Below are 220,025 nucleotides of genomic sequence, written 5' to 3' on the forward strand. Positions count from 1 at the left end.
AGATCTTATCCTGTGTATAAATAGGTCATGATGGGGAATAGACACAGACTCTTCTCAGTGGTGCTTACCAACAGGACAGGAGGCAATGGGCAAAATGAAAAAAAAAAAAAATAACCAACAAAACAAACCACAAAATTAAACCAAAACACAGTAAAACCACTTTGTTTTACTGTGAGGGTGGTGAAACACTGGAAGGAGTTGCCCATGGAGTTTGTGAGTTCTCTTGTCTTTGAAGATATTCAACGCCTGACTGGACATGACCCTGAGCTACCTTTAGGCAACCCTCTTTGAGCATGGGGGGGCAGACTAGACAATCTTCGAAGGTTCCTTCCAGCAGCAACCACTATGTGATCCTGTGAAACTGCAAGTGTAAGACTGTAATAATAGGACTCACAGTTTATGCGATTCATATCAGCTTCATCCATCAACTTAGCTGCATTCAATATCATTAACTATCAGGAGCACATATACTAATAAAATGCAATAAATTGAGGATTTTAGATCTCAATTACTTGAGTAATGCAAGTCCAATTTTAGTTATTCTTATGTGATAACAAAAATCTGAAATTAACTGTGATAAAAGATATATGGAATTAAGGCAAAGAATACACTTTTCTCTGTGAGTTTGGCTTTTCATTTCAACAAGGACATGATGTGTATAGTGACAGCGAATAATGTCAGACCCTCAGAATCTTCATGGAGCATACAAAGGTGCAGCTTCAGGATAGAGCAGCCTTTGTGTGAATTTTATTTCTTGGCTTGCTGAAACTGAAATGTTAATACCATTTGGGGTTTGTTTCAACTTTTTTTTTTTTTTAAATTTATGGGGATAATTGCTTTAGCATCAGTAGCTCTAATTGTAGCAATTAGCAATGTCACTTTTTTCCTCTTTAAAAAAAATTCCAGCTGAGAGTGTGGAAAGAAATTATAAGATAAATGAGTTTAAAGGTACTGAAGACATCCCATGATGGCATATTTCATTTATACTCTCACTAAGTAAAGAGATAGCGAGGTGATTTTCATTTTTGAGCTTAACATGCAATTTTGCAAATGAAAAAACATTATCACATGAAGGAATTGTAAAGACCACAAAAAATTCTGTCTAGCCTAGATCATTTGTTCCTCACCTGAACAAAACCATTTTACAATTCCCTTTATGCTGATGTGCTGCTTACCCAGAAGCAGGTGAGTGTCAACTCATCTTGTGTACATTTTGTATACTCTCCCTTCTTACTCCCTTACTCTGTATTGGTAAAGCTGGTCAGCTCACTGACTGCTGCATCTTCTATTCATTCATTGCAGTGCTTGTGCAACTGGGAAAAGAAGAAGAAACTCAAAGTCATTTACATTTCCGAAGAGCTCCTTGAAATTTTTCTAGGAAGTGTTGTATGCCCAGCATCTCCCAGTTTTGCAAGCTGAACTACCCCATCAACTGCTTCATCCTCTTGTGAGGCAGGTAATGACAGAGGAACTTGGTAGCTCCTTCTCTTGCCCCATCCTGCATCTTCATAAAGCAAACATTAGTAGTGCCTGGTAAGGCCAAGCTGGATAGAGATGCCCACCTCTGCTGTCCAAGTGAAATGCCATGGACAGACAATAAATCACTTACTGAGGCATGTCATTGGTCAGAGATGGAGCATAATGGCACAGGCATTAGCTTTTTATATTGCTTTTTATCATCATTCTCTACTCAGCAAATCAGTATCCCAGTGTCCTCAAAGTCATGGCAGCTGCTTTTGACTCTCTCTTGCAAATCCATCTCCAGATCCTCTCAGTCAATTACAGAAGCATTTTACACAGATTCGGGGCATGCAACTGAAATTTAGGCATGCCACCTGTAGCAGCCAAGCTGAAAGAGGAATACATTTTAAAATGAAAGATAAAGAGACAAGGCACTTGGGTGGCCTTCAGATGAATAGCTATGGTAATCCTAGTACTATTCAGGGGCTCTGTTTCAGGTGACATTAATATATTAAGCAGCTGCACATTTAAGCCACTTTTAAACAATTCTCACAGCCATATAGGCTGCACCTCTCTAACAGCCTAAGTGCAATTTCTTCTTCTCAGCCAATATGAAGCATATTTAATAGTCTATTTCATATCCTGAGGTAGTCCAAAGTGACATACAGCTGTTATTTTATGTAACACTGATTTACAGCTCAGTGTAATCTCCTGGCACATCACATCATATGTTAACTTAATACAAGATGGTCACTGACTATATGCCTTTTGAGAAGAATATTACTATAAGGGGAAAAAAAGGCAGAAGTGTGTAGCTGGTTCAGTTTACATCATGAACAAAAGGCTTTACTGCACTGTAATACTGTTTCACTGTATTCAAAATTTTTCCCTTCATGTTCCAGCAAGCAGGACATGCAAAGTGAATTTAACTCTGCATAGTTGCTCAGGTATTCTTGTGACAGTTCTTCTTAGGAGGAAAGATGGGAAGGGTGAAAGAGTGAGGTCTTGCTGTTACATGTAGAATATAAATACATTCCTTGCAATAATGCAGAAAGTCAGAGATTGGAGGCCAAAGTCTGAAGGAAAGACAAAAGCACAAAGTAAAGAAGAAAGGAAATTGAAGCAATGGGATACAGGAAATTGGCATGTACTTGACAGAATAGTTGGTTGGGAAAAGGCAGAACAAATAAAATACGTATCTTAAAAAAAAAACATATATGAGAAGAAGTTTGAATATGTATCAGTTAGGATCTTTGGATGTTCTGAATTTTGATCGCCCTTTAGAGAAGGCTCATTATCATCAAGCTTTCAAACTAGTATGTCTGAATGTAGATTAAATCCAATGATAAACGACAACCTAAAAAAACTTTTGTAGAAATTCAATTTTGGCTGTGAAATGAATACATGATCAGGCTGTTTCAGTTAGCAAAATTTGTTCTTAACCATCTGTTCAACATCTTGAATTAATATTAGAGCCTTCCCTGGAGTGGTTTTGGAGTCTTAAATAATTCTGCTTCAAGAAAACAGCCAGAACAACAAACAAATAGGATTGGGCTGATCAACAGGAGTGATGTTCAAAGGCATTGCTCTGCATAATAGCAGCAGGAGCATCTGACAATGTCTCTTCTCCAAGCACAGTACTGATCAGGTTGTGTGAATGCCAAGGTTGTAAAGAGAAGAAAAGCAGGTTATTATTGCCTTCTGATATCACTGCGAATCTGCTGAGGAGAGAGATGGGGAAGGAGGGGGATAGAAAAATACTTCAATTTTAGTGGCTTTTTCTGGTAAATGAGTTATTATTATTATAGAGGAAAATTCAGCTAGCTGACCAAATGTCATTTATTCTTTGCAAGTTTTTATTTTACGATCTTTTCAAAGGGAAGAATTTTAAGGAGGATAACTTTCCTGTAAGTAGTACTCAGGGGAGTGATCCAGCTGAACTGAAATGTCTAGCAGCTGAGTTCAGTTTCCTTTAAAGACCTTTTTATTATGGCAAATAAAGATTGAAGAGCAAGATATCTAATACATTTGTTCTATCAAAATATTAGTACAAGTTCAGTTTTTCATTAACAATTCTGTGACATACATTTAACATGTAAAAGATCAGGCATTCATTTCTATGCATAACATACCCAAGAGAGCTCCACCAGTCCTTTGCGATGACCTTCCAGATGCCCTCTGAAAGGTCTCAGTCATTTCTTCTGTCCTGGTGACCAGATCCTTGATGGAAACTATGCCTAGAGCATACCTCAGTTATGGAATCCAGCATACTGCCAACTTCAGTAATAATGTAGAGGTCAACAACCAGTCTCATGGTGACAGTAACCATGAGTTGTCCCGTCATTAGAGGAATGATGCTGTTTAAGTGAGGACTACGTGGTGACACTTTCCTCGCTCATGGGGTTTCAGTCTGTGCTAAACTTTGTAAAGTTTCCTGGAGCACTGAACAACAATGTGAAGATGAACAAATATGGGATAGTTAGTTTCTCTATTTCTTCTCAATATTGTTCATCACATCATACCACTTCTTAAGATATTAGGTGAATTAATACTGTGAATAACTAGCATCTTGTCCTTTTACACTTGATGAGCAACTATAGCATCTGTCCTCTATCTACTTTATCTTAAAAATAAGTTTACCTTTGTGAACTCATTCCTTCTACGTTAATTTTTACAAATTGCATCCCTAGTCATCCTTGCCCTCCAGAGAGCATTAAGAATCATCCATGGCTTAATAGTCAGGCCTGTGAACGCAACAGTTCATGCCCTAAATTCAATAGGATTTTATCTTCTTTGCAACTCAGGAGTCCTTAAGCTGTTAATGGCCAGAAACTGAGACTATAGTGGTAATCAGGATGTGCTGGATTTAGGCACTGAGTTGGTGTGAATTCACCAATAGCTGGGGCTGATTTTTCTTATTCCTGTTTGTCTGTATTTGCCTATAGTGTATATAGTGGATTTTGCTTGTGACACTTCTTAAAAGGTGTAATTGACACTTCTTAGGAAAACAAGATGTATGAAGACTTTATACTTTATAAAACAAGGTGTAAAAGCCAGTGCTTTCCTGGCCCTGCCAAGATGTTGCCCTATGATATGAGTTATGACTCATTGCACATCAGTCAACCTGTAGGAGAATTGTGACTACCTTTTGCAGACCAGGGCACCCCAAAAGAAGAGTTTCCCTTTCTCCAGTCCAGCACATCATCCCCAGGACCTCAGAAAATTTAACTGACGTTGGCTTATTGCTAGGCAGGTACATGTTATAGGACTGATGTGGGATGCTGAGCTTTCCTTATTTTTTCTCTTTCTCTTCAACTCTACAATGGCTTTTAACCTAGCTCTCTTCTCTGCCAGAGAGAGGCAGATGATTGTCTCAAATATGCAAACCTGCACAAGCTGTTTGCCTGAAACTTACTTCCTTTGGATTAGACAGGAACGGCTTGCAAGCTCAGATGCTTTCAGGTAAACCAGACAGAAAATCCGTGTATGTACAGGATAATTCCTCAAGATCCCGCATATGCCCTCTGTTTTATGGGTGAGTTCCAAAATTGTCATTCTTACTATATAAGCTGAGTAACTAAGGACACTGAGGAAAGTTTTGGATTCTTAGCGTATCTTTCAGTTGGTTTAAGCTTTAACATTAGATGGCTTTACCTCACTGTAGCCTCACAGCAGTGAACAATGTAAGCAGAGTATTAATTAATACTTCCTAGACACCTGGGCCAAAAGTTTTTTTTCAATATGAATCTCTTCTAATAATTTCACTGTTCTCTCTTCCTTATGATTACATACTAAATGGGATCAAGACTGTGAAAATAATTAATTTATCTAGAAATCCTGTGTGGCACATGAACTCACTTCATCTTTTCCATGATCCAAAAAAAAATACAGCATCTGATCTAAGCCACTTGTCATCCTTTAAGTCTAAATATTTCATTATAAAGGTTGTCCTGGAATTCTGAATTAACATTACTCCTCGTCCCCACATTCACAGTGGTCATTTCAGAGCTATTGAACTGTAGGGCACCTCACCCTCACCTGTCTGATTGCTTCAGCAGTGGGTGCTGGCTGTGATGCAGTGCTTCATGGCAGCATAACCTACAGACTACATAACTTTATCTCACTGAACATTGTCAGTGACTTAGGAATTTAGAGTATTTTAATAGAATAATAAATGTTTCAGACTTTTCTTAATAAATTGACAGGGCTAACAAATGTGCATATATATTTCAGATTTAAAGTTCTTCATGTATTGCAGAGCAGGGCACTATGACTGCCAAAAGCTCCGGAAAGTACTTCTGACATACAGTATGAGGCCTCTGAGCAAAGTCTATTATTATTTTTCTCCAGCTGTGTTTACATCAAAAGTCACATGTGGTGATGATTCTTTAAGGAAAAGTATTGATAGGCTGCATTCAAAGGGGCTAGCATTTGCCAGCATGCTAACAGACTCCTCCACCAAAAAATGCCTTTAAAAATAGACTTTTTTTTTTGTTGTTGCAATATTCAAATGACTACTTTTCTAGCACAAACAGTTAGGATGAATGGGTAACATCTCCTTCATTCAGCGAAAATGATTGCAGCAGATTAGCATCTGCCTAGAAACATCACAAATTTTTTTACTTTCTATGTAGTTTAAGTAGAAATGTTTTCCCTTCAATGATTTTAAAGACTCGAATTAGTCTTTCACAAACACAAAGCTTTCAAAGACATGTCTGTAGATTTGGCAAATTTTATTCATAAAGTAACACACAATTCAATCAAAGGAAGATACGCAATCTTTGATGACTAAAATTAACTACAAATAACTAATTCAATGATAGAAAGAAATTTGGTGTTTTGATAGTATTCTTCTTTAGGATTCTGAGGATATTTCCTAATTGTAAAGAAATACTAAGCAGCTGAGGCATAGCTTTTACATAATATTTTGTGGGTGGAGATATACATCTGACTTTATATGGGTATAAAGAACTCAAACAATGGTAACATACAGTTTTAAAATAATTGTCATCACAATATTGTCACATTTTTTAAGTGGCACATCTTTTATCTGGGGCTTTTATTTGCTATATGTCATTATCGATTTTTTCCAAAAGATGGTTTTAAGATAGTTTATGTATGATATACTACATCCTAGTATTCTGAAATGAGACTGACTCGTTAATCAACAGCCTATAATGATTATAAAGGAAAAACACACAAAGCATCGCTTCAGATCCAGCTCTGCTGTAAACTGAGAGCTCACACTGGCAAACAATCTCTTCTTTGTTCCCATTTCCATTCCTCTTAATTTTAATTTTGTTTATAGCACAAGAAAATCTGCACACACAGAAAATCGATGTGTGCCACATGTTAAAGAGAAATAAATCAGTAATCAGGCAACGCATTTCAGGACAAATATAACAGGCCTGCAGTAGTACTGAAAGGCAGGGGAGCACAAGCCAAGTGGCTCAGAAACGTGCTGCCTGGAGAGACTTATGAAAATGATCTTATGTATAAAAAGAAGTGCAGCGTCAGACTTTTCTGTGGGCTTAGAAGATCTTACAGACACAAACACGAGATCACCAGCAGCCAATGCAAAAGCTTCATGTCTATTGCACACCTCTAACTATTTCACACTTTACTATGTTTCCTTACACAGAAAGTAATTAACAATTAACCAATGTAAAGGACTAAAAATGTGCAAAAGAAATGACAGCAAATCCCATTTCCACAAAAGACTCCTGTGGAGTTTTGTTATGAAGGGAGGCACATCCAAGTGCCACCTTGGTTTTAGATCCCCAGCTAGCTCTGGTGCTGAGGAAATCAAACCTGGATTATCCCATATTTCATCTATAGCAGGTGAGATTTTGTGTATGGAAATCTACCACGAAAATTTACTCTTAAACTTTAAATGTCATAAGCATTGAGTGTTTCTTAGTAGAGCCAAAGCATACCCATGTCTTGATAAAGAATTTGTGACAAAAAAAAAAAAAAAAAAAAAAAAGATGAACATAAGTGACAAGAAAAGAGATCCCTCCTTTTTATATGGTCAGATACTACCCAACAAACAGTCTTCACTCTCTGACACAGAGCAATTTTCCTTTGTAATTTCTACACCTTCAGGGAAATCAGGATCTGTTCTTTGCCAGACAATAGTTTGGGTACTGTCCTACTTCACACATTACATGGAAGTTACTTTATAGCATAAGTATGAACTTGCTTCTGACAGCAAAAAACGAACACACAAATAAGAAATGTAAAATAAATGGGTGTTCATCTGTTGTTTCTCCAGTCATACTCAACTTTCTGTGAATCAGCAATAGAAATGTAATTAGTTTTAAGAAACACAAACATGTTTGTCAAGTTGTATCCTTTTGTTAGTCACTTTATTTATTGTCTACTTCTGAGCAATAGTGCTGAAACTAATTTAGGACCTTCTTAGCTGGTGATAGAGGATATGGTTACAGGATGTTCTGATTGCATTTGATTTTTGCCAAAAAAAAAAATTATTATCTTTGCTTTCTATTGGTGGTTCTAAATAATTTCTTTCAGTCTTTGTGAATTATATCCGTTTTCATATACCTGATTTCAGAGAAATGAAGATAATGAAATACAGCAAAGCAACATGATGCCATAACATTTCCTGTCCAGAAATTATAAGTCTTTCAGGATAAAGGCTGTTCCTCAGGAGATTTTCTGACCAATTTCCCACTCAAATAGCTTTGATAAGAATCTAAACTTCAGGGCACTTCACCTAAACCAGTACTCCTTTTGAGGTCTGCCTTTCACTACTCTTTATAAGTAATTCTGCTTTTACAGAAAACTGTTTAAGCAGATTTAGCTAACTAAAAAAAAACTCACTAAATCAAGGAAGGATGAGGATTTACAAAATTCCAGCAGTTTTCTAAGGAAAGACATGACACTGAAGATCTTCAACATGCTTGGAAGATTATTCAGACATCTTACATGGACTGAAAGATTGTAGACTATGATGAACTTGAGAAATTGCAGAGACCACATTAATTAACAGTAATTAGATTATTGGACTGTATTATTTTTACTTTATTCTTTTATCTATCTAACCATATTAGAGCAAGTGGGTTAACCCCTTGGCTTTCAGCTATGTACAATAGAAATCTGAACACATGAGCACAAATAAGTTCAGAATTAGTTACAAAGGGATCACAGAAAAAGGATGCTGAAGGTGTCCCTTCCACCCTTACCCCTCTGAGGGCCTGTTTTGTAAGTATATCAAATGCTATCAGACACTGCCAGCCAACTGACACTGTGAGGATGTAACCACATTTCTTTTCAGGAGTCACTTCTTGTAAACACAAAGGCTGTCAAATTGAAGGGGAGTATGCAAACACTAAAAATGCTCACATTAATTACTATGGCAACTCTGAAAATTCTGGTGTTATAACTAGACACTTTGGTTTATATTTCTCCTTTTCTCTGGAGGAAAAAAAACACCAGCTTAATAACATTTCATATGTCTTATTGATAATTAAAGCATTTAAATATATGTATATTATTTTCATAGAAAATCTTTAAACCTAAATAAGAATCTCAAACACAAACTGATTCAGATCTGAAATCTATGAAAGATTGTAAATATGAAGTGAAAATATTCTACAGATATGTTTCGCAGGTAGAATTGAGCAATATGGTTTGGAAAGCAGGCAGCAATTATCTTCAATTCATGTTTATCTCACCAGTTATTAAAATGCTTTATTTCTAACATAGCAATCTGCAACACTCTATGTGGAGAAGTAAAAGCTTGTAAAATGGCATCGATTGAAACAAAGAGAGGAGTATCAAGGATGCATCTAAGACGAAAAGAACATGTTCTTTGATGGCCTAGAATTAAAAAAATGATTTTAAGAAATATTTATCTGGGGAAGGGGGGAATAAAAATTTAAAATCAAAAGACAAAACATACACTGAGATTCACACTTTGATATCAAGACTTCAGCTGAAGCTGTTGTTGTTTAAACTAAAACCCTAAGTTATTATAATAACTAAGAAGAGATGTAAAAAAAATAATAAAAAAAAAACCTTACAGATTTTCACTGCTAGCCACTTTTGGACAGCCTTCCCTGCTGCTTTAAATGAATGCTGAAATGAAGACTGATAAAGCATCAAGGCATGTGGGGTAGAGCAGGGGGCACCAGTACTACTGACAGCTGTAACTGCTGTGTTCACAGAGGTGGTGAGGTGACCAGAGGAAAGAGCAGTCCTGCACTCAAGTGTTTGCTTTTCCTCACACGCACCACAGCCTGAGCTGGTCCCTGGAAGGACCCCCTCAGACTGCCCCACACTCCCCCCACCACTGCTAGGTGAGGGTGAAAGGGGAACCAATGTGTGCATAAATCTTTTTTTGCACTGGGTTCTGTGAGAGGGCCTGAATGTCCTCCCAGAGCTAGGAGATGCTCCAAAGGCCCAGAGTGTAAGCTGAGTTCGAATCAAACCTAAAATAATTATTGAAGACCACTGATGTCAATAGAATTTAGCTCTGCTTCACCTGGTCTAGGTACCTGATTTAAGTCTCAGTGCTATATTGTTAACTTTCAGACACTCCTCCCACACTTGAATGTCTGTTGGCACAGCCAAAGCATACACATCTCTTGACAGAGAATTTTTGACAAAAAAAAAAGATGAACATAAGTGACCAGAAAAGAGATCTGTCATTTTTATGTTGTCAGATACTGCTCCACAAACAGTTAACTTCAGTAGTAAAATGGTGAGGGTTTTTATTTCTCTTAAAACTAACTAGCAATCAAATACAACTACATTTTTACTGGCTTCAAAGATCACTGCAAGAGCAGTAAGAAAGCTGGGGGAAAATTACTGGTTCATACAAACAAAAATGAACACCACAGTCCATCAATTTTCATAGTGAAAACCCATCAGATTTTCTGGTTGCTTACAGTGGCCCAGAACTACACCATAACGATGATATGCTACACCACATATGTGTGGTGATGTGTGGTATACATCTGTGTGGTTTCTTCACCTTTACAAAGCATAGAAAATGTGTGGGAGATGAGACAAAGATGGGACTCACAACAGAGCACGGAACTGTGCTCATTAACAGGATTCCCCTTCTCCTCCTCTCACTCTGTCACAATTGTCAGCTCATCTCAGATTATGGAAATGCTTTCAATCCACCTTTCCACATTAGCCCATCATTAGTTTTACACTTTGTTCTTTCATCAGTGGCTCTTAATTACTGCAATTTCGTTCTACAGTTTTTGATAAACTCATGCAGTGTCCCTTTTTCAAGTTTTCATCCTATTGAATTGAAAGCAATGATGCCAGCAGTTGCAAACGGAGTTAACACAGGAATAAAATGACCCTACCCTCCCCCAATGATGAGGTACCCACATCATGGCTCCCGCTTCTGTGCAGTTATTTCAGGAGATAAGGGTTTGATGTGAGTTAAAAAAAGGCCAATGTCCAGCACATGTGGAAGGCTAGGAGATTTTGTTACATTTTATCTGGACCTGGTTGTGGCTTCCATCCAGTTTCCTGCACCGTTCTCTGCTGCCTGCTTCTGAGGAGGCGTCAGATATCCCTGCCTGTTTGCCAGTGCCAGCGGCCAGCAAGAATAGGATTTGGCTGTGTCGTACTTACAGAGATGGACTAGGGGTGAGACACTTTGCTCGCTCCCAGCTGACAAAAGCAAAATGATGAACAGAGTTAAGAGCACAAATATTTTTCTGAGGATAACTTCCAGCTGACAGCTTCAGCATGTTCAAAGGTAGGGTGACCCTGTGTAAAGATAATCTTTATAAGACAACTGTGTTTTCATTTTGGGTTTGTTTAATTTTTTTACTGATCCGTGAAGACAAATTCCCCCTTACTATCACTGTTTCTCTCCCTTCTTTTTCAGGCAAGAGGCATCAAAGACAAAAGTGTGTAAAGTTTTTATACGACCAAATTAATTGCACTCTTGAGCCTGATAGAGGGGCACTGAAAGGGGAAGATCTAGACAGTGGCAGAGGTAAGCCTCTGTAAGCAGACAGAGAGAACAGTTTTCTGGAATACACGTATTTTGCTATTCAATGTTCTATGTATAAACTTCCAAACCCAGGACCTTCAATTGAACTTTGAGCTGCAAGGGGACTTAGCTGCAGAATTCATTGATCTCAATGTGAATTGCACAGCTAGAAACAATGTGTTTCTCAGCAAAGGTATGTTCTGTCATTTTTTGTTATTAGTATTTCTACTGACTAAATCATTAATATATGAAGTAAAGCAATTGGAAGTTACCTTAACAGAAATTTCTGTAATGTTCAAGTTCACATTTCTATGATCAGTGTTTCCATACCTTGCAAGAGACTGTGTGATATCATATTATAGATGCGTTATATCTGCAAAGCTGGCCTCATGAGCTCCTAAATCAGTATGTAATTTTCTTAAAGGGTGAAGCAAAAATATAAGGCAAAAATCACATAAGGCTTTTTTTTTCTTACTGGAGGGCACTGAAGCCCACAAACAGACTTGGTGGCCTATTGTACATGGTACAAACACAGAACAAGAAGTGGAATGGACTTCAGAGGCCCACTAGCCATGTGTCAAATAAGAGAGGAAGGGAGCAAAACAGAGATGTATTAGTCAGCAACAGCAAGCAGAATCCACTCCAGACATCTGTATAAGATGCTTGTTTGAAAACATAACAACAGAGTTTGGCAGCAGTATCTTTATGTTGACTTTATGTTGATGATGAAAGAGAGGTGGTACATATACAGGTTAGGTCAGCTCCAAAAGTGCAGAAAAGTAGCATTCATTTTAGGGAATATGTAAGACAATTGGTTGGTATGGTGCTGAGTTCTTAACATGTTTTCCTCACAACACATAATGAAAAAAAAATATTATTGCATACTCTGTTTTGAATCTGCCTGGGTTTCTAATGGTTCTCATCCTAACCTTGAGTTCTAGTATGGCTTACACCAAATTTACTAAGCTTGTCAAGGAAAAAAATAAGGACATTGCCAGATTTTTCCTCACACAATAGATATAATTACCCTTGTCAAAAATGTACACTTTATGTGAGTTACAATGTCTTTAATAAAACTTCAGGAAACTGCATTATGCAAAATGGAGCATGTGTTGTCAATCAGTCAAAGGTTACCCAATCCAGACAGGTACTCTCCTCAAACCATTACTACTAATTGAAATTGATAATGCTGAAACTGAGAGGATTTCTAAAGGTTCAATGATGATGGTGATGATTATGTTCAATGGCATCCTATTTCCAGGAAAGGCATCTTGATCTCATAGATTTTAGCAGGTTGTCAAACTGCATTGCTTTGATTAAACTTTGAGCTGCAAACCTATTGTTCCCTTGATCAAAAATATACTAGTTGACAACGCGAGTCACGTTTGATTCCTTTGGCATTTGTTCAAGAACAACTTCTATGACTGGAAAAGTTTTCCACCATCTTTTCCACACTCCTTTTTTTCCTCTGCCCCCTGATGTGCAAGCCTGAAAGCTAGACCATTCTTTCTTCATGTGACATTTGGCCATATCAAATAATCTTTTTTTTTTTTTTTTGTCTAGGTAAAGAAAGAGGTGGCACAAGACCTCCACAGCAGTTATTTCTCTCTGTCACCCTGTGCTTCCTCAAGATGTCCTGTGTTTCTCTCCAGGCCTGGAAGCCCTAGCTGCCTATTTGCAAATGTAGTGTCATAGTTGTCTGTGGGGTACCAACAGCACAAGTAGTGACTGTCAGTTAATCTCATGTCACCCAAGCAGTCCTGGCATAACTGGAGCAGGTATAGGGTTGCCACAGCGTGCGCTCAACAGCTGTGTGATACTAACATAGCAACCCTTTGTCCATTTCTTCACAGGGTTTTGCTAACTCCATCCCATTCAGGAAAAACTGAAGATAGGCCCTAATAACCTCTTACAGCTCCGCTGTGGGCTGTTGGCAGCCATCACTCATGTTCTCTCACTCTACAGACATAAGCATTGCCAATCTTTCTTTCTCCTTCTCAAAACCTTTATGGCGTGGATTGTAGTCCCAGTAATGAAGCTTACCTGAGTGGATAGTTCACAGCCCTTCTTTTCCAACAGCTGCAGGAATCCTGCTGCCTCCAAAGCTGTTCAGTTCCAACAACCTGTCCCCCTCTTTCCTGAAGCTGGGTGCAGCCTTTTGTAACCTCAGCAACCACTACTCCCTTACCAGGACTAAAGCTTTATAAAGAGCAATAGAGCTCATAAGAATATTAGCTTTAAATTTAGTTCAGCTTTCAGTATAAGTTTGTCCAGTAATCTCAATTATTTGCATTCATCATTATCTGATTTCTCCTTGATGACATTTTTACATCACTTTTCCAAAAGCTGATCTTACTCACATCACATCGGCAAAGATGCTGTAAAGTTTCTGAGACAATTTAGGAGTTTTAAATGGTGTCTAGTGTAGCTTTAATCAGACAAATAATGTCATCCAAATGACACTCATCCTTCACTCTCTTCCCTTTCCCTGCAGAATTACATTTTAATAAAAAAACTCCCTGCAGAAAATCTTTAAAATCTTACATCAAAGCCTTCTGTAAAGATGGCTTCATCTATAAATGGCCATGAAATAACAGAAATTCCTTCTATCTTACTCTCAAAGTGAGGGCAGATGAAGAGGTAACTATGATTCACTCATATGGCTGAACAAAAGTGGTACAGATTTCAAAAATCCTCACTAAAAGTTAATTTATTAAAAAATTTGATATATTGCATCACAGAAATATGGTTTATATGGAATATGACCTACTGCAATTTGTCTTATCAGTCTGATTTATGAATCCTATCTGGCAGCAAAAAACACTTTCTGAATTGCTTCTCTCTGATTCAGTCCTTTGATACAGAAGGGAAAAGAAGGGAGGGTGTCCTCCAGAGGCCTTGCTGACCCCACTGCTCTGGGAACACTAATAGAACTAGCCTTGCAGTAGAGTATGGGGGCATTTTCCTCCTCGTTTCTCTCCCAAACACCTTTCCTGACATTTTAATTTACTTCAGAAATACTACTGTCAGATAACACTTAGGAGTTAAGCTTGTAATAAAGTAATATAGCTGTCATGAGTATTAGCAGGAAAGAGAGGATTATAAAAATGTGACCTCACAAAGTCTGATGTATGTCCCAGGAACTAAGCACTTCCCACTTCTTCAAGATTTTATCTCTTCATTTTCAAGGGTTCGCTTCTCTGTGTCATTGAGCCCTTTAATATCTGCTGAATCAGTGAATCTTATATGCTTTGGCCCTAGTTTTGGAGATGCATTTTAAAGTCTGGAAAGGTTTTGTGTTCCTGTTTCTGGCAAGAAATTCAAGATGTCAGGAGAAGAGACTGAGGGAAGTGGTAATAAAATTCAGGATAGTTTAAAGAGAAGTGACAGGCAAATGGAAATGGCTTGCAATGGACTTGGGAACTAATTCAACAACGCACTGTAGTTCAGCAACTTTACACAGCAGTGACATCATTACAGTGTCTAACTTAATCATATTTGCATGAATAAACTACCAAGGTGTTGAAAAATAGTTTTACCTGAAATGTATAATTTTGGGATAAATGCCATAAGTGCACAACGAAATTTGTGCCCAAAATTTAATTCCTTGCTATAGCAATACTAAAAAGGAGACAGATTTCCTTAGTCCTCTAAGTAAGTTTGTCATCAGCACTTAAATACAGTAGAAGTTAGAAACTGAAGGTGGAATAGGAAGGGAAAGGAAGGAGACAAGACTGCAGAAGCTCCCTTTGAGTGCCAGCTTTTTGTAACTGGAGGACTTTATAATCTCAATTTTTTTTTTTTTTTCAGAAGATGTACTGTAGCATTGGTATTGCCATTTCTCTACCACTAAGTTTCAAATGTTGGTACCAAAGAAGGCTCTTCCATCTTGTGTACTCTGTTCAGAAAAAGAAAATCCCAGTAACACAGCATGGGAATAGACATTTACCACAGAAAGTGAGGGCAAATCAACATGAAAACAAATGCAGGCATTTTAAGCTCCAACAAAAATAAAACAAAAGTAGGACTATTTTAATATTAGCTTGGCATTTGCTTCTTAAGCCACCCCCAGGTAAAGCAGTGGAGTGCAGTGCTGCAGAAATGTCTCCTGTAACATGCTTCCCATGTTTCTCAAACAGCACTGCAAAACATTCTGTATGCAATGCTTAATGGTCCTTCAGTTGTTCTTTATTAAACCTTTCTAAGTTCTTATTTTCTTCCTGCAGTTTCTTTCCTTCTATTTCTTGACCTATATTTTCCCATCTACTTTAATGTCTAGTTTAATTAAATTTAGTGTTTACACAGGTACTCTCTTTTCTGCACTGTGCCTGTATCTTCTCCTTCCTTTCAAATTTATGTCCTCTTATTTATCCCTCTGGCTCTTGCCCTTACAGATCAAGGCTAGTAAAATTGCTTATCCACAGACTGAATTTCTACTTCACAAGTGAGAAAAAATTATTTTCTTGGCTCCTTATATGACTTCCCATGCACTTTCTTTCTCATTGTCCACCAGTATCTGCTCTTGTCACATACACGGCATTTACACTTTTTTTTCCACAAGGCTTAATGAATGGGCTTTGCCACCTGGTGCTGAGCTGGATCCCCTAGGGAGACCTAGTAGCTCCCTGGGGAGCACAACAACATCTCAAGCATAAAGAAAAAGTTGTTTCTTCGTTCACTGCATGACGTCTTCTTTACCCAGCCCTGTATTTCTCTCAGAGCAGACTCTCTTCTAAAGGTGTTCTAGGATAAGTCTTGGTATGTCTGGTCTCCTCCATACATGAGGGCAATATCTAGCCCTTGTGTCCTTCTCTTAAACACCTGTTGAGCATAGCAGAAGTTATGACTCATACAGTTCTACAAGCAATACAAATCTTCTGCTACTGGTAGTTCTGGCGGGAAAGCATAACATTTCTCATTCACTTTTACCAGAGGCATGTTCCTATAAATTGTTTTGTTAAAAGCTTCTGTATTCTCTGGACATCCTCCAGTATCAGCACATGCCGAGTGTATGGCTCATCACTTGGCCTCAGTTATTTAAATAAATTTGCTCAGCTTTGTCAACATAAAATATTCAGTCATAATTCATATTCATTCTGGATTTCTCATCAAGCAAAACCATTGTAGCAATGCAGCGAATAAGAGACCGCAGGTGAACATATTTTATTTCAACGACGTAGCTGTGGATGCAGGATTACACCAGCTGTATACTACTGTCCAGTAGCCTTTGCTTAAAGAAACTCTTCGTCATTTAAAGCAGGGATGTGTCACGTAACAGTGCAATATATGAAGTTACAATGCAAAGACTAGAGCATCTTAGGCACAGAGAGAACAAAGCTGTCCAAGATCTCACTCCCAGTTAAATAACTAATAAAGTCTGTCATGTCTAAAAAGAGAACATGGAAAAGTCCTAATTGCCAGCTGAACTTCAGTGAACTTGGGCTTGCTGATCAGAACAAACCAGGTATGAAAGGTCTATAGTTTTAGTATTGCTCCAGATGGTTTCAGGATTTGTCACTGCACGTACAAGTGGAATGCAAAGCAAGGTGAAAAGCTTTCAGGAAGAAAGGAAAGCCGAGTTCTACTTTAAAACAAGTTTTGTGTTCCACTCTCTTACACAACAGACATACTCGCCTCTCTGAATTTACGTCATTCCTATCCATCCTGTCACCCATGAAAACTTTTTACTGCATTTTTCACTTAACTGCATTCCTCAGTTTTTTCTTCAACTGGTGGTAGCACTGTTTTTGGACTTTGTGCCTGCTAGCAGCAATGACACACTAGAAACATGAAGGTGACCCCTGGATATCATGCTGCTTTATACAAACTCAGGCTTCTACTTCTTACGTCTGTCCAAGACACCCAGCTAGGACTACTGTCCTTACCTGGCAGCAGGTCTGAGTTTTAGTTTTGAGGTTGAACTACACTCAACAGTTCTTCCTCTGGTCACTCATGGTTCAGCCACCATTTTCAACACATGTATTTAGCTCATCTTCTTTTGTCATCAGCGTATGGACGAATGTGTATAATAAGCATAGTTTCTTGTCCATATTACCTTATACAAGGGCAAGAGCAAGTCATGAAGGCTTCCCAAATAACCAATAATGAAAACGTTCATGATCTCAAGCACAAGGTTTTTTTTTTTTCATAATTCATTTTGTTCTATCCTTTTTTTAGATAAAATCACCTAAAGGCAATTTACTTGCTCTAAGCAAAAGTATTCGGCACTTACATTAGCTAGCATACATCTCTTTCAGGAATATCTTTACAGAGCTCATTGCATTGCTGGGGCCTCCTTTTTAAAAGGATGCCTTCAGTGGTTGTGCCCAGAAGTTGTGGCAGCATGTATATTTGACCTATGTACCTACCATCTCATTATGCCACACTAGAGTCCCTCTGAATCTGAGGATCAGTCTCTCACATGTTTAGGTAAGTCCAGTAAGTCCTGCCTGTATGAAGCTGGATGCTATGCCCATGGCTTTGCGGTCACTTAAAATCATTGCTAGACATGGCTGATATGTAAAGAATACTACCACACTGCAGGCAACCTATGCAGAGCTGAGGAGATCTTCCCACCAGCATGACAAAAGAAACAAAACCCAGCAGCCTACAGTATACAATACATCTTTTGATCTCTGCCTGCATGGTTAAGCTTTCCACTAATGCTAAATAAACACTGAATCAGCTTTTAATTTATCTTCAAAGTTCCTGTAAATGGCAAACACCTGTTGAATAATTAGGTGCCTAGAAAATAAGGATGTAAAATTACAGTTTGTATCACATAGTCCATATATGTGCTGGTTTACATATTAATAACCATTATTTATTTTATTTAAATTATGGAACTGATAAATATGCTTCTGTAACTCTAGATAAAATATTTGAAGGCAAAAAAACCCCAAACAAGCATAGAAAAAAAAAAAAAAAAGATTAAGAAAACCCCCAGATTCTGTTTGTTTTCCTAGACTTAAGCATTGGAAAGTTTTTCCATTTCCTTGCCTTGGTAGGATTCCAGTATGAAGGAGACCAGAGAAAGAGATGAAGTAATAATATTCAGCACACTCTGAACTTACAGTGACAGGCAAATGGAAACAATTTGAAGGAGGACTGGAAACGCATTCAGCAAAATATTCTAGCTCAGCAGTTTTATATGGCAGTGACATCATAAAACCCTAACAGAAATATCATGCTAGCTCAAAAAGTTTCAAGTGCTACAGTGATACATACTGCAAATAGGAAGACCCAAGGAAAAGAAAAATAGGAAGGAGAGACTGAGTCATGAAAAGCCAGCTCATTAATCAAGTGAATAAATACTGACAGAAGAAAATATAAAGAAAATTATTCTGAGAAACTAAAGAACTAAAAAATTGACTGATTGTACTTTATATGTTACTTGCAGACTTACGACAGTATAAACCTCAGTGATACTCAGTTATTGTAAATAAGACTTTCGTGACACATCTCATTGTGTCCAGGACCATAATCATCACTGCTACCCACACATCACGGCTGATTTTTGTGTGTATCTACTGTAGTCATTTTTCGTCTTCTTCTCATCTGATCCTGTTTTAAAAATAGAGCAGAAACACAAAACTTTTCTCCAGTCAGTGGCTCATCAATTCTTAGTTCATATTTTTTCCAAAAATTTTAACCAATTTCAAGTTGCAGGAAAATCAGATGTGGACTGCACACGTGTTTTGTTTGTATCTTAAAGCTAGAATTGTTCTTTGGAGCAAAATCTTCTGTGTGGTAAACTACACCTTAAGTAATCACTAGAATTACTTCTTAAGAAGCCAAAATAAGTTTAAATTGCTTATTTGTTCTATTTAAAGAAAGTGGTTGTTAACTTAAGCTCCTTGGAAGTCTCCACAGTTCCTCAGGAGCCACAGTACTGTCCTATGAGCCATTTTACCATAATTATAATTTTTGCAAGAGTCTTGAGGCACTGTTAAGCACATACTGGCAAAATGGCTACAAAAGACACTTCCGTGAACATCCTTGGGGTCTTTGGCGAGAGCAGAAGGTGCCTCTCTCTGTACTGCTTTTTGGGAAGACCATTTGGCACCCTTTTCCCCATATGTCCCATGATATGATCGGACTCTGAGTCATCCAGGCCCATCAGCCCCAGTGAGTGGAATGACTGCTGGTTTTGCCCTTTTCTTCACAATGCCCCTCAAGAGGAAACAGGGAAGAGGTGTGGGACCAAACTCCCTTTCCACCCAGGGACAGGGTGGCACAGGATCTGCAGAAGATACCCAGTGACCCCAACCCAGTGAAACCTCAGTTCAGCATCCTCCTTTCACTTCTCCCAAGCCCTGATTAAAATGGCCTTTTTGCTTCCCAAAGGCAGCTGGTGGCAGCAGGCACAGCTCTTCTCCTGCGTTGGCTTGTGCTGCCTGTTCGCAGCTCCAAGGAGAGGGACCTGGCAGCACTGGTGGCAGCAAGAAGGGGACTTGGGCAGAAGGCAACGACTCCCATGGCTGAGCCTCACACCTTCCCCTGGCTCTCTGCCTTCCTTCAGCTTGAGAACCAGTACCCTGATGCAGAGTATACTCAGCAAGTCTTAGGAAGCCCAACCTGATGTTCTCCCTTCATCCAGAAGATGCAAATGCTCTGTTAAATTAAGTACTGTGAATGAGAAAACATGATAGGGTGGGAGTGGCGTGAGTATTTCTGAGGCTTCCGTGTGGGTATTGCTGAGATTATTTTTAAGAAAGGCAGTGTGTGAAAAGCCGAAGTGCGAGCAGTTCGCAACCTAGTTTCAAGCAATAAAACCAGGGAAACTATTCCCAGGGGAAGGAAGTTTTGGAAAAATTGGTAAATATGTTCTATTGTGAATTCATTAGTTATGCATTTACAAAGGGGTATCATACACATAGAAATTTCATTTTACAATCAAGATTATGATTCAGACTAGACAAAAGCAAACCACTGATTAGCAGAGACATTCCCATCTTAATCTATACATCCATAACATTACTCTAACACTTTTGTGCTTTTTTTTTCTTTTAATATGATCTCCTTAGAAGGCATATTATTCCTTAAACAAACTAACACAAGTTCTCAAGTTATTTCAGGATAGTTATTTCAAAAGACAATGCAATATTTCATAATAAACATTTATAATCAGGATTTTAACAAAGTAATTCATCATATAAACAAATGAATCAGTCAGACACTAAATAAATATTTGTACTGGTAAATACTAGCATTTTGCTTATATCATGTAGGACCTGATCCTGCAAGCCCTCTGTTTACATCTTTATCCCCACTGAATGACTGGTTTCATTTCTCATTCTAATCTACTATTTTGCTTTGAGCTGAGCAAATACTTTCTGGTCATTAAGTTAAGTAATTGAAGTTAGCACTGGAATATATCCCAGCAGACAATTATTTCCTTAGATGTCTTTGTAAATAATTATTTCATGTTTATGAAATCATCACAAACATTTACCAACTGACATTCAGGTTTTGATATTTACAATCCGAGTTGCATCAGTTAGCCAAGATTGATCAAATAAACTGTACGTTCCTTGTTCTTGACTCTTTAATTGAACAAAGCATGACATTTGCACTCAATTTAAAGAGCTGTTCCCAAGAATTATTTCATAAGTAATACTGACTTTTATGTTCTCTAGACTTTTCAGCTAACAATACTGGGCTAGGAAGGCCAGAGTCTCCAGGAGAATAACAAGCCAGGAACTCTCCTTGGGGACGGCAGACAACCATGGATTATCTTCTACGTGTTCTTATCTACCACAATTACTGCCTTCTCCAAGGCAATGGGGATGGCCTTTTTTAAAGCATACAAAAAGCTATGGCCAGCCCTTCAATTCTGGGTTTACTCACTCCTTTTCAGGGATGCCTTTTTCCTTGCATGGTAAATCCAGAACAGAAAACCGCAGATAAGAGACATTAACTAACCTACACACCCTCCTGGTGCCTTAGGAAATTTATCAGGCTAGCTTCATACAAATAGATGTGTCAGTGAATTACAATTTCTTAGTTGTTTTTTGAAAGAAAACTCAGAAGGCATCAGTTTCAGATGAAAATGTGTTTAAGCATCTGAAAACTTAAATTAAAAAATTGCTTACCTTTCCTTGCCCAGCTCTATTTGAAATATAGCTTGAAATCAAGGGTACTGAGGTTATTAGATGTACCCGCTGTATTAATTTAAGTCTGGCTGAATTTTCATGGTTTCTTGGATGTCTTTGAGCTCCTACCACAGTATAACATGAAACGTTTCAAGCATGTGGCAAAAATAATGACAATGATTGTGACAAATTGCTGCTGGAACTGAAAAGAGGAACATATTTGGAAATGATTCTCTCTATATATCTATATATATAGGGATATACACATGCACACACACACACACATGCACATATATACCCCTATATAAACATTTCTCTGAAATTCAGAAAGTTATTTTATTATTTCTTATGTTGATATTATTTCTTATGTTGGAATTTACTCCATGAATCCAGAATACAACAACTTCAGGCTGTCCAGAGAGATAAATCTTAACACAGTCTTATAACCTCCGCTAATATAAATATAAAGGCAAGGAACTTTGACCAGCAATAGTAAATTTTAAACTTAAATAATTATTCTACAATTATTTTAATTTTAACAACAAATTGCTGAGTACCAATATTCATGGACAATGTAAAAAAAAAAAAAGATACAGCTTGAACTTATAGCACTCTGTATCAACTGCAGCTTTATGAAAAGAATGTAAAAGAAAATTATGTATTACAGACTCATTCTAAAAAAAGAAACAGCAACTTATACTACGCGTATCAAAAAAAGTATACTGTATGCCTGCATTTTTTCATAAATAACCATGTTAAGTCATAGTTTCTTCTTGCCTGCAAATGAAGGATGTTGGTTCGCAAATCTTCTGAAGTGTACATGAGCATTTGACTAAATCCTGTTCCTTGTGAAAATAAAGTTCATTTACACTTAGAGTGAACAACAATGAGGAGTTTGTTATTATAATAAGACATTTAAGGACCTTGGTAGCCAGTACCAGTTGTATTTGCAAGTAGCTCCTCAGCTTTTCTTTTTTTTAAAAAATAAAGGTACAATCATAGTTATTCATTTACTTTAAAAATTCTAAAGATGAAGAAAAGTAGCGTTTATACATATAAGTCCTCATATAAATTATAAAACTCAAGTTTATCTTATAGAGTTCCATCCCCAGAAGAAGCATAAAGCACTTTTGTGGTACCTTCACCAGTAAATATTTGTATCACATAAAATCTGAGAAATGCAACAAAGATGAAAGAGAACATTCTTCTGATGCAGTCTCTTGTAATGAATGGGATCATAATTGCTGTGACATGACTGAATTTCAAATAAATGTGAAGGAATTCACCTCACCAGTTCAGTAGGTATAAGGAACATCAGTGAACAGCAGACTCATCCTGTTTGAGGTCAACAGTCTTTGGAAGACAACGAGGAGGGAGTTTAAAACTACGGCAGCAAAATCAAATAATAATAACAATAATGAGGTAAACTCCCCTAAAAAGGCCAAATGGACTGAGATGTCAGGACAGAGTTCGATTGTACCTGACTCCTAAATGTTTCTGTAGCCAGAGCTCTGCAAGCTGCATGGAAGAGGCAAATGTACTTGCTTTGGACCCTAAGCACATTTTATATTGTTTCGGATCTAAATTGGGGTCACACTGAACTGGATGAAAAATATGGACAACTCCAACTTCTTGACTTCTGAAAGCCTTCAAGCCAGATGTTATCACTTTAGTAAAAAGATCTACATCCTCAAGTCCCCAGCCTTGAATTGAGGTATCAAATCCACCAGCAGTAAGTAGATCACTTTTGTAGATACAGGCAATCCCAAATCCATATTCCCTCCAAAATCCAGTTCTTTTTGTGAAAACAAAACTGGTGTCAGCTGGAACGTTGCCTCCATATATTACTTTTGGATCATATTGGCTAAAAATGATAGGGTAGTAAACTTGTTCTCCCTGAATAGTGTTATCTCTGCATCGCTGGAGGAAATCTGGCGTGAATACCAGATCAACATCACAAAACAGCAGCAAAGTGCCATTATCAAATTGAGACGAGGCCATTTCAAGACCTAAACCTCTAGAAAACTTTCCTGCCATCGGAATCAGGGTCATATCTGCCTTAGGATACTTAATGCTGTATTCTTTCATTAGCTCTATGTGTTTGCTGGAGTCTTGGCCTGACTCGGAACTGAAGAGAATTATTGCCAACTTTACATTCTGCCTGGGAATCAGACAAGTCTTCTCAAAGTTATCCATAAATCTTGAGAAAATGTCAAATCTTCCTGTGAGAGGGACAAGAATATGTATCTTCTTGTCACTGCGTCCCCCAATGTCTTTGATGCCTTGGAATGATGAGGAAAAAATCTTAAAAGAATTTGAAAGAAAAGAGAAAGATTGAGTGTCAGTGTTGGTATCCTCCAGCAGGCTTCTTACATCCAATTCCTCTGCTTCTTTGAAGAAAGGTTTGCTAAACAATTGCTGAAGGTAAGCGTGACGTCTCACTGGAACCGTAACTTTCCTTCCTTTGTGCCTTTTGTACAAAAGCAGTAAATCCAAGATGTACTCCACTCCATGCAGAGGGTCCACTCTGCGGTAGCCATACTGTATTTCCTTGAAATCAATAAGCCTTCCTCTAGATCTAGAGTTCTCATTTATCATTTCCATCACTTGCATCACAGTGTCATCCAGCGCAGCCCGCAGTATGCTGCTTAGGCTCTGCCGGGGTGGCTGGTTCTCCATCATTGAGTAAAGAAATTTTCCTGTCAGGAACTCCCACTCAATGACTTCATCCCTTTCACGTGGCTGGAAATTATTGAAAGACGGCATCACTCCCAATTGCTGATCTTCCTTATTCACTTCACTGTTACTGAGCTTGCTCATCAGGGCACTTTCTCTGTGGAGCTGGATGGTCCGATAGCGCAATTCGGAAATTTTGCGACTCAGCACGTAATTGTGCAGCCTGTATTGGTAGGCTGGTCTTTTGTTTGGATGAAGTGTTATGGCTGTGTGAATCTTGCTGTTGTGAAGATCTTGAATGTAACCCTTGCGGTTGTGTTCATAGTTTTCATGGAACAATTGTTGCATCTAGAAAGAGAGGAAGAGAGAGAAGAAAAAAGACATTAAGTGGAAACGCTTCTACCCACAAAAGCAACCACATTGGTACTGTTGTTCAATACTAATTCTTACAGATCATTGCTATTTTTAGGCACTAAACTTTAAAGTATTCAGTAGGAATTATTTAAACTGCTTTGGTCTCAGTTTCAGCACTGTCCACAGTAAGCAAATATTGTCCTCTAAGCAAACAGGAGGGCAGATATCTTGGTTTTATCTTTACTTCATCTAAGTACAAAACTAAACAAAACACTTAGCTGAAGGTCTGTAGATAGCATTTCTGAGTTCTTAGGTGCAGGCTGAATGGTGATATGCATGAAACAGTCAGTCTTCACCTACGTCTAAACCCTTATTAGCACAGATCATTCCTGCAAGGTTAGCAACACGGACGATGTTTCTTAAGAGGACCTTGGATTTACGTCTATGGAGCACAAAGCTGCTAGTATTTCCCACAGATAAACACAAATGGATAGTGCTACTTCACATTCAAAAATTGGATGGACTTCATTTCAACAAAACTATTTTTTTTCCATGCAGACAAAGAATTCAATGATTGAAATGTAACCATTGGAATATGTGTGTTGGCAGGGATACACATAGTAGAGTAAGTCAATTAAGCTATAGATTATGCTAGTGTAACTCACACTGTGTAATTTCCAATGTACTTCTGTGGCAAGAAATTACATTCTACATCTGTCAAATTAGTATATTGTAATATCTTCTAAATAGTGAAGAAAGATATTTTATGGCTGAACCACAGGTCTAGGATTTAAAGTATTTGGCCTTCATACCTTTCTGTGCTAACAGCTAAACTATGAGCAAATCATAAAACTTCCTCTGTCTCAGTTTACTCCCTAAAATAAAACTTAGCTCATTATTAATGTAACGTGATGATGAATATTTATTATTAAATGGGAAGTGATATGGAGGAGTAAAATATTAACATCATAAATACATTTAAGACCCGCTGCTCTTTGCTAAGCTAACATCTACTAACTCGAGAGAAAGAGATTTATTTCCCATAAGTAGCAGATAAAGGAGAAGAGGCTGCTCTTTTTCATCTGCAACAAACTGGTCTGTAATTAATAAATACGGAAACTGTGCTAATTAGAGAGAAAATGTTGTTCAAGGAGGTGTTGTAAGCTTGAGCTATAATCAGATTTTGAGATAGGTATTGAAGTTTGTCTTTTATACAATGAGGAAATCAAGAGAGGTGAGGTCCCACGACACAATGTCTCAGATGGAAAACATTTTGCTCATTTTACTGCAACTCTTTCTAGAACAGAGGTTTTGCTACTAGAAGTAATATTAAGCACAGGTCAATAAATATAAAATAACTCCTAACAATGCTAGAACCATGACAATTATTTACAATCCATTAGCATATATAAGAAATACACAGTCACATTTAGAAAAACATAATTTTAATACAAAATTTCTAGAATCTCCCTCGCACTCCATTCAGCCTCCAGATGACTCTACTTGAGCAAATACAGCTATTACTATTAGTCAGGCCAGCATTTTGAAGCTACGATCATATAACCTGGACAAAAGCAAGTCTACTTCTGAGAATGACCTTAAGCTGTCTTAAATTAGCCTTTAATAAAGCAGACACATCTGTTTTATTAAAGTGAGAGTGAGTGTGAAAAAACATGCATCGTTACAAATGATTCATATACTTCTTATTCACAGAATTCCTGCCTAAGCAGTTAAAACACACTTGTTTGGTCTTTGGAGGTGGGTATTTTGTCACATGAGATTAGATGAAGCAGGCACATGAGGGCTTGGGACATTTCCTTGCTATCAAAGAGAACAGGAACCAACAGCACTGGTACTAGTCAGCTCTTAACCAGCAGTGTTGGAAAAATTGAAATATGGGTTCCTTGAGGACAAGAGATGGACACTGACAGGACAGGCAGATTAGAGATTAGGGATTGAATCCCAGAGAAAAGTGCCTAGGAAAGGCTGGGTGAGGATATTTGATCTTTGTAAGATTCATTTTCCCTTCTTCCTCTCCAATTTACATTTTGAGTAATGAAAAAAGATCAGCTGATCAGATGAGATTTCCATCTCTCCTGTTACAAGCCACAATGGCTTCCCGGCCCCTTTTATTTAAAGCTGTCTCCTGTGCGCTCAGCAAGATGACTGTGCTTTCGTATTTTCCATTTTTTTCTGGGAAAATTGGAATCGATGATTTTCATGTTTAGAATGTCACATTAAAATTCCCTTATAGGAAAATAAAGAAAAATAAAATGTATAACATTGAAAACAAAAGAAAGAAGGGGAGGATATTTGGTTGCTGAATGGTATCTGCAGCCTTCCTCATAAACTCTGACATGCCACTCTTTTCTAAGTCCTCTAATAATAAAGAATCACTTGAGTTTTTCTTCAACCACAATGAAGAATGGTATTCTAATATAACCAAAACAACCATTAACTACCTTTACACACTTAACTTATGATACCTGAATTTTCATAGTAAGTTTTATTTAAAGTAGTATAATGTATTATATCCCAAAGATTTTTAACAGATGACAAACTATCACTGTAAAACTAAATGCTGTCCTATCATGCAAATTCTTCTTTAACCCTTGACTTATTACAAGGTCAGCTTCACAGTAGATTCATTAGCAGCACTCATTTAATGGGAATATTCTATTAACATAAATACTGCATTTTTATTACATTGCAGTTTCAGATGCCTTGATTTATTAGACGTGCTCCACTGAAGTCAGTGAGATGATGTACTCCATTATAGTAATGATTTTGCTTTTGATAATCAAAAACAGATTAACAGAAGTAATGAAAAAAAAATTGAATCAACTCAGTAATACAATATTATCACACATATACAAAACTGTACTAATCCATTTTAAACAATGTTACTGAAAACTTTTAATAGATCTGAATACAGAGAAAACAGTTCTGAACAAATACGATACTGAAATCATAAACTCTTCCTACAGGTGCCACACAGAAATTTGTTTTCAATATTGCAGGACAAAAACATCTTTTTACAACCCAAGTTACTAACATTTAGACAAAAGCAATTCACTACAATCCTAACTTTGCTTTGAAATTTCTAAGCAAGGTGGTTAAACCTACGAGGCAAAGGGAAAGATGATTAAGTTTCCTGGAGAATGGATCTGTGCGAGGGCCTGAATTGGCCAATGCAATCACAAATGATCTGGAAAAGGAGGTGATTTGGGAGGTAGCAAGATTTACTTAATCGAAATTAAAACTATTCAGCAGGGTAAAAGTAAACCTGCCTGCAAAAGTTCTCATGCTTTTGAATGGCTAGCTAATAAAATGGCAGATTAAACTCTGTGTGGACAAATGCAAAGCACATGTGAAGAAGGCAATCCTAATTATACCTGAAGAATGTCAGACTGTGTGCAAGCTGTTAGCACTCCGGAAAGAGAACCTAGTTACACAGTAGGCAATTCTGTACAAATGTCACATTGATGTTCAGTAGTGATGAAAGCAAAAGCAAATAGCACGAGGACAAGTCTAGAGCAAATCGGAAACATCATTATATGGCTGTGGCTGTAGTGCACCTGAATCCTGAAGGCTGTGGGCAGGTACCTTGTCAATATAATGATGCCCCATCTGAAATTGATAACTTGAGTAGAATGGTACTAACCAAGTCCACCAGATGATTACACACGTGGATGAACAGATGACATGGGCCAAAGGGAGTAATGCAAAGAGGGCCAATCCCAAGAGCTATAAAGTCAGTAGCACCATAAGGGAAATGGATAGAATAGTCAACATCTCTTCTCACATAAAGAACTATGACACATAAAATGATGCTCTCAAGATTCAAAAACAGAAAAGAAAATACCTTTTCTCAATGACACAACTTACTGGCACAGCAAGCTGCTTACAGTAAAATTTTGCGTGGCTTCAGAGAGTAAGTCAACAGTTTTGTGGAAGACTTTCATCATTGCTATGTTAAGCAAAAGGGTACACTTTCTGTACAATATTGCTGTACTGTAGATTCCTGGAGTCCCAGCTGAGGCTGTATCACAGCATGTCTTCATTGTCTTACACCCCTGCCTCAGCTTCTTCTACTGGTTACTGCAGAGAGAGGATATTTTGTTAAATGAACTATGAGTCTGACATGATACAACCACTTTACATTCAGTGAAAGCAGTGAATGGGAGAAGTTGTCTTCAATTCAATATGGAGGCATAAGATTTTATTTTTCCATATTGCATTGTTTTGTGACTTTCCTGAAGAGTTGCTGTCTTCTGAAAAATTCTTACAGCACAACTAATGCATGAGTTGGCAAGGACTTCTGCTTGCCTCTTTTTATGCCAGTTGAAATTAGAAGTTGGCAAGAAATGTGAATAATCTAATCGTGCTCTGAGGAATCTCTGAGCCGCAAGCAGGAATAAAAATTGAGATGAAACAAATTAGAATACAGGCATTATTATCATGACAGAGAAATACAGTAGTTAATATGTAAGCACAACGTATTTTGCATTGCAAGCTCTGAAACAATTGTAATCTCTGTGATTTACTGATGTACAACATATACACAGAAGCCCAAACCAACCTACCATCTTATTGCAAGACTATCACATATCGAAAGATTGAATGCAAATGGTGCTTTTAAAATTAACACAATTTTTCTTGGAGCATTGTTTAAAAACAATTTCTCCCCTTTAACAGAGGAGACATGGAACTTAATCCTCCATCCACTCTAGCTCTTCCTAATTCTACAGTAGCACTAAACTGTTGTCCATTTTATCTAAACTGGCCTTTTAATAAATTTAGAAATAAGATGAACAGGAACTATTCCTGGTCTTTCCTGCTCTTTAGAGTTTAGTTCTCCTAAAGATGAAGATTTATTCACTATTTCCAGTTACTTCAAGGGGCATTTAATCCCCTTGAAGGGGATTTTACATGTAAAATCTAATGTGTTCGAGTTGATACTGTTTGGCTGAACAGCAGCAATCTGAGTAATTTAATCAAAGGATGATTTAAAAAAAAAAAACAGGCAACTACAGGGACATTAGGATGTTCTCAGTAATGCGTACCATAATCAAATGCAACACTAAGCTATGGTGATCATAAGTTTCGGGACAAGAAAATAGATTTCAGCAAGTCATTTGATATGATGCTATGAGAAAAAACTGTCACCTGGAGAAAATAAAGACTGGAGTTATGAAATGTGTATGAACCGGATAACAAAGAAGCAGTAACCAGCTATGTTTAAATTAGGAACTCTTAGTTTGGGGGGGAAGTCATTACAGAAGCTTCTGAGGAACAATATCGTATCTACTGACACTGGCACAAAATCTGAGACACTGCTCACAACACAACGTTGACGATATCATTAAAAGATTAAAGAAGACACCCCACAAGAAGAGCCAGAGAATTTCAAGAAGCAACACTCTAGAAATTCAGTTGTTATAATAATACCACACATATAATCCTACACCCATGGCTTTCAGAGGCAGGTGACTGAATATCACAGGAAGGTTGACTTTTTACACTGGAAATAACTGACAAGTAAGGAGAACATAAGAATATTAGCAGACAGTAAGGTGACATTGAGAGATTACAAAACATCAGTGTGAATCCTCCACAGAAAATGAAAACAAGATTTGTGTTGCATCAATCAGAATATTTCTGAAAGACATAGGAAAGACAATTCTGAACCTGCATCTTTATCAAATGCGTGGGACCAAGTCAATATAAAAGAGATTCACCAGGATCAGAAACTATCCTATAAGAAGAGGTTAATGTTATTTGGGTTATTTAACCTTGCAAAATGAAGGATAATAATCATACTCTCTCTAAATACCTTAACTAAACAAAAGAGAGATAACAAAACCAAACTAGCCTTAGGTTTACCTGGGCAGGAAACTAAAGGAAAATTTCAAGTTGTCAGAGTAAGAAGGGTTTTGATCAGATTTTCAATACAAGTAATGCATACAATTTAATCAGGTTCTAAAAAAACTAGATTGCTTGTGAGCAAGGGAATCAATGACTCAAGAAATCCATTCAATTCTTCCTAATGATACAATACGTGGTTTTTAGTAAGAATTCATTACATATTATTAATTGGCTGTAGCCAACCTTCCTACAAACAGATATTACATTGAAAATACCTAACATCCTCTTTCTATTCACAGTCCTCAGCCAACAGCAGATCCTTATGTTTCCACTTAGTATAATGCCTAACAAACCAGCTTCACATCTGTAAAATTGTTACTGGCAATGTAATAATTTTGTAACACAAACATTTGTTTGAAGATTATAATGCATCTGAGTAACAATGTGTGAGGCATTTTACCACAAAAAAAACCCAAAAAAACAAACCAGGAAAAGGAGTCATGTTCACTATTCAAACTATTGAAGATTTAAATCTGCTGCTATGTTTATATTATGCCCACCATTTTAGGATATGATGGACCCAGAAACAACAGGGAAAACTGGAGTGTAATTATAATCTGAGAGTGATAGTAAAATGCCATGTATACAAGAGTTACATCTTGCTGTACATTGAAAGGCATATTCGCTAATTCTTCCTAGAGAAATACATTTGAGCCAACACAGCCACAGAAAAAAATGCTGAATACTATTCCATTTCACACATCATTAACAGACATATTAAATAACTTAAGCACCAGAATCAACAGTCTTCCTGCTGACACTGTCCCCAGGATGAACAAAAATTCATGTATTAATTCCAGCTCTGGTAGGCAGGGGTTAGTAGAGCAGAAAAATTACAAGTGCACACGGTAACTTCAATTAATAGTTTCTTTAGCATTAGGACCGTTCACTCAATAGAAGAAATCTAACTTCTTATTTGCAGATTAGCTAGGTATGATATGTAGTGATCAAAATAAAAAATAAGAGCTAATTTTTTAGACTCTATAAAAGTAGAACTGCGTATTAATTATTTATAATTCTTCTACTAGTCCCCACCTTAATGAGATTAATAAAGTTAACAGCAAACCCTTTTGGACCATCCCCCCCCCCCCCACCTCCTTTCTCACATTAGTCAAGCCATTGGACTGAAATCAGCTCAGCACACTGTATGTCAAGTAGAAAGAAAATCAGGACAAGCTAAGATAAAGCACTCATGGAACAGTGCTTCTCTGTTAATATTAGCAGACTTTTTTGACATCTCACCTCTTTATAGCTTTAAACTAAAAAACTCTACTCCAAATCCCCAACTTTTCCTGCAATGTAGGACAGACAAGAAGTCATAGTGTTTTGTGTATGATTCTAGCTACCCTCCTGCTATAAAGATACTTCACCAAGCACACAATCTAATAAAATCCAACAAATCTGTACAAGCAAAAAAAAAAACCCATATGTTAGACAAAGAATGGTATATACTTGAACTTTTGTAGTTCAAGCAGAGCTTGAACTTTTGCTACTATTTTTGTAGTAGCAAGCAGAGCTGCACACATGCAAGAAAACAGCAAAACATTTTACATTACTCTGTGCATTATTTAAGTGGAACAATTGTGGAAATTACTTCATTTCAGAAGTCAGCAGATTTAAGGAAACTATGCTGTCACCCTTCCAGCTTGCTGAGGTTTGGTCTGCCTGGTGTCACTAACCCCCTTCTTTTGCACAAGCCAGCCTTCAGGGTAGGAGCGCCACCAGAAATGGGGAAGGGGTGAGGGATTAACAAATTGGGAACAGTGCAACAGTGACCGTGAAAAACAGTTCCCCACTCACTGCCAATTTTCTTCCCATCAGCATGCAAAAGGGAAAAGGCTGGCTCAGAAGTTTTGATGATGATGAAGATCTGACTCACTTCCTATTCTGGATGAAAAAGGAGAAGTGATCACGGAGAAGATACAACTCATTTCCTTATCATAACTTCAGCTTTGTGTATTTCAGTGATCTCAGACTTTTGGTTGCTCCTCCACTCTTAAATCATTGAGAGAGCTCAGGAGAGAAAAACACATCCACACTGTCATGGAGCTACACGGGTTCCCAGTGAGACACTGGAAAGTGCACTGGGACCAGCCACATACTTAAAACGCGTCTTGGGAGGTAAGCATGCCCCTCTCCGGCATGTTCTCAGGCTCCCCCCAGGCAGGTAGAGGGGCAATCTACCCTCGTGCAACCCAAACCCTCCCACACCCTCAGGGCCATACTGCCAAAGTGGATCTCGCGCAGGTTCCTGCCATGCTGCAAAGGCTGCTGTAGCTCCCCATACAACCACCCTTCCCTGCGGCTCTGCCCCTCACTCACTGCTGGTGGCTGTTCCTCAGGTACTTTGTCTGAGAGCTCACTCAGAAACAGGGATTCTGATTTTATTCCTGCAGTAAAGAGGGATGCCTAGTTTTTGATAGCCAGTACCCCAGTGCAAGATTTAAGAGACTGCTGCCTTGTTTCTGAGTAAACTGTTCCACCTCTGTGAGAGAGGAGAGCTGATAACGGTTCACTACTTGTCAGTGAGCTCTAAAAAAGGATTCAGTTCTGGAAGAACTGTGTCAAAGGCACTGACTTTGACTAACTGTTTTTTTCTTGTCTGAGCTTGCTGACAGTTAACATTTATTCCCAAACAATTCTTTCTGGTTGGATTTTCCTAAAAACAAGGGATACTTTTAATAGCTTTGTATACAGCTCAGAGAATTTGAAGCTGTGTAGCATGTAGTATCCATATAAACAACTCAGGACATAGAGCTCTTTACACACTCTAGTATGTTCTGCAAATGTACAAAGGGGCATGGGACAGTATTTCACAGATACTTGGCTAGAGCTATGCCTAAAAAACCAGCCATAATGCATCCTTTCTGTTCTTCATTTGTAGAGACCAACTTTCTCATATGATGTGTTTGAAAGCCTTTCTCCATTCCGCCTCGTTTTATGCTAACCAACTGCAGTTAGGGGCAGGGCATTAACATTCTGTAATGGGCCTGAGGCTGTGCTGCCTGGCTGTGCTTCACGCCATTACTTCATCCCTAACATACAAGCTGAACAAGGACAGAAGCTCAGCATGTGATCTGCACTCCTGTCACATCACCTGACACGGGAAAGTAACTCCCTCCACTCACAACCCAGCCACCTGCAATGCATGAGATCTCTTCATTCTAAATGAAGAATGGGGAGATTACCTTCTGTGCCTCAATTTTACAGGGCAATGTTAAAAAAAAAAAATGTTTCTATAGTCTTTATGCTTCAAGTACTCTGAGTGTGTAATGTTAATACAGTGGGAGAGAGCAATTTTATACAGCAAGAGAAAGTAGCCCCCCCGCATGTCCCTGCCCCAGTAACTATAGTAGCTATAAATAGCATGAGGCTCCTTTCTCATGGAAAATCCTTAGACAGTAGTGTTATTTTACAAGGTACAGTCTGCTTAGTGGGCAATGTAAACTATGTGAACTACAACAGTCTGACACAAAGAGTTCCCTGGTATTTATGACTTCCCCCAGGAAATAAATCCAACTGAAGAATCCACATCTCTGTACCTTACTTAACATATTATCCACCTCAGAAAATGTACACCTTACACTGCTCTGCAGGAGCTCAAAAGGTCTTTCTCAACTGATTCAGTTGTAAGTATCCTTACTTTTGAAGTACTTCAGCAATTCAAATGTTGAAGAAAATACTGAGAAAAAGCCATTATAATTTCTGATTAATCTGAAAAAAAAAAAAAAAACAAACGAAAAAATCAAGTTTCAGGGCTGCAAACCCTGAAATCTAAGTTTTGAGGTAAATTGCTTCAAAGTAGAAATGCTTTTCTGGCTCACTAGTTCGTCATATTTCTGGTTAAATTAAAAGTCCTCAAAGAAAGCAATTATTTGTGTTTAATATTCACAGTATATTCATCATTATAGCCTACAAAAGAGAAATGCCCTGAGGGATTATGTATCAGTGCAGTCAATTATTGGGACACAAAAGGTTTTTCCTCATCTTGTTTGACTGGGTTTTAGGAGTCTTTAATAGTTATTACTGTTTGAGGCTTAAATTGGAGGTTAAAAATAAAGCTAAAATATTTTTCAAGCTATTTTTATTGCTTTTTACTCTCAGTTTCACCTAATGTTCTGCAGAATCCATTTTGATACAAAATACAGGAAAATCAAACAGACTTATGCTCCTCAAAATCCACAGTTATTTGGAAACAGCACTTCACTTTCCATAAATGTTAAAAGAAATAACATGATCATCTCTACTATATCTAAAGGATTTATCTATACAAGCCATGCACCAAAAAAGTTCTCCTTTTAAGCTTAGCATCACAATTATTTATTGACCACTAATTAATATAAACTGCCTTTGGACAGCAATAGGCATCTACCACATCACTCTGTAACCCCCAAACACTTACTTTCTGCAAAAATATGAGTTTGGGGAACTTGTTAAGTCATGTTAATCCAGTGCAACTTGATGCAACTTTGATCTTCAACGTTGAAGCTGATGCTACTTGAATAGCAAGGGACTGGACCAGATGATCTTAAAAGTCTCTTTAATTTAAATTTTTCTATGATCCTACAATTCTATATTAATAAGTATTCTGATATTATGAAACATAATTTGAAGAGGAATATGTGGCAGAAATTTCTACTGTACTATCAATATTAGGGAATCTGCACCTGGCATTCTCCAAAAATCCTTCACAAAAAATATAAGCTTTGGGAAACTGGAAACACTGACAATGCAGAGTATTTTTAATTTGTTAATACATGACGTATGTTATATGGCACATAGAAGCTTTTAAAGCCTTTAATTATTAGAAGAAACTTCAATAAATACTTGCATAACCAATTAAGTTCGGATTTATATTCTAGTACTATCAGATAATGTTGAAATTATGTATGAAGAACAGCATCCATAACTTCCATTAAGTAACACCATGAATTCTGTGTTTAAAAACTTCATCAATCAAGCAAATCAACTGTCTGAATATCTTACACATTTGTTTACATTAATGTCTAAACACCTACAACAAAAACCATGTAGGAAAACACTTGGCCTCAAATGTCTTTGCTTATTCACATTTAGCAATATTTCACAAAGCACTAGTTTAACTATTTCAATTTCCCAGTCCATTAGTCACATTTGAATAGATTTTCCACACAAAATAAAGAAAGGACAAGCATTATAAAGAGACATACATAACCGAAAAACTTAAAAGCTTAGCATAGGAGTGATATTTGGTTATAGCTTTAAAGACGGAAAACAAGAATTCAATCTTCAGCATCCATTTAAAATTACACTCAGTCAGGGAGCATCAGATAAAAACTCATTGCAATCTTTTATGCAGTGCTGCTCTAAGGATATAGGCAAGAATGTGAGATGGAGGTAATACACGTTTTTAAAACTAACTGGCATAAAAGGACAGCATAACCATGCTTCTAAGGGAAGAAAACTTTAAGAGACCTAAAAAGCTCCCTGGAAGCCTTTTGGCCATCTTAAACAGCTAACTAGTTTCCTTTCTTCAAGCTCAGTCCATGCTGTTTGGATTTCTGTCTTCTGGTAATAAACACAACATACTGAAAAATTCTGAGGTATCAAAATGGATAAAGGATGATGGAAATTGGCAAACTAGAAGAGAAACAGATCAGGGCATGTATGTACCTAAGACTTATGTGGAATAATAACATATCATTAACATAAAAACAAGGCAATCTCATAAAAATCAGCACTTATAGCAGAGCACTGACTTTCTGTTTAAAACTCTAAGGGCATTAAATTTATGTGATTTGCTTTGAAGCTTGTGTGTTTATTCCGACTGCCCTCAAAATCTGGCATCTTGCAAAAGCTGTTGGGTGAAGAACGCGTTCAGTTATGGGCATGCTGGAGCAGAGGAGTCCTGAGAGACAGCGTCCAGCAAGAAAAGAACAACTCACAACTTCCCCGATTCCGCTCCCACCCCAACCCCCAACCACCCCACCATAACAAAACTTTAAAATCTGGCAGAAGGTACAACCCCTTCTGCAAAAATTTGTCTAGATATGAGACCACAAATGTCATCCCACTTCATGTTATTTCAGTATATCTCGGCTTGACAGACAACACAAGCACTGCAGTGTGTTTAAGCACTCAGCTATTACTTACTTTATTTATATACATTTACACAGAAGTGGTTTGGGAGACTTAGGGTTATGACAAAGGGCTGCCCACAGCAGGAAATACTGCTGACTAGTAATCTTACCTTTCTTATACCTTTCTCACTGAAAAAAAACAAATTATATCATTACAGCAAGCCACTGAGCAAGTCCCACGCAGGGTGCCATATCCTTCTATCTGCATGAGGTAAGAGGAAATCTTTATTCTTCCACTTGTCTTTGGCCATGCTACAGGGTTTGCCTGTTGTGTCCAGGCCTTTTTTATACTTTTAGGCTCGTCTTTGGGGATGTAGGTGTGAATGCAGTGTTCGGCAAGATGTGATGCCTTATCGCCAAGACAAAGGAGATTTACAGAGCCCTTTTCTGCAGAAGTATGTCTAGGTTCCTCTCTTTGCTCACTAAGCTAGTGGTGGGGCTTTGTACTCCCATTATGCAGAGGTCTTGCCTGCCTGGGTGCAGAGTCTGTCCTCCCCAGGCAAGGGCAGGTGACCGAGTTTGGCACTGGGAGCAGAGCTCCAAAGATAACTGGAAATAAAACCTGCCTCCAGTCAGATTTTTCTAATGTTAGGAATAATAACTTTACAGAGGAAACATACAGTCACGCAGCTACAATAACAGAGGAATAATTTACAAATAATAGATAACAGAAATCAGACATTTCTCTTTTTTTACTAGGAGAAAGAAATAGAAAATCAGCAGATGTAAAAGGCAGAAAAGGAAAAAGTCTGTGTGTGACAAAGTACCTAGGGGAGTCAGGGCTTCTTAACATTACTCAGGCTCAGAACTTAGCATGAAGCTAAAAGGATTAAACATACAGATAAGAAGAACATCCAAGATGACATTATAAGGGACAACAGCAGTGAAAACCCTTGCTGCTCCAGGGCAAAAGCAATTTGGTAGCTTAATAATGGCCTATTGGAAGGTCTCAGTATGAGCTCACTGCAAAGATCAAGCCTACAGAATGCAATTTTAATAACTTCCCAGAGAAATGTAGTTAGTAAAAAAATGAGAATTTGAGCACTTTCACATATATCACATTAACATACAGGAAGCATGATTTTCAATAAACAAAACAATAAATATGGCCTGGTGAAAAAAAAAAAATTATCTTTTTCTTTAACTTGGTAAGCACATCTCTGGAACACTTAAATATATTGCAAAGTCACATTTTCAACTCTCACATTAAGTAAGAAAACAGAAGCATCAGCAGATCTGCCTAGCATGGACCAAGGCTCTCCATTCTATCTCTACTGATTAAATACTCCCTGCTTAAAATAAAGTTAAACACCAAATTTATTGCAACCTCTACAAAATTTGGGAATGACTGAAACCTGGTTCTGGTGGCTGGTAGACCTAAAACTGGATTCCCAAAAGTTACCACTGGAAAATTAAAAACTGAACTAGAGCACCCCGAAAGTCAGAATTCTCAGAAAGAAACACAGGCAAAAACAGTACAGTAAGACTTTCTGTTATACTTCTCCATTCGCTTGACATAAAAGCTGCTTAGCAGCCTGCATACTGATAGTCTGCATGATGGGCCAGATTTAATCTCTTTTTTATTTAATTTTCCTACACTCACACTACGTTGAGTCATTACTCAGCTGAGGAAGTGAAAGGTGTGATCTCCTTGTCAACCTAGTTTTCCCTTCTTGCTTTGTCAGTAAAAGGAAAAAAAAAAAAGATGTTCAAATTAAGATTTTACTTCTTATGGTGTAATCAAGGAAATTAAGTATAGCTTCCTTCCAGCTGATTTTATTAACATTAAAGTTTATGATAAATTATGAACCACCCTTGAGCTAAACATCCAATTAAAATAACATGAGCACGGCAGGATGTCTGTTACAATGTTTTTCTTAGAAGAAATCCTAATTATATTGCCATTATACTTTTCCACAGGCATAGCTGTGTTTTCTGATTGGATAGGATGAAAATACAGCATTCATTAACATGAATGTATTCTTACAACATCACTGAGAATTAGTCGTACACTAAAAATAAACAAAATCCAAGCCTACTGAGTTATATGCTTTATGGACACCAGAGATGTTGCATTGAACAGTGACTCTTCACCCTCCTAGTATTATAAAATATCCTTAACAAGATACTTCGTTGTTGGATTTCTGAATTGAGAAGTGCTGCTGATTACTAAAAAGAAAAAGTCTTCCAGACACAGAGTGGTAATTTAAAACTCATTTTATACTGCCTCATATGTCTTTATGGCTGAAAATGTTACTGTTTTTAATACACATTTGAAGATTTATGTTATGAAAAAGTGTTATCCTCCTCCCAATGGCAATTTCTAATTCAAGTCATAGAACTCAAACTAAATTTTTCAAATTTTTAATTATTTTTTTAAATTTAATTTTCTTACAAGTCACAAAAGCATGTCTAGCTTAGCAATTAACTCATTAAGGAATTTATAATCTACATGCACTACGTCTTGTATAACATTATATCACATCATTCTGTTTCATACCAAATCTGTCATAGCATAATCAAATGTACAGAAAGCAGTTCTGTAAATGCTTACCACAAAGATTTTGGAAGACACGGGAACAACACAAAATGAGATGACAAATAAGGAAGTGCAATGGGGTACAGCAAACGGCCAGGATTGATATATTTGGAGAAATACTCAAGAGAAGCAAAATCCCAGTGAAAACAAAAAAAAAAAAGAAACAAACCAATGACTTTGGATTTTACCAATATAATTGACCTAAATCATTCAGAAATGTGTGTGCTCTTGTTTTTATTAAATTGTTGGTTGGCTTAATTTGTGTTTTGAACAGAGGACATAGGGCAGAAAAGAATAGGGAAAGGAGAGTAAAAATTGAAACAAAGTGCAATAGTTCATTTTAGTTTTCTCCTGTCTCTAACTGTAAAATGCTACAATATCTTGAAGGAATGAGACCAGAACTATAGAAAGCTGAGGCTATTTTTGTAGGATAACATTACGTTTCTTTTTAATAGGATAAATATTAAGAAAAGGACTCCTCTGTCAAGGTGGCAAATAGTCCTATTTCATACTGATGGTGACATCATATAGTAAGATGATACTTCCCAGGAAGCTGACCCACAGTAGCTTTTAAAAAGTTACTTTAAGTTACTTTTTTTGTTAACCTAGGAGAGCCACAGCCCCACCCTAGCCTCCAAAGTCTTCACTTAGCATCTGGAAAAGCCTTCAGTTTTAAAAAGATTCAGTGTAACAACTTAGCAAACACCAAAAAATAAGAAAACTTTTACTTAAAAGTTCAGAGAAACAGTGGATCAGCATTTCTCAGCTGAAACAAATAGTACCTCTATCTTGGACACCAGTTGTATCCACCAAAACTAACAAGATGATATCCATAAAAGGGCTCCTTTTCTATAAACAGGCTAGAATATATGTAAGGGAAAGTTTGTATTTTAACATACAAATTGAACTGATTTAATACTTGATTCCTTTCCTATTTATCATCTTCCATCTCTCCATTAGGGTAGAACATGACTAGTTTAACTGACAGTGACTGATTGTCGGAGAGCTTTATTCATGACTCTGTGTAAACACAGAAGATGAGAAGTAATATACAGAATTGTTATGTAATGTCTTCATTAGTCTGTGAAAACATTTTCCAGATGCTTATTACATTGTATGTACAGGCAATAAACCTGCTTGCCACTTCTACTATATCTAGGTGTATACAAAACATAGATGTTTATTGTTCTTATTTCAAGTAAGCACTACACAGTTCTTTTTATAAAGGCTATGAAAGATATCAGTGAAATGCATGGGTAACTTTCCAATTTAGCATCAGTGAAAATGACTCAGAAGTTATCAGTTCAGACACTACAGTAAAGGCTGTTCACCATAATCAAACAAATAGATTGTCAGAACACTTAACTCTAAATCTCATGATACCACTATTTTTCTAAAGCTGACAGCCACTTGAGAATTACAGTAAGCATGTCAACATCCTCAAAACTTTCACTATTACCTACACATTTGTCTTCTAGAGAGGGATTATAAATTCAATAAATTAAATATTCCCAAGTGAAAAGTTATAGTTTAGCCCTGCTCAGGACCAAGCTACGCAGTCTCTCACGCACTCCCTCAACCCTCCAAGGGAATGGAGGCAAGAACAAAAAGGCTCAAGGTTTGAGATGAGGACAGGAAGAGATCCTTGAAGTTACCCTTATGGGCAAAACAGACATGATTTGGGGAAAACTATTTCTTTATTATTAAAACCAAAGCTGCATAATGAGGAAGAGAACAAGAACACCTTCCCCCACCCCTCCCTCCTCCCAGGCTGAATTTCATTCCAATTCTCTCTACTTCCTTTCCCACCCCAAACAGCACAGTGGGGGAATAGGGAATGGGGGTTGTGGTCAGTTCATCACACGTCACTTTACACAGCTCCTTCCTTCTTGGGGGAAGAACTCCTCACATTCCTCCTCTGCTCCAGTCTGGGGTCCCACCCACAGGCTACAGTCCTTCAAGAATTGCTCCAGTGTGGGCTCCTTTTCCACAGGGTGCAGTCCCTCTGGAACGGCTGCCCCAGCACGGGCTGTCCACGGGTCACAGCCTCCTTCAGCCGTCCACCTGCCCTGGCATGCGGTCCTCCACGGGCTGCAGGTGGATCTCTGCTCCTCCGTGGGCCTCCATGGGCTGCAGGGGCACAGCCGGCCTCACCACGGGCTGCACCTCGGGCTGCAGGGGAATCTCGGCCAGGAGCCGCATTACTGCTCCCCCTCCTTCTTCACTGACCTTGGCGTCTGCAGCCGTTCCTCTCACAAGAAGTTTTTCACAGCTGGCTCAGGCAGACGTCTCTCAGGATCTCTTCACATCTCATCTCCTCTCCACTTCTTGCAGCCCGGCCGGGCCAAGTTGGGCCCAGATGGCGTCCAGCAGGAGGCCAGAGGGTGAAGGCTGCAAGGCCCACAAGGCTCGCGCCTCCCCCTCTCTGCCCCCTGCTTCTGCTTCTTCACATCTTCTCCTTTTTTTTTTTTTTCTGTTTTTCCCCTTCTTAAATACGTTATGGCAGAGGTGTTATCATGGAACATTCTGCCACCAATTGGCTTGGCCATGGCCAGCAGCGGGTCCGCCCTAGGCCCAGCCGAGTCCACTGAACAAAGGGGAAACTTCCAGCAGCTTCTTGCAGAAGCTGACACCGTAGCACGCCCGCCCCACAACCAAAACCAACACATGAATGAATTTGCAAAGAATGAAAACTTACATAAATGTAGTATTTGGAAATACAAGTAGCTAAAATACGCATTTCCCAGAAATACTACACAAATTACACCCAAATTTACAATAATTTCAAGTTTGCAAATTAAGATTCAGAAATTAGGAAACACAGGGCCCTTTAGAAAACTAATAAGTTATTGTATTTTAAAAGGATTAAAACATAATTCACTTCCCATATTCTGCAAGCAAAAAGATCACCAATAGCATAGCATCCCATTGGAATAAATGACTTCATTACCTTTCTAACCCTGTCAACGCTTCCTCCCACTCACTGCAGTTTTTGCTCAGATGATCTAAGTGATTTCATATAGTGAACTGCCATATAATTCTTTTCAAGTTGTATTTAATTGGAAATTAATGTTGTATTGCAGACCTAAAGAGGGCTTATATGTCCAAATTCTATTTTTCCACTTATATCAAGTAGATCTAAAAAACAGTATTATGTCTCCCTACACACTTTTTCTCTTATAAAAAGTCAAAAGCATTGATGCAAGGAAAGAATTAAGCCTGACCTTTCCCTGTTTTTGAGTGTAGGAGATCTCAATGCTTCTACTCTTTACTAAATTCTGGATGTAATTTTACTGTTCCTTGCCAAGAAACAAAAATTAAAAACAAGTAACTGCTATCCCATCCATACTACATAAATAATTGCTCTTCTCCAGTTCTGGACTTCACAAGAAAGTTCAGGATCAAAGGTATGGTACATGGCAGCCTAAGGCTGGAAGATTAGACTTCAAAGCGCAAAGGTTCAAGCCTGGGCTAGAAATAGCCAGGCAGGGCCAATTTTGACTCCTGGCTGCTACTATTAAATCAGTTTGGTCTCCTCAGCATAGGCTTAATCCTTTTAATTAATGAAGGCCAAAAAACTTCCAGTCTGCTTTTAGCTACTGCTGAACAAAAAGGAGTGTAGAAATGTGAACTTCTGCTGTTGGTGCCAAAAGGTGCATGCTCTAAAACCAACAGATTCTTCGGTCTCTGTCCCGTTGGTATCTGTGATCATTCCTAGTGTATCTTCTCCTTAAAGCCTTTGTCCTGGCCAGTGCTCCTCTGCCGGTTGCAGTCTCCACTGCCCTGTTCCTTTCCTTTCTCCATTCCCAAGTGATTTTACGTCCCTCTCCACTCCCCACTGTCACACAAGAGTGTTTCTGTTTCACCTCCTGAAGTTACTTCACTGCTGTGCTTTGGTGGAACAATGAGTAATTACTCTTTTTGTCAGATGGCAAAACACCCTTCCAGTAGATTATATTTGGAGAGCATCATTGTCTCCATTTTTCCTATAAAATCATAGTCAGTTTGTAGGCAGATTTCCACAGTACACACCACCTTTCAAGTAGCCACCCCCAAGCATGAATGTGAAGCAATTTATCAGAAAGAAGGGATTTCTGTTTTCCTTAATACAGATCAGCAGTATAGTTTCCCTAATCTTGTTCTTCAAATGACAGTAACAATTCCACAAAATTTAAACAAATCTGTTTGTGGTATAGAAAATTTCAGACCAAATGGTTCAAATCTGGCAAAACTATAAGCAAAGAAAATAAAGCCCTTTTCTAGGAAGATTTATGCAGCCTGTAATTAATAGCAGCACAATCAGCCTAGACTACACTAAATAATAGCATACGCTGTGTAAAAGAACTAAAGCAAAAGACAAATAAATGTCTTTAATAAAAAATCCAGGCATGTTTACATGATATGTTCTGATTGATCCAAAATCTCCTATCACTTCTAGTGCTATAGTATTTGTGCTTGATAAATGAGTTCACCTCCTCAGGGTTTGTGGCTAGATTTGCAGCCATTTGAGTACTAATTTCAGTGTGTAAAGATTTAAAATATTTTGCTTAAGAATTAAAAAACCGCTTAAGATTTAAAGTATTAGAATTTGTCAATTTTTTTTCCTGATTTTACTCATATATATTTATGTCTTTTAATGTTATTTTCTATCACTTTTTTAACCACAGTTATAGATTATTTTTTTCCCTATTAAAAGAAACAATATTCCCTGGCATTAACCAAAATTTAGATCATTCTAATGTTCATCTCATATCAGAGATTTTTAAAGTTTTGATAAGGAAAACACATAATTTATTTTCCTCTATTAGAAAAGTCAATTAGTTTTGAAGGAAACCATCACTGTATGTTTGGATGAGATTAACCAATACTTCCTAATATTTGTGGCTAGTAAAGAAAAAATGAAGTTTGATATTTGCAACTGCTCCTTCAGACTTCCAGTTGCAGAAAACACTATTTTACGCAAGGCTCTTCAGTATTATTTCTGTCCCCAAAGAACTACTTTCTCTGGACAAGACACTACAGATAATAGCTAACTATAAAATTTAGGCCTTCTCAGTTTTGGCCAGGTATTTTTAGAGGGGAGACGTTTTGGGTTACAGCTGAGGGTGCACTGGGTACTTCAGAACTGTGAATACGGGATACTGAAGTCACTAAATACGTAATTGAAGTTAAGGGATTTTGCTTCCAATGTATTACCACAGTTTTGAACCATGCTAAAAATGCAGAAGAAAATCCCATAATCTGACAATTAAGTTATAAAAATGTGGAAGGAGACATCTTTGGATTGTGGACCAGATAAGTTTAAGTCTTGAAAGGTTACAAAATAAAAATAAGAAAAGCAACATTCAATACAGTCTTGCTGCATGAACATATACATATACAAGGGAAAGCAATGCAAAAAAAAATTATTCACAGAATGAATTCCTACATATCATTTTCTTCAGAAGGCACGATCATGCAGACCATCACTGTTTCTATGACCTTCCAGTAGGACACAACGTGGAGACAGGAGCCTGCACTAATAAAAGCCTCAAAGCAGAACTGCAACACCCGTGTAACAAACCTTTGATGGAAGCAGTCCAACTTACACTTGCAAGCTCAGCAGTGTGTGTATTATATTTATAGTCCTCTACTCATATGAACAAAATCTTTGCTGATAAAAGCAAAACCACCATCACTTACACTAGTGAAGTGCTTTTCCCAGATGTTCAAGAGCTACGAAAAAAGTTACAAGTCAAGCTGATTTTATACTTGGTTATATTTCCTTTTAAAACAGATGGGTTTCTTTTTATGTCTTGTAAAGATAATTTATATATATATTTCAATTATCTCTAGTCCATCTGCGCAGTTCAATTATGGATTTATTTCCCTTTTTAGTATGATATCTATCTCAGTATATTTAATTACTGTCTATTGTGAGGAATGCAAATAACTTCATCTTCCCTATGAAACTGATGATACATCTTTTAAAGACAGCACAGATAGGACATGTCATCACAAATAACTAAACAAACATCACAAATTATCAAACTACAGAGAGTAAGAACCGTAATGGTAATTTCCTTCACTAGCCCTTGCATTTTATCAGCTAACCGTAAAAACCAATTTTGTTGATGAGACAAAATAATACATATACTAATTCAAAGTCCAATTCCATTTCATTTTGCATAAAGCTTGTCCAGAATTGCATTACAGTTGTCTCTGCAAATCCACAAACTCTATCTCAGGGTCCCTGAAAAAGTATTTTTACATTTGAAAGGAAATCTGTTTTTCTCAAAGGTTTAGATAATTTAAAATTCCTTACAGGCTGAGTAAAAGCATCATATACAAGGCACTGACCTAATCAGTTCAAGTACATGTAGAAGGAAGGGTTTCATGTAGATATAAAATGTAGTACACTTTTTAATGTGAACACTAAGATACAATTAGTATCATTACCTGTTCAAACGTGGACAGATTCACTATGATTTTGATGTAATTCTGCAAACACAGAGAAACTCACAGCACTCCTCCTTGAGAATGTGTCTTTTTTTTTGGTAAAGCCATAAAACGTAATGTGGGTCCTCTGATAAACATTCTCAAGATTTTAATGCAACCCTGTCTAAATGGCACAGGTGCTTAAACAGTCTTCAGGACACACAGCAACAGTGAAGAAATAGTACAATTGATTCAGTTCACAGTTCACAGTTGGGAGGTTACGTACGTGAACATATAAAATTTAGAAAAACGGTGTAGTTAACTCCTTACAACTGACTACCTGGATTAGTAAAACTAGCATGGTTGCTTTAACAGATGAAATATTTTCCGGTTCTTTTTTTTTAATCCTGGCTTTTCTACACACGAGATGTTTCCAACCAAATGGAGTGTAAAATATCATAAGTATTTATCTCTAGAGCTCATAAATCATTTCCTCTCCAAGAGCAATTACCGAGAAATAACTGCACATTTCAACGGTGACATTCTAGCATAAGCAAAATCATGTACAAATTCTGCAGAAAAGCAGTAACATTGCCAGAGGCTAATATGTGTATCAATCCAAAATTTGAAAGCCTTTTAAGAATGCATGTAACTTTTCAACAGGCTGATACAAATGGGATCACATTGTACCCATAAAAGGGCATCTTTTACATTTGACCTAGCAATAGTCACACTGATTTAATAACGGGAAAAAGCAAAAAATTATATGCTACCATTCTTCGTAAACAGCAGCTGCATTTACTTTATACCAGAGCTGCTGTGAAATATAAGAACTTGCTAACCATCTTATGACAGCTGAAGTGCTTTATTAGAAAGAAAAACAACTGAGAAGATCCTTCTCTAGTAACTGACAGATTGCACACGCTGAAGTACATCACTGACCATGAACACAGGGTTTATCTTAATTAAATTATTATCCCTTTCATTGTAATCATCACCAAGGAAAAACTTCAAGAGTGTAGTTTGTTGTGCTTGATCTTACACTTTTGTACCTACCAGTTATCATATAGAATTGAGAAGTCTTCCAAAAATAAGTAATTTATCAAGCAAATTTACCTTATTCGGTCCTGTTGAGTCAGAGTGAGGGCCTTATTGGAGCTGCTAGCTCAAGTTATTATACCTCAGTTATTCTCTTTACTTTAGCCCAAGTGAAAGCAGTCACCCTGTGAATCAATACTGAAGTCAGCATGATTGATTGCGATCTCGAGCACTTCTGTAACTCCAGCTTCCACAGCTCCCTTAAATTACTCTCCAGCTGTCAGCATCACATGGGTTTTAGGCCCCCCTTCCATGGGGGGGCTGTGTGATATTAGCTTAGACATGACCTGGGCTGCGTGATATTAGCTTAAATCACCACTTAAATAAAGGATTTTTGTACAGAAAAGGGGTAAAATACAAGGCCAAAATGATAGTCCCCCTTTGTTATCTTGAGTAATGGGGAGAAAGGAGAAAGGCGATTGCTGTGATAATTGGATGAAATAGATGTCACAGTATTAGACAGCAATGGGAATGGACTGCTGGTGGCCTTGTGTAGGTAATGTTTCTGCATGGGCTTGCGAGCTGCTTGCTGCGGGTTTATCAGGCCAAGCACCGCGCTGCCCTGAAGCAGCTGTATCACTTCTTCACCGGGGAGGCACAAGGCTGTATCTGAGAAGGCAGTGCTGGAACAAATACACCCTGCTTGCCCTCAGCCAGCTCGGCACAGGACCAGCTCTGTGCACCTGACTGCGTCCCACTCAATTTGCAGCTCAAATAATACAGCCTTGATTAATTCAAGGGACAACCCAGCAAGAGAGCTGGGAGCACAGAGGAGATGACCCCTAAGCCAGCTGCACCATCTACCACACAAGACTATGAACTGCAGCAATGGAGCCTCCTATTGCTTGCAGAAGCACCATTTATTGCAGTGACCATTTTAAATCTGATTTCTGAAGGACTGTAGACCACTAATCCAAGTCCAAAGGTGGTTTTATGTGTATATTCAAACTTGTAGGTGTGTTCGTTGTTAATTGCTGCCTGAGTAATGGAAATTATAAAATCTACCAGCTGCAAAGTGCAAGTGATTTCTCTCACTGGAGAGATGATTACTCACATTCTTACATATAGCTGTGTCTACTGCAGTTTCCAAAGGATCTGTAAATGGCTTTTAAATATTTCTTCCTTTACTTACAAATGAGTGTATATCTGTATAGAAAGTGAGAACAATAAGCCCTGTAGTCCCACACATGAAAACTTTTCAACTAGTTTCACTATTGCATGTGTTTGCCAAAAGCACATTAATTTTTTGTGACTGCATATTCACAGCATCAACATACCGATTAATTTCTACAACCTAGAAGGGTGTCCCACAAAACAAAAAATCAGGCTATTTATATGTACATGAAACCCTTCCTTCTACATGTACTTGAACTGATTAGGTCAGTGCCTTGTATATGATGCTTTTACTCAGAAATGAGGATTCTTCTCAGCCTGTAAGGAATTTTAAATTATCTAAACCTTTGAGAAAAACAGATATTACTTTCACAGAGTGCATTATAATCAGCCTTTTGCCGTCCCCCTGCTCCATGGAGGATGTAAATAGCATTGGATCCAAGAAAACAATATAAGTTTCAAAAAATGCAACAACAAAATGCTAAATTGTGTTTTGCATCACGCATAACTTTTTAAATTATACTGATTCTCCAGAAGTTCTCATTTGTATTCTATTTATTTTAGTTGCTTAAAGCCATACGGTTTGATTTTTTCTAGATATTTTAGCTGTTTAAAGCTATATAGTTGTATTTCCTGTGTTAGCTAATGCAAAAGGATACTAAAGTTCTTCTTCCCCTAGAGAGTAGTATCATAGCCCTCTTTATCTAGAGGCAAACCACATTCCTTTTCTGTAAGATTCTTTAGAAACCTCAATCCTGAAGTCAAAAAAGAAAAGAAAGGAAGATAATCACAGACAAGACAAACAAATAGATAACAAAGTCTAGTACTTTGCAGAAAATCAACACCTATAAAGGCGTTCAGTAAGACAGGAGTCAGTGAAAACAAATATAGTAAATTCCACCACGAAAAAACTAAGGAGAGAATTTGTAACTTAAGAATTTCTTAAGCCTCAAAATAATAAATTGAAATAGTTTAGCTGATCGCCCTATTCTCAGACCCTAAGGTTTAAGAAACATCTAGATGTGAACAACATCATCTATGACCATCGCTATGGAGTACCAACATAAATCCTTAGCATGCTTCACTGCAGAGATGGGACAATGTACAATGGTGAGGTGTATCCAAGACCAAGTTATGAAAAAACAGGAATCTCAGAAAGTCATGAGGCACAATTATTCCAGATTTTGATGAGACTGTTTCAGTAACTAGTCACAAAGAAACACTGCTTCTGTAATGACATCCTGGTAAACCAGATGTTCAACACCTTTTTCCCAAAAGAGATTAACTGGATAGCCCACACAGAGAATAACCAGAGGCTTACCGCACTCACTTTCAGCTAAGCATGATACTAGATTGCCAAGTAATGCAGATGAAGTTAAAATTATATTAATAAGACATGCATGAAGTTATATCAGTAGCTAATTTTTTAAGCTGATGTCCAGTAGCCTGTAGCTAATCTGAGAGCTTCACAGACTATTAAATAGAACCATACATTTTTCTCTTTTTTTCTACGTTCCTCAAGACAGAACCTTAAATCATTTCTTGATTATTCTACAGTTACTGTAGCTTGATCAAAATTAAAACTTTCAAGATATAAAGTTAAAAACAGAGCACACAAGTATGCATAACATGATTAAATGAAACCCTAAACAAGGAGAGAGGGAATCAATTGTAAGCAGGTTTTGGCTTTTTTTTTCCTCCAAGATGACTGTTTTGTGCCAGGAAATAAAATAATTCAAAGAATCTGAAAGTGTTCCAGAGTAGAAGATAAATATGATGGGATCTGATTAAGATAAGGCCTTAACATCACATCTGGAAATACTAGCTAGTTATGAATCTCATCACTGTTCATCACTTCCCTTGCTCTGCCTTGAGCTGGGATAACTACAGTAACTGAGATGCCTTTTAGACAGTCTCTTCTTTCATCTGTCAAAAACCTTAAAAAGTAAATTGCAATATAAGATGACATTAAAATTGAAGAGGGAACATCATTGTGTGCAACAACAGAATTATTTTGGTTTATTATATAGACTCTGGTAACGTCAAGCCATAAGACTAGAGCTGGTAATCTGCTGGAATGGTATGTTCAACATACAATAAAAACAACCGGCAATACTGTAACACATGGTTAAAACCATGGTCACACCCATCAATGTTTATAAATCTCTCCTTAACTTACTAAATCCTTGATGGAATACGCCAAAATAAACACTGTAGGGGGCCTAAATTACTGAATACTTTTATTAGAAAATTGGATGGATAAACTTAGAAAACTAAGCACACCTGGATTTTAAAGGGGATAGGCTTAGTATGAGCACAGATCATGTTAATTTACACAAAAGCACCACCTCCACGACCCCCAAAAAGCAAGTGCAAAAAGACTTTGACTGATTGAAACACTCAAATTTGAATCAAAACAAAGCCAGCTATTTGAGTCAGACATCTTCGGATATTTTTAGATATTATGGTTAAAACACTGTATTTCTTTTTACTCAGTTCCCTTGTTATAAATACAACCACCACACATTACACACAAACATGGTTTATTATGAAACTTTTCTACAATGCTTTTGTGGGAGTGGATATCCAGTGGTATTTCCCTAATCTAATCTAAACATTATTTTATCAGCGTATTTTTTCCATCTCATGCTTTTTCATAGTTTGTGTTTTATGTTTCTCTCATACAAAACATTTGCAAGGAAAAAAAAAAATATTCTGCAAACTGAACTTTCTTTTCAGCTAAAAGACTGTTGGGAACAACTAATAGTGCTATAACAATATAGCAATCATTATTATTGCATCACAAATGTAAATTGAAATACAGCAATCTTGCAGATAGTACTCACAACACAATTGTTCTTTAATACTCTTATCTACAAGCACAATATAACACAACTTATTTTGCAAAGCTGTATTTCTTGTGTTCTGTAGTCTTTTGCTTCACATACACTATGGTCCACAGAAGATGCTTGTTTTCTTGCTGGAGCAAAAAAAAAAAGAAACGTATTTGCTGTTAAATTTATTTTCCAACAATTGCCAATGTCAATTAGAAAACACTGTAACGGTTACACAAGACTGGAATTCATGTGCTGTATTGAAAAACTGATGTAAGGAGTTTGCTAAAAATTACTATTTACTTTTAACACCTGCATTAAATGTTAGAGTTCGCTACCTTCACTAAAGGATAAGGACTTTATGGAGAAACTGCCAGCTTCTAGTTAGAAGACCCTATGTGTTCTTAAATTTCTAGAATCATACAGAAGAGTACTTCACCCTTTGTTTCAATATTCAGATATACCTAATGGAAGTATTAAATCTAACAGATAAATTATTCTTCAAGACTGAAAAAATAACATGGTATAATAAATACTTGGTTTTAACAACCTAACCATGGACAGTTGGTTCTGGATATTTCCAAAATCTCAGAAGAAAACATGCTGCAGGCTTGTTTCTGTCAAATCATAAAATCATTCAAGAACCTCCCCCCTCCCCCGGCCAAGAAAAAAAACAACCGAATCTTAAGTCTTCAGGGCCAAACACTGTATTTTCCTCTGTCAAATGGTTGACTTTGTCCAGCAGAAGCATTAGGGATGAAATCACAGCCCACTTGAAGCACTGGGCAGCAATGTAGGTAAATGGTGATGCAGAGAGTCTGTCAGCGCTTACACACCCTTTCTGCAGCAAAAGGGTCCCAGTAACATGTGAGTAACCGCGGACACAGGAAACTGGGTCCCATTACCTCCCGTCTCACCATCTGCTTTCATGATGAAACTGTAGTAGTTCACTTTCTGCACTTTAATTAGAGTCACCTCCACATACATGGTAGAAGCGAAGAAAAGGAGAAGTAACCATTTTTTATTATTTTCTGGATTACTCCAATACTTCTTATGTCATCTGACTAAAAGAAAGGAATCAAAAGCTTTATGACTTGTCTTTTGAAACTCAAATTTCACTTTTCAAGATAAAAAAAATTCTAAATGAAACACTGTTTGTTAGAAGAAAATCCAGAAAAAAAAAAAAATTGAATAGGAATTGGGAAAAACCCCCTAAGGATTGCTGTTTGTGTCCACTGCCAGTTCCAAGTTACGTTTCTGTTGGAGAGAGAGCTTGTTCAGTTTTTCTGGTTAGTTTGCTGCAGTAACTCTGCTCTCCAACTACATACACAATCAAGAAGATGTGGTACAAAAGTAACCTCACAATGGGCAAATATCTGTTTCAGCGTAATTCAAAACCTATTTCCAGTGTTCAAACTGCAGAAATAAAATTTAGAACAGTTCCTGCTACCACTCTTACCACCAAATGTGTTAAACAATACTTTGTAAATACTAGCTCTCCCCAGCTAGTATATTTTAATGGACTCCCATCCTTATGTAAGGGAAAGGGGTGATGGCTGGCTCTTTTACAATTAAAAATGTAGAATACATAAAACCAAACCCACCATGAAGAGATCTAGTTTAGCTGTCATATTTTATTACAGTTAACAAGTTCTTTTTCAACACAGAGTAAAATATAAAGTGTTTGTGCACAGAGTTTCTCAAATGTCCTTTAGAATTTACTTGGAAATTTATTTCCATTACAGTATAGCCACATGCTGTTTTACTGTTTCAGTACTGTACATAAGATTCTTTATTTCCATTCACATTTTCAGCAGGAAAACACATATAAACAATCTGTACTCCCCCAAATGCTTATAATCATCCAACTTCTGCTTTTTCAACCCATAGGGCCCTAAGACTGGGTCTCACAAAGGAAATTCTGAAAAATAACTAATTGTGTAACACTAACTCCTACTCTGACATACCAAAAAAAATATACAGCAAAGGGCTTCACTGATTCTGCAAGGGGAAAAATACCCATCACATTGAGCTTAGCAGTTTTTCATTAGAAGGAGAACACTTGAGCTTTTCTCTGCCAACTTTCTAACACAAGGTATCTGTTTAAGGTTAGCTTTTTCTGCAGCTACTCTCCAGCACTTCTGACTTGTGTGCCAAACTTGCTTAAGAATTACTAACCTCAAGTTTCCATTAGGGAACACTTTGCAGCTGGAGAACGCTCGCCAAAATATGAAAACCTGCTGCTATGTTAACACGTTTTATCGTACTCTCTTCTGGTCCCCTGCTTCTTTCATAAGAGGAGAGAGTCAGTCATGTCTTTCATTTGCTTTAAGCAGTAAACCTGTTGGCAAAACCTTCTGGGTCCACAGAAATGTATTACTGCAAGATCTATTGCTATAGATTGCTTACTGGGAGCACGGAGTGTTGTCTTTTTTGCTTTAAATGGGAAAAAAAAAGAGTGTCTTCATCATTTTGAAAACTAGATGTATTCATCCCAGAAATGCAGTGACATACTACTTGTAAAATCTTCCTCTTCATTGTACCTCAAATGTTCATTAAGCAAAGAGAATAACAGTAGATAAATTAAAATGGAAGAAATGGCAGTTCCATAATTATCATAAAATCATAGAATCATGGAATCATAGAATGGTTTGGTTTGGAAGGGACTTTAGAGTTCATCTTGTTCCAACCCCTCTGCCATGGGCAGTGACAACTTTCACTAGACCAGGTCACTCAAAGTCCCATCCAATCTGGCCTTGAACACTTCCAGGGATAGAGCATCCACAGCTTCTCTGGCCAACCTGTTCCAGTGCCTCATCACCCTCACAGTAAAAAATGTCTTCCTTCTACCCAATCTAAACCAACCCTCTGGCAGTTTAAAGTCATTACCGCTTGTACTACCACTACCTGTCCTTGTCAAAAATCCCTCCTGAGTTTTCTTATAAGCCCCCTTTAGGTACTGGATGGCCACTACAAGGTCTCCCCGGAGCCTTCTCTTCTCCAGGCTGAACAGCCCCAGCTCTCTCAGCCTATCCCCATAGGAGAGGTGCTCCAGACCTCTGATCATCTCTGTGGCCCTCTTCTGGACTCGTTCCAATTGGTCCATGTCCTTCTTATGTTGGGGGCTTCAGAGCTGGAAGCAGTACTCCAGGTGGGGTCTCATGAGAGCAGAGTAGAGGGGGAGAATCGCCTCCCTTGACCTGCTGGCCACAGTTCTTTTGATGAAGCCCAGGATGCAGTTGGCTTTCTGGGCTGCAAGTACACATTGCCAGCTCATGCCAGCTCATGATTCAGCTGCTGCAGTCTGAGGAACTCTACTCAGTTCCTTACACCACCACAAATCTACTGGTGACACTTGAGACAAGTAACATTGAGTCATGATGAAAAAACTAATGGACACAATCAAGAAGACACTAACCAGAGACCTGGGCACTTAGATCCAAAGTGTCACTGAAATTACTTTTAAAGTTTATGCTAATGTTTGCATATACCCAAGGCAATACTTGCTGGTACTTGTTCCAGCCTTGTGCTTGCATGGAGCAGTGCCAACTGAAAAAAGGTATTCAATAAACTGGCCACAACAGGCACCAACTGCAAATTCAGATACACCTCTAGATGCACCATTATACTGTTTAGGTGTCACTGGACTAACTCCCAAAGATCCAAAGATGAGCTCAAGCTCATGCAAACTCAAACTATCTCCAGGAATGCAAGGCTTCTGTTTTTGTATCCTTTTTCTATCTTTTCCTTGTTCTTCCTCTTCCCCATTGTGCAGGGCTCTTTTTCTTTCTGTTCTCTTCTCTGGAAGTGAGAGGAAAGGGATATTCATGGAAGTAAGACTGGAACACAGCTCAGTTCAATGAAGTTCCACAGCCCTCCATCTCCAAAACTTTCCAAAAGGATGCTAAGAGCAGTCTTTCTCATTAAAATCAAAACAAAACAACCCTGTGCAGTTAAAGAAAAGAAACTAAAGGAGACTCTACATAAGGCAAACCTTCCTTAAAACTTTGTGTTTCAAATGCTTTAGTGGCTTCCCTAATTTCTGTATTTGAATGAAGTGTTTAAAAGGTTTATGTAGCAATTATTTGACAGATACAAGTCTCTGTATCAAAAATCACAAACCCTGTATGACTGCTTAGTATTTTTAAGTAAGAGAATCTCACTAATACAATTGAATTTCTGAGCTCATTTCTGAGCTTATTCTTCTGAGCTACCAGAATTAACGTACTTAGAATAAATAATTAGACACTTGCAGTGTGTTAAGAGAAGACTTGTTTAAAGCATGGAAAATCTGTCAGTTATCACCAGAAATTAATGAGACTTTTCTAGTGTGGTAGAAAGCTCTACAAGCCAATGGTTTGAAGTGTACTAAATGGCTGGACATGCTTTCACAGTAGATTTTCAGCATTTGGCAGAAGCCAAACTCATACATTCTCTCTAGGTCAGTTTGTCTGATCGTATTTAACAAAACAGCTTTTTTTTTTTTGAACAGTGGATTTGACATATTCTTATGCACCCTCCTAGGTAGTTCTCCCTGTGCCAGCTCTAACGATCTTGCTGATAATCATGTAATCACAATTGCTGACAATAGTTTTGGGAGTGGAGTGAGAACAAGGAAATGCCACAGGTTTTCAAATCAGATGCTGGATGTAGACATAGGGTACCCCAAGGGAAAGACATGACAATATATACCATGATCAATTGTGGAACCATTTTTCTTTAAGTTGTTAAGATGGTATGTTGAATAGCCTAATAGAAATGTGTTCAGCAGCTCCTCCCTGTCTGCCCCTCCAGTAGGTTCACAGATATTGAGGCCTGTAAACACCATTATGATAATCCACCTTTATTTTCTATATTACATATTCTACAATTTTTATGCTGAAATTCCTGAAGCAACCCTACAAATTCTGACTAAAGTCATATATTTGAAAAGACTGTCAGTCTTAAAAGATCTGGAGAGAAAAAAACTTACATACCTACTCATATATTGTTTCAACAGTTAATTGCTTTAATTACTAGGCATTGTCCTTTCCTTCCTGTCTAAATTTATATTGCTTAAACTTTTTTTTTGCTTTTCTATCTTGTGATGCCTTTGGGATTGAAAAGTGTTCAACAAACCAAAACACCCTACCTGTGCAAAATTTGCAGTATGACAAGAGATTACACAAGCCTGGTGAATGTAAGATGGAGATGGTTTTGTGGAATTCCCAGTGCTTACACCCAGAAAGACTGAAACATTTGTGTCTTTTAGCAAATTATTTATATGTACTTAAAACAAACAAATACAGCTGGATATTCTCATAGTGGGAAGAAGGACAGATAAAGTAGGTAAAGGAAGGGAGAAAAAAGAAGGGAGAAAAAGAATTTCTTCTGTACCAGAAGTGTTTAACTTTCTATTTCACTGTTCATACTTGTGGCTTCTGTGTTTCTAATTCTGTCTCTCAAAATTATATCACTGGCGTCTCAAATTAGCATTATTTGCCTGAGTTTTGACACGCAACACACAAGACCAAGTACTTGGCATAAATCTGAAGTGAAGAAAGGCAATGTCAACAAGAAGGGCACAGGCAGGATTCCACACAAGGGAAAGAAAGGAAAGAAAGGAAGAAAGAAAGAAAATGAAGGAAGGAAGGAAAGAAGAAAAGAAGGAACAAAGGAAGAAAAGACAGACATCCGGAACAGAAATTGAAAAAACAGGTAAATGTTTGCTATTCTCAGTTGAACAGAAGAATTAGGCTCAAGAGGATATATATATATATATATATATATATATATATAAAAGCTGTTAGAATAACTTCCTTTCAAATAGTTCCTATATATTTCTCTCTAAGATGCTGGTGTAAAAAACGTGAACTGACTACTGTTCTGTTCTTCCACAGAAAATCATTAGTTTTCATCTACATTCTTAGCATCTTAAAATTCATAGAATAAGATAATCTGTGAATGTTACTACAAAGCAGTACAGGCCAGAATTTTAAAAAAAATGCAATTTACAGATAAATAACTAGATTATGGAAAACTTTAAGATATTTAAAATTCTGGTTATTTTTCCTTGCCATGCCCATACTGCAAGAAGTAAAAAAATCTGAAAGTTTTAACTAGTATTTTTTTTATGATAATTCTCTTTAGTAATTTATAGTTTTCAAATGCCGAAGAAACTCAAGATGACTAAATTTTGTAATCACTCTAATAACATACATTAAGGTTCACCACTGGTATCTGAAAAGTAAATATCTTTTGATTCTCAACTAGCATAGACTTAGAATTGATATTTCATGTCAATAATCCATACAATTTAGTATCTTTTCATACATAGCATGTTCACCATCAAGTTTTCCATTTACAATATATAATTCCAGAAGAAAGATGTCAAAATTTGAATTGCCAGCACTTGTGAGCCTGATTATAGTTAGGTATATAATCACTGAAAAAAATAATAGTTTTACTCCTTCTCACTTCAATTTCATAAACAAAAAGTTAGAAATGTTTGTGTTATTGTTTTGAAAGAGATTCCCCTGGATTCTCAGTCACAGAAATAAAAGGAAGATGAAACTCTCTCTTATTGGAATTTGGTCTTTAGAAAAATTGCATCAACACACAAAGAGATTTCTGTGTTTTCTGCCTTTCATTGGAGACACTTGGATAATCTGAATCTTTATTAAATACATAATTTCTTTCATCTTTTAAAATTGTAGAGACCAGCAGGTGCTAAAATAAAACACAGCTTTAGACATTGTAAACAAAACCTGCTTCCTTTTCTCCATCATGTGTTTGCTTCTTAATTCAAAAGATAACAAATTACATGGCCCTGCCTTTAAAGGAAAAGCTACAGAAAAGACAAACTTTTAATGTACAGAATGGGAAAAAGAGAGAGGTTTTGTATATTGCAGCATGGATAAGACAAGCAAATGAAAGAATTTGTACACAAAATGTTTTGTATATTTCATAAAGATTTACTGCCTTATTATTTTATGTATAATATGTAAAATAGTTTATATGTAATATATAATATATAAAAGCTCTTAGCACGGTTAGTGAAAGAATACCTACAGGAATCTGAATTTCCCTACAAACGCAAGCACAGTGTCTTAACGCTCCACAGCATCACTTAAAATAACAGCAAATGTAAGAGTGCTTAAGTAAAATGCACATATAACAGTGACCATCAATTTCCTTGCAGATCTGCTATCTACATAGGCAAGCAAACCCCAGAGATTCTCACTTTCAGATGTATTTAAACTGACATGTTTCTCTCCTCATGTCCTATGGAGACCAATGAAAAAGAACTGAGATGAAATGAAGTCAGTATGAAAATCTGTCAGTTAGGGAGGGATGACTTCCTTATTTTCTGCACTGCTTTTGAGAAAGGAATGACAGGAGTCTTTATGTGGCTTCATGAATATACTAACTTCTTAGTCTGGCACCATCTATTGTATATTTTGTGAACTGTAGATCATTTGGGCCTCAGTCTGTTTTTCAACCAAAAAAGATCCTGCGATAAATGAAGCAATCTCATGAATTCAAATGGTTATCTCAGTTAGAAATGCACTTAATCTGATTTGGAACAATATGTTTTTAAAAACTAAAGGTTTGGTTTTTTAGGTTTTATTCTTTTATTCTTGGGGGTTTTTTGTTTTTTTTTTTTTTAATGACTGAAAACATTACTGCTACTGAGGTCTATTTTAATCACTTACTGGATGCTCTGATATTTTATTTCTATTTCTATATTTCTGTTTCTATTCTTTCTATTTCTTGGTTTCCTTTCTATTAACTTCTTTCTCACTTTCAAGGATTTCACTAACTCTGGTGGCCACACACTGAGATCAGTTTCGGTATTTTCTGCTCTGACCCCTGACTCCTGTATGAAGCTGGTTTTAGGGACAAAAGCCTCCCACTGCATTTTAGAGGAAGTTTCCTTTCCATGTTCCTGAAGCACTCACTCTTCACTTCCTTTAGTTAAAAGCATATGCTAGTCAACTTTACCATCCTTTAACTTATCTTTCAGTTGTGCCTTTCACTATCTGTCTCAGGTCTACCAGAAAATACAATTCCTGTAAACAATTGTTGATTATCTCTCCCAGTTGACAAGTATTTTTAAAGATCTGACACACTGTTAACTGTGTTTTAATGACTTTAACATGTGCTCTCTTCATAGCATACAATGCTCTTAAGGCAAACTATGCCAAGCAGTATTAAACAGTTAACAAAAAATATCAGTTCTACACAATTTATGTTTATTAAGCAAACTTGAATCTCATCAAACGATGCAACTGAATCTTGTGGACAGTTTTATTTTGTATGTAACAGCCCTGATGAATGTTAACTACAATCTTCATTTTTAACTCTAATTCTTTTTTCTTCCAAAAATTTACAACTAATAGTGGGCTGTTGAACTTAAAGATGTTAATCTGGCTCCAGAACGAAATTACAGAAACAAGCTATGGAAGAAGTACAATCCATGACAAAGGAGCAAACAGGGACTTAGAGCCACCAATGTGTAGGCTTGCAGGATCCTTCTGAAGCGGAGTACAAAACAAGCTACATTCAAGCCACTTCCTTTGTTACCAAACTTTGAATTGACTTTGATCTGAAAAGGCTGCAGGGCTTGTGATTCCCTAGTGTTATCCCACAACACCAGGACAGAGCAAGACAATCTTTCTATGGATGTGCAGGGAGGAAATCACCAGCAACAGATAAGAAAGTTATCTGGCAACTGCAAAATAGCTGTCCCAGTCTATGACAGACATGATACGATCTAATACAGTAAAATAATTCATAAAGTTATTTATTTTTTTTTTAAATAAGGTCTTACTACACCACTATTTCAATGGCATGCCTAATGGCATTTTTTTTCTTTTTTAAAAGAGACTTGAAAGTCCTGATTGAAAAACTCAAATGAAAATTACTCTGTTTGCCTCAGCCAAAACTTCTCCCTCTCTTTATCCCCCTTAAGTACAGAATCCACCTACAAGGTTACAGGAAATACTGAGACCATTGAGCTGGTCTCAAGCATAGGAATCTCTTACATTTTGCTGAAGAACTATCAGAAAATATCCAGGTCAAGGAATTATGAAGAAAAGAGCAAACAGAATTGCTGCAATCTGAGGGAAGATAATATGCATTTTGTGGACTGCAACAGTGAAACCTCAAAAGTGAACAAAGTTTCTTCTGTCTGAACAGAACTGGCTGAGGCCAGCAGCCAAAATAACCAAATAGTCTAACTATGCTTTTACAGTAAATTACGTAATTTCACAGTTATAGATCCTATTACCAGATGACATCATATTTTTGAGTTAATGCTTGAAACTTCTGCTATTCTGAAATCTGCTATTGTGAGCATACTGTCAAAAAGTCTATAGCGAAGGTATGTCCTGAAATCTTACCCTGCGTTTCACAGTTCATCATTAAATGCACAGACTACTATAAAACAGTAAAATACTACAATATAAATGCTCATTTTTACTTAGAAAATTAAATATTAGAGTCAGACATTTGCTACCTAGAAAACAAAAAGGAACAAACGACCATAAATGGCTTAAATACTTGCTGCATATGTTAGCTGGAAGAAGACAGAAAAGCCAGCCAACTGTTTTTTTTTTTTTTTAAATAAATTGCACTATCATTACAATTAAACAGGAATATATTAATTAAATACATGGAATATATTAATCAGATAATATCTTATCAAGAGTCAAAAGATAACCTTTAGTCATCATACCAGCAGACTGCCAGGGGACACACAACATGATCACAAGAACAGCCTCTAACGTACTGGCCGCAGGATTTTTTGTAAGTGTTTATGCAACTCATGTTATATCATTTCTGTTGATAAATACACTACATATAACATTCACTGGAAGTCACTAAATTTAAACATGCCATAAACCGTCACCACTGGCTATAACATAGGGATCAGAACTGACTGAATTCAGGAAACCGAGCCTAACAGGGAGCTATTTGTTTAACACTATACAACTGATTCAGCTACAAGGTATATTTTATAATTTGGTTTTGACTTGATTCTTAAAAATAGAGGTGAAGAAGACTTAAGATTCTGAAAATTTAAAATGATAAAAGATTGGAGGAACTGAACAAGTAAGGACATTAAAGAAAAAAAAAGAGTAATGCAAAAGAAATATAGTATTAAGAAAAAGACAACAAGAGGGTACAATACTGCTTAGCCAGATTAACATTTGCTGCACATTATGTAAACATCTCTGAATGACATAAACCCATACATGTTACACTAAAGAAGATATTTAAGGTCTTAAGCTTGTCTACAACAGCCTTCACACAAAACAAGGACAGCAAAATAAACAGGCTCACTAAAAATATCTTCTGGAAAGGGGTGAAAACAGTGTCATACTATTCAGCTTATTTCCATTTCCAAGAGAGTTTTCAAGATTGAAGGCAAATCTATCATTCTTGGTTTACACTACTCATAAACAGAACAAGAGTATTTAGGGCAACATCTGCCTGAATTTACCACTAAATGTTCTCTCTAGCCACAATTTGTAAATAAATCTCCTTGGGCTTAAAAATTAAGATAACTGATCTCCTCCGGATCTAACTTCCACTGGTGTCAGTATCCAATAAGTACAAAGACATAAATGTACTCTAACACACATTTCACAATATTTTATTTATTTTTCAGAGGCAATAGGAACAAATAACTAAATGCTGGGATTTTTCCCCCAATGCTTATTTTACTTTTCTGCACTGATTACTTTTCAGTCTCATTAAAAATGGTCATTAGTTTTGACTGTTTCATCCAGATTTGTTTCAAGGGAATCTAATCTTTGTATAATCGGATGCTTTTCTCTGTTAGTTAGATTTCAGACTCTAAAAGGCTATGTTACATCCTAACTTTTTCACCTTACCACATAATCCAAACCTGCTAGAAGTGTTTGACTATAACAATATAGCTAGAGAAAGCACAGAGAAAAAGCTGCTGGTTTTATGGTAGAATCATGAGGCACTAGAGACTCAACTCTCAAAGGGAAAAAAAACCCTGTCTTCTACATGGCTCCCTTTCCAGAAACAAGAGCTCCCAGAATCCTAACTGTATAAAGATCCGTATTGGAGCAATTAGAGTGCTTTACTCATAAAATTACAACACATTATCTATAGCATCACTGCAAGAGGAATCAGATTGATTCTATGTGTTCTTTTTTTTTCACTCAATCTCAAATCCATGGATAATCACATATTCTGTGCTGTCAAATACAGACAACGAGCATTATACCCACCACTTACGCAAAAATCAATTATTTTGGCAAACAGAAGTTTCATAAACACAGAAACCACACTGACATTCGTGATATATATAGCTCCCCTATATAATTTCTTATGCAACAGATAGGTAGCAGTTTATCCCAGTTGTTTTTCATTTCTCTGCTCTCAGGTACAAAGCAGTTGCTTTCAGAGCAAGGAGCAGATCACTGAAGTGGCTTAAAGAGCATGTAACATCCTCCCACCCTACGCATTGTGTATCTATGACATTAAATACATCTGCCAACGGTATGTCATGGGACAGGACCCACTCAGTTAAGCTCCCGTAATCCTACTGTTACTCTGCATTTTCAACCATCTGCCACTCTCAGCTCTTCTCCCTCACCATTTCATTCATCCTGGCAGGCAGCTCTGCAGGAATGACCAGCAGCTGCTGTGCCTGCAGATCCTGGCAGTAGATGACAACACGCTCTAACAATACATGCTGGAGATGCAAGCCCTGACTGTTTCCGTGTACTCTCTACAGGCTTCTCAGCGAAAGAACAGTCAGGATACAGAAGTTTCAATTATTTAAATAAACTAAAATAACAAATAAGAGGCAAAATAAGGTTTCACTCTAAGGAGTGCCTTATAGATAGTAATGAGCCCTAATAGGATTATTAGCAATGATATTGGTGGAAAAAATCCTAATAATACCCAGCCCACTACTAGTAGTATCCCCCCAACTTCAGATTCACATGAAGAAAGCATTAAACATTCTAGATCAATTTATAATGTGTATGTTGAGAAAAAACAAGAGTTTATTATTGCTCAGTTTTTAAGCACAGCATCGAGCATACCTTCATAAAGAGAAAAGATGTTCCTTTCTCCCACATAAAAGCTGCAGAAACTTGTACTGTGCTGTAAAAGGAAATTGCACCCAGCGTGCAGTCTTCTTTCCACCATAAACTCACAGGGTGAAAATATCACCATTTCCACATGCTCAGGCCAGTAGCTAGCCAGTTATTAGTTACCTTTCAATACACCAAGTGAACAAGTAAACTGTTATGTGCACTGGGGAGACAGTATTTAAATTTTGATTCTTGTACCAAGAAGTTAGGTTGTATCAAGAGGTATCTTCCAGCTCCTGCAAAGCTAGAATCTTACACAACATAGCAGACTTCATGTTCTGCGTGTATGGGGTGTCCGTGTCCCACTGTTAGTGGGAGGGGGCTGCACAGTGCCATGTGCCCATCACATCCAGTTATGGTTGATTCCAACCACCTCCAACAGACCCACTGCAGGACACTGTCCAGCCCATCGGCCATGTTGGTTGTGCAACTGTGAAAGCATATTTAAGAAAAGGCAAAACACACTGGACAGAGAGGAAGAGCGAACAAAAAGAGTGAGAAACAGCAGAGAGGGCATCAAGGTCAGAGAAAGAGGAGGAGGAGCCATTTTAATTGGCAATAAATTAAATTAATTATCCCCAAGCTGAGTCTGCTTTGCCCATGATAGGAATGGTAAGTGATCTCTCAGTCTTGATGTTTTTCTCTCTCACCCACTGAGGTAGGGGAGTGAGCGGCTGGGTGGGAGTTTCGTCCTTAGCCAAGGCTAACTCCACACCGGCTCAAATGCTTAATAAGCAGCTTCCAGTTTTACAAGGGCAACAACCAGAGCAATAGTGTCCAAACACTTTTTTTGGCATGAGAAGCTTCTACATTCCAGGTACAACAACATATTTTATCACAAGGCCTGTTTGTGACCTAATTTTCTAATTTTGTCTGGAGAGAGCTGCCAGGATATGTATAACCAAGAACACTGAACCAGTAAGCTGAAAACAAGCTTGATCCAGAATTCCAGACTGCAGCAGCACAAAACTAATTCTGAATATACCCTAGACATACTAAACTACATAAGACTGTGACCAATAGCTATATCTGAGCAAAGATTTAAATTTCTCCCAGTTTAACTAAAACAAAGTACAACCCACTGAGTACCTGGCTGACACAAGATGCTTAGTAGGCAAATGGTAATGCAACACTGATTTTAAGATGAAGGAATAAATTGAATCTAAGTTAGTAAAAAATGTAACTGATACATTCACTCTACATCTTTTTCAATATGCCTTTTGAGTGATGGCTGACCTTCTCATCTTGAAAATATGCAAACCTATACAGCATTCTTCAGAAACAGAATTCAGTGACACAAAGTGACAGATAAAAACCTAACAGCTGTTCCTTAATTCTTCTAGAAAACAGCTTTTCACTCAGACAAGCTTGGTATACTCAGACAGTATTGGTATTTTAACACCTCCAAACCAGTAGAAAACTCCTCGAATGGTTATATGCATTCAGTGCTCTAGACCTAGTAAAACAGCTGTTGCATAATGGTCATCAGAAGATTTTTTTTAAAAAACCCACCAAAACCAAAACAGCCTAGAAACATGACCTACTCTTTCCTTTCCAATACAGGATACCTGTATGTAGCCTAGAGCTAATCTGATTATAGAATATGTGATGATATTAAGAAGAAATGCAGAGTTTGGGAGCAGTGAGGGGTACATGGCTTCTTCATTTGTAACACTTTTTTTTTTCTTTTTTTTTTTTAAATGAGCCAAAGGCACAGAGCAGCTAGGTCCAAAAATCAAGTTCCACCTTTCTTCTCAAGATGCTATAGTCAATGTAAATCAGAAAGCATTAACAAATTCACTTGGACAATGGGAACAGAATGATGACAAGGATGCAAATGAGAAGAGTAGTAGACATCCACAGGAGGAGAGGATGGAGAAACAGAACAGTTTACACAGACATGGCATCAAAAGGAGAAAAAATGCCAATATATATGATGAGCTCTATGCATCATCTAATCTTCTCATAGACTGAAAAGGGAAGAAGAAAGCAACAAGCAGTTTGGAGATCCAGGTGCAAACATCTACTTCTTACAATAATACTCATAACACTGTTTTCAACAGATCTCTCAAAAGCCTAAATGAGAAAGAGTAGAAGATAGATAACTTCTACAGAAAACACCATAAGAAATCCTAGTTGAGACACAATTGTTAAATTTAAGCCTTTTTCACTGCTTTAGAAAAGACTGGGAGAAACACAGTGTTTGATGCAAAGAGATGTTGCTTGTCTTCACAGTGAATTGAGCAAGTATTAATACTAAACTGCAGCAGGAGAGACGAAGGGAGGAAAAAAGGTAGTAAAAGCAACCTTGTGGTTAATACTGAAGTAAATTTAATAATGAGTTTATGGGATGTCCCTCACAGGAGGTTTCTAAAAAGAACTTAAGCAAAAATTTATCTGGAATAACATAGGAATTAATCCTGCAAGCATGAACTCAGTGAGGTCTGCACAAGCCCGATTTTTCTAACAGTTAATGTTAAGAGCGTCCTCTATCAAGCCAATAGCAGTGAATATAGGAGATGATCATCTCTCATGGAAGAAGTGATAATACATAGACAGATACTTGTTGCTTATTTTAGAAAAGGATAAAAGAAAAGTAATTAAAAAAATATTAGCCAGTTCATAGCCTAAGATACTGTTGCTTTTACAGATAGAGCCTCAGAAGACACACCACATGTGGTATGCTGACCATTATGTTTAAATGAAGCTAAGGGGATCTAAAAAAAAAAACATTCTGAAACATATTCTGTATAGTGACACCTTATCCTGAATACTGTCTTCAAGTTCGGGCATAATTTTTTAATGAAGATATCAGCAACTACTGAAAACAGTGCAGGTTAGTCATTATGAAGACTTCTCTGTGTTGTGTCACACCCAGGTAAAGAAATTTTAAAAACCTACACAACACAATTCCTATAGACAAGCCTTGATTGTCCTTTCCATAGGCTAGGACGTGTTTTCATAGCAAATAACACTGCACCTGAGAGGTATTTCTCAGTGAGGACTTTACTATCCCCAAGCTTGCAGAGATGGACTGTGTCAGTTCAGGCTGAACCCAAAAAGAGCCATGCAGGAGACAGCCACAAGGTGCTTTACACGGAATCAATCAATTTTTCTGTACTCAAACATGTAACAGCTATTTCCATCTGATTAGTACTATTTTGATGCTGAATAACCTATACCATTCATGTCACCACTAAAGCAGAATAAGAATGAATTATTTTAGCAAGTTGTGTAAAATTCTACCGTGGATGGACTCCCCTATACCTAAGGTAAGAGTCTTGCACTGTTATTGTCAAAGAGAACTTCCAGTGCCCTGTGAGGCTGCAACAAACATACACCATCAATCATTTTCTGATCAAATCAAATTTAACACTGAAGTAATCACACAAAACCTAAAAAAATTCCAGAATAATCTCCTCACTGATAATCTCCTGCCCAGGTGTCCTCATCTCAAAACAATCCATAAACATGCTCCAGGTCTATAAGGGTCATTTGGGCTGACGTAGTTTGAAAGTGCTAGTTGAGTCCTGGAATTTGTCAAAAAAATCTTCCATGTAAAGTAGCTAAAGAGTTTTTAAGAGTATGTTGGGCAATCTGTAAATAAGTGGTGCTAAACATTATCATCAGGTTCATATCACTACTAGAATGTCAACAACACAGTGCAGACAAACACTTAAGCTACCAGTGACAGCTCTAGATGTAACTAATATAATTTAAAAGAAAAAATACTCAATTGTCTTCAGAAAATGCACATTACACTTATTTAAAAAAAAAAAACAAAAAACAAACAAACCAAACCCCATACCTTATGCTGGAGACCCTGAGGTAAATCAACAGTAAAATATTGCAGTATTCAGTCTATGACAGCTGTAAAATCCTCTCACATAAAAGTGAAAAGACAAAAGGGATAAATAGGAATCTATTTACTTGATAATAAATATGGACTTACTGGACTGGCATGTTTATGTTGACAGACAACATATCTGTCAGCAGCAGATATATGCATCAGCAAAGGTTTACATACATGAATGAAACTGTACATTTTACCATAATGATTTCTATTTAAATCAATCTGAAGATATTTATTTCAGTATTTAATTGCACTTTCATCCTGCATAAGTTCCTAGTATACTCATTAGATGTGCTCTTATTTAATTGGATCCTCTCTATTCTCGCCAGTTGCCTTTCCTATCCTGAGGCTACTCTCTCTGTTTCAAATTCCTTTTTTTTCAGATTACTGCTTGTTCTGCTCACCCTTGACTACTTTCACTGTTATTTCTACCTGGATGGATTCTATCTCTGATACTTATTTTATCAGATTTTCCTCTATTAGGACAAGTACTTGACAAATAATTTTTTCTTCCTTTTATTTCTACTCATTCACCTTTTAAATTCTTTATATGCAGATTCCGTATTTTTCTTTCTTGTTAACAGTACAGATATAATTAAAAAGGAAATATCAGGGGAAAGAAGGATAAAAAAAATGAATGAGTGATTCAATTTGAAAGTGTTACTGAAAACAGCAGTCATATCCCCACTCCATACAAGAGATATTTGCCATGTATTATTTTAAATCAACAGTCCATATTCCTGTAAACTGGATTTAAGAACTTAAAATATTTTTTTCTTCTTTAATTAATACACAATTTGCAGGTCTTTCAACTATTACAAGTGAGCTAAATATATCAAAGAGTAAAATATCACAATACTACTGGAAACTGGGGAACATATGAGGGAGCTGTAGTGACAGAGTACAATCCTGAAGTACAAGCATCATTGTTCTTTTAGCATCAGGGTTTGTGTTTACTTAAAAACGGAACGGTGTCCAGATTAATTCCTATTTAATTTTAAACACTTATGTTAGAAGCACTAATACACAAGGTGCAATCTCTAGTGAACGGTGAAAGCATTTATTAATAACAGACAGAAGAGGCTAACCTTAAGAACTGTAATAAGCAGACCTTCAGTGTACTGTCTGCCCAGGTATACAGATACTTGGTGTAACTCTAATAATAAATATTGTTCCTCTTAATGTTTCAAGTACTGTATTTTTAGATAGTAATAGTACAATTCATTTTGTTCCAACTGTAATGTACACTACGTTCTTAGCACGTAAAATACTCCTAAGAATGTATTATCTGAAAAGCCTTTGGAAATCTTAAAAATTCACATAAAACTAGCGAAGATATTTTGATCTACTTCAATGACTTCAGTATGCTGTACTATATTAAGGCAAGTTATTGAATTTCTCCAGGGATGGGGCATCAACCACCTCTCTGCGCAACCTGTGGCAGTGTTCTACCACCCTCATTGTAAAAAATTTCCTCCTTATAACAAGTCTGGATCTCCCTCCCTCTGTTTTAAAACCATTACCCCTTATCCTGTCACAACAGGCCCTGCTAAAGACCTTCTCCCCATCTTTCTTTTAAGCCCCTTTTAGGTAATGGAAGGCCACTATAACATCTCTCCGGAGCCTTCTCTTCTCCAGGCTGAACAGCCCCAACTCTCTCAGCCTGTCCTCATAAGAGAGGTGCTCCAGCCATCTTCATGGCCCTTCTCTGGACTTGCTCCAACAGGTCCATGTCCTTCTTATGTTGGGGGCTCCAGAACTGGACACAGTACTCCAGGTGGGGTCTCACCAGGGCAGAGTAGAGGGGGAGAATCACCTCCCTCGACCTGCTGGCCACACTTCTTTTGATGCAGCCCAGGATATGGTTGGCTTTCTGGGCTGTAAGCACACATTGCTGGCTTATGTTGAACTTCTCACCAACCAACAGCCCCAAGTCCTTCTCCTCAGGGCTGCTCACAACTTATTCTCCACCCAGACTGTGTTTGTGCTTGAATTGCTTCTTTTCCTGTGTGCCAAGACTGTGATTTACTGAGGCAGATAAATTTGATGAACTAGTTGCTGTGCAAAATACTATTCCTATAAACTGAGAAAATAATTTTTAAAAACAAACACAGATGTGTTTGTCCTTATTATTATTAATGTAATCTGTTCAAATCTTACAGTCTAAGCATAACATAAAGGCACTGTACAACCCCTTAATATAGGAAATATATTTTTTTCACTACGTATCAAAGGAAAATACTATTTATCCTTTCCCCTTTTGCTAGAGTGAATTATTGCTCCTGCACCTACTAAACTTTGTTTTCTTTCTCTTTCTTCATCAAAGGCACAGATAAGCCAAGCAATTGTAATCCAAGGGTGAATTTGAAAAGCAGAACACAGTGCTACTGAAAATTCATTGCATAGAAGGGCAAAGATAATTGGTTCCAAATCTGTCTTAGAAAAAAGATCTGAAGTAACAATAAATTATAGCAGTGAGCATACAGAAATTACGTAAGATCAAAACTGGACCTCCACTGATCTGAAGTTATCAGCTAATCCTATTAGTACTTTTAAAACAAAATATATTAGTTATCTCCTAGAGGATGTTACCACATTATTAATATCATTCCTACTATTCAAGTCAGAAAGACATTCATATTATCTAAGATGTGTAAAGACATATATGTAAGAATTATATCTTTCTGTACAAAGGAGATATCTGAAGACATAAGGAATCTGGCTCCTTGGCAAGGCAACACCACTGTTGGAGGGATTCAGGCTGACTGTGATGTGAGTGATAAGAGTCAGAGGACAGAAATTCTTATTGTTTATCAACATGGAAATGGACTCTTGGTATCTGTAATCATATATATTCACTTGGTACACCACTAAAATTACCTTTTCCAAACCATATTTATTAACGTACACCACATTATTCCCAGCAAGTACAACGGTGAAATTTTCAATAAGCTTTATGAGAATAAAAGTTGATAATTTTCTCTTTTACAAAAGAACAACTATGGTAGAGAAATTAATGATAAAGTTTGTATTAATTTGGGGTATAAACCTATTTCGTGCTTGCAATCACTTATGTCACTTATTATGTGCTATCCTTTGTTCCACTGGCAAGAGCTCCACCTATTTATCTCCTAAGCACTATTTTTCCCATATCCAGGTAAAAATGTACATGGATATAAAACAGGAAATTTCATCATAATGCATATGAATGAAGGGAACAAATCAAGCTGGCATGGTGAGTCTTTACATTCACACATTTTTAAATGTGACTGTGCAACATACCTTTGAAGATAGTATCTACATGGTCAAATGAATAATTTCATAATTTTTTTTTAAATACTCTATTGGTAGCAGTTAAAGTCTAAGGCATAAACCTCCACCTCAGCAAAACTGAGTATCAACTTCTCAAGAATATAGTTATGGACATTTTAAAGGGTAATACTAATGTTATTTTACCAAAGAAAGGAGAGACAGTCATAAATACACTTGTGAAATTTTACTTTATCAATTTAGTGGTTTTTATATGTGCTAATACTAGCTGAGTGTCGTAGTTCAGCCCCAACTGGGACCAGACTACACAGTCTCTCTCTCACTCCCCCCACCCTCCGAGAGAATAGGGAGAGATAATATAAGAAAAACGGCTCGAGGTTTGAGATAAGGACAGGGAGAAACTCCTTAAAGTTACCGTTACGGGCAAAACAGACTCAACTTGGGGAAAACTATTCATTTATTACTACAAACAGCAGGATACTGAGACAGAGAACAAGATAACCTCCCTCCACCCCTCCCTCTTCCAGGGCTTAACATTATCTCTACTGCCTTCCCCCCACCAAGCAGCACAGGGGGGAAGAGGGAATGGGGGTTGCGGTCAGTTCATCATGCATTGTTTTATGCCGCTGCTTCATAGTCGGGGGAAGAACTCCTCACATTCCTCCCCTGCTCTGTTGTGGGGTCCCTCCCACGGGCCACAGTCCTTTGTGAAACTGCTCCGGCATGTGTCATCTGTTCCACGGGGTGCAGTCCCTCCAGAACAGCTGTTCCAGCGGGCCCTCCACGGGCCACAGCCACCTTCAGGCATCCACCTCCCCTGATGTGGGGTCCTTCAGGGGCTCCAAGTGAATCTCTGCTCCTCTGTGGACCTCCATGGGCTGCAGGGGGACAACCTGCTCCACCATGGTCATTACCACAGGCTGCAGGGGAATCTTGGCCTGGAGCTGCATTACTGCTCCCCCTCCTTCTGAACTGACCTTGGCGTCTGCAGCTGTTCCTCTCACAAGAAGATTCTTCACAACAGGCAGGCAGATGCCTCTCAGAATCTCTTCACATCATCCAGCTCATCTCCTCTCCACTTCTTGCAGCCAGGACGGGCCGAGTCGGGCCCAGTCGGCTGCCTGCCAAGAGGCCGGAGGGTGAGGCCTGCAAGGCCCATGAGGCCTGCACCTCCACCTCTGCACCTCTGCCCCCACTCAGCTTCTTCACATCTTCTCTTTTTTTTTTTTTCTGTCTTCCCCTTCTTAAATACGTTGTGGCAGAGGCGTTATCATGGAACATTCTGCTACCAATTGGCTCAGCCTTGGCCAGCAGCAGGTCCGCCCTAAGCCCGGCCAAGTCCACTGATCAAAGGGGAGCGACTTCTAGCAGTTTCCTACAGAAGCTACCACCGTAGGCCTCCCTTCACTAAACAAAACCACAACACTGAGAAAAGATTGCTATCCTGGGCTAACAAACTCTAAATTAATATCAAAGCACCACTTAGAGCCAGAAAGAAGCACTGCTCATCAAACAAAAAAACACTTTTGGCATTTGATGAATGTACACATTAGAAGTTCTCACATTGTAATGGCTGAAGGAACAAATGCACTCTCCCACTTGAATGTTTTATGTCACAAGTGAAAAATATTCAGATATTACATTGCTATTTTCTTCAAACTAGTAGGCAAATTCCAAATTTTATTATCACTTAGAATAAACCTAGGTCCCATGTAACTAGCTCAATTACAGAGATGACAGAATGATTTCAATTTTATGTTGCTGCTTTGGGCAGTAAATAGAACATGATGGATTTTTATATGGTTATTTCACAATATTATTGAAACAATTATGTTGAAAACTTGGCAGTAGAAATAATTAAAAGCATGTGACAATTTGTTCATCAATAATGCACCTGAAAAATTTAATAAATCATTCACTTAACAGTCACTGGAAAATCTCCCAGTATGAGAAACAGCAAAGGTAATTTAAAAATAACAAAGCACACCCACTGGAAATGGAAAAGAAAATATGTATAATTTATTCTACACACAATGTGACTAATATGTATACTTGTTGCAAATGGCAGAGGCTGATAGTGACCAGCACAGTAATAAAACACACCAAAGAAAGGCAGTCTGTTTTGAAATCCGAAGAAAATTTGGAGCCAACATAATTCCAGTTGCCAAAACACAAATGTTTCTGCTATCTACAAGGTGCTCTAGGGGGAAGGAAGAGGCAGAAGAGTCAGGAACAAAGGAGTGAGGCTGAGTCTGGGAAGAAAAGGCACCGAGGGGAACGTGGTTTTAGTTTTGTCTTTGTTTCTCTCCATCTTACTGTATTTTTAATTGGCAATAAACTAAATTAATTTTCCCCAAGTTGAGTCTGATTTGCCTGTGACCCTAATTGGTAAGTGACACCCCTGTCTCTATTTCAAGCCACGAGCTTTTCTATCTTATTTTCTCCCCCCAGCCTGTTGAGGAGGGGTCAGTGAAAGCAGCTGGGTGGGCATCTGGCAGCCAGACAAGGTCAACTCATCACAGTGTGTGTATGTGTGCACATGCATCAAGATAGCCACAAATTACCTGGAAGATTAGCAGTCTCAATTACACAGTATTCTTTTCTTGTACAACCCAAAGAATATGTTCTCCACTATCTCAGAAAGCTACTTGGCAATGCAACACTACAGTAGGAATGGTGAAGAGCAATTAAATTATGTCTGACGAGTCTTATCATGAAAATAGAAATATATAGTTATTCTATGAAGCAAGAAGTTATGTTGCTCTAGCATGTTTGAAATGAAGTTATTTCACTATTCCTGCAGACCAACTGATAGAAGAAATAAATTACTTACGCGAATGAAACCACAGACTCTCCCTGATGGAGAAAAAGAAGAGATGCTGTTTCACATGTGTTTTTCACAAACATGTATCTTAAGAGCTCATACAAAAAATTTTAGTAGGTGGCATTGAAAAAAATCTGGTGAATGGTCTCCAGCTGAACGGTTTTAAACTAGAAGGAGGTAAAACTAGATTAGACACAGGGAAAAAATTTTTTACAATGAGAGTGGTGGAATACTGGGGCAGGTTGCCCAGAAAGGTGGTGGATGCCCCATCCCTGGAGATGTTCAAGGTCAGGCTGGATGGGGCTCTGAGCAACCTGATCTGGTTGGAGATGTCCCTGCTCCTTGCCAGGCGGTTGAACTAGATGACCTTTAAAGGTCCCTTCCAACCCTAACCATTCTATGATTCTATGAACTCATGAAAGTCAATTCTAATCAGCACAGATTTGTTGTGTTCATTGTTTTGACAAACAACCTTTTTTTTTTTTTAATCTCCACTTCTATCTCCACATTTCCACGTAGTAATGGAAGAATTTGGAAAGACTCTCGTAGTGTATGCAAATATACAGCTGTCTAGCTGTATGATTTTTCAACTTCGGTGTAGCAATCCCAGATTTTTAGATAATAGCACACAAAATTATCAATACATTTATATTTATTCTTCATGCTGAAGTGAGGTCTCTAATTGAACTCAAGACACAGGAGGTTGCACATGGAGATACTTATAAGATGTAGTAACATATTCCAGAAGTAGGATCCATGATGTAAGTAGTATTATACAGTTGTGGTTCCTTGAACATCACATAGGATAGAAATACATGCTAAATGAGGATTCAGAAAAGCCAGTGTTCCAATCAATGGCATGCCAAGCCCAACACCAAAAAAGAGATCTGCCAAAACCTGTATCTGTCATATGGTCTTAAGCACATACTGCAGTGTAAAGTTCAGTGTCCCTGTAAAGGTAAGCCTGAAAGCATCTTCAGCTTAAAATGCAACATTAGTATTTTCTCTCCTCTATTTACATAAAACTGATATCTGCATCTTAAACAGCTTTAGGTAGGATCTTATGAATACAGGTTAGTGAAGATACGGTAGGATTCCTGAAAAGTTTAAAAGCTTTTGAAAACTTCCAGTACAAGTTGGAGCCGTATTACAGCATTTAACAGAATTTTATTGGATTCCTCTCCTGAGCTCTGTTGTTTTAATTCTGCCCAGCTCCCACTGTCAAAATTCCTACAGTCCTTTAATCTGGCCCAATTACAGTCTGCACTGCAGAGGCCTCTACAGTAATGCTGAAAGCATACAAATGGTTGACTTTGAGAACAGATCAGGTTACACTGTCCACACAAATAGTGTTACATTTAGGAAATAGCATTTAACTGCTTATGAACTGATTTAAGATAGATGTTATATGGGAAATACAGATGAATTCTATCAAATACAAACAATCGCATACAGTTCTGCTTCAGAAGGAATAACATTAGCTATTGTAATTCTTGATAATTAATTGTTGTATAAGACTTGGGATATACTCAGCATCTTTTTACATGTCAGTTCATTATAGATAGATTTCATGCAACACAAACTTGTAATACCATAATAAGTAATTCTCCTTAGGTAAGGAAACAGAACTGTTAACAGGATAGGAAGCATACAAGCCCTTTAAAAACGGAAACGTCATTTCTTCCCATGAGTGCATCACATAGAGTATATTTTTTCAGATGGTCTTTTTTTTTAATTTAAAAACCCAAAAATGTTCAAAAGAAGATGCAACAAGAAACTTAGAGATACAGTGCAACAGCTCAGCATTCAGAAAGAACTTCAGTAAAGTCCTCCATTTTATAAACAAAATGGTGCAAGATGGAAGAAAGGCAACTATTTTCTAAAATATTATAAATTTAAACTGCTTACAGATTAAAAACCCTGCCAATACAGTTAAAAAATAAGTGTCTCTAACTTAATTATAAACTCCTCCTGACTGTTTTCTTTACAGATGTAATGGAAAAGAAAAGATATTTTGAGATTTGTAATAGTTCTCTCAAATATGCTGAAGGACCTTCTTATGTTAGGTATTTTACAACAAAATTACACAATGTTAGGCATTTTACAATAAAAATATAGAATCATCTGGAATATAAAAGCATTGAGGATAATTTCATCTAGTTCTTTTCAGAAAAAAAACCCCTTTAACAAAAGGCTTCTCAAACCCAGCGACCAAAGGTACACTGAACATATTACCTAATGTTAAGGAAATTAAAAGGTACAGTTACAGTATTCAAAATACTTCATGTTAGTGTACAGTCGAGTACAATGGCCAGATTTAAAAAGAAGTAAGATTAAACGGGCATCAATAAAATCCCTTTTTCAAAATAGTCTTAAAATTTTCTTTCTCCTTATATGCGCAAGTTTCAGAATCCAGTGACATCCTATTTTAACACTTCCAGAATCTCCCTAAAATTACTGGCAAATAAAGGTGGATGTGATAGTTCTCATAAGTGAAAACCAAAGTGAACTCTCCCTACTACATCCTTTCTCTCCACCCAGACAAGAAGACAAATACAGTGTTTTTAAACTAACATTTCAGGTTTCTTAACCAGTGAAAAAACTGAAAGACAAAGCAAGACATCCTTTTTCTACAACGTACTTCTAATGTTAACTGTAGGCATCAAACATTTTCATGAGCAGCCAGCATGCTGATGAAACAAAGTGTATCAATTCAAAAACAGTACAAAATGAGACCAAATAACTGACTTATCCTACAGATATGTTTTTATTTTTATTTTACACACATAACATCAAAAAGTAGGAAGAATCATGCTTCTCTGCTTTCCTTCTACAAGAACAAATGTTAACAGACTTGCACAGAAAAGCAGAGTCCCAGAATTCTCTCTGTGAGACTGGGAGTGGTCAGTATTCCATGTATTTCCCTACCATGGAGTCTGAAAGGCAATTGATGAATCCTTACAGTAACAACTGATGTAGTACAATCTTGCATCTGATTTTATGAAAATACTTTTTTTTTCCCAACACAGATAGCAAAGGCTGACAAGATATGTGGTGTCCGAGTTGACTTGAAGGAAGGGATACCTTTAAGTTAACACAGAGCAGCTGGGTTCACAAATACACTTCTTTAAGGGCTTACGGGTGAGCTCACAGGGCGTACAATAGAATCATAGAATCATAGAATGGTTAGGGTTGGAAGGGACCTTCAAAGGTCATCTAGTCCAACCCCCCTGCAAGGAGCAGGGACATCTCCAACCGGATCAGGTTGCTCAGAGCCTCATCCAACCTGGCCTTGAACATTTCCAGGGATGGGGCTTCCACCACCTCTCTGGGCTTTATACATGCATGTGTCCATTTTTAAGCAGAACCAGGTAGGCAAAATTATCCCTTTTCCATTTGCAAAAGTAGAAATTTCCCTGGTCAAAGTAAGTGTGTTAAATTGCTTAAAAACTCACGTAGGGAAAACACAATCTTTTTCAAAGCTTTAACAGTAATCAAAAGGTTTACCTTCAAGTCACCTTGCTAATTTAATGTCTGTGTTCTCTCATTGAACAAATATTGTCAGTAAGAAAGGATAAACTGATATTTATCGATGGGAGAGGCCAGCCACAGGACTTACTGCCATTCTCTATTCTACAGAAGTGTTTAACAGCTCAACACCCAGACCTCTTGAGTGTGGGACTACTACTCTATCTACTGGATCCCCACTGAGCTGAAAGTAGAGCATGTGCACGTGCAAACATGTTTCTGCACTTAATCACACTGCTTTGTAACAGACATGCAATAAGCTCTTCCACTTGTTTTCCAAAACCAAGGAGCAGCTTATTTCTTATAGTAGTTACTACTGTTCATTATTTTTCACTAGTTCCAAGTAAGAATCTAAGCAAGAATTCTTCTTACTAACAGAATTTACAGCATCCATTTAAGAAACTCACCAGAAAGATGGTGTTCTTTAGAGAAAGCATACTCTTCTCAAATGTGAATTTGAGAATATTAAGGATAATTTCTAGTGTATTAAAATGCTACAGGTTTATACTATTTATCAATAAGCCTCAAAGGACATCACTAATATCTCACGTGTTCTCTGTTGATATTGTCAACTTCATTACTTTTATCTCTGTCTTGAGCTCCCAGTGCCTTCCCACAAGAAACAGTCATCGTTCAAAGCTGCAAAGAGAAGACATGAGGGGCTGTATTTGCAGCCTAAAATGTGACAGCTGCTGGAGTGCTTTGCCTATATAGAAAAACATGACCATAAAGGAGACAATTATCCAAACTCTCACTTTCTGTAGAAATAACCAGTCCAGAAGAACTGAAAGCCATCTTTATTAAATATAAATTGCAAAAATGGTTCTTAAACTTTGTTACCACTTTCATCATCTCTGAAAAAAGACTGTTTCATAAGCTTCCCCTCTGACACCCCAGACACAATGCTGCTCATAGGTCCTACCTACTGAAGACTCTTACAGGGCTATAAGACTTGGGAACGTTGTAACATATCAATATCAATAAATCCAAACTTTTGCAATTTCTCTTTCAGTCCTTTCTTACCTAGCAGTAGCTGCATCACAGTATTGGAAGGTTTACATCTCTGAAATTTCTGCTCTAATCTGCTGTTGGCTTTGGTAGCACCTTATCCTTATAGGATAAGTAGGTAGTACCTTACTCTTCCCAGCTGGCTCTTCCTGTCAATGTTTTGCCTTTAGAAGTTATTAGCCATATGTTGTCTCATCTTAGCCTACATGATTCTTCATAAAGATATGGTTGCTTATAGTGATGCTCACAAATTAAAAGGAAGAAGATAACCAATGCAACAGCAACACAGGTACTCTGCAGGTTGCAATTGAGAAGTGCTGCCATAACATAAATAATATTGTATCGCCTTTAAGACTGGTGAGGAGGGAGAACAAGAAGAAACCACAAAAAAAAAGTTCCCCATTAATACAAAATATCTTCAAGAAGCAGGCAAAAAAAATATCAGAAGACATGCTGATACCTTTTATACAACACCAAACTGCGCTGTCTGGTTTTATGTAATGAGAAGTTCAGATAACGTAGATGCATATGGTACCTGAAGAAAAACTAGCTCAAAAGCAATGAATCAACTTCTTACAAGAATATTCTAGTATTTAATTAAATCTTATACTTTGTTTAATTTTAAATTAGCTGTTTCCCTTTCCAAATTGAAGTATGCTGATATCTTATTAATGGCACATATTAACTGGACTGCTCTAAATATAGAGTGAGAAGATGAAGCTCAGCTGAAGGGGTATCACAGACAGCCAATTACCTGTAAAATGTGGCCTTTTTATGCCACACTTGTTGGAAGCTTTTCTGTGCAATGATCTGTTTCTGCACAATGTTAAGAAGTTTAGTTTACAGGACCCTAATGTTTAACGGTACCATTTTACAGAGAGAGTACATTATTCAAGTCCTAATACAATTCTAAGATTATTTCTTTAATTCTGCATAATGTGCTGTTTCTTAGCTTTTGAAACCCTTCCCCAAGGTTAATGTGTTTTCTTTAACACTGTGCTCACCTAAATATCATCAAGCTAAAATTTAATAGAATGTATGTGAAACAACGGTGATATAATATTACCATATTAATTTTGGCAAAGACTTTTAAATTACTCAATAGTCAGACTTCACAACATTCACTTCCAGAAGTCAAAATTTAGTCAGTCCTTCCATGGAGCAACAGTACAATGGAAGTTATAGCAACATTAATATTAACGTCCTGTATTAAACAGTGATGTAAATGAGGTATCCCTCTCTAGTCATTTTACAAACAAGCTTATCTTTAAAAAATGAACTCTGCAACAAAAAGGAAAGTAACTAAGCAAGAAAGAATTGTGATGTGAAGAATAAATGCAAAGACACCTAAATCTGACATCTGAACCAAAATTATCCGATGTGTGGGGACATGGCATGGCTAGGATGTAAAGTTTAGTCAACGTACACCATGTTTTAAGTTTAAAGACAAAATGGCTCAGGAAACAATGACTGGAATGAATGGCTCTGCAACTGGCAAATATAACTAACCTTCCTTACACATACGAGCACAAAAAAACAGGTGGAAGACTTAACTCACTTTAGATTCAAATAAAATATTTTTCCTCTAACTTCAACTACATACATACCAAGGTGAGAGAAAAAGAGGGATGCATACAACAACTTTCATTGCTCAATTTTAATTCATTGTTTTGTTTTTTTTCATTTCTTATGGTGCCCTCCCAAAGAATTTGTGCATTATTTATTATTAGTAATTTATCTTTGTAAGTAGAATTCAAGATTGCAAATAAAAGAATTTTACAAAGAATATAGCAGATATAATCTAAACACACTTCCTACACTGTTTAGCCAATAACAGAGTAGCTTGTGCTTCACAAACAAATAATAATAGATTTTAACATACTTAATGCAAAAAATATATTATGCAAGGAAGAGCATATTTATTTTGAAGAATTCACATATCTGGCTTTCAGTCAAATACTGAATCTGTGCTAACCAAAAAAAAAGTTAAAGAAGTCAAGTTATATTTACAACACACAGTAAGAAAATAAACCAAAAAAGAAAAATGATGCATAGTGTGTCTGTCCAGTGTTCCCTGGTTTATGATAAATAGAAGGTATACGCATCCCTGTTTACAATATTAGGTAATAAAGTATCTTCTGCTGCCTACAACAGCTTAGACTGTCAGCTCTGTAAATAAGCAAAACTTCAAAAAGGGCCATTATTGTTGAAAACCAATTTGCCAATCTGCATAGTAAAAGCACGGGTATTTATATTCATTCTATCCCAAGAACACATTTTCAGTATATTTCCATTATAGAAGAGTCACTATGAAATTAAAATCCTAACCCTCTGAATAAGAATCAAGATTTTTCCTAAGAGTTTAACTGTCACTTTTCAATGTGACTCATAATAATCTTAAAACAAAAAGGAAAACAAGTGCAGCCCTGGTGCTCTTAATGTCTCTTTCGCACTAACATTATTACAGAAGGAAAAATAAATAATTAAGCTGTGATGTGTCTGACTCTGATCTTATTCACTCTCTTTTTCTCTCTATTGTAAAAACAACTTATAACTATCCATAATGTTGGAAGAACAAGAGGTATTATCTTTACAATAGCTTATCATTGTCATGTGCCCTTGCAGCCCAGAAAGCCAACTGTATCCTGGGCTGCATCAAAAGAAGCAAGGCCAGCAGGTGTTCTGGTTTTGTTCAGTGAGGGGGGGCCTAAGGTGGCAGCTTCTGTAGGAAACTGCTAGAAGTTGCTCCCCTTTGTTCAGTGGACTCGGCCCAGCTTAGGGCGGACCTGCTGCTGGCCAGGGCTGAGCCAATTGGCAGCAGAATGTTCCATGATAACGCCTCTGCGATAACGTATTTAAGAAGGGGAAAACAGAAAAAAAAAAAAAGAGGGAGAAGATGGGAAGGAGCTGAACGGCGGCAGAGAAGGGGAGGCGTGGGCCTTGCAGGCCTCACCCTCTGGCCTCTCTCCAGGCAGCCGACTGGGCCCGACTCGGCCCGGCCCAGCTGCAAGAAGCGGAGAGGAGATGAGATGTGAATGAGATGTAAAAAGATCCTGAGAGGCGTCTACCAGCCTGGTTTGTGAAGAACTTTTCTTGTGAGAGGAACAGCTGCAGACGCCAAAGTCAGTGAAGAAACGGGGGGAGCAGTAATGCGGCTCCAGGCCAAGATTCCCCTGCAGCCTGTGGTGATGACCATGGTGGAGCAGGTTGTCCCCCTGCAGCCCATGGAGGTCCACGGAGGAGCAGAGATCCACATGCAGCCCATGGAGGACCCCATGCTGGGGTAGGCAGATGCCTGTAGGAGGCTGTGGCCTGTAAAGGGCACATGCTGGGGCAGCTGTTCTGGAGGGACTGCACTCCGTGGAAGAGATGACACATGCCGGAGCAGTTTCACGAAGGACTGTGGCCCTTGGGAGGGACCCCACAATGGAGCAGGGGAGGAATGTGAGGAGTTCTTCCCCCAACAAGAAAACAGCGGCGTAAAACAACACGTGATGAACTGACTGCTACCCCCACTGTGCCACTCAGGAAGTAGAGATAATGTTAAGCCCTGGAAGAGGGAGGGGTGGGGGGAGGTTATCTTGTTCCCTGTCTCATTCTCCTGCTGGTTCTAGAAATAAATGAATAGTTTTCCCCAAGTCGAGTCTGTTTTGCCCATGATGGTAACTTTAAGGATTTCTCCCTGTCCTTATCTTAAACCTTGAGCAGTTTTTCTTATATCATCTCTCCCTATTCCCTCAGAGGGTGGGGGGAGTGAGAGAGAGACTGTGTAGTCTGGTCCCGATTAGGGCTGACAGCAGGTCAAGGGAGGTGATTCTGCCCCTCTACTCTGCTCTGGTGAGCCCACACCTGGAATACTGCATCCAGCTCTGGAGACCCCAACATAAGAAGGATATGGACCAGCTGGAGAGGGTCCAGAGGAGGGCCACGAAGATGATAAGAGGGCTCGAGCACCTCTCCTATGGGGACAGGCTGAGAGAGCTGGGGCTGCTCAGCCTGGAGAAGAGAACGCTCTGAGGAGACTTTACAGCAGCCTTCCAGTACCTAAAGGGGGCCTACAGGAAAGACAGGAAGAAATTTTTGGCAGTGCGTGTTGTGATAGGACAGGGGGTAATGGTTTTAACATAGAAGGGGGTAGATTTAGACTAGGTAGAAGGAAGAATTTTTTTAGAGTGAGTGTGGTGGAACACTGGAACAGGTTGCCCAGACATATGGTGGATGTCCCATCCCTGGCAACATTCAAGGCCAGGCTGGATGAGGCTCTGAGCAACCTGATCTGGTTGGAGATGTCCCTGCTCCTTGCAGGGGAGTTGGACTAGATGACCTTTAAAGGTCCCTTCCAACCCTAACCATTCTATGATTCTATAAATATTTTCATAAAGGCAGAGGAAAAAACTGACAGGTTTTAATGGAGCAAAGGTGTTACTTTTTAATACTTACTAATAAAAAAGAAAAAAAAAAGAAAAAATTACAGATTTTACCATTAGAATAATATTTTTATTTTGTTTGTAGTTAGTTATTTTACAGGTCTTTGAGAAAGAAGTCCTAGGTAGAAAAAAAAAAAAAGCAACACAAACTTACATATCCATCCTGATGGGAAAGGCATTTGATGCCAGCAACTCTTCTCAAAAGAGCATGAAAACACAACCTCAGTTTAATGCTACACGATTAGCCAGGCAGCAGTGATGAACAATGTATCAAAATAGAATTAATTATGTTAGGAAGCTGTAAGAATGTTTTAAGATTAATCATCCCCTTCATTCACCCAGAGAGGTCAATCTACTCAGCTTTTGCTCTTGATGTACCAAATGTGCAGTTTACACATCAAGAGGATAAACCAGCTGTTAAGTAGAGACGATAACAAACACTGATTTCTGTCAGTATTTCGGTTAATTATGTTAAATTCCAAGTTTTAAAAAATAGCAAAGATGACATACTTAGGCAGACAGTAGTAACCAAGTGGTTCGTGAAGACATTGGTTGCAATTTATTTTTGTTATTTCTTTAAAAGCTTTATAATTTTTAAATTAAAAAGCTGTTTCATTACATAACTTCGCTATTGAATCTCTAGAGCCTTTGTATTACCACTGTTAAATATAAAGAGTCTTTTTCTAATTGCTTTTATTAAAATTAACTCAGCGTCTTAATTTCTCTTGATGGTGACTATAAAAACATTTATGAAAAGAACTCAATTTGTGAAGCCATTTCCTACAAGTGAACTACCTCATCAGAGCACTGTCTGCCAGAACAACTACAGCTCTGTACTGAAGCAGCCATGGATTCTTACTGAATTAGGCTGCTGGTAAGACCTAAGTGTAGAAATAAAAGGTACTTGAGAAGGATCTGCACATTATTTGCATAACAACAGAAGAAGACAGTAACAGAAAATACCACCTTTTGAGAAGTATGTTTTCCATAATCGTAATTTTATAAACCACATTCAAAACTTGCTCCAGAGTTTTTTGCTATTTGGAGATGAAAGTAATATATGCTATTCCAAACAAAGCAGAAGAGGAATAACATAAAACACAAAAAATATTTTTTTCATGTCTTATAAATGCCATACTGAAAAGCCAAGTAATTAATTAAAGTGAGATATTGCTCATACTGATCAGATCCTCTTCAATGAAGAAGTAATTCCAGTTTAGGACAGTGTATCATATTGAAGCCTGCCTACACAAGTCTATTGAATCAAACAGAATTTAAAAACTAAGAACTGTTCTAACTTAACTTTTATATAATTATACACATGTATATATGTGAATAATACCCTCATTCAAATACCTTGGAACTAGACTAAACCAGTGCGAAATAGACACACACAAACAGCAGGAGTTAATTAAGGCATTTCCCCTCTACAGACAAGCTCCTGAAAGCACATTTTACATTTGTAGATCAGAATCCACAAGCATTCATGATCAGATTTACCATTCAAACTAATTCTCAAATATAGAGTTTGTGTAATTTCCAGCAATATTTTTTATCATAAGTAATGTATTGCAGTACACCCAAGCTGAGAGTTGTTAATGATTAAATTACATAGAGTTTTAAAATAAATTATTTGAGAACTAAACAAGGAGATGCTCAAGTGCCTTTGCAATATTAGCAAAAAAATACTAATCTATACCTATGAGAAAAAGAACAATGTGCCTACTTACTACTCACAGAGAACTAATTTCATTGCAAGTAGGGACTTAACTTATCCAGTGTTCTGCTTATTTCTAACTTTCAAGTTGTCTTACAGCTCCTGGCTAAGGAAGAAGACTACAGTTGCTTCCGTATTTAAAGTGTTTAGCTAGCTAGCCCCAAACAGCCAGCTTTCCTAGAGACCTGTTTCTACATGAGAAACCTCAAGTTACATGTAGTATCTCTCCACAAAAAAAAAAAAAAAAAAATTCAACTGTACAGTCCACAAAAGTATTTATACGCTAAATGAGCTTTAAGAGAGTTTCAAAGTGTTCTCGTCATCTGCTATAACCTGAAGAAATTAACAGCTACAATATTAATGGCTTCTAGGAAGCACAAGCTTTTAATATTTCTTTATACACTGTCAAGCAAAAGGAAAATCAGTAAGCAGCTTCATCCTGTAAAACAGTATAATTAAAGGTATCAATTTCTTCTGCTTCTTACATCAAGTATTTGGTGACTGACAAAGCTAACGGCCGGCTTAGGACAGGACCACAGATATCCTTTAGGGGTAGCGATTCCTGCTGACAATACCATCACTGCCAGAGGCTTCTGGCCCCTTGATTCATCAGTCAGGCTACTTGAGTTAAACTACTGTTTAAATGAATCCAGTTCATTAAAACAGGACAGGGTGCAATTCCAGGGACAACAGTCGCAGAGAGAAGTGACCTTCCCTGGAATGACAGTGGCAACAGCAAGGGATGGCTTTCAGCCTGCATATTTATAAAAATCTCAACTTTCCTTTTAAAACCAGTATATGCCAATCTCAAAGAAGCTGCACAGAGAAAATACAGACAAGTACACGAACTCCCAAAGCTTCACTGGCATGCAGTCAAGGGCCGAAGCTGTGGTATGGCAGTCTAAATTTTCTGCTATTTTTTATTTCTGCTTTTAACAATTGTGGGTATTTAAGCATTGTAAGTAAGGTAAGTAGACACTGAGAAGCTGAAATCTAAGTGCAAAGTGCAAGTGCACTCCACAATCCTGTGCTTAGGAGAGTATGTTTTTCCACGGAGTACTTACAGTGGTAGAATCTAGCATTTAGCAGTTCATAATTTCTTACACAATTCTTACACAAAGTTTCCAAACTCCCCTTTCTCTTTTTTCCATGTACTGCACAGATAAATATTATTTAGGTAACATGTACATAAAGATGGTGTCACAGATTCTACAAGAAAAAAAGGATAAGTGTTACAAATGCTGAAAGGCCACACTCCAGGTGTCTGAGAGACGGTGTTTCCAAGAAAGGGAGCTCAGGTTTCTAATACTGATACGGTAAGATTAATTTCCGCAAGCAAAAAGCCAGCAGATGTGCTTTTCTGTGATGATTAATTCTACTATTTTGTTGCTATGTAGTTACTTAAATACCCTAGTAAGTTACTAAGCACAGACACCTCTCCGCCTGCGTGGCTTTAAAAGCAGCAGTGTTTACCGTCACTGACACATTCACACGCATCAAGCCCTTCCTCATATTAAAGAGTGCTTATTTTTATGATGCTAATAGCCTAAGCCAAACACATTAGTAAAAACAGCTGTGAAAAAAAAAAAAAAAAAAAAGGAGGCAGGAAAGAAGCCTGTGTTAAACAGAAAGCAACACAGTGCTATCTTTCATCCTTTATCTTAGCATGAACACCATCCTTTCAGGCTTTTCTCTCTCATCTTTGATGGCGCAGCTTTAAGCAGTGGAGCCAGACAATTTGCTTCAAGTGCCCAACAGCTGCTAACAAAGGCTTTCTGGGTCAATGAACTGCATTCACCGCGGCGAAGCCAGGATGTGCACGGAAATGAAACAAAAAGCGCAGGATTTTCAAGACAGCAGCGCATGTCAGCGTAAAGATAACAGTCAAGCAAGGTGTTGAAAAGCCTGGAGAAAAGTTTTCAAATGGCAGCTTTCGACCTAATGCAAGATCACCATGAACTAAATTACTGTTTGGCTCTTCTAGACTTCGAGTAAAACAAGGCAACTTCAATTCAGATGCAGTGCTGACACGCGCAGCTCACCTCTTTTTGATGGCTCATAAATAAGGGAACAGCTCCCCTATGACAGTTAGTTAAACAGCATAACTTCCTCGTTCCTCAAAATACCCCTTCGTCCTATCTTAACCTTGAAAAACCAAGAGTGCTTTTAGTTGGACAGCGCGGGGTGCTAGTACCCTGGATTGCAAAGTGGCCAAGACACTCAGACATAAGTTCCTTTCATGCACCAATTAACACGTAAAGAAAACAAGTAAGAGGTAGTATACTGAAGAATACTGAATCTCACATGACCACTCGTAATCAGAGATTGATTAATTAGGCTGAAAAGGAGCAACTGAACAAATTAAATGGAAGTCTTATACAGCATCACTCAAATTGAAGGTGTAGTGTAGGCTAAACTACACTACACTGATTCTATTGCATTGCCTTGTGCACTTCCACGCTGCTTAAAATCTCTTAGCATAAATAAGATAATGTTCTGTTTCTGAGTAAAATGTAAAGACGCATTATAATGAGAACTTTTAGCTTAATTCACCAGTATTTGATGCTTGGACTGGTTCTCACTTACTAAGAGATGGGAAATGGAGTAATATGGCAAGACCAGCTTCGGAGTAAGTCTTGCCAAAGGATCTGTTTCTCTTCTTTCTTTATTAGTCTGATCACAGGGATGGTATCTCACAAATATGTGACTATGGTTTTGGAGGAAAGTTATTAAATAATCTAGTGTATTTCAATGAGGAAAATTTTTACATATGCTAAAAGAAACCAGAAAAACTTGTAGCCTGTATCACTGATTATTATTGGACACACAATAGCGGCTGACACCAAAATACATTTAAAACATTAACCCTCCATAATGTTTGTTTCTGTCCTTCTAACATCAAAGCCTTCAAATAATTAAAATGTCCAACTTCAAGCATGTGAACACATCTGCCAGCAGTGTTCATGCGGCCATGCCTAAGAGCATTTTAAAAGCCTGCTGAGTGCATGTCTTTGGCATTTGCTATTAAATTCTACCTTGGAGTGAGCTGAGGTTTTGTTCTCAGCTCCACAGCTGGACCAGAGTTCCATTCTTACAATTCCAGATAAGGATTTTAGGCATGTGCTCTGATTACATTTTTTAAAAAAACCTACATTCTACATTAAAACAATGCAGCGTTCTAAGCATGACATGAAAAGTGTTATAAATGCTGAAAATCTCATTGCAATGTTGCATATTTTCTTTTTGTATGGGCACTTACTTTTCATATATGACTTTCTTACGGACAACATATAATATATATTAAAAAAAAAACAAAAAACAAACCAAAACAAAATCAACCAAGAAAATACCAGAGGAATCTTTGCAACCATCTAGAGGTTGCAACAGTCTCCCATTGTAGGGAGAAATACTCATAGAAACACCAGTTGATTAGTTTTGATCTATCACTGAATGTTGGTATAGGAAACTACTGAAAAAGACTAACATTTCCTCAAAAATAAACAAATATCCCACAATAGCTGAAATACTACACCAGATTCATTAAATGCATTAAATATACTATATATAGTTAGAAAGCATCTTGTTAGTAGCTCCTGTACTTCTAGTATTGCTCCTCATAATCTCCCCATCAGAAGGAGCACCATTTAGAATTTAAGTCTGATTATAGACTCAGATTGAGAATAAAAGCACATATTACTCAGCAATATACTGAGTGGGTGCAGATAATGGCTTTGTAAACGGATGTCTCAAAAGTAATTTTTGCATTTCATCTAATGTGCTTCAATCAAAATGACCTTTATCTTATCCTAATTACTTTTTCACTCTACAGATGTAGAAAGAATACTTCTGGGAAACATAAAAGAATTATCTTGCAGGTCTTTTAAAGTAAAGCCACGTAAGCCAGTTTGCTAATCATGGAATAAAATGTATATAGTATAAAATATGTGTACTCTTAATGCTTTCCTAGAACTGTGAAAATGTAACTTTTTCTGATTCTTAAAAAAATCAAACTGAACACAATCTGTGAGGCTGGTTTTTGGCATTTATAAATTTAGAAAGCAAAAACCTATCCAATTTAAGGAAAACTGCAAAAGCAATCAGCTTTAAACTTATTAAATTTATTGCAAGTCTTTGTAATAAACTCAAAAGAAATGTTAGTGGGCTTGAGAAAACATACATTCACCATGATTTTTTAAATCTGTTCTGTAATAACATGCAGAAATGTGCTAAAGTAAGACACCTATTCATGGAGTTTTACACAGTTCTGCAACTGCAGATTTCAAAACACAGTTTTAATGTGGCAAGTGCATGAATATGAAGCTCATAAATAATTTTAATGGAGAATGAAATTATGATGCAACTTAGTAAACCCTCTGTATGAATTTCAGCTGTATTTCAAGAAAAACTTCTCCATTTGCTACCAAAACCCCCTGTTACTTATGCATTGTCAAAGCTCTTTCTAGAGACCAGCATTTTAACTGAGTGAAGCAGAAATCTCTCATCTAACTCAGAGGCAGATTGTAAAAGTAGAAATAAAATGGGAAGAAGTCTAGAATTTGTATTTATTCACAGTTCAGCCTGTGCCTTTCAGAATTGTAGAAGCCTCAATAAATGAACAGAATGTGAACCAGCTCATTTATAGTTTTACAATTATTGGCCATGACTTCATGCAAGATAGCATCTCCATTTTCATGTTAGAACATTTTTGTAGACCATTAGAAAAATATGAACATTTAGCAAAACCCTACATATTTCCATGCTTTTGTTTTATATCTACTTCTCTTGGAACTTCTATTGATTTACTTTCATCGTCTTTAAGGTATCCCATAAGATTCCTGATTAATTCCACCTAAAAGCCCAATGCTGTATTTTCTTCAACAGGCCTGTGCAGCAATTTGAGGGAGACGAAATTCTGCAAAATTTTTAGAATTCATTATCCAAATAGGCATCACAGTTATTAAGTGACCTACAGGTTCACAAAAATGTGATGTCTGTCACAACTGAAAAAGCTGAAATATGTTTCTTAATGCTATAATAAACATTGCTGGCAAAGTTTCTGGCCAGCATATAGCATACATCTGTTTTGACCATTGACTTGGGCCAGCTATCTTAAGCAATTATTAAAAGGTACATACAATTTTAACGAACTATTTCCTCGTTATTAAGATGCTTAAATCTGCAAGGCAACACTCAGACTCATTTAAAGTTTTTTTGTTGTTGTTGTTCTTATGTCTTTAATAATCCAGAGCTAATTTCATCATAACTGGAAATTTATAAAGCATGGAGATGACGCTTCTCAAATGCAGTCAAAATTTATCGTCTGTGTTTTCTTAACGTAATGGTAAGTGGGAAATTATGAGAAGGAAAGACCTACCCACGCTCAGTTTTCCTTTACTACAAATATTTTAACTATGAAGATGTACCTCTCCACTATCCATTCACTAGGAATCTCATTGCCCAGAGCATCTCCTGCCTGAAGTAGACCTCTGCAGGAGACCAAGTACAGGTGGAAGAGGGATTTTCAGAATTTTCTTCGCAATTTTCACAAAACAACAATGTAATTATTACACAAATACAAAATAAAACACACAAAAAACCCCAAGAGATTACCATAGCAGACATTAATTCAAATTTTCACAATTGGTTGATTGAATCAGTCTGGAGCAAAAAAAAAATAAATTAAAACTCTTATCACAAATCAGAAAATAAAGATTTTAAAATGTTAATTGACAAAAGCATTCCTGAAAATATGAAGGAAAAATACAAACTTCTGGGGCTACATTTGAAAGAGATTAAAGCATAACAGAGTAAAGTAAAAGACAGAGTAAGTCTTCCATACTGATAATGTGAATGGCTGAGGTCAATATAATGCACATTTGAACAGTCAAGCAAATAAGTTAGGATGGAAAATATTTTATGGTTCCATATCCTGGAAAACTGAAATTTGTAGCCTGCTGAATGAACATTAATAATACCGCATGACATCATCAAAACCTTCAGGTTTGATTGTCAGTTTCTGTAACTTCTTTATTCTGACTTACTCTCACATCTGTCTGTGGATTCTGCCGTTGCCTGACAGACCTCTCTTCTTGAACTTCAAGAATTTGCTTAGTTTCCTTCACATCTGACTCTAATAATTTTCTTCATACCAAAATCCTTACCATCTTACTTTTAGCAATCCCTCAAGAACAAGTGCAACCAAAGGTTGTACTTCCTAGCCTGGCGGTTGACAATTAAGAAAAAAGAGGTTTGTTCATTTTGCAACTAACCAGAACTTCCAGAATAAGGATATAAACTATCTGCTCCTTGGATTTTCTTACCCCTACTGAGGCACTGCACTTTTAATAATGTATGCATGCTAACAGATGATGTCCTTCTCCCTTTTTTTTTACCACGTACACTCATTGACACTTGGCTGCAGCCAGCAGTTCTGCAAACCACCCCCATATACTCTGAAGCTAGACTGCCACTGCGTAATTTTTGTTAGCACCTAGAAATCTCCTTGAAGTTCTGAACCCCATTGAACTGGACACTGTCCAAACACACTGGAAGTTTTTTCACAGTTGTTCTTAAGTCTCTTCTAAAAATACACATTTATTGATAAATATTCATCTGGATTCCTCAAAAGCAAGAAAAAAAAGTAAAAATCAAGTAGATGCAAAACCAAGACATCTCGCAGCTTTTCATTGTTCTAAGCAGGTCATTAGGTGAAAATTAAGTATATCTTTATATTCACAAGCTTGCTTCCAGATAATTTAGAGTATTACAAATAAGGTAATCTAGGAATTGGACAAACCCTAGAAACTGGCACTGTAGAGCATTTCAAATACAAATTACTTATAAACTTGGAAATAAAATCTCAATGTTTCTAAGCTGGAAAATAAAAGGAGGGATCTGTCAAAGCTGTAAAAGCTAGCCGATTCCCAAACTTAAGTTTTGAAGAGAAGTAGGTTAAAATTTCAAGATATCACTGATCAGAATAGTGTGCATACACTTTTACTGTATTGCTATACTTTTAAAGTTGTGCCTCCGCTCTATATTATAACACCTTTCATGAAAGATAGTTTGTTGTTAGCAATAAGAAAACACAGAACCTAATTTTATATTCCAGCATTAAACCAGAAATATCTGCTATGTGTCTTTTAAAGCCTATGCTTAGAAATACTATTTAGAAAAAAAAACCCTGTGTTTGAATAGTATAATTGAGTTTTTAAGGTTATTCTAATTAAAAATGCAGAATAAAACATTATTAATTAAGTGTAAATTTGGAAATAAAATTCCATTTTAGCAAGTCTCAACACAGGGACTGGTAATGACCATCAGTACTTAGAGAGGCAAAACAAGGAAAGCTTTTCTAAATGTGATTTCTCTGACTGAAGATGGAGGTTTTGAATCTCCCTTTTTTCACATATTCCATTACAGCTGAGCCTCTCTACAAGACAACACTAAGACGCAGAGAATTTAAAAAAAAAAAAAACAACTTATTCCATTATATTTGTAAAAATCGTTTAAACATCCTATTTATGACACACTCCCACACACATATTTTAAAGCCTTTATAGTTCTGCAGAAGTAAGAACTTTTTCTGTGACAGTTACAGTGACAGAAATCAGCAGAAAGAACCTGCCGTAACGTTTGACTCTGTGCATGCTGGCCAATAAATTAAGGCAGAAACTGCAAAACACACTTGTTGGAAAAGATACAAGTTCATGATCCAAAATAAAAATTTGCTTTCTAAGTCGGAGCAGCATTTGATGGGTTGCTCTCAAGGTGGTTTGGTCTTTTCCTGCCAAATGTGAGATCTCAACTGCTTCCCCAATATCCTCCAGACTTTTTGACAGAATCAAAACCTTGCTTCAGCTTCTTGCTGGTTCCTAAAGCCCCCGTCACAGAACAAACTTTCTTTCAGATTTCAGTTATCCTGAGGTAGCCAAGTTTTTCAAGTCAATCAAACTGAAACAAAAAAAAAAACTTTAGAAAATAATTTTTTCTCTTGAAACAAGCTACACACTAAGAAAAATATATATTAGTTTCCATCAAAGCTACTATGAACAAAACATCTGATGCTAATACCTGTAGCTGACATATGTGTAATTTACAAAAAGATTTCCCATTCACTTGAATAAGACAACTGCTAAGAAGATTCAAATTAATACTCAGTTTCTCCTTTAGAATAAAACACTGTAAATTCCTCTTTCTTTCCTTAGCACTTTTTTGGTTCTTACCATCAAAATTGATCACAAGAAATAATTTAATTCTCCTCAGTGGAATATTGGGTTTGGGTGTAGTTTTTCTTTCTTTTTTTTTTTTAACTTTCATTTTCCCCCTAGTATCTTAATGTTTAGGTTCCTTTTCTTTTTCTGTAAACTTTCTTTTTTGTTTTTCAACTCATTTCTGCAGAGCTATGAATATTTTTAAAGGAGATTCCACTCAGTCTCCACATTCAGCTAGTCTGTGGGAAAGAAGTGTGACAGGCCAGATTAGTTTAAAAATGTGGCCCAGTCGTAAAAATAAAACATTGTTTGAATAAAAACTACTGGCATTAATATTAAGGAAATGGAATTCCATAGGAATGGAATTTTTTTTGTTTCCTGTCAGGAATAGGACCCAGCTGAAAACAATGTTTAAAAAACAGGTTACCCCTTAAATGCTACACAATGTAGACACTGCAAGAACTGAACCAATATGCCTGAATGCTCCCTATACATCTACAACAGCACCTATGAAGTATTTAGTATAAAGAACATGTGGTTTTTTTCTCTCATTTGTCTATGGGAGAAATAGTTCAACTTTCTAACGTTATTTTCTGTATAGGGTCGATGCTGTGTATGTGTGTGTGGGAAGTCTCGACCATATACATGAATCTATGTACTTCAAAAGGGCTAAGAGTCAAATTATTTTACTATACAGTACTTTTTGGCTCAACATTTTCTTTCTGTTATCTTACTGCAAGAACATTTTTTTTTTTTTTTTGCTGGGGAATAAGTGTTAACATTAATTACTTAGGCTTCTTCTTTCTCAAAACTGAGATACATTCCCTTAAGATTTCAAGAGCATTAATTCACCAGAACAGTGCTGGACTGCTGGTATCCTGCGCTCTTCTGCAAGACAGCTGAGGGAGGAAACCAGGGCCCGGAACAGTCGGGACATCTCCTGACAGATCAGCCATCCTTCTGCTCACTGTGCTGGGGCTTGCCCTTCCCACAGCAAGAGGGTGTGGCATGCACAGGAGGTTTAAACAGTTTTTAGAGTTTCAGAGATATTGTGTTGCTTAAAAGTCTCAGCAGTCAGAAATTCCATGCACACCAAGAAAAAAAGGAAAAAAAAAAAAAAAAAGGTGATGCACAGCACTTGTCAGGGCAAGAGATGGCAACCATACCTTCAGATACTGAATTTAGCTACCCCTGCCACCAGGTCCCCCTCTCATAAGGGCAAATCTGTACACCTGCCATATACACGGATAATGTATATCTGTATTCTTTTCCCAAAGATAGCTTAATGTAATAAGCATTACTTAACTCACCATTCTTCCACGGTGATAAGCAGGATGAAGTCCAGCTCTGAAATTTTGAACAAGGTCAGAAATAGGTAAGAAAACGTGGTGTTTAGTTTCAAAAGTATGAGTCAGAGAAGATGAGCTTCTTTTCTTTTGTTGAAAGTGAAACTGTTGAATTATATTTATATGGAACACTTTTAAATCCAAGTCAGAATTATAAAGTTTGAAGTTTATTAACTGTTGGCCTGAGGGATCGCTAAATATGCATCAGCTGATCTTCTAATCTAGTACCGTATCAAGGAAAAAACTAAAATATAAAAAGTAAATTTAAATTTATTGTTCTGAGTTTCCTTTTTAGCTTTTTATTTATAGAAAGTTCAGTAGAAAATACTGCCATTGCTATGGCCACGGAAAGTTCAGTAGAAAATATTACCTTTGGTGTGGCCATGCCCAATTCTAAAACAAACAGAGCTAATTTTTTAATGAGATAATATATTTTTCCATAACTGGAAACAGATAAGAGTATGAATAGCTACTGAGATTCCAGGTGTGTTAATATACAATATATTTCTATGTACCTACTCTAGTACTAGTATTGTCCTTATCATCTGATTCTGAGTACGCTCATTTCTTACTGCATTGCTTTTCTAAGATTTCATTAGCAGATGCACTGTCTCCCATCATCTTTAAAGTTTTTACAAATGCTGTCAATTAGAAGTAATTTGTTTCCAAATTAAACTGGCAAAATTGTCAAAGAAGAGTGTTATGCATGGAAACTGTTAAAACTCATGCTCAATGTTTTGCAGAATACAGACTTCAAGGACAATTCAAATACAAAATGTGCAGTCCAGCTCCTAACAGAACTTAATTAAAGAAATTATTTCCGAGATAATGTTCTGAAATTCCATCCACACTAAAAAAACCCAAACAAACCCAAACTCAACAACTCTCACCCCCTAAAATAATTCAGAAACATTTGGAAGGTATAATATAATTCAATAAATGCAGTTCATGAACTCTGTCAGTGTAAAGAGTCTGCCAAGTTGGTACGGACAGATCTGCAGAGCATGAGCTCAGGAGGCCAACTACAATTTTCAGAGGGAAAAAAAAATATCCAGGTAAGTAAATAAACCATAACATCTTTAAAAACTTCTGGTATACATTTTGTGACACATTATTTGGAGACAAAATAAAGTGGCTCTTAAAGCCTGAGGCTACACACTCTGCCCAAGCAGGTAGTAGCTAGCAGCTGCTCCCTCCCCTTTCCACCCAAACTGTGTCCAGAATTCCAGCTTCATTCTATGAAATTCATACATTGTAAGCAAATGAAAATGCAAATTCTTAGTTTACTGTATCTTCCGCACAGTTAACGTGAAGGACTAAGCTAAATCCACTAACTAAAACAAAATTAAGCTACAAGTGTAATTGAACAAGAGCTTTGTGTTATAAGAGATATGGTCAAAAGGATTTTATATATACTATTTTTTTATGGATAATAAGACTAATTGGAGAGCTTCGCACACAGAAACCTCCTATTTATTTACATCCACGATACGATGCTAGATTTTTCCAAGTCAGAGTTCATTTCTCATTAACAGTACAGCAATACTGACAGAGAGGATGTGTATGTTTAATAGTTTTTTGCTCCTTTCCAGCCTTTTAAAGATAACTGTTCAAGAAATTAAATCAGTCTTACCTCTGCAACACCAAGTACCTACCTATAAGTTAATAACTTAATTCTGATGATAATAAAGACAGAAAGAACACCTGTTTGCTGAGGGCATTTCCTGTGGAAAGAAGCAATTTGCAGCTAACATTAAGCTTCTCAAAGTCACTGACTTCCTATCCAATAAGGTTTCCTCAGTGTCACAATCCTTGTGAATTGGGTCACAAGCTTGTAATCATAATTTAAATAATTGTTTGACCAAACTAGTCATCTGCATTTGAAAAATAGTTACAGAAATCTTAATATGAACACAAATTTAGAATTCATTTCACTTAATGATATGAAGAAAGGGTTTCATATTTCATCACATGCCAAAATCAGAATTGACAGTGGAAACTGGAGGGAAGTGGATTGTAACAAAAATAAGCTATGTGATATGAGAGAGAATGGGAAAATATTTTAATACCTGGATAGCTATTAACTTGAAAAAAAAATGTAATAATTATTTAGAAAGCAAAGAAGTAACTTTTCCTTCTATTTTTCTAAAAAAATCTATTTAAATTGAAGCTTAAGAATCTTTTCAAAGCATGAACCAACACTTAACAGACTTCTTCACTTGCCTTGAATCAAATTCATTTACCTAAGCCTGTTATTCTTCTGAAGACCCAAAGCAAGCAATAACAGAGATTGAATGCTTTATAAATTACTTTTTATTTAACATATTAGACAAACTAACAGATTATATGAAACAGAATTGTGAAGCCATTTCCTTTTTTTCTAATACGGCTATTTTAATTTGGATCAGATCAAAATGAGATCAATGTATTTTATCCACTCTGTTGGATTTTGGATCTGCCTCTGAATATTTTGTTCTTAAATTGATTCTGTGCATGTGTTCACTGACTGTATGGAAATGTGAATACTGACTGTATGGAAATGAGGAATAGCAGAAACCCTAAATATCTATGTAGCCTGTCACGGCTAACAAATGGCCCATGTACTAAACATTGCATCCCTAAAGAGAACGATAGCACTAGTTGATTATTTCACAACTTTAATGAATACAGATACAAAACAAGACAGTTTTTAAATAGCATTCACAGTCATCCAACTGTTAGAAAACTTTTTATTTCCTCCAGAGGAGTTAATTTCTTCTAATTAATTCTAAATAATTAAATATATGTAATTTTGAAATATTACTACAGAGCAGAAATAGTTCTAAAGCTAACCATCAACAAAGAAAGCCATGCTGTAGTATGCAATGAAAGGCTATGAAATGCAAATTGCTGGCGAATCCATGCAGGGTACAGCTCATTGGCAAAGTATGATGAAATAAATGATTTGGCTAAAAGTATCTTCTTCTATAATTTCTATAGAGATAACTTTTATTATACCACATATTTGATTTAAAGATATTGTCACTGTTTTCATAGATCAAGTATAAACTGGTTTTTGGTTGGTTGGTTTTGTTTTTGTAAGACTTACTGCACGCAACCAGGTCTAGTATTAGAAACTGATTAATTGGTATTAGTATTAGCATTAGTTTTAGAAACTAACTGATAGACAATTATCCCAAATAACAAAGTCTATATTCAGTTTTCCAGTATATGGTACAGTAAACACTTCTATTTAACATCAACTGCTGATAACAACATAGGCTCTGCTTTTGTAGGTCTGTTATCAAAGACTTCAGTTGCACAACCATATTTGTAATCAAAGATTATCACTCAACCATATAAGAAGTCTCACTTACCCCAGTTGGTATTTTCTGTCAATACAACAGGGTTAGGGTAAGTATGCAATACCAAATATTAGAAATAGCCTACTAAGTTTCAAGGTCGAGTATTTTCTTATTGATAAGATTACACGTATTCCAGGATCTGTGAGGCAAAAATACACACTCACTGCAAAGCTACACTTTCAAGCCCTATTTGTTTTGAATCTAAAATACTGTCTGAAAATGCAAAGAAAATCTAAAATATTAAATACTGTAAGAATTAAGCTGAAATTTTAAAATTAAGCAGAATGTCACAAGAACATAAAGTTCATAGTACACAGTACATAAGTCATTTTTGGGTTTGCTGCAAGACATTTGAGTATTCACTCCCACGTAAAACCACTTTTCAATCTAAAATATTTAAATATCATAGTAAAATGACAGGTAAAGTGAAGAGTAATAAAAGTTTAATATGTGATAGTCTGTCTTGCCATAAATTAAAAGCAATAGCACTCTTTCTAATCAGTAATTCCACTGAAAATAATAAAAAATGATGCTTCTGAAATGCTTCAACCGCAACACCTGGAAAAATAAATTATAAAGCAAAATACAAAAATATTATTCCATTTCACCTAACAGCTAATAATACTTTTTTTCAGTCTTTCAGGGACAATAAGGACATACATTTAGAAAAGCTGAAGTTAAATTGAAAAACCCTCAAAATGAAAACATTAAGTTCTTCTCTTAGTTGTAAAACTCAATCCAAGTCAGATGAATTAATCATTCTTCTCCAGCCAGTGTATTTAACTCTGCTGTTTTATATTATTTTTATCAGAAGAAAGTTACAGTAATTTTGGCTATAGCTGCTATAAAATCTCAGGTATTAGCACCCTCTGTGTGCGAATACAGTCTTAAACAAGATGTAAATATCTGAAGTGTTTTATTAATATTTTTTAAGACAATTCACCAAATGCCAAACTAAGCCACAGGAAGTTTTCCTTTAAATTCGATGTGGGTTGATATGTATTTAAGAAATTACTCAACCTACAGACTGTCTTTCACAAAAAATAAATAATAAATGAAACCCCACTCCATGTAGTTCTAGATTTAAAAATAAAGTTACATGAAGAATGCAGAAGAGATAGCTGTAACACTGAGTTGTCATACCTTGTAGCACACATGGTAGTGAGGAGAAAAAGGACAGGTAAATCTCTGAAAAAAATATAGACAGATCAAGCAGAGAGGGCAGAAAGAGCAAATCGTAAAAATAGTCATTCTTCATATGTTTTATATAGAGAGAAAATTTGAAACCCTTTATAATAAAACATAATTCTCCAGACAGGAAATATCAGAAGAAGTGAGATAATCTGACTAAAGCAATATACTAGACAAAAGCTGGTATGGAACACAGCTTCAACCTTGTAATGTCCAAACCATGTAAAAAGCCAAGCTGGTTCTCAGAATGTGTCAGGCTAAACGGGAATATTAAATTCATTTTTGGGAACAAAAGAGAGTATTTGAAAAAAAAAATTCAAAATCATGCAATACTTTATCAAAAATAGTGTGAGAAATTAAAAATCTTCAGAAAATAGAACTATTTCAGAAGTAATACTGGAGTCCATGTGGGCAAGGCAACTATTAGAGGACATTTCAATACACTTATCAAATATGTGGATGTGCTTTCAACAAAGCTCCTAGTCAAAAAATTTAAACCAAGGAGAAGCCTTTGACTTTCAGTAGAATTGAAAGAAATTTCAAACTGAAACTACTTCAGGAATTAAAAATAAGCAAATTTATGGCAAATCATTTCTGAGTTCATCAGGATTTTGTCAAATTGTATCAAAGCAACCTCTGTTTCAACGTTTCCAACAAACTACTTTGGTTGAGAAATTACATTTTTCTGAAATTTCCCAATTTTAAGTATAATGTTCTTAACATTCAAAACTATTTATTCTGCATTCAAAAATATACTTCATTTGTTCTAAAACATTTTCTACTCCTCTGTTTCCTCTTCCTGCCCCATGATTTAAAAGACATCATGAACATTAAAAAGAAAAAAAAAAAAGAAGGGGAAAAAAAAGAAGCAGGAGTAATATACTACCCACCATTTTCTTTTTATTCAAGGTATAAGCATATCTTAAAATTCAAGTCAAAAGAATAGATGTTTGCCATTAACTAACAGTAACTGCAGTTTCCCCCGTGCTCTGATAGTCTAAAAAGGAAGCACAGAATCCTCAAGCACCACGAATTTTAGAATACGTACAAATCAAAATGTGATCATATGTTTTTCAGGAGACACTTCAGCAGAAACAGTTCCTCAGTTTTACCTTAGCCATAACCTTTCTTAAGAATAAGAACCGTATTAGATGACTAACTGCAGCTATTCAGCAGCACCTCAACCTAGTTTACAGGCTCGCGTTCACAACTCCATGAAATCAATTACACACTGTTTAAGGAAAATTCTGAGCAGGCACCTCCCTTGACAGTGTTTACCTATCTGAACAACGTGATGCTTGTTTTACTACTGACCCTCATGCTTTCCCATCTCACACTGCACAGCTGCCAACTAAGCTACCTTACAATAATCATACAAAATAGTCAAGCAATCAAATATAGTGAGAAGAAAAAAATAAATCTAGGTGTATCTTCTTGTCCATCAGTGAAAATTAACTAAAAATCTGACTTTCACTCGACACAGCATTCGAAGTTACATTTGTGTAGAACACATGTACAAACAAGGTTTGAAAAAATTCTTCCTTATAATACATTCTATGAGACTTTTTTTCCATTCAATAAAAGTCTCAATATAAAGCACTGTGCTGCTACAATTTGAGGCTATTGCATTTAGAAAAGAAAACACTTTTTAAAATTGTTTAAAAGAGTCTTTGAAAAACTGTTAAAAAACCATTTTACAATACAGCTTTCACTAAATTCCATTAAACAAAATTCAAAACATTTGAGTGGAATATGTAAGTTTTTAATACATTTCTATTAAGGAGACTGCAAGTATATCTTTATAATTTTGATATTTTTTTTCTAATTAAACAATACCTGAGCAATACAATACTATATTATGCACTGCAATAAGTATCAAAATATTTCAGCAATCTAAACTTGATAAAAAGAACAGGAGAAGAAACAGTAGGAAACTTTTGCTTTTTGCTCATATCCACAAAGTTTTAAGCAGTTCTGATTTCGTACAGTTCTGAATAAATCACATACTATTAGCAAGGTATTTATTTTTTACACCTACATATTTATACTTTTCTTTATGACTAGTCAAGAATTTTTCTATAATTACATTATCTTGCACAGGGTAATAAACTTGATCATGTATGATAGAAGATTGTGTTATGAATCTGTAAAATCATTGTCAACAACTTATTTCAATATTTAGAAACTACTCTTAAAAACCACTACTTCCTGTTGTGTGTTGCTCAGATTGATGAGCTTCTTCAAAGCTCCTTTAAAATCCTCAGGAATGGTTCTGTTCAACAAGCATCTGGGCAACCAACTTTGAGCCTGATCTTTATTAAATTTCTTGTCTGGTTGCTCTGACATCAGCTAGTTGGGAAGAACATGACCCTGATCAAGCCACTGGAATAAAAATTGCCAACATTTTTGTGATTCAGTTCCCGTAAGTAGCAGTTTGCCAGAGTCGATTAAAGGGACAACTCAGAAGAAGAGGTGGAATGGAATGCTTAATGAGGCAGCCTAAAAAACGAAACACTCCGTCTCTCACATATGTGCTGTGCTATGAATAGTCTTATAGCCACATTTTCAGAGAAACAGACAGCCAGACGATATTTTTCTGATGAGTCAGAACTAAGATTAAAAAAAAAAAAAACACACATCAACCCAAACCATCTAAATAGCTACAGTGCGAACTGTAGGGATTTTTTTTTTTAATATCAAAGTATATTTTGGGTAAAAATATGATTTCATTGTAATTTACACTTCTGTGCAATCATTTTACAGATGGTAAGATAGCGTTTGTGACCAACAGTGATAATCACGCCAAGAGAGGCAGCAAAAAGAAAAATATTCTACACTTGGAATTACTAGTATGTATGAAGTACAGCTAGAAAAAAAAACCAAAAAAACCAAAAACCAAAACCAAAAGAAAGCAGCCCTGCAACAACCTACTACAGAGCCTTAAATAAAATTCCAGTTCCTGTTGGAACAAGCATGTGAATAAACAACCAGTCATTAGGATTTAGGTTGAAACATGTTATCAAATCTTAGTCCTTGTTACACAATGCATAAGGTATACAGATTCAAAAGAGAGGTGTGAAAAATCTACAATCACTTCCTACTCTCATTAGCTTTATGGAAGGAATTATTAGTAGAGTGGACAAAACACAAAAGCAGACTTATCTGTAAGCTTATTCTCCTAGACAAAAAAAAAAAAAACCCAAAAAAAAAAAAGAAAAAGAAAAATGTGTTCCTAGGGATAGTAACTCAAAAAAAGCACTTAAATGCAGATATTAAAATACAGTTGTCAAAAACAAACACACACTTTGCATGGCATAATAGATGGAAGATAAAATAGCCCCTGATTCCAGAAAGGACTTTGGTAACTTCCCCAATGAGAGGAATCATAGGTAGAAATAAGGACCTTGACTGAAGGATGAAAAAATCACAATTACAATAGATCATAACAAATAATATTACATGAACTGAAAGAAAACTGTTTGGAGTAGACAAGATTTAGGAAACAAGGAATTAAAAATAGCCGAAGAATATAGGTAGTCTAGTCAGTATACAGAACGAGAAAAGTGTTGAATAGTTCTAGAAAACCTTCTTCCCCTTTTATGAAACAGGGGAAAAAAAAGAAAGGAAAAAAGTAACAGATGGAACAGATCTTTCTTTTATTTTTGCTCCCCAGCTCAGAATTGGAGGTGTATGTATGGACACCATAAGACTGACACCTTCTAGAGTGTTAACATATCAGAATGTATGCTGATGCAGACCACCAGAACCAGTAACAAAATACAGAATGTAAAATTTTTTAAGCCAAAAGAAAGAAAACACAAGATAAAGAAAGATAAGAGAAGAACTCAGAAGCCACTGAACACTAACAAGGTTTTATCAAAGACTGACAGAAATATGAAAGAATAAGAAAAACAAAATTACAGAAAAAATAATAAAGATAAGAAGAAACACAGAATAATAGGGAAAGTAATGCAGAATATAAATATGAAAGTGACTGAAGAAAGGACTCCAGAGAAATTACTTTGAACAGCCCCAATCTCCAGTTCAATCTCCAATAAAAACAATGTAGTGTAACTAATGTAATACAAATGTACTTGAGATTACAGTAAAGAATCACCTTCAAAAAAAAAGGTCCAGGAAAAGGATTCTTTTCTCCAAATGAAAAAAAAAGAAAAGTTATGTGTTTACATAGGAGAAAGCAATGATGGTTTAAAACAAGCTGCAATTGTAAAACAATGATGTAAACAATAAGGAAAATTTAGAGATCGACAGGAAGTATGACTCGATGAACAACACTACGAGTGAAAATGGGGAGAGGTATGAAGTCTCAAAGCAACACACTAGAACGTAGAGGAGGATACATGGAGGGCCTAAAGAGACTTCCAAATATGTTAAAACAGAGAAGAATAGTATCAGAAGTCAGCGTGGACATACTTATGATGCTGCAGCTGAACACAGTCTAAAAAGGAAAGGGTTAAAAAATGTTACTAGGTAAGAGAAACACACTTAGCTTATGTGACGAAATGGATGAAGAGAGCACATATGCAACAGAAACAAAATCGATGTCCTCCCTCTTGGGCAGAAATGTTAATAAATGAGCAGACTGAAATAAATATAATGCACAAAAAACATGAAGAGCTTCAAAAGAGAAAGCATTATAAATTTAATCAGATCACCTACCATTTCCAACAAATAGCAAGTACCTGTAAATCTCAGAATTATGGAAGTGAAAAACCACCACAATTCTGTGTCTAAGAATATGGCTAATTTTAATAGCATTTGGAAGAACAAAACATAATAGGAATTACTTAGATAAACTAAAAAGTTTCTTCATTTTTTTCATGTGCTGCGTGGCATCCCAGGTGACAAAATTAAAGGCACAATATATGCTTCTACAGATGATATGGGAAGCAGCATTACCAAGAAACTCAATGCTGAAAATGAACTGCAATACAAGTGCCGTAATTGTTTCATACACAACTGCATTCTTCTCCAAGGGAATACACAAGTATCTTGTTGTTTTCAAAATACAGTATTGCCTCCAGGAACAGAGCCATATTTCTGTTTGCGATATCATGGAGAACAAGCTCCCTGTGTTAGTGATTAATGTAGTGTGAGACTAAAGTGGTTCACGCATTCCTTTCTAAAGCAACAGTTGGAAGCACTGGTCAAGAAAGTCTCCATAACCTGATGTTAAAAACTTCCTACAGTTTTAGTTTGGAGAAATAGAAAACAAACCTCCACCATTGTTTTGATAATTTGAGTTTGTTCTGTCTCTCTGTTTTCTTATCTAGTGCCAGCTCCTTTTGACAGTATACATACAAAAGAATCCTATTATGCCTAATACAATCAAAACACTAAAATCCTTCATAAATCAAGTGCTATTGCATAACACACAACTAAGGAATTAAGTGTGCTTGCTCAAATAACCTAAAAGACTGGAAAATAAGGTTCATTTAAACTAATGTTAACACTCACCTTTACACATATTCGTCCAATGCTCGCACTGACTCAGTTACCTTTAAGAACACTGACTTCTGTATTTACTGCTCATTTATAGAAAAACCTCACTTAGACAGTAAAGCAATAAAGTAAATGCTACATTGTCTTACAGTGGCCAAAGTCTCAATTTTCAGGGTAGATTTATCTTGTTACTTATTATCATGTTTTACAAAGTCCTTTCCACCAACACTACAACACAAAAAGGATGACATCTTTGTGACAACCAACCAATACAATGATTCTGGATTGTTACAACTGAGAATCTCCAGTACTATGTATGTGCTCCGTGAGCTGCAGAATTTGCCTGAAATACTGTTTGAGTTGACAGTGTTCTGACAGAAACAACAGACGTTCACAGGTGCGGTGAAATGGAGAGGTCATTTATTAAACATTACCTGCATCTTCGGCATTGACAAAGTTACCATAGAAAGCCTTCCAATTTTGTAGTGAAATGGACAAAGGAAGATACACACCCTGCCAGCAGTTAGTGGTAATAATTTCGAAAGCACATTTGTTTTGCAGTGTTCAAGTGCTTCTGTTCTTCAAAAGGAAAACTGGAACTCATCAGGATCTTCTTGGCAAGCAAAAGACTAAACTGCTGAATGAACAAAGTAACGCTCTGTAAAACCGAACTACAACAAAGTAAACCAAGATCTCATTACAAAACCAGAATACTTGCAAGAGAGCTGCTACTTCAAATTCTGATGCAAATCCAAGCACAACCATGAAGAAGTGCATATCCAGAATGTGTCAGTAATTTACGTTGCACTGTGTATATGATGAACAAGCTGCTTTTAAAGCAGTAATTCTGAAAACTGACTTAATATTAAAAAAAAACCCTAGTTATTTAATCTTCATTAAATAGTAAATGACACCATTGTAACATATTTCACCAATGTTTATACATTGGCAAAATAAAATTAAATACAGACTTACCAGAAAAATTAACAAATGCACCTGAAACTATTACTATGCTCAAATACTCACACACGTGCCTTGAACTTTATTATGACACAAATCACTTAAAAGATATTCAATGAACTGTGACTATAATTAACTTACTTAAAACTTGTGATTCCTCTCTGCATCACTACATATTATTCTTCCTTCCTAAATGTAACTGTTTTGATCCTATCACTGTTCAGTCTCATTTATTATAGAACAGTTTCTCCATACTACTGAACTGAATAAATAGTAATCTGCCATCAAACATAAAGGGCACTTTCTCTTCTTTCCCCTCCACAACTTGCTCTCACCTCTTGACTGTGTGTACCCACTGCTTACATTGCCTGAAGTACCAGTCAGGGCAATCTGCAGTATCAATATAGACTGAGTAAAGAATTGATTGCAAGCAGCCCCAAGAAAAATTGGATGTGAACTGGCAACGTGTGCTTGCAGCCCAGGAAGCCAGTCATATCCTGGGCAGCGTAAAAAGAAGCATGGCCGTCAGGTCGAAGGATGTGATTGTCCCCCTCTACCTGGCTTTCATGTGACCCCACCTTGAGTCCTGCATCCAGTTCCAGGGTCCCCAGCACAAGAAAGACATGGACCTTTTGGAGAAGGTCCAGAGGAGGGCCGTGAAAATGATGAGATGGCTGGAACACTTCTCCTGTGAAGAAGGGCTGAGAGAACTGAGGTTGTTCAGCTTGGAGAAGGGTCCAGGGAGACCATATTGTGGCCTTCTAACATATATACAGGGGGCTTACAAGAAAGATGGAGAGATTACTTCATTAAGACTTTTGACATTGTCTCCCATAAGGTCCTCATAGAGGAGCTGCTGAAGTATGGGCTGGATGAGCAGACAGTGAGGTAGACTGAAAACTGGCTGCCCAGCAGAGCTCAGAGAGTGGTGACCCGCAGCAAAAAGTCTAGTTGGAGGCTGCTTACTACTGACCACCAGTACATGCTGGGAGTACATGCTGCCCAGAAAGCAGCAGAGAAGGACTCAGAGGGCCTGGGAGACAGCAAGTTGAACGTAGGCCAGCATTGTGTCCTTGTGGCAAAGAAGGCCAGCAGTGTCTGGTGCTGCATTAGGACGGGTATTGCCAGTAGGTCGAGGGAGGTGATCCTTTCTCTCCTGAGCATTGTTAAGACCACTGCTGGAGTACTGTGCCCTGTTCTGGGTTTCTCAGTACGAGAGAGTGATAGAGGTACTGGAGAGAGTCCAGCGAAGGGCCACAAAGATGATTATGGGACTGGAGCATCTCTCCTGTAAGAATAAGCTGAGTGAGCTGGGACTGTTCAGCCTGGAGAAGAGGGTAACTGAGCACTTCAACAAGGTGCCCACAGAGGTGGCAGAGTCTCCATCCTTGAAGACTGTCAAAGCCACCTCAACGTAGTCCTAGGCAACCCACTCCAGGTGACTCTGTTTAAGCAGAGTGGTTGGACCAGATGACCTCGAGAGGTCCCTTTCAACCTTAACTATTCCGAGATTCTGAATTCAATTCGTTCTTCTGTACTGTCTGCCTGTGGAACAAAAGTCACTTACAGAGCACACTAATAATCTGAGCAGTAATTCTTCTTCAAGTTCTTGAGCACATCTTTTCTCAAGCATTGACTTGTTCCTTTTTGCCAGCCTGAGCTTCCCACATGACAATCTTTATCTCACAGGAAAAAAACTTCTTCTATTGGTTATAACTTACCAGTTCTCTCAATAGCCCACCATGACAGCGACTGTCATGCTCTATCATATCTCACTTCAGATTGTTTTCCAAATATACTGAAAGAAGCTCTTCTGTTACAAGCTCTGGCATATGAATTTCCAAGACAACTGCAGGAAAAAAAGGCATGATAGGTTTTCAAAGTCTGTTATGACAGCGCTTACCTCATACGTAACAGAAAACCAGCTTAATCTTCAGCTAAGAAGCAGATACCATTGATCTTGACAGACAATGGAAGAGCAGTGGATATTGCCTCCCTTGACATCGGTAAGGGTTTCAACACTTTCTCACCTAAGATACTCAGGGAAAAGCTGATGAAGTATGGGCTGTATAAGCAGACAGTGAGGCGGACTGAGAACAGGTTGAATGGCTGGGCTTCTTACAACAGGCTTTATTACATATCTTAAATGCCTTTACATTGTTTGCCATTAATATGGTGGTTGTTTTGGTCCTACACATTTAAGCAATCCAACTAAGAACTGAGGTGAAAAAGGTAGCTCAAATACGCTCAAATCCCAGACAAGAGAGCTGCTATTTATACAGTTTTATAAAAGCATTTTTAGTAAGCATAGTCATTTAAATACTCACAATATTTTTATTGCAAAACTGTACATTAAAAATAGTAGATTCTTACTGTAGTATCTTCAACATAAACTTCCTCCAAAATACAAAGAAATGTCACATGAATAGCAATGTGCAGGAAACCAGAGTTGACTGAGAAGCTGAATATGTCAGTTTAGTGACTACTAAATATATCACTTACTTCTACTGATTAGAAACAAATATAAAACAGCCACTTTATAGCTACAATTAGTTTTTACCATCTTTAATATTATATGCTGATGATATAATCTTTCTTTACTCTTTAGTTATTAAAAGACTAAGTAACCATGATTTAAAAATTACATGAATCAACTTTATTTCATTCAGTATACTGAGCACTTTCATCTCCAACACCCCATTCACTGGAAAGAAAAAGCTGGCAAGAAGAGTGTACAAAGAGACATACTGTGCATGTTGTCTGGATGCTAAGGCTACACAATACTTTAGAAATCCATTTGTGAGTCGCATATAGGGATTGATGCTGTTTTGCTGTGGATAAAAGGCCAATACAGCCACCTGGCTGCTGTCATGCCACTTGCCCAGTGGCATGTATTACCAGAAAATACTATAAAGCAATTAGGGGTTTTGCCTACTCCTTCCTCCCTTGGAATATAACTTTATCAAATGCTTTACCATCAAGGTGCAGCACGGAAATTGCCAACCTCAAGATAAATGGTGATTTCTGTGGAAGAAAGGAGCGAGGCTAGACAAGCAAAAGGTCATGCCAAGTAAACAAAACACTGTTTGATCATACCAAAACTCTTGAGAACTGTTCTGGCAAAGTTGCAAGCAGAAAGCAGATACTGGAAATCTGGCAGAAACTGCGTGAAAGGGATGTTGCTTTCTGCTATCCTTTTGGAAGAATTGTTGTCCAAAACAGTCCTTTTAAAAGACAAAATATTTTATATAACATTTAAAAGACTGCCGTTGCAAAGTCAAACATTACAAAAGCTTAGAAATACCAGTATGTAGATTCCTAATGCAGCCTTAGGTTGAATGGCATGTATTCCTAGAACCCAGTCTTGGGTATACATCTCTCCAAAAGCCTGACACTTCCATGAAGGCAAAAAATGTACTAGAGTTGTTAATGAAAAATTATTCACTACCTCTTTTTTTTTCTCTTTTTCTCTCTCTTTTTTTTTTGTATATCACTTATATTATGCTCTGAAATAACAATGATTAGGTTTTTTGTATGCTTTTCTGCAGTGATCATCACTACAGTGAACATGTCTCACAAACATGAATACCTTTCCCCCTTTCACAACAGACCTGTTAGTTTTTTCCACTTTAACAAATGAAAGAATAGGTAAATTCCAGTTTGAGAGCTGCAAATTTAATTTATGAGTGATTACATAAATCACTGTGCTAATGCTAAAGCACTGTTAAATTCAGCAACCACAATTAGAATGCTAGAGTTTGAGTGATTTTGCATTTCAGTTACTTTACGTTTTGAGAAATAAAATGCATATTAGCTATATGTAATGTTACAGGAGAGACTGGCCTTTTCACATCAAGAAAATCCCATCTTTGTCTAAGAAAACAAACAAAATGTCTGGATATCTGTACAGGCAGAATGTGCAACAGCAGAACACTGAAGTCTTTGGCCTTAGTTGACATCTGTGAGATTTCTCAAAGATTTGAAGAGCCTTAAAAGCTTAAGACCACAGGCTTTTCTACTTAGAAATATCTGTATTTCCTCATGTTGCATTCTTCAGTATTCCTCTACTTCCAAAACATCAGTTAATTACAAGCTATTCCCAGGCTTTCATGCATACAATACAAAGACAGTACTGCTTTTATGAAAATAAGGGGAAAAACTTAAAAGATATACACCAATAAATATTTCACATCAATTACTAGCCCACAGAGAAGAACATAAACCCTTGCAGTACAGGCATACAATTTGCTAGGAATTATGTTAGCAGTAAAATGCATCTATATCAGAGCACTAATTCTTACAGCAACCAATTACAGCAAGGTGCTGAGTTTAAACAATGCTGAGGCACCAAAAGCACTCAATTTTTTCTCTACAAACTAAACTTATGCATAACTCTAACTTAAAAAAAAACAATAAAACAAATATAAAATAATAGACAACTATTTCATTGCAGTGAAAATCATTTAACTGAATTTCTATTTAAGATTTTGTCCTCTTTCTCAGTCAGGGTGCATTTTTTTCAAGGTTTTATGCAGACCTAAACATTAAATTTAGAAACTATTAGAAAATTCTGATTTCAGAAGTGTACCAAATACCCTGGAACCTGAAGACCTCATAGAAAACCTAGCTTTTCATTTTTAGTTTTCTTCACTTCTTCAAATATAATGCAGCAGCTATATTTGATTCAAGTGATTTAAGAACTGAATTAGTCTAAATTCATAAGAATTGAAACTACCATCTAGAACTTTTGGCTTGCTCAGCTAATGCAAAAAGTTCAGCCCAAAAACTACAGCCACACAGTCTTCCACAAAATATACGACAACTATTAACTCATCCAAGGGCTGCACCCCACTTCACTGTTTCTTTCCTCTGCATTCCCAAGGGAGGTGAAACATGACAGCTCTCTGTCCACAGTGATGGAGCAGTCACTTGCTTCTTGTCATCAGCACACAGATTTGGTCCTATTAGTTTTGGAACAGCTCCAAGGTAAGAATTCAGCCCTGCAGGCTTCAAATAATTTAAGGTCAATGTTGTTACACGCCACACTTTATATTACATATGCATATATTTAAATACTCACACTACTATCAGTAAACTATAAAGTAAATAACACTTTATTCTGCAGTGCATGACATAGGACTGTACCATAAGAAACAACATCTAAAATATGAAAACCACAAAATATTGTACAATATATTCTCTACATATACACTTTCCATACGCAAATGTAAAGTAAGGTAAAATGACATGCCCTTTGATCCAAATTTTAAGGCAACCAATCTAACAAATGCTACTCTAATTGTGTTGATAATTACTACAATTGTCATACTGTTGTTCAAGCTAGCATGTATAGTACATCCTGCTACAGTACAACCAAATGCTGAAGCAGATGCTGACAACACTCTGAACTGTACAATTCAGTGACATTACTCAAGAAAACAGAAAATGTAAGAACTGGCAAGTAGGGGAAAAGTCAAATTCACAACACCTAAGAATAAACTCTCCTGTTCAATCTACATCTCCTTCAGAATTCAGCATTTTTACAAAAATAGGTAACTTTCTCTAGTAGCTCAAGTATACTTCTAGCTCATCTTGTTTCGGCCACAGGTGAGGAATTTGAGCAGAGAGCTAGTTACCTGCCTATTGGAAATCTTGTACAGCTTTCTGCCTTGTCACATCAACAAATTTAGCCATTTGAATACGCAGTTTTTCAACCAAAAAGGGCTAAGCTTCACAGAACCTTTACAGTTTCTGTTCTGTTCAGAACATCTGACTACTGTCCCAGACCTTAGCAGATGAGACCTTTATTTGCTTATCTGTCTTCAGAGGAACTTACTTTTGTACTAGTACAGTGCAGCATTTGATTTACTCCTTGCAGAAGCTGTTCTGGTTTACACAACAGGGTCACATAACCCTGTCGCTGACACCTGCAGCCTAGTCAGTCATTTAGATCTCCTCATCCTCCTATCAGGGATGTCACTGAGAGACTACTAAGCCTCGTAGAGACCACTGACTGCTATCTGCTGCTGCTGTTTCACGTTGGCACCACTGATACAGCCAGGAGCAGCCTGAGGAGTATCTAGAAGGATTACAGAGCCCTGGGAGAAGCAAAGGATTCTGGAGCACAGGTAGTTTTTTCATCAGTCCTCCCAGTCAAAGGGAAGAGGTCTGAAAGTGCCAGTCAAATCCAGTGAATCAAGAAATGGCTACAGGACTGGTGCCACAGACAGGATATCGGCTACTTAGACCATGGGACTGGCTTTGAGAAACCTGTTCTACTGGGGGTTGATGGGGTCCACCTCACAGAGGGGGAAAGGGCTTCTTCAGCCAAAGGCAAGTGGGAGAGCACCTAAACTGCAGTACAAAGCCACTGCAGTCAGCAAGTCGACTTCCTTGGAAGCCCAACTTCAGTGCCTCTACACAAACACACATAGCATGGGGAACAAACAAGAGGAGTTAGAGACGTGTGCACACCTGCAGGGCTGTGATCTTATTGGCATCACAGAGACACGAAGGAATGGCTTCTATGACTGGAGTGTCAGAATGGAAGGATATAGGCTCTTTAGGAAAGACAGCCGGGGAGATGAGGAGCGGGTGTTGCCCTCTATGTCAAAGACCAGCTGGAGTGCATGGAGCTCTGCCTTGGAATAGATGAGGTGCCAATCAAGGGCTTATGGGTCAGGATCAAAGGGAGGGCAGGGACAGGTGACATTATACTGGGGGTCTGACTGACTAGGAAGACTGAGTGGATGGGGCCCTCTACAGTCAGATAGGAGCAGCCTATGGTCCCATGCCCTTGTCCTCATGGAGGACTTCAGCTACCCTGGTATCTGTTGGAGGGACAACATAGCACATCACAAGTAATCCAGGAGGTTCCTGGAATGTGCGAATGACAACTTCCTTCTCCAAGTGACAGAGGAGCCAATGAAAAGAGGTGCTAAGCTGGACCTTGCTCTCACCAGCAGGAAAGGCCTGATGGGGAATGGGGAGCAGCCTTGGCTGCAGTGACCATGAGATGGTGCAGTTTGAGATCCTAGGGCAGTACGGAGGGCATGCAGCAAGCTCTCTACCCTGCACTTCAAGAGAGCAGACTTTGGCTTCTTCAGGGATATGCTGTGCAGAGTACCATGGGATAAAGGCCTGGAAGGAAGAGACACCCAAGAAAGCTGGTAAATAGTCAAGAATCATGTCCTCCAAGCTCTGGAGCGATGCATCCCAACAAAGATGAAGTTGGGCAAAAAAGCCAGGAGGCCTGCATGGATGAACAAGGAGCTCCTAGAGCAACTAAAACACAAAAAGGAAGCCTACAGAGGGTAGAAGCAAGGACAAGTAACATAGGAGGAGTACAGAGAGATTGTCTGAGCAGCCAGGGATCAGATTAGGAAAGCTAAAGCCCTGACAGAATTACATCTGGCCAGGGACATCAAGGGCAAAAAGAAAAGCTTCTACAGCTACATTAGGGATAAAAGGAAGACCAGGGAGAATGTGGACCCTCTCTGGAAGGAAATGGGAGACCTGGTTACCTGGAACATGGAGAAGTCTGAGGTACTCAACAACTTTTTTTACCTCAGTCTACACCAGCAAGTGCTCTAGCCACATTGGCCAAGTTGTAGCATTCAAAGACAGAGACTGGGAGAATGAAGGACCACCCACTGTAGGTTTCAGACCATCTAAGGAACCTGAAGGTGCACAAGGCCATGGGACCTGATGAATGCACCCACAGCTCCTGAGAGAACTGGCAGATGAAGTTGCTAAGCCACTGCCCACCATATTTGAGAAATCACGGCAGTCTGGTGAGGTTCCTGCCGACTGGAAAAGGGGAAATATAACACTCACTCTTAAAAAGGAAAACAAGGAAGACCCAGGGAACTACAGGCCAATCAGTCTCACCTCTGTGCCTGGCAAGATCATGGAGCAGATCCTCCTGGAAAGGCACGTGAAAAACAAGGAGATGACTGGTGACAGCCAGCGTGATCCCACTAAGGGTAAATGGTGCCTGACAAATTTCATGGCCTTCTATGATGAGGTTACAGTGTTGGTGGATAAGGGAAGAGCAACTGGCATCATCCACCTGGACTTGTGCAAAGCATTTGACACTGTCCTGTGTGATTTTATTGTCTGTAAACTAGAGAGATATGGATTTGATGGATGTACCACTTGGTGGATAAGGAATTAGCTAGATGGTCACACTCAAAGAGTTGCAGTCAATGTCTCAATGTCCAAGTGGAGACCGGTGATGAGTGGCATTCCTCAGGGGTCACTGTTTGGACCAGTGCCTTTTAATATCTCTGTCAGTGACATGAACAGTGGGATTGAGTGCACCTTCAGCAAGTTTGCCAATGACACCAAGCTGTGCAGTGTGGTCGACACACTGGAGGGAAGGGATGCCATCCAGAGGGACCTTGACAGGCTGGAGAGGCAGACCCATGCAAACCTCATGAAGTTAACAAGGCCAAGGGCAAGGTTCTGCACAAGTTCTGTCAGGGCAATCCCACGCACAAATACAGGCTGAGCAGAGAATGGACTGAGTATAGCCCTGAGGAGAAGGATTTGGGGGTACTGGTGGATGAAAAGCTCAATGTGAGCCAGAAATGCATGCAGAGCATGCAAGAAGAGCAGCTGTAAAATACAATTACATTTCAGTATTTTTCCACAGAACAAAGCTTGTGCCAGAAAGAGGTATACTACAAAAAAAAAAAGAACAAAGCTTTAAGGGCCAACCATCTCTGTTCAATATGAGAACATTCTGAAGGGCTGCACATTTGTAACAGTGACATGGTCCCCTTCAAATGCTTCTCCAGTACGTCCAAGGAAAAACTGTTTTTCCTCTCCCTGGAGATTACACTGACCACTGAATAGTCTGTGGAAGGTCACTAAAAAGGCCATCCTCACATAGCTTTTATGAACTACTTTTCATAGGAAGTCTGCAGATCCAAGAGGTCTTACTGGCTCCAAAAGCTATTTGATAAAACAAGCACCTAAACATCCAAACAGTTTAAAAGCAATATGAACAAAAATATCCACATGAAACTAATACACTGAACAGAACAGAAATCCCTGGATTTGTTATATTCTAGCTCACAGGGAGAAACCATCACTGTCACTACCTCTGCTCTCAAATAGTAAATTAATGTATTACAGACTAAATTACATCTCCTGAAGGATACAAAAGATATCAAATCTAATTATGTAAATAATACTTTCCCATAAGAAGCACCAACAAATACTTCACACTTTCCCTATCATATAAAAGTGTATATATAAGACCCTTTTTTTCACACAGTGAATTAGAGAAGGGCACAACGACAAATCAAGAAACCACCTATTTTATTTTATTTTGAAATATATTAAAGCTCCAAAGTCCACATGAGCTTATATGAACACGAGGAAATATATTAATGAATTTAGTTGAAATATTGTTCACAATTGTATGCTTCACTAAAAACCTTTTCTGGTCTTACCATTCATACTGCACGTTACCTAGCTGCCATCTCTTTTCCCATCATCTTCTCTCTCACTCAACACTCCTTCAAAGCTGTAAATCTTTTTTCTTCCTCTCCACCTCTAGAGTTCAACTCATTTCAGAAGTCTCATTTTATACTTCTCATTGTTCACAGGGCTGATAATTGACTCTTGACAGCACAGGATAACTTTTTGCAGAAGTAGAATATGTGTCATAATGTGGTAATTAAGGTAGACAGGCGCCTGTAGCAGTAGATCTCTTTCCAGTACCACAGAACTGCTATTGCTGACAGTGATGGCGAAGTGTGGGAGAACAGAGCCCAATAACACCACAGCATGAAATTGCACGTTATTCCCCTTCTAAATACATATGTGAAAAGATTGAGCAGTATCATGGGAAACAGGTAACAATATGGGTGCTTGGATGGAAAAAGAGATTGAGTACTATGAAATAACAATTAAGATAACAGTAGTAAAAAAGTTAGCATGTTTTCAGAATGTTTATGTTTATCCTGAAAAAGACATTCCATATTTCCCATGTTTTAGGATTTTGACTCAAAAGAGGGCAAAGTAATGTTACCAAATGTTTTTCCCTTCCACGTGCAACACATTTGGAATAAATATAGGCAACTCAGATGATTAGTAGAGAATATACTACAGTAAAATGCATTTTATGTTCAGTGAAAACCATTAAGGAGAGACTGAAACTTCTAGTTAGTCTGACAATGAATGAGGCTCCAATAGGTAACTGTTACAGAGTTTAAGCAGAAAATACTGTTGGCCTGTGCTGATGATACATAGTCAAAAGGATTAAATTCCAGGCAGTCAGTAAAAAGGCACTGAAGAAGACACTGAGAGCCTGCAGTTTTAAATTTCACCTTCTGGAAGCAATTACGGAACTGACAGATTAGAGCATCGGTTTCAGATGCAGAAGCTCCAACCCATAATATGCATTTTTTTAGGGGAAGCAGAAATAGATCAGACTGTCAGTTCTTAATACTAGAGGCTTCTCTGAAGTCTTCTGTTTCCAAAAACCTTACACGGAACTGCAGCTTTAGAAAGTAAGAGATGAGTTTGGTGAGGAAAAAACTTTAAAACTTGCTCAAAGATACTAAAACCTGCCTCACTTTGGCCAATCTTGATGGAACATAAAATGCTTGCCAGATGTGATACCCCCTTTCCAACATGATTCTCCTGAGAACAAACTTGGCAAAGTTAGAGGTTACCAGAATCAGTAGCTTCTTGAGGAGAAAAAGACTTGAGTGATGACAACTTCCATTCTTAAAGCTGAACTTTAAAATCCTATCCAAACATTATACTTCTATTCTGAGCAATAAAATTACACCTCAAGAACTTCTTACCACGATTAAAACTTCTCACTACTTGTAGTAAGTTAATAAAGTCTAATCTTGGCCTGAAACTAACATAGTTTTGGAGATAAATCATCACTACACTTCTGTGCAACTGCAACCACATGCCCTGCAGCAAAACAAAGATTTGGGGGGGATCCTTTGTCAGTGTGAACACAATGAGTTTCATGCCTCCATTACAGATGGACCATTATCATTACAGACATAACTGCTTGTTAATCATAGTTTACTACACCTTTCACTACTGCTGGCAAAAAAGGACAAAAAAGAAGGAACCTCAATTTCTTCTCCTCCCTGTCCTGAAACTGGCTGTGAAAGAAGGTGATAGGAGTTAAATACTAAACATGACAGAATTTTCTTCTCTAGAGTTCAGGTTCTTACCCTATTTTACTATAAATACGCTTTTATATCTACCTGGACTTGTGCAAAGCTTTTGACACTGTCCCGCACGACATCCTTCTCTCTAAACTAGAGAGACATGGGTTTGATGGATGGACCACTCGGTGGATAAGGAGTTGGCTGGATGGCCGCACTCAGAGAGTGGTGGTCAACGGCTCAATGTCCACGTGGAGACCGGTCACAAGTGGCGTCCCTCAGGGGTCCGTGCTGGGCCCGGCCCTGTTCAACATCTTTGTCAGCAACATGGACAGTGGGATAGAGTGCACCCTCAGCAAGTTCGCTGACGACACCAAGTTGTGTGGTGCTGTCGACACGCTGGAAGGGAGGGATGCCATCCAGAGGGACCTTGACAGGCTGGAGAGGTGGGCCCGTGCCAACCTCATGAAGTTCAACCAGGCCAAGTGCAAGGTCCTGCACCTGGGTCATGGCAATCCCAGGCACAAATACAGGCTGGGCAGAGAATGGATTGAGAGCAGCCCTGAGGAGAAGGACTTGGGAGTGCTGGTGGATGAGAAGCTCAACATGAGCAGGCAATGCGCCCTTGCGGCCCAGAAGGCCAACCGCATCCTGGGCTGCATCAAGAGGAGCGTGGCCAGCAGGTCGAGGGAGGTGATTCTCCCCCTCTACTCTGCCCTGGTGAGACCCCACCTGGAGTACTGTGTCCAGTTCTGGAGCCCCCAACACAAGAAGGACATGGACCAGTTGGAGAAGGTCCAGAGGAGGGCCACAAAGATGATATAAGGGCTGGAGCACCTCTCTTATGAGGACAGGCTGAGAGAGTTGGTGCTGTTCAGCCTGGAGAAGAGGAGGCTCCAGGGAGACCTGATAGGGGTCTTCCAGTACCTCAAGGGGGCCTACAAGAAAGATGGGGAAAGGCTGTTTAGTAGGGCCTGTTGCGATAGGATGAGAGGTAATGGTTTTAAAATAGAGGGGGGTAGATTTAAGTTAGAAATTAGGAAAAAATTTTTTACGATGCGAGTTATAGAACACTGGAACGGGTTGCCCAGAAAGGTGGTGGAGGCCCCATCTCTGGAAATGTTCAAGGCCAGGCTGGATGAGGCTCTGAGCAACCTGATCTAGTTGGGGATGTCCCTGCTCCTTGCAGGGGGGTTGGACTAGATGACCTTTGAAGGTCCCTTCCAACTCTAACCATTCTATGATTCTATGATTCTATATTGTGCCACTCCCAAACACAACAGGCTTTCTGTGGCTTAGAGATCCACAGTTTCAGTATGCTGTATGCTACCCTCCAATAAGTTACTGAAACCCAAGTGATGCAGGCTACATTACTGCACACTAACTCCATGCTGCCATGCCTTCTGCACCTCTGTTATCTAAGCTACTTCGTGTAGCTCTTTATTATCCTGAAGTCAGCAGTACAGAAAAATGCATATACCAATGTATTTGAATGGAACAGGAATCTAATGACCATAATTTTGCAATATATATTATATTGCTGTGCAAGAAATACAGTTTTGCACTGATCTAAATCCTGAGATGATCAAAAAATATCAATTGTACAATTGTGTCAGAAGGGAACTCTACCTTATATTTAACCTGAAGTAAGATTAAATAAGATGATTACTTAATTATATGTTACAATGTTTTCATATATTCTTCTGTTAAATATTTTCCTTATTGATGACTTACCCAAATAGGAATTAAGTCACTAATATTCAAGAAATAATATTTCAAAATTATTAAACATTATTAAAATTAAATTATTTTCTGATTGGCTAAAATAACCAGATTCTTTAATCCAACAAGGGAGCATTCAAAGGAAATTTAAAAAAAACCAACCAAAAAACAAAAAACCCCCACAACAAAACAGCGACATAGAAATAATATGTAATAATGACTATACTACTACCAACCAAAATGTCCAACATCTATATTCTTATTATTTGGAAAAGTCAACAGAGACACCAGGATCCCTTGACACAATTTAAAGTGGGTTAACTGTGAAGATACAAGGACTGCATATATCAACCATATCAATCTGTAACACACCATTAAAGGGAAAGGAAAATACTATTCTTGCAGCAGAAAAAGACACACACCAGATGAACGAGAGCAGCTCAGATGTGTTTAAGATTCCTGAAAATAAAAGCAACAGAATTTGCAAAATCCAAGCATCCACACCAGATACATAAAATGGAGCCACAAAAGAAACTTTGTTTATTCATCTAATGGGATGTGAAGATTATTCAGATAACATCCTCCCACACTCCTAGTCCCAAAAGGTGTCTAGCCAAATTTTAGACAGTCAAGTCAGGCACTCCAGGTGCTGGGCTGATCAATGGGACAAAAGAGGAGGGAAAGGTAGCCAAAAGAGAGAAACTTTAAAAGTAATGAAAAAAAAATAGCATGTCTTTTTGCTCTTTAAGAAAAGACTACTCACTTACAGAATCATTTAATATGTGAGACAACTGAAAATTGAAACCCAGTGAACAACTGGTAACATCAACATGATGGAAAGGTCTAGTTCCTTTCAAAAACCTGCAGTAGCTACTTAATGAAAATAAATACGTAAATACCCAGGGAATATTCACTTGTTCTCCACTCTAAATACAAGACATGGTTAAAATGTAATGGCTCACGAGGATAAAAGCAACTGATTCATTTCTACATACGGGAAGAGAGCACAAGAAATTCAGATGAAGTTAGTGTACTGACTGAAAGATACACTGCATTCTCCCGAATACAGGTGACCAATGTTACAGCATAAGCTACCCACCACAGCTATACACAGGCCGGAAGAGGGCTGAAGTTCCCTGTTTAAAGACTCCTGTATTTATGACTAAGACACAGCAGGCCTGAGAAAGCAACGGACCCCTTTTTAACCTGTTTCCCTCAAGAAAGACAATGCAAGAGAGAAAGGTATGGAGAGTAAGCAGGCTGAAAAAAAGAGGACCACAAGATCAGAGAGTTAAGTCTAGGAGCTGCAAACAACAAGCTCTTTACTCAGGATGCCTTCCAGACAGTAAAGTCAAGAGTAAGACAGGAATTAACCACTTCGGTACCTGGTTTCAAGCATGGTCTAAGAACCCTGCAGAACATTAAACTTGTCACTACCTTCCAAACACAAAGTATAGTGAGCTGCCACTGCCAGGGATCCTTTGCAACAAAGTCATTACAGTCGCTCCAAATTATCTTCCAAATAAGAGAGAAGAGTGCATACGAAAGAAAAACATTTCCCCATAATCCAATCCAACCCCGTCCCAAAGGATATAACATTACAGGAAAAAAAAATCCCAAACATTCATAGAATCACAAAACAATTTGGGTTGGAAGGGTCCTTTAAAGGTCATCTAGTCCAAGGAGCAGGGACATCTCCAACTAGATCAGGTTGCTCAGAGCACTGTCCAACCTCGCCCTGAATTTTGCCAGGGATGGGGCATCTACCACCTCTCTGGGCAACCTGTTCCAGTGTTCCACCACCCTCATTGCAAACAATTTCTTCCTGATATACAGTCTGAATCTACCTCCTTCTCTTTTAAAGCCATTACCCCTCATCCTATCACAACAGGCCCTGCTGAAGAGTTTCTCCGCATCTTTCCTATAAGCCCCCTTTAGGCACTGGAAGGCTGCTATAGACTGGAAGGTCTCCCCAGAGCCTTCTCTTCTCCAGGTGGAACAGCTCCAACTTGCTCACCTCATCGGAGAGGTGCTCCAGCGCCCTGATGATCTTCGTGGCCCTCCTCTGCACTCAATTCAACAGGTCCATGCCCTTCTTAGGTTGGGGGCTCCAGAGCTGGACACAGTACTCCAGGTGGGGTCTCACGAGAACAGAGATAGACATTCTTTAGCACGATACAACATTGAGAAAGAAGATAAATAGTGACGAAAACTGACATGTAACCAGCCTTTATATACTACACTCCTATACAACAGAGAACGTAATAGAATTAATTCTGCTTATTCGTCAGTCCTATCAATTTCCATTTTTCCTTTCCAAATGCAGAAATGCTAAACTGCCTTGTATCTAGTAATATGAAAAAAAAAAAGAAATCAGCACTGCAAAGATATTATTCATATAAATCAATTATGTCAAATAATGCAACCTATTACTGACATGGTTTATGATTTTGAAATACGACGTTATTTTCCAATTTATAATAAGCGCTGCTGTTTTTCACACAACTTTTAGTAATAAAATTTGCTACAAATGCTACTAATGCTTGTTAAAATTGAAAGCAATCCCTCGATGAATGTAATGGCTAATTACAAAAAAAGGGAAATTATTTCAAGCAAGGAAATGCCTAATAATAATAACCTCTTTATTTCTCTGTAATTATTTGTAGTAGTAAAGCAAGGACAACTTGTCTTAGGATAGAGGACACTGACACACTGCTCAGAGAAATGCCATAGGCAGAGCTTTAACATAATTGTTCATATAATGACAGCAGCAAGCAATATTGTAATTGCAAAATAAAGTTCAAGGGAAAGTAAACAACAAAATTTTTAACAGACCAAACAGTAATTCCTGTGGTAGTCATTATTACTCTTAGTAGGTAAACAAAACTTGCTGTTTTCCAAAGTGGGTATTAGAAAATCCATACGTACTTCAGGGACAACTAAGGGAAAAGGCTTGAAAAATTCTGAGGAAAGCCAGATAGATTTAGTACTTGTCTTTTCTGTGAGGGTTTCCTGTCAGACAAATATTCAGAGATCTTCTATTTATGCTTCTCTTCTTTCATTTGGGACAGTTAACTCATATTTCTACGAAAGATGCAAGCCAGCACGAGAGCTAAAATAATAAAACCTATTTTACAAATCAATTCACATCTACATTCTCAAATTATATTTCTAACATAGCATCATATAGATTTCTGCCTTAATGCCTGATTGGAAGACAAAAAACCCATCTTTTTAGTTTTTTTTCTAATATACACTATAGCCACACTGCAGTGGTTCTTACAGGGATAAAACAGTACATAAAGGATGCAGAAACAATCATTGAGCTATGCCTTCACTCAACTACAAAACTGACCTCAGTAAGTTCTGCTGCTTACGTCTGAAGTGCCATGCCTTGAAAAAAAGTTTTATTTCAGAAATTAAAGCTTGATTTAAAAAGTCAAGTAGTTCTCTCAAAAATTGACAATTATTGCTAATTTGTCACTGTATCACAAGATGGAGCGATATGTTGAATTAAAATGACATTATATCCTGTGAATCACACTGGAAATATTTCTATTTTAACATCAAGGCAAATGTTACTTAGTAAAAGACAAAATACTTTATTTTTCTAATTCAGTGTCTCCTCTAGTTCAAAGTGTCTCCAGTTTTCAAGATGAAAATAATTTTGGCCTATGTGAATTTCCCCTATGCTTTGTCCAAGGATGTCATGGACTTTTGGAAAATAGTCTGCTTTGTATCTGTGTTTTCTGGCCAAACTTCATGGTCTTCTACCAGTAGAAGCCCTGCACTATTTAGGGGTATCCAATGTCATCCAGAGAGTGAGAGCACAAGACATAAATTACAAGTAATTCAACCTCTGCAAGCACAAGCTCTTGAGGGGGAAAAAAAAAAAAAGCACACAACAGTTCCAAACTCAATAAGCATTTTTTTTCTCATTTAATGAAAAAATTATTAATATTTCAGAGCAAAATCAAGAAATCATATTCAGGAAGTAGCCTTTAACATAGAATAAAGTTCTTTCATTTGAACCTCCTTTGCCCCGTGTTAGTGTTTCTACATTTACACTTTATGAACAACTAAAATCTGATACTTTTCACTCACTGTTACTCAATAGTTGCCTTCAAGCATCATAAACCAACTTTAATGTTCTTTCAAATTTTTTTTTGCCAATTCTTCCTACACTTCTGATATACGCATACTACTTTTTAACATCACACAAGCAATCACTAGTCACACTGGTCACAAGACATAGCTGTAAGACTGCCACTTCAAAAGTCATTGCTTTAGAGCTTGCTTATCTAAAAGACTGTACCTGCTTGATACACCTAGCAATTAAGAATTTCATAAGATGCATCATGGAAGAGGCTTAAATGAGAAATCTAAGTCTGGACCTTACACAATGGAAGCAAAAAAGGGAGAAGCCCTAAATGTAGAAAACTAAAAGCATATGTTTTACAATCTTCAGGAAAGCTTCAGACTTAAAAGGTGTTTAAAACAACAATAACTACAATCTAGATAGCAGACAATAGACAAAAACACACTAGTAGAAGAGCAATAAAACAAAGTTTTGGAGGAAAAAAACAAGCATGTTACAAACAAATGTGACTTCTGCAAGACTTCATGAGCAGCATCAAGGTCCAGGTTTAAAAGCCCATGTCATGCTGAACTTGCACAGTCATCTTGTCATTTAGAACTGCTCCTTCCGTATCTTATCCTACTGGAAAAATTACGCAATAGTCTTCTGCCTTATACTTGACAGAAAGCTGTTACACTGTTTCCTACCTTTTTTCCCTCGTCTTTTTTTCTGGGCTTTAGGACTTGCACTACAATGCCAGAAGCTGTCACCTTTGATCCTGGTGATCACTTACCCTTGAACAACACAGCTGTACCGAAGACTGTGTCAACTAATAACATACACAAGAAGGACAAGGAACAGACTTGAGGGAATTGTTTTCACATCAGGTTTTAGTCACCAGGTTTCCAGAAATAACACTTTTAGAATGAGATACAAAAAATATTAATACACAAATGCCTAATTCTTGGGCTTTTGCCACTGTAAAGTACAAGTTTTTCCAAATTACCCTGTTAAGTTCCAATTCATCACAATTCACCAAAAGGGCATAGAGTTTAAAAAAAAAAAAAAAAATTTAAACTGCAACATCTGAAATACCTCTGCGCTCCCCCTGCCTCAGTATGCTAAGTCAGCCAAGTGAAACACCTAAGAGAGGGACAGGCCTGAAATCTTACTGTTTCCCAGGACTTTGGACTGCAAGTGAGGTATTATTGTAAAAAAACAAAATAGAAAACTGATGAGAACTGAAAGGGATCACAGTTCCATGGCTGTGACGGAAATACCTGCTTGAGTAGATAGAGATGTTAGCTCTAACTGTGCTTCTGTGATAGGTTTGGCATTAAAACTAATGTAAAATTTGCAGTGTTAAAACACACTGTTGAATCCAAAGAGCCTCAGATTTGAATGACATCTGCTGAGGTCTGACAAAATAAATGCTTCTGGACATGAATAACAATAAATCCGTGGATAGCAGGTGCTTGTGATGTTCTGCTGATCTAGGAGGATGGGTGGATTGCACACCTCAGTCTTCAGCACCCTAATTCATCCCACACAGAATCTGTACCTTAGTATTATTTGCTGGAAGTCAGAGTCAATGTTCAGCGTTGAGATCTCTGAGAAAGAAACCAACAGCTGTGAAGTATCTGTTGTCAGACAAGCCTTGAATAACTGTAGAAGGCCAAGGATTTCAAAATAAAACATTGTTTTGTTTGTTCTGGGCAGAGATGACTAGAACAAATTCTCTACAACATGTGTAGAGATTCTGTTTGTTTCTACAAAAAGCTGTGCTGTAATGAAGAATATACCACAGTCTTATACGGTATACGTGCAAGACAAGCACAACATTCACAACTAAGAAATCCATAAACAAATATGAACATTCTGGAATTAACACTGGAAGAGCAATTGTGGTTTCACAAGATACCAAGTATCATATGACTAGTAGATTATGTATTTTGTCCCTTCTGCAGTTCATACACTTGCTTAACTCAGGACCAAATGTTTCAAAATATTGACCTCTTATTATTCCACATCATGATATCAAAGCTAAATATTGCAGTTGAAAAATTCAAGTTGGGTTCTGACTGGTACACTCCATGTGCTTCCTTCAGTAAACTGACGTGTCACACAGCTTGAACAGGAGGGTAACAGCAAGCTAACCAAACTTCAGATTAAAGCACAGTGATGTCTAATTTTTCATCTGACTTGACTAATCCTGTGTTTTAAGGTGCATACTTCCTGGGAGCTACTGCACAACTTCATAAAAGCCCACAGAAAAAGAGTACATGACGTGGTTCCCAAAAGACTGATGGTGAAGCATTAACTTATAAAGCTATCTTTGACAGTATAAGTGGCCAACTGTCACAGCACATCTGCACTTAAAAGATAAGAAGTGCCATATGATGATTCACACAACTAATACTGTGCTTTGCTCAGTGATTCATGAAGGTTGAAAGATCTTGCATTGATGCCTTTCCTGAATATATGCAAATTATGTAAAGAATTAGATAATTCTACTTCCTAGAGTACAATGGATTTACAATTTATTTACTCATCAATAAGCACAGCTCATTCCAGTTAAGAGCAAGAGAGGTTGTGGTTGACTGGCATTTGCAGAGGAAACACCTCAACCTTTTAAGAGCAGAATGTAAGCTTGAAACCTAATCCTACTAGAATCAACCTAAAATTTAAAAAATGTACCTGCTTCCATCTCTCTCTGTATAATCCTGAAGTTTTAGAAATTCTATCTGTAGGAAGTGCTCTTTCTCATCCTGCTAAATCAGAGCCAGTTGCCAGAAACTGGACTTGCTTCATAGAAGTAATAGTAAAACTAAATTCAGAAGTGCTTTTCTAAAAGCACAAAAGCAAAATACCAACAATGAGTTGGAGTAAAGTCAGGTGCTACTTGAAAGAAAGTAGCTCATTTTTCCAATAATTATTTGGGGATTTAACTATTACTTCAACGTTATCAGAACAGAACTCTAGTGTTACAAACCATTGCAGTATTTTTAAAGTATGTCACAGAAGCCAATTTTAAAGTATCTGAGTATTATTACTTCCCTATTGTACATCTACTCATTGAAGTGAGTCAACTAGAGATTAAAGACAATTTACAATTTACAATTACAATTTACAGTATTTTGGAATAAATCCCTATTAGTCAAGATCAGTATACATTAGCATGCTCATCCCTCTCCTTTCCAGGAAACTTTCTCTTATCATCTGGTCTGAAAGTTTGCTAGTTGTTACCAGTTTACTTCAATTTTGCTGCAGGTGACAAGGCAGTGACTATGCCTTACAACTCAGCAATTAAAAAAGCATACTTGTTCCTTTTCCTTTGGTTTTACTTTAGAGATTTTAGTCTTATCTTGATCTTGCTAAAAAACAAACTAGCACCAAACACTGGACATCAACCACAGACACTCAAAATAGAATTTTGTTGCTATACGTTAGTTAAACTGAAGTGGCAAGCTGCTCTCCTCAGAATGGGCACAAGTTTATAGGTACTTATAGGGATTAACTTACTTTCTGCTACAGTCAGTAGGAAAAGGTAAATTTCCCACCAAGGATAATTCAGAGCAGACATCTCTCTTCAGCTATTCAGGATAACCTTATTGCAAATGAAATGTCTGTCTTAAGTTTCACCTTGTAGTCTAATATAACAAGCATTTAACTGCTCTGAGTGTGATGGGCCTCTGACCAAACACCATACTGTGAAATAAATTCTCTGCAAGCTGTTCCAGGAATGAGCTTGCTAACTGGGTTTTTTTTTTAAACTTTTAAAACTTAAAAAAGGAAAGTTTAATTCCTTGAAGACCCAAACCTCACCCTTTCCAATACGCATACAGTTCAACAAAATCCCAGATCTTACATACTTGCCTTTTATGAGCACTGGATACTCATCACAGTAGCTTTTCCCAGTCTAAAATATCATGTTCTACTCAGTCTGATGATGTTGGCACTGATAGAAAGGTAGTGTCTACTGCTTTGTCAGTTTTTGCATAGGGAACAATTATTTCCATAGGATCAAACACACCATATTCTAAAAACACAACACTTACTTCACTTTCAGGGAAAAGAAGCAAGGCAAAGTTGGAGCAAAAGCATTTAAAAGCTCAGGGAAAATCAAATAAACTGTAAGATCTGAGGAGTCAGTGAACTAGTTCAGCTATCAGGAATGAGAAAATTCGAGCTAGGGAAAGGTACTTGCATCTTAAAAAGGATACATTCTTATATTCCCTAAACTACACCATTCTCACGCTTAGAGCAGCAAAATAGGAGTGGAGAGTTAAAAACAACTTTGTAGAAGTTCTCCATGTTCTTACAAAAAACAATTTAAAAAATTAATACTGTAATTTAGAATATACTTTTAAATATCAAAATCAGTATGAGAAAAGATTTTAAAATATTCCTTTGTTTCATTCTGACAAACACAATACCAATAGCCTGTCTCATATTTCATATGTATTTCAAGCATCTTATCTCTGATTTTCTCTCTGATACTGCTGGAAGAAACCACTAGATTCTCCAAATCATATCAAGGGTAAAATATAATCTGCTTTTTGCCATTCAAATGTCTGGACTTATTTCAGAAGCCTGAAACATTAATCCATCTCTCTCCGTCAACAAATTCAGCACGGCAACCCTTCTGTGAGCAACTGTGCAGGCTAGGACACGTTAAAGCAAACATGTTACGCACAGGCCATGGAAGATGGACCATGTGCCCTGTAATTCTGTAGGTCCTGGTTTCAGCAGGGATGGAGTTAATTTTCTTCTCAGTAGCCGGTGTGTTTTGGATTTCATGCGTGAAGAATGTTAATAAAAACATTCTGATGATATGAGTTGTTAATGAGACCAAGGACACTGTCTCTCTGGCTTTCCAAGTCTCATTAAAGTCTCGTTAATGTGCAGATGCGAGAAGCTGGGCGAAAGACAGACAGAATAATTGATCCAAACTGGCCAAAGAGAGTATTCCATGCCATAAACATCATGCTCAGTATATAAGTGGGGGTTGTCCATGGGAGGGGGCATTCTTTTCTGGCATCCATTCCATTTGGGTATCCATTCAGGCACCCTTGGCGTCCTTTGCTTCTCCCTTGCTTGTTGGCATCATTCCCTCTACCTTGCTAGCTTGCTCTCCCCCACTTCGCTTGCTGCTCGGTGTCGTTTCTGTGATTGCTGCTCAGGACGGGCTGTGTCGGTCATTCGGACATTGGGTGGTGAGAAATCGTACATTGTTCATTTTGATATTTTGTATATATTAATATCCTTATATTCTGTTATCTTTGTAGTTTTTAGTATTTTAGTAAACTGTTTTTATCTCAACCCACGAGTTTTCCTTTCTTCCTAATTCCTCTCCCCCGTCCCACTGGGTAGGGGAAGGGTGAGTGAGAAACTGTGTGGTGATCCGGGCTAAACCACCACACCTACGTTAATACAATCGGATCACAAGCTAGCAGTGGTTTTGCCCAAGGGTAACGGAGAAGAGGGAATATGATCATTATTGTAGATAGGGAGTTTCATATGTCAGTGCAACATGGGACTTCAAATTCAGCTGAAGCCTGAAGCGAAACACAGACTCTATGATCAGTACTTCAATGTTTTTCTCTAGCATATGACCTGTAGGTACACTTACTATTCATTACATGTACTTATTTGGATAGCAAGCCCATATTTCACTGTGGTTGGCTTTGGGTTTTCCTGGGTTGTGTTCTGATTTTTCATCCTTCACTGCTTTAAACTAACTTGCTTTATAGAACATGGCTCTACAAAGTTTTTTGTTGATTTGTAGAAGGTTTGACAGGGGCACACTTTCATATGCTACGAACACCAGCAAGTTAACATGACTATCATGAGTGTCACATAGCAGATTAAAAGCCTTCACCCATTTATTTTTTGCATCTAAGCAAAGCACTAAGCATTCACACAGGAACACTAAGAAAAAATAAAAGGATCACTGAAGGAAAACAAGCATGTGTTCTCATTGGAGGGAGCAGCTTTTTGAGGCTTCAAAGAATTTTTACACTTCTCCTTTCTGAAATATTTTCATTAAAACTTCTTTTTCTACACCTAACTAACTTAAAATGTGAAATGCAAGGAAGGAACAAAATCCAGAACTTGCAGTTATAGTTCTAACGTAGTTTCACACATCCTCACTGAAGCAGAGATTCAGAAGGCATCTCTCTGTCAGTATGTATCCTGCAAAAGAACAGGGCCTTATGCTTAGTATTTGTTCATCTGGAAAGCCTGAGCACTCCAAGCAACTCAGGAGGCAAGCTCAGCACAGGCAGCAACAAGGGCAATGACGCAGCTCCCCATTTATGGCTGCTCCAGGCCTGCTAAACATGATACGCAAGTGACTGGGAGCAGTGCAATCATTTATGTTGAGAGAGAAATCTATTTTACATGCAACTATATTCTAAATCATTGTCTACTTCTATTGCCCATGCTTTTCCTAGCTAATTGTTTTTTGTTCCAATGCTAATTTTATAACTGAAAGGTCAAACAAAATCTTGCTTCTGTTGAAGCCTGGACAGGCTATCTTCTAAAACTCTGTCAGCATATTTACGTTCACCATCAAGTGAGAGTTGGATTAGTGCACTGGAGCAAAACAATACCATTCTGGTTTTTATGCTGAAAGATTCTGTAGTCTTGAACAGACCTCCAAAAAATTCTCTGCAACTGTCCTTCTGAGAAAGATAACTAAGTGCTTTGGCCAATTACAAAATGAGACTGTACAATTCTCTGGTCACCTACAACATAAACACTACAAAGCATATGGATTTATTTAACAATAGCCACAGTTTGAGTACTCATCTACACATATGCAGTGGAAAAAAAATACAATATTTTTGATACAAAAATCAACATGTCTCCTACTTACTTAGAAAAGAACATTTGCTCTGTTACTGCAGTTAATATTTTTGGAAAGCACATCTTGAAGATACTATGTACTGCTCAGTGGAACATATGGGATAATGTAGATGATGCATGAAAATACGTGGACACATATACACAATTTGGAAAACAAATATCTGTGTGTCTGTGTGTACACATGGTTATACTGCAGATGCCTGGGCTGAATTATTCTGTGTTTTGTATAGAAACGGCAACATTGCAGAGTTGTAGCATCAAAGTTACAATTTCAGTCTCACACACAAATAAATCTGAATCTACTTATACTTAGCTATATTAAATTTTCAAAGTTAAAAGGATCACAAAAGCAATATATTTTTAAAGGTCAGTTAGAATTCTCATCTAACTAATGCTAGCTTCATTTTCAAAATACGAAAAAAAATACACAGCTTGCAGTTTCTTGTGTTACTTCTATTTCAAACTGTCTAACCATGTGACTGTGATAGTAGATAATTCTTCAAATAGTCCAACTATTATGTCTTGTTTTCTCAAAATAAGTATTAGGATCATGGGATCACAGAAACTGTCATCAAAAGACCCAGGATTCCTGTAATTCAGTATCCTGGCTTTCAGTTAGACGTGTTAGACATACCTGTTCAGAAGGTCCAGAAGTCCTGAAATATACATGAAACCCATTCAGACAAAGGAAGTATCTTCACTGCCTTAGGCAATCAAAGCTAATTTATGCTATAAATGATAAAACTTTAGAGTAACTTCTCTTAATTATCCTTAAGGTAACTGTAAATGTTATTCATCCATAAAACTTGTAATTTTTTTCCTAAGTTCTGACCATGGGCTTTCACAGGCTTGTGTTTCTTGAGCTTACACACACACTGCACTGAGAAGTCCTCTTATATTTTAAAATTTGATACTTCTCAATTTCACTGTGTCCTCTACCTGAAAACATGAAAGAGATGAAAAGAAAAACTGTCATTCCATTCATGCTTTATTATTTTATCTATATACTTTTCTCCAAACTGAGTAGTACTGACTGCTGAGTGACTAGCGGTAATCTTTTTTTTTCCAAGTCTTAGTAAGAAAAAAGTCTCAATAAGAACTTTTTACTACATAAACTTTTTAAAAGTCTTTCTTGATTTTCAGCTACCATTACTTTTGCAAGTTACAGTCGATAGGCAATTTCACCAAGCCTGTCAAGGGGTACAGGTACCTACCGATATAATGGGATTTTCCATCCCATTTCTTAGCAACAGTAATGTTTTTTCCTACCATAGCCCTAAAGCTGGTGCTGCCTATTCACAACAATAAGGCAGGTAAGAAGCTTCCCAACCTTGGCCCATCCAGTGGCTGCAGCACATTTAAAATACAAAAATGTAACTTGTGCATTCAAGTAAAAATTCCTGTAAGATTTTGCATAAGAGCTGTGCCTGTCCAGTGACTTCACGATCAATGGAAACTCTGGGTTGTTTTACAAATTACAAATCAAGGAAAGTAAGTTTCAGACTGAATGATATACCTTGTTTGATTGATTGAAAGTTTTATTTTGTCATGCTACATATTTTTACATAAAGCTGAAATTAGTTTCCAAATGCAAAGTCATTTGGGATCTCAAGAAACAAAAACGTCACAACTGGTGTCTCTTCCACTAGCTCTATTAATTTAGTGAAACTGATGTGAATTCACTCAAAAAAGAAAACCACACTTTTTAATGCTCCAGAGTCTGTATACCTGGGGCTAAGCAACTTGTCTGGAAAAAAAAAAAAAACAAAACACCACATGCCCAGTTCTGACATGCTGAACATATTTAAATGCTTTTCAGTTCTCCCCAGCATGCTGTGCTCTGCTTTTGAATTAGTACGGCAGGAAAGATCTGCTGGAGTTTCTATACCATAATGATCCAAGTCAATCAACTCTGGCAATTTGTTTTTTCTTCATGTGTCGAAAATGCAAGTCTCCCAAAGACCCATTGCTGTCTTGAAAACATGATTTGTCTGTTAGACACTTCACTTCAAGTCACATCACTATGATCTAATATAAAATATGAAAACGTCCTCCACTAAGTGCTAATTAAATATGAGTTGATCCATGTTGCTGGAAAATGAGTTTAGTTAGTCAACAACCACTGTGACTCCAACTGCAGGCAGACCTGCAGTGGCTACTGCCAGTTTCCCACGTGCACTTCCAACTGACCAGATTGAGACTCGCCTAAAATAGACACATATTGGATAAAAACATTTTTATTTCCAACTGCAGAACTGCATTTACTGGGAAAAAAAAAGCTCTCCCACCACCATTTATATACCACTTGACAAGTGGAGAATCTTTCTGACTACGTTAAAAAACTTCAGACACTCAAGAGTTACAGCTTCCAAAACTCAAGTGTGGGAGTAGTTCAAGGCTGGAAAACGGCAACATCTCCCTGAGGCTTAACCACTTCATGGTTCACAAAGGGAGGCAGTAGCCTCTGCTGGTTCACCACTTAGTGAAGCTAAGGATATGGAGGACCAGGAAAGGGCTCCTCCACTGAGGTGCCTACTTCCACTGAGCAAGTATAAGAGATAGCTCAAAAGCCAATGAACGCTTAGACAATGTTACCTGAAATAATAAAAATAACAATAATAATAATAAAAAAATAAAATTAAAAAACCCACCAGCTTTTTTCCCTAGACTGAAGATCCTTCCCTTTGCTATTCTTCCATTGCAGTACTTACACAGACTTCCACTATCAAATAGGGACTTCAAACCCAGACAAAAACAGCAGTATCACTGCTCAAAGCTACCCACAAAATAGGGCCTGAGAAATTCCTTCTTTTGACATCAGTACAAATATACGTGGTATGCTCATGAATGATCCAATACAGAAGCACCCTAGCAACTGCAGGTCATGACATCCAGATTGCACAGGGATCCCCCTCACGTGACACAAAGCAGCAGAAACAATGCATTTTGGCCACAAGTCCGACCATCCTGCAAACAAGCAAGAACAGCCCACCCTCATGTACTGAATTAAAAAGTCCATACAAACCACTAGCTGCCACTGAAGCACAGGACTGACTACTCTTCTACTGTAGAGAGTGTCTGTGCCTGTGTCTCTGTGTGTGCATGTGGAGGTAAATCCACAGTTAAAAGCACTCATTTCTCTGTATTGCATTATACTACTACTCCCTTGTGGTCTCTCTAGATTTGTGATAATGCACCCTACAAGCCACACAAGCTCCAACGTGAGAGCCCAAACACCCTAGCAGTAGTAGGAGTTATAAAATGGCTGTGCTTCAGAAGGATGCAGCTTCAGTGACTGCCTTTAACCTTCACAGAAACTATTATCTGAACTCCCTAATGCAGTATTAAGAGTGACACCATCACAATTGTAACAGTATCAGAAAAAAGCATTATAGTAATCTAATCTTTTGTAGAATGTCAGATAAGAAAACTTGGAGTCTTGATTTCCGTTGCTGTATATAGTCATGTATGTAAATAGGTATTATCTAACAGAAAGAGATCTAGTTTTCATTTAAAAACTACATCGGCTGCCTAGGCAAGTGGTTAAAATGCTTTGGGCATGATTTTAGGTCTTATTTGAATCGGAGTTCATACAGCTATTGTTTTCAGATTGTGATTCAATTATGCATTTCTTTAAGTTCTCGCAACTTACACTTCCCATGTAGGTATTCATCAGTTGTAAACACATGATTTTTTTTTCTTTTTTTCTTTCTATGCATGGATATGAATGAGATAGATACACAAACTGAAATTATAGAAATTACATCATTCAGCCCACTGAAACAATTTCTGCAATATCAAAAGTTAAATCAGCCCTACTCCAGAAGTAATTTCTAAATCCAGTATGGGTTTTGCCAACTGAAGACGATGTAAATCAGGGTTATAATGACTATATAAAAATACGGATTTAACTCACAATCTTCCAAAACACACATGCCTCGGAAAGAAATTACCTTTAAGTGTGACTCAGCTCCAAAAGAAGATACTAGAAAAAAGCATTGGGGGTTATCTTGTCTCACAGATGCCATGCAAAATTTGTTCAGGTGGTAGACAAAAAGCTGTCCTAACTGGAAGCACTGCACATTTAGACTAAGCTCAGAGCCAAGATAGACACTTTCAGTCTCAGGAATCATCTTAAATAATAAAATCTGTTACCCACTCAGTAACGTTTGTAACATCCACTCAAATCTGTTGGGTCAAAAATTTATTTCTCCCAGCAAAGACAAGACCCTTAAAATTAGTGTCCCATTTCTCCATCCTGACATTGCTTCCAGAGCTGTCCACTAAGTTTTCAGGCCACATGGTATTCTTCATCCTTTCAGGCAGACACAGCTTCTATACCACAGAGTGATGGCATTAGGGGATTCAGTTCTCAGTCCCTACCTACATCAACACCTTTGAGTTTCTGTCCTGAATCAAACCAGAAAAATAGTGACCCTAGCAGGGGCATGTGCAACCCAAAAATAGCACCAGGTCACAGAATCATAGCATCATAGAATAGTTTGGGTTGGAAGGAACCTTTAAAGGTCCTCTAGTCCTACCCCCTTGAAAGGAGCAAAGACATCTCCAACTAGATCAGGTTGTTCAGAGCACCGTCCAACCTCACTCTGAACTTTGCCAGGGATGGGGCATCTACCACCTCTCTGGGCAACCTGTTCCAGTGTTCCACCACCCTCATTGTAAACAATTTCTTCCTAATATACAGTCTGAATCTACCTCCCTCTATTTTAAAACCACTACCCCTCATCGTATTGCAACAGGCCCTGCTAAAGAGCTTCTCCACATTTTTCCTATAAGCCCCCTTTAGGCACTGTAAGGCTGCTTTAAGGTCTCCCCAGAGCCTTCTCTTCTCCAGGCTGAACAGCCCCAACTCTCTCAGCCTGTCCCCATAGGAGAGGTGCTCCAATGCTCTGATCATCTCTGTGGCCCTCCTCTGGACTCACTCCAAGAAGTCCTCTTATGTCTGGGGCTCCAGAGCTGGATGCAGTACCCCAGGGGGAGTCTCACAAGAGGGGAGTAGAGGGGCAGAATCACCTTCCTCAACCAGCTGGCCACGCTTCTTTTGATGCTGCCCAGGATGCATTTGGCTTTCTGGGCTGCAAGCACACATTGTTGGCTCATGTCGGTCATGACAATATTAATCAGAAATAGGAAAGACTGGGTGCAACTCCAAGTTTTGACTGATGTTTACCCTGCCCAACTTTAGGATCATTACCACCAAATGGAAATAGCATGTCTGATCACACACAAAGAGCCAGAACGCTCCATAGATTAAAATAAAAAAGGGTTTTTTTTAAAGAGCACTTCACTTAAGACTATTCTCATTATTACTTTTCTTCCAAAACATTAATTCCTTCTTTCTTTAATGGAATATAAGTTATTATGTTATTACTAGAGATTTACAATATGGAAATGAAGGAACAAGAGTTCCTCCATCCACCCTTCATTTCATTTTAAAACATACTTTTCCCATTTTTGTCCCCACTAAAACAGAAGCTCTAACAAAAACATTAGCAAATGTTCTTTCAAGCTTACAGGTAGTGTATCATCCACTATTTAGTGAGTTCCCCAACTATTTTTGTCAGGACATTAACTAACCAGCATTTTACTACTTTTTAGTAGACCACACTGCTGTCTCATTTGCCCTCTCAACAGACCTAGTTTGTCTACAATTTAAACTAATACATTCTCTCTTTAGTATTGCAACTTACTTTATATCATATCTCCTCCAATCTCTCCTTGAACACATTGAGTGGGACAGCATTAGCATGACAAGGCCTTAAGTAAGCATATTTCTTGTTAGAGGTTCCAATCAATAACAAGCTACTTTTACCTCTGCTTTCAATCTCTCACTTGTCTCTCCTTATGCCATACTACCTGGAATTTTGAGTCTTCCAGGAGATTTGTAGAGTGTGGTGATCCCATCAGTCAGTTCTTCCCCACACAAACGACCTTTTATATATAGTTCCTCTAAATTTCAGTTTAATATAATTTAACTTAATTTTTCATTGACTTTATTATTAGGCTGTTGAAAATACCGTTTCCTTTCTAAAGCATGCAGTCATAATCAAGTTTAACTATATAACCATGGAAAGTACAAAATAGAAAATTTCTCATAAATTATGTGCTTAACAAGCCACAGCATACTCATTTGACACATCTTCATAAAATGTGTCATTATATCCTAAACTGCATGTCTTTACGACACAGTAACATTACAGTATAACTCACAGTGGCACTTTTTAACAGTCTGTCAGCATCATTTACAGCTTGGGTCGGATTTCACATTAAGGGAGATGTCTCTTCTAGCAGATTTTATTCACCCTGAACTCTATTTGCTGCTTCCCTGCTATCAGAAGCCTCCAACAAAGATTTTAAGACAAATTACTTGACAACGGACTAAATTAAAAGGATTCCAAACACAAATGACAATTTTGGGTGTGACTCTTTGGGCCTTTATCATAGCAAAATCTAAACATTGTTTAATTAAGACCTGTCAGCAAAAAGGTGCAATGCCTAAGGACAAACCAGCTGCCACAACAACTTGTCTTTGAATTATCCTTTATATTCACCCACTGTCTTGCGTATAATTAATAGCCACTCCAGAAAATCGTCAGCCAGATAATGAGATGCAGATAAAGGCTTAAAGGTCTCTACTGTAATTCTGTCTTAATGACAATCAATATAATTTCGCAAAATAGAAGGGGTTTTTTTTTGTCAACTGAAGACGAGCAATGGGTGGCAGAAAGTAAGCATCATAAAAAACTGTGCATCATTGAGGTGCTCAGCAGCATGCAGTCATGCCAGTTAGATCCAGTTTTACTCATCCCAAATATAGGAACAAAATGAGTTTGTATTCAAGTAGATCTGGAAGAAGTTACAGGATAAGGCAGGCTCACAAAATTTAACAAAGACAGGGAAGGACTGGAATAGAGCGAAACCTAAAAAATGAAATGGATTTGTGTCTTAAATCAATTCACATTATCAGATGCTACCTAGGGAGGGTAAAGAGGAGGAAGAAGAGGAAAGAGAAAGCAGGATCCCAGAAACACAGAGCAAGAGCGTCAGTTTTCACTGGCAAGTGCTCTTCTCGAGTCCCTGAATCTTAAGGTAGGGACTGGGGAAATTAACTCCTTCCTATCATGTGAGATCAGATTCGAGACCATCTGAGGAAACTGAACATACAGAATTCCATTGGGCCCGACAGGATGCATGCCAGGGTCTTGAGGGAAACCGCTGCTGTAGTTGCCAAACCACTCTCAAGCATATCTGAAAGATCATGGCAGTCAGATGAAGTCCCCTGTGACTGGAAAATGGGAAATATTGCACCCATTTTTAAAAAGGGTAAAAATGAGGACCCTGGGAACTTACTATGCCCAGCAAGATCATGGGACAGATTCTCCTTGAAGTTCTGTGAAGACATATGGAAGACAGGGAGGTGATTAGAAGACAGTCAACTTGGTTTCACCAACAGAAAATGATATCTGACTAATCTGGTGGCCTTCTTAAGATGGAGGGACTGCGCTGGTGGATAAGGCAAGAGCAACCGATGTCATCTACCTGGACTTCTGTAAGGCTTTCAATACAGTCCAACATAACATACTTGCCGATAAACTGGAGAGATACGAATTTGATGGATTGACTATTCAATGTATAAGGAATTGGCTGTACAGCAGCATCCAAAGAGTTGCAGTCAACAGCTCAATATCCAAATGGAGATAAGTAACAAGTGGTGTCCTCATGGGTCCATACTGTGATCAGTACTGCTCAATGTCTTTGTTGATGAGGAAGGGACCAGAGCATCCCTTGTAGGAGGAAAGGTGGAGAGATGTCACACTGTTTATCCTGGAGAAGAGAAGGCTTAGGGTAGATCTCATCAAGCTGTAACGATATCCAGAGAGAGGGGGCAAAGATGACAGAGCCAGGCTATTTCCAGCGGTGCCCACAGACAGGATCAGTATGCACAAACTGAAACATGTGACAGAGGGTCCTCCTCTGCATCAGGAAAGACTTGGTTACTGTGAGGGCAACCAAGCACTGGGACAGGTTGCCCAGAGAGCTGATGGAGTCTCCACTCCTGGAGGTCTTCAAAAGTGCAAACTGGACATGGTCCTGGGCAATGGGCCCTATATGAGCCTGCCTGAGCACACTGGACGAGATAACCCCTGTATCTCCCTTCCAACCTCAACCGCTCTGTCATCTTGAGGGGCTTTCCCTTTGGCAAAAGGGGCCTATCCTTCTCCCAACAGCCCTCAGAGGAGCTGAGTCAAGACACTCCGCTGGCACCAAGGAACTCACCAGGGCTCCCCCTTGCACTACCGGGCTGCCTATTGTCAGGCCTATGACAAGAGGCACCAGCCTCTTGTCATAGGACCTGACAGGCCTGAGCTTAAAACCCACCAGCCAGACCAGGAGAAGGTGGCAAGTGTCTTTTGGAGAAGGCTTTCCTGCTTTGGGGCATCTGCCTTCCTGGCTAGGTGGCTGTTAGGGGCAGCCCCTGATATCCCTGTAATGTCACCAGGAAACAGCTGTGACAGGCCCCAACCTTGCGGCTTTTCAGTAGCCACAACCTTTTATTCAGGGCTTCTGCTGGTGCACACACAAGGTGTGCAGGCTCCATCAGAACCTTGGGCTTACTCCACATGCTGCAAAGGCAGCCCCTTCCAGCGCTCCTCTCCCTTCTACCCTGCTGCATGGTTCTGCAGGTCCCGTTGGCACAGTCATGGGCATGAAGAGGGGACTGAGGACATCATCAACAGCGAAAACTCATGGCAAATTTCTCAGCCTTCCCCGAGTATCGACTGCAAGTACCCTGCGCTAACATGGTGGTGTGTGGATAAGAATATGGAGGATCTTTCCCTAAACACTCCTGAAAGTTCACCAGAGCTTGCCCCAGGTGTCTCGCCCATTCCAGCTTGAGCATGGGGGAGGTGTGCAGCAAACTAGGGCTTCCTCTCCTGCTCTCCATACCTCCCTCCCTGCCTGCAACCCACCTCCCAGAGAATGCAGAGATAGGGGCACATCCCAGCCCAGTCCTACATTTCTCTACCCTGCCCCAGGGCTGCAGCTGCTGCATTCCAGCCCACAACGAGTCCCCTCAGAATGCCCTTGCATGCCCTCTCCCACAGTCTTCTGGGGCTTTTTTGGCTTTTCCACTTGCAGTGCCAGACAAGGTCCATGACTTTGCATGTATGTCACGGCAGGACATAGCATCAGGCACCAAAGACGTCATGAGGAGAGCGGCCCTGCTGCAAGGGGCGGCAGTATGAACCATCCACCCCAGGCAGGGTTAGCAATGACAGCAGCAGACTCCCAGTGCCCCAACTGCCTGTCAGACATCAAAAATGCAGTCTACGTGGCCTTCCGCATGCAATGTTTCTGCTTTGCCTGCATCCGGTGGTGAGACAAGAGATAGATGCCTGCCCAGTCTGCAGGCAGCTTTTGGAGCAGCAGCTGCACTTGCTGCAAGGGGACAACAAATACAAGGAGTACATGCTTGGCTTGCCTGCCTGCTCAGGAGGATGGCCACAAAGAGGGCCCACAGCCAGTATCAACAGCGGTGCTGCAGCATGGGGAAGTGGCCCCCAGCAACCATCCCCGGACTAGCAGAAGCAGGCCTGTGGGGATTAAACTGACATAGAGGCACGGTGCAGCTCCAGGGTCCTCCAACGCCATCTCCCAGCAGACTCCTGCACACAGTGCTTCTTGGGAGCCAACCCCACTAAGCCCATCTTGGAAGCAAACCCTGTTGAGCTCATCTCAAGAGCCAACATCATCAAGACCATATTGGGAGCCAACACCACCAAGCCCATCTCAAACGCCAACAGCACCAAGAGCAGATGAGCACCCACCTGGCCCTGCTGCTCCTCTGTACCCATGCAACCACATGATCTAGCTGCAGCCCTTCAGCATCCCCCTCTTCTGCCTCCAATAAACACCATGATGCTTTCCAGGATGTGTGTGTTTCGACCAAAGAGCAACCCACCACAGGGAATGCTTTCCAACATTGTATTGGTGTGCAGGAAAGCCAAAGGGGAGGGTTTCTCAGAATCCACCATCATTTCATTTCACCTAAGTGCTGCAGCAGGTAACATGTCCCTTGTGCCCTCCCAGCTTTCCACTCCCAAGCACTAGCTGCCCAAGCCCTTTGACCAGCTACCTAGTCCTGAAGACTTGTGCACTGTCCAACTGCCATGGCATAGGCCATGCTGAAAGGTCGCCTCCTGGCGTTCTTTCCAACCTGCGGTTTCCTAGGAGCCCATCATTTTCTGCTTCCTCCCGCATCCAACTGGACCCATTCTCTTCCCCTGTCTTTGGGTCTCCCCTGAGACATTCTGGGACAAGTATCACACATTTCCGTAAGACCTTGAACATCAACTCCCTGGAATGTTTGGGCATGCCCAAGCGCTCCTTGCATCCTTCAAGGACCCCCTACAGTGCCGAGGGAGTTGACTCCTTTCAGTCTGCAAGGCCCCTGTGCACTGTTTCTGGGGGTGAACCATCTTAGCTCTGCAGAAGAGCACCTGAAGGAAACAGTAAAGGGTGAGCTGAACATCAGACAGCACAGTGCCCTTGTAGCAAAGGTGGCCTGCGGTGTACTGAGCTGCAGGAGGAGGAGTTTTCTCAGAGAGTCTTGCAAGCCCACCTGGAACAGAATCTGGTGAGGGTCACCAAAGGCAGAAAGATGGGCTTCCCTGAATGTACTGGCATGTCTATGCACAGACCTTGAGTGTTACCTCGCCTCAATATGCATTGAGGGGATTTGTGAACCTCAGTCACTCCCACCTTTCCACAAGTGAGATGTGACACTTGCAACTCCTCCTGTTTGTTGCCCATGCTGTGTGCATCAGGGTAGATGCACTTCAGCTGCACTGTTGATCCCACTGCCTTTTTTGAAGTAGAACACCTAAGTCCCGTTCAACCGTTTTCAGGTGCTTCTGTGGTTTCTAATGCATCAACAACCCTTGCATCTTTGCTGCCACATGGATCTCCCTTCCCTAGCCCTCCTGATATGGCTAAGGTGCATTCCTTGCTGCTCTGGTTGGCTTGCCTTTTTACTCTGTCGCTTTCACCTTCACAGGTGTCATCACTATGGACCCCATAAGCCAGGTTTATCAGTTTAAAGCTCACTTTACACATTTGCTAGCCTATTGGCAAAGACTCCTTTGCCTTTTCTAGTCAAGTGGATCCCATTTGTCCCTAGCAGGTTATAGTCCTCAAATAGTGTCCCATGATCATAAAAGCGAAAAGCCTGGCCATAGCACCCAGCCACATTGCCAAGTGCCCATTTGCATGAGCCCTCTATTCCTCCCTGCACCCTTTCCTCTCACCGGTTAAAGAAAGGAAAACAAAATTTGATGACCAATTCCTTTTAATTGCACCCTAGCTTATGGGATCCATAGTGATGACACCTGCAGTTTTGTTCGACTCTGCCCAAGTTCCAGCTTGCCATGTCATGCATGCCTACATGAAGGAACAATAGTGGGTAACAATCCATGTTTCTGTCAGTGACATCCTAGGCCTTAGCACCCAGAAGGCAGCAAACTTTACATGATTCTCTGTCAGGCCAAGAAATGGGTGCCTCAGTCCCCCTTAGCAGAGGGGCACTATGTGCACTCATCATTCATTTTTGAGGTGCTGCAGGTACAGCTTTCTCCCCGTGGAGCTTGCTCACAGCTGTCCTCACCTGTTAAGACATACTGTCTGTTCCCGGTTGTTATGCAGGCGGGTGGAGAGTGAAGTCCTGCTCTTGTGGGTGAGCAGCATCAGCTATAACAGACTGGTTGTGAAACACCCCATCTAGCTCTTCTTCAGCCCCTCTAACACCACACAGTCTTCTCCCTGTCTCCTATAATTCAGCCACCTGATGTTACAGACCCTCAACCTCCTTGCACCTTTCACGGGTATCTGCTTGTGCCTCAGGAAGAAGGCCTGGACACATGTCACAACCTGAGGGCTGCACTGCAACCGATGTCCCTAGCACTTCTGCTTGCCTGGAAGCATCAAACGCCTTGGGGGTTCTCACTGCTGAAACCCCAGCTTTCCCTCTGAGACGAGCACCCGCTGTTCCCCTTGGAGGGGCAGATGGAGCAGACTGACATTGCGAAGTGCAGACGGGCCAACCGCCACTTCCACCCGGGTCCCCGCTGCGCCGGAGCCCGGCCTTTTCTGGCGAGGGGGCGTGGCCACTGTTGCTCGCTCCCGCCCAGGTCCCCTCAGCCTCCCTGCGCCCGCCGCGCGCTTCCCGCGCGCCGGAAAACCCCCGCCAAGAGCCCCTCTGCCAGCCCCGCCGCCGGCCTGTCCTTAAGTGATTAATTACACGTATATTAACGGGGATTCTTTTTAACTTGGCACAGAAATTAACAAGTAAATCCTTAAAAGTTGAGAAGAATGAGGAAAGTGACTGCCGTGTTGCTACATACGTGTATTTTGGCATCCATGTCCCCTTTTTCCTTCCTTTCAGCCTGTCACGCCTGTCTCCACATGGAGCAAAGGGGTATTAGCTACTTGGATCAGCTGAAATATCCATGTGTTTTACACTTCCTACAACACAAACAGGGGACTTCACGGTATTAAGGACAAGGAAAGCGAAAACACTTTTCTTAGAAATAATTTTTACTGTCTGGAAAATTGTCTTCCTTAGGAAGCCTATTTCTCAAAGGAGGTAGGCACGTGTTGATGCCTAAACACTACTGTAAATCTTAGGTCCTAAAGTTTAGGACCTAAACAATAGGTCTGTATCTCTTAGCTGCACTGAAGTCAATGCACTCATACTATTTGACTTCTTCCCAACAATTTCTTAGATGTAAGTGGCAAAAAAAAATAGGAAGAAAACCTTTGCTGCAGAGAAGATGAGTTATTTTTTTTTCTGCGGTATCACCTCAAAACTTTTCTTTGTGTCACCTTGTTATTGCAGAAAGCTAAGATGGCAACAATGCATTACGCTGATTAGGTTCTTCCGCTAGCACAGTCTGACTCACCTATATTTTTGGCAAGACAAATACTATCATATTAAATTAGAGGGATGTTATTTGATGTCATATTTGTGGAATACTTTGCATATCTCTACCATCTGAATATGTTATTTCTTAGGATGAACACTGCTGAATTCTCTCCATTATTCCACAAACTCTTCTCCTATCCAAGTCTTCTGGGCATCTAACTTTTTAAAACAATATTTTTAGCAGAATGACAGAAGGTTTTTGAAATGTCAGTTTTCAAACAGACCACATATGAAGTCCCACAAAAATATCTGTATTGGTTTTGCAAGACTGCATAAGCCTCCTTTAATCATGCTTACATCAGGACATAGCAGACATTGAACTTTGCAAGTTCCACATAATTTTTTTATTAAACAACTGTAATCATTTGAACACCTAGAATAGACATCAGACAACAGAGAACAATCAAAAAATAAAGCTGAGTATAAGGCATAATCAGTTACTGCAAACATCAAAGAATCTAGGCTTCTAGTAACATTATGTTAGTAGTAAGTCAACACATTACATCTAGATTTTGATCTAATAAAAGCAGGCCCTGGTGCTGCTACAGACCCACACAACAGCATGGTGCAGCTGTGGTCCCTCAGCATCCACCACTTCCTCCTCCAATAAACACCTTGATGCTTTCCACAGTGCCTGTGTTTCACAACCAAAGAGCAACCCTCCACAGGGAAAGCTTTCCAACACTGTCTTGGTGGTGCAGGAAAGCCAAAGGGGAGTATTTCTTGGAGAGCACCATGGTGGTGTCTGGGGAAGAGCGTGGGGGCTCTTCCCCCAGGGCCTCCTGAAAGCTCACCAGAGCCTGCCCCAGGTGTCTCGCCCATTCCAGCTTGAGCATGGGGGAGGTGTGCAGCAAACTAGGGCTTCCTCTCCTGCTCTCCATACCTCCCTCCCTGCCTGCAACCCACCTCCAAGAGGACGCAGAGATAGGGGCACATCCCAGCCCAGTCCTACATCTCTCTACCCTGCCCCAGGGCTGCAGCAGCTGCATTCCAGCCCACAACGACACCCCTCAGAAGGCCCTTGCATGCCCTCTCCCACAGCTTTCTGGGCTTTTCCACTTAGTGCCAGACAAGCTCCATGATTTTGCACATCACTCATGGTAGGACATCACGTTGTGAACCAAGGAAGCCATAGACGAGAACGGGTCTGCTGCAAGCGGCGGCAGCATGAGCCAGCCGCCACAGGCAGGGTCAACAGAGGCAGCAGCAGACTCCCAGTGTCTCATCTGCCTGCCACACATCAAAAATGCATTCATTGCTTCTGCTCTGCCTGTGTCCAGCAGTGGGCCAGAGATGCCTGCCCAGTCTGCAGGCAGCCTTTGGAGCAGTTGCTGCACTTGGTGTGAGGGGACGACAGCTCTGCTTGGCTGCCTGCCCATGCAGGAGGATGGCCATGAAGAAGGCCCGCAGCTGGTCCCCTGCAGTGGTACTGCAGCCTGGGCAAGTGGCCCACCAACAACCACCGCCGGCCTAGCAGAAGTGGGCCTGCGGGCCCGACAGCGCACAGAGGCAGGGTGCAGCTCCAGGATCTTCCAACACCATCTCCCAGCAGACTCCTGCACACAGAGCTTCTTGGGAGCCAACAGCACTGTGCGCTTCTTAGAAGGCCAACAGTGCCGAGCTCATCTCAGGAGCCAATACCGCTGAGCAGACGAGTCCCCAGCTGCCCCTTCTGCTGCAGTCCAGAGACAACCAAAGCAACTAATTCAGCTGTTCTGAAGATGACATCTACTTAAATGACAGATTCATACTTAAAATAGCATCCAGTAACACAGAAATTGTTAACTTCTCAGAAATAGCTTATGGCTGGCTATCTGTTCTGACTGGTTTTAACACTGCCATGCATGTCACCTCAGCCAGGTGGAAAAGCCATTGCACAGTCCTCCACAGAAGAGTGTTAGTAACAACTATTTCCTCCTTCAGCATGATGTGTTCTGAAAGTATTTGTTTTGTTGCTGAGAGTATCTCTTAAAAGCAGGATGAAAGTAAAACTGTAACCTTGCCAACCATCTTTAAATTTACCTGACGTGCAAGGAAACAAAAGAATATATTTGCATCTTGTTGAACTCTTCCGAATGATGCTTCTCTTGTAACCTCACTCAGAATCATTTTATAGTTGCTGACTGGACTCAGACAGAACTCTGAAATTAAATAAAATAAATTTGTACATGTTTGAAGATACTGATTTTTGAAGCTCTGGTTCCACACATTTGACATTATTGTTGTAATTGTCATAATAATACTGTCATAACCAATACTTATTTTACTCTAATATTTAAAGCATTATCTGAAGTGCACCTCAGTAGAACTGAATGCAAACAGGAATGACAAAGCAGATTGTAGTCAGACATTGTTGAGACCGGCAGCACTTCAGTTTTACACTGCCAGCAAGCCTTGCCTGTTATACTTCTGTAGAAGTAATTTTAGATTTATCAACCTGTCAAAACTGTAATGTTTTTGAAAGTTCAAAGCTAAGAAATATATAATGTGCAGGTTCATCACAAGACAGGCAATTAACAGGACATATTTGTGTAGTACTACACAAATTCTCTGTTTTATTCAAAGATGTAGTTCACTATAAAATAACCAATGGTCCACAAAACAGGGTCGATGCATCTAGATGTCTCCCATTTCAAACATCATGAAAGGCTATATATAGTAAATAGATTGGAAGTAGGAAGAATTTCCTACACAAAAGGACCCTTAAGTTACTCAAACCTATTCAGAAGGCATCAAGCACGAAGCATCATCAGCCACTACCTACTAATACTCATCCAAAACTGTGGCTGTGTTCACACTAGATCAGAACAAGCACTCCTCAGATGGATTTGCTCTACCTACCATGACATTCTCCTCTGGCTAATCAAGTCAGAGGCATCCTGAGCTGCTCAAACTCACCTCAGGAAGTCACTACGTATTCATTAGTGTGCTTTGTTAAGCTGGCTAGCTAATATCAGTCAGAGCAAGGCCGATGCTGTACAAGATCATGCACGGCCATCTAACAGAGCAGATCACACAAAAAGCATGAGGCCACATCCCACTTGCCAGCTACACTAGCTACACAAGGAACTAGGTGATGCCAGCACAGACACACCTCCATGTCCTGCACTCATAACCTTTTTCAAAAGGTTTCTTATCCTGTGCACTATCTTCTGCTCTGGACTTCACTATTCATTGTAATATAGTTCTGTCCAGTCAAGACGTATTACTGCTTTAAAAAAATACATCTAGAGTATTTTGTTTTCTCATTATAAAGGCTTCTTCCAGTGCCATACCATTTTCTAAAACAATACCCTTTTGGGCCACAGTATTAGTATATAGTGCTGCATCAACAGTAAGGTTTGAAATACCACAGTATCAAACTTTGTTACAGCAAACAGTCTCACAAAAATGCTCCATGCCACATTTTGCCTCTCCTTCTATTCACTTATTCCTTTTACTAAAGTTTCATTTAAAATAATTTAAGGACTTTCAAAATAAATCTTATCAGAAAGTTTATGTCAAATATGGCAGGAGAGTGGGAAGAAAAGCACCCAACCATTTAACTAAAAAACTATGAAACTGTCAAGTATGCTATCAAATCGAGATGGACCTGTGACTTCACACACATGCTGAATCAGAGTACAAGGCTGCCTTACCCATTATTTGCTCTCTTTCATATAAAATGGAAACCAGAGTGTATAGTTATATTATTAAAGCCTGGTTTCACAGGCTACAAAACAAATTCATAAGGATTAGGAATATGCATTAGAAAGAAGAATCCATTATTCATCATACTACTCCATTTATAGGATTATAGTCATTTGCAATGAGATTTGTATTAGATTAGAGATAACAGAAATCATGATCTGCCGCCTTATCAAGGTCACTACATGTACAGCAATGAACGCTACACCTGTTATGATCTGGGGAAAATCCTTTGAAGGAAAATTTATCCACTGAAAGAACACCTACATGCAAGGTTGTAATTAGAAATTCTACTTTAACACAAGCAAAAGGCATTTAAATTGCATCCTGGAGCTTCATGTTTTAAGTGTTTGACAAAGCACAATTTCAGAAGGATGTCCAGTTAAGTACACTCAGTTGTTTCCTTTCACTGTACTGACAGTAACTTAAAAACATATAATGATAACTGAATCTAGTGTAGAGCTTAAAAAAAAACACCACAAAACAAAACAAAACACAACGCAAGCCTTGTCACATGGATTTGTCCCAGGAGTTGGTAGAGACCTAACACTGCCTCCAGGGAGCAAAACACCATTGTGGGAGTCATCTCTAGGCTTTTTACCAGCAGGTGACAGAACTATCTAGCCCTGAGCAGGATAATGGTGGTACAATTTATCACATCTTTAATTCTGAATTCCTATTATAATATACTACACAGTCCCTTCATGCCTCTTTGAGTCATATCACCCTATTATTCTTCTAGACCCATAAAGTGACATATAATTGTCTTGCTTTATGGCAAATGGCAGTTTTTTTAAAAAGGATACTTGAGGATATCTCTCTCCTAAAAACTTTCAATTTTTATTATAAAATATACAAATGCAAAAATAAGCTACACTGAGTTTTGAATCATTTTTACACTCCTTTTATGTTTTCACCTCAGACAACTTTTATTATCTCATATTATTTAACCACATTTCATGAAACGGTCTTTTTTTTTTTAATTCAGTATACGCTAAAGAACTATTTTCATTGATCTGTATGCAAGGAGAAATAATCCATAACAAAGGAGAGAAATCCCTTAATTTTTTTACTGTCCTCAGAAGTGTATTGTTTCACAGCAGGATCTCCATTTCATTCTTCTGTCTCACCACACTCTACAGAGAGGTTACTACTACAGTTACAATAGTTGTATAGCTATTGTTTAGTCTCTTTTATTTCAGGAGATTACATATATCCCTGTCTTATAGCAGATCTAACAAAACCAGAATTGACCACAGTAATCCTCAGAAACTAGACTATATTTAGTGTACAGGAGGTTTGTAAAAGACTACTACATCCTTTTTGAAACAATTTTAAATACTATTTCATTGGAACATATTTTTGTATTTCTGATGAGAGAGTGATAAGAATGGATAAAACAACTTTCAGTAATTTCGAAATAATTTCCAGTTGCCAAAATACGTAACAAGTAAGTTGCTTCAGTAGAGTCAGCTTGTAAAACATTTAAGTGTTAAAGCTTTTGTAAGTTTGAAATAGATGGCAGCACTAAGTACAAGAATCACATCTCTGCTTCTGTGTGTGTTTACACTTCGGCAAAATTACTTATTGTAGGTTTCACACAGACAGTAATTTATAATCAATAATACATATACAGACATTTACATTTATTTAATTTAAAAAATATAGTCCAGTATTGCCACTCTTTTTTGTTCTGAGGGCATTCAGTTCTGTTCTACCGTTGCCACACCAAAATTTCTACAAAGGCCTAAGACAAAAATGGTGCAATGGAGCAAGCTCATGCTGCACGAAACCTACCCAGACCACTGAATCAGGCCCATCCCAGCGAGCGTCAGGACTCTGGCACCAGCTGATGATGGCCAACATTTCATTGCACAGTGGCCTGACAGGTCAGTATCTTTGTTTATTAAGTCCCAGACAGCTAACTGGTCACCAAAGGACAACAGAGGACGATGTGAAGATTTATAAAAAAAACTAAAGAACCCATGAAAGAGAATGTACTACACAAAGCATTCAGTAACTTTGAAAAATTTCCAATGGTAAAGAAGTTGGATCACTCATCTGTACTTAAAAAAGCAACAGCTGAAATTTACAATATCCACCTGGGGCATATATTGATGTGTATAGTAGATAAGCAGCTTCAAACAATTTAAAAGGGGTTCAGCTCTGACAAAGATAAACCTGATTTGATGTGCTCTTTAAAAGCGCTTCAAGCATAAGCTTTTGTGGTAATCTGATTCTAACTAATTCATATTTTCTAGCAACATACTGAATACACACAACTCATATTGTCAGTAAAATTGCTGGTTTCTGTACTCAAAGCCCTTCTTAGTTGTTGCTTCTTCAGACTAATTTGTAAAATGCATAAATAAATTTAAGTAACACAGAGATTTCCATAAAGAGGCAATCTGACTCATCTACAGAGTCAGCTTTCTTGCTCACTCACCCCTCACAAGGCTTGTAAGTGTCTGAAATTAAGCTGCAACAGATTCCAACATATATACAGTACATTATTGCTATAAATTATACCTAAAAATTAGTTTCCTTGGGGTTTTTTTTACCTCTCTCCTTCAGAGAGGAAAGACAAACTACCTTTGGGGAACCAGAACAGCCAAGTAAGGGTTTTCTGCATGTATCATAAGACAAAGTACGCGTGTATTTAATGTTTGGATATTTTGCTGCTGCAACAAGAAAAATATTTTTCTGTTGAACTGTTCAGTTCACACATTTTTGTTTGTTCATATTATCCAGCAGACAGAATTGTAAATATGCAGGCATCTTTCTTGAATTTTTCACTTACACAAATGACGTAATTATTTCTCTCTGAGCAGAAAGGTGCAAAGCTTTAGTAAAGGTACATGGTATACACGCTTCCCTCATGACAGGAGACAAGGTAATATTTATACAGAAATCATGTGTTTGGGATCATGTCAACAGGACTGAAGAATGTAGCCGGGCAGACACATCATGTGTCCACAGACACCACAGAAAAACCTGCCGAGATCAGCTTTTAAAGTGGATTACAGTTCTCTCTGAAACTAATATAACATTTGCCATGTTATTTTTATAGTTAATAAAGCCGGTAACTGTTATCCTTTCTATAAAACACAAGGAAAGAAAGAAAGAAAGTAAAGTAAGGAAGGATAACTATTTCTATTATAAAATTGTGAGTTTGGTTTTTTTCTTGTTTTAAATGCAGCCAAGTCTTCTGGCCCACTTTCTTTGGCTAACGTCAACTCTCGTGCAATGAGCAGGAAAGAAAAGCTCACATGTCTTTACGAAAGAGACAACAGCTATTTGTCTAATTTGTGATCATCGATACTACAAGACCACAAACACTGTCAGTTCATGTTACTACCAACTGTCATTACAGAAAGAATTTCATTCTGATGATAACTCTGCATTTTCATATTTTAATACATTGGGGTTTGCTGCATGTATTGACAATTGGTTTTGCTAATTGAACATTATTATACAACATGTTCCGTCCTAATAATCTCATCAATTAAATAAGCCTGTTCTCTACTCTATGAGGAAAAAAAGGCTAAAAAAGGGGCAGAAAAGTGATTCCAAGTCTTTACGACTTAAGGCCAATCTGACAAAGAAAAGTCCTTGTTCACCTTCTTAAAGACAGAATATTGTTGCAATTTGGTGTTACCAAAAGGTGCAAGTCAAAGAGTTTATACAACTAACACTACTTTTACCATAGCAAAAATTAGCAAAATTTGAGATACAAATATAAAAGAAGGAGTTTTAGTGCGAGATATAAGCATTGGAAAGGTACCATAATCCTGCTTTATGCCTGAGTCAGGTTTATGAAAATTAAAATTGAATGCCAAATCAATACAATAAAATAATGTATGCCATTTGAAACTAATTAAAAGTTAGACATTATCACGTGTTTTTTACAAGGCTCCACTCTGAATAAAAACAGTACTTAAGGTACTGACTTATTCTGCCTTTCTCAAACTTGTCACATTTATTTTTTTTCTACTTTTGGCATATGAATGCCAAAACCTAATTTTTTTAAAACAACTTGGGAAATCCTAGTGTCATAAAATAACCCATTTTTTTTTTCCTGCTATTTTCTTTCAAGTAAGTTCCTGTCTTGGTCCACAGTTATTTTTTATAAGGATAAATGTACTTAAGGAAATATGGCTATTACTGCACAGATACTTGTATAGCACGCTGCATTTAGAGTCGAGTCATCCAAACTTGCAAAAGATAAAATTGGTGTGGTGACACTTCACTCAAACAATTCACAACTTGGACAGATTTCCCTAGTGCTGGACAGCATCGTAGGTTAATTACCAATAGAGGTCAGCATCTTAGTGTCCTTTTGGTACAACTCAAATTAGTTCCTACACACAATCTGTTGTCCAGCCAACATAATCCCACACATTCTAAAATTGTAGATTGACATATCAAATTAAAAAACAGTATTCTTGAGCATTTAGTAGGAAAGAAATGAACACATCGTCGTAGAGGTGACAATGTTCTGCTGATGTACAAACTTAACACTACTACTGCCAGCAATATTTAAAATAATAGAAAAAAGGTGTTATTTTCTATTATTAAATAATTAAAATTACTAAATAGGATTAGTATCAAATTGTTCAAATTACAAATTTAAAAATTTAATTTGCTGTCCCTAAAGGCCTGGTCACTGTAAATAAAAAAGAGAAATACACATTATTAGGCCAGTAAGTAATCAAGGACAGCACACCTCTTTCCTTTGTCAAGGAATAAAAAGAGCTGGAATCCAGAGACTATAAAAACAAACATCAGTGACCTACAACACTCAGTTCCTACTTTTTACTGGTTAAATAGTAAACACCAAGCCTGAATGTGCAACCCATAGAATAGACTTTTTCTATCTATTTTGTATTTTCTATTAAGAAAAAAACAAACTACATAGTTTTGCCCACTTTTTCTGTATATTGCTTAACCTGGAGTATTTCCATTCAAACAGGATTACAATCCGAGCCTCCTCCAGTTTTCTCTTACTATTTTGTTGTGCTCCCCATTCCTCTACCTCAGGCATATGGAGCAAGCCTACTTTCACATACAGCCAAAAACACTTTTTACCAGATTAATTTACTCCCTATGGAAACTCTTCAGCAGGGTCTGTTGTGATAGCACAAGGGGGTAATGGTTTTAAAATAAAGGGAGGTAAATTCAGACAGGATATTAGGAAACAATTTTTTACAGTGAGAGTGGTGGAACACTGGAACATGTTGCCCAGTTGCCCATGGTCTGGTAACATTCAAGGCCAGGCTGGATGGGGCTCTGAGCAACCTGATTTAGTTGGAGATGTCCGTGCCTCTTGCAGGGGGGTTGGACTAGATGACCTTTGAAGGTCCCTTCCAACCCAAACTATTCTGTGCTTTCTATGATTCTGTATCATTACTCAGGATACAAGCTGATAACCATAAAACATTTTTTTTCCATTTTCAACATTTTGCCTCTGTAGACCAAGCAGACTTGCAGAGCCTTTACCAAGCGCTGATGCCTTGACTAACCAAAGCAGTATTTTACTGCGATTTTGTGCTCAAAGAAACTATCAGACAGTGCATTGGATTAGCTGCCTTCTGCATACAGACCCAAATTACCATGTTGAATTCCACTAGCCCAATAAATCCAGCTTCCTTTAGATATTTGTCAGAGACTGAAAATTGCCATTACAATATGAAAACCACTTTTAGCAGAGATTTCAGAAGAAATCTGCTTCCTGGAAATGCACATAAACCACATTACGTTATCCTTATCAAATACAAACATTACAATGCTGATTCAAAGAATGTAAACTATAAAGTAGCATTATACTTCAATGTGCCATAGCTTTAGAGCTCATGAAACACAAGCTCAGCATATTAATAACACAAAAACTTATCCTAAAAATATTCACAATTAATTAGGCAGTTCAGAAATCATACAATCATAGAACCATAGAATGGTTAGGGTTAGAAGGGACCTTCAAAGGTCATCTAGTCCAACCCCACTGCAAGGAGCAGGGACATCCCCAACTAGATCAGGTTGCTCAGAGCCTCATCCAGCCTGGCCTTGAATGTTGCCAGGGATGGGGCATCCACCACCTTTCTGGGCAACCTGTTCCAGTGTTCTACAACTCACATTGTAAAAAATTTTTTCCTAATGTCTAATCTAAATCTACCCCCCTCTATTTTAAAACCATTACTCCTTGTCCTATCGCTCAGGCCTTACTAAACAGCCTCTCCCCATCTTTCTTGTAGGCCCCCTTGAGGTACTGGAAGACCACTATCAGGTCTCCCCGGAGCCTTCTCCTCTCCAGGCTGAACAGCCCCAACTCTCTCAGCCTGTCCTCATAAGAGAGGTGCTCCAGCCCTTTTATTATCTTTGTGGCACTCCTCTGGACCTTCTCCAGCTGGTCCATGTCCTTCTTGTGTTGGGGGCTCCAGAACTGGACACAGTACTCCAGGTGGGGTCTCACCAGGGCAGAGTAGAGGGGGAGAATCACCTTCCTCGACCTGCTGGCCACGCTTCTCTTGATGCAGCCCAGGATGTGGTTGGCCTTCTGGGCCGCAAGGGCGCATTGCCGGCTCATGTTAAGCTTCTCATCCACCAGCACTCCCAAGTCCTTCTCCTCAGGGCTGCTCTCAATCCATTCTCCGCCCAGCCTGTATTTGTGCCTGGGATGGCCATGACCCAGGTGCAGGACTGGGTTGAACTTCATGAGGTTGGCATGGGCCCACCTCTCCAGCCTGTCAAGGTCCCTCTGGATGGCATCCCTCCCTTCCAGTGTGTCGATGGCATCATACAGCTTGGTGTCATAAGCAAACTTGCTGAGGGTGCACTCTATCCCACTGCCCATGTCGCCGACAAAGATGTTGAACAGGACCGGGCCTAGCACAGACCCCTGAGGGACGCCACTCGTGACCGGTCTCCACATGGACATTGAGCCGTTAACCACCACTCTCTGAGTGCGGCCATCCAGCCAACTCCTTGTCCACCAAGTGGTCTGTCCATCAAACCCATGCATCTCCAGTTTAGAGAGAAGGATGTCGTGCGGGACAGTGTCAAAAGCTTTGCACAAGTCCAGGTAGATGATGTCAGTTGCTCGTCCCTTGTCCACCGATGCCGTCACCCCGTCATAGAAGGCCACCAAATTGGTCAGGCACGATCTGCCCTTGGTGAAGCCATGTTGGCTGTCACCAACCACCTCCTTGCTCTCCATGTGCCTTAGAGTGGTTTCCAGGAGAATCTGCTCCATGACCTTGCCAGGCACAGAGGTGAGGCTGACTGGCCTGTAGTTACCCGGGTCGTCCTTGTTCCCCTTTTTAAAAATTGGTGTTATGTTCCCTCTCTTCCAGTCAGCGGGGACCTCATCAGACCGCCACAACTTCTCAAATACAATGGCCAGTGGCTTGGCAACTTCATCCGCCAGTTCCCTCAGGACCCACGGATGGATCTCATCAGGTCCCATGGACTTGTGCACCTTTAAGTTCCTCAGATGATCCCGAACCTGCTCTTCAAATGCTTGATCAAGCATGTAAGCTTTGTCAAGCACTGACAAAAAGTCACCTTTGTTAGAGGCTTGAAAAATAAAAGAAAAAAAATTCTTAGAAACTAAGAGTTAAATTATCATGACCTGTTTCCATCCTGTTGCCATATTTCCACACCTGTTTCTAGCCTGAAGTTTAATTTCAAACTGGTATTAACAAACATTATTTTAATACTGAGAAGAAATGCATAAGGTTTTATTCAAGAATTACGTTAGCATTTTCCTAACACACCCAGTTGCGGAGAAAAAGAAACCATCTCATTGTACTGATGTAGTGAGACTCTATTAGGTGATTGGATTAGCTTCCACTCCAATTTTGCAGATATAAAATGAAGTTGTTATTCTTTTAGGTTAGAAGTAGCACATATAAAAACAAGCCTGCAGAACTTTGCAGTATTTCTTGTTTAACTCATGTAGTTTTTGAAGGCCGACTCCTCAGATGTCTCAGTCAGGGTCCTTCCATACCGCACCTCACCTCTTCCACCTGCATCAGCCCCCAGATTTAATGTTCTCTGCAGACTGGCTGAGGGCACAGTCTTCCTTTCCATCTCAGTGACCAGGCTCTTGATAAGAGATACTGAACAATACTGCACCCAGAACTGGACCCTGAGGATGCACCACTTTTCACCAGAGGCTAACTGGACATTGAACCATCACTTACACCGATTAGATCCAGCCGTCCAGGCATTTTTCAGCCTCCCTAGCACTCTGTTCATCCAGCTTATAGCTCTTCAGTTTAGAAATTAGAATAACACGGGAGCATCAAAGTCTTCTGAAGTGACAGTATACTCAATCCACCACTCTCCCCTTATCCGCAAAGCTCATCACTTCATCATTGTTCTGGTTTTGTTTAGTGAAGTGGGGGCCTAAGGTGGTAGCTTCTGTAGTAAACTGCTAGAAGTTGCTCCCCTTTGTTCAGTGGACTCGGCCAGACCTAGGGCGGACCCGCTGCTGGCCAAGGCCGAGCCAATTGGTAGCAGAATGTCCCATGGTAACACCTCTGCGATAACGTATTTAAGTAGGGGAAAACAGGAAAAAAAGAAAGAAAGAGAAGATGTGAAGCAGCTGAGCGGTGGCAGAGAGGGGGAGGCGCGAGCCTTGTGGGCCTTGCAGGCCTCTCTGGCCTCCCGCCTGGCGGCTGACTGGGCCTGAATCAGCCCAGCCCGGCTGCAAGAAGTGGAGAGGAGATGATAAGTGAATAAGATGTAAAAAGGATCCTGAGAGGCATCTGCCAGCCTGTTGCGAGAAACGGCTGCTGACGCCAAGGTCAGTTCAGGAGGGGGAGGAGTAACGCAGCTCCTGGCCAAGATTCCCCTGCGGCCTGTGGTGATGACCATGGTGGAGCAGGCTGTTCCCCCTGCAGCCCATGGTGGCCCACGGAGGGGGCCACCTACAGAGATCCACCTGCAGCCCGTGGAGGACCCCACGCCAGAGCAGGTGGAGGCCTGAAGGAGGCTGTGGCCCATGGAGGGCCTGCTGGGGCAGCTGTTCTGGAGAGACTGCACTCCGTGGAAGAGATGACCCACGCCGGAGCAGTTTCACTAAGGACTGCAGCCCATGGGAGGGACCCCACGAAGGAGCAGAGGAGGAATGCGAGGAGTTCTTCCCCCGATGACGAAGTAGCGGCGTGAAACAACGCATGATGAACTGACCGCAACCCCCATTCCCTTTTCCCCCCACTGTGCCACTCAGGGGGGAAGGCAGTAGAGATAATGTTAAGCCCAGGAACAGGGAGGGTTGGGGGGGAGGTTATCTTGTTCCCTGTCTCATTCTCCTGCTAGTTTTAGAAATAAATGAATAGTTTTCCCCAAGTCGAGTCTGTTTTGCCCGTAACGGTAACTTTAAGGACTTCTCCCCATCGTTATCTCAAACCTCAAGGCATTTTTCCTTACATCATCTCCTCCTATTCTCTTGGAGGGCGGGGGAGCGAGAGAGAGACTGTGTAGTCTGGTCCCGATCAGGGCTGAACTACGACAATCATAGAAGCAATCAGGCTGGTCAAGCATCACTTGAGTTTAAATGAGGTATGAGGAATTAAAAAATAGATAAATCAAGAAAACCAAAATAGTGAGAAAACTAAATTTGCAAAAGGGAAAAATTAATAGAATTACAGAAACACTTTTTGTTTAAAATGCTGGTTTCTCAGAACTCAAAATGGAAAAGCAGTTTCTGCAGTCTATATTAGAATTGCCTGAAACTGTTTCACCAGTGGGAGGAAACATTAAATTACTTTGTGTTCTTGCTATTGTTTTTGTCAAGTGGTTTTACGGTATTTCCTGCCATAAGTAAGAATTGTCTCACTTGAAACTAAATATTTAAAGCGTTTTTTTTCCCGATACATCCTGCTCTTGTTCCACAGTAATGAACTGAAATAAAACTCACTTTGTATATGCAAATGACTGCGACAAAGATACAATGTCTGTAGCTGAGAGCTTAGAAGACATTATAAATAGCATGCTTTCAAACATTAACTGCCTTTTGAGAAGAAACAGGGCTTCTTCTCAACTTTGGTCTTCGTTGTCTGGGGTTTTTTTTCTGATGTAGAAAAAATTATTTGCACTTGCAATTACTTTATGAACACAGAGAATATTGACATAAAAGACTTTCAGTCTCTACTGGACATCTTCCAAAATTTTTTTTAACACTGTCATTGTCATGTAGTATATCCATCTTCTCCAATAATAATGTAAACAAACTAAAAATGTGACAAAAGTGCATGTATTTAAGTATTCCTTTACTTTAAAAAACACTCATTAAAAAGCAGGTTTCTTTGCACAGCTGTAACATAACTAATAAGAGGAAGCAGAGCGCATACAACATAGGGTCTTGCAATCGGAAGAACATAATCATTTACACAGAACAAAGAGTATAAAGTATCTACATCCGAGATACTTTAAAATATTCAAAGACTAAAATTTAGAACAAAATAAAAATGCTAATTCTAACAGAGCTGGAAATTCACATGGCAAACTGCACGATCTCAAACCTGCCTTTTTTTATGGGACAAATCTTGGGAGTGGCAAATGTCAGAGAAAAAAGAAAATGCTTTTAGAAAAGCCCCCATTTTACAGTCCTCCCCACTCCCTTCACACAGAGACACATTATTTTCCTCCTATGGCAAGTTAAGGCAAGTTATGGCAATTTAAGGACCACCCAGAATAAGAGGACCCTCCCATGCATACAGAGGGTCCCAGAGGATGCTGATATGCAGGCTGCAGGCAAAAAGGACTATCTGAACTGTACCTCCCATACATCAGTTTCTGGCTGGTTGCACCCAGGAAGGCAAAACACGTTCCTGCCCGTCTGGCTACCAAACGAAAGGCTCATGCTTTTTGTTTTGCATTCCTCAGGCAGCCAACCATGGCAGTATTTCACCGTCCCCTCTCTGTGTCTCCCACAACTTCCTCACACTAATAAATGCACTGTTGGAGAATGATCTCACAGCGCTTCCTCACAAAGAGCGTTTTTTTTGACAGAAGACAGCGGTAATGGAAGTGTTGTAGACTATGGCAGGAGAGAAAAATCAGAACGCTCAGAATTCATTTGCCTCCCCTTGGCTTAGAGGCAATATTTTATGAGATGGTCGTTTGCTTTCGTGTTGGATTCCTACTGTCATTATAACTCCCTTGAAATGCACTGGGAGGGGAAATGGACAAATGGACACCATTTGGCTCGCAAACATTTGAAATAAATCACATTTTGTTACCTGTATGCAAAGAAGAGTTGCTAAAATTGATTAAGATAAATCGCTACACAATTTACACACAATTTAAAGCTACTGCCTTTAGACAAGCTACTAAAAACCCTGCAGGGGTTATCTGTAGATTATTCCCTTTAAAAAAAATTGTAAGACTTTCTCTGGAAACATAAGAATACAGAAGCCGTATTCTTAGGAAAATCTGCATATTGATTTTAAAAAAAAAAAGCTTTTTAAACCGAAGATTGAATGAAGAGCATGTAGCTGAGAAATGTCTATGTATGTATTTCTTGATTTAAGCAAGCAGAGGAAAGTAGAGCTACTTTTCTGGGACTTAAAAAAAAAAAAAAGTTCAAAAATTACTAGAAAAAATGTACTTCATCCTCAGTAACCTCCAAAAGTTATTAATGTTTCAAGCACTGAAAATTACATCTCCCCTTTCTAGGTATGTTCAAATCAATGAATGAAACTTTAACAGCCCATATCATTCCTTTCATATGTTTGCCTTGCACATGTATTTCATTAACAAGTTGTTTTTCTTTTTATAGACAGATTGTAGCTTTTATCAAAAGGGTCTCATTCCAAACAGTAACACCGAGCAATTCTTTATGGTTTCATAGGTTTTCATGTCACTTCAAAAGCAAAGACAAGAGCCAGAGCAAAAATTTTACTGCAAATGAGACAAGGTGGCAACAGAACATGAAACCATAAAGAGGGACAGGGGATGGAGGGAGTGTGAGCCCCGAGCAAGGAGGCAATTTCATGGCAGAAAATAAGTCACTGTATTCAGTATGTGACACACATTTAATTGAACTTCAAATTGAAGAGACTTTCCAGGAAGTGGGCTAAAAGAGATCAGATGTAGGAATGAACACTGTTCTCTCCCTGTATACAAACAGCACATGGAATAAGGTAGCAGAGGAGACAAACTTTCCATGGATGGGGACTGATTGTACTTAACCAAATTCTTTTGTGAAGTTTCCTGCTACCGTAAGGTTTTGTGCTAGCCAAAAGCAGAACACAAAAATGCCACTACAGCCTATGCCAAACTCAAGGACTGCATCTCTCCTACAAGCCACAGGTTTCCCATTACAGGTATAAGAAAAGGATACAAAAAGATAGGGATGTTGATCCGAGCAAAGATGGAAGGTGGATTGATTCCAGCTCAGCTCACGCCACCTGTCATGGAGAGCAGCTTTAATGCCTACGTACGCCTCAGCTCCCCAGAGCTTCCTCAAATGTTTTATGGCTCTTCTCATCATTCGAATACCCAAAGGGTACCAAAGCCAGATTTCTTCATACCTAAGGATATAGCAGCATGTAACACAGGTCACTGCAAGGAGACTCCAGAGGCACCTTTAGGTCTACAACTTGCATTAATTTATTTACTTAGGAAGAGTTGAGTTCTGCAAAAGTTGACATCTCTCTTCCAAGAAAGCTCCCCAGACTAGCAGGAGCAGACTCCTTGTACGCTGGGAAGACTGAGCCGTTTGTTTCAGGTTAGTTGCAAGACTGGTGCCAACCTCAAGACACAGGCATGATTTAAACTCCTTAAGGAATACAGGAACACACGAGATTTAACACGCATGTATTTACTACTTATTACTGAAGTTGAAAAGCTCTGCAGAAGCATTGATGCTGGAAATAATCCTTGTATTTGTAGGAATTACAGTTTAAAAAAAGATAAAGAAAGGTGTAAATTTAAAAAAAAAAATGCAACACTGAACTTTTTCCTGAAGTGAAATCTGATATCAGTGTCTGAATGACTCTCTTTCTTTTTGTGAGTATTTTTCCTGTCCCAGATTACACCACCTATAAAATGATATATAATTTATTTACATTTCAAAAACAGACCACACTAGAGACAAAGGCTAATATATTTCACGTACTCATAGATTTATCTTTTCTTATTAAATACACATTTAAACAAATTTAATGAAACTAATTCAAAAGTTTGTTGCTAAACTTGAAGGGGGGCATTTATATTACACTTGTATCATTTTTTAAACAGTAACTCACCCACTTTCATCTGAAAAATGATCCATACTATCATATAAACAATTACATTTGACTTTACTGAAGTTAAAAAAAAAAAAGAAAAGAATAATTCTGCTTTTGGTGTACAGGCCTCAGCACTGATTCAAAGACCACCTGAATATAATGGAAACCCATTGACCGCTCTTCCACTTAGTTTCATTTAGCTGGGAGAAAAGATCACTGTTTATACAACCCAAACCATTACCGCTCACAAACCCAAGTTTTCCCACACCCAGAAGCTAAGACTGTACCTCCCAAACCACCAAACATTTAACAGTCAATAGGTCTGTTCTCTAAGAACAGCAGGGAAAGGAAAGTTAAAAAAGACAAGGATTTATTAGAACAAAACAGCAAAACTACCGCATAAACCTAAAGCACTCTTCCCTCTCTGTGCAGACCTACTCCCATGCACACCACAGCAGCGAGAGGACATCTTTCCTGTTGACCACAGGACGAGCGTATCGGTATCTGGAACCCAGCAGAGTGAGCAATTGCTTACTGTTCTAAATAAAGTATAGGGAAAAGATTTCAAGGAAAGCCTTGGCATAGCAACCATGAGCTTACGTCCTCAAAGCGATGCTTAATTTGAGGATTAACATTCAAACATGTCAGATCCAACACCAATGACACACCAACAACTTACCTACATGCCACATCTGACTTAATATTAAGTAAAAGCTGCTTAAATACCTTCTCAGGCAACACATACTTAAGGATGACAGGTCTTCAGTAGTACAGTGAAAAAGGTAAAAGTCCTTATAAAAACAAGTTTTGTTTATTTTTTCCCATTTGTAATCAAAAAGTTTCCTACTACTAAATAGGTACTTCTGATGTAGCTTTAGCTATAATGCTTCTTTACTATGAGCTACAACCAAAGTAATCTGAGAAGTGTTCTTCACTCACTAGCATGCACAAGCAGATAAAAACCTTCTCGGAGCAGAGCTTGGACATTTTTCCCTGCTCCCCCTCCTCTCCTGAATCCTCCAAGCCTTTCACTGCCTTCTCATAGCCAAATTCTGCTCTTCACACTGGGAACATGGGCAAAAGACACACACATCCAGCAACTGCCCACATGATTTCCAGCTACCAGCAAGCAAGCCCTAGTCCACACGTTCTGGTATTGCGTGCCGGACAACTTCTGCAATTAAAGTTACATCAGACCAGAGAGCAGCCTCTAAAATGCACTGAATTGCTTCCTTTAGTTGGAATGGAGGCCCTCAACAATTAACATCATGTGTGATTAAGCTCTTTGCAAGATGAAATTATTTCTTATTCACTAATCACTTGCCTGCTTAGCAGGCAGAAGTAGACCTGGAACAACAGCTAGCATTTTCCATGTGGGATGCGATCATGCAATACAGCACGTTCCCTCTCCTACTAACCATGAATGTTCCTTTTACATAGGAAAAGGCAATTTTTATCTGATACTGCAACATCATGTTTAGGACAGCATAATTTTCCAGTAGCAACAGGATTAAACATGCGACTGCTATACTATTAAATTTTAACACAAGTGAAACATTCTGACACTCAGAAGCTCAGTAAGTTGTCGTAGTTCAGCCCCAACGGGGACCAGACTACGCAGTCTCTCTCTCACTCCCCCCACTCTCCGAGAGAATAGGAGGAGATTTGACAAACAAAAAAAAACCAAACACGCAGGTTGAGATTAAACAAAAAGTAAATTTAACAGTAATGACAAGAAAACAATAGAGTGATGGAACACAAATACAGTATAATAGCTCACAACAGATCTCTACATCCAGTCTCTTCCAACTAGGAGAGCCTCCCTTCAGCACCCTCCTCACTTATATACTGAGCATGATGTCAGATGGGATGGAATAGCCCTTTGGCTAATTTGGGTAAATTAACCCCAGCTGTTAGCTAATTAGTTAACTATCCCAGCCATAGGGGCTACCAGCTTCAGTTCTCCACCCAGCTCAGGTAAATATTAACTCTATCCTGGTCAGAACCAGGACATTATCCACCCCTTATTCCATACCATCTACATCATGCCCAGATTCTACACTTTCCAATTAATCATCAACTTTTTCTTCCTTTTATCTACTTGTATGCAGACACACAGATGTAACTCTCTTAGTCCATGGTCCATCCTTTCAAAAGGTCTGTTGAGTTTATCCAGTCCATAACTTTGGGCTCCATCTGTCATAACAGGCTCTCAGCATAGGACAGATGACACAGTGTTTCCTCAGGTAGTCTGTCTGGTGCAAGTGACTTAGCAAGTTCATAGTCCGGAGACTGAAGATCTGTTGGCAGGTGCTAGTAGCAAGAGCCAGTTCTGGTTGCATCACTGCTGCAATTTTTCCTATTTTATTAAAGTTCATTCTTTGTTGGTATAAACGATTTTACTATAATACTTTTGACACAACATAAGTATCTCAGGGCGTGGAGCAGGAAGAAGCAAGGAGGGACACATAATAGCTAGATAATGACATACAGTACTGTATAGTAACCGACATCAAGCACTTCAAATTATTGGCTCTTTTCACCTAAAATTAGATCTCCTTGAGGTACACATCGGACTTTCCCATCCTCCTGCATTACCCACCAAGTACACCCAGGTCCTTGAGCAAAAGCAATCCCATGCATGGGTTTGCCTTTGCCCAAGGGAGAAATGACCCAGACTGTCTTCCCCAGTATATTCCTTACATGCACCACAGGGACTTTATCCCCTTCTACAGTATGTAGAAGTTCAGATTGGGCAGGGCCAGCTCGATTGGTGGACCCCCGAGTGTTGACTAGCCAAGTGGCTTTTGCTAAATGTTTATCCCAATTTTTGAAGGTTCCACCACCCATTGCTTTCAGAGTTGTTTTCAGCAGCCCATTATACCTTTCAATTTTTCCAGAGGCTGGTGCGTGATAGGGGATGTGGTATACCCACTCGATGCCATGCTCTCTGGCCCAGGTATCTATGAGATTGTTTCGGAAGTGGGTACCATTGTCTGATTCAATTCTTTCTGGAGTGCCATGTCGCCATAAGACTTGTTTCTCAAGGCCCAGGATGGTGTTTCGGGCAGTGGCATGGGGTACAGGATATGTTTCCAGCCATCCAGTGGTTGCTTCCACCATTGTAAGTACATAGCGCTTGCCTTGGCGAGTTTGTGGGAGTGTAATGTAATCAATTTGCCAGGCCTCTCCATATTTATACTTCAGCCATCGTCCTCCATACCACAGAGGCTTTAACCGCTTGGCTTGTTTGACTGCAGCACATATTTCACATTCAAGGATAACCTGTGCAATAGTGTCCATGGTTAAATCCACCCCTCGATCACGAGCCCATTTGTATGTTGCATCTCTCCCCTGATGGCCTGAGGTATCATGGGCCCACCGAGCTAAAAATAGTTCACCCTTATGCTGCCAGTCCAGATCCACCTGAGCCACTTCAATTTTAGCAGCTTGATCCACTTGCTGGTTGTTTTGATGTTCTTCAGTGGCCCGACTCTTGGGTACGTGGGCATCTACGTGACGTACTTTTACAACCAGATGCTCTAACCGGGCAGCAATATCTTGCCACAGAGTGGCAGCCCAGATAGGTTTGCCCCGACGCTTCCAGTTGCTCTGCTTCCATTGCTTTAACCATCCCCACAGAGCGTTTGCCACCATCCATGAGTCAGTGTAGAGATAGAGCACAGGCCATTTTTCCCGTTCAGCAATGTTTAAAGCCAGCTGGATGGCCTTCACCTCCGCAAACTGACTCGATTCACCTTGGCCTTCAGCAGCTTCTGCAACTCGTCGTGTAGGACTCCACACAGCAGCTTTCCACTTCCGATGTTTTCCTACAATACGACAGGACCCATCAGTAAATAGGGCATACCGCTTCTCATTTTCTGGGAGGTTGTTATATGGTGGGGCCTCTTCAGCACGCGTTACCTCTTCCTCTGGTGGCTTTCCAAAATCTTTGCCTTCTGGCCAGTCTGTAATTACTTCTAATATGCCTGGGCGATTGGGGTTTCCTATTCGGGCCCGCTGTGTAAGTAGTGCAACCCACTTGCTCCATGTAGCATCCGTTGCATGATGCGCAGAGGGGACCCTTCCTTTGAACATCCAGCCCAGCACTGGCAGTCGGGGTGCCAGGATGAGCTGTGCTTCAGTACCAATCACTTCTGAAGCAGCTCGAACTCCTTCGTATGCCGACAGGATTTCTTTTTCGGTTGGAGTATAGCAGGCCTCAGATCCTTTATATCCCCGGCTCCAAAACCCAAGGGGTCGACCACGAGTTTCCCCTGGTGCTTTCTGCCAGAGACTCCAGGTAGGGCCATTCTCCCCAGCTGCGGAGTAGAGCACATTTCTTACCTCTTGCCCTGTCCAGACTGGCCCGAGAGCCACCGCGTGAACAATTTCTTGTTTAATTTGTTCAAAAGCCTGCTGTTGTTCAGGGCCCCATTTAAAATCATTCTTCTTTCGGGTGACTTTATACAGAGGGCTTACAATCATACTATAATTTGGAATATGCATCCTCCAGAAACCCACAACGCCCAGGAAAGCTTGCGTTTCCTTTTTGTCAGTCGGTGCAGCCATAGCTGTTATTTTGTTGACTATATCTATTGGAATCTGACGACGCCCATCTTGCCATTTTATCCCCAAAAACTGTATCTCTCTTGCAGGTCCTTTCACCTTACATCGTTTTATGGCAAGCCCAGCTTTCAGGAGGATTTTAATTATTTTCTCCCCTTTTTGAAAAGCTTCTGCTGCTGTGTTGCCCCATACGATGATGTCATCAATGTATTGCAGGTGCTCTGGAGCTCCACCCTTTTCCAGTGCAGTCTGGATCAGCCCATGGCAGATGGTGGGGCTGTGTTTCCACCCCTGGGGCAGTCGATTCCAAGTGTACTGGACGCCTCTCCAAGTGAAAGCAAACTGCGGCCTGCATTCTGGTGCCAATGGGATTGAAAAGAACGCGTTGGCAATATCAATGGTGGCATACCACTTGGCTGCCTTGGATTCCAGTTCATACTGAAGTTCTAACATGTCTGGCACAGCAGCACTGAGTGGTGGTGTTACCTCATTCAGGCCACGATAGTCCACTGTTAACCTCCACTCTCCACTTGATTTTCTCACTGGCCATATGGGACTGTTAAAAGGTGAGTGGGACTTGCTGATCACTCCCTGGCTCTCCAGCTGATGAATCAGCTTATGGATGGGGATCAGGGAGTCTCGGTTGGTGCGATACTGCCGCCGGTGCACAGTTGTGGTAGCAATTGGCACCTGTTGTTCTTCAACCTTCAGCAACCCCACAACAGAAGGATCCTCTGACAGACCAGGCAAGGTGGACAACTGTATAATTTCCTCCATCTCTAAAGCACCTACACCAAAAGCCCACCGATACCCTTTTGGGTCCTTGAAATATCCCCTTCTGAGGTAATCTATACCAAGAATGCATGGAGCATCTGGGCCAGTCACTATGGGGTGCTTTTGCCACTCATTCCCTGTCAGGCTCACTTCAGCCTCCAATACAGATAGCTGTTGGGATCCTCCTGTCACTCCAGAAATACAAATGGGTTCTGCCCCATTATATCTTGATGGCATCAAGGTACATTGTGCACCAGTATCCACTAGAGCTTTGTACTCTTGTGGGTCTGACGTGCCAGGCCATCGGATCCACACAGTCCAATAAACTCTGTTATCCCTCTCCTCCACCTGGCTGGAGGCAGGGCCTCTCTAATCCTGGCCACAGTATTCATTATTCATTTCTTTTAAATATGCATGAGAGGTCCCTTCAAGAGGGTCAGAACTAAAGCTATTCCTTCTACGCTCCCTATTGGAGACTGGTGCAACAATTTTCCGGGGAGAACTTCTATTTGCAATGGTTTTTCCACGCAACTCACGTACCCGCGCCTCTAGGGCAGAGGTAGGCTTCCCATCCCACTCCCTCATGTCCTCTCCTTGGTCACGCAAGGTAAACCACAGGGTACCCCGCCGCGTAAACCATCTCTCTTGAGCAGGGAAACGTTTACTCCTAATAGCTGAAATATTGGCCCGTACCGGTGGGGAATGGGACATATCTGCTTTGAATTGCTGGAACTCCTGGGATAGTTTCTCCACAGCCGAGACACAGGCCCTTAGGGAGGAAGACAGGCTTTCCTCGTACTGCCGGAGTCGGCCAGCCAGTTCATCCACTGTTTCTTCCTCTCCATCTTTCCAGGTCATAACTGCCAATGAGTTGGCATATGATGATGGTGCACTTCGAACAAACTTCCGCCACATTTGTCGTGTGCACCTGACTTCATCTGGATCCTTAGGTAACTGATCATTGTCCAGGTCATCATAAATAATCTCCAGCACAGCTAATTCCCTCAGGTACTGGATACCCTTCTCCATGGTAGCCCACTTGCCTGGATGACACATTATATCCTCCTTGAAAGGATACCTCTCCTTCACACCTGACAGGAGTCGCCTCCAGAGGCTGAGGGCTTGTGTCCCTTTTCCAACTGCTTTGTCAATGCTTGCTTCTCTAGAAATGGATCCCAGTTGCCTAGCTTCTCTGCCTTCTAATTCCAAGCTATTGGCCCCATTATCCCAGCACCGCAGCAGCCAGCTGATAATGTGCTCCCCAGGATGACGGCTAAAATCTTTTCGCATGTCTCGCAGCTCGCTCAGGGATAGAAATCTGGTGCTCACTGTCTCCTTTAGGAGTTCTTCCCCTGAGGAAGAGCCTGCCTGCCGAGTTCTTCCTAGGCATGTAGCAAATAAACCTTCCTCTTCTTCCTCCTGCTCCGTCCTAAAAGGGGCTTCTTCTTCCCTCACTAAACGAGCTGACTTCCGCTTCCAAGTCTTCTTGGATACAGGGGCAACTGAAACTAGCACAGGTTCACCCTCTGATTCAGCTGCAATGCCTGTTGCTGGGGTTTGAGTACCTACATTGCAGGTCAGTTTGTTCTCCCTCACACCATGCCACGTATTAGTATCTTGCCTTAGGGTAAATCTCGGGAGGAGATTCCCAAAAAGTGGGTTTGCAGCTCTAGACAAGACTTGGCACACATTCAAAATACATAACAACAACATCATAGTGGCTTGAATATCTCCCAGATCTTTAAAGTTCTCAAAAAGTGGCTTAACTACCCTGGAAGTGAAAGAATTCGGGAAGCTGTCCACATAGGAATACCAATTTATCTCTAAGGCCATTGATGTCACCATGTCATAGATGTATATGGCATAGTATAACAGAAGGATAATTCTCATCATTTTCCCTGAGGTGATAAACACCACCACTGGGAACACATAGTACATATAGGAGCGTAGACAATACAACAACATAACCAACCACTGCAACATCATGACCAATAACTGACAACCAATACAACAAGCACGTATAAACAAATTTGTTTCAAGCAATAAAGAAAGTCAGATCTGTTATTATCTCAACCCTTCGTGCCCCACGTTGGGCGCCAAAATAACTGTCGTAGTTCAGCCCCAACGGGGACCAGACTACGCAGTCTCTCTCTCACTCCCCCCACTCTCCGAGAGAATAGGAGGAGATTTGACAAACAAAAAAAAACCAAACACGCAGGTTGAGATTAAACAAAAAGTAAATTTAACAGTAATGACAAGAAAACAATAGAGTGATGGAACACAAATACAGTATAATAGCTCACAACAGATCTCTACATCCAGTCTCTTCCAACTAGGAGAGCCTCCCTTCAGCACCCTCCTCACTTATATACTGAGCATGATGTCAGATGGGATGGAATAGCCCTTTGGCTAATTTGGGTAAATTAACCCCAGCTGTTAGCTAATTAGTTAACTATCCCAGCCATAGGGGCTACCAGCTTCAGTTCTCCACCCAGCTCAGGTAAATATTAACTCTATCCTGGCCAGAACCAGGACAAAGTGAAAACGGATGAAGATGACACTGACCTAGTAAAACTAATGAATTGCAAAATGGTGATAAACTTACAGTGTGATGAAGCCTTTAAACTGGTAAATGTAATCCTGAGCTCCAGTAGCAAAGCTGAACATTGAGCACCACTGCAGAAGTTACAAATGAGTTCCTATACATAGTACCATACCTAACCCTGATCACACATTTAAATAATAATAAAAAAAGACAGCTGCAAGTAAAAGGAAGGATAATTAAGAGAACAAGAGGAACAGAAAACATGGATTCCATGGATTCTTGTACCTCGCCAAACAAAAGCTCTGCAGCATTTATCAGTATGGATGGGTAAGTACAAGGGACAAAACAAAAGCTTTCTAAAGTAAATAGTAACAACTTGCGGAATAAAAAATGGCTGCATATTTACCTCAAACAAGTTAAAAGCATAAGAAGCTACTTACTATGGCAATGGCATTTTTATAAGAGTATTCCAGTGACACTGCACAGCTAAAATGGAAAACTCCATTATTTTAGATGGAGCTCAGTACGTTTATAAAAAGGAAATATGGGAAGTGTGGAAGGTTATCTTAAATATCTCCTTAGAGTGTGTGAATGAGCGCAAATATCAACCTGTTAAATACAACAGTGTTGCTGGTTTATTCTCTGTACAGATTCCAAAAGCTCTACTGGACATCTCTCATTACTATGGATTGATCTACAGTGAACAAAGAATAATAATTATACTAGCAAACACAAAAAAATTCTTGCAACTGCTTAAAAAAAATAACAGAGCAACACTGTATGATTCTGTCATTGTGTTAGTCATTAAAGCTTCTCTTTCTATATAACTGAAATACTTATAGAGCAACTACTTTTGTTTCCTACCTACATGATCATAATGGATGGGATAAGGACAAAACGTTAATTCATTTGTACAAGGCAGTATCTGGTCTGCAGAGAAGGACGTATTTTGACCAAGCTGATTAATATAATTATGGCTAAACAGAAACAACTACGTAAAAATAAACAAGAAAAGCACAAATCTATTCCTTGCCCAGGACATCTTATTTTATTTCCTTTCGAGTTTGAAACAACACAAAGTGTACCTATATTGAAGGTAGGGCGGATATTAAAAGTGGTGAAACCATCAGCTACTTTGTTTTCATTGGCTAGTTGACAGATTTATGGCAGAACCTCCAAATAAATATTTTCAAAGTCAATTTCCAAGGAAAACAGCAGGTCTCCAAATGACATTTAGCAATGGAAAATTAAGTGAAGTTATTTACTAAAATTACAACTTCAGTCCTAAACAAAACATTCCAATTAGCAACAGCAAAGTTCTTTTAAACAGAGCTGAGCGGGAAGCTCCTGCAGTTCTGGACTTAGCTGCAGGAATGCTACTACTGAAGCATATTTTCAGACACTAAAGTAGGTATCAGCAATGTTCAGATATATGAAAAATTTGACACTTCCCATTCAATCAAGTCAATAACTAACCTACACTCAGGAACATATTTTATCATGGTTCTCCAAGGGCCTCAGTTGGGTTTTTCCCCTTTTGAACTAATGAACTCTTATTAGCATTTTATCAACAGCACACACAGCTAATGGAAATCCTATTGCAATCAATGTGGGAGCATAAGTGCTTTCACATCCCTCAATGCACTAGCAAAACACAGTCAGCAGGTGAAAGCTATAGAAGATAACTGCCATGTTTAATAGAAACAAAACATTACAACACTGGATTCTCACATGGGGATGAAGTTCCTACAGTCCCCAATAGGTCTAGGCACAATTGTTATAATCATCATCAGTCTCCAGAAAGAGCTGGCAACAAGCTGAATGACATAAATTTAATGGTCTTTACAATTATCTAGTGCTCAAAGTGGAGCAAAAAGGCAAATGGCAATACACTGCATTATTCTTCACAGACATACACATATATACACCCCTACACACACATACACATTGAGAACACCAGCACCACATCCTATTTAAAGGCAAAAACTCCTGAAAGAAGTCCTACTTGTGAGGATGCAACTCCCAGTCATGAGCAGCTGATTCATAGTAGCTGTTTTCTAATATGCCAGACTCAACAAAGGCATATCAGTCTGTTACTCCAAACTACCTTCTTCGAGCATTTCCCCCTCCTGCTTCTAGCATTATGTGCAGCTAAAATAACAAAGCCACTGCTCTTCAAAACATCTGCCCAGGGATGAGTTAGGAAGCTCAGGCTGGGCTGGGGTAGTTGATAAGCATACTGAAGAAAGACGACCAGCCCTTACTCATGCAAGGCGCTCTGTCCTACAAAGACCATACATCTCTTACCGCTCTCTCCCATGACAGAGCTGTCACCTTCAAGTATACATGCCAACAGCACAGCATGGATAGGAACTTAGGAACAGTGTCTGAAGGCAGGTTTATTCTTGGGTTTAGTACAGTAAAAACTAAGACTAACAGATTTGGAAGACAGTGAGTATCACCTTATCATGGTCAGGATGGAGGAATGCCCAATGCATAGTTTTGGTACAGAATTTTTTCTTGAAGGTACAAACAATAATTAATTTTTTGCAAAGATGTAACAGAAAAGTTGCTCTACAGCTCTAAGCAAACCTCAAGCATGAAATGCCACATAAGAGATACGCATACACTTACATTACCCTCTTGAATACACCTATACTACATTTCCCAAAATTACTACAGCCAAATATTAAGAAAAATACTTTTTACTTTTTGAGAATATTTTCTAGTAGAGTCAACTTCCCTCACTTAGGTGCAATTATTTCCCTCTACCACATGGAGAAAAATATCTTCAATCACAAAAATTTAGAGTGTAAGAAAAGAAGAATCCAAAAATACTAGAACCCGTTTTCATTCGTTCTAGCAGGACAGATTTATATCTAACAAATTCTTTTAAAACAACAATTAAAAATATAAATAGCACATAACAAAACTGTTTCATTTGCTGAGTTAAGCACTTTCCTAAAAGCTTTGTCATCAGCTACATCTGTTCTAGTTAAATTTCCTGGCTTCTGGAACGGAGACTCGTGCACTGAAAAAAATTTTGCCCAAAACTGATAAAAAGGGACACAAAAAGTCACTATGTTCTATCATAATCAACAATATGAAGCTGTGCAATTCTGGCAGGATAAGAGCCGGCCCTCTGGTGATAAAAAGTTATTATGGTAATAGGTGTGCTGTGCTACGGTCTGTAACTGGAAAGAAAAATCTTTCAAGGAAAATGGAAAGTTAAAAAGCTATGTTAAATTGAAGCTGGAAGCCAAAATGCACGTATATCCAGAACAGAAGGGCACAGATATAATTATGAAGAAAAATGAAAAACAAGTTGAAAGCTAAATTCTTAAGCTTTGCAGGAGAGAGACTGCAGTAAACACCTAGAAGCACAGCTTAAAAGCTCCAAAGGACCTTAACTTACACCCCTGGGAGCTTTGTTATCAACTAGGCACAAGTTTTAAATATATGCATATGTACACACAAATGCACATTTCTGTGCACACAGATTTTATGGTATATGTCTCATGTAGTAGTTAAGGCCAAGTATACTTCCACTGCATTACAGCCACGTATACAACTAAAGAAATGCTGCATTTCTGTAGTGCCTCTGCTTCCACGGTATGAGGAGCTTCATTCACACACGCTACACTCAGAAAGGGCCCCATGAACAAACACCTCCTTGATACCAGCAAACACAGTCAAAAGGATCACCACCATCCCTGGAGATCGAATTATCATCCTTCAGATGTTAATTTGCCCTTCAATGGTTGTAAAAAAAATAATAATAAAGAAACAAGAAGCAGAAAAGTTTAGGGACTCAAATGCACTTTAAAGCAATCTTGAAAACATAAAAACTTTCAAAGTATCAAGTGCACAAGGCACAAGATGACAATCCTATTTGAAAATTATTAAAAGGAATACTTCCAAGTTTCTAAATCAAATATTCTATCACAAACTAGAATTAAAAAAAAATAAAAACCAACTAACAAACACTCTGTGCAATCAGTACCTAAGGTTTTAATCTTCAGTATTCTAATTGCCTGGTTAAACTAGCAGATTCCAGAAGAGACTTATTTTAGCCTTTTTTTTTTCATTTTTATATGATCACAAAGGTTAGTTTACCAAAGGTAGAACTTCAGCCAATGTGGAAAATGACTGCAGAAAATGTGTCTCGAAAGCACTAAAGAAACAACAAAGGAAAAGGTAATCTCCCCTTTCCTAGGTTTGTTTCAAGACTAAATCGTACATAACGCAGCATTCAGGAAGCCTGGATCAGATAACAGGCTGCTTATCCTCCTCCAGAATTTCCTAAAATTACATCTCTAGTTTAAGATGTTCTTTGCGTGCTAAAGTATATGTATGCTTTAAAAGAATTCTTAAAAGCAGGCCAAAAATCTCTTCTTAGTGTGATAACCAGGAAGCCAAAAATATTGCAGCCGAGGTGGAACTACACATTTACTTGCTGCCCAGTTCCAAATACACACTAAAGAGTAACCAACCTGTGCGCTCATCTTGAGCTTAAATCATCAGCCAGCACTGGTCAGACACAATAATCTCCTCCAAGTGCAGGAGTTCTTGCTTCCCTTCAAATAATCTAAGTTATGTAATGAAATCAAATAACTAAGTAAAAGCATATTTTAAAGAATATGTTACAGCAGCATATACTGACAATGACTTAATAACTATCTTCTCACATAAGAACTGAAAATAGGTGGAAACCGTTTTGGTAATGAGAACCATAGAATAAATAAAATCTGGAGACCTAAAATAACCCAGCCACACTTTACACCTGTGTGTCTACTTGCAGAAAACTCCCAAGAAACATACAGAACTGAAAGAGTGGCTTGAAAGCTTATTCTTCTAAATAAAGAAACATACCCTACTTTTGATACCTAATGAAATCCCACAGTAAATATAAGGACATTTAATTAGCACTTATTTCAAATAATTTCTGTAACTCTCCTTGTTTACAACTTCCAGCTTCTCTCTTTGTGAGGACTTTCTATTTCTCTAGAAGTGCATCTTTTGATCTCATTAAAAGATGTGAAGTTGGAAAGTGAAAAGTCAGGAAAAAGTTATCTCTGGGAAATTTGCGAAGTCAAGACATGAAGAGATACAAAGAACAATCCAGAAAAAGTAACAAAATGCATCAGCTCTGGGGGTTGGGAGGGAGCAGGAGGAAACAACCTGTGGACTATCGGTGTCTTTGCGAAGACTATACACACTTTGAGCAACTCTGTACTATTTCATTTACCTGGTAATCTGCATTCATCTTCAAAAAGGCTCAAGCAGGACAGTCTAACAAAACCCTTTGTCAAAGCGTACCAATCACCACGATCAAATCTGTGCGCATGAAAGGGAAAGTAATTTCAGACCACCTAGGAAAAACAAAACTTTGAAAATAAAGGTAATTCTGGGAATATCTACAGAATGTTTCCCACGTGGTTTGGTTTACTTGATTTTAAGGTCAAGTACAGAAAGCTACTTCAGGGCATAAAGTAAAAGCATCAGGGTTTCATTGTGCTTTGTTTCGTGGATTCACTTAAAGCGCTGAATCCACTGTTGACCCTAAAGCAGACAAGTTCTTCATCTGAAAGTCTCTTTCAAAAAATCAAGCTTACTCGTTGTATAATGTGACAGTCACTGTCAAGACTCGTGATGGGTTTAAATGAGATGACACTTAAAATAGTGTGCCACAATTGTACCATCTCATGACAAACACTATTTTTAAACACACTCAAACAGCTAGCCTCCTGCACTAGACTTCTATGGAAATACCACCTTCAGTATACCAATTGCCCAAAAGTCTTGAGAAAACATTTCCAGTAAAATGAGAGCAAACATGAGGAAAAAAAGCTGAACATGTTTAGGTCTAAATTTCCATATAGGTTGAGAGATGGTTCAGGATACTTGTATGCTGAACTAAAGAGACATTTTTAATCATATAAGAACTTTTGCTTATGTTTTTCTTTTGCTTGTTTGTGGGATGCTTCGGTAATTCAAACAAGAGCTTATTCTTAAAAATGAAAACCTTTGAAATATTCCCTTTTAGAACGTCCAAACATTCAAAACAGACTAGAAATCTTTTAGCTAACCCCCATAGTCCTGCACATAAATAGCTGCTGGCATCTTAGAACATTAAGAGGAAGGTGTATTCATGCTTTCTTCACATCACAGACATGAAAATACACCCCCAGGGTTCTCCAGCATGTCGGTAACTCAGCACAAGAAGTCAGAATTACATAGCTGTCAAACTCCAAAAAGGCACAAGCAGTATTTCCTCTTGAGGCACAGCAGGGAAGACAGGACACCCTATCTGCAAACAAGCCAGAAACTTACGAAAAGTTAGCTCTTGACCAGGCTGAGAAACAGCCCCCTTAGCTCTTAGCTCTAAGGGAGCCAAGAGCTCCTAGCTAAGACGCCACCATACCGTGGACCACAGCCATGGGCTTGCACGTGCTGATTCCCACAGTAGCTGTGATCATACCATCACAATAAAGCTCTCCAAAAAAGGTACCTCCAAGTCTTGCAGTCCTGCTGAGCAATAGAAGGAAACGCTTAAGACCCTCAGTAATATGCAAGTACCAGGGACAACTCTGTTTTCTCACCATGAACTTCCTCAACTCCCAGCCAAGCTGATCTTGCAGGATCAAGAAGGGGCAAGACAACAGGAAGTCTCCGGGGTACGTGAGCCCAAGGGAGGCATCCCCGGGCAGTCCAGATAGCCCAGCAAATGAATGACAGGAGGTGATTTACAAAGCCAGAGAAAGAGCAGGGAGTCTGCACAACACAACTGGGGCAGGCAGCTCAGATGAGGACCAGACAGAGCCACACAGGGCAAGAGTAATGTTTTAGCACCACAGCTACTGCAGTAGGACATGCATTTAATGATTTGCATTTTATTCAGTATCGTGTAGCCACAGAAACACTATACTACTATAGTATGGAAATATAACTCACTTTTCTAACCAGGTGAGAGTCACATTAAAGTAAAGAAGTTTAACAACTAGCTTTAACATTGCTGTAATCAGATAGCTATTAATAACAAATAGTTAAGAAAGTACATACACAGTCAATCCTGTATCAGTAGCTGGCCACTTATTCAAACAGTTCTGAGGCCTCTGTAATTATCCTCTTGCTCTCCAGACCCCTCACAGACCCACTCACAGACCCCTGCTGCAATCTTGATTATCCACTCTTCCATGCATTTTTCTTCTAGGGTCACTGATAGCTCGCTCTTTGTTCTTTTAAAATGATGCCTGCATTTATGTAACTACCTAACTGGAGCCGCCCAAAACTAACACCTTAAGTGGAGGTGGGTACTGCTGCTTCGAGACTGAAAAATCAAGTGCCCAGAGGAGCAAAATCCCATCTTAATCATCATCAAAGGCCAATACACTTCTAATGCTTCTGTTTGGTGCAGTGTTCAACTGAAAGCTGAGTTGTGATCCACCAACATTTTCACCAAAGAGAGAGACAAAGCCTCAAATGAAAAACTGAAACATCAGGAAGGAAAACTGACATTGAAAATTAAAAGATAAAGTATTTTTAGAGCAAGCCAGGAGACAGCTTTCAAAGGTTCTAGCACCTCCAGAGATAGTCACAATACCAAGTGCACTGCAAAGGGAACCTTTCTGAGCATGCAGTTTGATCCAAATAGGCATTTTCCCAGGATATTTACTGTAATGTTTACTGTAACTCCTGGGAATCAACAACAAATAGGCTATTAGAGAGCTGTATTATTTAAAAACTGTTACAGTAATGAGAGTGTATTCTACAATTGTCATAGAACTTTGTAAAACGAAAAACCCAGTGAGAAAACAGATACAATCACTAATGTGGACTGCTTGTATGTACACAGTACAATATTTTCTTTCTATATCAACACACATGTTACCAAAAGATCAAAAGTACATGAGGTGTTTTGTATGAATGCAGTTTTTTGTACGAATGCACTTTTTAAGACATTCTATGATTCTATATTTTCTCCCACAGAAAGGGAAAAACAGGCTACAAAAAGAAAAGCTTTACAAATTTAATATTAGAATAAATGTCCCAAATACACTGATGAATGGTCTTTAAATCTTTTTATGCTGCAATTGTCATTTTTCATTTTCTGAAGAAAAACGTACTGTGATAGTCAGTATTTATACTCTGGCAATGTTTGATTTCTGCTTGAATTGCTATAGACACTTAATTCAGGCGTTGCATTTTATTTTGTTCTTTTGTGGAACTACACTATGTGATCTGTTATGAACTTAGTTTACAAATTACAAAATGGCCTTCTGAAATGAGAAGCATAATTCTTTTTTCTAAAAAAGCGGGGGGGAAATAAAGCAATGAATCTTTTTTTCCAAATGGCCTTGCATAGTCAAGTCCCTCCTAAACAACAAAGTGAGGAAAAAAACAGCATCTCAGTTTTTTAACTGTATTTTTGTTTCCAAATAACACAACATGTATGAGTCACTCGAATCAAGTTAATATCTTCATTCATTTCAAGAAAAACATTTTAAGGCTTAAAAATTAGTGGAAGAGAGAGTGCTAGCTGGAAACATGGATTCTGAAAGCACAAAAGAAAAAGGCCCTTTTTAATATCTACTGTTATTGATTCGGGGAAGCAGAAGTTGCCAACACCTAACAAAAAGGCTTTTTGCAGAGATGTTTCAGACAAATTTAGCAGGTTTATTACACCTTAATCATTACAGCATCATCAACACTGGAGGATAAATTAAGATACAGTTGAAAAACACACGAAAACAAGGATGGCTTTTCTGCAGAAAAAGAAAAAAAAATTGATCCATCCAAAATATGCTTCTAGCAGGCACTTCCTCATGTAGCAAGGAAATGTACTATATTTAGGATGCAATTTAAGTGTTGCTAACAGCAAATTTGAATGTAAGCTGCTGCCAAGAAGGACAGTTTGACACTCTCCTGCCCCATCATTCTTGATGGAACAGGACCTTCCACCTGAGACCACCTCTTCTTTCTTCTGATGCTCCTGCTCAGCAAAGCTTTGCCATGAGTACTGATTCCGCTGAAGAAAACACTTTTGGTCAGGTTCCGGTTTCAACAGGATCCTGCCCCTGCTCCAGCTCACCACAGGGCTGCACAAGTCCTGCAGAACAGGACAGCAAGCAGAGAGAGCAACCACCCCCCCAGGGAAAGCCCATATTTTTGTCGGCTTAGAGCAACTGTCAAATTGCAGCCCGAGGGTAGGTTTTTCTCTCCTCCATTCTGCACAAGTGCTTTAAAAACCCTGTTATTAGATTCACTCAGCAATCTGATGACTAATTCTTTATCTAAAGTGGAGGAGCTCCATCAGCTGAGACAGAGAGAGACTCATCACCTCAGCCCTAAGTCATCTGGTATGTGGGAGACTCACCTTCTAGCCCTGGCTTCAAATGTGGCAGAACAAGAATTAAACTCTGGAAAGCCTCAAGAATAAGAGTGGCTCATTGCAGGCTCATACACCTCTTATTTTCTTATTCATTCTGACAAAAAAAAAATATTGCCCCCCAAAAAAGCCAAAGTTGTAACCCTCCTTGCCAGCAAGCATATTATGCATATAAACTAGTACAGCTTAGTAGCCAACTCTAAACAGCAGCAGAATAAACCCTGAGAAGCAGCCAGTCCTGGCTACACCAGTTGAGCCACCCAGCAAAGACCAAGCACCTTAGGTTTTCTCTTTAATTCTTTGATTTCTTTCATCCTCACCAAAAAGAGACTATCTGATCCAGTTCTTAGAAATCTAGTAAGAAACGATGCAACAGTGACTCAACTCTTCTAAGGCTTTTCTGCTTCTATGAATTTTAATGGCATCGTTTCCAGTTTGTATTAGTCTTCAGAAACACACAACAAATACAAATTATGCATCTTCCCAAAAGCAAGGAAGTTCATAAAAATCTTGCAGCTCAACAGGACTCAGTTTAATACTTCCATGCAAACAGAGGACTTGAGGACAAAAGTGGACCTGGCTATACGGAAAGTCCTGGCCACAATCTTAGGTTTCGCACATGTGTATCTGAGGGAATAATTCCCCTTCTAGCACACAAGGAGTGTTGCTGCTCTGAGGCAGGAATGAAAAAGCACACAGCAACCATTTCAGTTCCCTAGGAAGCAAGTCACCATTGTCACCAGCTAATTTACCAAGCGGCAACGCACCAATCCGTTCAGGTGCAGTATCAGACTGCTTGAAACAACCAGCTACACAAGACGAACGATGCCAAAGCACGAATGCAACTCCTCTCTCTCAAGACACCCTATTTCGCTCCTTCCCTTACAGACAGATTTAACCCTGGGATTGCATACTAAGCAGCTTTGTCTTAATCATCTGCATCTTCTGGAGTATCTCCTGTACCGGCAAAAAAGTCAAAGATTCTTCTAACAGACAGAAATACTGGTCAGAAAGGAGCAGCTGCTATTGCAATGCCCAAGACATTTTTTCTTTTTCCATTCTTTATTACATAGACCTAGGGCCTTCAAGAACAACTGACAGTTAAGACTGCTGTCACTCTGTTACAGAGCCCCTAAAAACACATGTTTTTTCTGAAAAGTTTATGTTTTCTGGCCCAAATCCTACCATAAAAAGCGGAGCTTCTGGGCAATCATGTAACTCCGTCTCCAAAACTGAAGAAAGTAAACATATTTTTTCGCTCAATTCCACCTGTGCTCAGTGCTTAGAGCCAAAATTTCCTGACATTCAACGTCAAAATAAGTTATAACCATAGTGATAATGCTTTTTATTGTCAGTTTTTATTGTCAGTTTTCTTCCCTTCCCCGGATTTCTTCCCAAGAAGACAAACCAGAAAACCAAAACCAAAATCCCTTCCAAGTATGACTGGCAAGGCAGAATCATAATTCTGCTATCTGATGCAGATCAGCAGGCATCACATCGCTGTAAGGATTTGAAAACGACCTTGTACAGACACAGCCCAAACACATCAGAGTGTAAGATTAAGCTGCCAACGTCGCATGCATTTCAGAAGTCTGATTAAGAACCACTAGTCCAACACCAATATCCATCTGCGTGATAAATGCCCTCCCCACTCTACCAGTGCAATGGGTGTATTATTTTACATTGGTATTTAGAAGGTATATCGAAATAGTCTCTAAAAGCACCTTTCTATTGCAAAGTAAAGGATAAGATTTCCCCCTCTAACATTTACTTTAATTTAGCTGTTTACACACATGGTAGCCTACCAAACCCATTTTTAAAATGGCCACCTTTCCTCAGGCTGTTCAGAAAAACATTTATCCACAAAATTAATTATTTTTCCTGTCTTTTTGTCGTTAATAGCACATAACCTCTTCCAGTGGCCCATTTAAATTATTTTTTTCCTGCTTAATGAGGGAGTGCCACAAGGGCAAGCATATATTAATATTAAAGAACCAGTCAAAATAACTAAAATCATATTCATCATATTAGATATCACCCTTTTACCCTTCCTGGTAGTTGTACACTTAATCTAGTTCAATCTACAAAGACAGTCTTGTCACTAACCACAATATTTCCAGAGAAACAGGCCCCAATTTTAGTTATGGCATTGCAAACTTTTTGGGTGCTGCAATACATCTTTATTATTTTAGAAAATGCTACTATGGAATAAAGTAATTTTCTCCTAAAATGGCTTCAGCATAGGAAGATTTGTTACACTGCATGCAACTGTCCTTAATACATTTTAACACTGTTCCACACTAAGAAAAACACGGTTAAAAGTGTATGGTAGACACAGGCAGTGTAACAAATTTCATTTATGTATGAGGAAAAAAAACCCCAACCACCTCTATTTCTGCTTTTGCCAGTAATGAACTCCACTAAAATACATCTGAGTAATCAAGAAAATACAGGCAATTCTTCTTCAAATACCACAACATATTTTAAGAAGCTGTGATGCAGAATAAACAGATATGCCACAGGCTTATCCAAAACCAAATTCTTAAAAAGATCCAACCTGAACAGCGTATGTCAAATACAGCAGCATCCTGTCAAGGGCTATATGTGGAAACCCTCAAGGCAAATGCTTTAAAGACTTAGAGCGAAGCAATACTTACAACGTGGCTGCAGTAACTGTCACCGATGAAAATTGAAACACACAATTAGAAATGAATACATTTGCAGCAACATGTCGTGAATGTTTTCCTCTCTTTTTCCCTTACTGTCTGCAGTTTACACTCTGATGCATGCACTAAAACATAACTATGGGGGAAAAGAGATTGCAGAAACAGCTGCTTATGCTGCAAGATGTAAAACTCAGTGAACAAACAGGACATTGTAATTTACACTGTCACTTACCTCATAGGACCAAACACACTGAGTCCCTCCAAACCTTCGGACACACCTGCCCACCTCCACGTCCTCATGAGTGGTGTACATTTCTCGAAGGCATTCACCTATATGTGGCACCATCCTCCTGAGAACCTCCCGGCTGAAGATCATTCCTGGCCCTCCCATGCAGAAATTCTCTCCAGGCTCCAGCCCGAGTTTTCCGAGTTCTTCGATATTACCCAGACCAGTCTGTCCCAAATACAGAGGTTTACTACTGTTCAGAGAGCGAAGAAACTCCTCCAATTTTTCACCTGAAAAAGAGAAAAGATTACAGTTATTTCTCTGCCTAGTCTGCCAGCCATCTATTTTCCTGTACCTCAAGCTTTTTAAAAAATACAACAGGCACCTGAGACTGTCACGGGAAATCACTCCCAAAGCAGCATCCTGTACCTAATTGAAAATATCCCTGGACAAGTTTACCTTTCACAGGTTTCTTTTCTTTTCTTCTTCTTTTTTTTTTTTAATTAATCAACATTACAATGACATTTTAATTTAGTCAAAAGCCAGAATACGATCAAAACTTAATTTTACTGGTAAACTTTGTTCCATTTGACCGATATTGATGGAAAGCACTCCCTTGCTAGTTTAAAACTTTCTCTGAAGTAGGGCAATTTGCCAACATAGTACTAGGCTGGGGAGGAAGGGGAGGGGAAATGCCAGGTATCATTTTAATAAGATTAATTTTTGGAAAGACCAGAGCAAATCTAAATTAACTGAGATAAATGTGTTTGATTACAGAGTAGTTGTCAGAATAAGGTAAAAACTCAGGCTCCTTCCAAAGTATTTCCAGTGCTACAATATCTACACACTTTTCCTTCAAAACCCTGACCTATTATTTTAAGAAATTGTGGTTTCAGGTTTACTTGAAATTAAATGTTTCTGGATAGATTTAACTGGGAACCTTGCAACCAATTAAAGACAGGTTCGTTACAACTCTGAAATGAGCCCAAAGAAAACGGTGACATCTTCGACGTCTGCAGCCAAACACGTACTTACATACACGTGTGCAGGTATTTCACAGATGAGTGACGGCTGACAAGCAAGCGTCCCGTTAAACGACCGAAACAAAATCGAGTGACAAATAGGGATGCACAGGGTCACCTCCAGCTAATTTTCAACGGTGCCAACAACCGCGCTCATAACCTAGGCTTCAACTTCAGCTTCTCGTCGTCTCCTGAGAGCGGGAGACTGCACGCGTACCAGCAGCAAGGAGCACGCACAGACCGAAAAGGATGCGGGTTGCCGAGCATCATTTTCTGATGGCGCCGCAAAACCCGCAGGGCAACAGGGGCGGTACTTTTCAGCATCAGGCGCTGCCGAAGGAGAACAGCAGCTCGACCAGCAGCCTTGCCTCTGCTGAGCCGAAGTGTCAGCGAGCCAGTGCAGAACTTTTGCTGGCGCGGAAAACACCATTTCGGAGGAGCGCGCACGCCACCGCGGCCGGCGGGACAGCCGAGCGCGGCGGGACGCGCGGCCGGCACCCCTTGTACCCCCTACGCGCTACCCCGGGCGGGAACCTACACTCCCCATCCCCGCGGGACCCCAGGCCACCGCTGTCCCCCTCCACCCGCCTCCCGCCGGCGGAGGGGCGCGGCGCGGTCACCTTTAATGTAGACGTCGTCGTCCGCCCGCATGAACCACTCGTACTTGTCCAGGTAGTGGTCGTGCATGTACTTGATCATCATGAAGGACTTCTTCTGCGGCGGGTAGGAGTCGTCCACGCCGGGCAGGGCGACGACAGGCAGCGAGGGCAGCCCGGGGGGCGCGGCCGAGCCCTGGCTGGAGAAGAACTCCACGCGGCCCGGCACCGAGGGCGCCCACGTCCGCTGCGCCGCCACCGCCCGGCTGCCCAGGTACTTCTGGGCCGTCATCACCCCCACGTAGAGGAAGTTGCGGGGCTTGGCGCAGCCCGCCGCGCCCCCCCAGTCCCCGCTCCCGTTGCGGCTGCCGCCGGGCCGGCCGCTCCGCTTCTCGCCGCCTTCCTCCTCCTCCTCCGGCTCCCCTTCCGCGCCGGCGGCGGGGCCGGAGACTGTGCCCTCCTCCGCCGCCAGCGGCAGCTCCCAGGGGCTGCTCCGGACGCTCGGGCCGCCCGGCGCCGCCGGCGCCTGCTGCCCGCCCGGCGCCGCCGCCCCCTCGGCCGCCCCCGGCCCCGCCGAGCGGCCGTAGTGGGGGCAGAGGCTGGCGCCGCGCCTCTTCTTCTCGCTCAGCTCGGCCACTTTGGGGGCGATCAGCCAGGAGGCGGCGGTGAAGCCCAGCACCAGCCCCAGCACCACGCTCAGCCAGGGTCTCCGGGACCGCGCTGCCATGGCGCGGGCGGGGCGGCTCCCCAAACGCCGCTGCCGCCGCCTCCCGCTGGAGGCGACCCCCAGCCTCCCCGGCGCCGCCCCCCTGCCCGTCCCGCGGCGGCTACCGGCGCGGCTCCCTGCCCCGCCGCGGCGGCCCGGGCGGCTGCGCTGCTCCCCGGCCAAAACTTCTCCGCGCGGGAGGGCGGCGACGAGGACGGCGGAGCGCTGGCGGCAGCCCCTCCGCTCTGCTGGCACCTTGTCACGGCGGCGGCTGGTCCCTCCCCGCCCCTCCCACCGCTCAGCCTCCTCCACACGGCGGCGGCGGCGGCCCCGGCCCCCGCTCCGCGCTCGCCCGCCTTCCTCCGCGGCCTCCGAGCGCCTCACCCCGGAGGGCGGCGACGCCGCCGGTGTCGGTCCCCAAGCCGCGGCGGGGAAGGGGCGGCCGCCGCCGCTCCGGAAGGAAACGATTTTTTTTTTTTTTTTCGGTCCCGCTCGCGGCTCCCCCTCACCGCAGCCCCGCCGCCCCCCCGGAGTTGGGGCCGGGGCCGGGGCGGGGGCCGGGCGGCTGCGGGGCGGTGGGGAGGGAGCGCCCCGCTGCCACCGGGGGCTCCTAGGCACCCGCAGCCTCACACGGCTCGAGGGCGGGCGCGGGTCTCTCACCCAAAGGATGGTCGTGGCACGGCAGGTCAGGGGTGCAGCTTCATTTGGGGCCTCCTCTGCCCCTGTTCCACCCGTTGCTCCCCGGCTCCAGACAGTCGACGGCTTTCCGGTCAAGAGCTGTCGCCCTCCCCGACTGTTTCTTTTCTTCTGGCGTGGATTCCCACAGCCTGAGTATGTTGTTATTTCTAAGATGCTCCAAAATTGCCTACTTATCCTCCCGAGCTCACGGTGACTGGCACTGCCTGCACCTCAGGGTGACAGAGAACAGGAGTTAAACATCCAGGCCACTGTGCCTGAAGAGACGGATCTAATTCTGAAGTTTAAGATCTCCCCCATATCCACTCTATTTATACACAGCTCTAATTTCGTTGTGCAAGATGCTCATCTCCAGCAAAAGCCATAAATTGTTCCTCACATTCATTTGTCATTTCAGTGAACCACACCCAAGATACTGAAGATCCAGTACCATGTGTTTAATTGTTTGTCAGCAAAACCACCCATTTTTGTAGCTAAGTCTATGGGATTGTCTGCCACTTCACGTGACCTTATCAGCTGTTAGACGCGGATGTCAAGGCGAGAGGAGGGGTATGGAAGCTGATACTGTGTGATGCCAGCAAAAGTAACAGAATATTCGTGAGAGAAAAAAAAAAAAAAAGCTTTTTTTTTTTTTCTGAAAAGACAGAAATTACTTCACCCACCTATGAAAGAAAAAAAAAAAGCCTATTCTGCATGGCCTTTATCTGTGAAGAGGTCACTTACTGAAGTAATTCTCAGTTTTAACTTGTGCCTCCGCCATATGCGAGCATACCCTCTAGCTTCCCCAGGGCTGAGCATCCTTTCCAAAGCAGCCCATCATTAATTTCCTTTCTCCAACACAGGCTGGAGCATTTATAATGCCAAGCACCAAGGCACTAGGTACCAGGCACACACATGTATTCTCTCCGCTGTCACCATTAAAAACAGCCCAAGCAATGTGTCTTGGCAGATAAATACCACCTGAGTTGTTCTGCGAGCAACAGAGTGGCAGATCCTGGGTCTGTCCTTGGAGACCTACTAACAGGCAGCAAGCTAAGGGGGAAGGCTATCCTTCAGAAAGCCTTTGCCATGGCACTAGGGATTACCAGTATTCTGAGTGTCTCAACTTTCCATAGGAGTCTTCCACTTAAAAATAATAAAAAAATAAAAATCTCCCACTCCTTCCTCCCGACACACCCTGCAAACCATTGGGGTGTGCTGGGTCCCAACATCACGGTATCCTAGATTTTCAGACAACTGCTATGGGGTTATAGAGGTACAATGTGTGACACTAAGCTACTTCCATTGCTTATGCATACAGTGAAATTACTCCAGTCAGTGTCAGCTGTGCCGGCTCCTCAAGTCTGACAGCACTTATTTTTGTCACAAAAAGAGCAGGTGGACCCATAAGAGGTGACCATAAAGCCATTCACATGCTTCCAAGACAAAAATGGACCTTAAGGTGTTGTGTGTTATCAAGATAGTTTATAAAGGAATTGAGTAGAAGGATGTATTCAGAGCAGAAATACTACAGGTATTTCTGTACTGCTTTTACATTTTTAGTTCAATGCTATACCAGTGTTTCAAGACAGTGTGGGGAAATCTCTTGAAGTGTTGGGGGTTTTTATGGATGGGCCAAGGCACAGGCTGGACTGCTTCTGGAGGAGCAACGGTGGCATCTAGCGGTTACTGGTGACAGTCCTGTGCCTCTGCTCTGTCAAGTAGTGCAACCCAGAACGCCTTTCCAATTAAAATAAATACCTGATATAATATAAGATTTGATAAGAACATTACACCACTGTCACACTGAATGTGTGTGGAGGGAATGGGAGAGGTCAGAGCCAGGCAATAGCTGCAAAAACTTGAATTATAATTTTGCAACAAAAATGGGACGGAAAATTAGAAAATCTGCCTTCTGTCCACTGTACCATGTGTTTCTAATTACAATCTTCAGGGAAGTCTTTTAACATTTTGAGGTTTTCTTTTGTAAAAATGGTGGAAAAGTCAATCTCCCATTTCATCCCCGTAGTTTTACAGGAGTTTTACAGGGAGTGTTACTCTCATCAAATTTTACACACATGGCCTTTGGGGAAGAAATGCCAGAAACACAGAGGTATCCTTGTCCTTAGCAATACTTTTAAACTAAAATAATATTTTTTTAGCTCTAGAAGAAGTGGTTGATCTTTCTTATACAATGATACCAGCAGAAGCCAGAGTTCAAATGGGTGGGTATCAACTTCTCAATCTCACTTTACTTTTTGAGTCATTTTGGCCACAGAGAACCCAGCCATTTTCTCTTCAACAGGCACCAAGCCCCGGACTTACGTGGTGGTCAACACGCCTGCAGTGTCAGAGAGAAACAGAGCTGGGTTTTTTTTTTCCCCAACTTTTTCTCCTGTGCCTTAGTAGTAATCTCATTACTTTTCCTTCTCAGGTGCAAGTCCAAAGCCATCAGCTAGGAATTAACTAGTAGGCTTCCAATTCAATGCTGGACAGAAAATAAAGGAAGTTAAATCTCGAGAGCATTCTTGGATGTTTTCACTCATCTAACTTGCTGAGATGTCTGAATATGATGCAGACACAGTTTACAGATTGTACCTATTGTGTAAAGGGCATCTAAAAAAGATAGCCCTAACACCCTTCACGATCTCTTCGCAGCAGCTGTAGGTGAAAAACACTAGAAAAAAAATAGACTAAAGGCTTTAAGTGAGGCTGAGGGTAAATTGTGAAACTGTTATCTTTGGGCACAGTCTTTTATCCTGCTGGTCCCATTTCCTGTGCCTGTCATCTCAAAAAAATGACACTTTAACATTATAGGTTGATCAGCTGAAACAAATAAAGCCCTGGAGCGGATTAGGGCTCACAGGGAAGAGAAAGCATCTGATTTAATTCTGCTGTCAGAAAGGAGCTGTGTGAATTCAAAAAGCAGCCTTAGGGATGGCTTCAATTCATTTTGTAGCAGCCACCACAGTCAACTCGAGCTCTGTTAGGAAGTTAAGAAGGAGCGATGGCAATTAATGCCATTTTCAAAACAAAGCAAAGAAGTCTTTAAAAAGTGGTGACAAATGGATCTGTTTGATGCAAGAAAGAAGGAACTCAAGATTGACATATTCGTTATTGAAAGTACTGGAGCTATTAGTATCGCTATCAGACAGGTCTCAAAATTTTGCAGTAGGGTCTCAGTCTTTGAAGCCGAACTAAAACTTTTTTCACTGCTTTTTCACTTTCAGTCTTTAAAATATCACCAGGAAGCACTGAATAGCTCCCTTTTAGGTGGGTGAGCCATTTCTGAAGCTCCACATGCCAAGTCCTGCTCCAGACTGAGATCAGTGAAGTGCAACAGGCACCAGTAAAAGCCAAACCGTTATATCTTCCAGAATTGTATGCAGTTCTGAAAATCCAGCAATAACTTTAATTTTATTTAGTTTGCAGCATAAGCCATTACCAAACCCATCTTTTACTTGTGAAACGAACGTACTTGATTTGCAATTTAGTGAAAGATAAATGTGGAACTCCATACTTCTGTAATTTATTTTTGGATTAAAGCCAAAACTGAAATAATGTGCGTGATAGGCTAGGCTGCGAAATTCATACTTATGAAAACCCTTTCAGATTTTATGTTTGCGACATTTATTCATTAAGAATTATTATGACACAAGTTTACATTGGCAATTTATATATACATTTTATTTAACCTGTTTCATTTTGCTCCTCTTTCAAACAATTTATTTCTTCTGTATTTTGTAGTAGTTTTCTCTCTCATCTTAGAATACAAATAAATGAGACTAAATCACTCTCTCTCTCACGAATAGGAGACATCCATACACAACTCCCACCCATATGTGGGATACCTTAAACAGTCCTATGTGGTTGGAAGCAGTTATTTACTCTCTTCCTCCTCAGGTGCTGTAACAGCTGTGAACTTGCATGGAAGGCATAATCTAAAGTGGTTTCAGCAGGTTTGGGACATTGTATATACTCTCGCCTCACAGGGGGCTGACCTTCATGGGAAATAGGCAGATACAGGGCCTGTTGTGATAGGACAAGGCGTAATGGTTTTAAAATAGAAGGAAGCAGTTTCAGAGTGGACATCAGGAAAAATTTTTTACAATGAGGGTGGTGGAACATTGGCACAAGTTGCCAAGAGAGGTGGTGGATCCCCCATTGCTGAAAACATTCAAGGCCAGGTTGGACAGGGCTCTGAGCAACCTGATCTAGTTGAAGATGTTCCTGCTCTGTGCAGGGGGGCTGGACTAGATGACCTGTAAAGGTCCCTTCCAACCCTAACCATTCTATGATTCTATCTAAGTTAGGAAAGATGCATTCCAAGCACCGCACTTCCCAGCACTCTCTGGAGCCACACTATGCATGCTCTGGTAGAGGCTGTAGGCAAAAAGCCTTTTCCAAAATCCTGCAAAACTTGGAAGTTTCTGAATTTGAGCATGTTCTGCAACTGTCATCCCAAATATTGTGGTTTGGCCTTACCTAATGGCTTGGGAGAATGTTCCTGAAAGAATCCCAAGCAGGGGAATCTGGGAATGTTTCAGGGAAACTGAGGACCTGTTCATCCCAGGGGAACTGCTGGCAGGAGTCTGTTTCTCATAGGTTCTTGCGCATTTCTGATACTAGAGAATGCAGTGTTATTTCCTGTATTGACAGTTTTGCCACACATTATTGCCTACTATTCTAGTGGCAGACACAAGGATCAAGTGGAATAATTTCTGGCCTTTGAAAGAAAGTCAGCAATGTGCTGCATCTCCATATGTGCTTAGGATAGACAGAAAGCCATGTACATAGTGGTAAACAGGTACCTACAATCCTAAGGAACACAACAGAAAATCTCTCTTTTAAAGACCTCAGCAGAAACATTCAGTTTTCAATGTACTGTGAGAACTGACGGTATAGAAAAAGATTAAGATTGAAAGTAAAAACCTTTCTTGCTTAATGTAACTTCCCTGCAATATCTATCTGTCTAGTGCCTTCTTTCAAAATTGTAAAATACATTCATAAGGCAGAAGAGTTCTTTTTGTAATAGTTTTTACTAATTGTTGTAATACCAAAGGTAACACCATCATTTGATCAACCTGGCTCCAGGAAGTCTTTCCCCCCTCCACCCCCACCTTGGAAATAAAAGAAACAAAAGAAGGTAAAACACAAGATTAATTTCTAATAGCAATAGCCATATCCTCTGTACACAAATACCTCACTGGTTAATTGTCAGGCTGCAGCAATGCATGTGGGGAAGCTGTGTGGCATATACTTTGTTGTGCTGTTTTGTGAATGCAAAGGCACTACTTGAGAAGTGGATGACAAAAACTCTAAAGTGTCTTCAAGTAATTTGAAAACAACAATATGGCAGAGGAAATAAAATTTTAACCTACATAAAAAAAAAAAGAAACAAAACACTTAGAAGAAAACTCTAGAAAGGGAACAGCAGGATGCCTACAGAGGTGAGCAGCTATTGCTTCCAGAGGAAGAACTGAATAGTTATCTTCCACTATAAATCGTCCCAAACAAAAATGACAATAAACACATGCACACATGCTCCTTCAACACATAGTGTTACCGAACCATGTGACATCTTAAAGGAAAAATTAAAAGGAGAGAACTCCGAAGTCTTTCAAACTCTGAAGTCTTTCAAACACACTTTTTTTTTTTTTCTGATCCCAGGCATGTTGGTTGGGTGAGCTTCCTACAATGTTTTCTTTTATGCAGTCCCTTTTTAACAATTGTTGAAGAGGATATTAACAAGTTTATAACAAACTGAACTTTTTTTTTCCAAATTCACTAGGAATTTTACTGAAATATCACTTTTCCTCAGACTTGGCACCGAAGTCATCTAAAGAAATGTCCTTCTAGTCTTCAAATTGAAACGTCTGGATGAAGAATAAATTATACTTGAAAGGCTCACTCTTTGCATTAAATATTGCAAGAACATTGTTTTGCAATTGTTATATAAATGTAGGAAAAAATAGCTTTAATTTGTATTATGTCACTTTTCCCTCCTAATTCTAGAGATTATTTCCAAGGTTTGAAATAAGAATATAAAGAATTATACTGACACATCAACAGAGCAAAACATCAAGAATTCTAATTAGAACCCACTTCTGTAGTAGGTAAGCGTTTTGAATTTACTGAGAAGCAGTCTCCTTGAATTTGGTAGGATTAAGGATGTGTCAATTCAGCTTCTAGTTTTTTACTAGCTAAGTTTATTAGTTAATCATACTAAGATTTCTCAAAATCCAGACAAGAGCTAAGCATTATGAGCTTATTTTTCCTAAGAAGTTTAACATGTTGTTTGCAGAGGATTAGAAAGCCTGGCAGAAGCATTTTTAAAGGGGATTGCAAAATGGAAGAAGTGTAACTCTAAATTCCTCTATCCCTCACCTAAACATTTTCTATACATTATATAATCTAGATACTTAATATAGTGAAAAGTGTATTTTCTGCTTTTGCTAATCAGCACCTGGTGATGCTTGCTGAGAGATGTCTGCATCCCTTCTGTATGCACTAGTGGCATCAGAACCTCGCGTGACTTTGCAATTCTGTGCCAAACAGGGGGAGGTGAATTCCTCACCTGAAAACAGATATTAATTGGATTATTCTGTTAGGTCCCCAGTAGCCTTTTGGCCAAGATAAAGATTTCCACAGAAGTAATGAATTACAAGCCATGTTTGTGCCTAGGTGCGTATTTCAAAGGAAATTGTTCAAAGGACCTGAACTGATCAGCTGAGGGAATTTTTCAGAACTGAAGCTAAGTAAAGTTTAGCCACTATTTGTTGTTCATGATATTCTCCCATTTATCACTAAAATGACCTCTCTGGTTTACTAGGTGCAGTTATAATTTAAAACTGCAATTGCAATGCTGGATGAACAGTATGTTTTGCTTTTTCAATATCAGTTTTCAGAGTGATGGCCAAAATAAGAAAAGAGCTACTCAGCCTGTCTAGGACCATTAAGTCCAGGAGACAAGACAGCTGCACAAATTAGTCCAAGTGGGTTCAGGTAGTAATGTATCACACCAGAAAGTGTGTCCTATCTGCTGCATAACAGTATGGAAAAATTGTCAAATTCAAAACTAAGAAAGAAAGGTAAGTTAGTGCACTCGGGGTAAGCAGTCCTTAAGAAAATTTTCTCTATAAAAATAATGTTGAAAGTTAAAAGCAATTCTAAACATGCTGTGGATAAACTACTAAATGCCCATTGAAGACAGTGGAAAGCTTATTGATTTCAAAAAGCCTTCCATTTGTCCCGAAGACTATCTACCTCGCTTATGCTTTCTGCGATTGAATACAGATAGGCTCTCTTACAGCTGCACTGGGAGGCTGATGAGATGTTAACTACTTCATTGGTGCCTGAGGAAAAACACACATGCACAATATGAAGAGTAATTGTGCCACCTTGTGATACAATACTGTGATTGCAGTCTGATGGTTTCTGGCAGCATTTCATTATAATACAACCCATCATGCAGTATTTTCAGTACAAAGTTGTTATTATTATTATTATTATTTTATTTTATACCTTTTATTAGAAGAAACTTTAAAAGAAGCTGCTTCTCTACTTTCTTTATGAATTATGTGCTGAAAATTCCATTACAGTTTTGAAAACATTATCCTGCTGATTATACCTGCTGATTTCCTGCCATATGTTCCTGGAATAAGTTGTGCAAAAAGCCGACAGCTCTGGATAGCAGAAGTTTTTCCAAAATAATTATATCTTTGACAAAAATATCAACCAATTTATATAAAGTGCCTTGTCCAGAGAATCTAGAATTTTGAAGGGAAAAAACAAATAAACAAACAAACATTCTACAGGTATAAGGAATTTTCTAAAGGAATTGTTAAAGTATATGTTTTATCATTTTATAATCACACTCAAGAAGAAAAAATTCAAAGCAAACTGAAAAAATCTTTTTTGATTTAAAAGATATGGTGTTTGTCTGAGTAAATGTATGCGTATGAAATGTCAATTATGAAATCAGTTCCACAAACTTCTACAAGGAAACAGTTGCTCTATTTTAAAAATACATCACATAAAATAAATACATTATGATTTTTACCATCATTCTTTACCTATAATAGGAATAGAAGATTGCATTAGTAATATTTGAAACCTGCATTTGGCTGAAGAGAACCCAATAATTAAGGAAAGAATCACCCCATATCTCCCTTCCACCACTTCATTTGATTAATGAGTAATTTGGGGCATATTTTGACTACTCAGTTACCCAGCATAGAGTGGCCCAAATTCAGCAGAATCTATTCTTTTTAGCATAGAAGCAATTCTAATGGAAGTAGGACATAAGATTCTGGAGATCTCAAAGAAAAAGTGTTTCATTTTGTGCATAAAACTAAGAAGGCATAAAATTTTGCTTTATAAGGGTTATATAATTTGAAAATGTCAGAGGTGCAACGAAGTAGAAGCACTAGTTTGCATTTAGAAGCACAGTTCCAAATCACTAACACGGGTATTAAGCTTGTGATTATGGAAAGGATATGTTTGAAATTATGTCCATTTTACCTTTTCTTTTATTAAGACAGTTCAGAATTTTCTTAAGCCTAAACAGATTTAAACATAGTTCAAAATATAGTTTACCAGTTGAATGAATCTTTACACTTAAGAGGAAGTGGCTATAGTGAAGAGAGAAATAAAATTCAGTTTGTGACTCTCATGCATTTAGCAGCTAACATTCTCAGAGCAATGGCCTCAAGTGTGAGGTCTCACAATTTTGTGTTGCAAAATCCCACTGCTTGCAGAGCTGCTTGCATTTCATGCAAAATTAATGAGGAGAAAGTTTGCTTATTGGGACACTGCCATTTACATGGCTGTTAAACACCAATATCATGTAACAAACTGCTGAGAATATCTGGGACTCAGAGTAGTTTATCAGTTTAGCTTGTGGCCTTGGGGTGAGAGTGCAGAAAATGTACAGATTTTCAGTCTCATGCCACAAGTTTCAAAGAGGTATCTCCACATGGGTAAACGTTTAAAATTCCAGGTGATCATAAGACAAATGTGAATAAATTCCTCTGATGATAAAATGAGCCTACGTGTCTTACTATAGTTTGGACTATCTTGACTAAGGCTGTCTCCAAGAACTGTGGCTATGCAAAACTTCAATTAAGGCAAAATATGCTTTGGATTTCAAAGGTAGTCTAGTTAGTCGGTTTTCTTTACTGTTGAAAGTGCCCAGAAAAATCCTGCCCCCCTCCCCCTACAACAAATGCCAGCAATGCTTTCAGTTCAAATACAAACACAGAAAAACATGCCTGTGTGTGTTTGTACATGGAAGTGGATTAGTCACAAGAGGAAGCAAAAACATGAAAGAAAAATAAAATCTGAGGTTTAAAGTGTTGGCATGTGGCCAAACTGGTCTTTTATGTCAGTGTAGGGAAGGGGCTGTATGAATGTCATTGTTAATACAACAACATTTACTTTTTTTTTTCCCCTCACAGGGTGAAGTGTTAGCAAGCGTGCACAAAGAGAGTGGATAAAGATCTCTTCTTCATGGGGTGGTGGAAAAACCCAGATCCACTCCTGCTGATCACAGCTGCCAGCTGCCTGCCCCACACACAGCTGTGATTTCTGTCCTAGCATGTTACTCCTAAGCAGGATGGCTCACCCCACAGCTGTGCCACCGCTGGTTCCTCTCCCCCACGGCAACCCCTCTCTTCCAGGATGGAAGATGCAAGGTTCATGACAGTAGGCTGATCCTGATGAATTTTTCATTTCATTTCTACTAAGGAAGTCCATTGTTCTCCAGGATATCATGCACCATTACAGCATTTGGCTTTGCTCTGCCGCACTTGGTGACAGATCCTTCAGAGCTCCAGCTAAATAGCATTAAATAGCACTTAAATCACTCTCTGTGCAGTTCTGACCAGGACACTAACTTGGCTCAGAGCAAACCCGTCTGTTTGAACTGTTCTGCTTCTAGGCAGAATGTCAGGGTGTTATTTTAGGTGAAACATTCAGTGTTCAGGGTGCACAAAGAAATCAGTGAGTGTAATTTTTAGTGTTTTCCTGTAAGCATCCTGACATTTCATGTAGGTTAGAAAATTCAAATGGCTCCTAATCTTTCTGGTTTGTCCTGAGCAAAACTGTTCCCTTTGGCTGAGATAATGAATTAATTACTGCACTATACCATTACTAAAAAAAAAAGAATAAAAAACAAAAACAAAACCCTGAAGAACTTTATATGTCATGTGGTATCTTGTGCCTCTGAGTTGCTATGGCATATGCAGCAGCCATAGCAGAAGAGGGCTGTGAAGATCTGCTGAGTGCTCTGTGGAGAGAGGCCAGAAAGTTCCCCTGGGGCAAGACAGATAAATTACAGATTTCCCTTGATTAACACACAAACATGGATCACTCCTCTAATAATCTATTCCATCACTTCCATTATGTAGAGCTCCATGACTGGGGACCAGGGCAGTTCAGGAGTAATATGGAGGGGTACCATCTGGCCACCCAAAGGAAACAGCCAGACAGAGTCCTGCGGGAGAGAATGTTCCGCTCATCTTGGCTGTACTGACCAGTCTGACTTCAACGGCTGTCAAAGCTTTCCCTCTGATATTTTCCTCGATCAAATCTTTCAAAAAGCTAGAGGCCCAGGGCAGGGGGAGAAGCCAACAACCAACCAAACCAAACTTTCTAAGGCTGGACACAGACCTGAAGGCATAGCTGTGCAGTACAATGGGAAAACATTAGAGGAGGGAGATAACTCTTTCCTCTCTATTCCTGGTATATGGACAGTAAACAACACTTGATGTCATCATCTAAATGTATTTTTATAGGAAAGTTAGTGGTTCGAGTCTATTATTACCTGTATTTCTCATTATTTCACCAGTAATAGTAAATAAGCAAGCAAGGAATCAGGTTTCCTTTGCCCTTCATGTGTCTATATCCCTAATCATTACTTCTAGCTTCTTTCATTCACATAATCACTACTAGGAATTTCAAGGCTAGAGCTTATATTTGTCAGCTAACAACTTTTTTTCTCTTAACGGTATTTTAAACATATTTTAGCTATTCAGCAGCTAGCACAATCTAAGACCGTATACAATAAACCACACTGCCATTTGCAGCCTTTAGCTGCTGCCACAGTAAGAAAGGTGATTAACACGCTAAAACAACTGTTACCTAAAGCAGCAAATACAGCTCATAAGTATTTTTCCTTAGATTAATTGAGCACACATCAAGATCCCTGCTACTACCTTGAGAGTAGCATTCCCCAAACCACACAAGGCTGCACAGTTTATTTGCTGGAGAAGAGCATTTTCTAGAGGTCAACTTCCCTATCTGATGTAAAGGTACTGACCTCAACTCCTCTCATACTCCATTTTTTTTTCCATAAATGTGATTTCCTGAGCAGAGAGGAGGCAGAGGATTCCTCATCTGTCTCTTGCAATGTCAGACAGGAAATTAATAGATTCTATTGAAGATTTAAGTTTTGCCATTCTCTCTTACTTATTTAGCTTCACTCTTTTAATCCTGGGACAGGGGGAAGAGTCATATCATTACCTTCAATACACTGAGGGATTCACCTCTTCTGTTTTCAGAGTTATATTTGAAAGCCTCTTCACACTGAAGAGTGCTCAGCATGCTGCTTTATGCCTAAACACCAGCTGACAGATGCAATGCAAGGAAAAGAGTTTCCTGTTCAATAAAGCTGACATTAGCACAAGGGGTGTTCTTCTTATTTTTTGCATTAGAAGAGAGTCCACCACTGACACTTTTTTTCAGCAGAGTGATATGGTACAGAATTGGCAGGCTTGAATAAGCTCCAAGCACTCTCAGGCAAAAATCTCTAGGGAGGCAAAGGAAGCAAAGAAGTGGTTCCTCAAAGAAACAATGCCAGGGCTAAGAAAAAGAAATTTCCTATTATGTGCATTTCCAGTGCACTCACTGTTAGGTGCAATAACAGACCAACCTGACTTAATTGTACATTCTTTATTGCCTTAAATAAAAGAAGGACACATGCAGAAAGTGAAAAATAAGCCAAATTACTGAAGACAAGGATAAAAATGTCATCAAGCACCTAGGGACCAAAAAGTTGCCAGATAACAACAGGTATGAGAGGTAGTAAGAACTTATCCTGTAGGCACACAGAAACTGTGTGTCATGAAAGCATGAGCTGATGCTGAGCAGGCCAGAGGACATGCATGTGAGCACTCACTGTATCTTTACTTCTTTTAAAATGCCATCATGTTTATAATTAAAACTAATTTTCACTGAAGAGACTATTTGTGAGACTATTTGTGATCTAGTTGATAACACAGTATGTATCAGCACCAAGGACACAATAATTCAGTTTAGAATAGGGAAGGAAGATACCAGAGAGAGCCCTTGCAAAAGTTAGATGTTGCTGAGGTTGGCTGAAACTGAAAAGATACATCTTAGAACTGGAACACAGCTGTAAAGCCAGAAGTTATCTCAGAATAGTGAGTTTATGAGATCCTAAGAGAATGGAACAGGACCACTATAACTTAGGTGTTTAAAAATTGATCAATTTGCCTAACTATAGCTGCTAGAGAGAATAACCTGAAGCAAAACCACCACTTAGATATTATGTAAAAACATAAGAAGAGCTGAGAGTGGAGAGCTCTCCTGAGCAGGGCTTCACAGAGGACTGTGCGTGGCCTATCTCCGATTGTTCTTGACAACCACAAAAACATGCCTTGAAACAGTAAGGTGCTTCATATAATCAAATTAGTATTTCGCAAAGATGAGTCAGGTTCAGCCACTCAAAAATCCTACTGGAGCAGGGGGAATTCAAGATACTGTTCCTAGTACTAGTTCTTTGACTCTATTCAGATTTTTCAGGTCCTCTACTGAGACTAACATTGAAAACTAAGGGTCTGCACTGATGGTTTTATTTTAAAAGCCCTTCACCATTATTCTGCTCTGGAGCTCAATATCTGCTCTCTGTCTAAGTTCAAGGGACCTCAGCTTCTCTTTCTACTTCCACTGGGCACCTCTGTAGTACTTCTACACTTTCCTGAGCTTGGATGAATTTTTCCAAAGATTCCTGTTGAGGTTTCTATATGGAGGACCTAATGCCCTGCCAGAACAGCTGATTTTCTGCCGTGTCAATGCTGTACACACCACTCTCTGAGCCTGTGCAATAAAAAGTGCTTGTGCTCATTTCTGGCCCACATTTGCTGGTACATTGACAGCAACCAATTCTTTCCAAAAAGCTACCTTCCTTGCCTGCTGTTTCCCTTATCTACGTCACGAGCACAGTGACCTGTGCCTGCAATAATATATTTTAATAGCAGTCTCCAAAAGGAAGGCCACAAAGAAGTTTGGGTTATTTTTTAAATTTTCATTTGAGGTGTGCAACATCGTAATGTCTGAGGAGAAAAGGACTGGTTTTATATTTGCAGGTCATATTAGCAGTAAGTTTTGTCAAGGTGCATTTCGTAAAAAAAAATCTTTCATTCACAGTAAAAAGTTAAATTATTTTGTTGAGGTCTTTTTTATATATAAAGGATGGAAAGATAAAATCAAAGATCAGCCCTCTAAAATTAGAGATCGGCATTTTTCCTTCTGGTTCTTCTGTTATTTCTACCTCCAAAAAAAATAAAAGCAACAAATTAAGCTTTGAAGAAAAGCTTAAAGATTTAAGAAACTTTAGGAAACTATACAATATAGTTGTAATCACATATATGTTCCCTGGTTTGCTGCTAGTATTTTTATCAAAGGAATACCTTTTTGCTTAAGACTTCACCTTTATTTCAACATAAATTATCATCTGAGAATTCTAGCAATACATGGAGAGGTTATACTAAGTGGAAAGAATATTTATGTTACACTTACTTCATTTTAAAAAAGCCTTTTTCTAATGTAACAGAGCTTATCACTTTGTTTGGTGTGCTAATATTTTTCCAGAAGAAAAAGGTGGATGTATATTAGAACTCAACCTGCAATTATAATGCATAGCAATTATAGTCAAATACTTTATAAAACCAACTTGTATATTCTTCAGATTTTTTTTTCTTTTCTTTTCTTTTGGATCTCTAAAGGCAAAACCAGGCTGTAGAGCAGAAGAGTCTGCTGCTACTTACTGAAAAACACTGGGAATATCTAGATTTTCGGCATATTCTGTGAGCATAATGAAAGCAGAACAATATCGTTGTTTATGAGCATCATGACTAATTACTCAGAAATCTTCACTTTTCTTTTTCTGGAATGAGTAGCAAGTCATTTTGTGCTTCAGTACAAAATCTGTGTATGTACCACATGCATGAAGTGACACATGAAACACCAGCCAAAATTATTCACCTCTTTAGAGAGTGTAAAGAAGAAAAAAAAAGAAAAAATACACAAACACCTACTGCTTTCTTGTCAGAAGCAGCACAGTGGTAATTAAGGTAGTGTCCCTGTGCCAGGCAGCTCTCAGCTCCTGCAGCATTCCTACAATTGCCTGGGAGCAAGATCCACTCCACCAGGATCTGGGTGAGGTTTTAGAGACAGCCAGAGCCACTAGCTCCCAAGGAGTCCCAACTCCCTGCTTCTCAAAGCAGCCCTGGTCAGTGCTTAACAGCACCTGGTCACTTGCATCCTGCCTGCAAGAGCATCATGTTTCAGACTCTACCTATTTTTGTCAGTCTTTACTCATTTATTTTAAAGTCTGTTTGTTTAAAAGCATAATGGCCACTTTTTGAGGTCTCTGGCCCTAACACAAAGCTGTAGATAACTTTCAACTGGCTCTTTGTTGTAGCTGGTGGTGCATCTTACCTGCAGCTGGCAAGACACTGGCTGAGGTAGTCCAACGTAGCAAGCTAGTCTCTAGAGAATACTGAGTTGCCTGTGATGTGGATACAGTGCACTGAAAAGATGTGTCAGAGGGAGCTGCAAAAATATACTGAATTATTTTGAGGCTTAAGTGCGCTTGCCAAACTTGCATACTGCCAGTGTGCAGCATGAAAGCAAACTGGCTTGTGCTAGAAGCAAGCTGTGGATGTATCTGGCTCCGTAAAGTTGAACTTTGGCAGGTAACCAAATACACTGCTGGCATATTCAGATATAACCAGGATGGATCAGTAAGGGTGAAGCTAACTTTGTGTCAGAAAGGAAACTTGAGAAGAATCCTGTAACTGAACTGTAAAAGGATTATTTATCTAACAACAGCTCTGATAAAGTTATGAAGAACAACTTCCTGGGCATCCCAACATCCTCTCTGAACATCATGTAAGAAAGAAAAAAATAAATAAACCCCTAAACTATTGAACATTTTTATGAGAAGGACATTATTCTGATTCATTAGGAGGAATCCTCAACACACGCCCCAAGTTGTTATTAAGCTTTAAAGGCATAGCTAGAAGCATAACTCCTAAAAGAGGGGAAAAACAGAGAGCAGGCAGGGAAAGCCTCCTGGACACTAGTATTTGTCAGTTAAGTTTAGTACACTGCTGTGCTATTAAGGACAGAAATTAGCTCTTTTTAATTTTTATAACTTTATAACGAATGTCTTCCTCATCATCTCATTGATCAAGAGCTTCCTCAAATGGATTCTGCTGATATGATCAGTAACAGCTTATTCTTCAATACTTCACAAGCATGCATCAACAGTTTATTTAATAATTACTAGATATGAAATGTATTTTGAACACTAAATAACTCCTGATAATTAGACATAACATTTTGGTTTTGGTGAGCTTACACTGGTTCCCACCCTTATGGTCCACATCATTGTGCTGAGTAATGAAGGCACATCTTAAAATGGATTAAGAAAACAACAGCAAACAGTTTTATTTTCAACAAGCATTCAGCCTCTACTCATAATATGTAAAAACATTTGCAGGTGAGAAAGTGAGGGGTTTTTTTAGTTGTTTAAGAGACAGGATGCCATCTCTCTGGAGTGAGCTGATGCCACTGGAAGTTTCAGTAGGAGCAGGCAGAGATGGCCAATGCTGCCTGCCTTGTTTCCCCCACATGCAGCAGACCCTGGCTGCCAGCTGCAGGGCTCTCCCACTCCCCAGGAGCTGGTACAGCCTCCCAAGCTGCTGCAGTGTCCACCTGCCCAGCTTGGTGTCTGAGCTGCCCATACAACGGGCAGGGTGCCTGCACCCCCGTGTGCCCTGGGCAGCCCTGACTCGCAGCTGTGTGGGAAATGCAGCTTCACAGACCTCTGCATTACTGACAGATTTGTTTCCAGCTGCCAGTGAGTTACACAACACAACATTTCAAAAGGCCACTTCCTGACATGTTCCTTCCCAAGCGGGCTTACCAGTGGAAAGGGACGTTCAGCACAGAGCCATAACATGCAAAGTGAAGTCATGTAATTGTCTCCAGCTGACCCCTGCCACCCTAGCTGCTTTCCCTTGCTGCCTGATGGTCAGCCTTCCTCAAAGAAGGAACAGTAGTTGCTAGCAATGCTTAACATGGGATTAATGGCACCTGTTTCACAAGTACTATGCTCCAGGTCTTGTATGTCTTCGTATACCCTAATTATTGCTTAAGAACTTCTTAAGCAGAATTGTTTGTGACATCGGAGATTTTCTGCTTTGGATGTTGGAAAAACCACATCACTTGTACCTTAGGAGGCAACCACTTCACCGGGCCAATGTTTTTTTCAAGTACACATGCATATGTAAGTATATATCATACATATGTACGTATACATACACATACCTACATATATATATATATACACATATATATGTGTGTATCACCAAACTTCACTGGAAAATGCACTGTAACCTGGAAAGCCCAGACACTTGTTCTGGGTAGCACTGAAGCCGCAGCTTGCCCCCAAAGCCATGAGTGAGCAAACCAGTTGTGCAATAGAATAGGCCATAGGGTCACTCATAAAAGGAAGAAAGATTAAACAAAACAAAACAAAAAAGCTGAAAATGCACTGAACAGCACACCTTGAGCCAGAGGTATACAAGACTGAGCCTTTGAGAAATGTTACAGGAGTCAAACACATGGAGAGGTTGCTGGTAGATCCCTTCTGCCAGGATGCAGAGCAAGAAAGGTCAGGCACATTTGCAGCTTCTAACTGGCTCATCATCACAATCATTATGTCTAAAGTGAGGGGAGCAGAAAATAACCTACTGTGATGGAAGGAGATCTCACTCAGAATGGAAGCAGATTTTCTGGTGGTAGAGTTGCCTTGCAAAAGCCAGGTCACCGACTCCTCGCTTGTCACAGGGCTATGGCCACAGCACTGAGGAAAGTATCTAACCAAGGCACGTACAGTCAAACATAGTCAGAAAGGTTAAATTTAATGGACGTCACTATATAGATCCTACAATCACATACCTTTGTTTTAATTTGTCAAGAAAACCCCAAGCAAACTGATTTCTCACTTCAAGGTTAGACACGCATTTAGCTCCCTAGCGCATTCTTCTCTCCCTCCGCAGTTTGTTATATACTGCAAGATTCATTTCCACACAACATTACTGCTATACACCCTAGGTTTTACTCATTTGTTTTGTACCACCTGGGGATTTGACAACTTGCCAATTCAACGCACCAGCATCCAGGCTGCAAACAGTATCTTTACTCCTTTTGCTAGGAAAGCCCATTCTTCTCTGGCTTTGAGCTTTGCATAATCTTATACTGCAGTCCTAATTACTTCTAACGTTTCACATTTTTACCCATATGCACAAAGCCAGTGCTGCTGTTGTATCAGCTCATTCAATTCTAAATGCCTTGTTCTGGATTTGTTCTTGTTCTAAGTATAGATCACTTTGTGTCACATTTCAACCAGGGACAAAGCCTGATTTAATGTCATGGCTGTCTCTTTATCCTCAGCTTAATCTTAACAAATTAGGAGGTTTCTCCTTTCCTTTCTTGCTATTTCATTTTTAAATGGTGTGACTAAAAAGTTCTCTCATGTCATATTGTACTGAAAACTGTGCTATATGGTAACAATACTGTGGGCACCCCAGAAGTTTTTATGGGGTGCAATGAAGATACAATAATTTGTCATATCTTTAGAGCAATAGAGACAATTTCAGAGCAAAATAGAGGTTTCTGATTCCTGATTTGGAAGTTTCTAACACAAACAGTTCTGAAATTCAGTGCAGCTAAAATCTTAAGAAACAGTCTTTAAAAAAAAAGTAATTAAAAAAAGAAACACCACTTTTGACTCCTGGCTAAATAGATTACCCACATTCCAATTTACTAATACTTGTTTCAGCTCAATTCTGATTGAGATGAGGCAGCATTTATGACATGGCTCGTTAAAGAGAACTAATGCAAGTATAAAGATTGAAGGTCCTTTGCCTATTTTACCATAACAGGTACTTCTATAAGGCACACAGTCTTTCCCTTGGCAATTTACCACTACAGTGCTAGCCATACACTGAACACTATTCACATACAGCTCCTACATCTATAACCCAGATTGTTTTATATAGAATCATAGAATCATAGAATGGTTAGAGTTGGAAGGGACCTTCGAAGGTCATCTAGTCCAACCCCCCCTGCAAGGAGCAGGGACATCCCTGACTAGGTCAGGTTGCTCAGAGCCCCGTCCAACCTGGCCTTGAATGTTTCCAGGGATAGGGCCTTCACCACCTCTCTGGGCAACCTGTTACAGTGTTAAGTATCCTAAGCACTCTCAAAAGGATACTGTGCTTGCAGTTCAGAAAACAAAAAAGCAGGTGAGGGTGTGAAAAAGATAAACTGGAACAAAAGCAAGCAGCTTCCACAACAAAACCATCCTCTGTCGTCTTCGCTATGGATTATCTTATCTCTTCCCTTTCTGAGGAAGCACCAAGCTATTTCAGGGAGACCCAAACAGCTGCATACAAAATACTACTTCAGCATGCACATTTATATATATTTTCAGTATTCAGCTGTGCCTAGAGAGAGAAGCTTTAAAGCCTGAACATTTACTTTGTACACAGCACACCCACAGGTATTAAAAACCAGAAGTCCAGCAAATTTGAAGCAAATAAGCCTGATACCCAGTAGGTTTGTGCTGTGTGTGGTACAACAACCGCATATTGTCGTAACGCTCTCTGCCTTCCACCTTACCTCCACACCACTTCCTCCAACAAGACTAACCTTACCACACACAAGAAACCCTGCAGATGAACCCACTTACAGCTACAAGAGTTTCAATTTACTGCAGCAGCTGCAGCAAATTGATTTCTGAGCTGGAAGTGGCCTTTTGGAGAATTTCCAAGAAGAGCACAATCAGCACAGCGGAACCCCAGAGGGAAACAAGCTCTCTTTGGGAAGGCTGGTTCATATGCTGGGTTGTCTGCAAAACTAAATATGTTGGTGGAAAAACTAATGCACACCAACTCAGGATTTGCACGTTCTCCTGAAAATACAGCATGTCATACTGCTATGAATTAACTATTGCCCTCTCTCAACATAACACAAAAACTCTCTGCCAGATTGTTTCAGTAATGCATTGAAAATGCATTGAAAATTTACCTATGTATAGGAATTTTGTTGCTGAGTTGCCTTAGCAGAATGTAATATATCAGAGGAGAGAGTGTCCAGTGTTTATTTTCCACAACCAGATGGCTTACATTAGGGCTGGCGATGAAAAAAGCCCTTAGCAATATGTCATTCATAACTGAATATTCTGACTCTGGGATTCGGTGTGTCTTGGTCGGCATTAGAGAGCAGTATCAGGATCATTGCAAAGTGTGTCCATCTGCAGAGATTCACAAAGTCAGCCTCCACAACCAGAAAATCCTGACAAGTCCCTCTGTCAGGAAGAGGGTTGCCTGTTAGGATGCACCACCACCACGGATAAGACTGTCTGGTCGCAGGGAGGAGTCCACTGAAAGGCAGCTGCAAAAGGGAGAAATCAGTGTCACACCATCTGGGGGATCTAATCAAAAGCTCTTTATCCTAAACCACCTGTGCACCCAGATTCCACCTCAGTTCAAACTTGAACTACATCTGTACTCCAGCAGAAATCTGCCTGGATTATGTTTTGTCTCCTGTGACAATTGGATGTGGATACCTGCAACCATCACCCATTGCTGTTTGCAGTTGGACATATCCAGAGAAGCTGAGCACCTGCAAACCTAGGCAGCTGGCCATTTTCAAGATTTAGCTTAGTAAGCTTATGGTTTGAGCCTAGCTCAATGGCATAGGTCATGTACCTGTCAGAAAGGCAATTCTCAGCCCTAGGGAACTTAAATGAAATTGCAAATAAAACTTGGGAGAGGGAGAGGAAGAGCATGCCCCCCAAACCCTGAATCTTGCAAATTAAATCTTTTGCAGATGTAGATTCATAGCCTTACAGACAAGTATTTCATGAAGAGATTTATTTTTCTCTAAGCCATTGTTCTGTTTTTCTCCTTCCAGCCAACAGACTGGAAACAGGCACAGGCCTGTCAAACTTGACTTACAATTCTGGGTTTGCCATGCCACCGGGATGCTGAGAAACAAGTTGAACCATGGCACATGTCATGTTCTTACCCATGAATCCAGCTACCCTGAGTCTGCATGTAGCTAAGACTTGAGTCTAAACTGATGTCAGTCATAAGAGTCTCTCCCATATTTATTAATGCATTCCTACACAATACAAATAATCAGGTTACGGTTGTACAAGTCAGGTCACAGCAGAACTGTGAATCCATATAAGTACTCTGGATTTGTATCCTTCTTTGTCCAGCTTTCTGGGAAATCCTAAAAAAAAAAAAAAAAAAAAAGTAAAATAATTACATAGTGCAAAAAGCACTTTTTATAAAGGAAACCATATAGGAGGAAAGTGCTGTTGTTAAGCCAAGAAGTGTAATCCACCCGAAATACTGGGTGCTAAAGACTTTTAAAATTTATCTTGTGCAACAAAAAGGGATCGTACACCTTATGTTACACCTGTTGCTTGTTACAGCAGGTAACTGCTGCTCTAGCTTTTTTAAATCTAGAAGCATCTTCTAATCAGTAAAATCACATGAGAAAATAGTTGACAGGAGCATCACATTTGTTGTCCTGGAACTGTCTGACATTTAGTTCATCTGACTAGTATCCCTATAAATTTGTATTTCAGTGAATTATTCCATTTAGAGAGCGTAACCATGCAGAGGTAGGTCCTTAGAGAGGATTCTGTAGCCTGATCTGCTTCAAAATGCCTCTGAACTAACCGCTGGGACACTATCCATGGGTAGGGCAATTTGTGGGGACCTTCTTGATCTTTCAGTGATAGATTGCAGGGATGTTAAGCATCCACACAAGTTCTGCTGTTACGGTTCTTTATCGTTCAACTAATTCTGCACTAACACACCAAAACCGGATAAGTGAAGAAGTAACTTCTGCCCTCCCCAGAGAAATGCATAATATATGATATCTCACAACTGACATTGCATCTCTTTTTCAAATCCTGATGTGACCAAGGTAACTTTACCCATGGCAAACTCAAAAACATCTCTTTGCCTGCTCCTTTTGCTCTTTCAGATGTTTTGCTCCTTCAGACATCGTCTTGCTTAATGAGTGTATTGGCAGAAGAAAAAAAATGAAGCTCGAAAGTCTGAAAACATGTACCCTGCTAAAGCGACAAGCCCTGCAAGATCCTTTCCATGGACAAGATCTGTACTTTACTGAAGTAGAGTGGTAGCTGGAATCTCCCCAAACAGTGCCTGTTATGAGTACCAGAGCCAAGCAGGAGCCCATGTTCAGCAACTTCACAGGCTAAAGGCAAATAACATGAGCACTCAACTGAATATTTATGGACACTTTTGGGCAGGGAAGAATACAGCCAAGGAAGAGGAAGGCTGGGAATTTCCTCATTAAGAGTTTTCCAAGATGCTTTAGTGATTTGGAAGAGCAGTTGTACTAAAAGCCAATAAAAAATAAAGTTTAATCACTTAGGTATTTTCTAAAGCTAATCCTCATTTGCTGGAGAGAAGGAAGTTATTTTTTCTAAAATAATTTGTGAAATACCACAACTGCCAGCGCAATTATAAGTTAGCATGCATGAGTGCTCTTATTTACTTCCAGGTTGCAGCTGTACAGTTTATAAGAGCTAGTTCCTGCTACATCTCACTGCAAATGCCAGTTTTTCCAGTCAAAGGTAGTATCCTACAGCAGTTACACCTTTGTTCTCCATCTTTATGAGTAGGTGCCGGTAAGATGTCAACATATTAACCCAGTGTTTTATGTTGAGTTTTTACTGACTACCAAGTAGAAGACTTTGCTGTCATTTGATCTGATAACCATCAGAATAAAAAAAAAATTAAACTCACGCCAAGATTTGTTTCTGTTCTGACCCAAATCTAACTACTTTCTTAGCTCTAAGTAACTGCTTAAATTCTACTGAAGTAGAACAAAGCGTACGCTGCGTAAGCATTCTCTAAGGCCGGGAAGAGACCAGTGAATGTAGCTCCCAGACTACTTACCACAGGGTGTGGTGGGTGTTGCTGTACGTCCTGTTTTAATGCCATTACTTAGTAGAATTGTTTTATTCATCCAGTTTTAGTAGCACTTTTGGAATACACTAAGCGTTCTGTTCTCCAAACTCCAATACCGATCCTAGTTCATAAGTATAACATGATGACTTTTCTTTTCAAGCCCCTGCCAGGAATAAATTACAAAAATAATTTTAAAAATTACATGGTAAGAGGCAACACACATAACTTAATATTGCATCAAATGGTTAAAGAAGGGAGGGGTGTCTCCTCAATTGTTTTTAGACTAAGGACATTGTTCAAAGGAGCCCGAGGCTCCACCGCTGCCCCCTGAAGAGATGTCTTTTGTCTCCCAGGCTGCTGGGTTCCCACCCGTCCCCCAAACTATTCAGCTGCGAGCACACTGCTCGCATTCGGGCAGACAATGGGCTGTCCCCCTGCGAGTGCGCTCTCGGGTGCGCAGCAGCAGCACGCCGCCGCCTCGGAGAACGGGCAGACGCCCCAGCCAAAAAACCGACCAGAGCTCCCCGCGCCTCCCCCTTGTCCCACCAGCGCCGCGCACCAGCAACCCACAGCGCCCGCCCGCGGGGGGCGGGCCGCGGGCCGCCGGCGGGGCGGGGCGGGGCGGGGCGGGGCGGGGCGGTGCCGGAGGCAGCCGCCGCTCGCCCCGCCCCCCACGCCCGCCCCGCCGCGCGCTGCCGCGAGGTGTCAGCAGAGGAGGCCGCGGCGGCGCGGCGTCAGCGCCACAGGGAAAGTCACGCAGACACCCCGCCACCCCAGCAAAACACACCAAAAAAAAAAAAAAACAAAACCAGAGGGGAGGGGGGGAATAGAAGGGCAAATTAATGCAAACCGGCACCCCCGACCTGAAACGTTTTTCCTCCTTTCTGACTCCCCGCTAGATGACAGCAGCGAAACCAGAGCGGAGCAGCCGGTGGTGGGCTCGGGGAGAAAACGGTTTCACCTCCACTGCGAAACCCGCCGAGAGCAGTGCCGTTAAGCAACTCGCATTACTGGCTGTTTTCCTGGAAATTACAGAGACCTTTGCTTTTAGGCTTCCCGCCTGCAGGCCTCAGTAATTTACCAAAAAAATAAATTCGTCTCTGCATTGTACGCCATGCACTTAAAGCACATGCACTTGGGCTGAAAACAGTTCAGTATTGTCGCCTTAACATGAATAGTTACTTCACAATGTCAGCTATTAGTCTTGTAAAACGCTCCCAAGTTCTTATTTCCATAAGCTGGACGGACCTGATCTTTCAGACAAGAACACCCGTCCCTGAAAACTGCAGCAAACCGGGAGGAGACCCCCTCCCCCATTTACAGCAGTGTTCGGTGTTGTCACAGGGGTATTAATTTCACGCCAATGCTTTAAAACGCCGCTGCACTTCTGCTGTTGGCCGCTTACCAGATTAAAGACATGAGCGGGTTTAGCTTGGATCTTCAAACCTTAAATTCAAATGGTACAAACCTTAAATTCAAACAGTACAAACTGGACTGGGGTCCAAGTCGTTTCGGCACAAATGAGATTCAAATATGGGCCAGGCGAGGAGGGAAGGAATTACACGCACTTACCTCACTGTCACAGCACACTTGAAGATGAGCCCATCTTGATCTGCGTTAAAAGCACTGCAAAGCGGCTGTAAGTAGGGCACGTGCTGGAATTCAGAGGGGGAAATACACCGCTTCTGCCTTGGTTCTGTTCCTGACGTGCTCCAGAGCGTTTTTTTTTTTGGGTGAAGAGAGGTAGATCTGGTCTAACCCCAACCTTCCAGTGTTTGTGCATCTGTCAGATTCTCTTCTGTGAGTGAGGGAGATCCCCATCTCCGAAGTGTTCATAGCCCCTTACCCTAATCTAGAGGTCTAAAGGGTTTACATCACTCAGCGTATTTTTCAGAAAGGAAATAAATAATCTAAGTTCTTCTCTCCCTGTTCACTCAGTTTTTATTTTGTCACTCAATCTCATCTTTTCATTCTCCTCAACTGTTCTGAGGTGTATGAACTTAATGGTCTGAGCACTCTTAACATTTACTTTTGATTCTTTCATTTACAAAGATCCTTTTTCACAGCATGGCTCTATATCTTTAATCTTTTAAAGGTATATTCTAATTTCAGTTTATACTCCAGTACTCCACTAGTTTTACTTCAGGTTTTGGCATGTCAGATTAAAATAATGTTGGTGCTCCATCTTTTGGGGTGACAGAGATGCTACATGTTCAAAGAACATCCCAGAGGGATGAAGAAACCCTGTCTCAGGTGTCAAGCAATTCTTTTGATAGAAGCTCAACAGTCTATTTTTTGTTTTTATTCTCTGAAAAAGTATAAGGAAACATTTATGCATTTAGGCTAGCTTTTTACTAAGTGCTGCATCATTGCAGCAATGCATTCATTCACTAAGTAATGCATAAATTTTTTGTTTAGAATTCTTTGGGATATCTTGAATGCCGCTTTATCATACCTTTCTTTATTCCAATAATAGCTATCACAAAAAGATGAAGGGGGTGGTAGATGTTTGTTAGAACAAATAGTCAGCTGGTTGTCTGTACATACTCTATGTACCATACCACACATACTGAAACAAATCACTAGTCTGAAGAAGAGGGCACTAAGAAAAGTAGCATATTTCTAGTTTTCTTTTTTAATTATACCTATAAGGAGATGTCCTGCCATGTTCAGAGTATTTGTCTCTTTTCAGAATCAATTCTTTATGATGCACAGGAACATTGTAAAATAGTAATGTCAAATAAATTGTATTTGCAACAAAAAAAAAACCCCTGGAATTGAAATAAAAGATGGCAGGGGACTATCTTAATAAAAAAAAAAAAATATTTCTTGAAAAAAATCCCGTCAACATAATTTGGCTGTACTAAGTAAGTAAAATGCTGAGCGTGACTATGGTAATCAGGATGCAAACAGCTAGTACTACGAGCAGTATGATTCGGCAACATTTGGAATGCTTATTTTCTCTCTCTTTCTTTTTTAATAAGGTATCATACCCAGGAGTATAAATATCCCCCATCCAGAACTGTAGATCATTAGGATTTTCCTAAAAAAAAAGATCAGAAAATGAACTCAGTTCCTCTCTCTTGCACATAAAGTCATTAGAACACAGCTAGAAGTATTTTGGCTATCATCAGATAGTGATTAATGAACTTAAGGCATCACAACGCAAATGCAAGGAACTTTCACTTGAACATAGGTAGTGCTACTTGCCAGATGCTGCAAATGTTCCACTGGGGAAAATTAAAACCCTGCTTTTTAGCCAGGAACCAAATGTAGGACACCAGCCATTGAAATGTGATTAAAAAACCCAGAAGAAACCATGTTGTCTTCTCAAGAAGAGATGGCAACTTACAGACACAGATCTGAGTCCCTTTCCAAAAAAGGGAGCAGTAGGAAAAATACTCAAAAAAGTAACCCTAAAAGTGGTGTGTGCCAACCCGCAGGCAGGCGGGATCCAGCATGGTGTGAATGAGACTGAGAAAATGCATGTTATTTGATAACAGAATGATGTTATGAACAGTTATTAAAGTGGATATATAGTATTTAAGTGCCTTGTTTGCAGTTCTTCCCTATGCAAACAGGGCAGCGGAGTTCCGGGATGCTGTGGTTTAAGGCTTTCTTCAGTCACAGAGGCCATGTTCTGCAGAACTGAAACTCCTGAAGTCTAACCAGATCCCTACACCTCTCTTCCTGATCAGACTCATGTTAGTATCGTGTCTCCACCAGAAAAATGCATCCATATTTACTTCTGGAATCCCACCAAAACAACCAAGTGGGCAGCACAGTGGTTCACACGCGCACACACAGCTTGTGGCAAATCACTTTGCTCGCACGCAGCCGCACCAGCGCCTTACCTTGATGTGGCTGGCCAAGCTGGCGTGCAGTGAGTGCCTGTCGTAGTCTTGCACGGTCCAGGAAGGGGTCTTTTTCTTCTCCTCCCAGTCATCATCCACATGGATGTCACTGTACAAGGGGTTGCTTTTGATTGTGGATTTCAGGGTGATGGGTGTAATGTGTTTCCCAAGGGCTTTGTCTATAATTTCTTGACTGACCCTGTTCGAGTCTAAGCCTGGCAGCTCAGTGACATTTCTCTTTTCTCTCTGTAAGGCACAAGTAAAATCAGAAGTTAGCTTTCATCATCATTTACCTACGACACGGGCCTCCTTCCAGAATTATCACTTGTAGTACAACAGGATCATTTTTTAAATTACACATGCCACAATTTTTCTTGTTCTGGCAAACATCTACAGTGCAGTAAGGGAGCCTGGCTGTTCACTCTAGGCAGATTTCTTCCTTCTGCAGAAAGCACGTGGGTACAATCTGAACATTAAACTCTTTTGCAAATGTGAACTGACATCGTAATGCCTGCTGAAAGCAAGCCTCTGCTTTAGCAAAACAGTGTAATGGAGCACTGCAGTAGAAGATGCGATCCTGATGAAAGCTGTGCCTGTACGATGCAGAAGTAGAGCTGTAAGGCCAAAGCAGAAATAAGGCACAGGGGTAATGGTGGGTTGTAAGTTACTAAAGCTGCACCTCTGACAGCAGGGGTGGGATTCACAGCACTGCTGAATGCAGGATGTCAAAGGGGCCCTTGATTCAACTGGGGGAGAGTCCTGACTGTGGGCACTGTCAGACCTCAAAGGTAATCAAACGTCTGAGCAGTCTCCCACCACCAACAATCGTTAAATTGGACCTATTAGAACAGGGCGGTGGCAAGGGAGGAGGGTGAACAACTCTGGTAGGATCACATTTTTGAAAACTCACAAGCTGCAGCTTAACACAGCACTAAGAGCCTCTTCAGGAACTGGTAGGATACTAGTTACCATAGTTTTCAATCTGTAATTGCATGGAGGAATGCAATCAAACTCGCTGTTTCGAGCTGTTCAACATTTTGTGCACATCGTAAACAGACGATGAAGAGGCTGGGACCTGAGAAACTTCCTTCCATGAAAGGACATCTTTCTCGGGGTATTTCACTTATATTGAGATCTTCAGCTGTTAAGGTGCCACGGGCTGGATGGACTTCAGCACCCGAAGGGCTCGTGGCTGCTAGGGGCACATCCTGCTTCTCCTTCCACCATTCTGGTGGAAGCCCAGGGGATCCCACCTCCTCCTGCAGACTGGGTCTAGGAGCCACTCAGATCCCACAGCAGCCAGTGCAGGTCCCTAAACTGTTAGCTTTTTCTGCTTAAGTAATTTTTTGCCCCCTTTGTGGGCTTGTGAATCCACTTTCAGTGGAAGCCAGCTGCTATATGTCATCACCTATTTTATGCCTCAGCACCTGTGCAGACATGTAGACATGTGTGAGTTGGTCTGGGGCAGGCAGGTGTAGACGGAAGCAGGAGGGCTGGTTTCCTTGAGAAAGGGAAGGTGGAGAACAGAAAACAGTAGCCTTTGTTTAAGAAACTATAGGAGAAAGCATCATGCTGGCATTCTTATCACCACATCATGCACAAGTGACTAAGCATGTTTCCCATCAACAATTACCATTAGTAAGTGGGTGGATCCTCAGTGCCCTCCCAGTCCCTCTATTAGTTAATAGTTTCCATATGTCATTCCTTAGCCTTGACATGTCCCTTGACAATATTACTCTTTGAGTTGCAGTTGCAGCTGGCACTGAAGCCCTCTGGGTTGTACTGGCCAGATTTCAGCTGAGCTGGTGTTTTTAACTGTTGTTTCTTTCTGACTACGTTTTATTTTATTTATTTTCTTTCTTATTTAAAATTTGTCATTGACCTTAATGATGTTTCCCTCAGGCTTGTAGTTCAACTTCTCCAAGTTGAACTTGGAGAACATTTTGCTGAAGAATATGAACAGTCTCACCAGGGGACGCTCAGGCTCCCTAGGCTAAAATGTTAAAAGAATGCGACTTGACTGTGATTTCTAAAGCTGTTTTAGATAAAATGCTCCAAAACTTGGAATAGATGGCATGATTAAAATTTGTTCACAAAGAGTGCCTTCTGGCAAAACTTTTTGCCCCTTCTGTCTGCAGTACCTTCCTTTTCATGGGTATGAGAACAGGAGAATGTGGTGGCCTGGAGGAGAGGTACAGAGGGATTAGGCTGGGAGGGGCAACAGTGTTTTACCAGGATAACTGGACTGGAATTTGGGGTAAGTTTGTAGAAGTTTTAGAGAACAGACACTGAAGCGCCAAGCAAATCTGGAGAGTACACTTGACTGAAGGCAAACATTTGGCTGTGAAACTTCTGCAGTAGATATGTCCTAGATAGGAGTTAGGGAAAAGGAAGGAGAGAAGCCTGATGCACGTACACAAATAAAAGGTTTAGGTCCAAGTAATGAAAGAGAGAACTATGAAGAAGATTGTGTGAAATGTATGCGTTTACAGAAGCAGAAAAACAGAAGAGATTGTATAATAAAAACATGCCTGCTAGTATTAATTCTAGCAAAAACTACATATTTTTCCTTCTAAGATTAAAAATGTCTCCCAGCAGTTTTCACAGACTTCTATGTTTTCCTTCTGATTCATGAAGCAAATGTTCAAAGAAAGAGGAAAATATTGTAAACTTAGGTGTCCATATGCATCACAGAATTTGTATGATATATACTATGCCTGAGAAGGATGGTGGAACAGATCAAATCAGAACAAATTTATATTACTATTCACTGAGTGGAAGGAAAGAATAGCAAATACTCAAAGCAGCAGTAGTTATGAAAAACTCTAAGAAACTGTCGTTGAAATGTGTTGACGAAATATTCGTTTAACAAGATGAAGAATGCTCAACTCTGCAAACACATAGCTGTGTTTGATCTACATATAAGCAAGAAAGCTGTTATGGTTTATAATTCGTGTTTCTCTGAGAACAGTTTGTCCCTCTTTGACAGACCCGGAGAGCTGGCAAGTACAAAAAGAGGATTCTGTAAAAAGCCTGAAGATATATTAGTTAGTTCCATCCCTGGGTCAAAATGTGCTTACTCCGCAGGTTTTTCTTGCTGATTATTTCATAATGCAAAATATGCATATAGGTACATTGTGCTATATATAAATAAAAAATTATAAACTTATCTATATTGCTAGGAAATATTTTGATCTCATTTTTTATCTTGACTTCTTCCTTCTGTTCCTGATGCTGTCATTGTTTTTAGCACTGAAACAAACTGAGGGTCTAACCGTTCTCTCCTCTGTCTGTGCTGTGAGACATCAAGCTAATCACCCACCAAAACCAGGACATCAACAATTAAGGCTAGGCCTTGGTCTCAAGCCCTTCTACTTGCAAGAGGAGATCAAAGAGATGCCTGAAAAATTAAGGAAATTTACTTCTTGCAAGTCAATGCTTTCTTTACTCCCTCACGAACAGAGTTAATTTCTTGTCCCATGGCCAGCCATGTTCTCCAGCTGTGGCCAGGGAAGATAACGCAATAAAAGCAACAAACACCATCGATGGGCAGCTACGCCTACAAGTTTTAACCGAGGGAGTCTTTTAAGAATTTTAGGGCCACTAGATACTGCAGGATTTGTTTTGTAACAACCTCCTCAATTCTAACGAAAGTGGGCAGCACGTTGATTATTATATTTGCATATCATTTCTTTAAAATTATAACCCTCTGTTGTGCAAAACCCTTGTAACCACCCTGGAGGACTCCCCCAGCACTTGGAAGGGCATTTCTCTGATGTGGAGACCTGTTTCTAAGACAGACAAAATGGCTGACAGACAGAAATCTGTAAGGTAGTAACCCAAGAATCACTGTGATAGTTGTAACAACTGTATAGGTATTGCTAGGCATTTGGTCATTTGTCAGGACAAATAATTATTAACTCTTCAGAATTTCCTGAGCAAATCTGGTCTCGTAGGGAATGCTGTGGAAAAACAATCAGGAAGGCGAGGAGTAACCGAGGGTAGGTAAGGAGATCTGAAAGACAGTAAGGCAGACATCTAATATCAAGGATTCCTCAGAATGCAAGTTTTCTTGTTGAAGGAACTGAAAGGGATCAGAATTGCTTTTGAGAGACTTAAGGCAGCATCAGGTACTACAAAGCAACCTGGGAAGCCACCTGACGTGGACAGGAAGGAGATCAGTAGACAGTTAAAAACACTTAAGCCGAAGTGACAGGAATATTTAGAGAAAAGTAGGCATTCATACAGACTATTTTAATTGTGCAGCATTGAGACTACTTCTGTCCTTGTGATGAATTGTTTACTTAAAGAAAGCTGTTTTAGCTGTCATGGGTAATGGAGTTCTGTAGGGCAGTGAGTAGATCATGTAAAAACTTCTGTTCGGTGTGAGACCAAAGCTCCTGGTAACCTTGAAGCTGGCTCTGATTGTGGCGAATTGTAGATGTCTAGGGAAGAATAAGGGAAAGAGTGGGAGTATGCAACGGACGTATGAGCCAAGGGTCAAACAAGTGACTGCAACCCAGCACCTAACTTACTGGTTACAAAAAAATCTCTTGTCCTGGTACACTGAGAAACAAGCAAAGGCAGGACATAGGCATTAGCTCAGACGACAGACCAAGATGGGGTTAGGAGTGCAGTTAATGTGATAACTCTCACACCTGCAGGCCAAAATTTTCTCAGCCTTGTGAAGTCATAAGTAAGAGCAGCATGACGAGATGTAGCATGGTGTTCTAAGACTCTGCTCTCTGCTGTCTTCCAGAAATAGAGAAAAAAAAATGGAAATACAAAGAGGAAAGACAAGTCCAAGAATTGCAGAAAATGACCAAGTAGTCTACAGGGGGGGCATGCCCCTTGGCTATCAGAAGTAGCTGGGGATTGATCATCTGATTTATGTTGAGCACTAAACTTACTGTGGGGCAGAGAGTCCAGCGGGCTGGACTTTTTCAGGGCAGTCAGAAAGCAGTCAGTAGCTAGCCATTTGCAGGAGAAACAGTCTGTGCTTTTTATGCTGCTTTTCACAAGGAAGGGCCAAGATTCCTGGACTGCTTTATGGTTTGTTTTGTTCAAAGTAGACGATGAAAATATACGCTAAGCAGGGAAGCTGTTCAGTTTGCCTGATACAGAAGAGGAAAGTAAGGAGAAAGAGCGGCAGATCTTTGGTCAGCAATAGGAATTGTCATTATATCAAGCTGCTTTTTATAATGAAAATAAATTTAAAAACTTATAGGTGGAGAAAACAAGTAAGTGCTTAAGTGCACATGAATGTGAGTAATGTCATAATAAAGGTCTGGAAGAGGCCACAAACATGACACTGAGAAGTCACTTTACACGGGGAGCCCTGAGTAGTGATAGCTTCTTAAAAGAAAATGAATTTCTGAAGCGGGAATTTAGGTTACTCTCAAGGTTTAATGACTTTGGGAGTCCGCAGGTCAAGCACATATGTTCTGAAATGAATTCTGCTCCCTCCGAACGGCCCCCCCCATTTCCGTTTCTGAATTAACTAACCCTTAACCCCATTAGCTCTCTCATCTTAAAGCAAAACATGTTATTCATGCGCCATTAGATCTCCGCTGTGCCATCGTGTTTATTCTAATGTCTGGAACTCATAAGTTCTTTTACATTTATTTGATTGTCAGCAGAAGGGAAAAAAGGAGGCAAACTCATAAGGGAGAGAGAACAAGGCACAGTGAATTTTATCTGGACAGCTTTAATTCACTAATGACTACACTTAAAAGTATACGTTGTGCCTTAAGTTTAACATTTATAAAACTTGCTACATTGCAAACTGCATTTCCTTTGAAATGGCCATCCCGCGGCTGGGAACAGAGTTCCCGGAAAACCCTCTTGCTGGTGGTGAAGGGCAGAGCACAAGCCGAAAAAGCGCAGGGCTCGCCACACGTTTTTAATCCTCCCGGAGCTCTGCAGCCCTGGCTCGGTGACAGTCCCTCGCGTTAAACCACAATGGGGAGAAGGATCCCTGCTGCTGCGGAGGCTCTGTGTGTGGCAGCCTCCCCCCTGCACAAAAGAGGGGGTTTGGGTGGGGTGGGGAGCGAGGCCAACATTGCACCATACCCCATTGTTTGGGATCCCACAGGCTCCTTCCTTGGTTAGAGCTCTTGGCATGGGAGACGAGGGGGTGACCATGCGTCCCGTCCCCCGTCCCCCACCCCCCCCAAGCTCTCCTTGGGGAGTCACCAGCAAAGATTGTACAATGGGAGCAGAGGTGGCTGGAGGCACTAGGGTGGGCAGAGGGAAGGATGTCTGGGGTGGGGAAGAGGCTAGGGAAGGGTGGGGGGGGGGGGGGCTGGGTCATGGAAGCTGTTGTCGGGAGGTGGAGGACTTTTGCATGTGGATGAGAACTGGAATGGACTCCGGGAGGGAGCGAAGGGGTTTGAGGAGCTGGTGAGGAGAAATGTCCGAGAGGGAATAACTGCAACTGGAAGGCGCTGTGCGAGACTTTAAGGATCTTTCTCTTCCTCTTCCCTCCCCCGGGCTGATTTTTTTTCACTCCTACTCCTCAGTCCCCTGGGGAACTGGACCCCCATCCTAAGGATCCTCAGGATGCAGACCCTTCTCCATCCCCCATCCCGGCCCCCCCTCCCCCCCTCAACTGCTTATGCGCCTTGACAAGAAACAGACCTTGGAGCTTTTGCTCATGCTAGGCGTGGGGAAGGCGAGGGGCTCCCTGGGCAGCAGGGAAGGAGCACGGTGGAGCAGCAAGTGAGGCCCAGAGGGGTGTGAGCTGATGCAGCTGTACTGCTGCTGATCCAGACATGAACTTCTCTGCCGCCGGCTGTAGGGCCTCTGCTAGGCAGTGCACATTTACATTTTTACCGAGAAACTGCTGCTATCACTGTATAATAATCTGGATTAACACAGTCGGTGTGCATCACACTTTCAACTGCTGTTTGTCAGGATAACAGGAAGGTCAAAGTAGAAAGAGAAAAACAAGGCAAAATAAAGAGAAAGATACAGTGAACAATGTAGACATATATAAGCTTGTGAGACACCAGCGAGAGTCTGTAGTACTCTCTCTAATGTGTTTTTTTTTCATCAAGTTTAAGGGATATGACCTGCCTTTCAGATTTAAGTCTGTGTTTTTTTTCTCATTCCTTCAGAGAGGGTGTTCCATTCACCCCTTTAGTACAAATAATTGGCATTTGACATCAGTAAACATTCTGGGAAGAGCTATGAAAATGTTACAATGAGCAGTATAAAGCCTAATGTACTGAAATAAAGTCAGCAGGCTGCCCTGAGGAGAGAGAATCTTCTCTTGGAGGCTGATCCTCACTGAAGTAGACAGGAAAACTTACAGGGTTATTAGTGATGCAGATTCAGAGATGCAGGAAGTTGAATCCATGGCTGAAGTCCTAACCTCCTGTCATTTGTCTCCTGATCCCCAAAACAGGGTAGAAAAATGAGGAACAATGTCAGCCTCTTTTAGACCTTACCTGTAAATAGACCCTGTTGTGCCACCGCTGCACTCCAGGTAAAGCTGCTTCTGGGAATTTTGCCAGGCTGGCCTGTAGAAAGGCAGAGTTTTTCATTAAAGACTTCACCTCCAGTTGCAGGAATTTGTCAGGATGGTTGTTGTTGGGCAAAACGGAGAAGTCCATGCTTCTGTCCTGTAGAGTAATAATGCAAACAGCCCCAGCTTCTGGTTCCTGGCTGTGCACGCTCTTTCTATTATTAATGACGTGAAGAAAGATACGACAGTTTCCTGAAACTGTATCTGACCCCTGTTTGGTGTCAGGCTCACTTATATCATCTACCAATGATAAAAGATTGTTTAGAAGCGGCAGAGCAGACAGGACATGTTTCTGTAAGTGCCTAGCTTAAGTTTTCAAGTTCAAGGTCTATTTTGATAGATACATCTGTGCTCATTAAAGCTAACAGAGTACCAGTTAGTAGATGCATGAGACACTTAAATGCATACCAGCACTTCCTCAAGTGACCTGCCAAAAATGTCAAGCTTACAATACTTCAAAGCAAGCTTTTTTTTTTTCCATAAAATTAGAAGCAGCTCCCAGTGCAAAGCAAGTCTTCCTTTTCTGTGTCAGTACTAAGAGGCTCCATTGTGCTGTGTGGGTCGGTACCACTTACCATGACAGCTATGACATGCACCTCTTTAGGTTCAGGGATTTCTCTCACAGTTAATTCTTCTTGACCCTGGGAAATATTAGATTGCTGCAAGTAATTGATAACATAAGTTTTCAGGGAATTGATTCTGCTCCAGTTCAAGTTAATGGAAAAAACTCTTACTGACTTGAATGGCGAAGAGTCAGTCCCTTCACTTTCATAATTTTATTTTGAAATTTGATATTTTCATTATCATTTTATAAGTCTTAAGCTCTTTTGACTTATGAAATTCCCCTTCTCATCATGGCCATTACTTACAACCAGCAAAAGTAGTCTTCTCACTTTTGTTTTAACCTTTTTTTCCAAACTTTTCTGTTTTTCTAAGCTATGTTTCATTTTTTATGACAGTGCCACAGAGGATAGATTTTTTGAAAGTTCATTGTTTGAAATCCAGGAAAACCTATTTTAGTGCTGAGAATTGTAGCATCACAAAAATTTTAGCCTTGTACTTAGACCAGAGAATCAGACCAAACTATTTTCCTTACCGAAGATTGCTGAAGTTTAAAAAGAAAATAAAACCAGCAAACTATTTCTTAGATGTTATTAATGTGAGATCCTAATGTAATAAATGAATACTTTGATATACATATGAGTTAAAACCCTTATCTACTTAGAAAGCTCATGATTTTTTCTTGCATGTATTTACTGGCAATTATTTTACAGCACATCTGTTTAAAATAATGAATCTGTTGCTTTTGAGTAGATACTCAAGAGTATTTGTGAGCAGTCACAGAAGAGATAGCAGTGATGGTGTTGCTGAGTGGACGTGCATGTTTCTGGGGAACCTGCTGCTACATTTAGAACTGTTTCTCCCCAGTGTCATGAAGCCCTGTGACACCAACACATCGTTACCATGAAGCTGCTGTTTTAGACTTACTGTGACATGAAGTCTCCCTTTTTCCCTGGGCAGAACTAACGCAGTAACAATTAGTATTCCAAAGGTATATGCAACCATGCCTTCTTTCTTAAACATATATACCCTTTCCAGCATCTCTCTGAACGCAGGATTCTTCAGTGCTACTGTAGCATACGGTGTGGTGTGCATTTGTGTGAATTTACTCACTGATACTACTTCACTTCATTAGACATGACCTAAGAATGTAAACATCCCACTAGGTCAGACTCCCCAAGCCAGGATCTATCACTGTTTGAAAAGGGCAAGAAGATATGTTGTTTAGGGAGACTGTGTACACCTGGCAACTTTCTGCAGTTTGTTTTCCTTTTACTACTCTAGAAGCCACACAATTTTTTTGTGCTGGAGTATCTCTTCCCAGGCCTTTTATTATCTATTTAGGGACTTGTCAACAAATTTATCTAATTGCTTTTCAAATCTTCTGATACAACCTCTTCTAGAAGCAAGCTTCAGAACCTCATGACTGTTAAAAGTGCTTACTTTGATGTGTTTTAAACTAATTTCTACACTGGTTTTATCAAAGATGCCCTCTTTGTTGTACTGCAGAATTTTAAGAACAAGAGCTCCACGTGCAGCTTATCGATCACCTTCAGGATGTTTTAAACCATGACCATGGTCATCTCAGTCTCTTGCTCTCCAGTCTGAAGTATCAACTTTTTCAGTCTCATCTCATAAGGCACTTGGTCTATCCCCTTGCTTATTTATTTGCCTTTTTAAATGTATTGGAGTGTAATACATTACTACTAGTAATCCACTACATTGTTCATGAGAACAGAGCAACCATAAATTAATGCAATGCTCAAGCTGTGGGTACACCAGAGTTCCAAAAATGGGAAAAACTATGCCCTGTCTTCTGACAATATCCATCAGTTTTTGGTGGTTTTTTTCCTGCTATTCTCATACAGGCATGAACTTCAGATTACAGTAACCAATGACACTATGATTTTTCTCCACCTCTATGACTGCCAGTTGCAAGTTCAGTATCTTGTAGGAATAGTTGAAGCTATTTTCCATAGCTGTACTACCTAATGTTTATCCACATCAAAGTTTATCAGCTAACATATTGCCTAATCACGCAGTTTTGTGAGTTTCTTGCCAAGTGAGGCAACAGTTGGTTAACCAGAAGTGCTAAATGTCACCTGCAGAGCTGGACATCTGTTTTTACTCTCATTCTCATGCCATTGATGAAAATATTGAAAAATATTGGGAAAATATTGCCTTTGGGGAACCATACTGATGCCTCCTCTCCATCCAGGAAGATGACCATTTTGCTCCCAATCCTTTAACAAGCTTTCAAAACATAAATATTACTCCTGTAGTCCTGTGTGAATGTAGTTTCTTGAATATCCTGTAACGTGGAACCTTGATGGAGGCTTCTGTGTTTGCTAGATCCTCTTTGCTCAAGACACAACTGAAGCCATGCAGACTCTCTCTCCCAACATCCCATGCTTATCCAGGTGCTCAGGGATCTTATGCTTTTTAATGCCTTATTACAGCACCAGAAAAGGAATTAAAGATTCTCTAGCCTGTAGTTCAAAGGATCCCCTAAAGATCCCTTTTTCCACAGGCAGGAATTGCACTGCAATCTGCCAGTCCTCTGGCAGAGTTTCTGTTTGAAACAAGAACTTATGCACCATGGCAAGCAGTTCTGCAGTTTTCCAATTGTGTTCTTCCAGGAATCTCATGTGACTGGCATTCTGGATATCTGTTAGCATCTAGCATACCTATTTGGTCTTACTTTCTCATATATTTCCTTCAACTTGATCCAGCTTCTCTGAAGTCTCTGCTCCACGGAACATGCAAGGTACGAGAACCCCTGCAACATTTCAGCCAGAAAGGCCAACACAAGTACTTCACTGAACTTCGTTTCATAGCTCTGTCATCCCCGAGTGTCCCTTTCACACTGGTGTTATCAGATGGTCCCGCAGACTCCCTAGCTAGCTTCCTGCGTTTGATGTAGTTCAAGTACCTTTTACTATTAGTTTGAGCATCTTTTGTACAGAGCTCTTCAAATTCTTTCTGAACACTTTGTTTTCTGTTTACAATTGACCTGCTAGGCTTTAGGGCCTCTGTTGGTCTCCTCAAGAAGGCAAGCTTTCAATTTTTAATATATTTTTAGAACAAGCAAATGTCTGCTTCTCTGTCAATGAAGATGACAATGAAAACTGAAGGAAATTCCCTCCTCCCAAACCCAAAGCTTAAACCACATCCCCCAGAACAAAGCAGCAAATTCCCTGCAGAATAAATGACCATGCAATTAAAAGTCAGGTATTCCTTTTCTTTAAGAAAGGTATGAGAATTGATACTGGTTGTAACTTTTGGTCACTACAGTAGCTAGCATGTATCTGGGAAGAGGTAAGCCCACTGCACACCAGCCTAGCGCAAACACGGCACACCGCTTAAATCCCTCTTAATCTAACAAAATACAGCCTAAGTTGGATTCAGTTAGGAGAAAGGCCTACTCTAGGCGTTGTGAGCTGGAGTGAATTTCACATTTACTTGTCAGCTGAGCTTGACTGATTTGACATTCATGAGTTGAAATTTTACATATTCATCAGGCTGGAAGGAAAATGTATTCATGCAGAGGGATCATTGCTGAAAAAAAAAGACCAAATCCAGAAAGCAAGTAAACTTGGGTGGGAATGTCTGTGAGTGCAGAAGGCTACTGCTTCCCTGAGCGCAGCGGGAAGGGGCTGCCTGCTGTCACCCAGGGCTGTGGCAGAGCTCTGCCAGGCAGGCACGCACCCACCCCCCTCCGCTTGCGGGGACTTGGGCCGCAAGCTGGGCACGTCCTCCAGACATTCGTATCATTTTCTGACAAAATGGGTTCTCTGAATGAGGACAGAGCATATCAAAGCAGTAAAAATAACTTGCTTTGAAATCAATGCAGAAAAGGAAGAGACATTTTTGCTATGTAGACAAAATTTCTTCAAAATGATTCACACATGTCTAATTAATAATTTTGTACTACAGATGCTGAAGGAACCCGAGCCAGAGCTATCAGCATTAGAACATCCTGATTTCACTCATTACATTTAAAAATAACGTAATTTTACTGTGCAACTTTCCATTCCTGTTTCCCATCCAAAACTCTTTTCTTTTATAATGCTGTGTAAGGGAGAAGGGAGGATGATTTCAGCACAAGTCACTCATCTGTTTTCAACGGATACAGGCAGAATTAAAATGTACTTTTCCATTGTGACATAAAGCTGACATTCTTGTTAGTGGATAGGGCATAAACATTCAGAATTGTGTGGACGATATCACTGGCTAATAAAAGACTGTCCTCTGGCCCCTAGTCTGGAGATATCATTTCTTTTGCTTGATTTTTAGTTGTTGTGATTCAAGTGAGTGCAGGAGTATTAGCAGGATTGGGTACTAAGTAAGTACGAAGAAACTTTAAAATAATAATTGTTTCTTTTGCCTGCCAACTACAATAATTCTATTAGACTTTCAAATGTGTGTCTGTGACATTGAGGAGTTATGCCCAAGAACAACTCAATTTTCTGTGCATTGAAACTTCAGAATTATACAATTTCACACCATGATGTCAGTTATTTTTCTTTCCTTCTTTACTTTTTAAAACTAGAAGATACTTAATTTAAAGTCATACATTAGCACACCATTAAAGTTGCATGTTTTGAATGTGCAGTGGTAAGATGCCAAATCAAAGATTTGGACAGTACCGCTATTTCAAAGCACATATGTTCATTTCAAGGGGAGTTAAGATTGCAGCTAAGTATTCCTCCTGGACAGAATCACAGTTCTGACCGGGGGCCTCAGTTTATTAAATTGTGTGGCTATCTGCATCACATCTGTACAGAAGACTCTTTGAAGAGAATTAAAAGTCACAATCACTCAGATAAAGATGCATTCTCTTTTTGCTTTGAGTAGAAAATAAGATGTCTTTCAGACTCATTTTTTCAGCTGTCTTGCCTTCAGGATTTGCTCTCCTACATATTTTCAGAGCATGCCTAAAGGTTTGCATC

The 220,025-nt window shown here is 39.4% G+C and overlaps 2 protein-coding genes across 2 annotated transcripts; both read right to left on the reverse strand.

Moving 5' to 3' along the window:
• Positions 1-20,544: 20,544 nt before the first annotated feature.
• On the reverse strand, positions 20,545-180,142 carry CHSY3 (chondroitin sulfate synthase 3). Its single transcript, XM_086770595.1, has 3 exons — positions 179,440-180,142; positions 177,804-178,087; positions 20,545-24,564 (listed from the first exon to the last, which is right to left on the reverse strand). Exons 1-3 carry the CDS (start codon positions 180,140-180,142, stop codon positions 22,999-23,001), a joined length of 2,553 nt encoding a protein of 850 aa, XP_086626721.1. The 3' UTR covers positions 20,545-22,998.
• Positions 180,143-205,993: 25,851 nt separating this feature from the next.
• On the reverse strand, positions 205,994-214,600 carry MINAR2 (membrane integral NOTCH2 associated receptor 2). Its single transcript, XM_086771319.1, has 3 exons — positions 214,436-214,600; positions 206,985-207,230; positions 205,994-206,173 (listed from the first exon to the last, which is right to left on the reverse strand). The coding sequence occupies exons 1-3, from the start codon at positions 214,598-214,600 to the stop codon at positions 205,994-205,996; spliced, it is 591 nt and encodes a 196-aa protein (XP_086627445.1).
• Between the last annotated feature and the right edge of the window lie 5,425 nt (positions 214,601-220,025).

The sequence above is a fragment of the Chlamydotis macqueenii genome, chromosome Z (assembly GCF_036417535.1).
Source record: "Chlamydotis macqueenii isolate bChlMac1 chromosome Z, bChlMac1.mat, whole genome shotgun sequence".
Lineage (NCBI taxonomy): Eukaryota > Metazoa > Chordata > Aves > Otidiformes > Otididae > Chlamydotis > Chlamydotis macqueenii.

Coding starts and splice junctions, on each gene's coding strand:
- MINAR2 (XM_086771319.1), bottom strand. CDS start 214,600: ATGGACTTCTCCGTTTTGCCCAACAACAACCATCCTGACAAATTCCTG. Junction 207,231..214,435: donor ACAACAGGGTCTATTTACAG/GTAAGGTCTAAA, acceptor TGTGCCTTACAG/AGAGAAAAGAGAAATGTCAC. Junction 206,174..206,984: donor GCTTGGCCAGCCACATCAAG/GTAAGGCGCTGG, acceptor CTTTTTTTTTAG/GAAAATCCTAATGATCTACA.
- CHSY3 (XM_086770595.1), bottom strand. CDS start 180,142: ATGGCAGCGCGGTCCCGGAGACCCTGGCTGAGCGTGGTGCTGGGGCTG. Junction 178,088..179,439: donor CGACGACGTCTACATTAAAG/GTGACCGCGCCG, acceptor TCTCTTTTTCAG/GTGAAAAATTGGAGGAGTTT. Junction 24,565..177,803: donor AGTGTGTTTGGTCCTATGAG/GTAAGTGACAGT, acceptor CTCTCTTTCTAG/ATGCAACAATTGTTCCATGA.